The following is a 250,600-nucleotide window of genomic DNA, read 5'->3' as shown; positions in this document are numbered from 1 at the left end:
AGCCACCCCCAGTCACCAGTCTAGCTGCCGCATTCTGGATTAGTTGTAGTTTCCAGGTCACCTTCCAAGGTAGCCCCACGTAGAGTGCACTGTAGATCATTAGACCACTGCTGATACATTTGAGTGGTTTCATCTGGGAAATGTGAGTGCCAATCAAGCGGTGTTCTATTATGTTCTCTCTTTCAGGCATGTCCTGTAGCAGCTTATTCCTGGGCACCAGCCTGGCCTTGCCAAACTTTCTTTTCACTTGGGCAAGTATTGTAGCTTGAAGGCCGCCTGCTGTAAAAGCCCTGAGGTGTGAATCCTGTCCTAGGAATCTGAACAGCTACAGCTGTTTTGTAGATAGTGGAGGTTGTTCCATTTGGGCAAATGGTACATTGCCCCACTAACCTCACTCTGCCTCCAGCCAGCTGCCCTGTGCCTTGCCTTCCTTCTTTCTCACAACTAAGTCAATGGTTTTGGTCCTTTTGGCCTCCCTGCGATCTTAATGTGCATTAGAAGGCTGCCACTGACCATAGACAATGGATTTTGTGATGCTTCTGGGCGCAACCATGTAAGTATGCATCGTGCTCAATGGGTTTCCTATATAAATGTTTACACATACAAATTCTCACACGTACATTCCATATTTTATTTCTGTACATCTTGTTTGGGTATCCCTTGAATGCAATGCACTTTACAGATTCTGCAATGAAACAAATCGAGGGGTGCCAATATGCTCATTGTTTGCCCTCTCTCTTTGGCAGTCTTTAAGGAGCTGGCAAAACATTTGTCAAGCATATATGGTTGCGGCCGCCGAGACCATATAACACCAGGCTTGAAAGACCTACACTGGCTCCCAGTATGTTTCTGAGCACAGTTCAAAATGTTGGTGCTGACCTTTAAAGCCCTAAACGACCTCAGTCCAGTATACCTGAAGGAGTGTCTCCACCCCCATTGTTCAGCCCGGACACTGAGGTCCAGCTCCGAGGGCCTTCTGGCAGTTCCCTCACTGAGAGAAGCCAAGTTACAGGGAACCAGGCAGAGGGCCTTCTCGGTAGTGGTACCCGCCCTGTGGAACGCCCTCCCACCAGATGTCAAAGAGAAAAATAACTACCAAACTTTTAGAAGACATCTGAAGGCAGTCCTGTTTAGGGAAGCTTTTAATGTTTAATAGGTTATTGTATTTTAGTGTTTTGTTGGAATTCGCCCAGAGTGGCTGGGGAAACCCAGCCAGATGGGTGGGGTATAAATAATAAATAATTATTATATAAATTATTATGGAAGATGGGCACAATGGGAGGATGGCTGGGTAATATGCACGTTGCTTTTCACTGTCCAGGTTGCATCCAGATGGCAGCTTCTACCAGTGGCTGCAGCGACAAAGTCCGTGTCTTGCAAGGTTCCATATTACAATCGCCATTGTCAACTGCACCAGCCCTGACAACGCTACCAATTTGTTGGGCTGGCACAGCACGTGTGCCTTCGAAGGCACCAAATCCACGCACTCGAAATTTGTAGAAATCCTCTTCCTGGTTGTAGCTTTTTAAAAACAAGGTGCTCATTTGTTATGTACTGAGTTGAATAGGATCCAAACTGCAGCAGTCTGATTGGTCCTAGAACAATAGGATCCAAAACACAGCAGTCTGATTGGTCCTAGAACAATAGGATCCAAAACGCAGCAGTCCGATTGGTCCTAGAACAGTGCAGCAGTATGATTGGTTGGCAGGAACCACCCAATCATGCTCCAGATAGAAGCGAATCCACAACCTGATTGGCTTACAGTAGAATTCCTGAATTAGCCAATCATGTGCAGCCCATTGTGTAAATAATGTATATAAAGCAGATACTTTGAGGGGACTATTATTCATTCCTCCTCACCACTATGAGCTGAATAAAGAGAATGAAATCACTTTGCGACTCTGAGTATATTTCATCATTCAAAAATGGTTATTGCATGACATGATTCTTGCTTGCTTCAAGCGCACACAACCAATATGGAGGTAGAATCCATCTGAATTTGACCCCTCTCTCAAGTTGATGCCCGCACAGCTCCCGCTGCCTTAGAGACCAGGGCCCTCTTCCAGGTTTGAGAGGGTCAACCTTTGCTCGTTTGGCAGCAACACTTTTGTTTAATATTTGAATTGGAGGTGGGTAAAGCTGGGAATCAAGGCGAACCTGCATCATCAAGGAAGAGGCAAGACTTGGCAAGAATCGGGAAAGAGATGACAAAACCACCGATGTGAAACAAAGTGCGTTGTTTATTTAACAAAAGCAACTGGGCAAAAATGTGTTGTGAAACCCAGCGTCCGCTATTTAAACAGCGGCAATGTTTGCTGCCGGCACAACCCTACCAGTTTCCAATGAGAAAAAGAAGACACGTTGGCTGTAGAGATGTCCTGAGAGGTGGTTGTGGGGGCGACTGGGGAGGGATAGACCTCGTGCTTTTTGCATCGAAAAGGTCCCAGGTTCGATCCCTGGCAAATCCAGATTTAAAAAATAAAATAAGGCTCACATGGCAGGTGATGGAAGATCTGCTGTGATGAAAGATTAACAAGGGGTTAGATGTATGGAAGTGAGAGCTGGACCATAAATAAGGCTGATCACCAAAGAATTGATGCTTTTGAATTATGGTGCTGGAGGAGACTCCTGAGAGTCCCATGGACTGCAAGAAGATCAAACCTACCCATTCTGAAGGAAATCAGCCCTGAGTGCTCACTGGAAGGACAGATCCTGAAGCTGAAGCTCCAATACTTTGGCCACCTCATGAGAAGAGAAGACTCCCTGGAAAAGACCCTGATGTTGGGAAAGATGGAGGGCACAAGGAGAAGAGGACGGCAGTGGACGAGATGGTTGGATAGTGTTCTCGAAGCTACCAGCATGCGTTTGACCAAACTGCGGGAGGCAGTGGAAGACAGGAGTGCCTGGTGTGCTCTGGTCCATGGGGTCACGAAGTCGGACACGACTAAACGACTAAACAACAACAACAGATCGGTGTGGGGAAGCTTAAACCCAGGGGTCAGGTCTAGACAGGCCTCTTCATATAGCTCTTAGGAACACCCTGTCCCCAGACCACATAACTCACTGCCTCTCTACTGCACCCTTGTTGACTGGTTTTGCCTGATTAGAAGGTGCCCTTGAACTTTGTTAATGCTTTTTTGCTTGCCTGGACAGAGGAGTGTGTGTGTGTGTGTATAAAAGTGAATGTACAAAGGTAACCTTTACCCTTGTTGCTCCGCCCCCCACTCTTGCCTCTGCCCACCACAGGTTGCCCTGAAGGGAGTACTGCAAAAGGTTGCACGGCCAAGCAGTTCCACGTGGTGTGATGGAGCCTCCTGTGGAATCAAACCTTTAGCACAGGTGCAATGGCTTCTCTATTATATGAACCGCTTGAGAGGGCAAAGTATGCATAACAACCCTTCGAGCTTGGTGTTGGTTTTTGGTTGCAAAGCCAAGAACTGAATAATAAGTGAAACCTAAAGTATATTCAGCCACCAACAGGGTTTCTGATTCACTTCACTTAAATCAGAGGTCAAGTTCTAGGGCTCCTGTCTTTGAGATTACGGCACCTGCGGCTTTTTCTTCTTCTTACCCCTGTAACATTTGCTGGGGGGAAAAGAAAGACAGGCTTCTGTCAATGGGGTATAGCTTAAAATCATTATAATAGCATTATTTTCACCTAAAGGTGATTTTCATATTTATATTATTTTTAAAAATCAGAGTTAGCCACATGTCATTAACGTAACTGTCATGAACACCAAATAAGAGTGTTAACAATTCCACGTGGGTCATGCTGACTTTTTGATAATAAATATGAAAACAATCCTTATAAACTATGAAAGTTGTTCAGTTATAATGACTGTTTCCTCAAATCTACCATGGTTTAATACATTGGGATGTTTACTGGCTCTTCAGTTTAATTGGATTTGACAAGATTTGTGCCATGTTCTGCCTACAGTCTCAGCTTGGCAGGGCACACGTGCCGGCTTCTGTTGCACTTTGTCTGGAATTGTACAAATATCGTTATTTTTAAAACATTTTTTTCAACTATTCGTTGGGAAATCTTGATTTAAAAAATTAAAGTTCACAGCAAAGGGGCATTTGGAAACAAGGTGGTCATCAAATAATTCGAGCATTGCATAAAAAGCTTCCAGAAGCTATATATATCTGTATCTATACATATAATAACAGGTCAAAGCAGATTTGAGCAATTCAGAAGGCGTTTCCATCGCACAAATCCTCCTGTTTCAAATTGATCCTACATTTGTTTTCACATAAAGTATAATCTGCGACAAGCAGCTTTCGCAAGCAAAAGACGTGTCTGTGAGTCAAGCAGCAAAAAGTCTCACAACCATATTAAAGAAATAAATATACTTAGCATGAAATCATTTTACATGACACCACCTGACTAGCTGGAAATGCCCACTGAATGACACAGCTGCAAATCTGGCATCAAGAGATGTAGAATATTACGTAGCTCTTCTGGGAGTGTGTTGTTGTTTTTATTTAACTGAACAAAAAGACCAGGAAGAGAAACTACTGCAGGGAGAGCCAAACTAGATGACATTATGAGATTCCAAGCTACACATCTATGTGGATGTTAATCGTGAAGGCATAGGTTTCTGTTGCTGGGCACAGAATGTTTGTATTTTGCTTAACACGTCACACAAGTCTTGTCTTTTGGTGCACTGGGACAGCAGCCTGTTTCTTGCTCCACATTCCTGCCTCTCTGGTCAAGACTGCATCTGCTCTCGCTCTTCTCTATCTGGTTTTGTACCAACCCTCACTCACAGGCTAGTTGTCCATTGAACACAGGGATGGGGGAGTGTTTTCCAGCCCCAAAGCCCCATCGCCTTCTGGGCAAGCTTGGCCTGCTTGCTCCTGCAAGCAATCTCATTCAGGCACACAGGTGGTTACAGCAGCCCATTACTGTACAGAAATCTTTCGCTTGGTATGCGAGTGAGAAGCCATCAGCTGCTTTTTAAACTCAACCTCAAAAATGCTTCTTGCTTTTGTGGATACAGAGGAAAACCTTAGAATGACCCCAACAAAGAGCTCCTAAAACTGTGACAAGCCAAGATACGGGAATTTATATGAATGGAGACATTTGCCTTTCAGCAGTTGAACACCAGAAGACACATTTTTAAAGCTATGATTCCCCTGATTGATAAAATAGGGGGAGGGGGTTCAACCACCAAGAGACTCTGAACAGCCACCATATTCTTATACTAAGTTATACACACAGCATGATGTACTCCTAACATTGAGCGGGAGGGAAGAGTACTTTACCTTCCCCCCCAATGGTTTGAGAAAATGGTGCTTTAGTCATTCCCTTGTGTTTTCGTGTGTTTGAATGCCATATGTGGCTTACTAGCAGTATATGTGAGAATGATCCAGGGGTCTTGGTGGACTACAAGCTTAACATGAGTCAACAGTGTGACGCAGCAGCAAAAAAAGCTAATGCTATTCTAGGCTGCATCAACAGAAGTATAGTGTCCATGTCAACGGAAGTAAAAGGTAAAGGGACGCGGGTGGCGCTGTGGTCTAAGCCACTGAGCCTCTTGGGCTTGCCAACTGGAAGGTCGGCAGTTCGAATCCACTCGATGGTGGTGAGCTCCCGTTGCACTGTCCCAGCTTCTGCCAACCTAGCAGTTTGAAAGCACGCCAGTGCAAGTAGATAAGTAGGTACCATTGTGGTGGGAAGGTAAACAGCGTTTCTGTGTGCTCTGATTTCTGTCATTGTTCCGGTGCACCAAAAGCGGTTTAGTCATGCTGGCCACATGACCTGGAAAGCTGTCTGTGGACAAATGCCGGCTCCCTCGGCCTGAAAGTGAGATGAGTGCTGCACCCGTCGCCTTCGAGTGGATTTAACCATCCAGGGGTCCTTTACTTTTACATTTTTACCATGGATGCTTTAGCTGAGATCCCTGCATTGCAAGGGGTGGGACTAGATGACCCTTGGTCCCTTCCAAGTCTATGAATAAAGAGGTTGAAAATGACCCTAAGAACAGTCAGCTATATCTTGGCAATGGCTCATCTGATGATTTGTAACAGCGTCCTGTTCTCTGAGTCGCCAACCAAATGCCTGCAGAAAACCCACTAGGAGGACAAGAGCAAAAGAGCATTCTCCCCTCTATGGTTTCCACTAATCGGTATGATAATCCATCTGGTTATGATAAGCGCTGTTATTTAACCTTCAGAAGCTGTGCCCGAGTTTGCTTCTCTTCCCCCTCTTCCCTCCCCATCTCTTCTCCCTTACATGTCATGTCTTTTCAATTGTAAGCCTGCCGGCAGGGACTCTCTTCTCTTAAATGCATCTGCCACAGCTGCAACTAAACATGTCTCTCCTGTATTGGTCTTTACAGCCACGGAACTGTAACTCTCCAATGGCTTGGTTTTACCCCTGATGGCACACTCCTGCACTGTCTCTTGGAACGAGACAGATGCCAGCCGAAGTAAAATGCAGCAAACATTTCAAACACATTTGGTCGCCTGTATTGATCATCTGTTCGAGCTTCTCAAGAGGATAGTTTTAACATCTTGCCAAAAGAGAAAAGGAGGGCTAACTGGGCCTCCTTGGAGAAGATAATCTACAGCCTGGGAACCAAGGTCCTACCCTTAGCAACACCAAGGCTATAGTGTAGGGCTTGCATTTTCGATCTCACTAGCACCATCTGTTGCTTATTCCATAAATGGTTTTGCTTCCTTTCCCTCCACTTGCGCTGGCTGCCAGAATGCCAGGGACAGAGGCAGGTGCCACAACGGGCATACGCAGGTGCTGAACCTTGCATGCGCAGTCAGGCATCTCTTTGTGCAAGCACCACACCTGCAAGGAGTTTATCACAGGAAGATGTTCACCCCAAATATACACAACACACTCACTGGAAATAAAGAACACAGAATGAGTTTCTGCCTTGCGTGACAAAAGACTAATTACAGACAGATGAGATAATTCAGAGAGCAAAGCGTATATGGGGTTACCCTCTCTAGCTACCTTGGACTTGAAGAGATTGACTAATAATAATAATAATTTTATTTATACCTCGCCCTCCCTGGCCAGAGCTGGGCTCAGGGCGGCTAACACCAATAAAATTACAATAAAAATATAATGGGGGGGGGGGGGGGACACACAATTTAAAATACAGGCTAAAATGCAATTTAAAATGCAGCCGCATCTTAAAAGTAGCCCATGGATCAAAACTGTACGGGGAGGGAAAACATAAGGGTCAGACTGAGTCCAAACTAAACGCCAGGTGGAACAGCTATGTCTTGCAGGCCCTGCAGAAAGATGTCAAGTCCCGCAGGGCCCTAGTCTCTTGTGACAGAGCGTTCCACCAAGTCGGGGCGAGTACTGAAAAGGCCCTGGCCCTAGTTCAGAAAGTTGGCTGATTTTAACAACGAATTCCTGTATCCCTCCTTACGAAAGGGCACATGGATTTGTTTTACATTCATATGATTAGAGAGTTATTTGCTGGATTGCCGTGTTATGTTCTGAAGTGATTATTTGCCACCATAATGATGTGTTGGTTTCATTTTTTGTCGTTCTTTTTGTTGTCACTTAGGGCATTGCATATATCAAAAAGCAGCATACAAATCTAAATAAAGAAATAATAAACATTAGAGGACTTTAAAAAAAAAACCCAGACTGCTCCCTCCTGCCTCCGATCCATAGCTGGTAGGTGGCATGGGACTCACATTATGTCATAAATGTGACTGCAATTATAAAAACTTGCAGTTTCTAAAACATATAGGAAATAGATGAGAAAAAAGAATAAATAGTTAACTGGGATATGCAGGGAAAAAGAAAGAGAACAAATTTATGGAACCGCAGAAGGAGAGGGAGGGAAGTGGGAGATTTAAGATATAAGAATTCTTTTCTTTTGCTGAAATGTTTATTTGTTATAATTAAAAACCATGAATAGAACTTTAAAAAAGAACTGTGACTGCAAAATTCAGCACCTTGTATGTCCAAAAGCCGTAATCATACACTTCTGCAATAAAGGTAAAGGTAAAGGTACCCCTGACCATTAGGTCCAGTCGTGACCGACTCTGGGGTTGCGGCGCTCATCTCGCTTTACTGGCCGAGGGAGCCGGTGTACAGCTTCCGGGTTATGTGGCCAGCATGACTAAGCCGCTTCTGGCATGGAAACGCCGTTTAGCTTCCCGCCAGAGCGGTACCTATTTATCTACTTTAACTTTGACGTGCTTTCGAACTGCTAGGTTGGAAGGAGCAGGGACTGAGCAACGGGAGCTCACCCCGTCATGGGGATTTGAACCGCCGACCTTCTGATCAGCAAGCCCTAGGCTCTGTGGTTTAACACTCCAGGTATATGGACAAAAGACATATAGGACAGGAAAGGCTGTTTGCTTAAGTGTGATGAAAAGCACCAATAAGAGGAAGTGCAGAAGAGAAAGCAGGAAGCTCTCCTACTTAGGAAAGCTCTCCTAAGTGTTCAACACAGAAAATGACCTTTAATTGAACGTCCAACTTTTAGGACTGGCAGGTATTTGCTGGGGACAGTGCCTATCCCTTTAAAAAGCTCTGACAAAAATGAGAATGGACTGAGTTGCCCTTTAAAAAGCCCTGAGACTGCCAGCTGCTGGTCTACTTGCCCAGCCAAGGAATGTAAGAAACTGCTTTATATGGAGTCAGACCACTGGTCCCTCTCACAAAGTGGCCATCTACACCAGGGGAAGCCAACCTTTTAGGCTTGGGGGCACATTTGGATTTTTGAGCAAGCGCTGCAGACACACATGCGCCCGTCGGTTCCTTCTTCACTGGATCAGTCTGGCTCCCCAGAATAGATCACTTTCCCAGAACCTGGTTCCAGCAGAATTAACTTGAGCCTTGAAAAGATCTCAGCTGAAAAGGGAATAAAGCATCACTCTTCCCACTTCCTCCTTCTGCTCTATGTATTTTCCAAGGGAGAAACAGAGGTTATTATGACTGTACTGCAACCTTTTCCTCAAAAGATTCACAAAGGAAAATATTATTCATATAGCAGTGCGGGGAAAGAAAGCCAATGGAAGGGCCGGATGGAGCACAAATTACTCAAAAACTCTTTTATTTTCACTCTTTGCAGGACTTCAGGAAACAGGAAGAATGGTCATCGCAGCAACAGAAAGCACATGTTTCTAAGGGAGGGGAGGCAAGAGGAACACATCATCAACCTGCAAGTTCTCTCCTGAATGGAGCAACTGCAGGGAATGATCCATTAAGGTGAGGAGTAATTCAAAAACAAAACAAACCAACCAAAAGATATCGCAACAGAAGCACAGTGCCCTTACACGAATAGTACCTTCGCCCTTATTTCCCTCCAAGCAAACGCAGTGATCTGCATGATGAAAAGAAGGACCTTCCAAAATATCGACTTAGGGAATGTACCAAGTTGAGAGCCTGCTACGCTGGCTATAGAGAGGTTACCATGGCTTCAGTCAAATGGGCTGGAGAGGCGAGCTGCCTTGCAACCCAACCTGGATCTCTTACAACTTTCTCCTTACCTTCCACCTGCCCCCCCAGTTGCGTTTAGCGGATCAAAGCTCATGGAGGTGGTGGGGGGAAACAACTGATGAAAGCAGCGGGCTCAGTTTTTGAACACCAGCCACGCAGACTTAGGGAGCCAGCCCTTCAGGCCCTCCTTCGGCCTGGCTTGCTCCTCTAAGCAGGCAAGGGGCTAGCTGGGTTCGGCCCACCCTGCACCTGCGGTGAGACACCATAACACTGGGTGGCTAAAGTTCGAAAGGCCACGATCCTTGCCCGTCAGGAACAGCCTGGCATTTCCCCCTCGAGGAAGCTTGAGAAATCTCCATCTTGCAACTCGGGTGGGCGAAAGCAATTCTCAGTGGCCTGAATACAAGCTGACGAGTCCACGCGAGGAAAAGCATGGGTGGCTGGCACCTAGCCTACAGTTCGTCCGGCCTGTGTGAGAGCGGAGTCTCCTTCCCAGCATCCTTTGCTTCATCCTGCTCCTCTGATTGGCCAGGGACTTCTTGGACACTCGGTTTCTCACCCTCCCCTTCTTGCCCTGCTTTGTCCTTGCCGCTCTTTTTGCTTTTTGAAGCCTTCTTGCCTTTGCCCTCCTTCTTCTTAGACTTCTTCGGCCTTGAACTTGCCGCGTCCCCTTTCTTGCCAGCCCACTTCTCTGTCAGGCAGCCTGGAGAGAGGAGAGGGGTGGAAAAAGGAGACTATGGGATTTTGCAATGCCTCCACTCCTCCCTCTGCGCATAATTCCAGTCGCCATTCCCATGCTTCCACTTGCCACCTCATTTATTTAGATGAAGTTTCCATTCAGTTTAGGTTACTAGTGAGTACATCTGGTGGTATCATCCAGTTGTTTTTGTTGGACTCCGGGCCCCATCAGCCCCAGCCAGCATGGTGGTGGATGACGGGAATTGGAGTCCAACAGCATCTGGAGGCCAGCACATTGACTATGACTGGGTGAATAGAAAACCTGGGACGAAATCGTTGCTTTCAGTCACTCACCTCACAAGCTAGCCTTGGGTCAGTCACGACACCTCGGCTCTCAATGTGCTGTTATGAGGGTAGAAAAATACAAGGGAAGGAAAGCAACAAGTTGCTCCAAGCTCCGTGAACTACAGGCAAGTTAGAAATGTGGTAAATTAATGTGAGGACTACAATGCCCATCATTCCTGACTGCTGGCCATGATAGCTGGGCTTGATGGGAGTTGAAGTCCAACAACTCCTGGGACAGATATTCCCCATTCCTGACTGAAAACCATCTGGATGGTTCTGTGGTGGCGATTTTGCACAGGAGCTCCGTTCCTGGCCCCCATGCACAATGGCGGAGCAGATGTAAGCCCAGTCTGCCCAACCCCCGTTCCTCCCTCTTCCACATCCAAAAGGACCTGCACGGCGGCCACACGTTAATTGAACGCGCCTATAATGGCCGCCGCCCGTGCACATATCCCTGGGCCCCAATAACAGGGCCTGCCACTTCCCAGGAAACATAACTCACTGGTGTCTTTTCCTTTCAAGACGTGGTTTGCACAGAGAAACTGGGAAATGTCTTCTTCCTGGTGGTTCCGGTACCAGTCTTCGATCACATCTTCAAATTCCTCCACCATTACCTCACACTAACAGAGACAGAAAGAAAGATAGAAACCCTCCTTCAAACATTTACTTGTGGTGTTTTCAACCACACTGGTACGTCTGCACACATTGCCACAGCTTCATTGCCACTGCAAATGAACCCTAGCTTGGCTGTGACAAAGCCGCATTACATTTAGATCTCACCTGGCCTCCGAGTCCTGCAATGCAGGGGGATCGGACCGGGTGACCCTCCCTTCCAACTCTACAACTCTATAAATTCAAAGTGGCATGAAAAGGATCCCCCGGCAGTCTCTCATCTAACCATGGATCACCAGACCTGCCTTGCTTCAGCTAGGTCAGGCATCCCCCAACTTGGCCCTCCAGATGTTTTGGGACTACAGCTCCCATCATCCCTGACCACTGGTCCTGTTAGCTAGGGATGATGGGAGTTGTAGTCTCAAAACATCTGGAGGGCCGAGTTTGGGGGTGCCTGAGCTAGGTTATGCACTAGCTTTCCACCCCCACCAACCATGAAAATGGTTTTCCACCCCCACCAACCATGAAAATGTACCTTTGGAACACACCCTAGAAATGTGATTGACAGGCCAGTGGTTTCAGCATTAGATGCAGAATTCTCGCTTTCAGTTCTCCCCGTTCGAAAGGAGAATCCTCCAGGACAGCCTTCACCCATCTGGGGCTCCCCGGATGCCTTGGGCTGTTGGGAATTGTAGTCCAAAACATCCAGAGAGGCCCAGATTGGGTGAAGGTGCTCTAGGAGACCAACCATGAGCTCCAGTTACTTGGAACTGCTGTACCGCCATCAGTCATGTGGCCTTCACAAAGTGTGAAGCCAAGAGCTGTACCTGCTTCTTTAGATCGGCCACTTCCGCAGAGGTTTCATTCCACAGCTCATAAGGGATGTCCATCACCACCTTCACTCCTTTGTGTACCAAGTTATGGAGTGTTTCAAAGGTCTCAGACATACCCTAAAAGGAAGTGAGAGAATTCAGAGGTGTATCCTGGAAGAGCCAAGACAGGCAAAGAAAACGAAAAGCAGAAAAGCGGCTCTTAAAAAAAAAAAATCTGGAAGCAAGATGAAATCCCGAGATGTTGCAAACCTTTGCAAATCTGTTGCTTCCCGTTCTCTCTTTGTGCAGGTTGTATTCCAAAAGCCTCTTGCAGATGTTTTCTGTCACTTCAATAAGGCGAATGTCCCTGCAGGCAAAAAAAGTGTATTAGTGAGTGGCAAGATCTCTGTATGAGTGTCCAATGACACAAGTATAAAATAGCAGCTGGTAGAATGTACCTCAGCACTTTATCAACTCACTATTTACTGCTTGAGATCAATTTCCATGTGTTATGGGATTTGCTAGTAAGAGCTTATGAATCTGGAATGCAGCTTTCCAGCAAAACCATTAAAATGTCCCTTTCCACAGTCTCAGTCAACAGACAGTGTATACGCATACACCCCTGGGACTTCACCTCATGTAATCTGTGAGTTACCTGTCCTACCTTTTTCAAAACACAATATAACATTGAGGACTAGAACATAGCTGTCGACCTTCCCTTTTTTTAATGGCAAATTCCCTTATCCCAGCGCTGTTTCCCGCTGGTATCCCGGATTGTTAGATATCCCGTAGACTGTCCCTGGGACAGGTGAGGATGCTGATCCCTTAATTTGAGGCTGCTGATCCCTTATTTTCAAATCTGAAAGTTGACAGCTATGGACTAGAAACACAAAACACAATACGAACATATAAGAACAGGACCTAAAGCATCTAATTATGTATGTTAGTTCCACCAAATTTTGATGGTACTTAGGGTGTCCACTCTTTACTGAAAGGTCACGTTTTTTGCCTGCATGTTGGTGGAGTCCTATAAATTGCATATTGCACAACCAAAGAGCTCAATTAATCCTGCAGAAGGAATACGAAACCTTCCCTACCTTGCAGGAACGGATGGCAAGTGACTTATGGGTGTGACTTTTTTTGCATTTTATATCCTGGCAGACAAAAGTAAGATTCAGGAGAGTTAACACCCTGTCTGAATTACTTACTGACCAATATAATGCAATAATGTACAAGGTGGAGAACGGCTGCCTCCAAGGGTCCATCAAGAGCCTCATTCACTTACGATTTTGTGTACTTGATTTTGGATCCCTTGCCATCCAAAAAGCCGTACTTCGTGTCAATCACCTCCTTGGTCTTGCCAGTTTCATCGAAGGAGGATTTCAGTTCCAAAGCCACGTACTTGCACACTAAAGACAGAAAAGAACCAGTTAGTAACCACTCACATATTTTAATTGGTGATCAAAAGCTGGTAGGTAAGCAGATAACAGAGTTTACAGTGCAGGTCATATTGAAATAAAACAATGGTGTATATTTGCAGAGCAGGGACGCGGGTGGTGCTGTGGGTTAAACCACAAAGCCTAGGACTTGCCGATCAGAAGGTCAGTGGTTCAAATCCCCATGACGGGGTGAGCTCCTGTTGCTTGGTCCCAGCTCCTGCCAACCTAGCAGTTCGAAAGCACGTCAAAGTGCAAGTAGATAAATAGGTACAGCTCTGGCGGGAAGGTAAACAGTGTTTCCGTGCGCTGCTCTGGTTCGCCAGAAGCGGCTTAGTCGTGCTGGCCACATGATCTGGAAGCTGCACGCTGGCTCCGTCAGCCAATAAAGCGAGATGAGCGCTGCAACCCCAGAGTCGGCCACGACTGGACCTAATGGTCAGGGGTCCCTTTACCTTTATATTTGGAGAAAATAAAGCAGGGATAGGGAACCTGTTGGGATTATAAATCCCATCATTTTTGGCCACTGGCTGTGCTGGCTGGGGCTGAAAGCAGCCTTCCAGATGTTGTTGGATTCATCAGCCCCAGCCAGCCTAACCGTCAGGGATAATCCCCAATAACAGTGCGGCAGGTTGAGGGCAGCTCTAACCCTCTACCTAAATACCACTCCGGCTTTCACTTCAGTGAACCTCTTCTGCAACTTCCGGCTCATAGTTCTCTCTGTTCCTCTTTAACTTATTAAGTTCCATTTTTAGTGACAAGGCGCCTCTCAGATCCCCTTTTCACTCTTGACAGCCTTACCTTATATAAGTGCCCCTGCATAAGCTAGTCTACCTGTAAGCCTGTCACTGTTTCATGCTGGACGTCCTTTGCCAAGAGAGGGGAACCTGTGGCCCCCCAGAAGCCGTCAGACTCCAACTCCCAACAGCCACAGCCAGTATCAAGAAAGATCTGGGATGGTGGTAGTTGTCACCCAGTAAAATACTGAGTGTCGCCGATTCCCCATCATTTTACCTATAACCTTATATAGTGATATCTACCGCTGGGCAATATGTGGTTTTCAACATAGGAAGCTGCATTACTCCAAGTCAGACCACTGGTCCATCTTGCTCAGTACTGTCTACACTGACTAGCAGCACCACTCCAAGATTTCAGGCAGGGAGTCTCTCCCAGACCTACCTGGAGATGCCAACGGGGACTGAACAAACCTTGGAGCTTCTGCTTGCAAGGCAGATGCTCTGCCATTGAGCTACAGCCTTTCTCCATAGGAAGCTTCAGCCCCCTGTTTTTGACTACCCCTTTCCCTGTCCCTTTACAGTGGTACCTCGGGTTACATACGCTTCAGGTTACAAACCCCGCTAACCCTGAAATAGTACCTCGCGTTAAGAACTTTGCTTCAGGATGAGAACAGAAATCACACAATGGCAGCGCAGCAGCAGTGGGAGGCCCCATTAGCTAAAGTGGTGCTTCAGGTTAAGAACAGTTTCAGGTTAAGTATGGACCTCCGGAACAAATTAAGTACTTAACCCGAGGTACCACTGTATTTTATTTTGGGCATTTGTGGCCCCACCCTTCATCCAAAAAGGCTCCCAACTGCAGGCTTTCCATCATCATCATTCTATGTCTTTTTAAATGTGTTTGTGGGAGGGGTGGGAGTTATTGGTTTGTTTTGCTTCTGTTCTTGCTATTATGATGATGATGATGCTGTGAACCACCCTGAGCTCTCTGGATGAAGGGCGGTATAATAGTAATAACAACAACAACAACAATAATAATTTATTTATACCCTGCCCATCTGGCTGAGTCTCCCCAGCCATTCTGGGCGTCTCCCAATCAAATGTTAAAAACAGTACTGTACATGCAAAGGTAATAAATGAATAATAATAATAATAAATAATAATAATAATAATAATTCACACGACACGAAAGGAAAGAGGAGCAGGGAGGGATGAGGAAAATCAAAACTCAGGCGCCGATTTCTCCCTTCCCCCACAGCTCTGCAATAACGTTCTTTGGGGGGGGGGCTTCCCTTTCTCACCTTCGCATTTGCTGGGCAGCTTGACCCACTCGCTGTCCTCGGCAATGGCCCCGCCGCGCCCAGGAGCCGGGCCTACCAGCAGGGCGAGCCAGAGCGCGACGGCGGGACCCCAGGGAGCCATGGAGGGAGGAGGAGACCCCCGCGAGAGGCCGCCACGCCGCCACAGCCCTCCAGAGCGCGCACCGCGCTTCCGGGAACCTCCCCCCTTTCCCTTTCCCGCAGCGTAGCTATAACAACCGGAGCCCTTGGCCAATGGCGGCCGGGAACGTGTCACGCCGAGGCCAACGGGCCGGCGCGAGGCGCCCGGTCTTTTGAGATGTCAGCCAATCAGGAGCGGGGGTGGGTGGGGCGCTCTCTCGCTTCCCCAATGGAGCAACTTCGCTTTCCCCTCAGGTCAGCCAATGGGAGTGCCGCCAGCGCTGTCCTGTGATTGGTGCTCGCCTCCGTTCGTCTCAGCCCTGGAATGCTCACTCCATTCATTTTTGTAAAAAAGGCATTCACAAATATTTGGCGCAGGTAACACGCCAGGGGTGGGGAGTAGGAAGAATGCTCCTCCCATCCTTTCAGATTTTCCATTTATCCAGTTCCAGAGCGGCGGTTCTTTTACTTTGCGTTCTCAGGTTGCGATCCTGTGTAGTCATTTACATGGGGATAAGTTGGCTCCAACTCAGTGGGATAAGGTAAAAGGTAAAGGACCCCTGGACGGTTACGTCCAGTCAGAGGCGACTATAGGGTTGCGGTGCTCATCTCTGACTAAACCACTTCTGGCGTGACATATATAGGGTCTGTGCTGTTACTTTTTACTTGATGACATTCTATGCTGCCTATCAACTTAATATACGATCATCTTTATTGTCAGTGTGCCCCATACAGAACAACGAAATTGAAAAAAATCTACATCACACATTCAAAAACCAACAAGCCTGCTATCCCAGCTATCCCAGCCTGGTTAGCCCCCTAAAAACTCTGATACCCCATAATTAAATACAATATACTCCCATAGAGACTACTTTACACTGGTGTTTAAAACCAAAATCGCATTTGGATAGAAACTGTTTCTCAGGTGCTAGTCCTAGGCTTTATAACCCTGTACCTTCTTCCAGAAGGCAGAAGCTGAAAGAGATCATTTCCAGGGTGTGCACTATCCTGCGCTATCTCTGCAGCTTTCTTATGACACCTGGAAGCGTAGATTTGATCCAAGGTGGGAAGAGTGCACCCAATTATTCTCTCCGCAGTCTTTACAACCCTGGACAGCATTGTTGACCGTGCAGTGTTCTAGATGGTTTGCGAACGAATTAAAAACAATAACCCATACTTACTGAGATGGTTAGGATAGAGGCAGCTACTCGTTTTTTACTCTCTCCCATCCCAAAACCTGCAGCAGTTGCTTAAGAGGCAGGCTGCTAAGGGGCCTGGATTCAGTCAGTTCCCAGGTTTGGTTTTCATCTCAGTATTGTTATTCTCCATACTGCAGATGGGAGGACTGAGGTGGAGTGGGGCCTGCCTATGGCTACACAGCGAGTTTGTATTTTGGCAGCAAGTGTAATCGCCAATACTCCGCTGGCTGCTGCAGCTACCTACCTGCCCCATACATTATTGTTGTAAGCATCCAGGCAGAGGGCCTTCTCGGTAGTGGCACCCCGCTCTGTGGAACGCCCTCCCATCAGATGTCAAAGAGATAAACAACTACCAGACTTTTAGAAGACATCTGAAGGCAACCCTGTATGGGGAATTTTTTTTATGTCCAATGTTTTACAATTTGTTATGTGCTGTAAGCCACCCAGAGTGGCTGGGGAAACCCAGCCAGATGGGTGTGGTATAAATATTACAATTATTATTATTAAAAAAAATAAGTAATTTATTTTTGAAAAAAGATTCATAGCACCTGTAAAATACAAAAAGGAAGAGGGTTTTTGTGATTGTTGTTACAATCCACAATTGCTGCATAAATCCTCATAAAAATGCTAGACATGCTTTGGCTGTTATGTAAGCACACACAGAGTATTTAATCGTATTCATATGTCTGTTAAGTAACAATCCCAAGAATGTAGGGAAGAACCAACCCCTATACCATGCCTCCCTTGCATGCACCTTCCTCCTTGCACCTGCCAGGATTCAGAACTGGAGCCCTGTTTGCTTAAGATGATGTGATGTCTATCTGTGCCATTCATCCTGTGACAGCTGTTGTTTCACATAGGCAGGGTACCACTGTGACATGATGTTGCAGATGCTGAGCAGTGACAATGCACTTGTGATCCTGCACCTAATGACTTCTTATGCAATTAATATTTTGCTACTTTGGAAGGGCTGAAAACCCAGAACCTCACTCCCTACTGCAGTGAAAGGAGTGGAGAACCTCAAGCTCAGGGGGCTGAATATGGTTGCCCAACTCTCAGGCCCCCCAGGCCACACCCCTCACTGCCCCTGGAAAATGACCTTGAAACGTGATAAATACCTCTTTGCTTGTCTGGCTGGAAAGCAGCAAGTAACTGGCTGCACCCACCTTCACCACACACGAACTGTTATGCGGCGCCTGGAAGGAACATGGCCATCGGGCTGAAAAACACCATCCACTTCTTAAGTGAAGCCATGCCCCTCCAGATGTTATTAGACTCCAACTCCCATCAGCCCCAGGTCCCCCAGCCAGTGGTTGGGAATGATGGGAGTTATAGCCCAGCCACATCTGGAGGAGGACACAGGTTTCTGACCCCCTGCCTTAGGCATTCTCTCATATAGATGACAACAAGCTGTATATTTGAGGACAATGCAAGCAAGACTATATGTACAATTATGAACAAAGAAATATCACACGGCAATATTCAAGAGAGAAACATTCTTCTCAGGGCATCACATACTGCGCTTACAACACAAGAATATCGAAAGGGTGTCAAGCCTTGTTATTCATGTACTGCTACAGCCTGGGTGCCTGGCTTAGTTGTCCGATTAGTGTTCAGCACCAAAGAACCCAAATCGAAGGTCACAGCAGAGGCAGATGAAAGGAAGCCAAAAGCCTGTTTTTCAGCCTGTATTCAAACCAGGCTAGTCTCTCCCTCTTTTGTTCAAGTGAATGCTTCCATCTTCAGGACACATATTCTGCTTCCGTATGGAGTTCCTTCTTTTCAGCCAGATATGTGAAAGTTGCCTTTCCCCTTAGTCCATTGCTCTGTGCTTTTCATAGCAACAATTTCTGTGACGGAAGCAGTTCTGACTCTGTGTGGATGAACTGCAGAAAAGTTGGAAGGCTTCGGGTGCAACGGTATATCTTCCCTGAAAGGAGAGGGAAGATTACAGCAGGTTGGGAGCTGAACTTTACTATCACCATCATCTTAACACCATACCCCTCCTTCAAAGAGTTCAGTGGTGTTTCTGCTGCCACCGTGCTACCCATGGCTGAGCTATGGTTTGGCTTGGCATTACATCCAAACCTATGCTTGTGTTTCCCCCAGACAAACCATGAACAGTAAACCAAGAACAAACATTGTGGTTCGTCTGAAGTGAGGCAAACCATGAGCTTTGGATGAGATGCTAAACCAAACCATGGCATAGCTCTGGGTAGCGTGGCAGCAGCAGAATGAGAGAGGTACACTGCTACCACAATCCATGATCCAGGAAACTGCACATTTGCTTGCTCATTCGAGTCCATGGTTTGGCTTAGCTTTATATCTGGACTAGGTCTATGTGTTGGATGTTGTGGCCAGTATTACCTCTTGTAAACAATGCAGCAGGTCATCAACACGTCAAACAGGAGCAACTTGAACAGCAAAATTCTGATGGCCAGAAGAAGTAAGATCTGTGAGCGGCTATGTAGATCTTCAATGAACAATGACTCTTCTTGGGCTGCCACCACAAAAAGAAGAATAAGGCAGAGTAATATCCACAGAATAACTATATCACCATCCACTTATGTGCTCCCGCGATACTTTGGATACAGGCCTATGTTACCAATGTTATCTCTTAATTGCTGCCAAGCCCAGTGGGTGATCAAACTATCAGGAGAGACAGCAGTAATCTAATGGATAAGGTAGTTCCAGACAATTTAGAATTTATACTTTTCATTACTGTATTAACTCTTAACAAGAGGATAGCAGGTTTTGTATTTCCAATTCTCTTTTTCTTCCTACTTCTACAAGCACTCAAAGGATGACCAGCCCTTACATTAGTTCTGTCTTTGGTTTTGTTGTTCGTCTCTGAGCGCAAGGCCCTGCCAAGTCTTTTATCCTCAATTTCTCATTCAGTTAGCAAAAATGACTGCAGTACCTGGAGACACAGTCAGGTTGTGCGTCCATAGCAGTGACCAGAGAAGGAATGACCACTGGGAAGAGTGCACAGAGAACAACTGGATCTGCATCTGCACAACCGAGTGCCTTCATCTGCCCCAGCTGCAACAAAACATGTCTTTTCTGTGTCAATCTCTACAGCCACAGCAGGCGCTGTAACCTCCAACAGGCGCACTCTTCCATTGTCCCCCGAGACAGATGGATGCCAACCAATGTTTGGGGGATGGGGTGGAAGGCATGGGCAGCACTGTGCCAAAGACCCCCTGACCTCTGGCACCTACCCTGTAGGTATGGATAGAATTGCAGCTGTGGCCTTCCTCTCTAATCTGCTTCATTCACAATAGTTCAAATTGTGTTCCATAAGGATATATGAATCTGGAATTTAGTTGTTCGTCCTGGCACAAAGCTCCAAACACTAGCCTTGTATACTTACAACAGCTTTGTCTAAATTCCTGCCCCCAAAACACCAGGTTCGGAACTGAGCTCTTAGTATAACTGAGATTGGAAGGAGAATGTATTGTTGTTCTTACCTTCTTGCTTTTCGCTCAGGCAGAGATCTCCCATATTTTCTTCTGCAAGACAAAATTATGACTTAGAGAAGGCATTGCAAGCCTTGGTTGTGTTATATAAGTTTCTAGATTATTAATTTACTGATTTGAAGTGCCTGGAATTTGTGCACAAATGTCTATATTGATTGATTGATTGTATTAGGACACATCGGTTTGAAGGAGAGAGTTTGAAATATACTCAGAGTCACAAAGTGATTTCATGCTCGTTATTCAGCACATAGTGGTGAGGAGGAATGAAGGAAAGTCCCCTCAAAGTATCTGCTTTATATACATTATTTACACAATGGGCTGCACATGATTGGCTAATTCCGGAATTCTACTGTAAGCCAATCAGGTTGTGGATTCACTTTTATCTGGAGCATGATTGGGTGGTTCCTGCCAACCAATCATACTGCTGCATTGTTCTTGGACCAATCAGACTGCTGCATTCTGAATCCTATTGTTCTAGGACCAATCAGACTGCTGCCTTTTGGATCCTATTGTTCTAGGACCATTCAGACTGCTGCAGTTTGGATCCTATTCAACTCAGTACATAACAGAGTTCATTGGCAAAAAGGCAGGATTTAAGTGTAACAGGATAACAGCAATTTAGATACATGAGTTTGCGTTCCAACGCATGCTTACCTGGGAGTAAGTCTCATTGAACTCAATGGGACTTACTTCTAATTAGACATGCATAGGGTTGCACTGTTAATTTATGAGGTCCTAAAAGTACATCTACTGTCCATCCCCCCATTCATGAATACCTGAGAGTTGAAGGGAGGTGGTGTTCCATGTCTTTGAAGTTTCGTTTGGCGCGACGTAGCAAGCGACTGTACTCCATGATCCAAATTCTTTGGTGCTGATGGAGAGTTGAGAGATGCTGCTGAAAGTCCCATCGTCTTCCCTAGAAATCCCGTAGCTGAAAGACTCCAGCATGCTCCCATTTCCGTTGGAAAACCGAACTGCCCCCAATGCTTCCTCAGAGAGATCGTTCACCAGACAAATGACCAGGGTCTTCCTTTCGCCGTTTACTATCACATGGAGCGGTGGTGCCAGTGTTGCATTTAAGCTCCAAGATAAGCTACCTGCTGAGAGTTTATTATAAACGTAAGTGAAGGGGTTCTGGGAGACGATATATAATGAGTTAAAGAAGATGTTAAAAGAAGATGTTTTGTAAAAAAACCCAGAAATTTTCCTTCTAGGAATAACGAGAAATGAAATTAACAAAAAGGACTGTAAACTCTTTCAGTACACGATAACAGCAGCGAGAATATTAATAGCCCAAAAATGGAAGCAGGAAGAACTACCGACTCTGGAGGAATGGAGAATGAAGCTAACGGACTATGCAGAACTGGATAAGTTAACTGGGAAAATTAGATATCAACGAGATCACAAGTTCATTGAGGACTGGGAAAAATTTTCGGAGTATTTGAAGAGTGTATGTGATGAGCAAACAACGCTAGTGGGTTTTAAAGAAGCTTTGTGAAAAAATAAGGAATATCGCAAAAATGCAAATAAGACTATTAAGACATTTTTTTTCTTTTTTAAAAGGAAGAAAAAAGGAAGGGGGGGAAGGCGATACTAAATTTGAGGAATGCGTAGACAAAAATTTAAATATGGATGATTGTCAGAGAAGTTGAGGGAAGTCCTAAAACTGAAAATATGTTAATTGGGAATTTGTATGATTGGAGATATTTGTGTAAAACTTAATAAAAATTTATTTGAGCACGAGAGTTTATTATAAACGTCCATGAGCAAAACTACTTGATCGGAGAGCTATTGGTTTTCATGTACACAAATTATGCAGATAATGTTTTTTGGGGATCTTTCTTGGCGGAGCCTTGCTTGGTTTTTACTTCATTTGAGCTGTCTTCCATAAAAATGGAGATTCTTTCCACCCCATGGTTTCTGTCCAATTCAATGAATGATCAAGGGGTCAGAGCAACTCCCATAGGCAGAAAGGGTTGTCCCGGCAGGTGAACTTCTGGCAATGATTCCCCTGCACCCCACTCTGCAAAACTCTTGCTGCTCACTTGCCTAGCCCCAAAGGTTGTGTAAGACACTTCTGAAGAGTTTCCAAGCAAACAGCTCTGCCAGGCAGGTGGAGGAGCACCTCTGGTTTGCATGGTTACCTCTTTGCTTTTATAACATTCCCTCCTGCTGGGACAAACTGCTTCCTGCTCACCACCACCTCCACGTCTGGTTTTGCAGGCTAAAGGATGCAAAATTAAGGTACTACACATTCTATTGCAATAATTAGCATGGTGGTGCAGCAATAAAACTGCTACCGCATTTGCAAAGCTATGCAGGGTCCGGTATGGTTTCAAATTGGATGGGAGATGGTGTGCATTGCAATGAGTTAGACCAGGGGTCAGCAAACCTTTTCAGCAGGGGGCTGGTCGACTGACCCTCAGACCTTGTGGGAGGCCGGACTATATTTTGGAAAAAAGATATGAACGAATTCCTATGCCCCACAAATAACCCAGAGATGCATTTTAAATAAAAGGACATATTCTACTCATGTAAAAACACCAGGCAGGCCCCACAAATAACCCAGAGGTGCATTTTAAGTAAAAGGACACATTCTACTCATGTAAAAACACACTGATTCCCGGACGGTCCGCGGACCGGATTTAGAAGGCGATTGGGCCAGATCGAGCCCCCGGGCCTTAGTTTGCCTACCCATGAGTTAGACCCTTGGGATCACTTCCAACTTTGCAGTCCTATAATTTTGGTCTAATATATTTTGTTTTGTTTCTGTTTGGACTCTAAACTTTAGTGCAGACTTTAGGCCCCTGTGGGACAATTTTAAAATTCCAGATCCCAAGTTCTTTTATTTCATTCTGGTTTTTTAAAAACTCGAATAACATCGGGCAGATGGACTCCCCCTGCCTTCTGAATGATACTGTCACACTGACCCGCAACAAGCAAGCAAATAAGCTATGGTGTTTTACTCACAGGTCAGAAGTTGGAGTGCTGCGCTGGTCAGGAGCTGCTGGAACGTAAGGTGGAGAGCTGGAGACATCTTGTGAGAATGAGCAGCTGCACAAACAGAGAGTGCGCTAGACGAGCCGGCAATGTGCTCAACCCGTCTCTCTTCCTCTCAGACCTCAGTACTCCTTTCCCACAGCTAACGGTTGCACAGCTGCTCCCTAGTAAACAACAGAGGTGTTTTGGTGTGATTTTTAAAGCACACTTTTTGATTATTTTAGCTGTGTGCCTGGCTTATGTGAGTACCACCAGAACTTGACATAACAATTGCAGCGTCCTGTGGTACTCCGAAAGCTTGCACATTTATTTGAGAGACTTATCTCCTGCTAGAGAAAGCACTGAATAGGGCACCAGGGCCAGAACGCACCCAAAAATCTCACAGCCAAGGAAGGCACAAAATGGGAAGTCTCTAGCCAGGGTCTCTCAGATATTTTTATTATTATTTTTTTTAAAGTGTTAATGGGGTAGGGGACAGAGTTTGGATCAAGGCTGAGGGATGGTTTCAAATATATTTTACACCTGTTGTTTTCCTGATTCAATCATCCTACTATTTGCCTGCATTGCACATGATGCGTGTATCATATTGGCATCCCATAGAACAATCCATGATTATGTGAAATAGGGAGAAATTGAAAAAATAATTATGCAATAAGAGAATCTTATACATAGTAGTCCAGGTTACCCGAGTCATGCAAGCTGCAGAATTCAGCTTTTCGTGCTGCAGGATTTTAATATTTTTAGTATGCAGTACAGCCCAATCTGTACCCGCGGGGACGCGGGTGGCGCTGTGGGTAAAACCTCAGTGCCTAGGACTTGCCGATCGCGTGGTCGGCGGTTTGAATCCCCGCGATGGGGTGCGCTCCTGTTGCTCGGTCCCTGCTCCTGTCATCCTAGCAGTTCGAAAGCACCCCCGGGTGCAAGTAGATAAATAGGGACCGCTTACTAGCGGGAAGGTAAATGGCGCTTCCATGTGCGGCTCTGGCTTGCCAGAGCAGCTTCGTCACGCTGGCCACGTGACCCGGAAGTGTCTGCGGACAGCGCTGGCTCCCAGCCTCTAGAGTGAGATGAGCGCACAACCCTAGAGTCTGTCAAGACTGGCCCGTACGGGCAGGGGTACCTTTACCTTTACAGCCCAATCCTAACCATGTCTTTTCAGAAGTAGCCCCATTGCATGCAATAGGACTGTGCGGTGCAATGGTTGGAGTATCATACTGGGTACAAATCCCCACTGGGCCTTGAAGCTCACTGGGTGACCTTGGGCGAGACACTGTCTATCTCTGCCTAACCTATCACACGGGGTGGTTGTGGAGATTAAATGAGGCAGGAGAGAACCATGTATGCCACTTTGAGCTCCTTGGAGAAACAGGTGGGGGTATAAATGCAATAAATGAAATGAAATAAAGATGGTCCCCAGACCAGACTTTCTGGAGAGACTTTTCAGGGGAGGAGCTGTACACAGTGAGTTGCTCCAGCGACCAGAGGATGCAAAATTTATCGGTGGGAGCTGCTTTCCTTCCACACCATCCCCCTTTTGGGTCAACCCATTGGGTCATAGTACCCAGTGCTATCAGACAGTCCAAGTGTCCCTATTTTCCAGGGACAGCCCTGGATTTACAGAAGCCACTCCAGTTTCTGATTTTATACTGAAACTTTATAGGGGTCAGCAAACTTTTTCAGCAGGGGGCCGGTCTACTGTCCCTCAGACCTAGTGTGGGGCTGGACTATATATTTTTTTCTTGGGGGGGGGGAATGAATTCCTATGCCCCACAACCCAGAGATGCATTTTAAATAAAAGCACACATTCTACTCATGTAAAAATACGCTGATTCCCGGACCGTCCGTGGGTCGGATTTAGAAGGTGATTGGGCTGGATCTGCCCCCTGGGCCTTAGTTTGCCTACCCATTCATTAGGACATTCATCGTAGAAATGTGGGAGGGTATGGGGAGGGTAGTTGACCCCCAAGCCAAGGAGATAAGTGACTGTTCAACCTTTAGAAGACATCTGAAGGTATAAAGAATAAAACCATTATGATGATGGAATAGAACATCCCTATTTTCATCAGGAGGGACGCGGGTGGCGCTGTGGGTTAAACCACAGAGCCTAGGGCTTACCGATCAGAAGGTCGGGGGTTCGGATCCCTGCAACGGGGTGAGCTCCTGTTGCTCGGTCCCAGCTCCTGCCAACCTAGAAGTTCAAAAGCACGTCAAAGTGCAAGTGGATAAATAGGTGCTGCTCTGGCAGGAAGGTAAACGGCGTTTCCGTGTGCTGCTCTGGTTCGCCAGAAGCGGCTTAGTCATGCTGGCCACATGACCCGGAAGCTGTACACCGGCTCCCTCGGCCAGTAAAGCGAGATGAGCACCGCAACCCCAGTTGGCCACGACTGGACCTAATGGTCAGGCGTCCCTTTACCTTTTTATTTTCATCAGAGAAATGTTGGAAGGTATGGGGTTATGCGTACCCCAAGTAGACCCACTGAAATCAGCAGCCAGGTCTAAGTTGGGCACATTGATTTCAATGGGTCTCTGCACATGAAAAACAACTCTGCAATAAAAAAACAACCCTTTTTTACTTGTTTGTTTGTTTATCCAGTCTGCAGGTGCTGGATATGCAGATTCAACCCCTTCCCCGATTAAAATGCTGGGCTGGCCGACTTAAATTTCGCTTGTGCGGGACTGTTAACCGGGGAGGAAGAGAAGTGAGTTAGGCGCAGCAGCCCTGTTTTCCTCCTAGGCCTCCTCCCCCGGCGACAGATCGCTCTTGGTACGGCCCGGCCTCCCCCTCGCTGCCCTGGTGGTGCTTTCCATGACGTCCGCTCGGAGTGGAATAGCCCGGCTCCGGAGATTCGGCTTGCAAAGGGTAAGGGCGAGGGGGGCTCTTTGGGGGGGGTTCCGCTTCTCGGCAACCCTTGGCGATGGGGGGCGGGGGAGGCAGCGGGCCTGTGTAAGGGGCTGGCGCGTGGGCGCTGCCTCCCTGCAGAGTAGGCCGGTTGGGACCGGTGGGGCGCTTACCTCCGTGTAAACGGGGAGAGAGGGTCGGGGCTGAGCCCTGTATAAGCTCTGGGGGTTAACCCACCCACCCAAAAAAGAGAGACTGTAGTTTGTCAAGCCACATGGGAGCTGCTCTTTCCAAATAGAGATTTAGCAGGACTCGTGAAGGCGTTCATTTCCTCACCCAAATTTCACTACAGTATATCGCCGTGTAATTTATTAAATTTGTATCCCGCCCTCCACCCGAAGATCACAGGGCATTGCCACAACATAAAAGCACAATGCGCTTTTAGTTTATCCCCCCCCCAGATCCGCATGCCCAACTATTTGATACCCGAGCTTTTAAGTACGTGTAACTACTCCCACTTGCCCTCGCCTGTCCTTTCCTGCCCTTGTTCGGTCTCCGATGGTAAGCCCCCTTCCAGGTTTTCTGCAGCTGAGGGGAACAGAGGGGTTGAAAAGCCCTTTTTGGCTTTCGAGCTGTCTGCTGAAATGCATGAAAAAGGGGGATGCCACCCAGACTGGGGGCTGTGGCTGGAGGGTACAGGAAACCAGGTGCCTGTTCCTGGCAAAAACATAGAAAGAGCAATTAAAAACCAATTAAGCATAAATAGAATTAAAACTGTGTGTGTGTGCGCGCCCGTGTATGCGTGCATTAATAATATATATCAGCACATCACATCACCAGTACTTTAATTAAAAGCAGTCAGTTCCACCTACAGGTGGAAGGATAACAAGGAAGGAGCCAGTCTAGCTTCTCTAGGGAGGAGTTTCCAAAAACTCGGAGCAACTACCAAGAAGGCCCTTATTTATTTAAATAAGCAGATAAGAGTTTCCTTATTTATTTATAAAAGAAAATTCATATTTCATTTATAAAAGAAAATATAAATAAAATATTCCACACTTTTAACATCTATTTATGCAGCTCAGGCAGCTAACGAAGTGGTAGCAAGCAAACAAAAATGATGTTAATATTTTAAAATAAAATAAAGATTATGAATTGAGACAAGGTCCAGACGTTGTGGTCCAGACATTGTGGGCCACAGCTACTCACAGGGAAGCCTAATTTAGTCGCTTATAAGAATTGGAAAGGAACCTGACCTGGAGCTTGAATTGCCCTCTCTTTAATTTGGAAAATGTCTCTTTTCAGGTGTGCTTCCTTTTCTCTGATACCAAAGTGAACATTGAACATTAGACAGCTGGTTCTTGCAGCTGGACATCAGGTATCCACCCACCAAACCATGGAATCCACAGCAGCAGGGACAGCAAGCTCATTTCCCAATACTGTGGAGGATAGGAAGGAAGAACTTCAAGAGGGCCCAGCTGACCAGCCTCAGAGTCCAGATACTTCTGTGTCTTTCTCTGAGATCTTCCGCCTGGTCCAGGCTGGGCAAGACATTCCCGGGCTGCAGAAGCTAAATATTACCCCAACAAATGGGAGTCCTACACCATCTCAAATGGCCCGAAGACCCAAACCTTGGGAGAACAACGCATCATGACTAGAAAGCCCTATTGTCTTACTTCCACACCAGAAAGAAGCAATACTTACCAAGCCTGATGGATTTGCGGACTTAAAAGGGCTGTGTGTGTACACATTTTTTGGGTTTTAAACTTCATGGTCATAGATCTTGAGGACAAGAGGCTATTGCATTGAATCAGTTCTGCAACTTATAATTAAATGTGTCCTTTACTGAAGTGTGCTTTGAAGGCTGCCAGTCCTTTATTTAAAATCACAATAACGTGAAAGAACCCAAAAAATGCTTCTGCATGCAAGCAATCCAAAGATTGCTCCCAGAAATGTGGAATTCTGTAGTTTGCATAATTATGAAAACAAAGCAACTTTGCATATTATTTCGTATAATGCATTGTCCATTGTCTGGGAAGAGGCAAGGACCCTGAAATACCCACCCCACCTTTCTGACTTTTGAAGCTTCACCAATCACCCACCCATGCGTTTTCAAGAATACAATTGCAGTTGTGCAGTTCATATTATTTTAAATGAAAGCAATTTTCCTGTAGCCAGAAAAAGGAGAATCCAATTAATGATACCTACTTGGGGTCTCACTTGTTGGCATGCGCTATATATAAAAAACATCCTGTTTTTTAGAGAGGTCAGAAGCAGCTTAAACCCCAGATGGAAAGGGAGTGCAGAAAGATAAGAGCCCCTCAACTTTCTGCTCAAGGCAATCACTGGCTGACATATCTAAGCCACAAAGCTGGCCTCCAGCTGGCAGTCAGCTAAGCAAAGGATGCACCTGAGTAACGGACGCGCTGCAGTTTAACCAAGAGCACAAAAGGCAATTCATGGAAGCGCACCTGCGGCTGAGGCTGCGTTAGGAAATAGCTTCTTGTAAAATTCCCACCATTAGGATGGGTGCAAAGAGGCAGCGGTTTTGGGGTGTATACGAGACTCGGGTGTGGGTATGCAAGCAGAGCTGTGCATCTCTTTTGCAGGATCCTTGCCAGTATGGCTCCAGCCACCCAGTGCCATGGTTAGAGGGCAAATTTTGTCCTCGCTCTTAAAACACTCTTTCCCCGAAGTCTGGGACTTGACTTGTCTTTATGGGAAAAGTACGGTAACTACGTGTGGGAGGAAGGTATGGTATTTAGCTGAGGTTCCTGCATTGCAGGAGGTTGGACTGAATGACTTCCGGGGTACCTTAAAATCCTATCATTTGTATGCCCTTTTAACACCATCGTCTCCAAGTGGTGTGCAGTAGAGTTTAAAAGTTGCAATAAAATCAGTTAAAACTACTTTAATAAGAAAATAAACCCTAAAACTTAAAATGCTTGCTGCAATGAAAAAGGTCTTCACCGGATGCTGGAAATTCAATACAGCAGAATATCATCTGAAAGAGAGTTCCAGAGGATTGGGCCCACAATGCTCAACGTACAGCAGCTGGTGGATTTGAGCAATGAGGTGACTCTGCTGAAGACCTCGGTGATAGAGGTTGCGCCAAGATTCCTGTCTGTTCCTAGCTGCAAAGCACAATCCTGAGTTGTTTGTCTTGGCCATAACTGTGAAAGAATGCTGGGAACCCCCTTTTTTTTAAAAGTGCAGTTGAAACAATGAAGTTGTCAGTTCTTGCTGTTCCATTCCTTAAGAAAGCTTGAAAGATGTGCCCATATCATCATATTGAAGACAATAATGGCTGCATAGCTACTGATTGAATATTAGCAATTTAGAAGAAGGAAGCATGTATCTAGGGAAAATATGCAAAGGCTCAAACCCAGTGTGAGTCTCGATTGTGCTTATCCAGTCTACAAGACTGAAACAAGCAACTCTCCACCCTGATTTCCTATTAGGGAGAGACCTGCATCCATTTCAGTACAGTGGTACCCCACAAGACGAATGCCTCGGAAGACGAAAGAGTTTTTTGTTTTCTGAGGTGCTTTGCAAGACGGATTTCCCTATGGGCTTGCTTCGCAAGACGAAACGGCCCTGCCTCTCATGTCATGGCGACGCGCACTGCACGCACGCATGCTTCCCCGCTCCTCCGGCTCCCTCCCACCTTCCGGTTAGTGCCTCGCGCCCCTGCCCACCCCCCTCGCGCGCTCACCTCAGAGAGCCGTTGCCGCCAGCGCCTCTCTCTCCCTGGAGTCGCGCTCCTGAGCCCCGCCGCCCTCCAGCAGCCGCGTCCCACGGTGGCCACAAGGCGCGGGTGAGTCTGAGGTACCGGCTGCGGCAGCTGTCCTGCTTCTCCCCGCCGTTGTCAGTGTTTAAATGCAGTGGTGCTTCGCAAGACGAAAAAACTCATACAACGAAAAAACTCGTGGAACGAATTAATTTCGTCTTGCGAGGCACCACTCTATTTTACCAGGCAGTCATGGCTTGGTTTTCAGAGGCGAAAGGAACCTTGGGGCTCTCCTCTGTTGTTTGATGAGGAGTTAAGGGTGGTATCTGGCAGAAGAGGCATTTGCTTCTTCATGGGTGCAGAATAGTGTCTCTGCTTTATTTCAGAAATGAAAGTGAGATACACGGGGAGTAAAAGTTTTAAAGCCCTGAATTTGCAAGCTCTCATTTCAACCCAGGAACTTAGCCCCAGCCCCCAAATCTGCTTGCAAGGCTACCCCAATTTTAATTCTTCTCCAAATGCCCAAAGCAGATAGATAGATTTGGAGCGTTATCAAAAATTCAGATTGTTAAGGATTCTTCCATGTTTTGATCCCAGCCCCTGTGAACTGTCATATGTAATATAAATTGGCCATTATTAGCCTGCCAACAGAACATTTGAAACCCATCAATGGATTTCTGCTTTTTGCATCTAAATACAGTGTTCCTGAGCACTGTACTATGTGTGTGAAATATAATGAATATCCATAAAGACTGTAATAGTTTAGATTCAAGATCAGGTTTACTTTCCTATAAATCATAACAAAACTAAAACATCAACAGAGGGGGGAAATCAGGAGCAGTATTTGCATAAGATTCTTTTTTATTTTTAAAAAAGTATTTTTTTCTCAGAATGCAAACAATGGATCCATGGTCAAAACATGGCAACATTTCATAAACCATTTTTTTTAAAGCAGTAAGTAATATGAGTTGGATCCTATTAAACTGAAAAGGTCGTTTAAAAGACAAAAGCAATACCAATTGTAAAACATATTTTAATGGAAATGTTGTGAGCAACCTCGGGTGAAAATGGAACAGCAACAACAGCAAAGAGCAACATCCTTGAACCAATACCTACTTTGAGGAAATAAATAGTGTCATACCTTGGAAGTCGAATGGTATCTCTTCCGGAAGTCCGTTCGACTTCCAAAACGTTCGGAAACCAAAGTGCAGCTTCTGATTGGCTGCAGGAAGCTTTTGCAGCTAATCAGAAGTCGCGGAAGCCCCGTCGGACATTCGGGTTCCAAAAGAATGTTCGCAAACCGGAACAATCACCTCTAGGTTTGCAGCATTCAGGAGCCAAAACGTCGGAGTTCCAGAGCGTTTGGGATCTGAGAGGGTAGGGATGTGGATCTGTCCTTCTGGACACTAGTATGCAACTCAGAAATGGCATGGTGAGTGTAAAATAACAATGTCCACTATAAATTTCCTTCCTTTTCAAAACAAAGGCTACAATCTGCAACTTTTGCTTTTACGGCAATTTTAGTGGCCGCTTCAGGGCTGTCCGAGGACTTTTGCAGCCATTTTCCATTCAAGTAATGTAAGCAAGTTTCTAATATTGGGACAGTATATGGAGGTGTAAAGGCACATGTTTCTTTTTCTACTGCAACTATTTCTGGTTGTCTGGCCAGCTTTTAAAATTTCTAAGCCTCTTTGGTATCTCTGTTGTCAGCACTTGTCATCACAGCATGAAAAAATAAGTTATCTGGACCTCCTAGCTCTGGGAGGAAACTGGAAATGTGTTTCTCTCGTGGGACCTGCAGATGTGGTGAGCCTGTGGTCCTCCAGATGTTGTTGGGCTATCAAGTCTCATCGGTCTCAGCCAGCATGGCCAATGATCAGGGAATGATGGGAGTTGTAGTCCAGCAACGTGGAAGGGCCCATAGGTTCCTCACCTGTCCTAACTGCAGAGCACACGTCTTCTTAAAAAAGCCAGCTTTCAATAATTTACTGAAGGCCCCAATAATTATTCTAGTTTATTAATTATCTCGTTTGCCCTGGGAGTCCAATTTCTTTGTAAATAAGCATTAAGCAGAGTTCCACCTCACTTTTAAATATCTAGGAGACTAATCTGACAGCTTGTAATAACTTAGCAGCCCTTTTAAAGATGGTTCCACAGGAAAAACGTGCTTTCAATTCTCTCCCAGCGTTAAGGTCAGGACAGTTTGCACCACCCTAACTCACACTGAGTTTCACTTTTACATTAATGGAAGCCAATTCCGCTACGAAGACGCGGAAGACATACGGGACGGCAATCGTTTCAATGGTGTCGCTCCGGCCGCAGGTGGTGCAGACGTGTTGCCTGATGCGTGTGGTGGACCAGTCGGGCGGAGGCTTCAAGAGGGGAGACAGCAGGCTCCCACACTCGATGCACACGTGGGTCACCGAGCGATCGGAGCAGTGGAAAAGGCGGTCGTGCAGCAAGAAGGAGGCCCCGTGAGCCAGCAGAGCGTCCCGTTCCATCTCTCCAAAGCGGATGCCGCCCTGAACGTTCCGCCCTCCAATGGGCTGGTTGGTGACTTTATCTCTGGCCCCAGTAGTCCTCACCTGGAACTTGTCAGAGACCATGTGCCTGAGGCGCTGGTAGTATACCACGCCGATGAAGATGTCCGCTTCAAGCTCCACTCCCGAGACGCCGCTGTACATTCGCTCCGTCCCGTAGAAGTTGTAGCCGGCGGCTTTCAGCATCTTGCCAAAGTATTCCAGAGCAGAGTTCTCTTCGGAAAACGTGAAGGGCGTGGCGTTGTGACAAAGCCCGTGCAGAGCGGCGGATTTGCCCGCCATGCTCTCAATTAACATGCCAATGGTCATTCGGGACGGGAAGCCGTGAGGGTTGAAGAGGATATCCGGCACCATTCCACTTTCGGTGAAGGGCATGTCCTCAGCCGGCCACAGTCTGCTCAAGATGCCTTTCTGTCCGTGCCGGCTGGCAAATTTGTCCCCGATCGTTGGGTTCCGGGGGACCCTGAGGGTGATGCACACACACCTGAACTTCCCTGTCCCTGTGTCGTTGCTGCATACTTTGATGTTATCCACAATACAGATTTCCTTGTTCCTGGAGAAAAAGGAAAGAAAGGTTTGAATCGCCAACAGATTCTGCGGGAAAGCTGATTCCAATTTATTTGGTGGTGATGGGGGAAGGCAAGGTGTGAAGTATTCACCCAATACAAATACAGAATAAAATGAAGATGGAAACAAATGAAAGACCCTGCAAAGAAAGAAAGCAAGGAAGCAAATGCTCTCAACCCAAACCTTAACACCCAGAGCAAATAGTCCCAAGGATTGCTGCCTAACTGCAACCATTAATAACCATCATCGCAATCAGGAGAGGGGAAGGACAGGTGGAGAACCTTATCAGGACTTGTCTCATGGGCCAAATTTGGCAGGTAGGTGGCCCTTTTGCTGCAATCTTAAAAGGGAAGCCAGAGAAGGCTTGCAAAAGGCTTCACAATCTTGTAAAGAACATGACATTTTTTTCATCCATTAATTTCCACGAATGGGTTTGGCCAGGTTTTGTGGGTATGAGCGACCCTGTGACCCACCCAAGGCTATCCTGTGAGCATAGCTGCCCAAATGCACTGCAACAGAACCGCCCCCATCCAAAGCATTTTCCCGAGCAGTATTTCGGAGTCGGAAGGTTCCCAGGGAGTTCAACAGAGAACCTATAAAGCAGGGTGTGGAACCTATGGTCCTCTAGATGTTGCTTGGCTCCAACTTACATCAACCCCAGCCAGCCTAAGAATATAAAAAATAAAACCTCGCTGGATCAGGCCAATGGCCCATCTAGTACAGCAACCTGTTCTTACACTGGCCCACAAGATGCCCAGGGGAAGCCTGGAAGCAGGACTTGGGAACCCCAGGAACTGGTACTCAGAAGCACGCTGTCTCTGACAGTGAAAGGAAAACCTGGCCATTGTGGCTAGTAGCCTTATCCTCCATGAATTTGTCAGCAGGGCCAATGGGATGGGATTTGTAGACCAGCAACACCTAGTCACAGGTTCACTAGCGTTTCAATAGGCAGTTTACACACACACACACACACACACACACACACACACACAAAATCCACACCGTCTTGTTGAAAACTGTAGCTAAATAGCAGCATTTTGAACTTACTTGTGGTAGGTCACAAAGCTTTCCCCCGTGTTGAGATTCACGTAACTATAGAAAGGGTCCCCGTATTGAAGTCTGGCTCCGATGTGGGGCAAGCCGTCAGGGTCCAGATTCTGCAAAGTTGCCAGCTTATCCTGACCAATCCCAAATACCAGATTATCCTCTCCCTTCTTGACTTTTTCCACAAGGTCAATACGTTGCGTTTTGTAGATACTTCCATGTCCAAAGCCTCTCTCCCATGAAGCCTTGTTCAAGATCTAAAAATAACATGAGATAAAGCCCCCCCCACAAATCAATGTCAAACAAAAACCTGGCCTTTAAGGGAACTTGAAGATCCTTTTATCCCCAAATTCAGATGTTCTTAGCGATCTTATTTAGGAACTGTTTGATCTACTACTGCTATTTCAATGTCATTCTTTGTTTTTAACCGCCATTTTAATGTTTGAATTTTAACACCCTATTGGTTTGTAATTAGCTCGGGGGGGGGGGGTACACACTCTAAAAGGCAAACTAGAAATCAGTTCAAGCTAAGTAATAATAATGATGATGTTATGAGTTTGGGGTGGGAGATTAGGCTGCATATACCTGAGTCCCTTTCAATTCTAAGATCCAGCTAAGGTTAAAATCTAAAGGTGGATTCAAATTGTTAAAATAGCCAGAGAAGCTTCCCTCCAAATTATGGGTCAGGATGGGCCCCCCTCCCTCAACTCCTGGTACAGTGGTACCTCGGGTTACAGATGCTTCAGGTTACAGACTCCACATTTCCCTTCATTTTCACCCTAAGGTGACGGGATTAGGAAGGGAGAACAGCGTTAATTTGAACATAAATTTCCTTTCTGCTTTTTTAAAACCGAGGACTCACCATTGCATCTTCCATGTCGTAGCCGGTATAGGAGATCACGGCAACAACTGCATTTGTACCGACTGGGTAGGAGTCCATGTCGTAATGGTCATACATAGCCGGCCGCACCAGTGGGCTTTGAGGAGTCTGAAGTCGGTAGAGCTTATCGTCTGAGCGGTATGGAAAGGTGAGAAGCGGGAAACCCATCGTCTGCTTGCCTGGAAGGACAAAATACACAGACACAGCAGACATCAGATGAAATAAACTCAAAGTCTTTCATGTCTTCCATAGGGAAAGACCAGAGCTTAAAGGAAGAAGGCAGGTTTCGCATGCAGGTCACAGGCCGGTTCCCTGGCAGGAGATGGGAATTACTTGTGCCCGAGACCCCGGAGAGCCACTGCCAGTCAGAGCAGACAATACTGGGCTAGATGACGAACTAGCCTGACCTCCTGTAAGGCGTCTCCCTGTATTTCCTGAGTATAAAAATAATACAGCACTTAAGGCATTCACTTCCATTTGTTTCCCTTTCAACTCCTTATGAGAGGCTGCTCTATATGCAATCTAAAGTTTCCAGCATCCTCAAGTCTCCATCTTCTGTTCCACTTAAAAGTTTTTAGTTCTGAGAGCCCCCTCCCTTTTTCTGTTGTCTTTCAACAATTCCCATCAGCCCCAACATGCACAGCAAACCTGCCCCCCCCAGTATAATCTGTTTAATTCCCCCCACAACCTGGTTCTTTAGCTGCCCCTCATTAACTATCAGTGTTGTGTGCCCCATGACCACATTGTTCTCAATGCACTGTTTGGGTCTCCCCCCCGACTCTCCGCCCCCCCGAAAAAACTATGGTTTTTGGTTGTTGTTTTTTGCAAACTTTGGCATTCCCTCAACTGATAGTTTGATGTGTGGATGGGAGCCAATTGGAACATAAGAATCCATACTTGGAGAAGGAGTTTCCTATGAACGTTTTTGTTATTTTGTTTTATAGGAGTTATTATCTGCACTTCACCATAAAATATAATACAGTGGTACCTCGGTTTTTGAACGTAATCCGTTCCTGTAATGGTTCTAGGGGTTGCTCATGCGTAAGTTGCCACCACTCCTGGCTAGGTTACCTGGTTGAACCCTTTCTGTCTGGACAGCCTCAAGTTTCGTGGCTGCCTCAGTCGCTGGCAGAATCCATCAGTGGGCGTTTCTTGAACCTCTTCCAGCATAAAAGCTGTTTGACGCCCAGTCTCCTCCTACTCTCCCTGCGCGGAAGTCTTCTGCGCAGGGAGGATGTGGGCAGCGGAGTACCCGTGCTCTCTCCGCTGGTCTCCGGCGAGGAGTCCTGGAGCCACCTCTCCGATTCCCCCATCTGCCCCCCTTCTCCACTGGTGTTACGCTGATTTCCTTCCCCAGCGGATGGACTGCCTCTCTCCCTGCTGGGACCCTCTCCGGCATCCCTCTGGAGCCTTCTCTCCGCCTCCAGCTCCGATGGCAGTTCCCTGACAGTTCTGGAAGACCGTTCAACTTCCAAAACATCCGGAAAACCGAAGCATGCATTTCTGGAAGCATTCACGTCCGGAAAACTCAATATGGAAGCCGTGTGGCATATCCGGCTTCCGAAAACTGAAACGTTTGAAAACCAAGGCACCACTGTACACGATTAAAAAGCAGTTAACATGATTTACATCAGAAGAAAAGTGTGGGTCCGGAAAATGCATCTCGAGCTGTCCAAGACCAGGGTAAAAAAAACAACTAAGGATTACTTGCCCATCTGACACTGGTACATATTTCTTGGACTCTGGTTGTGATCCGAGAAGGGAATAAAACTTGCCACCACACTTAATATGCTATGGGGAAAGAGCTCCTGGTGTGTGGTCAGTCCCGGTTGAATTTCATCCTCAGACACAGCAATGTTCATGAAGACCTGGGGTAAGGAAAAGCCAGTTTAAACCCTTTGCAGAAGCTCTCTTTGGGAGAATAGAGCAAGCAAGCAAGCTGATCTATTTTCAACTTCTATGAGTGGTCACCAAGCACATTAAACAAAGCAAAGCTCTTGGAAAAGACTTCTACACCAACAGAAGCCACAATTCTTCAATGCCGTATTATTAAGTCAACACACACAAAATCAAAAGAGCGCCTTTTGGCACAATCTGCACCAGATTTTAACAGTTGTGGTAATGGTAGCTCATCTCCTTAAAACCTGTTCCTGCTGGAAAGAGCATTTCATGAGATAAGGTGACTTGTCACATACAATAGTGGCATTAAAACATGCTCAGCAAACACCAACGACGCTGACAATTGTGGTTGCAGAATTAGAAAGAGAAAGATGCACAGTAAATGGTCACAGATGACAGGCAATACCCATTGGACTAACTTGTTAGCAATGGCTCTTCGTATCGACGACTTGTTAATATTTTTAAGTAGCTGCACAATCCAAAATTGCACAGAAAAGTGCAAGACTATAGAAACATAGGAAGACGATTGAATCTGGGACCTTCTGCATGCAAAGGCCATGTTTACCTCTGAGCTACTGCCCTTCCCCGATATGAATCCAATGACCTCCCGTTTCCCTTCCAATTCTACTCACAGCAGCAGAAGGGATTCTACCACCCAGTTAGGATAAAAGTAAAGGGACCCCTGACCGTTAGGTCCAGTCATGACCGACTCTGGGGTTGCGACGCTCATCTCGCTTTACTGGCCGAGGGAGCCAGCGTACAGCTTCCGGGTCATGTGACCAGCATGACTAAGCCGCTTCTGGCAAAGCAGAGCAGCACACGGAAACACCGTTTACCTTCCCGCCGGAGCGGTACCTATTTATCTACTTGCACTTTGATGTGCTTTTGAACTGCTAGGTTGGCAGGAGCAGGGACCGAGCAACGGGAGCTCACCCCGTCGCGGGGATTCGAACCGCCGACCTTCTAATCGGCAAGCCCTAGGCTCTGTGGCTTAACCCACAGCGCCACCTGCATACTATTGTTCAAATACACTAAAAGGATTCCCAAGATCACTGCTGCATAATCAACATGTACCTGCTCCATTGTGCCAATTAACTCTTCTTTTCCCAGGGCCAAATTTTGCACGGGACGCATCATCCTGCAAGGGGTGGTGAAAATGAAGAGTCCTGGGTAAAGGCTGGGCTTTCCGGTCATTGGGATAAGGACCACCTCTGTCCAAACGGGAATCTTCTTTTCTTGCATTGCCTAGTGGCATAAATCAAAGAAGCATCCATTTTACATCCTTCAACTAAAGCAAGGGAGCGATGCAGAAACGTCTCTCCCGATCCACCGAGGCAAAGTGAAAAACAAAATATTCAAATGGAGCAACTCCTCCCACTGTCAGCAAGGGTGGGGCCAGGTATTTATACAATGATAATTCATCTTTATCTCTTCACCCTTTTAATTCTGTAGGATAAACATAGCTACAGGCAGCTGGATCATCAAAATGCTGCAAGATGTCCAAGTGCCTGCAGACTTTCAAATACAGTAGAGGTGTACATTGCAGCACTAACAAAACTAACCTTGAAGTGCCTGAGTGTCTCCACAAGACCAGGAGCCTGATCCTTCTCTATCCAGCCTACTGGGGAGCCGTCTAGTGAAACTGGGTAACATTCAGAGTAGGGCTGGCTTGGCACAGCATCAACTGGAGTGACACCTACAGAAAGTTGCACAGCAATATGTGATGCATCAACGCCACCGACTGCAAGCAGCCTTCAGGAGGTGAACAGGTGTAACATTTTACTAGCGGCTACAAAAAAATTGCAGCAAAGCTTCGTTGCAACTGACGAGCCTCTCTAGGTGGTTTGAAACGTACAAACCTGTAATTTCGCTAGGTTTTGTTTTGTTAACTGACATGCTAGGAAGGATTTGTGGCTCATTTTGAAAACAGGGAGGGGCATTGACTAAACAGTGTTTTATTTGAAGCAGGGAAGTGATGGCTTCAGGTCCCTGGTTCAGCCAAGAACCCAGGAAGCGAGACTGTCTTTATTTGCATTCTAAAACTATGCTGCAGAAATATATACCAGTAATGCAGCCCAAGAGCTTATTGTTGAAAATGACTAATCAGGTATAGTATTTCAAGGGGGGAAAGGCCAGGCCTGATCATACCCTGTGGCCAGCAAGAAGAAGAGTGTGGATCTGATATCCCGCTTTATCACTACCCGAAGGAGTCTCAAAGCGGCTAACATTCTCCTTTCCCTTCCTCCCCCACAACAAGCACTCTGTGAGGTGAGTGGGGCTGAGAGACTTCAGAGAAGTGTGACTAGCCCAAGGTCACCCAGCAGCTGCATGTGGAGGAGCAAAGACACGAACCCAGTTCACCAGATTACGAGTCCACCGCTCTTAACCACTACACCACACCACAGTGGTTCAAGTTATGATCTTGCCTTGTACTGACTCAGTCCACTGTGGTACATCTAGCTTAGTATGGTCTCCCTCGCAGCAGCTATTCAAGATCTGATGCAGAGGTCTTTCCAGCACCTGCAGTCTGATCCTCTTAACTGAAAATGCCTGGGATTGAGCACTGGGTCACCTGCTTGCTAAGCACGCAGCTTACCAATGAGCTGCAGCCCTCAGCTTCCATATCTTCACGTGTGCTTGTCTGCTAAGGGTCTTCTGCATTCTGCCAAAAAGACCTCCTATGCACTACAGAGGCTTCTGGGGCTGGCTCTGGGGCTACTGCACATGCTTAGTACTCAGTGGGCACTGGCTGGGCCTGTTGGGCCTCACCACTGCCCAGCACAACTTGAGGGTGTACTCCAGACACTCTTGTGGCTGCAGCCTGCAAGGGAAGTCTAGGAGTCTAGAAAAGCGCTGTTCAAGGAAGTGTGTGTGCCATATATGATCTTCTCACTGACAAACCCAGATATGTTTCCCAAGGAATCCCAGGATTCCCCAGAACCCAATTTGAAACCCACTACTTTGCAATCTTTTGAATTATGGGGCTGGAGGAGACTCTTGAGAGTCCCGTGGACTGTAAGAAGATCAAACCTATCCATTCTGAAGGAAATCAGCCCTGAGTGCTCACTTGAAGGACAGATCCTGAAGCTGAGGCTCCAATACTTTGGCCACCTCATGAGAAGAGAAGACTCCCTGGAAAAGACCCTGATGCTGGGAAAGATGGAGGGCACAAGGAGAAGGGGACGACAGAGGACGAGATGGTTGGACAGTGTTCTCGAAGATACCAGCATGAGTTTGACCAAACTGCGGGAGGCAGTGGAAGACAGGAGTGCCTGGCGTGCTCTGGTCCAGGGGGTCACTAAGAGTTGGACACAACTAAACAACAACTTTGCAATTATCTCTGTGGGCATATTAATTACAGCTCAGTGAACGGCCAACCCTACCGATCTGAGACTTGCTTTTCCCCTGAAAGCATTTCTTATAGATCAAATAGAGCCATTCTTACCCAAAGAGCAAAGCAAGGATGGCAGGGAGAATGTATACGATGGCTGTGTTACTATTTCACATGGAGCTGTCATGTGATTCATCAGACCACACGGTTCTCCATCGGGCGTGTGGACGGGACAAAGGAAACCCCAGGACTCCGGCAGCAGCTTGCGCACTGTGGTGGTTCTCATCTTGAGAAAATCAGCCCCTCTGTGCACACAGCGGAAATGGGAGAGGTAGCGGATGAAGTTCAGCTTGTCTGCTACCACACAGAGACCGGAGTTTTGCAGCATGCCCAGACCTTGTAGAGAGAGAGAGAGAAATGGGAAGCAGGGAAAATCAGCTTTGATCCAATAATTATTTTGCAAGAACAGTTGCTTGGTAGCAGTAGCAGTTTTAATACCACCACCACATGCACTGCGTTGTGTGGTGTACAATACATCAAATATTCAACTACATCAACATCTGAACATTGCAGAAAACAGAGTAAGCATCCATTAGGACTTCTGGTTTTTTTTAAATAGGGAAGGTAAAGAAAGAAGATTCCACCTAAACATTAGGAAGAACTTCCTGACAGTAAGAGCTGTTCGACAGTGGAATTTGCTGCCAAGGAGTGTGGTGGAGTCTCCTTCTTTGGAGGTCTTTAAGCAGAGGCTTGACAACCATATGTCAGGAGTGCTCTGATGGTGTTTCCTGCTTGGCAGGGGGTTGGACTCGATGGCCCTTGTGGTCTCTTCCAACTCTATGATTCTATTCTATGATTCTATGTAAACACAAGCAGTCAGGATTCAAGAGGGGTGACAGGAGCCAAGTAACAGCTCCTGTGCCTGCAGCAAGGAATCACTCTAGGAATGTAAGGCATAATGATTAGCAACAGACTGGCCAATCATCCTCAATATGTTCCCTTGTAATCTGCGCCTTCCTTTGCTTACTTATGCTGTGATCCCTGGAACGAGATGGTGTGCATCACCTTTCCTGATTTTTGGTTGCAGCATCCTACAGGCTGGATTGCAATCTAAAGGGGAGTTAATTGGTGGTGGGAATGTAGTTTGGGATGCAAATGATCCATCTTTAGAACGAGAGAGCATTCTAATCCTACAATTAGGATTTAGTGTGTACATGCTCTACTAAGTTAAAATTCTGCACCCAAATAATCCCAAGTTATGCGACGAGGAAGAAACAGTTTCCTGCCCTGTCTACATGACGTACGTTGATCAGCATTAATGACTCTTACTCTGTATAACCTATTCTGCCTTGGCTGCTAATGGGAGGGTGGATGGGAGAGCTATGGAAGTTGCACAACCCCAACCTCTGGACATGTGTTCCTTGGGTGCTGAGTTTTCAACATGCCTTGTAGCAGTTTTACAAACGTAAAGAAAAGAAAGTGTTGGGTTAAACCCCCACTCGAAAAGGCAAGGCTCCACGGAACCTGATCTCTGCATCCTAGAATCACTGCATCCACTTTGTTGTGCGTTTGCAAATTCTCACATGCAAACAAGCCCCTCGCTTGTGATATGCCCAAAATGTCTACAGCAGCCTTTCACAAGCTGGTGCCACCCACGTGCTTCAGACTACAGCTGCAAAATTGTGCTGCAGGTCTTCGACATTTTTACCTGTCTTAGAGCGCAGGTTGCCAGTAGCAAGGAGATACTCAAGCATCCTTGTAATATCTGTCCCCATGCCAAGAATCTTCATCATGTTTTCTGCATTAATTGTCATAGCTGACTTCTGAGCTTTCTTGTCCAAGGCTATTTTCACAGACTGCAACCAAGTTTCCATCTTCTCCTACGATATAGGATAAGAGGAACAAACAAGAAAAACTTCAAGAGCTAACACAATGCACTTCTATACAAACTGGCCACGTGACAAACTGGTATATGGGTGGCAAGGAACGTTCCTGTCCCAACACAGGAGCAGAGGGGAAAGTTGCCGTTGGAACTAGGCCTCTCTCAAATTGCCTCCCGATTCATCCCAACCTATTACATCACAACATAATACATCCTATTATGTACATCTGCTTTGGAACTTCAACATTGCAAAATGTGTCACACACAATCAACTACCAGTACAGATTTCAATGCTGTGGCCAAATATACAGCCACCAGAGGTGAGTAGAGATACCCAGCTTAATAAGCAGGGAAATCAATCAAAGCTGCAGCCGACAGCAATTTAGCCCCACTGACTAGGTTGAGAGGCAGTTATCAACCAAACCACAATCTGTTGCGACGTGAACATGCTTTCAAATGACCTTGTGTTCTGCAACCCCCTCCTTGGCTCACGGCAGAAGTTTGTCATTTTAACTGAAACTGCAAAGACGACTGGTCACTTGAAGTCCTTGCAATGGAGAACTGGGGGGTTCTCGGTTTGCAGGGCAAGAACAAGCCAGGGTTACAAAAATGGAAAACTATGGTTTAGCTGGAGTTGTATTGCACACAGGTTTGAGAGCCCTTAGAAAATTATTCATGTGGTGCCAAACCATAGCTCCATGTTACTGCTCAACCTCGCTCATTGGAATACTGCTGACATTTCCACTGAAGTGCTTTCAGCTATGCAATACGCATTCCTGCATCAGAGCTCAAATCTGACCTGTAAGAGGGATACTACATAGCTGTGAGAAATCAGTGAGAGACAGGGCAACTGGAGAATAATTTTCCTTCTCCAGCTTTGTCACAAAAAAACAGAACCTCTCCCACCAAACACAAAACTTCCTGGCACAAATAACTCCATATATAATAAGAACAGTTTTAACTTGGGATTATTTTATTCAGGGACAGCAATTTCCTATTCTACTATTTTCAGCAGTGGCTCCTTAGTATTAGAATGACCTCCCCAATGAAACCTGCTTGGCACTTACTTTAATCTCTTTCTGATGCCACGCAAAAACCTTTTAATTTTTCCCCAGGCCTTTGAAATTATGTGATGGGCTATACCAGGAGTTGACAACATGGCACCGTTCCGGTGTTGTGGACTACATCTTCCACCACCCCAGGCTACTGGCCAGGCTGGCTGGCGCTGATGCAAGTTGTAATCCACATAATCTTGAGGGCACCACATTGGCTTGTAATGTTGTTGGTTTAAACCCCGTAAGCTGCCCAGAGGACTTCAGTGATGGGACAGCCTATAAATGACATTGTTGTTGTTTAGGTGTGTCCGACTCTTCGTGACCCCATGGACCAGAGCACGCCAGGCACTCGTCTTCCACTGCCTCCCTCAGTTTGGTCAAAATAAATGACATAAAACACACACAAAATAAATGAAGTTTGTGGGAACCACAAGATAGAATCATAGAATAGAATCATAGAATCATAGAGTTGGAAGAGACCACAAGGGCCATCGAGTCCAACCCCCTGCCATCAGAGCACTCCTGACATATGGTTGTCAAGCCTCTGCTTAAAGACCTCCAAAGAAGGAGACTCCACCATACTCCTTGGTAGCAAATTCCACTGTTGAACAGCTCTTACTGTCAGGAAGTTCTTCCTAATGTTTAGGTGGAATCTTCTTTCTTGTAGTTTGGATCCATTGCTCCGTGTCTGCTTGTCTGGAGCAGCAGAAAACAACCTTTCTCCCTCCTCTAGGTGACATCCTTTTAAAATGCTTGATGTAATCTGGAAAGCTGTTGCTAAGATTTCCAAGATTTCTGGCAACTATTAAAGAGCATGTTTCTGGCTATCTGTAGGGGAATGGAGAATAACTCTCAGGTTAGTACCTTTAAAAACATGAGGTAAAGTTGTCCCGAGGTGAGCACCTCTTGATTCATTAAACTGTCAGGATTTTCCTCCATGCAGCCTTCCTTGGCTAAAGTAAACAGTTTTCGAGTCATGAAGCAAAGCAGGTAGAACTTCTCAGCTTTGTTATTCAGGTGTATGCAGATGCATTGGCTGTGGGAGCAACACAAAGTTTTGGGATAACCATTCCTTTTTTAGCTGAGCATCACTCCAAAACTTAAACATGGCAGTAATTTTAGCCCAATGCTATCTTTGCAACTTGCCTTTGGTACTTTCAACCATACAAATAAATAGCAGCCTAGGATTTCATGGTGGTGGTGACCTTCCCTCAGGTTTGGTAAAGGGCCCATTTCACTGGAAGAAAATTAGTCTTCCGTTGGGGTGGGAGAGAGATTAGCTTTTTTTTTTTGTAATTATTATTCATGCAATGAATTGTAACAAAAAATAAAATTTCACATTGGTTTTCTTTGTGAAACTAAGACTTCCAACCCCCCAGAAACATCCAAGGCTTGCTCGCACGTTACACTGAGTGCAGGTACAAGCTGCTTCTATACACATAGAAGTGTTTGTGTGAAAGAGTGTATGCTCTTTGGGGTTGTACAACTATTGTGTACGCAGACCGCACACCCACTGAATGTTAGATTCAAATAACTGCACAAGGCTGCATACTATTGCACAAGTGGAACAGAACTTCCCCTCCCTCTCATCTTACAAATTTGGGGCTTTTCCCAACCCTCAGGAACAGATCTGGAGGCAGGGCGGGGGCAGCAGGGGGGGGCAGTTCCACTACTCTTGCGGACGTCATTCCACTGACGCAGTGTCTTCTTAGATTCAACCTTTAATATTTCTGAACATGCCTCCAGGTTGGGGACCCCTGCACCAGGGTCTGGTTTGAAACCAGTCAAAGACTGGTTTTGTATTTCAAAAGGAAGATAAAACTTAAGTTAAAGGTAAAGGTACCCCTGACCGTTAGGTCCAGTCACGGGCGACTCTGGGGTTGCAGTGCTCATCTCGCTTTACTGGCCGAGGGAGCCGGCGTACAGCTTCCGGGTCATGTGGCCAGTATGACTAAGTCGCTTCTGGCGAACCAGAGCAGCACACAGAAACGCCATTTACCTTCCCGCCAGAACGGTACCTATTTATCTACTTGCACTTTGACGTGCTTTCGAACTGCTAAGTTGGCAGGAGCAGGGAGCTCACCCCTTTGCGGGGATTCGAACTGCCAACCTTCTGATCGGCATTCCTAGGCTCTGTGGTTTAGACCACAGCGCCACCCGTGTCTTAAGTTACGTCTGCCTAAAGACATACTTAAGAAGGAACTCTCCAACTTGTTCACTGCTGTGCCAGTCAGGAAGGCTGAATTTCACTCTGAAGCGCTGCCCCAGGAAGATGAGGACTTGTTTCTGCGTCATGCAGCCATCCTCTGCTACCAGCCGCAGCATCTGAGACATACAGTTCTTATAGAAAGTATCTTCTTCTTTTCCTTTAATCAACTCCTGGAAAATCTGGAAATCTGAGAAACTAACTAATGCCTGCAGCAGAGAAAGAAAAGGTTTGAAGAAATTAGTTTGGGAGGTGGGGGGGAGAACACACTACGCAGGTATCACTAAAAGCATCATGATTTTCAAAGCCTGCAATTCTGTATATTGCCTGCTACCATGTAGACTAGGAGCAGGCAGCCTTTTTCTTCTTATGTTTTCCCATTTTCCCAACATGTCCCTGGAATGTGGGTACAGAGAGGAATGAGGTGAACTATACTATATATATATCTATAGCTATATTCTCTAGTTGGTTTAAACAATCCATTGTTTTCCATGTTCATACAGGGCAAAAGGTTTGCCTCCAAGCCGGAATTGGAAGCTCAGATTTTGCTCAATTTGGACATCACAGCAAAATATTTAGGAAAGAAGGGAGGAGTTTTCAAGTTTAAAGCCCGTTCATGAAAATCATGGCTCGACTGTTACATTTAATCAAACTAGTGACAGGCTTGTAAATAGCCACTTGCCTGCCTCAACCTGCCTTGAGTAGAAATGGACTCTAGGCATCCAAGCACAGAAAGACTCTGTAAAACTGGAAGAGTGTCTTCACTCTCCTTTCAGGCTATTGACATACCACAAATGGCTTACACTGGTGTGTGAAAGCAGGTGGGCTATTAACTCTGAACGGCTTATTTGCAATTGTACATCTCACGGTTCTTGGGAAAGTAGTGTGTAAAATATAACAGGGATCCTACAGACAGAGCACAGGTACAGTACCTTCAGTACAAATCCGAGTGGAAGAAAGAACAGCTCTTTTTGATGAATGAAGTTCAGCATCACTGTGCCATTTTCAAGGTAGTGAAGGGTCATGTTAACTGCTGTGTGTTCATCTCTAACGCAGTGTATAGAGACACCTAGCAGGATCCAAAGGAAGCAAATCATAGCATCATTTACTTAAGAGTTATATACCAATTAATAAACAAATAAACCTCTAAGAGTTACTGTACCATTTTGTCATCTAAAAATACCAGCATGATTACTGTAATAAGCAAAAGAGGAAATAATGCAGTTTACCTAATATTCAACCCTAGCAATCACCAAAGACAAGACATTCATTTGCACCTCTGTACTAACGTTATACAGTCAAACTACTAATTCCATCAATCCTAGTAGAATTCAGCAGTGCTTAGTGCTTTTGGTGGTTAGCTTGTTAACGTTGTTAATACTGTTTTGTGGATTATGAGTGCTGTTAATGCTTTGTGGATTTTATAATACAATTTTTCTTGTGGTCGTGCTGTTTGGCCTATTTTTTAAAGTGGCTTTGTTAATAGTGCTTTATAGAAGGTGGAGGTTTTCCTGATGATTTGTAATTGTTTTACTGATGATTTGTTAATTATTTTATATGATTTATGTTGCAATTTATGTTATTATTTATTGTTACGTAAGCCGCTTTGTCACTCATGTTGAGTGAAAAGCAGCATAGAAATATAATAAATGAAAATGAAGTCTAGCATAGCTTATTTTGGTTGGAAGGCTAAGACAAGAGCAGGGAGTCTTATTTGGCCAGGAGACAGCAGCTGATTGATGGGACCTAGGAATCTGCGTTATACTGAAACAGACCATTGGTCCATCTGGCTCTGTATTGTCTGTGCTGACTGACAGTGGATCTCCAGGATTCAGACAGCAAGCCCTACCAGGAGATGCCAGAGACTGAATCTGGGACCTTATGCATGTGAAACAAGAGGCTCTACTATTCAGCTATGGTCCTTCAAGCTTTGAATTGCAGAGGGTTGGACTGGATGACCCTCAGGGTCCCTTCCAACTCTACAATTCTATGAAATGTCAAGGCACGGCTGCTTGAAGCGCACCCAACTCTTCCCTTACAGCTGTGGCTTCAATTCTTTTCTGACCTTTCTCGACCTGAACTTCCCTGTGCCTGGTGGCATATGGCGTCAGGTGCAGGAAAGGTGGCTGTGATCCACTCTAAACAGTATGGGGGACCCAGGTAAGGAGGGTTCAGACCATGCTCCAAGGTTGCAGGCAGACCTCTTTCCAGTCTGGCTGCCCAAGATGCTGGGTACTGGATTTGGGGCCCCCACTCTGCATTCAGAGCACATGCTCTGCCACTGTTCTCTGGCACTCCTTACATACTTTACTCCAGCATTTGTGGAAGTGGGCAGAGCAACTTAACAGCATCAGGGGAAGGAGAATCAAAGGTAGATGAATTGCTAAATCCAGAGAACAGCAAGAGCAACAGCACATGCTGTTCATCATGTGATTTAATATTTTTTTTTAAATGCAGGGTTATTTTAAAGTTATTTTACGAAGAACAACATTACCATATTGTGTGTAGCCTGGACCTCTGGATTTCCATTTTGGTTTAATCATTGCAAGGGGAAAGTTGCGCCTTGGCATAATCACCATTCTGATCACCTTTTCTATGCCGTTAACAATGAAATAGCCTCCCATTTCCTGCCAAAAGGTGAAAAAAGGCAATTAACAGAGCTGCAAGATTGACTTCGGTGCATTAAGACTTCAGTGCATTAATCAACAAAGGCAGATTTTATTAGGTCTGGAAGCAGAGGGCACTTACTCATTTTTTAATATCGTTTTCGTTGCAAAGAGCGATCAAAATTTTAGTAAGAGGAAATTTAATTTCAACATAATCTAGTTTATTTTCTTTATTCATCAAAGTACAGTGGAACCTCGGGTTGCGGACGTAATCCGTGACAGAAGTATGTCCACAATGTTCGCATCCTGAAGTGCCACGTCTGTGCCGGCGCATTTTGGCGCTTCTGCATATGCTGCAAAACCCAGAAGTAACCCGTTCTGGTACTTCCAGGTTTCCCGCAGTCCGCAACCTGAAAACACGTAACCTGAAGCATCCGTAACATAAGGCGTGACTGTATTTGTAGACTGCATTTTCCATTCCATTTAGGGAAGTTAGCAACTTTACCTTTAAAATGATTGCATTTTAAAAAGCAAACTACAACCACGTACAAAGCTTAATATTAATAATAGGAGTCCTAGGTCCTCGCAGAAGTCAGTGGATCCTTTTCTCCAGAGGGAGAGGAAACAACCTTGGTACAAATCACTTTTGAAATGGACGTGGTGAATCTCACTCCAAGCAATGCAACATTCATTTTCTTTCGCTTCATTTATAAAAGGAGGGGTTGTAGCTCAGTGGTTAAAGCATGTGATTTACATGCAGAAGGTCAATCCCTGGCATCTCCAGGTAGGTTTGGGAGAGACTCCCAATCTGAAACCCCATACAGCTGATGATAGTCAGGGTGGACAATAGGGAGCTGAGGATGAGGAGATTTCACCCCTCCCATATCCAAGAATCTCCTGAGGAGTCTGCTGATTCTGCAGAGAGGAGGAGGCGTGTTCTGCTCTCTACATATTCTGCTCCAGCACCACATCAATGAGTCGGTCAGTGAGTGAGTTGGTCAGTGTGTGAGTCAGTCAGTCAGTCAGGGAGAGAGAGACTGAGTGTTAGAGATTGTGTGTTTAGATAAGGTTGCTGCTAAGAGCAGCTGCAGGCACTCAGTGCGGTTCAGCATTCTTTATGCTTAGACCTATTTAGCTCTGTATATAGTTGTATAATAGTTGTAGTTATAGAATAAAGAGAATAGTCTACAGAGCTGCTCTCCGAGTTGTTTATATACTCTGCTAGACTCTGCTGTACGACGACTGTCTTGTTGGAGTGAATCTGGTGCTCACAACTCTAAGCTGTGAGTCCACAGCGCTTTGACCTGTTCCTGTGCAGAAGGTGGTCTCTGGAAGTGCTACCCAGCTCGCCTAGCCCAGTCGGGACTGAAGTGGATGAGTCCAGTTAGTGGCACTGGCTCAAGGGCGATGCTGACAGAGTGGACCAATGGTATGACTCGGTATAAGGCGGCTTCCTTCGCAGAAAAGCAAATCAAAAGCATCCAGCAATACCTCTTCCTCCTCGTGGTGCTTGATGAGCTCTTTGGGAGAGAGACCGTGGAGATTGCAAAGTTTGGACTTCACCATAATCGGAGCATTTCCGAGGGACTGTTTTATAATCCCTTTAGGGATGCCATTCACTGCCCAGCTGATATCAGCCTATATGGGAGGGGAAATAACGATTTGAGAAAAATAGATCTACGTTATCCAAATCACTGAAAATGTAGAAGGCTCTCCTCTCAAAGAAATAGCTACATTGCAAGTCTCTTACAAAGGCAACAAATGTGCCTAGAGAAAGACTGCCAGCAGTGTGTGCTTTACTTATTAGGTCAAATTTATAACATGTCCTTTCTCCCCAAAGGGAACCCAGGGCAGCTAGGAGCAATAAAACTCCTCTTCATGAAAGCAATTAGAACATCCACAGCAATTAGAGTATCCACAGTAGGAGACAAAAGTGTTCCTGAACTATGTTACAAAGGGCTGGGCAAAAGAAATTCTCAGCATCCCATCTGCATGACCCATTTTCCTTGGTGCAGGGCTGAGTTCCTTAACTGGGACACAACCACTGAGAATGCCCTTTCTTGGGCTCCCGTCCTCCTTACTGCTCCAACTGATGGGCAGGACCTCAAGCAGGGCCTCCCCCTCAGATTGCAAATTTCAGGCCGGAAGTTACTGGTAAAGACATTATTCCTTCAAGATATTGGGTCCCAAGTAACATAGGGCTTTATGCACTAGTAGAAACCCCTTGAAAAGGGTCTGGATGCTCACAGGCAGCCGATTTTCTTTCTGAAACCCTGGAGAGCAGCTGCCAGCTTGTGTAGACCAGCAGTAGCCAACATGGTCCCTTCCAGATGTTGTTGGACTACAATTCCCACTATCCTTGGCCAGCTGGGGCTGATGGAAACCGCAGTCCAACTGCATATGGAGGGCATCACATTGACTATCTCTGGTGTAAACAAGCTAGATGAATGAATAGCCTCCATAAGGCATCTCCCTACGATGTCTAGTTAGATTCCAAGTGTGAACTAATCAGATTTTCTGAAAGACCAGAGTGTGGTCCAGTACAAATGAAGCACTGCCTGTTTTTCTAATCAAATCAAACTATATTAATGCTTAACTTGTTAGCCTCGCATGCTCTCTTCCCATCTCTCTGCTTGAGACAAACCATGGGTTGGCTTACATGAGCAAACCCACCTATCACCATGCTTGCAAACTGTTCTTAATGGAAGAAAGTGGTAGCTGACAAATTATTAGGAGTTGTAACACCCACAGGCTGTCTTAACAGTTCACCTTATATGCCAGCTGGGAGTGTATAAATCTCCAAAATATTGTAGTGCCAGGTCTCTTTTAAATCCGGGATCATGGGTTCAAGTCCCACATGGGGCAAAAGATTCCCGAGTTGCAGGGGGTTGGACTAGATGACCCTTGTGGTCCCTTCCAACTCTACAATTCTATGATTTGATGGAGCAGGAACTCCATCAAAGACAACGAAACACTCTACACACCTTGGATTTCTAAAGTTCACATGATTCCGCTACACTCCTTTACACATCACTCCTTTACATTTGTTACTTACGGTTATTTTTCCGCGGTAGGTGCTTTTGCGCCCCCTGCATTCTGCTGGGTAAACTTTCAGCTCGTTACATATACTTCCTTTTGGTACCATAGGAGGGTTGATGGTGGCTCCCACAATGGCCAAAGTGATCCGATCATTCTTGAAAAGAAATTCCAAAGGTGGGATGGCCTTTAAAAAGCGAGAGAAAGAGAGAAAGAAAAGGAAAACCCACAGGTTATCACAGCTCACCACCAAATCTACTGCTGGTCATAATGACTGTTTACTATCTCTCCAGGTTCAGAGGCAGCCACCCTCTAAGAAATAGCTCTTTTCCTTACCTGCTCACTTCTTTGTGACTTTTTAGTTGGTCCCAATAAAGGCACTACATGTTTTTTTAAAAGCCACAAATCCCTCCTACCCTTAAAGTATTAATATTATTACTCACTTGGCTAATGCCAAACTGCAGCTCCCTGAAGACATCTTCACTGTATTTCCCCCCGTTTCTGCTGAAGGTATTCTTACTTAGACGTACCTTCTTAGACGCACCTTAGCCAGATGTCTAGAAAGCCTGAATGAGTTTTGATTTGCTTTAGTCTACACTATGCTGGTTTTAACCTTTTTGTATGTTTTAAAACACAGCCATACTTTTTTTAAAGCAATGGTTTTACCTTCTTTGCAAACTGCTATGAAGGTTCTTTCCCCTCTACAATCAGGCGGCACGGTACATAAAATCTCACGAAATAACCAATCAAATGCCAACTGCCAATTGCCACCTCCTTTCCCCAGTACCGTTTATTCTTTGTAAAATACATTTCGGAGGAAATTGCATTACAAATACTAACAGTACCCCATTAATAATAATAATTAAATATCAACTGACTTCCCTCACATCCCTTTTTCCTGTTCTAATAATAACAATAACAATAATAATAATGTTGTTTTGTTGTTGTTCTTATTAATTTCATTTCATTTCTGTACCGCTTTATATTTTTAATAAGATAAATCTAAGCTGTGTACAACCTACATTTAAAGCAATCAAATAAAACCATCCAGAATGAAACATCACTTAAGAAAGTCCAATAAAGCTTTATTGTTACAGTATTATTATTACAGTACTGTATTATTAAATATCAACTGACTTCCCTCGCATCCCCTGTTCTTATAATAATAATAATAATGTTGTTTTGTTGTTGTTATTATTAATTTCATTTCTGTGCTGCTTTATATTTTTAATAAAATAAATCTAAGCTGTGTGCAACCTACATTTAAAGCAATCAAATAAAACTATCCAGAATGAAAAATCACTTAAGAAAGTCCAATAAAGCTTTATTATTATTATTATTATTAAATATCAACTGACTTCCCTCGCATCCCTTTCCTGTAGTAGTAGTAGTAGTAGTAGTAGTAGTAATAGTAATAGTAATATTATACCCGCTTACTTTCCCTGACTCCCCCCCCCCCTCCTCTGGCCCCTTCGGCTCCACCTGCACGGCCCGCAGCAGCCCTTCTCCCACGGCGTAGTTGAAGGACTCGGTGTGCGCCCGCGCCACGTCCTGCAGGGCCGGCGTCTGGCGCTCCTTGGGCTGCCCGTAGCCCGGCGCCGTGAGGTTCCTGAGGCTGGGGTCGCTGGGCAAAGCCCGCCACTTGCACGCGCTGTCGCCCATGCTTCTCCCTGGGCAGCCGCAGGACACTGCCTCCGCCAGAAAGACACCTCGTGTTCCGTCATTTCCGTCCCGCTGCTCGCTGGGACTTGTAGTTCTTCCTCCTCCTCCTAGGCGTTCTAGGTAACGGCGGCACTGAAAGGGAAGGCATACAACTCCCAGACCGCATTGCGCCCACTTTTCCTCCGGGCAGTTTTTAATCCGCAGAGATAGAAATATTCTAGAGCTATACTACACCGCAAACCCTTTTCTGGCCAACGTGATCTGTTTTACTTCATGTTTTACACGCCTAGGGGTGTCTCAGTTGCCATAGCCAATTTCTAGAGAGGCTCCAGGGAGTAGCACGGCCCAGCGGCGGATTTAAATTGTCACCATAGATTCAACGCAGCGTGTCACCTCTGCAATTTTACTACTGCCGTATTCATTCCCAATCTCACCAACTGGCTCCCCCTCCTTCCATCTCTCTTTCTCCTGAGCGCCTGCGCACTTGTGCGTGCAGCTTGTGAGCGCCGCCTAAAGGTTGGGAGAGGGTAGCTCTTTGGAGTGGAGGTTTTGCTGTTCTGATGGCTCTCCTTTTCCATCCATGGGCGGGACATCCGGGCCGCCGCTAGCGTTAGCCAGGGCGAGGCAGCTGTTTTAAGGGTGCAGTGTCAGATTTGTCATTTATCTCGGCTGCAGTTTGTACTCCCAGCGAGAGATGGTGGTGGGATTTTCTGCCTTGGGTGCCAAAATAACCTGGCCCATTTTGGATAATCTGTGCGCCTTGATTTCCTGTTTTCGCATCAGGCAGCAGAAAACAACAACAACAACAACAACTATTATTATTATTATTATTAATAATAATTTGTACTCCGCCCATCTGGCTGGGGCTTCCCAGCCAACAAAGATTAAAAATACATTAAAATGTCACACATTAAAGAATGTTTTGCGTCAGTCCTGCATGTTGTCTTTACCTTTACCTTTTACTTCTGCTGCTGGAGGCAATCGATGGTATTCAACTAACTTTCACTCAGACCCATTGAAATGAATGAACCTAAGTTACGTCCATTGATTTCAGTGGGTCTGTCCTGGGTAAGTTGGAATGTCACCCATAATGCCTCTGAATGCCAGCTGCTGGGAATTCACGTGTGGACATCCTATAGGCATCTGGTTAGTGTTATTTGGAGGTTGCAATTTAATTACAGTTACCTTCTGGTAACTGCCAAGGTCTAGCAGTGGAGAGAGAGCAGGAGCAGTCTGCCTGCAGCTTGCCTCGCCAGAGTGGAGCATGCTCTATCTCCCGCTTAGACTACTGCAATGCACTCTACGTGGGGCTACCTTTGAAGGTGACCCGGAAACTACACCTAATCCAGAATGCGGCAGCTAGACGGGTGACTGGGAGCAGCCGCCGAGACCACATAACCCCGGTCTTGAAAGACCTACATTGGCTCCCAGTATGTTTCCGAGCACAATTCAAAGTGTTGGTGCTGACCTTTAAAGCCCTAAGCGGCCTCGGTCCAGTATACCTGAAGGAGCGTCTCCACCCCCATCGTTCTGCCCGGACACTGAGGTCCAGTGCCGAGGGCCTTCTGGCAGCTCCCTCACTGCGAGAGGCCAAGTTACAGGGAACCAGACACAGGGCCTTCTAGGTAGTGGGGCCCCACCTGTGGAACGCCCTCCCACCAGATGTCAAAGAGAACAACTACCAGACTTTTAGAAGACATCTGAAGGCAGCCCTGTTTAGGGAAGCTTTTAATGTTTGATGTATTACGGTATTTTAATATTTTGTTGGAAGCCGGCCAGAGTGGCTGGGGAAGCCCAGCCAGATGGGCGGGGTATAAATAATAAATTACTATTATTATTATTATTATTATTATTATTATTAGAGACAGGGCCGGCCCACCCATGAGGCCAGGTGAGACAGCTGCCTTAGGCGGCCGGAGCCACAAGGACAGCAGATCCAGCCTCCAAGGATTGCATCCCCTCTTGTGGTGGCAGCTGCCTCCTCTGCAGCCCCCTGCAGGTGTACCAGCCCTATGGTGGCTGGCCTGGAGTGTCACCAGTCTCAGAACACCTGTGCTCCAATACGATGGGTTATGGGGAGAGGTGGCAAGATGGGGAAATGCCATTGTCACCAAAAGGCAGCACTTTCCGTTTTGCCTCAGGCTGCCAAAACTCCTGGGCTGGCTTTCGAGGGAGTGTTTTAAGGGGATACCTATAAAAAAAATGTGAGAAGTTGCTGGACTACAACTCCCATCATCCCTGGCCATAGGCTATGTTGGCAGGGCTGATGGGAGTTGGAGTCCAGCAGCATTTTGAGGGCCACAGTAGTAGTAGTAGTAATTTATTTATACCCCACCCATCTGGCTGTGTTTCCCCAGGCACTCTGGGCGGCTTCCAACAAAATAGGTTCTTCATCCCTTTCCTAAATGTTCAGGGAAGTTTTTAATCTGTGATATTTTACTGTATTTTTTGTTTCTATGGAAGCCGCCCAGAGTGGCTGGGGAAACCCAGCCAGATGGGCAGGGTACAAATAATAAATTATTATTATTATATTATTATTACTGCAATTCCCTGCGGATGCATAATTCTCTCACGTTTTTAACCAGGGAAATGCTTCAAAGGAGATGCAGGTTTATGGCTAAAGACAGCAGAGGAGGGTAAGGATCCTGACTTAGCCTCTCTGTTACATTAAGAATATGCCCCTTGCTGACCGAGGGACTTCAAAAAATTCTTGAAACACAAGCTGTTTACCTTCTTGTTTGTATATCCCTGTGCTCCCACACATTTTAATCCTGCTTTTTCAAGAGAAAGAGACAAACGCACAAGTAAAATTAGGTTTTATATTTTTAATTCGCTTATATTTTTAATTTGCTCAGGAGAGGTTTGAATACGAATGTCAGCAAACCATGCACTGCTTACAGTCACATATTTCATCAGACACAAAGATCCACACGCTACAATATTTTGAAGATGGAAGATCCGTATGATGTAACTTCAGACACTGTGTATATGACATGGTTTCAGAATCTTTTTTTTATTTTTAAACAGACAATGCTCAGAGAATGAGACATGCATTGACCATTCATACACATTCAGCAGAGGACTCTCAAATACAGGGCAAAATGCAAGGCTCCCCACAGGAATGAAACTGGTTTTGGGGTCAGGAACACCATTCATGTGTTTGTAATAACTTGCATGCCAACCACCTAAATTGTAGTCGGAGCACATTTTAGAGTTTTTAGCACAGAAGGGGTAGTTTTATATAGGATATTTTTCCTATGAGCTAAAACACGAATCCACTTGGAAAATAAAATCCTGATGGGAAGAAGGGTGTGTGTGTCTCCTTTCCCTGTTTCTCATCAGATCCTGTATATAAAGGACTGCTGTTTGCTAAAAGGGTTGCCACCCATTTTGTAAAAGAGGCCCTGCCGTTCCTTCAACAGTTTCACAACAGGCAGAAATTCAATAGGAGCAGCCTAGAGTAGGGTGAAGCTACACCAGTTGAATTTCTGCTCAGCTACTGAAGGCACAGAGTCACTGTCAGGAGTGGAAGTGGACAAGCCACTGGTTAAAAAGCCGTCTTTCTCAGACAGCTTTTCCAGTTACCTGCTGCGGCCATTTTACTCCTTTTCCAAAAAGTGCTTTTGAGATTTAGCCAGAGCCTAAAATACCGTATTTTTCACCCCATAGGATGCACCGCCCGAGCTTCCCCCGACCCCAGCCCCCAGAACAGCCTGCTATCCGCAAGCCTAGGGAGCCGCGCCGGTCTCCCCGGACTTGTGGAGAGCTGCGCGAAGCCCGGGCGCACTCTTCAGCATGCACGAGGCTTCGGAATGCAGGCAGCTCTGCGCAACCTTTGGGAGCCCGGTGCGGCTTGGTGCCGGGCTCCGGAGGGTTGCGCAAAGCTTCCTGAAGCCTGTATTCGCCCCATAGGACACACACACATTTCCCCTTCATTTTTGGAGGGGGAAAAGTGCGTCCTATAGGGCGAAAAATACGGTACCTTGTAAGGAGAGTGATAGAGGGCAAATGTCAGTCACCAGTGGAAACCATCTGAGAAGGAAACCCCTGAGTAACAGTTCGATTCTATGCGTGTTTTATTTCAGTAGCAAGTCTCACTGTATTCAATGGGGCTTGCTCCCCAAGTAAACATGTTTAGGAGGATAGCCTAAATGTTTTTATTTTCTTACCTATTGTTTCTGGCAATTGTTTCTAAAAGTGCTTGCATTTAAAAAGAGCTTCTACTTCAACACCGCCATCTTATAAGTATTAAATTACTGTTTGCCACAGAAATTGAGTTTTCTAACTCCTCAACAGTAAATTACACATTCTGCGGGGGATGGACTACTTGAGCAAATCCTTTAAAAAACTCAACAGAGTAGGCCTCATCCAGAAATTAAAGCAAAAGAGGGCAATCCTATATGTGTCTACTCAGAAGTAAGTCCCACTGAGTTGAATAAGGCTTATCCCCTGGTAAGTGGATACAGGATTGCAGACTGAGCTGCAATCCTGTATCCAATGCAAAATTAAGACAAATCGCACCAGGATAAATTACACTAAATACTGTATTGAATTGACAGATTACGCCACTGACTACTTTAAAATGAAAAGATGCCAATCTATTCGCATTGGGTTTTTTCACGGAACAGTTGGGCTTTTTATTTATGTATTTAAAACTGGACAACATGTCTCTCTCAAAACAGGGCACAATGTACCCATTTTTCATTTTTGCGAAAGTGATGCTTCAGATCATTCGTCCATTCACTCAAGTCACAATCACGTCCTGTATTTAAGTCTGTCTTGTCGCTATCTACTGTACGTTTCAGTCATTTTATGGAACAAATGTACATGATATTTGCACTAAGAACGTGGGTATTTACACCTTAGTACTTGAATTTCCATTCTCTTATTGCTTCGAAGGTTTGGCTGAGCAGTAAAACCGTTTCCGAAATCCTACTGGAAAAAAGATCTGCAAGTCATTGGATTCTGACAACACAACAAGGTTTCTAGTATGCATGATTCCACCACAATACAAAGGACACACAAATCAGTTACAGCGTAGAAAAGATATCCCCGAATATCAAAAGAGGCCATACACATAATTGTCTTACATTGGAACACAGCCCTTTTTTTAAAGAGAGATCTTTTTTTAAGAAAAGCAAAAAAACTTATGTGCTATATTTGTGTTCCTAAACAAGGCTTTCCCACAGAACATTACAAAGCCCAAAAGGAATTTTCATAGCGATGGGCAGAAATTCTAAGTCCACAAGTAGACACTTTTAAGTGCTGTCCTGTTATTCTGCATTTGTTAACCACTCGTAAGAGTCATGCTGTGCATCACATTTTGTTTGCTGCGTTTTGTCATACAAAGTCTGCCTGCAAAGGTAGTTTCAGGAAACTCTCCAAAATCTGGTAAAGTGCCCACCATCCAAATCTCTTATCCAGTTTTTACTTTCTAAAATTAGAGAACTAGATCCCATGGTCATGTAAATGCATTTATAACTATAGGTCACCTACTCAAGTCATATCAGGAATGAATTATGAATGTACGGATGTTCAAAAATTGTTTAAATAACCGAATTTGCATTATACATTCTTCTACTTGCAAAAAAGGGATTCAATGCAAATAATCCAAGGAAATTTTAACTGTTCCATCAACAGTTCACATCTTTTCTCCTCAGCTATCAAATTACGTATCACAATGATTTTTTTACTGTGGGGGAGGATCCAGTTAGTTAATGGAACAACAAACGCAGTGTTAGCAATTAGATGGTGGGGACAAATGATGATGAATGGAGGAAAAATGCAAAAAGAATGTTTAAATGAAGACATCAACAACAAAGTCTCAATAGACAGAAAAATAAAGCAGAAGTCATGGGCTTAGAGCCTAAGATAAATTAAGGAAGACTGTGAAATGAAAGTTTCCTGTCTCCTCCCCCCTCTAGAACTATCTTGAAATGTTCAGGAGAATCTCTGAAACAACCTGGGCTCCTGGAGGAAAGGGAGAATTGTCTGAATTTGGGTCAACCCCAACCTAAGTTTGGGCAATTCCCTGTCCCCCCTCAGCCCCCTTTCCCAATTCCATGAGGCCTTTCAGAAGGCTGCAGGAGAGAGGAGACAACAATGTATACTTTCCTTCCATGTACTTCTTAGTTTATCATGCCATGATCCTAAAACCATTCAATATTTATGCACCCCTCACTATTAAAACCTGAGTGGCTGAATGTCTAATCTGAGATCTGAAAAATTCCCAGTGCCTTACAGCAGTAGTTCCTTGAGCAATGTTTTGGGCAATACTAGGTTTGTTGAGGTCCTCCTTCCTCCATGAGGTGATCAGTCATGGTGGACAAGCTTCTGCAAAAGGAAGTTTGCATGCCACTCTTCACTATACAAAGGAGAGCACTAGATGAGTGTCAAGGTGTGCTCTCTGCTCTTGCAGACTCAGAATGTGTGGGCCTAGCATCCTACATGAATTGACTCTGCAACCCAAAAGGAATCCTCTGAAGCAAACAGAGAGCCCATAGCAGCTTCTGTAAAGGAGAAGCTCCATAACTCAGTGCTAGAATACATGCCCGAGACTGTGGAAAGGCACTGTCAACCAGAATACACAATACCAGGTGAGACAAATGTTCTCAGGGCTCAGTCTGCCCTCAAGCTCAGAGGAAGACAAGGATGAAGAGGAAGCGCCTTTAGGGAACTTATCATCCCTCCACTTCCAGACCTTCTAGGCCAGAAGATGTTGCTTTGATAGACTAATCAGACTCTGAAGACACAACCCCACACAATTCTCAGTGCCCCACCCTTCCATAAACAAAATCAGAAAATAACCCTTCAAGTGGAGGCAATGTGCAGTCAATCGGAGGACCAGACCACCCAGGCTTTGTGAGGCCTTCACATCTTCTCCTCTAGCCAATACTTTCTGAAGTGGGTTATGGCATGTTCTGCCTTGGTGGATGTGAATCTGTTTTGACCCTGTTCTGCCAGTAAATGCCTCTTCCATATTTGGGAAGCAGAAGACACTTTCCACCATCTTTGCCTGGGGAGCCATTTTCTGTTCAGAGGTGGGGCCATATTACCATAGGAACAATGGCCTCACACTGATAGGGAGCAGTGGTCTAAAATGGCATGCAGTCCATTCCAAAATCCAGCAAGAGTTGCCAACCGAATAGCAGGCAGCGGGGGACTGTCTCGGTCTGGCCTCTTGTAGGAAGCTGATTTGCGAAGGCAGCATGTTTACAATGCAGCAGTAAGTGTCATCAAGATGCTGTTAAACCCCAAGAACAAGGGCTAGTTAAAAGTTGACCCCTCCTAAGCCAGAGCAATTGCATTTAGTTCCAAGGGGGATACACTACATTAAGTATGTCGGAAGCACCTTTTTTGCCACTGAAGAACTTACAAATTTGTCACCCGAACATTTGAATGACTTGCCAGGCAACTTAATCTGGTTTGATAAAATGTCGAAGGCATGCTTCTGTAGCCAAGTCTGCAAGGGCAACAAGAGTCATAGATGCAGAGCAGTTAATGTGTGCAATCACAGCCGAACCCCAAAACTGAGCAATCTCAAGCACAAGTCTGATCTGAGTACAAGACCTAATAGTTTATAGCTCACCACGCTTTGCTCAGACATTTTTGCAAAGCTTTCTTGAATATTGAAGCTGAAGCTTTGATCCTAAGCTCTCAAACGTGAAGCAAGTTCCATTGAAACTAGCAGAATTTATTTCTAAGTAAATATGTATAGGACCAGGTTGTATGTATTCAAGCAACATCTAATCTCATATTATGCATTCTGAGGATACCACAAGTGTAGCAATGATACACGAGATCTAATTTAGCCTATCTCTTGGGTTCCTAAAAGACCATAGCAAGTACCTTAAAAACAAAGTTCTAGCATCTTTTTTCCCTATTGCACTCAGCCTTATTTACATGTAAGTATTTTTATGGTTGAATCCAGAACTTCCAAATGCCAGCTTCTTTATATAATAAACTGAATCTTAAAATAATTCATTTTATGGGATGGTCTTGTGGATGCAATGCTGTTGCTAGTTCTAACTATACAGAACTGTTTCAGAGAAATAATGGCAGAGAGCAATTATTTCACGGCTGCGAACGGGCTTGCTCCCTCCATCCCACCTAGTTCACAGTAGCCTTAATTTGCCGTAAGGTCCAAATTGGGCAAAAACTGCTTTATCACAAACCATAGCATGCCTCCTAACCATGGTTTGTTTCAATACTGGTTGAGACTCAAACCAGTGGTTGTGGCGACCATAGTTTGCTCACTGGGCAATCATGGAGAATTATAGCTACTGCAAACCAAAAGGGTGGCATGGAATATGAGGGAAAAGAGGAAGCATAAGAACTTCCAAGTCGGTTCACAACCACCAAACCGTGGTTTGGCTGTGACGTCTGAACCAAGCCACAACATCTGTCAAAGAGGAGAGGGATCAGTGGCCTGTATTTTGGAACCTCCGAAGCCTTAGAATAAGATGAAGAGATATGCAAAAGGATGGGTTTTTTAATGCAACAAAAGAAGATGGCAATGTTCCCTTCCAGTGATCTCCCCTCGTTAAGAAATATGAATAAAACGAACCAAAACAGTAAAAATCAAAGGGGGAAAACAGTTAAAACACAAAAGGTGGTGAAAAGGGTTCTGCAGCCAATGACACACAGAGCTTTGGAATCTAAATGATGTGAACGTTTTTGGGGGGAAAGGTCCTAATGCTAGGACACACGTGCTATGGTTTCAGTGCCATTTTTTAAAAAAGCAATACCAGATCCTGAGGAATAACAGATGGAAGCTACATTAAGGATGGCCTACAAAACCTCTGGCCAACCAAGCTAAATGCTGCCCATTATCAACTATGCACGGCAACGTCTCGGAGGCATACAGCCCAACGCTTTGCATGTTCACACAGAAATCAGTCTCAATGAGCTTTACAGGTAAGTGAACATAAGACTGCAGTCTTAACAAACCTTTCATTTCAAAGCTGCCTGCCTGAGTCTGCAAACAGAGAGAGATTGTCAATGGTCTGCCAAGCCACAGGAACACGGCTGGTTGCCTTGACTTGTTTAGGTCACGAGTTGTGCCGGCCTGTATTAGAGCAGGGATGACGGAACCTTCAGGTGATGTTGGACTCCAACTCCCATCCGCACCAATCAGAATGGCCAACAGCTAAGGATGATGGGAATTGTAGTCCAGTGCCATCTGGACGGCCAAACAATGGCCACTCCTGCATTATTGGGGTGGGAGTCAAAAGGGAGATAGCAGTACTTCAGGTTAGTTTTCTGCACGTTGTAATGTTCAATAATAAAAAAACACCACAGGTTTTTTTAAAACTCAACACACACACACATATATATAACAGTTTTTAAAGGAACAGTTTATACCCCACAGCTTTAAAAAAAAAGAAAAGCTACAGAACAAAGTAAGAATAAAATAAGTTACTTATTGGGAACAAAGCTAAGGCACTAGAACTGCAGCAGCTGAAGGAAACAAAACGAAACAGACCAAAACAATACCCACAGAACAGTATGTCAAGTTGACAAAACCTCCAAGCCATGGAATCCCTGGAAGAATGCTTTGCTAAAATAATTTATTACATTGGAGGGGTGCGAAAAGCAAAACGTCCCTGTTTTTGCTCACGTTAAAGCTGAACTGTTGCGCTGTTCTCCTACAGAATTTCCTTCCATTGCAAGAATCCTTTCAAAAGCAAAGGTGTTCCAAAACACACACACAGCGTTGATGAGACAGCTTTGGTTCATTCTGGACTTTTCTTGGAAACTTGGCTTCCCTTCTAAATTTCCGAGACATCGCTCTGTATCCTTTCTGCCTGGTGAGCAAGTGAAATGATCGATCCAGGCTTCCTCCCCCCCCCCCCAAGATCCGTAGGCCGCAGTTCTCCCATGTGTTTTGGGTGGACGGTGTTTTTTTTAAAAAAATGTGATCATCACAACTTAATAAATATTGGTTCCTGGCTCTGCTTCTGTGGAGTGTCACTAAGAGGAAAGACACTAGAGATGGCTACATCCACTATACCTTGGCATAGCTCTGCGTAAAGTTTCCTAAAAAATAAAAAATGAGAAGAGACAAGTTTGAATTAGAAAAGTTGATTGAGCATTGTGTATGCACACATACCTAGGAGTACGCTCCCCTGAACAAAATGGGACATACTCCTGAGTTAGCATGCACAGAATAGCACCATAAAGCAGTGACATTCTTCAGAACATCTGATTTCGTATCATTTCCTCTCTCGGCAAAGGACTACTGAAGCCCCTTTTATCTAGACTGTCAGGGAACTGCCATCGGAGCAGGAGGAGGTGAGAGGGCTCTCGGACGATGGTGGAGAGGGTACCAGTAGGAGGAGGGATAGCCCATACGCTGGGGAAGGAAATCAGCGTAACACCAGTGGAGAAGGGGAGGAGATAGAGGAAGTGGAGAGTTGGCTCCAGGACTCTTCGCAGGAGACAAGCGGAGAGGGTACAAGTGCTCCGTTGCCCACACCCACAGCGCGCAAAAAGCTTTCGCGCAGGCAACGGGGGAGGAGACTGGGCGTCAAGCAGCTTTTATGTTGGAAGCGGTTTAAGAAACGCCCATTGACGGATTCTGCCAGCGACTGAGGCAGCCACGAGATAGAGGCTGCTCTGTCAGAAAGGGTTCAACCATGCAAGACAGCCACGAGTAAAGGCAATTTACGCACAAGCAATCCCTAGAACCACAACATAGACCCACCCCCTTTTAAAAAAAACACTCTAAAATTGAAATTTATTATAGTGCAATGTTCTGTCATCAGTGTGGCTAACAAAAGCAGACACGGGGGCCGGGGGATTAGAAAGAATACTGTGTAGAAGAATGGCAGGTGAAGATGATGGACTTTTTGGAGCTGGCCAACCTGACTGGAAGAATCCGCGACCAGAAAGAAGAGGAGACACAAGAGGACTGGAATAATTTTAAAGAATATTTGGCTGAATATTGTAACATAAGATAAAGAGAAATTTCTTGGAAGTAATAATTAGGCTTAGGGGTAGAATAAGAATATGTTGTTAATAAATATTAAGGATTAGAATATTAATAAAGCAGAAGAAGTTAGTAAATGAAAGAAGTTAATATTATTAGAAATATGAATTTGGAGAACTGCTAAACAGTGCACTGCTAAACAGAGAACTGCTAAACAGTAATGAAATTCAGTTAGAGGGGATGCGAGGAAGTCAGTTATCAATGTAATGAAATTAGGATTTGGAAGTAAAAATTCTTTTTTATGTGTTTTTCTTTGTTTTCGTGCTTTGTAATGTTTTTCTTGTTTCTTTTTTATGTCATAAATGTGAAAAACAATTATTATTATTTTTTAAAAAAGAAAGAATATTGTGGGTTTGAGGGGCCAGTTTGCATTGTATTGATGAAATGACTAATAATATTTATTTATAACTCGTCTCAACTTAAACCAAGGCTCAAAACAAATCCTCAGCATTACTGCCGGAAGACAAACAGTCTTTCTCCTTTGATATTATGGAGCTGGGAGAAACAGGAATCTGAATCCTAGCTAAGATCCCTCACGAATACAGGCTGCTGCTACCCTAATAAGGATATTAAACACACAGCTGGTCAAGGATCTAGGAATGCAGGAAGACACCTGTTTTTTTTAACCGCTAGCCCAGTCATTTGCACTAATAGTATCTGGCGTTGCTAGCAAAGAAACAGTACAAAGAAACAGCGGCATAAAACTTTCCATGCACCAGCTGATATCTTTGGCAATTTAATTTCCAAATATTAAGATTTAGGTCTGCTGGGGTTCATTGCCTCTTTGGCCTCCATCTTCCCTCCTCTATTATAGCAGAGCAGGACAGACATGAAGCACAGGCGGTTATGGTTCCTGGAATCCACACGTATATGTGGAGTGTGGATGGCACTGTTGAGAGAGGCTGGGAAGTGGCTCCCTCGGCAGATCCTGTCTACCTCACCTGCCTTCCCTGGGCAGCAATGCACCCTTGCGTATGTGTGCAAAATCTAACCAAGTTTCAATGTGCTTGGAGCGATCGCCATTGTGCTAACAACTCTGCCACAACTTGTAAGGTAATAAAAGCATTCTGGAAAATGATATATAATGAATTGAAAAAAATGTTTAAATTAACTTTTATTTAAAAAGAAACAAAAAAACCAGAGGGTTTTCTTTTTGGAATTGTAGGTTCCAAGGGAGCATAAAAGACTTTTTATGTATGCGATGACAGCAGTACGGATGCTACTAGCCCAGAGTTGGAAAGAAGAGAAGTCTCTACCAGAGAAGAATGGCAAATTAAACTGTTGGACTATGCCAAAACGGCAAAATTGACCGGAAAGCTCAGGAACCAAGACGACAAAAAACTTTAACAAAGAATGGGGGAAATTTATAATTTATCTTGGAGACCACTGTAAGCAGATGAAAACACTAGCAGGATTGCAATAACACTTGTAATGTAGCAAGTACTATGGAGATAATTGAGTTATATAAAAGATGGACTATTGAAAAAGATGCAGCAGGAAAGGTTTGATGATGATAATAATAATAATAATAATAATAATAATAATAATAATGTATTTGTACCCCGCCCATCTGGCTGGGCCTCCCCAGCCACTCTGGGCGGCTTCCAACAAAGATGAAATACACTAAAATGTCACATATTAAAAACTTCCCTAAACAGGGCTGCCTTCAGATGTCTTCTGAATGTCAGGTAGTTGTTTATCGCTTTGACACCTGATGGGAGGGCGTTCCACAGGGCGGGCGCCACTACCGAGAAGGCCCTCTGCCTGGTTCCCTGTAACTTGGCCTCTCGCAGTGAGGGAACCGCCAGAAGGCCCTCGGAGCTGGACCTCAATGTCTGGGCAGAACGATGGGGATGGAGACACTCCTTCAGATATACTGGACCGAGGCCGTTTAGGGCTTTAAAGGTCAAGACCAACACTTTGAATTGTGCTCGGAAACGTACTGGGAGCCAATGTAGGTGTTATATGGTCTCGGCGGCCGCTCCCAGTCACCAGTCTAGCTGCCGCATTCTGGATTAGACCCATGGAGGAGAAGGTGGGAAGTCCAGAGATTCGGAGGAATCTGTTGATGTGTGTGGTTGTACTGTTATAATTTTATATTTGTAAAACCAAATAAAAATTATTTAAAAAAAAAAACCACAACAACTCTGCCCCAAGAGTGTAAGATTCTCTCTTCCAAACCTCCAGCACCTACATCAGATTTACAGGGGGAGAGAGAAATGCTTGTGTGTCCACGATCGCCATCTCCCCACAAAAAAAGCAAAACAGCAAGTATCTGGAATTTACAGGGTACGTATTCTATACTGCAACACAGCTCACCCACATGCGGGAAAAGCATGCCAGCATGCAACAAGAACTTACTGGGCACACGCAGGGGCACCATTCACTTCGATCAGCCAGACCTTCAAGTCTTCATCCACCATGAAATCGAAGCCAAAGAGCTGGAAACTCTGGTAATGAAGGTGTTTGGTGCTGATAGCGGGTTCTATACACATAAGGCAGCTTCTGCGGGGGGGGGGGGAGAGGACAGAGCACGCCTGATATCAGCCTAAAGCATCATCATCATCATTATTATTAAAATTTATTTATTTGCTTTTTCAGATTAAAGTTTTACAGTCACATATCCAACATTCAAAGGGATGCGGGTGGCGCTGTGGGTTAAACCACAGAGCCTAGGACTTGCCGATCAGAAGGTCGGCGATTTGAATCCCCACGACGGAGTGAGCTCCCGTTGCTCGGTCCCTGCTCCTGCCAACCTAGCAGTTCGAAAGCACGTCAAAGTGCAAGTAGATAAATAGGTACCGCTCCGGCGGGAAGGTAAACAGCGTTTCCGTGCGCTGCTCTGGTTCGCCAGAAGCAGCTTAGTCATGCTGGCCACATGACCTGGAAGCTGTACGCCGCTTCCCTTGGCCAATAAAGGGAGATGAGCGCCGCAACCCCAGAGTCGGTCATGATTGGACCTAATGGCCAGGGGTCCCTTTACCTTTTTATCCAAATCTCCTGGACTTCCCTGCTCCCCTTTGTGAGTCCTATTGTTAATCATTTCCTCCTGCATCTTTTATATTAATCCAAATCTTTTACCTCTCCATTGTGTCCAAAATTCACCATTAAACGACAAGTGTTATTCCAATCCCACTAACAATTTTAACCGTTTACAATGGTTTTTAAGATAAATTATAAATTTTCCCCATTCCTTATTAAAAAATTTGGTCTTCCTGATTTCTGATTCTTCCGGTCATTTCAGCGTAATCCACCAACTTGATCTGCTATTCTTTTCTGGTAGGGACTTGATCTTCTTTCCATCTCTGGGCAAATAACATCTGCACAGCTGTGGTCACATACATAAATAGTATTTTCTGCTCCCCTGGAATTTCGGCACCCCTGCCCAAAGCATTATGTTAGGTTGTTATCCATGTACCATATTTTTCGCTCTATAAGACGCACCAGACCATAAGACGCACCTAGTTTTTGGAGTAGGAAAACAAGAAAAAATATATATTCTGAATCTCAAAAGCCAGAACAACAAGAGGGATCGTTGCGCAGTGAAAGCAGCGATCCCTCTGGCTGTTCTGGCTTCTGGGATAGCTGCGCAGCCTGCATTCGCTCCATAAGACGCACACACATTTCCCCTTACTTTTTAGGAGGGAAAAAGTGAGTCTTATAGAGCAAAAAATACGGTAATAGTTATGTTAAGCTGAGGCAGGAAGCAACTGCCTCTCTGACTGGGTGCCCGGAGGAAGTACTGTATTAAGGTGACACTCAGAATACATCTAAGTTAGTCATATCCATTCATTTCAAAGGGCTTATTCTGCCATTGGGTATTCATGACTAGGACAGCAAATAAAAGCATTGATTTCCTTTTATTCTGGCCTGGATGGCAGAATACACTCACTCTTCACAGTGGCCCATCATTAAAAGTTTAATTTGCTACACTAGGGTCAGGGAACTTACTATTATTATTATTATTATTATTATTATTATACATATCACACACACCAATTACAGAACAGCAAAACTGAAAATAAAACAACAGTCCGAACACACTGACAAATCTTTGTCAAACTGTACATGCTGAAACCATCCCAATTTTAACAAACACCAAATACAGTGGGACCTTGGGTTACATACACTTCAGGTTACATACGCTTCAGGTTACAAACTTCGCTAACCCAGAAACAGTACCCCGGGTTAAGAACTTTGCTTCAGGATGAGAACAGAAATTGTGCTCCGGCAGTGCGGCAGCAGCAGGAGGCCCCATTAGCTAATGTGGTGCTTCAGGTTAAGAACAGTTTCAGGTTAAGAACGCACCTCCGGAACAAATTAAGTACTTAACCCAAGGTACCACTGTAATGCATAGTAACATCCGCTGCTGGGACTGTCGACCATAAAGAAAGACATATATTGTACCGGCAGCAATTATGGTCTACAGGAGTTTTTATAAAAGGAGGGGGGAAGTAAAATTAATTAAAATATGTGCTTTATATGTGCTTTGTAAATGCCAAACTGTGCTGTAGACCATAGGTGCTTTTATTATTTCATTATTATTTATTAAATTTCTATACCGCCCTTCACCCAAGAACCGTTTTTGGGTAGATTCCTTTGCAGAATCAGCCTCATGGGCTGAGTTTGACTCAATCAGATGATCTCCTTGGGCCATCACAAAATTGGCAGGCAGGTTGTCCCATTGGTCTGATCTAGCACACCCTTCTTAAGTTCTTCTGTTCTTCTAGGGACTAACGGTGACATTAAAGTACAGTCGTACCTTGGAAGTTGAATGGAATCTGTTCCAGAAGTCCGTTCGACTTCCGGAATGTTCAAAAACAAATTGCTGCTTCTGATTGGCTGCAGCCTGCAGCCAATCAGAAGCCGCGTAAGCCCCGTCGGACGTTCAAGTTCCAAAAGAATGTTCACAAACCAGAACAATCACTTCCGGGTTTGTGGCATTCAGGAGCCAAAACGTCTGAGTTCCAGGGTGTTTGGGATCTAAGGTACGACTGTACAACAAATTAACACAATACCGTAATTCTAAAAGCATCCATGAAAAAAACCCCAATCAATCATAAATTGATTAATAATGGTAACCTTTGTCTTGGAAGAATCTTCAAGGAACAATTGTTAACAAATGTAAAACACATTACCTTATTATATTTTTGACTTGCAATAAGATTGTGTTTTCCAGAGTAATGTTCAAAGCGCTCATCAGATACTGATTAAACTCCTCAAAAAACATCTCATTCCCTTCTTCATATCTCCCATAGTTCTTTGAATATTCCTTCTGTATGCAGTGATTGGTCAAATGGCAGGTTTTGTCTAGGAAATTAGCACTATTGTAAGGTTCGGAAGAGGTCCGTAGAACGCCTTCTCTGTAGAGGTAGATATTATACTGGTGATCCACTAGCACCCAGCTTCTAGAAGTTGGAAAAAATACAGAGGCGGTGTTTTTAAAACCATTAAGAAAATTTTCAGTTCAGAAGAATCAGATTTAATGACCAGCCTTTCACACCAAACCTTCACTTCAGCGGGTTGTTGAGCTGAAATATCAATATGAAAAGAGCTTACCTAATATCAAATTTGCGATGACCTGGTTCTAAAAGCATAGGCTTCTCAAGGTATTTCTGAATCACATGCACTTGTCCTTGATTATCTATGAAGTCCAGAAGTTCCGTAGCCTCCGAAGAAATAAGAATTCCTTCACCTAACCAGGAGGAAAAGACAAAAGCGAAAAAGTTAGACAGCGAGTGCAAGCCTCCACCTCAACAAAGAAGTGATAAGATAAAAAGAACAATGACTTCTCCATCCCCTCCAACCCTTTTCCATTGTGTAAAGCCTGTGGGAAAGAGGAATATTACTGCTCATCTTTGCAAGCCGTTCTGGGAGCCATTTTGGCTAAAAAGCAGAGTAGAAACATACTTTTTAATACATCTTATACATGTATAAGACAGAATCAGATAAGTGTTGGAGGTGCAATGAGGTTGAGGGTATGTTCTTTCATATGTGGTAGACCTGTAAAAGGGTAAAAGAGTATTAGGAAATGATTTATAATGAATTGGGGGGGGGGATGTTTAAAAGTACTTTTTTAAAAAAACCAGTGTCCCTTTTGTTGGGGATAATTCTGATGGAAATTCCCAGGTGTCAAAAAAAGGCTATTTATGTATGCCACTACTGCGGCCCATGTTTCATTAGCGTCAAAATGGAAAAAGAGCGAGGTCCCAACCAAAGAAGAATAGCAACTTAAACTGGTGGAATATGCACAGCTTGCGGACCTAACATATAGAATAAGAGAACAAGAAGACTGGGAAATGTTTATTGAATATATGGGGGGGAGACTGTGTACACCTGAAAACATTGGCAGCATTAAGATAAATTCAACAGTGTAAAAAAGTTTTGATGGAATACTGAATGGTTTAGTTTATTTAAAATATGCAGGGATTTATGATATGCAAATTGAACCATGGAAAAGGGGACGTAAATGACATTTTAGGGTCAATTAATATTTTAAATTCTAAAATAGAAAACTTGATAAAAATTATACACACACACACAAAAGAGACATACTTTTTTTTAAAAAAAAGCACACAATATTATTACGTCTTTGCTGTAAGATACTGAGACCATGAGTGAGTCTGTGGCTCTTTTGATTTGCGGCTCAGCCTCTTAGCTGTCACACTGCTCTAGCATCTATTGGATAAATATCTCAGTAATTCGAGACTCTCTTTGCTCACCTTTGGCCCCCGCCGAAGATTTGGCTATCCACACACTTCCCTCCCCACTTTCTTTCCTCTTCTGATAGGAGGCCAGGAAAACTTCCCTTTCATCCGTTCTTGGGTTGTTTATCAAATGATGGGTCCCATTCTGCGCTGGAGCCACTGGAGTCTTGAGATTAGTTGGGTAAATCACATACGACTCCGGGAACCATGTGCAAGATTCTGCTAATTCAGGACTTGTCTTGATTAGTCTAAAGAAAGAGACGAGGATTTAATTTGAGTTGGGTTTCCCCCCTCCATAGGGCACGCTGCAGTTGAAAGACCTTTCAAATCATCATCACCACCACCACCATCATTTAGTTCCTTTGTGAACCCTTTCCTACGAACCAGCTCAAAACGATTTCACACTACAACTGCATATATAAAGACAATGAAAAAGCATGACATACAGTGGTGCCCCGCAAGACGAATGCCTCGCAAGACGGAAAACCCGCTAGACGAAAGGGTTTTCCGTTTTGGAGGTGCTTCGCAAAACGAATTTGCTATGGGCTTGCTTCGCAAGACGAAAATGTCTTGCGAGTTCCTGCGATTTTTTTTCGCTCCCCACCCCCTTTTTCTAAGGCACTAAGCTGCTAATAGCCTTTTAGCAGCTAATCCGCTAATCCCTTAAGCCTTTAATAGCCTCTAATAGCCGCTATAGCGCTAATCCGCTAATGGGCTTGCTTCGCAAGATGGAAAAAACCGCTAGACGAAGAGACTCGCGGAACGGATTCTTTTCGTCTTGCAAGGCACCACTGTATTTAAAAACTGTTTATATAGACACATGGCCACTGGTCCCATCACCTCCTGGCAAATAGAAGGGGAAGAAATGGAGGCAGTGAGAGATTTTACTTTCTGGGCTCCATGATCACTGTAGATGGTGACAGCAGTCACGAAATTAAAAGATGCCTGCTTCTTGGGAGAAAAGCAATGGCAAACCTAGACAGCATCTTAAAAAGCAGAGACATCACCTTGCCGACAAAAATCCAAATGGTTAAAGCTATGGTTTTCCCAGTAGTGATGTATGGAAGTGAGAGCTGGACCATAAAGAAGGCTGATCGCCGAAGAATTGATACTTTTGAATTATGGTGCTGGAGGAGACTCTTGAGAGTCCCATGGACTGCAAGAAGATCAAACCTCTCCATTCTTAAGGAAATCAGCCCTGAGTGCTCACTGGAAGAACAGATCATGAAGCTGAGGCTCCAATACTTTGGCCACCTCATGAGAAGAGAAGACTCCCTGGAAAAGACCCTGATGCTGGGAAAGATGGAGGGCACAAGGAGAAGGGGATGACAGAGGACGAGATGGTTGGACAGTGTTCTCGAAGCTACAAACATGAGTCTGACCAAACTGTGGGAGGCAGTGGAAGACAGGAGTGCCTGGCATGCTCTTGTCCATGGGGTCACGAAGAGTCGGACACAACTAAACAACAACAACAACAGATACTGAATGGGGGGGCGGGTCTCCACTTAGAAGGCTTCCTGAAAGGGGAAAGTCGTTTTCTTCAACATCTCTCTGCTGTAAAATTTGGAGGTACCCCTTAGCCTCTTCTTCTCCTAAAGATATCCCTATATGGTCTACCTTTCCAGGCTGAAGAGCCCCATGTGCCTTTCACATCCTTCTACAGCACGTGCAGAAACCGCCTTCTCGATCCTTGGACTCACTATTGGTCTCGTTTGCTCAATCCACCAGAGCCTGTCTTCGCATGCAGGGGAAGCCCCGAACTCACTGAGGGTTTGAGACCCATCGGCTCCCTCACTGGAGAGCTAGTGTGGTGTAGTGGTTGAGAGCGGTAGACTCGTAATCTGGTGAACCGGGTTCGATTCCCTGCTCCTCCACATGCAGCTGCTGAGTGACCTTGGGCCAGTCACACTTCCTTGAAGTCTCTCAGCCGCACTCACCTCACAGAGTGTTTGTTGTGGGGGAAGAAGGGAAAGGGGAATGTGAGCTGCTTTGAGACTCCTTAAAGGGAGTGAAAGGCGGGATATCAAATCCAAACTCTTCTTCTTCTTCTTCTTCTTCTTCTTCTTCTTCTTCTTCTTCTTCTTCTTCTTCCCCTCACCTGGTTTGGCTGGCCTGTTGAAGCCATTTCCCAGGATGTGGCCACTGTCATATGCTGACAGCTTCTGTTTTCATTTAATATTCTAATTTTCTGAGATTGTTAATTTGGAGTTTTCATCAGCTGTACGTCATAATCATCACAATTATAACAAATAAAGGCTTGATGTATCTCGCTTTGTATGTCATGAGTCGATCTCATATATTAGTTTCACCTTTTAAGTTGAATTACTGAAATAAATGAACTTTCCCACAATATTCTAATTTTCCGAGTTTCACCTGTAGGAGCCACAGGTGAGAACTGAGTGCAGGGTAATTTTCACGGTTTTCCGAACCCTGGAAGGGTAATTGGTGAAAATTTTTACTGAGGTGGTTTGGGTCGAAATCTAGGAGGATTAAGATCAGTTTTAGTCCTAGAGTTAAACTGAGATGCAGTTGTAGAAGAAGGCACTCTAGTTAATTCCAGCTTGATTTCTAGCACTAAAGGCCAAGTGGAATATAATTTTGCAAAAGGTCAATCAAGAGATGTATCTTGAAAAGGACACACAACTATGGCAGAATCGCCCAGTAATTTATTTCGCCTTCACAAGAAAAGGTCAGGGTTTTTAAGGAAGGCTCATTTGAAATTAACGAGTCACACAGCCTCAAGGCTTATCTCCACATGCAAATAAAGGCAGCATGAAAAGGCCTACATTATGCCACTATATAAAGGAAAAGGACCCTTGGGCGGTTAAGTCCAGTGAAAGGCGACTATGGGGTTGCAGCGCTCATCTCGCTTTTCAGGCCAAGGAAGCTGGCGTTTGTCCACAGACAGCTTTCTGGGTCATGTGGCCAGCAGGACTAAACTGCTTCTGGCACAACGGGACACCGTGACGGAAACCAGAGCGCATGGAAATGCCGTTCACCTTCCCACCACAGCGGTACTTATTTATCTACTTGCATTGGCGTGCTTTCGAGCTGCTAGGCTGGCAGGAGCTGGGACGGAGCAACGGGAGCTCACCCTGTTGCGCAGATTCGAACTGCCAGCCTTCCGATTGGCAAGCCCAAGAGGCTCAGTGGTTTGAACCACATCAAAACGAGCCCTCAAGCATCTTTCGCACAGAATCAGAGTGGCGTGTCAGGCGGCTTCAAGGAAATCATGCTAGGTCTGAAAGCAGATCGCCAAAGGAAGGTCTCCAGTCACAGTACCATTTATTATTTCAAAGAACGCTTTGTGTTTTATATTCTTACAAGTTGAAAGGAACAAATTGCAGGGTCTGCTGCCGGGGAAAAGGTGCGATTTGTTGCTATTAGGAGGAAACAGCAAAAAGGGAGAGGGGTGAGCTTGAGTTCACGGAGGCTTACGCGGTAATAAATTTGTTGAGGGCAGCTCTCATGTCCCATCAACACAAGGATTTGCTTGCACAAAGGGACTTTCCTCCCTTCCCCAAATCTGCTCCATGGGATTGGGGGGGAACGCAGAACAGAACATATTTAGGGGGTGCGTAGGTGGAGGAAGTCCCACTACACAAGAGAAAAGCCTTGCACTGACTGTACAATTACGGGGTGCAAGCCATAGTCTTTAAGGTGCTACAAATCTCTTTGTTGTTTATACTACATTTTGCATTTCTATCAAGAGATATATCTTGAAAAGGACATACAACTATGGCAGAATGGCCCAGTGCAGTGGTACCTCAGGTTACATACGCTTCAGGTTACATACGCTTCAGGTTACAGACTCCACTAACCCAGAAATATTACCTCGGGTTAAGAACTTTGCTTCAGGATGAAAACAAAAATCGTGCGCCAGGGGTGTGGCGGCAGCGGGAGGCCCCATTAGCTAAAGTGGTACCTCAGGTTAAGAACAGTTTCAGGTTAAGAACGGACTTCTGGAACGAATTAAGTTCTTAACCCGAGGTACCACTGTAATTTACTTCGCCTTCACAAGAAAAGGTCAGGGTTTTTAAGGAAGGCTCATAACATACAGTAAGGAACAATGATTATAAACATTGTTTTTTTAGAATACAAATGTCAATGGTGTAAATATCCTCGGGGCAAGATTCATGTCTGTAGCAGCCCTGTGCAAGGACTTCTGCTTGTATAATGGGAGTTTCTCCAGCCTCTCCTCCCCTCGCCCCCCAAGTATCCTGCATCTATCTGCCCCCTCCAATGTAGCATCAGAAAAAAATGACAAAAACGTGCTACACAGGATCCCTTATAACCCATAGTTACAAGAAATCAAATAAAGAGCCAAACCTACTTCACTAAAGAAGCTTTGCGGCAAAGCTTATCAGCTCCTCTATAATAGTTCACCAGCTGCACAAGTCCAGGTTCGTGACCTACAAAAGAGAAAGAGAGAGGTTTTTTTAGATCTTAACCTTTTCTTTTTGAATTCAGAAGTGTACATGTGTGCGCAAGAAAAAGTTTTTTTAAAAAATAGATCAACATTTATCCAGGCAAATGATCTCCAATTTTGTTTAGGCGGAAACACAGTTCGGTGGAATGCAAAAGTGAAATTTAAAATCCCAGCCATTTTGCTTGTGCCCAAGCCTCACGGAAATACAGTGGTACCTTGGTACTCGAATGGCTTGGCTCCCAAACAAATCGAATGCCGCAAACCCGGAAGTGAGTGTTCCGGTTTGAGAACGTTTTTCGGAAGCTGAACATCCGACGTGGCTTCCACTTGAGTGCAGGAAGCTTCTGCAGCCAATCGGAAGCCGCACCTTGGTTTTTGAAGGTTTCCGGGAGTCGAATGGACTCCTGGAACGGATTAAGTTTGATAACCAAGGTAGCACAGTAACATCTATTCTTTTGTACTTAACCACACATTGCTGAAAGGCAGGCTGATGACTCTTCCTGATTTCATTTGGGGCAGCGAACAGGATGTTTTGGACTTCAAATCCCTGACCACTGCTCATGCTGGCTGGGCCAGATGGGTGGTGTAGTCCAAGAGACATCTGGAAAGCAGGATTTTGGCTTTTCCTAGGCTAGAAAGTAGCATTCTAAACCCAGGCTGCATGACCATCCCTGAGTTAATAACCGCAGTTAGCACCAAATCAGAAGTGACACCTTACTGAAGAGGTATAAGCAGTCATTGTGGGAAGAACAGAAAACTCCCTCACTCCATCATCGTGCGGCTTAGAAGATAAGGTTCTTATCTCTTTACAAATCCACAAAGACTGAAGTCTCAGATACACATGCAGAAGGTGGGGGTGATTATATAACATTTCTAACTGCAAGTGGGTCTCAATAATACCTCAATATACCTGAAGGAGCGTCTCCACCCCCATCATTCTGCCCGGACGCTGAGGTCCAGCGCTGAGGGCCTTCTGGCGGTTCCCTCACAGCAAGAAGCAAAGCTACAGGGAACCAGGCAGAGGGCCTTCTCGGTAGTGGCGCCCACCCTGTGGAACGCCCTCCCATCAGATGTCAAAGAGATAAGCAACTACCTGACATTCAGAAGACATCTTAAGGCAGCCCTGTTCAGGGAAGTTTTTAATGTGTGACATATTAGCGTATTTTTGGTCTTTGTGGAAGCCGCCCAGAGTGGCTGGGGAAACCCAGCCAGATGGGCAGGGTACAAATAATAAATTATTATTATTATTATTATTATTATTATTATTATTACACTCCAGTTAAATTTTGAATGTTTCTCTATGTAAAAAAAAAACACAAACAAACCCACAAGCCACAAAATTCCTGCAAGTAGAAAAGTAGCTCAGAAGGGATCAGACTGGCCCAGAACCTCTCCCTGCAATGTGCTAGATTTATACTTGCAGGGAATATTTTACACAGGGAGCATTCACAAGAGTGATTCACCCCCCCCATCCCCATCCAGCTTTCAGCGTGAAGTAGTAGTTCAGAAGTGGGGAAACAAAATGGTCAAGGGGTTGGAAGAAAGGTTATGACATTTAGAGCTTTTTAGTTTTGAAAAAGGTGCAAGGGAGGGGATAGAGGTGTATACAATTTGGCATGGTGTAGATAAAGCGGACAGGGAGAACTTTTCTACCCAGTCATTGCTAGATCAGGAGGTAGGCAAATGATAAGTCAGGTGAGCAAGGCATAGGCAACTGCCCTAAGTTTAGGATAATATTGCCAGAGTGTATTGAAACAAGCCAGCTAGATAAACCAAGGTTTGAAGTTGCCTCATTCAAGTAAAGCTTCTGGGTTCAGACTTGATACTAAACTGTGGTTAATTAAAAACAGAGCTGGATGAGCGGACATTTAGTCTGTATTTCATCGGAGTGACAAGATGGCGTGTCTGCTCAAACGAATGCCCTGATTATTGGATTTCTGTGAGAGATTTACGAGAGAGCATTACAAAAGCCCACACAGAGATATAAACTGTTTCTTTCAACCCACTTGTGGAGAGAACTCGGAGGTGACAGAAAAGGAAAATGAGTAACGACAAAGAGTTGAGAAGATGGGACTGAAAACATCAGGAAAGCAGCAGAAATATAGATGAATGGACTCCGGCTGATCGAGAAGCATGGGTACCCCCCACAAAAATTTATAATCTGGAAAATATTTGGACTTTATGGTGTGTATTGATATAATTTGGACTAATTGGTATGATATGTGTAATTCGGTAATTCGGTAAATGGAAAATTAATAAAAAAAATTAAAAAAACAAAAACAAAAACCAGAGCTGGAGGAGGAAACGGGAAGCGTATGGGGGCAAAGCTTAACCCTGGCAAATTTGCATAACAATATAAGGTCAAAGTGCATCCAGTGTATGAGCTAGGAATAATGAAGGTCAATAGACAGATACGGACAGACAAGAAGAGATGCATTAATATGTGCAGTGCTCACGTTTACGAAGAAGCCAATTTGGGCATATGCAAGAAGAGATTTGGGTATCCTTATTTCTGATAATACAAAGGCTGCAATTTCCCAGACAGACTGCTTAAATCCCATTGCCTTCTGTGAGACGTAAGCAGCTTAAGTCGTTTCCAGACCTACACAGCAAGGGTCAGCTGACGTCAGGCTTACGGGATCTACTTTCTTTTATACTACAGCCCCAAGATTCGCCAAGCAGACCCTGGTGCAAAAGATATTCAGAATTAAAGAATTCAGAGCTCAGGAATCTGTCCTGAGTTTCAGAACTGAACGCAGGCCAGTCCTTTCACATAAAAATCCATTCCCATGGTTTCTTCTGTTCAGCAGTTCAACTGAGGGTAGCTGGGCAGTAATTTTTGTTTTGTTAAATATCTGGAAGGCAGGATTTCCCCGTCTACTACAAATCACCCAGCAATCTACCTTTTGCCTAGGGATGAAAGAGAACTTAGATTCAGTTCACACTGGAAGGCAAACCTACATAATTTGCACTTTCCAAAGCAATTCGGGAATTGAAATACAGCCAATCCTTGAAATTCACTCTTCAATGAATTTTGCAATGAAGTTCACCAGCTGAGCAATGCATGCAGAAACAAACACAAGTGCTCCAATTGGAGAACAGCCTTTACAGAAAGCATTATGAAGAAGCATGAACTCAGGGTGAAAGGGAGAAATGAGCTAAGAGGAAGGCATGTTTAGCAAATCCTCACCATGATAAACTCCCACCTAGAAACCTATGTCCCCACTGTGGATGTGTGGATTCAGAATTGGCCTCTACAGTCACTTACGGACTCACTGTTAAGACCACATTCATGGAAGACAATCTTACTCGGCTACGAGTGACCGCCGAAGAAGACGACAACAGAAACAAACATACTATGGGAAAGTGTGCATAATAATTCTTTCTCCATATATAATGCATTTTGTATGTTATTTCCACTAACATACAAAATGCATTCTGTTAGGTAAAACTGCTTTGTAGAAATGTCTATCTTGGGCATAACTGAATCATTAAATGTGTATATTAAGAGAAATTAGCAGATGATTAAAAAAAACACCACAAGCTGATGAATTTTTATGGGAACGTTAAACGAAGATCCACAGAGCGGTGTGGAAATGGAATAAGAATAGTTTAATAGTTTAAATAATTCTCTGTATGGTGTGTAGTGAGCAGACTTAGGTTACCGTGACTTAGGCTCCATCTGCACTAGACATTTAAAGCAGAACCATTCCACTTTAAAGAGTCATGTCTTCGCCCAAAGATTCCTGGGAGAGCTTACAGGTCGCCTCACAGAGCTACAATTCTCGGAATTCCCTGGGAAGGGGGAATGATTGTTAGACCACTCTGGAAATTGTAGCTCTTTGAGGAGAGTATGAGCCCCCCCCAACTCTCAGCACCCTTAGCAAACTACACTTCCCCAGGTTCTTTGCAGGACTTCATGCCTGCTTCAAGTAATAATAATAATAAATAATAATTTTTATTTATACCCCGCCCTCCCCAGCCAGAGCCGGGCTCAGGGTAGCTAACACCAAGAAAATCACAGTAAAAACATAATAGGGGGGAAAGAGAGGGGGAGGGAAACCCAATTTAAAATACAGGTTAAAATGCAATTTAAAATGCAGCCGCATTTTAAAGTAGCTGATAAATCAAGACCATAAGGGGAGGGAAACGTAAGGGTCAGACTGAGTCCAAACCAAAGCCCAGGTGGAATAGCTCTGTCTTGCAGGCCCTGTGGAAAGATGTTAAGTCCCACAGGGCCCTAGTCTCTTGTGACAGAGCGTTCCACCAAGTCGGGGCCAGTACAGTGGTACCTTGGGTTAAGTACTTAATTCGTTCCGGAGGTCCGTTCTTAACCTGAAACTGTTCTTAACCTGAAGCACCACTTTAGCTAATGGGGCCTCCTGCTGCCGCCGGAGCACAATTTCTGTTCTCATCCTAAAGCAAAGTTCTTAACCTGAGGTACTATTTCTGGGTTAGGGGAGTCTAACCTGAAGCGTCTGTAACCTGAAGCGTATGTAACCCGAGGTACCACAGTACTGAAAAGGCCCTGGCCCTAGCTGAGACCAATCTAACCACCATGCGACCTGGGACCTCCAAAATGTTGTCATTTGTGGACCTTAAGGTCCTCCGCGGGACATACCAGGAGAGGCGGTCCCGTAGGTACGAGGGTCCTAGACCGCATAGGGCTTTAAAGGTCAAAACCAGACCTTAAACCTGACCCTGTACTCCACTGGGAGCCAGTGCAGTTGGTAAAGCACTGGATGAATGTGATCCCGCGGCAAGGACCCCATAAGGAGCCTCGCCGCGGCATTCTGCACCCGCTGGAGTTTCTGGGTCAGTTTCTAGGGTAAGTAGTACAGTAGTGCTTTAAATGTACGGTGCAAATGGGGCCTTATAGGAGTAGTAAGAGTACATGCTCTGCATGCAGAAACAAGTCCCAAATTTAATCCCAGGCATCTCGAAACAAACAAAAGAAGAATCGGGTAGCAGGTGACATAGAAGACCTTTCTTCGCTCCAGCTCCCTGGAGAACTGTTGCTAGAATAACATTACCGAGCTAGACAGACAAATAGGCTGACTCTGTGTGCATACGTTATACAAATGCGCATTTGAAACATCTAGCAAGGCAACAGGATCACATTGGAGCATATTTAAAAAGAAAAAAGTGTTGGTTTTTTTTAAAGGTGGAGGAAACACAGAAAGTAGTGAGAGTTGGTGTGAACTGTCCCGAAGTGTAAAACTGCATGAATGTAGCTTTTCAACTGACCTCGGGCGAACTTTCACCGGGCTTCTCATGTATAATGCATGATGCTAGTATCATAATAGCTTCTCGATGAATTGGGCAAGGCTCTTGAGCGATATATTTGCAGGGCCCCACTGCACAGTACTGCCAACAAAGGTCTGTATAGTTAAAGCTATGGTTTTCCCAGTAGTGATGTATGGAAGTGAGAGCTGGACCATAAAGAAGGCTGGTCGCCGAAGAATTGATGCTTTTGAATTATGGTGCTGGAGGAGACTCTTGAGAGTCCCATGGACTGCAAGAAGATCAAACCTATCCATTCTGAAGGAATGAGTGCTCACTGGAAGGACAGATACTAAAGCTGAGACTCCAATACTTTGGCCACCTCATGAGAAGACTCCCTGGATGTTGGGAAAGATGGAGGGCACAAGGAGAAGGGGACGACAGAGGACGAGATGGTTGGATAGTGTTCTCGAAGCTACCAGCATGAGTTTGACCAAACTGCGGGAGGCAGTGGAAGACAGGAGTGCCTGGCGTGCTCTGGTCTATGCGGTCAGGAAGAGTTGGTCACGACTCAACGACTAAACAACAACACTGCACAGTACATTTGGCATTAGAACCAGGCTTAGCCACACCAAGGTTTGTTGAAAGATAAGAACCTATAAAAACAATTCCAAGTGGGGAATGCTTGCGAAAGTGGGGCAGGCCTAGGAAAATATTCTGAAAACGCTAGCCTCCCTCATCAAACATATTCACGTTGAGAATTGTATCAAAGACCATTGACAAAGGATATTCAACAGAGCTCTTGGCTTTCCTCCCCACAGATGGTGGTGGAGGGCGATCAGAAAGCTCTTTTTTATGGCAACAATGGGGGCATTGACAGAGCTGAAGTACTGGTGCTTAAAACAAGGAACAAAATAAAAAATACGCCACTGAGCCCACACAGTAGTTATCCAAGTGTTTTTAATTGCCGAAGAAGAGGGGGATCTTAACAAGGGTTTCTGTGAAATCTGCCTTTGGGTTTAGCTCTGCACGAGGCCGGATGTCAAGAAGGGTTATTAAACTGTTAGGGTAGAACTAAACTGATGAGAGTAACGAAATCCGGAGGCAAATCTACAGAACTGCAAGGGAATCATTTCAGGCTAGATAAGAAGGAGAATCTTGGATCTCTAAAGGGACACAAAGTTCAATTTAAGATGCTGTTTAACATCTACATGAAAACTGTTGGCCCAGAAATGGAAGCAAGAAAAAATACCGACGAAAGAAGAATGGCAGACAAAATTAATGGACTACGCAGAAGTGGATAAAATGATAGGAAGGATTCGAAACCTGCGGGACCAGCGATTTACAGAAGATTGGAAGAAATATACAAACTATTTGAAGAGCATCTGTAATCAACAAATTACGCTAGTAGGACTACAAGACGTTTTGTAAGGAGAAATATTGCAAAGAAGAGAAAGAAGAGAGACATTAGTTATAATATTTAAATGTAATAGTGAAAGTAAGAAATGTAAATTAAGTGGTAAGATTGGAAAAATTTCAGATGTGATGGATGGAAGTCAAAAAAAGTGTACAAGATATAAAAGTACGTTTAATAATTGTTGAAAATGTTATGTTAAAAAACTAATATATACAGCGGTGCCCCGCAAGACGAATGCCTCGCAAGACGGAAAACCCGCTAGACGAAAGGGTTTTCCGTTTTTCAATGCGCTTCGCAGGACGAATTTCTCTATGGGCTTGCTTCGCAAGACGAAAATGTCTTGCGATTCTTGCGATTTTTATTCGCTCCCAACCCCCTTTTTCTAAGTCGCTAAACCGCTAATAGCCTTTTAGCAGCTAATCCGCTAATCCCTTAAGCTTTTAATAGCCGCTAAACCGCTAATAGCGCTAATCCGCTAATCGGGTTGCTTCGCAAGACGAAAAAACCGCTAGACGAAGAGACTCAAGGAACGGATTCTTTTCGTCTTGCGAGGCACCACTGTATATATAAATAACATCTACAAGAAACCGCTAAGTGAGGTCATCTGGAGTTTTGGAGTACGTTGCCAGCAATAGGCTGATGACACATAGCTCTATTTCTCCTTTATATCTGCAGGTGAGGCAGTGGAAGTGCTGGACCAGTGTCTTGCCTCGGTTAAGGGACTGGATGAGAGAGATGGGTAGCTCAGTTGGGTAGAACATGGTGCTGGTAACGCCAAGGTCACAGATTCGGTAGCTGCATGTTCCTGCATTGTAGGGGATTGGATGAGATGATCCACAGCAGGAGTAGGCAACCTAAGGCCCGGGGGCCGGATATGGCCCAATCGCCTTCTCAAGGTGTCCCATGGACGGTCCGGGAACCAGCGTGTTTTTACATGAGTAGAATGTGTCCTTTTATTTAAAATGCATCTCTGGGTTATTTGTGGGGCCTGCCCCCCACAAGGTCTGAGGGACAGTGGACCGGCCCATGGCTGAAAAAGGTTGCTGGCCCCTGGTCCACAGGTTCCCTTGCAACTCTACAATCTATGATTCTATGATTTAACAAACTGAAGCTCCATCCAGATAAGATTGAGGCACTGCTAGTGGAAAGTAGTTACTGCTAGTGGGGATACTTATTGTAAATTGCCCTGTGATCTTCGGATAAAGAGCAGGAAAGAAAGAAGGAAGGAAGGAAGGAAGGAAGGAAGGAAGGAAGGAAGGATCATAGAGTTGGAAGAGACCACAAGGGCCATCGAGTCCAACCCCCTGCCAAGCAGGATCCATTACCATCACTTGCGCTCAAGTGGCCTCAGTGACACAGACTGCCTTCCATCAGCTTTGGCTGGTGGCTAAGCTGTGCCCATATCTGGACAGGGATAGCCTCACTTCGGTTACCTATGCTCTGCTAACCTCTAGGTTAAGATTACTGCAATCCATTCTTCGCGGGGCTGCCCCTGAAGACGGCTTGGGAATTTCAGCTGGTGCAGAATTCAGCAGCCAAGTTACTCACCAGGACAAGATGGTTTGAGCATATTAGACCAATTCTGGTCCAATTGCACTGACTGCCGATTAGTTTCCGGGCCCAATTCAAAGTTCTGTTTTTAACCTATAAAGCCTTAAGTGGCTCAGGACCCCAATGCCTCAAGGACCACCTCACCCCATAGGAATTGACCCAGACCCTGAGATCATCCTTTGAGGCTCCTAGGTGACAACACAAGAACAGGACTCTCCTACAGTGGCTCCCTGTTTGTGAAATCCTCTCCCCAGGGAGATTAATCCGGCGCCTCCGCTATATATCTTTAGGTGCCAGGCAACAACATTCATCGTCTCCCAAGCGCTTTGGCTAATTAAACAATCGATGGCTTTTTAAACTGTGTGCAGGGGTTATTGTTTTTGTTTATTACTATGTTTTTGTGTTTTTATTTTGCAAACCACCCTGTGATCCTTGGATGAAAGGCGGTATAGAAATTTAAAGGTAAAGGTAAAGGTACCCCTGCCCGTACGGGCCAGTCTTGACAGACTCTAGGGTTGTGCGCCCATCTCACTCAAAGAGGCCGGGGGCCAGCGCTGTCCAAAGACACTTCCGGGTCACGTGGCCAGCGTGACATCGCTGCTCTGGTAAGCCAGAGCCGCACACGGAAACGCCGTTTACCTTCCCGCTAGTAAGCGGTCCCTATTTATCTACTTGCACCCAGGGGTGCTTTCGAACTGCTAGGTTGGCAGGCGCTGGGACCGAACAGCGGGAGCGCACCCCGCCGCGGGGATTCAAACCGCCGACCTTTCGATCGGCAAGCCCTAGGCACTGAGGCTTTAACCCACAGCGCCACCCGCGTCCCAAAGAAAAATAGAAATTTAATAATAGCATAATAAGAATACTACATCTGTCCACATCTGTTGGAGAAGCATATGGGTACTCTATTTTTCTGACTGCCCGGATACCTCAGGTTGCTTCCCTATCCCAGGATAGCATGTTGTGTTTCAGCCTCTGATATCGGGTAAAGCAGTCCTAAGTGGGGATGGATATCCCTTAACCATATTAATAATTCATTCTCTCTCTCTAATTACATCCAAGTTGAACTTCGTGTTCCATAGAGATTTATAGATTCCGCTCCTCATCTAAGCCCAAGATTCCCTTGAAATTATGCGGAACTTCCATCCGGATTTGATTACTCTTTCTTCACTTGGTGTGTCACCTGCTGTTCTTGCTCCTTCACGATTTGTCGAAGATTAGTTTCATTCGTACGGCTTAATCACGCATCCTGACATCTGGCCTTGCACAGAGCTGAATTTGAAGACAGATTTTTCAAGGCAACCCTTGTTATAATCTGGGGCTGATGGGAATTGGAGTCTGACAACATCTGTGAGGCGGTGCAGTCTATACCCTCAGGCTCAAGAAATGAATCTGAGCATGGCTAAAAACAAAAACAACCACTCTGATACATGCAGCTAAGATCAAAATATAAAGTGGGGGGGAAGGGGTGGATAGCAATTTTAATATTGTTATGCCAATCAATCATACATCCCTGTTGGAGATGCTTTATAGACCATACTGGTGCAAATTCCAAACAGAAGGGGTTCAGCAAAGGAAAGGAAAGTGATTAAACCATTTTTTAAAAAAATAGTACAGTGGTACCTCGGGTTACATACACTTCAGGTTACAGACTCAGCTAACCCAGAAATAGTACCTCGGGTTAAGAACTTTGCTTCAGGATGAGAACAGAAATCGTGCTCCAGCGGCGCGGTGGCGGCGGGAGGCCCCATTAGCTAAAGTGGTGCTTCAGGTTAAGAACAGTTTCAGGTTAAGAGTGGAGCTCCAGAACGAATTAAGTTCTTAACCCGAGGTACCATTGTATTGTTTACTGCTGAAAATATGAGTAAAAGGAATGTACTAACATATGAAATGAAGACCCTTGATCATCTTGCTTGACCTCCTCTGCACACACTCCAGCTTGTCAATATCCTTCTTAAATTGTGGCATATTCATGCAATCACTTAATGCATTGTTTAAATATAAAGGTAACAAGGTAAAGGACTCCTATGGGATGCGGGTGGCGCTGTGGGTTAAACCACAGAGCTTAGGGCTTGCCGATCAGAAGGTCGGCGGTTTGAATCCTCGCGACGGGGTGAGCTCCCGTTGCTCTGTCCCTGCTCCTGCCAACCTAGCAGTTCAAAAGCACATCAAAGTACAAGTAGATAAATAGGTACTGCTCCGGCGGGAAGGTAAACGGCGTTTCCATGCGCTGCTCTGGTTCGCCAGAAGCGGCTTAGTCATGCTGGCCACATGACCCGGAAGCTGTACACCGGCTCCCTTGGCCAATAAAGCGGGATGAGCGCCGCAACCCCAGAGTTGGCCACGACTGGACCTAATGGTCAGGGGTCCCTTTACCGTTACCTTTTAAAGTACTCCTGGATGGTTAAGTCGAGTCAAAGGTGACTATGGGGTTGCGGCGCTCATCTCGCTTTCAGGCCAAGGGAGCCGGCGTTTGTCCACAGACAGATTTTTGGGTCATGTGGCCAGCAGGACTAAACCGCTTCTGGTGCACTGAGGACCGTGGCAAGTGCCAGAGCGCATGGAAATGCCGTGTACCTTTCCGCCGGTGCGGTACCTATTTATCTACTTGCACTTTGATGTGCTTTCGAACTGCTAGGAGCTGGGACAGAGCAACAGGAGCTCACTCCGTCGTGGGGATTCAAATCGCCGACCTTCTACTTGGCGAGCACAAGAGGCGCAGTGGTTTAGACCACAGTGCCACCCCTTAAATATAAAAAGTTCATAGGTCGCTTTCTGCCATATGGCCTTCAGAGTACTGAGAATCGTAACAACCTGAATTGCATGTACTGTTAGCACACTTTTAACGCTGCAGTGGCAAAGGCACATACGCAGGGACACCTACAACTCATTAAGATAAATCCAACGAAAACACCCAGAGCATTTTGGGAAAGCGCACTCCACTAATGTGGCCTGGAGACAAACTAATAACGATGAGGTTGGCACAAGGCTTTTGTTAAGCAATCCCTGTAGTTTCCGCTAGTCAAAAGCTATGCTACCACATTCTGTTCTAGCAGAAGCTTCCAAGCTGTCTTCAAGAGCAGCTCCATGTTAAGTGCCTTCCAGGAGTCAGGTTTATTGCTTTGCCTGCAAACTCCCACTTGAAAATATAGCTATACTGTACTTCCTTCATTTTTTTAACCCAGTCTTCCCTTCTATACTGCTGAAGCACACAACCTGCTTCTTTTAAAAACACAGCTAGCAAGAATAGCCTGACTATGCTTCACCCTTTATTTACACAAAGGCACAATGTGGCCCCTGTTGGAACAGGATTTGGGCTGGGAACAGTCCCAAGGCTACAAGGCGGATCTTTCATTTGTTTATAATTGTGGTATCTAGAACTTTACAGAGTGCATCAGCTGAGAACCCATCAGAGCCAAGAAAATCAGCATTGGTTCCTGAAATCTGGACATGAAGCTTTCTGCTAATGCAGTCCATTAGCATTTTATGCAACCATCCTTAATTGCTGACTCATGTTCCATTATCAATCAGTCCTAACTTCCTTTGTCTGAATTGTTGCTCACCAGTCCTGCTGCCTGGCCAGCTATTCTGACTTTGCATTTTGTTTGCAATCATTCCATCAGTAACACTAGCACAAAAGCAGTTGTAGTTTTGCAGAGGCATCCAATGCGCAAACAGTATAAGACACACTGCTTTGCTTCCAGTTAGAAGGCCACACGAGATGAGTTATGAGAATATCCTCCGTTAGCTATCCCGAGCTCTGAAACTGTCCTTAATGCAGACCAAGACGGAGGTACCATATCTGTGTCAATCTAGATGGATGGATCAATCTAGATGGAGAGATACAACCTATCTTGGATGGGGAGCTCCTTGAGTTGGTCCTAGTTTGTGGGTTCTCCTCGAGTTGGTAGAGCTGCTGGTATGTCCCCTATCTAGAGCAGCTGAACCCGGCTATTCTTACTCATGCATCAGTTAAAACAATTACTAAGATTCATGATCCACACAGGAGATGAAATGGCAAAGCAGGGAACTCATAACCTTGGAGAAGGACTTCTGTATGTTGGGGGCAGAGCAACTGCAGAGCCTATCCTACTGTCACACTCCCCTCAAGGCTAGTTTCCATGACGTTTACATTTCCGTAGGATTAGTCTACAGATGGAACATATGGATTTGTTTGGTTTGCTTAAATAACGATCCTGTTCATGTACCCATGAATGTACCCAATCCTATATGCACTTACTTGGGAATAATCCCATTGGCTATACATGCATAGGCCTGTTTATTATTATGATTGCCCATTTATCTCAGAAAGAAGCCCACGGCTCTGTGTGTGACCCTTGTAGGGTGGCAGAAGTCTGGGACTCTTCTTTCCTAGTTGGATTTTCTGGGAAACTTGAGATTAACAGAATCGTAAGAGTCGAAAGAATCCACCAAGTTCACCAATCCAACCATCTAGTGCTAGCACCCGAAGATCCCTAAAGGGGAACCATCCAGCCTCTGCTTAAAACCTTCTGATGAGAGCAAAGTCATCCACCTTGTTCCATTATCAAACAGTATGAGCATCAAGAGGTTCTTCCTAATCCTTAGCTGAAATCCCCTTTCTTGCAGAGTTGGGAAAGGTTCAGGAAAGGGTCGCCAAAATGATCAAGGGGATGGAGAGACTCCTCCGTTCGGGAAGAAGAAGAAGAAGAAGAGTTTGGATTTGATATCCCGCCTTTCACTCCCTTTAAGGAGTCTCAATGCGGCTCACATTCTCCTTTCCCTTCCTCCCCCACAACAAACACTCTGTGAGGTGAGTGCAGCTGAGAGACTTCAGAGAAGTGTGACTGGCCCAAGGTCACCCGGCAGCTGCATGTGGAGGAGCGGAGACGCGAACCTGGTTCCCCAGATTACGTGACTACCGCTCTTAACCACTACACCACACTGGCTCTCACTTCCTCTCAAGGGAAGATTGCAGCATTTGGGACTTTTTAGTTTGGAGAAAAGAAAGAGGTGATACGACAGAAGTTTATAAAATTCTGCATGGCATGGAGAAAGTGGACAGAGATTTTTTTTTCTCCCTCTCTTGTAACACTAGGACTTTGTGGGCATCCAAGGAGGCTGAATGAATGTTGGAAGATTTAGGAAAGTACCTCTTTGTGAAGCGAATAGTCAAACTATGGAACTTCCTCCTGACTCAGCCTTTTTAGCTACTGACTCATGCTTAGCTTCAGGCCTACTAGAATCCTTGATGCACTTTCCAGGGCTGTTATGAGCAAGCCATTTCTGCAATTCTTCCCAAGTACAAAGAACTCTATGCTTTAAAAAATAATAATCCAGGACTTATTCCATCCTCCCAAAGCTCATCCTGCCCCAAAGTCAACCAATGAAGCTCGTCCTTCGCCATGTGCCTTCCAGGTATTTTGGACTCTCTGGGGTTGTCTCCACTATTCCTACATCCCCCTAATGCTCTCTCTCCTCCCAGGAATCCATCTCTCGAAGAAGCCACCTGTTCCAAAAGCACATTATTCTCTCTTGGCTGAAGAGGCTCAAATGTCTTGTCAGCCTGACTCACAAGAGTCCGCAAATGGCATTTTAAAAATAACCCCACTGAAGAAAATAAAGACTATTACACAAAATTAAGAGGCAGCACAGAAATTTGCAGTGTCATTCGTTTTTGATCATATAAATAAATAAATAAATAATAATAATAATAATAATAATAATAATTTATATACCACCCTATACCCAGAGGTCTGTGGATCAGCTTTCAGTGTGGATCAGCTTTAAAGTTAGTCAACCAGTAACCACGAACAACTCAAATAGAGGAGATTAGTGAGCTAAACTCTTTTTGCCAAGTGTTTGGGTCTTTGTATTAAAGATACAACAACTGTTTAAGATTCATCCGTCTTTTGCACACAGCTTAATTACTATTTCCCAAAGACTATTCCCAACTTAGGAAAAGTCCTTCCCATGTCACTTCAATAAAAGGCACTATTGTTACTTTTATCATCAACAATGACACACACACACCAACACTTTTGCTGAACACTTGGAGGTCCAGCAGTCTTTTTTAAAAAATGGTCAAGGTACGACAGAGCCTGCCAAAGGGCAGTTTGCTGGTGATCTGTGGTTGCTTCTAACCACAGTCTAATATGAAATGGCAAAAATTACATTTCAGTACCTAATAAGGGACTGGCGGACTGGCTGCCATATAAGTTTGCTCTCCAGTGGTTCCTTTGGGAGTGGGGCGGAAATCTAAGTATTCCCATAGAAATGTGATTCTCAGCATTATGTTGTGATTGAGACCCAACCATATACATCATTATCCTTACCAAGAGGAACACCCCAGTCCAAATTAGTTTCACAATTGCCGCAATCCTTTGGTTCTTTAAAAAACACTAATAACAAATATATCAGGAGGTGAAGGTACAAGGGATGCCAATTTTATGACGCTGTGCTAGTACAGTATATCATTTACTTTAGCTACTTTCTGTCCTCCAACCCCTCCACGAAAAAGCAAATCCCCAAGCGGACTTGCCAAACAGTCAAGTCACTCCCTGGTTGCAGTAGCCAACACCCAACTCTAGTTATATGCGCCACGAGCCAGACAGACCCTCTCTCTCACGCCCCTCCCCTTGGGCACCCAAACTTAAGCAGTTGCATACATAAGAAGCGGGTCTAGGGGGAGGAAACCCGGCGCCGTATCGCTTCGAACGCAGCCGGCTGCCTCCCCCGCGCGCCCATTCATACAACCAAGCGCAGCGTTAGGAGTGTTGCGCGGAAACCTGATGCTCGAGAGCGCAAAAAACCCCAGCTCGTTTGCCCGGATAACTGTCGGCCCCATCGCTCGCTTACCCAGTCTCCCAAACGGCAGCCTGTTCCTCTCCCCCAGCATGAGGTTAAACCTGGGGTTGTCCCTTTTCAGCCTCTTCCATTGTCCGGTGGAAAGCAGGATTTTGGAGACTTCCGCGTAGACGCTGCTGTTCTCATCCCGTGCCACAAACGTGTACATCTTTATATATGTATACGTGTGTATATTTAAAAATGAACCATAAATAAATAAATAGAGGCGCAAAACGCGCCGCCACTCCCCCGCCCCACCTGGCCCGATCAAAGCGCAAGCCTTGGACCCATGGATTAAAAAGGCGTGGGGGCCCCGCCGTCTCTTAGCCCCCCCAAAATAAAAACCATCCCAACCGGCATTGCAAGAGACGTATCCACCCTGCCAGGCTCAAAAACGAGTTAGGGGCGGCGGCGGTGGGGGTGAAACCGAGAGGACGCAGCGAAGGAGGCTTGCCGCCGGGTCTGACTCCGGTTCCGCGGCACCGGGGAGGGTGGCCGGGGGTGGGATCCGGGCGCGCGCCTTCCTTGGATCAGAGCCCGGGCACCTTCCCTTCGAGCGCTGGACTCCCGAGCATTTCCTGGCACCCCTTCCTACATGCTCGCGAGGAAGGCGCCGAAGGCAGCAGCAGGAGCCGGATCAAAAAGCGGCGGCCGAGCGGCCCCCGGGTCCCTCCAGCGACCCCCGGAGGGCCATGGTCACCCCTGCGGAGGAGGTGCTCTCACAAGCCCGAACTTTCACTGCCGCTGCCCCTTGCAGAGAGGCGCACGCCTATCTCTGGAGGAGGAGGAAACGCCTTCTGGGAAGACCGAGGCAGCCTCTCCCCCTCCGGCAGCGGCTCCTCTTCCATCTTGGCTCCACCCCGCCGTGATCCGGGGCCGCGGAGCGCAGGGGTCAGGGAGCAAAAGGGGGCCGGGCTCCGGAAAAAAACGCCTCGCCGCGTCTGCCTGCCTGTCTTTTCTGTTCCCAAACTCTTTGGGTGCGATTGATTCGGAGCTGATTCGGTGTGCGAGTGCGCGATCGTGTGTTTTCGCTCCGGATCAGAAGTGCAAAGGGGGCCGATTCTCTGCGCCGGTTCGAGAGGAGCTGTAGCAGAGGCGCGCAGCATCTCCAAATATGTGCCCTGCGGCAAGCTGGGTGCAGACAATGGGGTTTGGGGCCCTCCTTGCTACACACGCACCCTCTCTCTTTCTCACACGCACGCCCAAAAACGAGCAAACCCATCATCGTGCTGCTACCACCAGTGGCCGGCTGGATAATCTCATCCAACTCCCACAAAATGTTATGGTTATTGTTAAATTTGCATATTAAAGATCTCGGGGCGGTTCACAACAGGGCTGGGATAGTGGCCTGGGAAACCTCCGTCGGTACAGTACGAGACTCAATCTTAGGGCTGTGGTTCGAGCCCCACATTGGGCAAAAGACTCCTGCGTTATGAGGGTTGGACCAGATGATCCTTGGGACCCCTTGCAACACTGCAGTTATAAGATACAGTATAAGAAAAATAGAAAATGAAAATACAGAATGCATAACAAAAATAAACCCACAAACATTTTAAAAAAGCAATAGAATCAGCCAGATTCCTGGCTCAAGAGACACGTTTCTGCCTGAAGATATGTAATGAAGATGCCAGGCAAACCTTTCTGGGGAGAGCATTCCACAAATGGAGCCATCGCAGAAAAGGCCTGTTCTCATATTGCCATCCTCTAATGTAGCGATAAGGGACGCGGGTGGCGCTGTGGGTTAAGCCACAGAACCTAGGACTTGCCGATCAGAAGGTTGGCAGTTCGAATCCCTGCGACAGGGTGAGTTCCTGTTGTTCGGTCCCTGCTCCTGCCAACCTAGCAGTTCGAAAGCACAAAAGTGCAAGTAGATAAATAGGTACCGCTCCAGCGGGAAAGTAAACAATGTTTCCATGCGCTTCTCTGGTTCACCAGAAGGTTCTGCTGGCCACATGACCCGGAAGTTGTATGCCAGCTCCCTCAGCCAATAAAGCGAGATGAGCGCCACAACCCCAGAGTCAGCCATGACTGGACCTAATGGTCAGGGGTCCCTTTACCTTTAATGTACCGACGGGCACCGGTTTGGATGGCTCTGAAAGAAGATTAGACGAATTTGTGGAGCATAAGGCTGACAATGGCCACTTGCCATTGTGATTGTGCTGTAGTTACGGTGTCGGAGGCATGGAAGGGAAGGGAAGAAGCGGAGTAGAAGCGGGGAGAATCTTTTTTGCACTGGGAATAAAGTCCGCGTTGAGGGGTGTTCAGCACCCACCAATAGGATCTACATACAGGCCATAGGGTTTTAAGAAGTGGCTTTACACTGAGTCAGACTATTGATCTATCTAGCTCAATGCTGTCTACACTGACTGGCAGTAGCTCTTTTGAGTTTCCCTGCAGGTGCCCAAGTGCTGTCTAGTATAAGCAGCATGTCTGAAGGCACAGAGAGTTGTTGGGTCCACTAGGCAGTGGAAAGTGGCGCTGTCTCCGAGGCTGAAGCTTCAGAATTTTCACCATAAGGCCTTGCCATGTTCAACGACGCCGTCCCATCAGTCAGACTCCACAATACACGCATGCACTCTATGAGCAGCTTAACGCCAACAGATTTCATACCTTCCTACAAGAACACACTTCTTCCGATGGATGGGGCAATTCCTTTGCCATGACCATAGCATGGGGCTCAACGAGGCATATTCTGTGTGGCAGCGCCAACGTTAATCAGACCGCTCATGAAATGGCCTCAGAGATGTCTTGCTTGTACAGTGGTACCTCTGGTTAAGAACCTAATTCGTTCTGGAGGTCCGTTCTTAACCTGAAACTGTTCTTAACCTGAAGCACCACTTTAGCCAATGGGGCCTCGTGCCACCACCGCACAATTTCTGTTCTTATCCTGAAGCAAAGTTCTTAACCCGAGGTACTATTTCTGGGTTAGCGGAGTCTGTAACCTGAAGCGTTTGTAACCTGGAGCGTCTGTAACCCAAGGTACCACTGTACAAAATAGTAATGATAGCTGCATCAGCTTGAACTTCAGGTACAGTGAAATTTGATGGACCTGTTCCCTATTGGAGGGGATGGACAAGTCTGACAATTTCAGTTTCTCTGTTTCTCATTTCTCCAGCTAAAATTGGGTTCAACGCATTTCCACATCAGTTTGCAATTTTCGGGGGAAGAAAAAAGAAAAGCCCCAATGAAAACTAGCCAGCATTTCAGTGAGAATTTATCCTAATAGAAACATTATTGCATGCAATTTTATGGCGTAAACACATTTTTGCAAATCATTTTCGTTTGCAGTTTTCAGCAACATGCCTTTTCCTGAAACACCCTAGCATTTGAATTTTTGTGCACATTCCTTGGCTGCAGAACTGCAGTGAATTTTTTGTAGAAGTGCAAATTTTGAAAGCTGTCTGCGTTTCAATTTGTGCAATGCTTCGGGTAAAGTGAGAATTAAGTAGGTTTGCCTTTAAGTGTGAACCAAATTAAAATTCTCCCTCACCTCTATACATCCGTGGAGACATGCTCCACCTCTCTGTGTCATTCCACCATTGTCATATAAGAATTCAAATTTTTCCTGTCCCTCAACTCCTTATGGGTCAGATCTCCTAAGACTTCAGGTGTGAGGTCTGGTAGCTGTGGGAGGTTTGCCCTGTTTTAGTTCTTAACAGGTTCACCATGATTTGCCAGCCAGACCCATTGACAGTGATGTCCCTGATCAGCTGACTGCCTGTTGCCATGACAGGCATCACATCTGCCGATGGCTCCGATTACTTGTAAACAAGCCAAGATAAATTATTTATGAAAGCTGCCATTTCTAGTCCATTAATGAGAAGTGTGCATTTGGAAACCAATAGAAGCCCCCTTTGCAGCAACATACGTAAGTTATCACTCTTCCTTCATGTATGGGTGTCCGCTCTACCGGTGTGTGGGGGGGTGTTTGAATTATTCTCATAAAAAAGAGGGATTGCACATGTTTTATTTTTATTTCGATTTAAAACATGCATATGGCAGATTAACGACTTCTGGCTGGATAGCTCTGTTAGTACGTCTCAGCAAAAATTCCCAGATAGTATTGTGGCATTTTAAAGACTAACAAATTTATTGTGGCGTTTGTGTGAACCACGGCACTTCTCTTCAGATCTATGTCACCCTGAGGGGGGTGTGTGTGGGTATCACAAATCACATACACAGCCAGACACACATAGTTAGGGATGGGTAGGAAATGTAAACAGCCACGTAAGGAGGAAATGAAATGTAGAAAAGCACAGCTGGCGATTGTTAAGTTATTAACAGTCACCATTCACAAAAAGAGATGTCTACAACACAGATATCATGCATTCGTAAGCCAATTAACACATGCAGTTAACAAGTCAGAATTGCTGATTCACTCTAAATCTGTTAATATTCTAATGTGTTGATTGGCACAAATTAATAGAAGAAGAAGAGTTTGGATTTGATATCCCGCTTTATCACTACCCGAAGGAGTCTCAAGGCGGCTAACAATCTCCTTTCCCTTCCTCCCCCACAACAAACACTCTGTGAGGTGAGTGGGGCTGAGAGACTTCAGAGAAGTGTGACTGGCCCAAGGTCACCCAGCAGCTGTATGTGGAGGAGCACGGAAGCGAACCCAGTTCACCAGATTACGAGTCTACCACTACACCACACTGGAAAATATCTCTACAATTATATTTTTTAAATTCATGAATCCTCACTAAATATGGCAGTTAGTTATTGTTAGGTACTGCTAAAAGGTAATGTTGATATGGTAAGTTTATTAAAACAGGAGTAACATCAGCATTGTGTTACCCATCAGAGTCTGGCAGAAATATGCATAGCGTCAGAACAGAGAGTTGGGAGTGTTTTCAGCTGAGTGTTTCAGCTACAGTTGAGATATTCCTGCAATGCAGTTGGTCCTTGGGGATCTGAAGCAGAATTCGTAGTTCTTCTGCCTGCTAACTAATGTGATCTGTTTCTATATTGGTAAATAATCTGTGGTTACAAAGATGTAGTAAGTCCTCAGTGCTCTTTCATGACACGGAAACAGGAAGTACAAATGCCCACCTCTGGAATTTCAGATTTACAGTGGTACCTCGGGTTAAGTACTTAATTCGTTCCGGAGGTCCTTTCTTAACCTGAAATTTTTCTTAACCTGAAGCACCACTTTAGCTAATGGAGCCTCCTGCTGCTGCCGTGCCGCCGGAGCACGATTTCTGTTCTCATCCTGAAGCAAAGTTCTTAACCTGAAGCACTATTTCTGGGTTAGCGGAGCCTGCAACCTGAAGCGTATGTAACCTGAAGCGTATGTAACCTGAGGTGCCACTGTATTTGGGGAATGGGGCGAGCACTTTAGTAACTATACAGTGGTACCTCGGGTTACAGACGCTTCAGGTTACAGACGCTTCAGGTTACAGACGCTTCATGATCCAGATGCTTCAGGTTACAGATGCTTCAGGTTACAGACTCCGCTAACCCAGAAATATTACCTTGGGTTAAGAATTTTGCTTCAGGATGAGAACAGAAATCGTGCGGTGGCAGCACAGCGGCAGCAGGAGGCCCCATTACCTAAAGTGGTACCTCAGGTTAAGAACAGTTTCAGGTTAAGAACGGACCTCCAGAAGCAATTAAGTTCTTAACCCGAGGTACCACTGTATTAACACCCCTTTGTTTACATTGTAGAACTGACTTAGGTAACAGTGGTTTTCCTATTTTCAGAGCCGAAGCAATGGAACCTTTTTCTCTGTATGACATCACTGCTGTTGTTTACACCAAATCCACCGAGAGAATAATTTCACCCATGGTTGCTGAACTTTACCACTTAATTATAGCAGTACAATGGGGAGAAGTGAATCGTGAAGGTTTGGCTGGTTTACAGGAGGCAGCGGAAGAATTAGCCAAAGCTACTGGACAGCTTTCCTCTACTGCAAGGAGGTAATATTTATTTTTTTAAAGTAAAATAGTTCAATTTGAAATTTGGGCTCAAACCAGCCAACTAGCCAGCCAAATTCCCCCATATATTAAGTCAGGGACTGGGCTTGCCAAGTTGTCCTGCAGGGCCATCGACAGATGGGTAGAAAGAATAGGATTTTGAGAGGCTCCAGTCTCTTAACGTTCATTAAAAACAAAAACAAAAAAAAGTCAATTGGCCATTTCTGAAGAAAGTTAGCATGCAAATTGTGGAGGTAGCTCTCATGATTCAGCACTCATCAGGCATTGCTAAGGACACCTAATCCATCACTGTTTCTAAGCCATCAGAGGAAGCAATGCTGGCTCAAGAGGGGGCCCTCCAGTGCTATTTTTCTAGAAAAAGAGTTATTGAGCTGAGTCCAATACGGCCTAGGACCCTCGTACCTATGGGACTGCCTCTCCCGGTATGCCCCATGGAGGACCTTACAGTCCGCAAATAATAATGTTAACTTGTGGGTGAACATATCAGATGACACAGCGATTCTTCAAACAGCTCGTTAATTCACAGGCCAGAACTGAACTGAAGGGTTCAGCCAGCCTGCTTATATAGAGCTCCAGTACAACGCAACTGTAACAACTTTCTGTAACTATCCAATCACTGAACGTCACTTTCAATCCCATATTTGCATATGTGGACCTGAGTGAAAACTATCTACAGTATCCCCCTGCTGGCCCATGGTGAGAACTTCAGTACATAACAGATAACATCTTGGAGGCCTCAAGGAGGTTAGACTGGCCTCCACCAGACCCAAGGCCTTTTCGGCTGTGGCCCCGACCTGGTGGAATGCTCTGCCACAAGAGACCAGGACCCTGTGAGATCTGATATCTTTCCGCAGGGCCTGCAAGATGGAGCTGTTCCGCCAGGCCTTTGGTCAGGGTCCAGTCTGACTCCCCCTCTCTCCTTATAAGAACTTGAATGAAAGTGCCCCCCCCCCACGTTTCTCACAGGCTCATATAAGATCAGTAAAAACAGTTAGGCTGGTGAGCATTTAAGGTTCCCAGCCGTAATCTGCAGGTTGCCATCTGATTGGATTTCACTTTGATTCTGATTTGATTTTAGGATGTATTTTAATTGATTGCCTGATTTTATGTATTTGATGTTAGCCGCTCTGAGCCCGGTTTTGGCTGGGGAGGGCAGGGTAATAATAATAATAACAATAACAACAACGACAACAATGATAATAATAGTAACAACAGTGATAATAATGATGATAATAATAATAATAATAATAAGAAGAAGAATATTTGTTGTTGTTGTTGTTACTATTACAGTGGTGCCTCGCAAGACGAAAATAATCCGTTCCGTGAGTCTCTTCGTCTTGCGGTTTTTTTCGTCTTGCGAAGCAAGCCCATTAGCGGATTAGCGCGATTAGCGCTATTAGCGGTTTAGCGGCTATTAGCGGCTATTAAAGGCTTAAGAGATTAGCGGATTAGCTGCTAAAAGGCTATTAGCAGCTATTAAAGGCTTAAGGGATTAGCGGATTAGCTGCTAAAAGGCTATTAGCGGCTTAGATCAGCTGATAAGCGGCTTAGATCAGCTGTTAAGCGGCTTAGCGATCAGCTGTTAAGCGGCTTAGCAATCAGCTGTTAAGCGGCTTAGGGGCTTGGGGAAAAGGGGGGGAGGGGGGGAAAAACCAGGAATCGCAAGACATTTTCGTCTTGTGAAGCAAGCCCATAGCAAATTCGTTTTGCGAAGCACCTCCAAAACGGAAAACCCTTTCATCTAGCGGGTTTTCCGTCTTGCGAGGCATTCGTCTTGCGGGGCACCACTGTATAATCTTTTGCCTGATTCTAGGCTGGCTGAAGAATCTGATGATGAGGTGCTAAAGCGGGAAATGGCACCCGCAGCTGAATCTCTCCTGATCTCTGGAGAAAACATCCTCTTGGTTTCTCAGAAGCTTCTCATTCAACCTGATGCCAAGAACTGCCTGGAGGAACTGGCTGCATCTGCAAAAAGGATCCTCGTGGAAACCATAAAAGTACGACAAACGTATTTCCAGTGTGTTTAAACACAAACAGGCTCACTCACCAGTGTTTCAGTGATGTTTCATTCGCCAGTTAATTGCTACAAACTGCTGGATGGAACCTCAGGCTTCTTCTATATGGCATTATATGCCTCCCTAGGCCTTCTTCCTGAGCCAGTGGGGAGTTGGGGGCAGGCCTTGCAGTATCGCAAGAGAGGCTGGTCCCTGCTGGGCGCAGGGCACCGTAACTGGTGGACCATGCTGCTCATCATGAGGAACAAAGCTTGTAGCATTTACATACATGCCCAGACTTCATCACACTGTGAATTTGTATTCTATATTACTACAGACTGCAGCAGACCCTCCAAGTGTCCCTGTTTTCCAGGGACAGTCCCTGTTTCCCAGAATCTGATTTGATCCCAGGATGTCTCACTTTTCCTTAGGACGTCCCTATTTTCATCAGAGAAATGTTGGAGGGTATGGAGTTATCTGACCCCCCGAGCCAAGGAGATCAGTAACTATACAACCTTTAGAAGACATCTGAAGGCAGCTCTGTAAAGTGGTACCTCGGGTTACAGACGCTTCAGGTTACAGACGCTTCAGGTTGCAGACTCCGCTAACCCAGAAATAGTACCTCGGGTTAAGAACTTTGCTTCAGGATGAGAACAGAAATCACATGACGGCGGCGCATCAGCAGCAGCAGGAGGCCCCATTAGCTAAAGTGGTGCTTCAGGTTAAGAACAGTTTCAGGTTAAGAACGGACCTCTGGAACGAATTAAGTACTTAACCCGAGGTACCACTGTATAGGGAATCTTTTAAATGTTTGATTATGTTTTTATATATGTTGGAAACTGCCTAGAGCAGCTGGGGCAACCCCATCAGATCAGCAGGATATATATAAAATAAAATTATTGTTATTATTTTTATGGAGTAGACGTCCCTGTTTTCATTGGAGAAATGTTGGAGGGTATGCTACAGTCATCATTCATGTTGCTCATGATGGGCAGGCGAGTGGTGGCGGCAGCAACATGACAGGGGGAGCATGGCAAGGCCTGCCTACCTGCTTGCTCACTTCACTTGTTGTCACACTGAGGTTCACCTGGCCACCTAGTGGTGGCCATGCAAACTACAGCATGATGACTTTTTTCTTGCAATAATATTATATAGGTAATATATGAAAATGAAATCCCATCTTTGGAACGTTAGGAGAGCGTAGGGGAATCTTTTTCTTTTTTTATAATATTTTTTATTAGGGTTTTTACATAAAAAGAAAAACAAAAGAAAAATACAAAAAGACAAAAAGACAAAAACAACTACACAGAAAAAACAAATAAAAACAATTTCATTTTCATAATATTCCTTGCGTTTACTTATTTCCCAGACTTCCCCACACCTCCCCTCACTGTATTCCAGTTCAAATATTTAATCAGCAAATCCCTTCCCTCTATCTTAACTTAATCTTTATCTTAATATCTTAATGTGTCCTAATCTTTTCTTAATATCTTAATATGTTAAACCTTTTAATTTTACACCTTTTAACCTTCGGATTTTCCATACTCCTTCACCACTTTGTTACTAATAACCTTTTAACCTCAATCCGATGTCATTCTAACAGGGGAATCTTTTTCAACCCAGGGGGCCTCATTCCCTTCTGAGCAACCTTCTGGGCACCACCACATGCTGGTGGTGGGCAAGGCCAGGTGCAAAAGTGGGTGGAGCAACGGATGTAATTTTTCCCTCTGTACAGCAGCTAGTTTCTGCCCCCACTCGCACACCCCTCTCTTTTCTTTATCCAGGCAAGCAAGAGGCATTGTCTGAGTTTAAGGACACATTCTAGCTGGGCCAAAGCACTCAAGGTACTAAGCAGTACCTTGAGGCATGTGGTCTGGGTAGAAAGAGGAGCTTGGAAGGTTGCATTCAGCTTCTAGGCTTTCGGTTCCCCATCCCTGCATTTAGGATAATGACAGTATTGTTGTTGTTTAGTTGTTTAGTCGTGTCCGACTCTTCGTGAGCCCATGGACCAGAGCACGCCAGGCACACCTGTCTTCCACTGCCTCCTGCAGTTTGGTCAAACTCATGCTGGTAGCTTCGAGAACACTGTCCAACCATCTCGTCCTCTGTCATCCCCTTCTCCTCGTGCCCTCCATCTTTCCCAACATCAGGGTCTTTTCCAGGGAGTCTTCTCTTCTCATGAGGTGGCCAAAGTACTGGAGCCTCAGCTTCAGGATCTGTCCTTCCAGTGAGCACTCAGGGCTGATTTCCTTAAGAATGGAGAGGTTTGATCTTCTTGCAGTCCATGGGACTCTCAAGAGTCTCCTCCAGCACCATAATTCAAAAGCATGACACTATAAGAGTTGCCAAATAGATTATTGCAACTATGCTGACCTTTTAAAATTTATTTTTATTTTAATCCTGACCTTCATAAAATGAGATGACAGCGCAGGAGAGCTGCTAATATACCTGTGCTTTTAACATTATAACTAGTATTTACACATCAACATTCTCAAAATGCAGGTGGTGTTTAATTTCCCTCACCCAAAATGATTGTTCCAATGCAATTAAAAAATAATAATACATATGTTCTTAATTAATTTACTAGGTCCTCCAAGCAGAAGATGATGCCCTGGTTAGGAAGATAATTCAAGCTGCCCACTGGCTTTTCAACTGCCTCCTTGTACTGGAACCTGCTGAAGACGTATCCGCAATGCTGGTCACTTTCCGCAGCTTTTCGGAGGCTTTGTTGCTGCTGACCAAATTGACAGAAAGACTTCTTTGGGATCTGAAAGAATCTTGTCGGAAGCACTTGGCTCAAACCCTGCTGCTCCTTAAAAACTGCATTCCGATGCTGTACACAGCAAAACTCAGCAGCTTAAAGCATCCTGGTGATGAGCAAGTGGAAGTCTCGAAAAGCTATATTTTTGGCTTGGCAAGAAGCACGGTTAAGGAATTGATCTCCCAGCTGAGGAACAAGGTGGGAACAAAGAAACTACATGAAAGAACCGGGCTCTTTCCTCACCACTTGCACAATGTTTTGAGCCTATTGTCCAGACCTCAGTCTAACGAGGCTGAGATAAGCTTCATTGTAGAATCATTAGTATTCTACTGCATGCTGTTAGCTGACTCGTCAAGAGGACCTGTGAAGCTCAATCTGGTCCAGCACTGCCATCGCCTCCTGAAGTTCAGAAAGATGATTGCCACAAATGAGGGCACATTGGAGGGTTTCCTAGTGGAAAACCAGAGAGGGGGTAGTATAGAAGAGAAATGTTCTGCCATGAGAGCAGAGATGGAAAATCTTGATCAAGCAGTACGTACTGCTGTTCTCTATCAGGTTCTGGACAATTTCGTGGAGACCAAAGGACCCATGAAGAGGTTGGTGGAAGCTGCCATGCAACCATGTTCTCCTGCTGAAAATGGAGGATTCCTAAGAAAACTGAAGCCTCTCACTACTGAATTCTTCAACCATTCCAACCAGATGCTCAAAGCGACAAATTTTGTCCTAGTCACCTGCACCGAAAGGAAAACCATTCAAAGCATCGAAGGCTGTGTAGACCATCTGAGTAGACTTCTTGCCACCGTGCCTGCCCTCCTCAGTGAAATGAGCCACCCTCCAGGTCGTAAGGGTGCACCCGAAAAATTACACTTCCTGTGTCAGACGTGGTTGAGCACAACCGAAAGCCTGCTGATGTGTTTGGACAAAGTAATTGATCTGCGTGAATTCCTCAAATTATGTCTTCAGGACATGGTGGAGCACAAAGCAAGGAGTGAAAAGGCCTTAGAGGAGCAGCAGTCTGGAGAGTTTTCTCAGCACGCATCCAGTCTTTCCAAAAGAGCTGTGCAAGTTGTTGAGTTTATTAGCAGACATCTGGACAGAGCCAGAGATCCCATTTTCCGGAATGGACTGCTGGTTCTAATTAAGCAACTGGAAAATGCCATACCGCAGGTGAAAGGTGCTGCAGATCAGTGTCTGGCAAGAATGGCTAGTCTGCAAGCCAAAGATGAATATTCAAAGAGGGCAAAAGATTTGATGGAGGCGGCTCGTAATGTCAGACTGGGGCTGGATGAATGCAATCAGCCGGATATTCTCAGCCCACTTCGAGTGGGTGTTCGAAGCGGCATTATTTTCAAAGATGTTCCAGATTGTTTCACTCCCCAGGACCTTATAGAGCTTGATACACAAAGCACCACAAAGCAAAGTAGTTCAAACAATTCAGAATTACTGGAAGAGCTCTCAGGCAGGTCTATCCCTGTCTACAGTTCTTCCTCCCCAAATCCTAGTGGCAGTGATTTATTTTCTGAAGGTGCAAGTGGAAAGATCGATATGCACACTCTGATCAGTGAGATCCTAGCAGCTACAAAGAATCACAATGTCACAAGTCTAAACAGTGCTTGCTCTGACTTATTGGAGCTTTCCAGTTGTTGGGTGGATGCTGCTAAAGAGGCCTTGCAGGTTTCTAAGCTGCCTGTGTCAGAGGAACTGTTGCACTACAGAGAAATAGTGACATTAATCCCTTGTCTTATTAGCTCAGCCAGAGAGGTAGACTCAAACTCTGTTCCTTGCACAGAGACACTTCAGCAAACAGCAGTTTTGCTCTCGGAGAGAATCGATGCAGTTAAGCAAGGTCTGACCGTTGTTGCAAATTCTTGGTACAGCCTGGCTAGGCAGTTAATTTGTGTTCGATCCTCTCCCGAATTTTCTGACAATGCTAAAGTGTTAGGCGAGATCATGGAGATTTTACAGGCTGTTGTTCAGCTGGCTGGCAAAGCCACTCGTATAGAACACGACGAGGGGCTCCCTGAGCTTCCCGGACTTCACGAAACTTTTCTGCGAGTTCAAGCTAAATTAATTTGTGTGCAAGCCAGGACAAAACTCTTGCTTGAAAAGGCGCTGGCTGTTAATCAGCCCCGCTCCAGCAACAAAGCTGAGCCGGAGACAATGGATGCCCATTGCCTCTTATGGTCTGTCACCATGCAAGCATTCCTAAACTCTGTAGACCAGTTTATAGGAAGAGACGTATTGTCCTTAACCGAGTTGCGAGCCAAAACAAAGCACCTGCCCTGCTTGCAGAGCAGCCTGGCAGCAGTATCAGAAAGTTCCCTTCGGATACAGGAAGCAAGCAGGCTGTCGCTTCTGTCGTGTCCTGAACACAGCGCTAAGCACGAGGTTACAGCACTAAAGGAGCAGATGAAAATACTGACATACTCCCTGCTTGGAGTTGCCGATGTTCTGACCGCCTCCCCGCTGCCTGCCCCCAATTTGTCGGTACGTTTTGAGCTTCTGCAAAGGGAACTTGCCATAACAGCCAAAGTCCTTCTGCTTCAGATGAGTGCGATCAATGGAGAATACTTGAGTTGCATCCGAAACATCATCAGCCGAACCCTGCCTCTGCCACGTGGCAGTGAAGGCGACAGGGTCGAAATAGACAAGGAGGCCTTTGAGAACAATGCGGATGAGCTCCGGGCAAATATCCAGATGGTCAAAAAGACCGTCGGTGATGCTCTGGAGAGCCTTTCTTCTGAGGAACTGAGAGGGAACTTGCTCTCCACGGCAGACCACCTTCTGCTCCTCACCGATGAAGTGATCAGGAGAGCTGGGGAACTCCAAAGCCAGCTAGACAAGGAGCATCTTCTCGGAGACAGTGTTTTATACGAGTGGTCTGCTACAGCGGCTTATCTTGTGAAACAGCTTCAGTCCGCAAAGGGCGCAAGTGAAGCAGCTGTGGAGCACGTGAGGAGGTGCTTGCAAAACAAGGAGGGGCACATGCCTTCCAGCCAATCTGTCTGTCAGCTGCAACCCCCCTTACAGAAAGAACTGGGTAGTGCAAAGGACCAGAGTCCTGTGACACCAAAGCACAAAGCCACTAAGACTGGGCAAGGCCTGTTGCTTGCTAGGGACGTTACCAAAACGGTAAGGTGGTTCATATCTCCGATAGCTCTTTAGCAGTTATTGAGGATGTGCTTTGCCAGCGATACCACTGTTTTCTCACCAGTTACATCAGGATACGGTGAGAGGAGTAGAGCTGCTCCAACTTATTGCAAGATCTTTTCTGAAAAATCCATTCTTTTAGCCTCACCAGTTTCCCTTATGGGAAGTGGGTTTTGGAGCAAACAAATATGGGTTTTGCGTTTGGGGGCTCAGAAGCCATCTCCACCTTTCCCTCAGCAATTTACTAGCCTTTCAGCCTATCGTGCTTCTCTTCTGTGACGTGTGTTTTGTGAATCCAACTACATCCTCAGGGCCACATGTTCCCCCCCTTGGGATAATGTACCCTTCCCCAACTCCAGATTGCTGCCTGGATGGCCATGCTGGCTGAGGCTGATGGATTAACATGCAAAACATCTGGAGGCACCAGGTTGGGAGGGGGCTGGCTTAGGGAGATAAACATGCAGAACTGGCCAAGCTTTTGCTTGGTAAAAAATACCCCCGCACCACTACTTCTCCCAATAGCAGAAGAATAAACTTGCTGCTGGGGTCTGAAGAACAACAGGTAATTTTTTTTTCAACCCACAAAAGAACCTTGTTGCAGCAAATCACAAATATGACTATGCCTTCTGGGCCCATGTCCAAGCAGAGGCCACTGAAGAAGACTTTAAAAGTTGAAACACAGAATCGTTACCCTCAGAATACAGTTGTTTTGTGCAGTGAATTATATTCATACCTTCTTATCTCATTGACGTGTGGCTACATACTCTTGTGTGTTAATACCTGTGTTTATATATGCTTGGGTATCTGACTATAAGATTGTCCTATATATGATATAGAAATGTATTTAATTTATTGAGTACCTGGATTTTGTTCTTTGCATTTTATCAAGAGGACACGCCGTATATTCTCTAGGCTGGAATTTCCTCTTTTGCTTTTTCCATCAGCCCCGGGAAGATCCGCAAAGTGGTTTCGAGCCCAGTCACTCTGAATGCAACTTGAGAGCCAGCCCTGCTACCTCGCCCGGAGACTCTGAGAAGTCGGGGCACGACGGCTGTCCAATTGCACAAGTCAGCCAGCAGATGACAACTCAGATGTCCTATATGACCAAGTTTCTAAAAAGGAAGGGGCCAATCGCGGTACTTCCTCATTAATGTTTTTTCTTTTGGAAAAGAAGACCAGGGCAAAAGCTCAGAAGGCCACCATATTGTTCCTTGTCAACAGACTCTGCCCTTTCTCATTTCTCTACAGTGCTGACTTTGTCATTCTGCTGTGCAAACTCCTGGAGAAACTTCACCTATTCAATAAATATGCCAAGCTGGCTTTCAGGGTGCTCATCTGTGCCTTTTGTTTTGCTTTCCTTTGCTGTCTTCTGGCTGGTTATGCCTTTCAGATGCCTGTACCTGGTCACTCTGCCTTGTCTCTCGGGACAACACTGTCCTTAACCTCAGCTGAAATGTTTAAATAGTCCACATTCCCCTCCACATAGAAAACTATTCTATCAGGAACAATGCTCCAACCTAGCCTTTCTCCTTAACTGCTGCCTTTCTATATGTGGTGTGCGGAGGTTTGGGGCATCCAGATGTTGTTGAACTACAACTCCCACCAGCCCTAGACATTGACCATGCTTGCTAGAGCCAATGGGAGTTGTAGTTCAGCAACATCCAGAGGACCAAGGGTTCCTTGCTCCTGTTTCCAGATGCAGGGAGCTTTTAAAAATGACATTATTCCTCAAACTGCAGGTTATAGACACTGACTCTTAAGGCCTGTTCTGAGTTATTTGGATAAAGAGTAGAGTGTGAATGTATTAGTGGGTACCTGAACTGATTTTGTATTGTGGGGTTTTCTTTTGGAACTGCTTCCCATTTAGACCAAGGAACAACTCATTTCGTGCGCCGCACAGATCATTTCTGGAGGGGAAGCCCTGATAAAGTTTGCAGGCATCATTGCAAAGAACTGCCTAGATGAAAGATGTGCGACCGAACTGCTGTATGCCATGGAGCAAACCAAGACCATTAGCTACCAGCTTAGCATCGTTTCCAGGTAACTGGCTCTTTCAAATATGGTCTCCAATTCTTTCCATAGGATAACATGCTTTGCATTCTATCCTTGGCACAATTTATTGCTAGGGGAGAGATTTATTGCGTATCTCTGTGTAGGGCTGAGGAACCTGTGGCCCTCCAGATGTTCATAGCCTCCAGATCTCCTTAGTTGCCTGCCCCCCGGGGAGCTGGGATGATGAAGATCTGGACTGGAGGGCAAAAGGTTCCAAGCCCCATTCTAGTGGATGAGGGAGTGAGTTGCAGCAGTGAACATACTTACTGCGAATTTGTTCTTGTAAACTGGATTGGTTGAGCACTTCAGTGCTGGCTTTTCAGCACTGGTACCCAGGAAAGGTGAATCAACTTTCTTTAGTCGATTTAAAAGTTTGGTTTTTTTATCACCCTTGATCCTTATGTTTACTGGGATGGTTGGCAATGGATGATATGAACTAGCCTTATCAGGGTAGAATTACAACAATACAGTATTACATAAATAAAAGAGTAATCATAGATCACCCCAAAAACATCCCTAGAGGGTTTAGATCAGGAAAACAATGCATGAGTAGGGCTCAACACCTCTTCCTCCCGCCATAGAAGCCCCATGTCACACCTTAGGTGCACTGCATAATGCTTACTCTCTGTACTTCCAAGGGTAAACGCATCAACAGGTAAAAGCAGGTCATCTGCTGAGCACCTTGTGAGAAATGCACAGAACCTAATCCAGGTGGCTCTTCAGATGTTAAAGGCTGCAGAAGTGGCTTGCGTCAAAGTAAGTAACCTTTTATTTACATACAAAGCAGGGGTTTGGGGGTCCTTACATTAAAAAGACTATGTGGGAGAGGGGAGTGAAACTCTTCCCTCATTTTACCACACTGCACTTTGTTGCGTCAAGGCAGGAGTGGCTAGAGTCTAGAGCTTTTTGGTTCACAGGGACTACATTCTACCCGTGGGCCAGTCATTTTAAACTGGCTTATATGAACCCATGATTTCAAGTTGGCTTTAGCCACCAATTCAAATTAACCACATTTTGTCAGTTGTGGCAATGCAACAGGCTTGTGGTTAAGCAAAAGTGGAAGCTTCTGGACCCCTCACAGCTGTGCCAGATGAGAGAGGAGTGAAGAGTGTGTGAACTCAAGGTTTGCTTTGGCTTTTCACATCACACTGAACTAAGTGTTTTGATCTTGGGATTTGACATACTCAGGAAAGGGAGCATTTTCTCACTCATCTCTTTTGTCACCCACCCTGAGATTGTGAATTGTTTTGCCTGCATCTGCTTAGCATAATTCTAAAGCCCCCGTTTCCTGAATGTATTAGTTTCACTTTCAAACAGCATTACTCTTTCCTTGCTTTGCTTTTCTGCAGGGTTTGCGTCAACCGGCCCCTAATTCAGAAGAAGTCAATGTAGCTGCATTTTGCAGCAGGTGGAGGAAAAGTCTGTGGTGGCACAGGGTCAAGGAAGCTTTAAATTCAGACAGAGATGAACTGGGACTTCGCAAAAAGGGATCGTGGACCGAACCCACATTCACATCCATGACCCAAGAACTATCAGCTCCTTAGTCAGAACTGCTCTAAATCTAAATGCTTTGCTGTTTCTGGCCAGAAGCAGGTTACTGACATTGGTTATGCTCCAACTTGTGGAAAGAGACATCACACTCAGAATAATTTAGTCTGCCCATTATAGTTGCTGTGGACATAGTGCCCAAGTTCAATGCACAAATTATTCACATGCTTAGCTGTTGCCTTTCCTCAAAGTTGCAACTCTGCCCTTGTCTTTCAATATGCCTATCTTGTTTGTTTCAGATGGCTTCAACTTCACTACCATTCACCCCCCGCCCCCCATGTCAGGTAGTAGAAAGAATACCAAAGTTGGGAGACATGGGTTCAAACCCCTGCTTGGCCATGACTCTCACTATATCTCAGGCTAACGTACCACACAGGGTTATTGTGGGTAGGAGGAAATGACCAGGCAGGCCAACAAGTATATACACCTTAGGAGGGAAGGGAGAGAAAGTAGATAAAAATCTACAATGCAGATTTCCCGGTTTTTTAGCAGTCCATGAAAAGTCAAGAGATTTTCACTCTTTTTTAATTTGTTAAAAATGTCAGACACATGAGTATATGTTACTGTCATTACATATCAATACAAAAAAGCAATACAAATTAAGCAGTTGAATACAAAAATACATTGAATACATGAACACCACAATGTGCCAGCACTAAATGAGAATAATGTATACATGAAAAAAGTAAATACATTTTTTACACATACAACTTATGAATTCTCTACTTAGAAATGCTTTAGCTGTGTCCTTTGCAATTTCTTCTATATACAGCATAGAATAAAATACTTTAAAAATGCTTCAGTTCCTCAATATGTAATACAGTATCTTTTAGGCTATGAGTATCAATTCATGAATAAAAAATGATGCTGTGTCAACGCTCAGAAAACATCAATTCTTTTTGAATTTTACTTAGCAAGTTGGACTTGATAGATCAGATAATTGTCATTTTAAATAGTGTCTCTCACAGTAATGTACATTATATTGCTTGAACCTATACAATCTTACAAAAGTGGCAAACATTCTCTAAATGTTGATTTTGAAAAGACACATTACACATATACAAGTCTTCAAATTGAATCCTTAATGATTATTTACAATGAAAGTGCTTATTTCAGATCTAACATGATATACCTATTTTTATTTTTAAAAAACAGATCAATGATTAGTCTCCCTGAAATGTGAAAATTATATAGAAAATACCAACTTGGCAAACACTATAGCATACTGTGTTACGGCATGTGGTTCTGAAAATAGCAGCCCAAATGTGTTTCTGGTTATAATTTAAAAATAAATAAAGCATAGAGGTAAATCAGTTACAAAACCGCAGAAACCTGCATTATTCACAATGGTAAAAAGTCTTCATAAACACACAGCTAACAAAAAGGTGAAGCCGTTGGGTCAAAAGTCTTGAAAACATCTTTCAGTGATTTGTCATCAGATTCCCCATTTGGATCACTCTCTGACGTTTGACTGATTTGCCCAGGCTGCCTTACAGGCCTCTGATCACTGTACTGTGGTCTGATTAACCCTGACAAAGCCTGGATCGGAAGGTTGTGTACTGCTGGAGCAGCACTGGAGTGTTTAGCCTGAGATTTACTGCCCACTTTATCTGGAATGGCTTCTCCAGCTGTTTCCAGGCATTTTTCTATGTGCAGGGATGTTTTTTGAGGCAACTGTTCTTCTGAGAGCGTCGCTTCATTTTGGCCAGCATTTTTCAAAATACCCTTTTTCAGGTTCTCTCCATTCTCCCCTGAATTAACTGGAGAGGGGTCTGATGGAGTGTGATTTCTTGGATCATACAAGCTAATGCCACTTAATAACGAGCTAGGGGTGCCCAGTTTAGCAGTGGCAGATGATAGCTTAGGGGCATATGGGGGTAACGCATCCGAATCAGAATGAAAGGCTGCAGCTTCTGAGGACTGTGATGTACCAGTGCTGGATTTGGCTAACCTGGGGTCAGTCTTTGGAGGCAAAAAGTCCTTCACTACTGCATGGTGAGAGTCTGTACTGGATGGTCTGTGGAGCCTGGGATCAATTGTTTTCTGCAAGCGAGGGTCTCCCAATTTGCTTGTGCTACCAGGATGAGAATCTGTAGAGTGGTCCAAAGAGACACTTCTGCTTGCTAAATGTGTACAATTTTTTGCTTTTGCTGCTAATCTCGGGTCAGATGGTATTGTACTTGGGATGGGATCACTTTTGATATTCCGTAATTGATTAAATCGTTGGTCAGCTATAAGTGGAGGAAGGGGTAAGTTGATTGAAGATACTGGGTCTGGTTTCGGCAAAGGTACTGGGAGTAAGTCTTCAGGAGCCCATACAATATGCTTAGCAAAGTTGGGTTTGCTCAGAACAATGTCCATTTTAATATGGCTGAACTGCCTAAGCTGAGATCTTGGATCCCGTAGTGTTACTCCAGGCAGAGGTTCCAATGGTATTAAGAAAGCTCTCTCTCTCAGCTCCCGTTCTCCATCCTCTTCTTCCTCCTCTAATCCTTTTTGCATAGTCTTGACACCAGGGTTTGCTCCACTAGCAGATGAACTAGCGTGACTGCTTTCGCTGCTCTTTAAAATTCTAGGATCTCGTGCAAGTCTTGGGTCCAAGGTTCCTGACTCTGATGGTTTTCTAGCATTTGATCTTGAAGCTGATCTTAGCCTGGGATCAACAGCTTGGCTTCCTTGACCTCGCTCTTTAGCAAGTCTTGGGTCAGTAGGCATAACACGAAGCTGTTGGTCTGCTGCCTGCTGCTGCTGTTTCCTTAATGTCTCACTTTGTTTCTTTAAGGTCTTTAATATTGATTTAACACTGCTTCCTTCTTCCTCTTCACTGCTGGAGTACCAGTTTACATTATCATCTAGAAAAAGACAAGACACCATACAAATTTCAGTAGCCATAGTATATATTTTCTATCCTAAGGTAAACAAAACAGAATTTCCCAAATAGTGTTGGGAATTCTTTTTAATAAAACCAGATTGTGTAAAAGAAAGGAATTCCAATTTCCTATTAGGATGACAAATATGGTAGTAAGTGAGTGGGGGAAATTATTTAACCGTAGTCTGTTGCCGTCTCTTCGCTTATGTCAGCGATATTTATTTTATTAAATATGTATATTGCCCTTCATCTGAAGATCATAGGTTCACAACATAAAAATGCAAAATGAGAACACAAAATACATAATAAAAACAAGAACAAAAACAAAGCAATAACCTTCCTCCCACAAACACCTTTAAAGGGATATAGAATGTTAATTAGCCAAAACCCTGTTTAAAGAGAAACATTTTTGCCTGGTACCTAAAGATATGCAATGAAGGCACCAGGCAAGCCTCTCTGGGGAAAGCATTCCATAAACTGCAGAAAAGCCAATGCAGAAAAGGCCCATTCTCATGTTGCCACCCTCTGGACCTCTCATGGAGGAGGCACACAAAGAAGGACCTCAGATGATGATTGAAGGGTCTGGTTCGGTTCATAGAGGGAGAGGCTGTCCTTGAGGTATTGTGGTCCTGAGCCAGTCCATAGAATCATAGAATTATGAGGTTGGAAAGTAGCATGAGGGCCAACCAACCCCTGCAATGCAGGAATCTTTTGACCAACATGAGGCTTGAACCTGAGATTAACAGTCTCATGATCCACTGATTTGAGCTATGCTTCTCATTTAATGCTTTATCAAAGCCAGCACTTTGAATATGCTCAAACCCTCTTGCCCCAGTGAGGAATCTGGCCACCAAATTCTGCACTAGCTGAAGTTTCTGAATCATCTTCAGAGGCAACCCTACATATAACACATTGCAGTAATCTAACTCTGGTCACTCACCTTTCAGATCTAAGTTTAGCTCAGTGCTACACTGCTTGGATGAGAATAAAGTCTGGATACTGGGATAGAATAATCTAGTTCAGACATGTTACTGGGAAAGGGAAACCACTGCCTCCTTCTCTAGCAGCTTTAAGAAGAAATGTCTGTACGACTGAACTTATAATTCACCTCTCCATATCACTCTCAGTTCCATTTTACAGAGCAAAACACTAGCTCTGCTAAGGATTGAATGCACCTTCATTTCTTTGTTCTCATGAACTTCTGCCATTTCTGTCAATATGTACCTTTTCCTTTTATACCAACTATTTACATAATCAATTTTCTTCTTGGCTGCTGAAACTGGAACAAGAATTTCATTTAGCAGTTATAGGTTTTGCAGAATACAGGCACCTCCTTCTGAAGAGGGCCTACAATATGTTGTAAGCAGCCCAGAGTGGCTGGGGAAAGGCAGCCAGATGGGTAGGGTATAAATAATAAAATGATAATGATGATGATGATGATGATGAAGCAACTCTGTTACTGTGAGTTTTGCAGGCGGGTGGATAAACTGACTCATCTCTATAATGGAATCAGCCCCAGTACCCCTTCCTTCGATCAAACTGGATTCTTCAATGTGTGAAAGTAACTTTAGTAAAAGTTGCAAGGAAAATAAACACCAGTAGGAAGTAAACTAAACTCTTCACTAACATTTGGAAACAGCAAATGCACACAACTATGTTACATGTTATTTTAAAAGTGCAGAATGTGACAATACCTTCTTCTCTACTCAGTGATCTCTGACACTGATTGCTCATTTGCTCTCCATCGTCTTGTTGTTTTTGACTAAGCCTTACAAAAAGGGCTTTCTGCATTGCAGGAAGAAAATCTGGTACATTAATAGCTGAACTGTGGCCTGCTGCTGTAGCACAGTCTGACTCGTACTCATTGCCACTGTTATGTGAATCTGAAGACATGTGGTGAGGCGGTTGATCTGCAAATTCTCCTTGCCACGCACCATCTACATTGACAGTATTACAAACAATTAGTATTTATCCTCAACATATGTTAAACAGAAATTACAAAGAAATGTTAAGTACTATTTGATGAGATCTCTATAAAAGCCATCAAGGTGGCACATGAAGGGGTGGGGCTGTACATATAAGAGGCTTAATTCTAGGGGGCAGTGGATAGGTTTACTTTCTCACATGCAAACGGGCTTCATCAGTTCCTCTCACCATCCTCAACGCAGCTGAGTGTGCAAATGCCCTCCAGCAAGCATGGAGTTACCAAGCCTTCCTTCCAATGCTTAAGCTGCAAGGTGAGCAGGGACTGCTAGCTGTGTGGTGTTCTTGCCACCTCCCTAGTTCCAAAGCTGGGAGGAAGTCAGGGGCAGGGGTGTCCCTTGGGAGCTGTGTGGCCACATCATCAACCTCTATCCCAAACTGCTCTTATCTGCTCTAGAGCAGGAAAGCCCAGAGCGGGAGGAAGAAGAGGGTTGGTCAGTGGTGCTCAGCATGTCTTCAAGTAGCAGCACCATTCCACTGGCCTTTCCCTATGAAGTAGCATCCAAGCCACCACATGTCCCTCTAGGTATGGCCAGAATGCTTACTTGTTTTAGATGCTGCTGCTAGAAGGCACCTCAAGCACTTAGGAAAGGCCAGGGGGAAGATTGTCAGGTGAAGAGATGGAGACTACTGGAGACTTGTGCACTGAGTAGTTGCTTATGGGGAAAAGTTAGAAGCATCCTGGAGGGTGGGAAGGCATAATTTATCTTTCACATCTGATCTAGGGTGTCCCGAGTCCCCCATACAAGAATTCAAAAAGAGGGTGTATACAGAAGCATACCGCACTTTCAAAAGTCTGTGTTCTCCCCTCCTACACACACATGACCCCCCATAATGAGTATTTTGGGAATACTTTTATAAATCTTGAATGAGAAGGGCCCAAGACTAGGTGATTTTGAGTTATAATACAGCTCCCATTCTCATGAGACACAATTCTTTAGTTCTAACTAAGGACATAAGATTTATACATTAAAACTTACCACCAGTGTTATTGGTTGTCTGAAAGTTATGTACAGCCTGATGTGAATAGTAATTATCATAGAAATTGGCTGGATTCTGAAGGGACTCGTAACAAGTATTTGGCAGCCGTTCACCGGGGATTTGCTGATATGGTGGACCAGGTAGGCAATGATTGTCTCTGGGCATGTTTGCCATATGTTCTTGAGCAACTGCACAGCCATATGATGAACCAGGTGGCGTCAAAGGTGGCCCACCCTGCTGTCCATGCATTGGTCCACCAGCTTGACCCTGTGGTCCTAGGTAACCCGGAGGAACTGGCTGCAAAGGCGGACTCTGCGGCCCTCCTAGACCTATGCAAGGATGCCCAGGAGAACCTGGGAGCCCTGCTGGTCCATTATGTCCTGGGCTCGATTCTGTATTATACATATGTGGATCATTTCCTTCAAACTCTGGTCCTGGCGGTGATGTGCTGTTATAGAATGCTGGTGGACTGCAAGACAGAAAGTTAGGTCAATACCACTTTTATATAGGCATAAACTATAAGCAAGTTATGAGGAACATAGTGGTCAAGAGTCTGAAAATGGCTACATGCTCTATTTTGTCAAAATTAGTTTGCTTTCTCTTAGAAGGGAACACTATCATTCTGTTTGGTTTTTTCACCAGACCATAAACAGGTGAACTTTGGATTATTACAAGGAGCATGACCGAAGTCTTCAAATACTTGAGTGCCTAATAAAAAGATGAAAAGCAACTGTTCTCCTTATAAGGAGCTCTTCTTATAAAAGGTAAACATATGAAATACAAACATGCGAGATTTGAGACATTCCTTAATACATATATTTTAAATGAGATTGACTGGACAAGCAGTAGTTTTCATTTTTCTGAAAAGGATGTCAACAATATGCAATTAGTTTTTAAATATAGGCCAAATTTTAGATCAAAATAGGTAGGCAACAATTACACGAATTTTTCACTGAGGTGTTATTTCAATCAGACATACTAGATCTAAGCAAGGTTATAAATACAGTTTTAGCTCCTTTCTCCTAAAAAATTTAATGCAGCCTTCTACCGGTATGTGTGAAACTACTTGCCACCAGCTGAGAGAGGCAAATTATGCCTGCCACCACTGTTATATTCTAGGGTCATTGTGCTTGTAACTCTCTCTCTTTTTAACCAGTCCTGTTACTATAGATTACTATAATGCCATCATTTTCCTGAACTTCCTTATTGCCTCATTAAAACCATGCACAACTTTTATACTTCTAATACCTACGTTTTCCCAATCTTGTGGGCTAAATCCACAGTAGGCTTCACAACTATCTCAAAGAGAGATGGGATTTTCTTGAATTCACCAGAGGGATCCTGAAAGTTTTCTGCATCTTCCTCACTAAATGAATACGGCTCTGGTGGGGTTGGCAAAAGCCCAACTCCTGGAGGAGGCTTAGGAAGAGGAACTATGCCTCGTTTCCGAAGTTCCTCCACTTCTTTTTCATCATCATTTTGTGGCTCCTCTTCAGTATTCAGTACCTGAAACACACACAAATTACACCCGGAGTTATAAAAGTTTCTGTTGCATAATATTCTGGATGCTGCTATACAATCGCCTAACTGGGATTCTATCTGATCTGATCCTGAAGGATCAGGGTAGGTTACAAATCTTTGAAATAGAAAAGTCAAAGCATCCATGGAATTCAAACAAGATTAAAATAACTCACATACTATACCCCAATTAATCTCAAACACCATTTTGAAGTGCAGCTCCTAAAAACAGCCACCTATAAAGACCTAATCACGTTTTCAGAACATTATGTTCTAATATTTAGATCAATCAGAGCACAGACCACCATCCAAACTTTTGGCTTCACGTCTGCTCACTGCTATGAATGTTCAACTCTTTGGTACACTGAACTGAACTGAACTGGATGGTGGTTTCTCCCTCAATAGCAACAACTATTTCAGCTAGTTTCAACTACACCATGACTAAGAAATTAAATGTTGACTTTGGGGAGAATCTTTTCTAACACTGTTAATAGACAACAAGCCCATCCCAGAACCCTTGGATCCTATGATTTCATGGATAGTGTGCAGTGATGTGCACCTTCCAATTTCTGTAAGACTACACTACACCAGTATGAGCAGTTAGGAGATTCAAAGAATAATACCAAGAGGAAAACTAAAGGGAAAAGGTGATAATGGGTTAAACGAAAGCAGAAAGTTTGAATCAGAAAGTTTAAAACATTTTTACTTCAGTGGGGCTAACATAAAAATGCTCCGATCAAACATGCTTTTCCTCTTTGGGGTTCTATCACTAAGGGGGGGGAAATCCAGTCCTGCCAGAAACTGACTGTCCACTTTGCTAACTAGCTGCTACCCATGAAGTCAACAAGAAACCTCTCCCAAAATTTCTGGAGCTTTGCCATTTATCCCCTCCCTCCCCATTTTAAGCGGAGGGTGAAAACAAATGGGTAACGCATAAATGCGTAAGCAGTGCTATAAAAAATAAACTGATGGTGAAACAAAGGAGCGGCAAGATCGAATGCTAAGATGGCATTTAATGGCATGCACATTTGTGATGTGCAAGCCTTGCAAAGCTGAGGAGCGCCAGGTTCACTCTTCAGCTAAGGATCCTGCTGTAAGCTCCCTTTTTATATGTTTGTCTTCATCATGAGATGCTGGTAAAATCTATGAAGCCTAGAATAGCTTTTTCTACATGAAAATATACATTGACAGATGACACTGTACATCATGTGCAACTGAAATATCGATAAACGTGACTGGACTCCTTGGAAAATCAATTTGAAACTGGGTCACCACAGACTTTTCTTAGTTTTGAAAAACAGCTTTTTTGAAATATCAGTTTCATATTAAAGTATGATGTGGGGTATTCTGTTGATACAAAGGAGCATTACTCACCTTATCGAGGAGTTCTTTCGACTCTTTAGTTAGTGGATCGTGAGAAAACTTGCACTTGTCACCGTGATAGCACTTAGCTCCTGTATGATAGAACTTGCAAGGGAACTCATGTGAGCCTGTATTAAGGATTCTAACAAGTATAACACTTTGAGAGTGGGCTTACTGGGCTCCCTAAAGGGAACTCCTCATGACTGTTAATGGAACAGGATGGATCATGCTCAGCTAACGTTTTGGATTCAGATTTTCTGCCTTCTATAAATTTACTCACCTGCTTACCAGCAGAAAACACCTCTTTCCCATTTGGCAAAATTGCTGCTTGTGGAAGCCTTTTCTCTCCTGTCCTCCATGGAGGTAAAGAGATGTAGCTTCTCTCATGAAGTTAGGCTTTTGCAAACAGCTCTGGCAGTACCTCATTGCTGCTTCCAGCAAAAACCCAACAGGAAGAGAGAATTAACCCTCTTCTTTCTTGCCCATTTTGTTGAGGAAAAATGGAGTAGCCTCTTTCCCTTTCTATTAGGCTTTTGTAGGAGGTGGTGGAAGTGGCAGCAGGTTGCTGCTGAAGCTTTCTGCAAAAGTCCAATTTGTAGAAGACAAATCACCTCTCCTTTCTCCCTAGATCCTCCACCCTTTCCAGAGAGGAAAGGAGGAATAGTTTCTCTCCCATCCTGTGTGGCTTTTGAACATAGCACAGGAATAGGGAAAGGGAAAAATTAGTGGGCATCACAAATAAGAGGCATGACTTGTAAGCAGAGTCAAAATTTTGGACTCCTGCTCTTTAATTGTAAGCACTGCATTTTTGATGTTTTAACAACAAAGTATAAACAATATATTAAGTATAACGCTTATTGTGACATATCAAAGACTATGAACTCCCATCTATCACTTTGAAAATATAATTTACATTATATATTTGAGGTCATATTCATATATATATGTAGACACACACACACACACACACACACACACAATTAAAATATCTTTAGGATATTATTTGTAAAAGGATATTATGCATGTAAATGCAGTTCTCTCCTTTGGAACAATAACCCTGTATATAAAACTTGCAGATTTCCTTTTTCTTCTCTATTTCGGCATCATGATCAAATTTACACTGGTCTCCCTGTGTACATAAAAGAGGTTATTAGCTCCAAATGTGGAATTATTGTATTTCAAGTTGAATTTTCAATGATAGTATGAGAAAGTTTGATCAAACATAGTTCGCTGCTTTTCCTCCCCCCCCCCCACCAGTGGTGTTGGAGGAAGTTGTTTATAAGGCAAACCAATCATTAAAAAAGCAGAACATGAAACTATACCTGCACTGACATTAAACAGATGGCAGTTGTTCAGAATTATATTTATTTCAGTCATTTATATAATACTTTTCAGGACCATAGCCCTTTCCCAAAGTGGCTTACAGTAGAAAACCAAAGCAAAATAATAAAACAACACAGCTACCTAAACAATTAAGATCAATACAATATTGATCTTAAATTAAAAAACAAACAAAAACAAGCAGCAGATGAAAATAGCACGGCTAGACCTCTCACTCCCACTACAGCATGCTAGCCACCCACAATAACCAAAAGCTGATTGAAAAAGAAAAATATTTAGGGCTTCTTTGAAAGAAATCAAGGAGGGAGCCGAATGCAGTTCTTGGGGAGGTCATTTCTAAAAACAAGTGACACCACTGGAAAAGCCCTATCACACTCGCCTGCCAGAATGTATTGAGAGTTTTTGAATTTTCTCATACAACTGACTGTTTAAGCTGCTCTGTTCACAGTGATGCAACTCTGTGCAATAATTTACATAGCTCACTAGAAGATATACTATATACTGTACAATCAAGCTTTTCTATTTCAATAAAAGGAGATCATTGCTGCCATTTAAATATTACACACTTTCAACATTAAATATAAAAGCCTGCACAAGAAATAAAATGACTGAACAAAATACACCCATATTTTAAATTTAAATATATTTTTAGTACTTTAAAAATACTTAACAGTTGGGGTGGGGGCTGATAAATGTGTTGAGCAAACTGGAATAAAACCCACACATTCCCCCTACCCTTTCTAGAAAGAGTACAATTGTATATTCACCTTAATGCATCGTGCCTCTAGGAAATATTTACAGATTTGTTTTCCTTTGTGTTCCACAGTATGCTGATTTATGAATGCCTGACTCATAGTTGGCCATTTCTTAACAGGCTTTATTTCCTGTAAAAACAAGCATCCTGTTTTAATGCATCGTTACCTAAAGTGTCACTGAAGATCCAACGTTACAGTACTCAAAATGATAAACTAAAATGATTTAGTCAAGCTTCTCAAAAAACATAGGGCCAAACAAACAGGTATGGTCACTGACATTCTAGTTATGGTAAATGCTAGGCATAGTGTTGGGCATAGACGTTTTGCTTATGAGGAAACAAAGCTATGAAGAACATGTCATTCTTTGTCTTTAGTGGTGGTGATGGAAGGTGATGGGACTGACAATTCATTCACTGTTTCCCCAAGCTGTACACATTTTACTATTACTGACTTCACTAGCCCTAGTTCTATGTATCATTTTAAATTTGCCAATGTTGCTACCTGCCAACTACTAATATTTATCTTAGTCACATTATTTTTCCAAACTGCAAAATTGTTACTATGCCTTCCTCCAGCTTAGCATTACCAGAAGTTCATTTCATAGTGCATGTGTCCTTAGGCTGCAATACTGAAGCTACATGATGCAGAGCATAGCTGTCAATGTTTCCCTTTTTAAAGGGAAATTCCCTTATTCCGAATAGGATTCCTCGCAAGAAAAGGGAAAAGTTGACAGCTATGACGCAGAGTAATAACTGAAGGGCTGCTTATTCTAAATGAAATACTGTATTTATTTGAGTCTAATGCACCATCAAATCTAATGTGCACCTCAGTTTTCAAAACCTTGAAACCAAAAAAAGTATTTGCTGACGAATTTAAGTGTTCCATTGAATCTAATGCGCACCTTAATTTTTGCAACGTAATTTCAGCCAAAAAAGGAGAGAATTAGATTCAAGTAAATACGGTATTCTGAATTATCCACAGCAAACTAAACAGAAATCCCAAGTTTCAACGTAACTTAACCCACTTCCATTCCACTTACCTCTTCAGGACCTTTATTTATTCCTCTTCCCCTTCCACGGTCTTTGCGTTTCATTTTCTTCTGCATGCCACGCCCTCGGCCAATACCGTAACTATTGCTTGTCTGTGTAGCACCTAAAAACAAAAACATCCAACACATTTCAGCATAAAGATTCTGACCTGAAAGAAGAATGTACATACATACCACCTGTACTTTTCTGCAGAGTGAAGAGGTCACCTAAGGAATACATGCCAGGTCAGAACTATCGTGTTTTTAAAGGTCATTTCTAAAATTATAAAATAGCATTTTAACACTAGCTTCCAAAACAGTGAACTTGGCCCCAAAAAGTTTCATTCCAGGCCATTCAATGGAAAATGCTTGTTCTGAACACAATTTCACTGTAAATGCTGTAATTATGCATAGGTGGGTTTCTAACACAAACTAAGCTAGCATTAGACCAATCCCTTACCTTTCTGAATCCCTTTCATTCCTTGCTTTTTCATAGATTCTTTTGAAATTGGAGCATCTAAATCAGCATTTGAAGTTTCTTTAGCTTGTCTATACTGTTTTAATTGGTCAGCAAAATCCTCTTTTTCATCCTCATTGTAGACAAAATCATCACTGTAATTATCATAATCTTTGTTTTTTGATTTTTTAGTATGTTGTGACTTCTGTGAAGGGGGGTATTTTCCTGAAATATGCCCATGCTGGACAAAAGAGAATGATAATTAGAAAACCATTAGGATATGACCTCTCACTATTTTCTCTACAAAGAAAACATAACATTTTATTGGTGTTCATGTGTTGTACTTTTCTATCCTGAATTAGGGTTGTTATTTGCAAGTCATTAAATGTGTAGTGCAGTTGCAAATTGAAAACATGCAAAGATGCCTATAGTGCTTGATTATCCATAGATAGATGGAGAGTTGATGGGATGAACACAGATCTGTTCACTTGGCTACGGGTGCTGTGTCTCCAAACTGTAGTAGAGCTTTCTGTCCCCTCAAACCATTGTTCCAGGGAAAGCAACAAATAGTGATCCTGAAAGACTCCCTGGTGAAGTGGGTGGATAATATAAATGGTTCACTAAGTTTCTATTTCTTCCAAATCTGTCTGTATTTCACACAAGAGTGGCCAAAGTAGAAATAACTGTTTTTAGCAGAAACTTTGGCACTACCAATTTGCTAAGCCAAGTGTGTATATGCAAATACTGGAGATGGATGAAAGGAGAAGCAGAATTAACAGCTTCTCCTCCCCCGCAACAGCTCACACACTCTTTTTACAGGTGTTATTCTATAAATAGTTCATTTTGTGGCAAAAGACACATGACTTTATTGAACAAGTTATTTGTATCATTCTGTTGCAATGAGCAATAATAAATAAATAAATAAATAAATAAATAAATAAATAAATAAATAAATAACCATTCTAAGGACATCATTTTCTCATGCTTTAGAGTTCAAGTTGTAACAAACACCACAGATACATGGGCAGAATCAAGACTACCCTGCCAAAAAAGGATACACACAATTAAGTGTGTGCCAAGTCAACACAAATTCAGCTCCCCGCAAAAGTGAAATTCTGCAATAAGTCAAAATTATGCAAATTAACATTTTCAGTATTCAATTTTAGTAGAGTAATTGGAGCACAAAGGAATGGTTTTTTGCAAGATCAACTGTCTTCATTGCTTGCAGAGAAATTTATGAAAACATGCTGAAACATAAGCATATCATACAGTAAGCATTAATTATTTCTCCAATGAGAACTACTAGATTCAAGTGAAAAATTTCTTACTTATTTTCTGTAGCATGAAGATATTGCAACCATTTTCTGGCAGTAAGAGTGAAGCAATTCTTATGCCAGTTCCACCCCTTTTCTAGATGTAGAACATCCAATCTGATGACTTCCAGCATTGTGAATAAATTTATGATTAGTAACACTATGCTAGTAGCAAATTTTGCAGGGTTGAGGAACCTGTGGCCCTACAGATATGGTAAACTAAAACCCTACCATCTTTGATCACCACTCCCCAGGCTGGCTGGGACTGATACAGTCATACCTCGGGTTGCGAACGTGATCCGTGCAGGAGGCATGATTGCAAGCCGCAGCGTTTGCAACCCGCAGTGCTGTGTCTGCGCACGCATGTGACGCGATTCAGCGCTTCTGCGCATGACGTCATTTTGAGCTTCTGTGCATGCGCCAAAACCCGGAAGTAACCCGCTCCGGTACTTCCGGGTTCGGTGCGGTACACAACCCAGAAACGGACAACCCGCAGCGTTCGCAACCCGAGGTATGACTGTAATGGAAGGAGGTTTTGGACAGAGAGCAAGAGCCCTCATAGGGCGAGATCATTTTTACTTCTGGGAGAGATTTACTTCAACAGAGTCACTCCTATGTCCTCTTTCCATATGAATCTAGAGGAAGCTTTTGTAACAGAGAACAGAGTAATACTACTCCCCTGTAAGGAATGCCCATTACTGATCCTTTGAAGAATACTGAAACACTGCACAAAACTCCTACAATGAAAATCTCAATGGCAGTCAAGGCAAAGACACATGCTACTTTAATAATCTCTGGTTCCATTTCTTTGAATAAATATGGCAGAGGCAAAAAAGAAACCCATGGCCCCAGTAAAACTCAAAGTAACACAAATTACTTTTGAAGCTATTGAGAAGGCTTTCATACTCCACCAGAAAAGAGGGAGGATAAAAATTGCTTCATTCTGACTGGAAACTTTACTAACAAGTAACTAGGGAAACTGTTGCCCTCTGTTGCCCCCATATCACCAAAAAATGGTAACAAGCCAGGAAATCAGCATGATATATAACTTTGGATGGAATGAACATTTTGAAAGCTGTACCTGAATGAATGAAGACTCATAATCTCTGTAGAAACCAGATCCTTTCTTATGGGATCTTTCTGTTCGTTCGGCATCAGAATCAATGCTATAGTCAGAACTGTCATTGCTTGAGGGGGAATTATGCTGAAAAACAAGAATGATTTCATTTGTATAATGCAGGCATATGAACTATATATATTGTATTTAAAATGCTACAGTAAAGTCAACTGGAAGAGAAGCAGATTGTGGGGAAGTGGCATACAATTCAAATCCCCACGAGGGCTAATTTATTACCAATAATAATTAAGGTAGCTTGTACTTTAGATGTATGCACTAGAGCAGCTCATGAACCTCAAGCACAGGCAAACATTGCAATGCATTATTTGGCACACTTCTCAAGTCACATGTGGTGTGAGGAATGTTGAACACAGCAAATAATGATTTAGTAGGCCAGTACTCTTGGGCACATTATAATCTGTACATAACCAGTTGGTGCTCACTTGTTACAGGGCCTTACTGGTGGTGGTTCCCATTTGCAGAGTGCCCTCCCTGGTGAGGTGTGCCTTGCTCTCTCATTATTGACTTTCAGGAGAAACTTTAAAATATTTTTGATTACCCAGGCATTTGATGACTGTAGATAATGGTCATGGCAACTGTAAAATTAAAAACTGTGACACTATGTGATTGTTTTAAAATTTTCTTAAATTGTTTTAGTGTTTTAAATGTTTTTATTCTATTTAAATTGTACTGTTTAAATATTTTCGATGTTTGCTACTCTAGACATGGCAAACAGAATACAAATTTAATAAATAAACAATATTTCTTAACTTATTTTAACACTACTTTGAGTAAAGGAAAAATAATTACTAGAGTTGCAAAGAATATTGACTAATAATTCTAACCTTGTGTTTATCTCGTCTTCTCCTTTTTGATTTTTTCTTATCTTTTTCTTTTTTGCGTTTCTTGCGGGATTTTCTGTGGGTTTTTTCATTTTTCTGTTTATCTTCAACCTTTGCATCTTGCTCTTCCTTATCCTCTTCAAATCCAGCATCATCTATTTCACCATCTTCGAGTTCACCATCCTCTCTGTTTTATAAAGTCACAATAGTTTAGATTCAATATGAATTAGATTTTTTTTTATAAGGGGTTTTAGTTGACAATAATAGTACAATCATCTCCCATGCTTATTTGTCCAACAACCACAACAATTACATAACATTTACACACGCTCACCCTATAGTAGTATCTAATATTGTTTGCATTTTAAGAAACAGTGGCATGCAAGGATTACATAGCTTCAGTTTCCTACCTTAAAATTATAGGCAGTTTAATGAATACTAAAATCACTTTTGATTTTGAAGTTCCCAAAGCTTACCACTATGAAATGCATAAAAACATAAACCTAAAAACTATTAATACACTAATAAATAAACCAAGACATGAAAAGATGACAAAACCAATAAAGCAGCTAAATCTATTACAAAGCAATTAAAAAACATTAATTAATTGCCCAGGTGAATATAGTAGTTCTGAACTAAATGATGCTAGTGTAGATGCCTCCTTCACTTGCTTAGTGAAGTGAGGCCTCATCCTGACTCACTTATGAAGGGCCCCTGGAAAAGAGGGTTCTATTGCATATCTTAACTATCAGGCAGGTTCATATGGGAACACTGTTTGGTATTGATTTACTACGATAACACTGATCACATGTGACAGCAATGTTATTTAGTTTGGTTGTGAAAGTATATGATATACAATTTAAAATAATAACATATACAATTTGTTAGGAAGAATAATATTAACTGCACTTAATACAGAGCATGGAAATCTATTTTCTAAGTCCTGTTCTTCTAGCCTTGCACAAATAATTATTTTCTGGTTAATTTACTTTACAGGGTTATTGCAAGTGTAAATGAATTTCATAATTGAAATGCACTTTGTACTATAGAAATAATGAACTATGCAAGAACAGTGGTGTTATGTTAAGTGGTGTAGGGCATCAGTTAAAAAGGAAGGCTCTCTTAATAAAGTACTGAAGTTAAACTCTTCTCAAAATAGGTTCAGGCTACTTGTGTTTGAAGGAAAACTAAAACAAAACACATCTCACAAATTTAGTATGATCTCTTATTTAATTTTTTTAAATGTCTACCTTAAGGTTAACAGTTGCTGATCAGTGAGGTGTAGGAGGGATGGATTTAACCCTGGATTAAGGTGTATGTGACTTTGCTTAATATTACAGTGGTACCTCGGAAGATGAATGCCTCGCAAGACGAAAAACTCGCAAGACGAAAGAGTTTTTCGTTTTCTGAGTTGCTTTGCAAGACGGATTTCCCTATGGGCTTGCTTTGCAAGACGAAAACGTCTTGCGCCTTTTTTTAAAAACCGCCAATGCATTCCTATGGGAAACCGTCAATACACAGTGGTGTTTCGCAAGACGAAAAAATTCACAAGACGAAAAAACTCGCAGAACGAATTGATTTTGTCTTGCAAGGCACCACTGTATTATTAACTGAATTTATATACCGCCCTATGCCCGGAGGTCTCAGGGCGCTTTACAGAACAAAATCAGAATATAAAACCACTACAGTATATAATCAAAATAAAAACAACAGCCCAATAACACCACCAACCCCATTTTAAAAGGGCATAGGATGAATCCCAGTTGCTGGAAGCCACAGGAAGGGAGAAAGTACCCTTGTGCACGGATCCTGCTTTTAGGGTCTCCCATGGGGACATCTGGCCGGACACTGTGAAAGCTAAGGAGGCTGGGTGGGGTGGGCTACTGGCCTGGCCCTGCAGGAGGCTCTTCTTATGTACCAGAATGCCTCATAGCATGCACAGGGTGAGATTCCTCTGCCATAGTGAATAACAGCATGATTGCAATTTGCCTCTGGGTAGACTTGTCAATGATTGATAAAAGAAGTAAAAGCATTTATTTCAGGCTCTGGTAAAATCTACAAAGACCAACTACATATATGCCCAGAAAAAATAATGAACATAGAAATCAGTACATCGGTTGGGGTAGAGAGAACTAAATTATCACTGTATCAAAGGCCTCTGATCAAGTTTATTCAAACAGCAGATGAAGTGGCTAATTTGTTTCTGGACAGTATCACCTCAAGCTGCTATTGTTCAGCTTTCTCATGAAATGTTACTTGAAAAAACTTTGTCTACATTTCAACAATTGGGAAATGCTGACTAGGTATTCTGCAAAAGCCAACTACAACTCTTGGGGATACAATTCTTTTGGGCATCTTGTACTGCCACAGCTTGCCATGGCAAATATTTAAAAAGTACTTGAGAGATCTAGGGATGCGGGTGGCGCTGTGGGTTAAACCACAAAGCCTAGGACTTGCTGATCAGAAGGTTGGCGGTTCGAATCCTCGTGATGGGGTGAGCTCCCAGTGCTGTCCCAGCTCCTGCCAACCTAGCAGTTTGAAAGCACGTCAAAGTGCAAGTAGATAAATAGGTACCGCTCCAGTGGGAAGGTAAACGGCGTTTCCGTGTGCTGCTCTGGTTCGCCAGAAGCGGCTAAGTCATGCTGGCCACACGACCTGAAAGCTATACGCCCGCTCCCTCGGCCAATAAAGCGAGATGAGCGCCGCAACCCCAGAGTCGGCCATGACTGGACCTAATGGTCAGGGGTCCCTTTACCTTTTACTTGAGAGATGTACCGTAGTTGCTCAACAGTGCATGTCTTAACACTGATACCCCCCCCCCCAAATCATCTAAGTACACACACACAACTTGATAATCTAGAGCTCAGTGAAAAACACAAAATTAAATTCAACAAAGGCAGTGTATTGTATTAGACATAAACAAAGACTATACACACAAGGATAACTAGCTAAGGAACTGCTTAGAAAACAGAAAGTCTCCTCCTTTGGAGGGTTTCAGCATTTGGATACCAGGGGTGGTCTCAATGCTGAAGGTTTAAATTAGATGATTTGTGTGGCATCTACTTATATATGCAATGTGCCATAATCATATCTTTAGTTTAATACAGTGGTACCTCTGGTTATGTACTTAATTTGTTCCGGAGGTCCGTTCTTAACCTGAAACTGTTCTTAACCTAAAGCACCACTTTAGCTAATGGGGCCTCCCGCTGCTGCCACGCCGCCGCCGCGCGATTTCTGTTCTCATCCTGAAGCAAAGTTCTTAACCCGAGGTACTATTTCTGGGTTAGTTTGTAACTATTAACATTCCACCATCTTAGTTATGCAGAAACTGCATTTGAAATATGCACTTTTGGCATATACAGTGGTAGCTTGGTTTAAGGACAGCTTAATTTATGACCAACTTGGATTAAGAATGCTGCAAGCCTGGAAGTAGGTGTTTTGGTTTGTGAACTTTGCCTTGGAAGCAGAACATGTTTCGCTTCCTGTTGAGTGTGTTCCATTTGTAAATTGAGTCCCCTGCTGCTATGGGAAAGCACGCCTTGGTTTAAGAACGCTTTGGTTTAAGAACGGACTTTCAGAACGGATTAAGTTCGTAAACCAAGGTACCACTGTACATGCCTTTAGTTTTAAAACATATCTGAAGGGCCAAACTAGTTTAGCATGAACGGCATCATGATACATTTTGATCCTCCAGTAACAATAAACCTTAAACTCTTATTCTGAGAAAAAGGATTCGATTTTTTAAAAACCTCTCCAAAATTAATCTAATTGTTCTTTTTCTAAACTGACCTATTTAGAAGTGGGAGCTTTTAATATGGTTTTCATTCTTGCAACTGAGATGCAAGAATTTACTTGCTTCCCTGTTAACTAAACTCCACAGATCTACAAATCTAGTATATTCAAGTTAAAATTTAATGTGAGATGAAAAAGATAAGCCTTTAAATATGCAGTTAAAATGTGTTCATTAATGCAAGGGGGGGGGGAAATCTAAGAGCACAAAATGAGAAAACAGCTCTATTAGTATTTTCTTAATATGAAGCAAGGGTATTCATCATGGTGCTCTCTATATGTTTGGACAACAACTATCTCCAGCCAGCATGGTCAATGATCAGGGATTATGGCAGTTGTATTCCAAAGCATTCAGAAGACACCATGTTGGCTACCACTGATGTGATCAATGCTTATAAATTAGATTAATCTAGCTATAAACAGAAAGAAATCTGGCTCCTGTATACAGTAGAATCTAATTCTGTCCAACAGTGCTGTGGTAAGTTATAGTGAAAAGAGAAAACTATAAGGTTTAACTCTTATATAGATTAAGAATAGTACTACTGGTGTACAATAACAAGTTCATAGGCACCAAGTGTTCCCATTTAACTATATTATTTATTCTAGCAAATTCTAAGGCTCCAACACTCAACATTTCAAACACCCTCCTTTTCTGTCTGCTGCACAGTCAGTTACACTCAGCACAATAAGTGGGGCAGTAAAATGGGCAGTTGGGCCTCCAAGGACTAGGATGGAAACATCTGCTAAACATTTGCAGAGTTCCTTGCCCCAGATGTCTTATGTCAAAACAAAACAAAATATATCTTCAATTCAAAAGTAGCAGCCCTATCTCTATTTGCTTTAAAGTATGGCACGAAAGAACTAAGGAAAATGAATTCCCATTGTATTTTAAATTTCTCCATGTAGACTTTCCCTCGTTTTGCAACTTAACTGTTTCTGAGATTCTGAAGAAAGAGTATCTGCTACTGCTGCAAAACAAGGAATCACAACTCCTGTGTTTCTTGTTTTTCCAATAACAATTCAGGGAATCCCAATATTAAAGTTATCTACCTATAAAAAGGTCTAATTTATTATTGGGAGTTAGAAACATAAAAAACATTCAGAGATTTGATAGGCTAGCAGGGGAATTAGCTCATTAGGAGCTGCAATTTCTGCAAAGCTATACAAGTTTACAGGCTTTGGCTGTGCTTAAACTACTTAGTACAATTCCAATGTATCTCAGAAGATTTGCTAGTCAATAGATTTGAGGGTCACCTGCTTTTCTGACATACTTTTTGTTTTTAAATGTCTACGAGAACACATTGCATTATGTAGTAATCTTTGATTTTCCCTTATTAGTTCCCCTTTCAAAAGAGTAGTATCTCTTAAGAACTCCTAGGATGATTAGCTCCAGGTCTATTAATAATTCAGTAATGTGCAAGCATTTCCTTTAACTAATATTTGCTGGACAACTCATGCTGCATTTATGACCATGTTAAAAGTAACAATACTGCACCAGGTAGTATCCTTTGCAGTACAAACTGTTTCATGAACATTTTAAACTGCTACAGCTATGAAGGACTGCTGATATGTAGATCTGAGATACAAGGCCCAGTCCGATTCACTGTAGCTCTGTCCAAGTCATTTTAATTGCCATTTGTCTCTGTATCCTGGCTTATAAAAGATGAAAGCCGTATACAACCTACAATGCTACTACATGAATTAGGGGTTATGTTATGTTTTTTTTTACCACTTTGATAAACCAGTATTGTACATGGTTGTTGGGGAATGTGGACCATGGGTAGGCTTGCTGTTATGGGGAATACAATTACAAACCGTGTTCTAAGGAACAAGATTTGAATACATGTTGGTGAATGACAGATCAATAATTTCAGAGAGGTTCCCCCTTTTTTTAACCAACTGAGAAGAGCCAGATCTTATGAAAACAAGAGGCTGGAGAAAACAGAGCAAGGCACAAGACCTCAACCAGGGGGGAAAAAACCCTCTGGTGTCTTGGCTCAAAGGGATTGAAAGGAGGAAAAGATAAAATCCAACAGAACTTCACCTGCACAAAAAGAGATCCAGTTAAATGTGTAAGGTGTAAACACTTACATGTAGCTCCATGTATAAAGGGGGGAGGGGAGAGAAACACACTCTTTGATTTCAAATGGCAGTAAGGGATATACGGGAGGATAAGAACAACAGTGACATTATACAGACACCCAATGTAAAGTGCATTTTATGAAAAGATGGGATTTTTAAAAAAGATAATGAAATGTGAGGGGGGGGGAATGCATGCAAAATGCACCTTGAAGAGACAAAAAAAAAAAAACCCTCCTCAAAAGACATCCTTGTTCCTGTATTAAGAACACCCCCCTCCTCCCTCAGGCTGAAGGTGACTCCCCTCCCCAGTACGTTACATACATTTTAAATTTTAAAAAAAACCCACCTAGGTACATTTAAGACAATATCATTATCATTATCATCATCATTATTACCACGACCATCATCTCACATTCTTAGTTATTATCACCATTGAGAAGCGGAGAGAAAGAAAAAAGAAAGAGAGAGAGAGAGAGAAGAACGTTACTCGACCTTTCGTCCCCTGCATGTTGCCTGTCAGAGTCGGGCATGTTTTGGTCAAGAACTGGGTTTGGGGGCTTGGAGAACAGGCTTTCAAAGGCCATTGTGCTGGCTCTGGCTGTGTGTGCAGGGAGGAGGAGGAGGAAGGAGGAGGAGGAGGAGGAAGGCAGGACACTGCTGCCCGTGGTGGGGCGTTGGGAGAGGAAAGAGGAGGGAGGAGGAGACACTAGGCTCACGCACACACAACACACACACACAAATATACGCAGAAGCGGCGGCCGGAGGAGGACCGCGTGGGGGTCCCCCTACCACCTCAGCAAGAAGCAGCGAAGATTTCCACTCACGGTTTTTTACTGAGTGACGGGAAGGGTGGGCACGGGGACACACGCAAACACACACGCGCGCGCGCGGCCCCCAGAAAAGGGCGCTTTTAACGGTCGCTCTGGGCCGGGCGAGGCTGGTCACAAATTTCAAAAAATAAAATTAAAATAAAGGGGGGTTTTTAACAACAGGCAACACACACGCACCACAGGAAGAGGAGGGAGTGGTGGGTCGGTCGGTGAGGGCGGAGGGGACGGGGAAGAGGTGCCGTTGGCCGCAAAGGAGAAGGAGGAGGCTGGTCTGGTTATGTCTTCCTTACAAACATGGCGCCCGGTCGCTTTGCCACAGAGAAAAGAGCGAGACGGGGAAGAGAGCGCGTGGGAAGAGAAATGGCGCGCGGCGGAACGGGGTGGTGGGGAGGGGAGCGGGTGGGGGAGGAGGTGGGACGCGCTCACAAAATGGCGCCGAGCAGAGGAGGAGCAGGAGGTAGCGGCGGGAAAGGGGAGGGGAGGGGGGAAGGGCCAGCGGAGCTTCTCTGTTTGGCGCCTCACGGGTCGCCTGCGATCGAGGCGAGGGCTTGGCCGCGCGCTCTGCTGCGCCCCGCCGCTGTCGTCATCGCCCAGCTTTAGGGGGGAGCTTCCCTTCTCAGCATTGGCCCGCGAGGGTAGACGGGGAGGCGTCCATTGGGCAGGCTTGCTGCCTATCCGGGGCGCGTTCGAAATGCAAAAGAGCGGAAAGGCCCCGTCTTTCGCGCGGGCGCGCGTAGCGCAACCGCGTCTGTTATTTATAAAACGGGCGCGCGTCCGGCTTCTCTCGCCGTCTCCTGCTTTCCTAAGCGCAGAGATAGCAGCGGGGTGTGTGTGTGTGTGTGTGTGTGTTTGTACACACACATACATTCACTATCCTATACGTGTGTATTATGTGTACCGCTTGATTGAGCGGCTGATAAATCGCCTCATTTATTTCACTGGGATGGAGGGTGGCATCCAGCCAAGTTTTACTCAAGAGTACGCCCATTGAAATTAACGAGCATGACTCAGGTTCATTAATTTCAATACGTCTGAGTAAAACTTTCGGCTGCCAACCTTGCTCCCCTAAAAATCTCTAAATATTGGCTCGTTATCAACCTTTTAAAAATTATTTTAGAAATGGCCAAATAGCTCCTTAGATGTGCTTTAAATGGATGGCATGGATCTTTCCAGTGTCTTATATGCAGGCTCCGGCTGAATTCAGAGACATTCGCTTTCCAGATCCCAGTTGGGAATGGCTGATAAGGGAAAGGACCTGCAGAAAACTTTAGAATATTACTTCCTCAAGACTTTTGAAGCAAAGGTTGTGAGCCGGAAACTCAGCAGAAAGCCACTTGAAGGATTGTGCACGAATATTATGCAAATATATGCAGCACCGAGGAGGTTCTGCATCTACAAGTTTTAAAATGTTTGCAATACATTTATTTTCAATTTTTTCTTAGTCACAAATATATTCTTTCTTTGGCGATCACTCGTAAGATTGTCTTCCATGAATATGGTCTTAACAGCGTGTCTGTAGTCACAAATATATTACCATATAGTCACAACTGGCCCGTACGGGCAGGGGTACCTTAACCTTTTTATAGTCACAATATGCCTAGCAGACTTGCCTTCTCATGTACCACCTGCCAGGCACGACCAGTTACATTGCCCTTTTGACTATCTGAATTCCTAACAGAAAAGTTGAACCTGAACCTTTTTAAACAGCACAAGCCTAGTCTGTGTGAATTAACTTTAATAAAACATCCTGTTATACGGTTGCTATTTTGCTTGTAAATACATGTCAGTTTCTGGTATTTACTAATAAAGTGAAGAAAACAATAAAACCAAGGAACATAAAATCAAATGTATGTCTTTTGCTGTCTTTTAAGCTGTTGTCACCCACAAGGGGTCCTTGAGAGGAGAAAGGGTTGAAATAACTTTTATATTTTATGTTGCCCTAAATACACTGTAGCCTTTAACACACACACACACACACACACACACACACACACACACACACACACCAGCAAACCTTTTCTAAGAGTTCTTTCAGACAGGTATTTCTTGTAGTTTTGATTTTCTTCATGCTTTTTTTTTTGCAACGTTCAGAAAACATCATTAGCATCAAAATGGCAGCCCATATCCCTTCCCCTTTTAAATCTGAATTTACCTATTCCATTTAAAAGTCGATGTTAAAAAAACACACCTGCTGCCAACTGTTCTTTTGTGATATTATTTTAGTAATAATACATTCCTGTCTGGAGTAAGCATCTTAACTCTTCAAACATAGGACATAACCTTTCCCTCACCCCCCACTCTTTCCATACCCAGAAAGAAGGTGGGACGCCATCTTATAATTTTAGGCACCAAGAGCTCTTGAGTTGGCCTTGAGCGAGAGACACAAGACACAACAATCCTAGATAAGTTTATCTGAAGGCAAGGCAGCTATCTCTCCTTTCCCTTACTTGTTCTCAATAGACCCGCCTGTTCTTCCATGCCATCTCTTATGCCTGGAATTTTTATGAGCGTACTTGGGATAATGCCACTCTGCTCCTTTCTTTTTCTCTCCTTCCCTCCTTTCAAACCTTACTTTTTCGGTGATTCCTTCACCCTCACTGTTAGGTGATTGAAACAAAAATTCCTTGCAGTAGCACCTTAGAGACCAGCTAAGTTAGTTATTGGTATGAGCATATCCAAGGGTGGAATTCAAGTACAAGCTGGTAAATTAAAGCTGACTTGGAGTAGTTTTACAACTACAGTGGTACCTCAGGTTAAGTACTTAATTCGTTCTGGAGGTCTGTTCTTAACCTGAAACTGTTCTCAACCTGAAGTACCACTTTAGCTAATGGGGCCTCCTGCTGCCACTGCGCTGCCAGAGCATGATTTCTGTTCTCATCCTGAAGCAAAGTTCTTAACCTGAAGCACTATTTCTGGGTTAGCGGAGTCTGTAATCTGAAGTGTATGTAACCTGAAGCGTAACCCGAGGTACCACTGTAACCGACTTTCCCCAAAGATCAGACTTTTTGCAATCAGAAAAGTAACTGGAAAATGCACTCGAAAGCATGGAATAACTTGCTTTGGCCCAAAGTGGTCTAACCTCCCCACAAACAAATTAGAGGCAATTCTCATGAAGTAGCCAGTGTTGTTTAATGCTCCTACAAGAAAAACAGGATGGATGCTCAAATAAACACACCACCTGGAAGCATCCTATGTGACATTTTGTGGCAGGTTCTGCTAATTGCTATGAACTATCATAATCGGAGGGACGCAGGTGGCGCTGTGGTCTAAACCACTGAGCCTCTTGGGCTTGCCGATCAGAAGGTCGGCGGTTTGAATCCCTGTAATGGGGTGAGCTCCCGTTGCTTGGTCCCAGCTCCTGCCAACCTAGCACGCCAAAAAGTGCAAGTAGATTAATAGGTATCACTCTGGCAGGAAGGTAAACAGCGTTTCCGTGCGCTGCTCTGGTTTGGTGTTCCGTTGCACCAGAAGCGGATTAGTCATGCTGGCCACATGACCTGGAAAAACTGCGGACAAACATCGGCTCCCTTGGCCAGTAAAGCGAGATGAGCGCCGCAACCCCAGAGTCGTCTGCAACTGGACTTAACTGTCAGGGGTCCTTTACCTTTATCATAATTGGAGTTTGTTATTTTCTCCTTATCCACCAGGTGGCGTATAGGAGCTATATATTACCTATCTTTTCTTTTCTTTTTTGTTTTGTTGGTGACTAGGAATGGGTGAATGTCAACTTTGGTTTCTCTCAGTTTCTCATTTTTCCAGCCTTAAATTCAGCCCTTCACATTTCTACATTCGTTTGTGATTTTTGTTTTAAGCCCTTATGAAAATTCTACTGAGACGTTCTCCTAATATACATACCGTATTTTTCGCCCTATAGGACGCATCGGCCCATAGGACGCACCTAGATTTGGGGGGGGGGGAATAAACGAAAAAAAATTTCCCCCCCCCAGGCGCGGGGCTGGGGCGGGGGAAGCCCGAGCTTCCCCCTCCCCCAGCCCCCAGAACGGGACCCAGAGCGATGCCGAAGCTGCGTGCAGCTTTGGCCTCGCTCTGGGAGCTTGCGGGGCTGGAGGAGGGGGAAGCCCTCCGCCAGCCTTCTAACCAAGTCGGGGGACAGCGGGAAAGGCGCGCCGCGCCTCTCCCGCTGTCCCCCGAGTTTGCGGGGCTGGTGACGGGGAGGAGCAGGCTTCCCCCCCGCCAGCCTTCTAACCAATTCGGAGGACAGCGGGAAAGGCGCGCCGCGCCTCTCCCGCTGTCCCCCGAGTTTGTGGGGCTGGCGACGGGGAGGAGCAGGCTTCTCCCCCCGCCAGCCTTCTAACCAAGTCGGGGGACAGTGGGAAAGGCGCGCCGCGCCTCTCCCGCTGTCCCCAGAGTTTGCGGGGCTGGCGACGGGGAGGAGCAGGCTTCTCCCCCCGCCAGCCTTCTAACCAATTCGGAGGACAGCGGGAAAGGCGCGCCGCGCCTCTCCCGCTGTCCCCCGAGTTTGTGGGGCTGGCGACGGGGAGGAGCAGGCTTCTCCCCCTGCCAGCCTTCTAACCAAGTCGGGGGACAGTGGGAAAGGCGCGCCGTGCCTCTCCCGCTGTCCCCCGAGTTTGCGGGGCTGGCGACGGGGAGGAGCAGGCTTCTCCCCCTGCCAGCCTTCTAACCAAGTCGGGGGACAGTGGGAAAGGCGCGCCGCGCCTCTCCCGCTGTCCCCCGAGTTTGCGGGGATGGCGACGGGGAGGAGCAGGCTTCCCCCCCCGCCAGCCTTCTAACCAATTCGGAGGACAGCGGGAAAGGTGCGCCGCGCCTCTCCCGCTGTCCCCCGAGTTTGCGGGGCTGGCGACGGGGAGGAGCAGGCTTCTCCCCCCGCCGGCCTTCTAACCAAGTCGGGGGACAGCGGGAAAGGCGCGCTGCGCCTCTCCCGCTGTCCCCCGAGTTTGCGGGGCTGGCAACGGGGAGGAGCAGGCTTCTCCCCCCCCGCCAGCCTTCTAACCAAGTCAGGCTTCTCCCCCCCAGTTTGTGGGGCTGGCGGTGGGGATCTCCTGAAGCCTGGAGAGCGAGAGGGGTTGGTGCGCACCGACTCCTCTCGCTCTCCAGGCTTCTGCGAAAGCCTGCATTCGCCCCATAGGACGCACACACATTTCCCCTTCATTTTTGGAGGTGAAAAAGTGCGTCCTATAGGGCGAAAAATACGGTACTTTTTTTTGGCCAGCAATCTTGCCTCATATGCACATATTTGCAAAACAGTTTCCCCTAGTACAATGCGTTTTTAAATTTTAGTTTCACTACCATACGTTACTTTAATGCACACTTTACCATAATATATGCATATTTCTGCACATTACTTGGTTGTAGAAGTGCACTGCAAAATTTGCACAAGTGCACATTTTGAAGGGTGTCTCTATATCAGGAATAAAAAAATGTAGGTAAGTTAACTTTTAAGCATGAACTGAACTGAATTTTCCCCATGTCCCTTGTTGTGGCAGCCTTTTGAATGTGAGCAATCCAACCTATACAGACACAGAAACACACAGAGGGAGAGTTGTGGTTCTTTTTCTTTTAATCAAATGAAGGGCAACAGAGAGATTCAATGAATAAATTTGTAGCATAAGTATGACAAGTGTGATAGGAATTTTATGGTCTTAGATATATGGTAATGTTCATAACCGCACGTACATAGATCACCACAGGAAGGCCAACCTGGAACCATTTTGATTCCTAAACTGAGCAAATGTTTTCTCTGCAAGGTCAAAATGGAAAAGCCTCCCCATTGTCTTTTCCTTCACAATTAAGGGTATGTCTGCGTTTGAACAGGGTGTGACCTGGTCCAGGAACTAAGTATTTATCACTACAAAAGACTGGCCAGGCTCCTCAGGCAATCCAATCAAGTAACCTGCCAGACAGGAAATAAACAAGGACAGGAGAAAAACAATATTGAAATTTCTGTTTTAAGACCACCTTTTCTGTGATGTATCTGAGGGGTGGTCTTAGGTTACACCCCTTCTGTGATGTATGTATGATGTTTCTGGGGGGTGGTCTTGATCTACAGGATGGGAATTTCAAAAGTCTTTATAAGCCCTTGCACACCATTTTTCTGGGTCCTCCTCCTTTTCTGCGTGTGAGGGGAGCACCCTGTTCCAACAGATCAATAAAGATCAAGCTTACTAGCTGCTTTGCTTCTCAATATTCTCTGGTTGGCCTCTGTTATTTTCTCCTACCAATAGGGAACCTATGTAAGGACTCTATATGGGCTCTTGGATACCCCATAAGGGAAAAGGGCAATTTTTTGTTTACAACAAAGTGTAGTGGTCACCTTTGTGCCAGGAATGTATTTTATTTTCTAACAGCAAAGGCACACACAGAGAGAAAGAATAGCAGGGCTGGAGGTAGAGATGAACGGATCTGTCAATTTCATTCTCTCTCACTTTCTTAATTTTTTAACCTTGTCTTCAGTTCTCCACATTTCTATATCAGTTTGAAATTTTTAAAAACAAAAGTCATTCTGAAAATTCACCAGCATTTAAACACACATTTATCCTGATATATATGTTAATGTATGCATTTTTTATCTTACATGCATACTTTTGCAAAATTGTCTCCCCTAGAATTATGCATTTTTGTATGCTCTTTTCACCAATATATTTCTTTAGACCAGCATACCTAAATATTTTGGTACACATTAGTTGGCTGGAGAACTGCTTTGTAAAATGCAGAGAAGTGTGAATTTCACAGGATAGCTGTGTTTCGGTCCCCATATAGTTTAAGAAAGTCAAAATTATGTGGGCTCACTTTTAAATGGGAACTGAATTGAAATTCACCCCCATCCTAGTTGGAGAAGACCTTGTAGGCCATTGAGCACGGTCTCTTACTCAAAGCAGGAAGCTGATGGTCACATGATGAGGAAAGAAAGCTTTCATTGGAACCTTCCACTGCATCTGAAGTGCTGAATTGTTTCTACAGTTAAGGTCTTTGGTTAATATGATGTTTGCACTGATAAGCATTGTAAACTCCTCTGGTTCAGGAGGAGACACTGCTGGGCCACTTTGCATTTGGCCTCTTTGACCGATTGGCAGCAAACACTTTTAAAACACATGCAAAATGTTTTCTAAAAGTTCAGTCCTTTTGGACCAACATTCTGGCTGGGGTGCTAAGTGGACTTGGACCTGTGACAGAACGCTAAGTCATTTCATCATGAAATGACTCATTCCATGTTTTTTGTTCACAGGCAACAGCTGATCTGACCTCGCAGCAGCAGTGTAGCTTGGCAGCCCTACCATTCTGGGCCAGGGCAACTCCCAACACCGGTAGAAGGGAATAAAAAGGTTGTTTGTGTCCATGTTGGGAAATTCATATTGGTTCTGCAGTTTTGCTGCAGTGCAATGGAGCATAAGACCCCTAGGCTGCATTTCACAGCTTATTTACTCCAAAGAAGTCCTATTAAAATGAAGCTGTGGGGAAGGGGGGAACTTCAGTCACTGCAACTGCGGAAGCATTGTTGTGCTCATTTGACCTGACACTCCTGTGCAGATCCTGTTTTCTCAACTAAAGGCTTAACTCCACTTGTTGTTATTGTTGTTTAGTCGTTTAGTTGTGTCTTCCACTGCCTCCCGCAGTTTAGTCAAACTCATGCTGGTAGCTTCGAGAACACTGTCCAACCATCTCATCCTCTGTCGTCCCTCTGTCGTCCCCTTCTCCTTGTGCCCCCCATCTTTCTCAACATCAGGGTCTTTTCCAGGGAGTTTTCTCTTCTCATGAGGTGGCCAAAGTATTGGAGTCTCAGCTTCAGGAACATGTTCAGAGGAGGGCAACCAAAATGGTCAAAGGCCTGGAAACGATTCCTTATGAGGAACGGCTAAGGGAGCTGGGCATGTTTAGCCTGGAGAAGAGGAGGTTAAGGGGTGATATGATAGCCATGTTCAAATATATAAAAGGATGTCACATAGAGGAGGGAGAAAGGTTGTTTTCTGCTGCTCCAGAGAAGCGGACATGGAGTAATGGATCCAAACTACAAGAAAGAAGATTCCACCTAAACATTAGGAAGAACTTCCTGACAATAAGAGCTGTTCGACAGTGGAATTTGCTGCCAAGGAATGTGGTGGAGTCTCCTTCTTTGGAGGTCTTTAAGCAGAGGCTTGACAACCATATGTCAGGAGTGCTCTGATGGTGTTTCCTGCTTGGCAGGGGGTTGGACTCGATGGCCCTTGTGGTCTCTTCCAATTCTATGATTCTATGATTCTATGATTCATCCTTCCAGTGAGCACTCAGGGCTGATTTCCTTAAGAATGGATAGGTTTGATCTTCTTGCAGTCCATGGGACTCTCAAGAGTCTCCTCCAGCACCGTAATTCAAAAGCATCAATTCTTCAGAGATCAGCCTTCTTTATGGTCCAGCTCTCACTTCCATACATCGCTACTGGGAAAACCAGAGCTTTAACTCCACTTACTTTGTGTGATTTACTGCTGGCTTGCTCACTCCTGACACCTATGTGTGTGTTTATAGAAACAGTGTGCAGTTCAGAGATATCTCTGAAAGCCTGAACTTTTTGCCGTAAGGAAAGTGTCGGGAAAACACACTGAAAAGTGTGGGGTAACATTTGCTTTGACACGCCATCTAACCTCCCTGTGAACAAATTAGGATGCATGCTCACTAAATAGTCGGACTCATCTAATATCTCTGCAAACAGGGTGTAATTTTTTTAAAAAAAGGTAAAGGACCCCTGGATGGTTAAGTCCAGTCAAAGGCGACTATGGAGTTGTGGTGCTCATCTTGCTTCAGGCCGAGGGAGTCAGTGTTTGTCCATAGACAGCTTTCTGGGTCATGTGGCCAGCATGACTAAACCGCTTCTGGCGCAACGGAACACTGTGACGGAAACCAGAGCACATAGAAATGCCGTTTACCTTCCCGCCGCCGTGGTACCTATTTATCTACTTGCAGTGGCATGCTTTGAAACTGCTAGGTTGGCAAGAGCTGGGATAGAGCAACAGGAGCTCACCCGTCGCAGGGATTTGAACCACTGACCTTCTGATCAGCAAGCTCAGTGGTTTAGACCACAGTGAGAGGAAAGGCCCACTGGAGTCAATGGAGATTACTTCTCAGTAGATATATGTATGCAATTGCATTGTAAATCACCTTGGTCCAAATCCATTGCTGTAATCACTAAACTGACTCTGGACCTTATATTTTGATGTATCTTGAAAGAAGATGTGTGCACCTGTGTTTTTTTTTGAAATGTAAACTTTTCTGAGCAGGAACAACTTTGCTCATGTGGATGATGTTCTATACATCCCAAAAATACTCTACAGGAATGTATTCTGCATGTCTGTCCTCCGTTTTTTCATGGCATTCGTAATTTGAACCGAGGTTTAGTTTATGTAATAATCTAAACCTTGGTTCAAATGACGAGGGCAATGGAAAAACTGAAGGGAAGCATGCAAACTACATCTTTCCATTAAAACAGTGCATTTTGTCTGTCTAATCTGTCTAGCTACCTAAACAACATCTGTATTTGTAGCGGGGGTAATTGCGGACTATTGCTAATGTTACGGCTAAACAGTTGCTTCTCAGTAAGAATCAAGTTGTAGGCAAATTAATTTCAGGGACGGAAACTGTAGATGCCTTGCCACTTTGAAGGGCTTACATTTAAACACTTTCCCTAAATCCAAGAAGCAAGAACACATTCCAAAACACTTATTAATCCCACTGCTGACTTTAATGAAACTTTGAAGCATAATATTTTTATTTGTTATGGTTGCTAAGTATGTTGCTAAGTTATACACTCAGAAGCCTGGCTCCTGTGATGTTTGTGTAATCTGACCATGTATACTGTACTGAGGGATTTCTTTAGTCGAACGGGCCAAATTTAGTTGTACTTCGAAGCTACAAAAAAGTGCCATTTATTCGCCTCCCATGTGCTATTTTTTCCTTGACAACACAAATACATGTAATTATAGGTAAACAAATGTTTGTTGGAGGGACTTGGTCTTTACATCATCTTCTGTTAATTTTGTACATTACAGTATTTATTTTGCACCTGTAAGAGGAAAAAGTTTGACTGTAGAATATACTGTTAGAGATTTATTCAATAAACTAACAAAATTTTGTTGTTGTTGTTTAGTTGTTTAGTCGTTTAGTCGTGTCCGACTCTTCGTGACCCCCTGGACCAGAGCACGCCAAGCACTCCTGTCTTCCACTGCCTCCCACAGTTTGGCCAAACTCATGCTGGTAGCTTTGAGAACACTATCCAACCATCTTGTCCTCTGTTGTCCCCTTCTCCTTGTGCCCTCCATCTTTCCCAACATCAGGGTCTTTTCCAAGGAGTCTTCTCTTTTCATGAGGTGGCCAAAGTATTGGAGCCTCAGCTTCAGGATCTGACCTTCCAGTGAGCACTCAGGGCTGATTTCCTTAAGAATGGAGAGGTTTGATCTTCTTGCAGTCCATGGGACTCTTAAGAGTCTCCTCCAGCACCATAATTCAAAAGCATCAATTCTTTGGCGATCAGCCTTCTTTATGGTCCAGCTCTCACTTCTATACATCACTATTGGGAAAACCATAGCTTTAACTATATGGACCTTTGTTGGCAAGGTGGTATCTCTGCTTTTTAAGATGCTGTCTAGGTTTGTCATTGCTTTTCTCCCAAGAAGCAGGCATCTTTTAATTTCGTGATACAAATGAAATATTTATTGGGTAACACAGTGCATGGAGGTTTCCTCTCTTGACTTTCTTAAATGATAGTCACTTTAAGATGATTCTTTTCTGTATAAATAACACCAAGGTTGCAGGTTCAATCCCTGTATAAGACATTGCATTGTAGAGATTATCCTCAGGATCCCTCCCAACACTACAATTCTATGATTCTCTAAAGCAGCTATTTTTCCATCTATAAGATGCCCCCATGTATAAGACACCCCCCTATTTTTAGGGACTCCAATTTAAGAAAATAGGGGGAGATACTACTATCCGTGTATAAGATGAGCCCAGATCTTGAACATTATTTTAGAGTAAAAAACCATAGTCTTATACATGGAAAAGTACAGTAATTAATAAAAACACCATTCTTCCTTTTTATGTGCATGAGAAGACTAAAAATACACTGGAATTTACATGCCCCAAACAATGACTTGAGTTGAATAGGAATGACAGTATGGTAAATTCAGAGTAGCCTTCCTTCTCCAGATTTTGTTGGACTCTACCTCCAGTAAGTCTCAGGCAGCACAGTACTATGCAGGACCAAGAATAAATGATTTTAAAACCTTTTAATTAATTAATGGCTCAGTTTTCCATGGTCAGTGTATGTCTTGTTATCATAAACTTTCCTTAAATAATGTAACTGCTATTTAAACAAGCCATGCTCAGCCAATCCCAAGTTTCCCTGACTTTATTTCCTACATGAGTAGAGTGATGTTAACAGATTTGATCCAGCCGTAGTTCAGTAATTTTTAAACACCATTGATTTCAGTGGGGGACAGTTAGTCTGCAATCCTATACCCATGTGCCTGGGAGCAAGACTCATTGAACTGAGGCTTAATTCTAAAAATGCATGTATGGACATGAATATGTGCATTGCCTCAAAGCAGTTTCCTGCAAAACAACATCTAATATAGCACATTTTTGCATGTTATTTTTTGCTAGTATATGCATTTTTAGGCACACTTTGTCCCAGTTTATGCATTTCTGTACATTTTACTTGGCTAGAGAACCACACTGCAAATATGGAGGCGTGTGAGTTTCAAAGAATAGAAGTTTCGGTTCACATATTGTTTTGCAAAGTGAGAATTGGGTAGCTTCACCTTTTTAAAAAAAGATGCACCTCTTTACTCTGGCTTTTGGTGCTTGAGATCCAGCTTAATTATGTGATTATAAATTGTTTTAAGCTGGTTTTAATTGCTGCAATGCACTCTGGGACCTTAGGGCAAAGGGCAGGTAATAAATTGAAATTAATAATAACCATACTAACGAATGCAAGCTGAATCTATTTTCTCCCTGATTCTACTGGTAGCTCTCCTAGCAATTTGCAATAGATTGGCAAGGGCTTATGACTTCCAGTTGTCTAACAATGGCCCTGTTCCTGCCTATAAACGTTGGTCTACAGAGCTTGGACTGTTAGAAGTGTCGTTTAATGTTCGTTCCACATCTGTTAGGAATCCTGCTTTACATGTGGCAGTGTTGCAGGAACCCCCCCCAATCATTCAGTTTGTACAAACATGACACACACACACACGACATACGCGATGTTTCTGTTATAAATTCATAGTAAATCAACCATACATCGGATTTACACCGGTCCACTTTTATTTTAAATGGACCCAGGTGGCGCTGTGGGTAAAAGCCTCAGCGCCTAGGACTTGCCGATCGAAAGGTCGGCGGTTCGAATCCCCATGGCGGGGTGCGCTCCTGTCGCTCGGTCCCAGCGCCTGCCAACCTAGCAGTTCGAAAGCACCGCCGGGTGCAAGTAGATAAATAGGGACTGCTTACCAGTGGGAAGGTAAACGGCATTCCGTGTGCTGCGCTGGCTCGCCAGATGCAGCTTGTCACGCTGGTCACGTGACCCGGAAGTGTCTGCGGACAGCGCTGGCTCCCGGCCTCTAGAGTGAGATGAGCGCACAACCCTAGAGTCTGTCAAGACTGGCCCGTACGGGCAGGGGTACCTTTACCTTTACCTTTTACTTTTATTTTACTCCATGAGGGAAGGACTATCAAAGGGGGATGGTTTGATATAGGATGGCCATAATCCCTTAACTGTACCAGCACATACACAGGAGCCCTACCCAGTTGGCATGACAACCTTGATGGTCCCAGACAGAAGACCATCAAGGTCACAAAGGACTTGCATATGGGAGTGGATTTAACATGGACTGGAACAAAGGATAATGATCAGATCTTCCCTCTGGGGGCAGGAAACTGCCAGCTCCCCTTTGTCCTCTGGAAATGACTCATGGGGAGGGGGAAAGGAGGAACCAGCCAGGTGACATGATACTGAGGTTACCTCCACAACTCCTCCCTCAACCCCTCCTTTTTGTGATGTGTCAATGATGTAGTCATGATGTAGTTGTGATGTAGTTCTAGGGGTGTAGTTTGGGGGATTAGTAACTAATAAAAGTTGGGGTCTTCTTTTGTTCTGGGCTTCCATTTTGTTTCACCTGGTGGCAGGTGGGAGTCCTATCGTGGCAGTCTTCAATAAAGACCAAGCCTACTGGCTGCTGTTTTGCTCTGTTATTCCTGGCTGGTGTCCTTGTTTTTTTGTCGGATTTCTCCGTTAACAGCAGCATCTATGTTTTGGAAGTCCCCGCCTAGTAACATGAGACAGGCATGCTCTTTATACTATTTTAGACTCATTTTTAATTTTTAAAAAATAGATATATAATTTAGTATTTGCTTTAAAATGTTGCTTATTTTCTCTGTGTATTATTTCCCCTCTCTGTATATTATTGATCATTATTTTATATTGTGTTACATATACCACACAGAGTTCTTTTTAAAAGTGTTGAGTGTATAGGTAAAGGTAAAGGGACCCCTGACCATTAGGTCCAGTTGTGGCCGACTCTGGGGTTGCAGCGCTCATCTCGCTTTACTGGCTGAGGGAGCCGGTGTACAGCTTCTGGGTCAAGTGGCCACCATGACTATGCCGCTTCTGGCGAACCGGAGCAGCACACAGAAACACCATTTACCTTCCCGCTGGAGCGGTATCTATTTACCTATAATTATAGGTAAAGGTAAAGGGACCCCTGACCATTAGGTTTAGTCGTGACTGACTCTAGGGTTGCGGCGCTCATCTCATTTTATTGGCCGAGGGAGCCGGCGTACAGCTTCCGGGTCATGTGGCCAGCATGACTAAGCCGCTTCTGGCGAACCAGAGCAGCGCATGGAAACGCCGTTTACCTTCCCGCCGGAGCGGTACCTATTTATCTACTTGCACTTTGATGTGCTTTCGAACTGCTAGGTTGGCAGGGACTGAGCAATGGGAGCTCACCCCATCGTGGGGATTCAAACTGCTGACCTTCTGATCGGCAAGCACTAGGCTCTGTAGGGCCACCCGCGTCCCTGTGTATATACATACATACATACATACATACATAATAAAGTATATTTATGTGTGTGTGTGTATATACATAATAAAGTAAACAACTTTTATTAGGCCAATGGAGTGAAGAAAGCTAAGCAGGAATGCAACATACATAGGGCCATATGCTGCCTTATACTGAGTCAGATCATTGGTCCATCTAGCACTGTACAGTATTGTCGACATAGCATTTGCAGCCCTACCTGGAGATGCTGGGTATTGAATCCAATACATCCTGCCTGCAAAGAAGATGCTTTGTCACTGAGATACAGCCCTTGCCTATAGCAAAGGTGCGTGGGAAGCTGCCTTGTACAGAATCAGGGCATTGGACCATCTACAGTAGCTTTGGATTGTTTATGTCGCTGGCAGTGGCTCTCCAGGGTTATGGAAGTCAATGGAAAGAAGGGGAACATGTATTCAGATTAACTGGAACAGTTGGATGGGAATCATCTAGTGGGCTTTTCAAACAACCTAGGGGATCATCCAAGTCTTGCTGATGCAAGTCTTTGTAGTACCTGAGGAAGGCAGGGAGGCAACCTGCACCAGAACTGGAGACAGTATTCCTGGTGTGGTCTGACCAAGGCAGAATAGAGTGAAACTATTACAGTACTTCCCTTGATCTGGACGCTATGCTTCTGTTGCTGCAGCCCAGATTAGCTAGACTCAGCTTGGCTCATGATAGGGCCGGCCCGACATCTGAACAATTCTTGAAATTACAGTGGTACCTCTGGTTAAGAACTTAATTTGTTCCGGAGATCCATTCTTAACCTGAAACTGTTCTTAACCTGAGGTACCACTTCAGGTAATGGGGCCTCCCGCTGCCGGAGCACGATTTCTGTTCTCATCCTGAAGCAAAGTTCTTAACCTGAGGTACTATTTCTGGGTTAGCGGAGTCTGTAACCTGAAGCGTCTGTAACCTGAAGTGTCTGTAACCTGAAGCGTCTGCAACCCGAGGTACCACTGTACCTTTTTGGGGACCAATATACTAAAAACTGATATAGAAAAAATAGGGGTGCTTGGCTTTTTCTGCCCAACTCCCCAAGGGACTGGGCCCCCTAAGTCCATGATCGGTCAGAAATGAATGGATGGAGGCAGGATGCAGTGAAAGCAAGGCAGATCTTTATTTTTCTGTTGCATCTGAGTTCCCACCCCTCCTTGCAAGGAGGCAAGAGCAGTGGCGTCGCAAGGGGTGGGGGTGGGTTGCCCCGGGTGCCATGTCTGGAGGGATGACAAGAAGGCACCCCGCGGGGTGCTCACCCCGCCACCCCTGAGCGCGGCAGCGCGAGCAGCTATCGCACTGCCGTAGCCACATGTGAAGGATCCCTCCGCCGGCACCGCTGGGAGCAGAGGATCCTGCCACTGTCTGTACGGTGCTCGGGCAGCTATGTACAACACATGCGCAGTGTCACATGCATGTGCTGTACGTAGCGATGCCACACATGCGTTGTACGTAGCGATGCTATGCATGCGCTGTACGTAGCAAAGCTGCACATGCGTCATATGTAGCGACACCACACATGTGCTGTATGTAGCAATGCCGCACATGTGTCGTACGTAGCGATGCCACGCATGCATCATACGTAGCAGGGCAACGCATGCGCAGCCAGCGGTTTGCCCCGCCCCTTAACCTTTGTTTGCCCCTAGGTAAGAGAGAGACAGAAAAAAGAAGAAACATCTTTTTTAAGGGTTTGCATTTTGGCGTGGAGAAGAAGCACATCTCCTCTACAAACAGAAATTATATCACACAAAAGGTGGGGTTATCATAACAAACACACGTGCAGAATCCCAGCTCTTGACACTGCTGTTATTTCATCAACAATCTCTGTAGCCTTCGGCAGCAACATAGATTTGTTTTGTTTTTTAAAAATATTTTATTAAGGATTTTCTTGTTTTACAGAAGTAAGTGTAATGCCTCGTATTTTTTCCCCATGTAACATTTTTACAAATCCATTTCATTTGTTGAGGCATTAGGGGGAGAAGGGAAAAAAAAGAAAGGAAGGAAAAAGAAAGGGGGGTGGGGGGAGGGAAGATGGATGGGGGTGGGGTCGGGTGGCGATGTTTCTATTATGCTTAATGTATGTAGAGTTTGGTGTCAGCGTTACTTGTGTTCCTTTGGTGGTGAGAGAGGTTGGGGTTGGCCTAGGGTGTGATTGGCTGTGGTGATCTTTGTTTTCGTGTGTGAGTGAGGTGGGTGGGTGTTTTGGATCAGGTTAGCCATATTGATTTGTATGCTGTTGGTGGATTATTGTCATTGCCTTGTTGGGCTGTGTATGTGATAAAGGGGAGCCATACCGGGGTGAAGGCGTCTTCTTCTGTTTGTCCCCGTGTCAGTTTCAGTTTATTAGTTAATTTTTCTAGTAGGGCTGTTTCCCATACTATTTGGTACCATTGGTCCATGCTTACTCCTGACAGGTCTCTCCAGTGTCTGGTTATGGTGTTTCTGGCTGCTGAAAGTAGGTGGGTTATGAGTTCTTTGTGGTGTAAATGGGCATTGTTGTCTTGGCAGCAACATAGATGATCACGGGATTATTAGGTAACAATAGGGCACTGACAGGCCTTAAACCAAAGGTGATCTTGCAGACTTGAGAAAAAAACCACAAGTATTTCCTACGAAGAAAGAAATCCTTCCAGGAAACAACATTGTCCGACAATGGATTCCATATGTATAAATAAAAACCTGAAGGTTAGCATGGGACTGTGCAGGATCCAAAACCGTTCTCAGCTGCCACAGGAGCATATTCTCTGCGGTCAGCCGTGTGACTTCAACGAGCTTGACACTAATGACTTTTCAGTGTTTTTTGGAGATCACCCACACTTGAGGGCTTAAGGACTGTTCCGAAGCCAGCTGAACTCCAGGCAACATTTCCATCTAATGGTAGATCGTGTCCTAGTAGTGTAAGCTTTATTAAGGCACTGGGATCAGATTATCAGAATATCCAGGGACTCGCAGTCACCACTCGCTAGCGAATGAGCCTCTCTGCTTGCCGTTATGTAATGCTGTGTGCGTTTCACTTTGGCTGGTAAGCTCCGTTTTTATGTAACTCATCCCAGATCAGCTGATTTCCTTCAGAGTCTTAGAGCTGATTTTCCACCAGTATAAGTGGATAGAAGAACTTGTTTGAAATTAACCTTACCATGCAAGGTTTTTGTTCTTGTTTAGTCATTTCGTCGTGTCCGACTCTTCGTGACCCCATGGACCAGAGCACGCCAGGCCCTCCTGTCTTCCACTGCCTCCCCCAATTTGATCAAACTCATGCTGGTAGCTTCGAGAACACTGTCCAACCATCTCGTCCTCTGTCATCCCCTTCTCCTTGTGCCCTCCATCTTTCCCAACATCAGGGTCTTTTCCAGGGAGTCTTCTCTTCTCATGAGGTGGCCAAAGTATTGGAGCCTCAGCTTCAGGATCTGTCCTTCCAGTGAGCGCTCACTGTGTGCAATTAGTACAGGCAATTCCCCAGTTACATGCTGGAATGTAACCTATGGTACAAAGGTAAGTGTCAGATCCATTGTCCCAGCCATGTTTGCCTCTGGCCTCACTCACCAGTAGCATGGAGACCCCAGACTGAAAAAGGTCCCCCCCCTCTGATTTATTTCATCCAGTTCAGTAGTAGTAGTAGTAGTAATAATAATAATAATAATAATAATAATTTATTATTTGCACCCCACCCATCTGGCTGGGTTTCCCCAGCCACTCTGAGCGGCTTCCACAAAGACCAAAAATACACTAATATGTCATACATTAAAATCTTCCCTGAACAGGGCTGCCTTAAGATGTCTTCTGAATGTTAGGAAGTTGTTTTTCTCTTGGACATCTGGTGGGAGGGCGTTCCACAGGGCAGGCGCCACTACCAAGAAGGCCCTCTGCCTGGTTCCCTGTAGCTTTGCTTCTCGCAATGAGGGAACCACCAGAAGGCCCTCGGCGCTGGACCTCAGTGTCTGGGCAGAACGATGGGGGTGGAGACGCTCCTTCAGGTATACAGGGCCGAGGCCGTTTAGGGCTTTAAAGGTCAACACCAATACTTTGAATTGTGCTCGGAAATGTAGTATTCTACAGTGCCAATTATTTTATATAAGCTCAAGTTTATCAGATCTCCCATCACCTGAAAACTGTATATGCCATGCTATTTGGCTTAGATTGACCAAAGATTGATTGGGGAGGAGACGAAGCCCAGTTTCCAGCTGCTTGCTAGCACACATATGGAAGTCATTCCGACCAAAGCCTCATCTTTGGAAGACACAGATGAGCCCCTGCTAAAACTGAGTGCTAGAGGAATTATATAATGGATCCATCACCAAGCAGACCATCTCAGGGTATGATTTATGCCTTTGCATTCTTCCAGGAGTTATTTTTGTTTTCATTTTCTAAACGCTCGCACAAGTAGTCTTTCCTCTCTAAGGGCTATAGCTTTATTTGCGACTGCCTTTCTTACACACAGATGGAACGATGCATTAGGGTTTTGCTTTTCAATAAAAAGAGATTGGACAACATGCAGAGCTGAGTAGACCACTGGTCTCCAAAGTGCTTTGCTGGCATCAATTTCTGGTAGTGCTTTAAAGTATTAATTAGGGTGGGTTTTTTCCTAGCTGAGGGTCATCACTAATTCCTTGCAGGCAATTTGTTCCCCCTATGGATTGTGCTTCAGCTGTAGGGAGGCAGCATTTCATCAGCATTTTCGATAATATTTTGAAAAATATGGTGTGTAGGTTTCCCCCCTGTCAGCTACCTCACCCTGACAAATTCATGGAGAATAAGGCTCCCAATGGCTACTAGCCGTGATGGCTATGCTCTGCCTACATGGTCAGAGACAGTCTTGCTTTCGAATACCAGTTGCCTGAAACCACGGGAAGAGAGCATGCTCTTGAGCGTGAATCCCGTTTGCGGGTTTCCTCCAGGCATCTGGGTGGCCACAGTGAGAACAGAACGCTGGACTGGGTGGGCTACTGGCCTCACCCAGCAGGCTGTTCTCATGTCATTATTGTTGTTGTGATTACAGTCATACCTCATGTTACGTTTGCTTCATGTTACGTTCTTTCAGGTTACGTCGTGCGGCGACCCAGAAGTACCGGAAAGGGTTACTTCCGGCTTTTGCCGCTTGCGCATATGCAGAAGCACTAAATCGCACTTCGCGCATGCACAGAAGACCAAATCCCACTGCATACCTGTGCAGATACAGCGCTTCAGGTTGTGCTCTTTTCATGTTGCGAATGGGCTTCCGGAATGGATCCCGTTCGCAACCCGAGGTACTGCATGCTCCAAGTATTCTTGGCAGCTAGCGGATAGTGTCGGTGCTGAACTACTAAGCATATTTTCCATTGCACCTGAATATTTTTTTCCTACGTTTGTTCTACATCACAGGCTCTTTTACCCATCAAACCATGACTGTTTATCATAATGTGTTCAATGTGTGGTGTGAATGTGGCTCCAGTTGTAGCAGAAGGCCTCTGAAAGGTTAAGTCACTACTTTTATAGCTTCCTTGCTTCCTTAGGAGCCACCTCCCAGGGGCCGAGGTCTCTTTGCCCCCCACTCAATAAAATATTTGAGAGGGCTGCTCCCCCAATATTTTATTCAAGATGGAACCCTTCCTTCCTTCCTTCCTTCCTTCCTTCCTTCCTTCCTTCCTTCCTTCCTTCCTTGTAATCAACACTAGCAAAGAATATAATCTATTATTGCCCACACCAAGTTATCCACTTTACCATTCCTGGAATCTGGCAATCCTGGGCTACTGTGCTTGCATACTTTTAGAGATTTATTTTTTTTAAAAAAAGAAACTAAAACAAACAACCTCGAAGGATTTGGACTGAAACCAAGCTGATGTTGCTCTTCTGCGATTTCTTTTCCCTCCCTTTGCCTGCGTAGTGTTTTTACTGGATCGGTAGATGAGCCCACAACGGAAATCCTCGGAGGGGAACAAGACAGTTTCACAGCTCACTTTGCAGAAGCCAGCTATGTGTCCCAGCATGATTGGGTGTTTGGTTTTCTTTAACCCAATTTCCCGGTGCAGGTTTTACAAGAGATCTTAGGCTGTAATCCTATATACCAGGAGCAGGGAGCTTTTTTCGACCCGAGGGCCACATTCAATTCTGGAATGGGCTCCCTCAGGGTGGTTAGGGGCTCTCCTTCCTTGGAGGTTTATAAGCAGAGGTTGGATGGACACCTGTCATGGATGCTTTAGCTGAGATTCCTGCATTGCAGGGGGTTGGACTAGATGACCCTCGGGGTCCCTTCCTATTCTACAGTTCTATGATTCTACGATTCTATTTCCACAACTGCTTTCAGGGGATGCCCATAGGAAGAAGAAGAAGAAGAGTTTGGATTTGATATCCCGCTTTATCACTACCCGAAGGAGTCTCAAAGCGGCTAACAATCTCCTTTCCCTTCCTCCCCCACAACAAACACTCTGTGAGGTGAGTGGGGCTGAGAGACTTCAGAGGAGTGTGACTGGCCCAAGGTCACCCAGCAGCAGCATGTGGAGGAGCGGGGAATCGAACCCGGTTCCCCAGATTGCGAGTCTATCGCTCTTACCCACTACACCACACTGGCTCTGCTTGCACACACACTCACTGCTTGCACAAAAAGCTTGATTCTGCAGAACTGCCTGGAGCCACGTCAAAGATGATAGAAATCAACTGCCTCGCAGTTATTGAAACAATCAACCTCTGCCAGTTCTTGCTGTTATTCAAATGTCTGCATTTAGGAAGTACAGCGATAAAGATTTCTCTATTTATTTATTTGTTTTGCTTCAGGCAAACATGTTCCCCGCTCTTTCTTGGAATAATTACTCCGCGGAGTACATCAATAAAAGGAAAAGCAGGTTCAAGCAGCAGTGGGTGATTGATGGGCCAAGGCCACAGGGCCTGGCGAAAGGTTCAGCTGTGCCTCGTTTGTTGCTCTCGGATGTTCAAGCCAAAAAGGGTGTGTGTGTGGCTTTCATGCATGCATGCAAGGCAGCCTGTAATATCAACATCTGATGAAGGGATGTGATCTCAAATGCCACAAACCAAATTGCAGTGTCAAAGAAGAGGCAATATTCAAGCTTTCATACGGATAATGGAAGCTGTCTTTTACCTGTTTCACCTGCTTGCTCAAACATCCCCAGTACAAAGGTCTTGCACAGCTACAGGTGAGAGAGAAATGTGGTTCAGGTTGCATCTATTGTTGTTAGTCGTTTAGTCGTGTCCGACTCTTCGTGACCGCATGGACCAGAGCACGCCAGGCCCTCCTGTCTTCCACTGCCTCCCGCAGTTTGGTCAAACTCATGCTGGTAGCTTCAAGAACACTGTCCAACCATCTCGTCCTCTGTCATCCCCTTCTCCTTGTGCCCTCCATCTTTCCCAACATCAGGGTCTTTTCCAGGGAGTCTTCTCTTCTCATGAGGTGGCCAAAGTCTTGGAGCGTCAGCTTCAGGATCTGTCCTTCCAGTGAGCACTCAGGGCTGATTTCCTTCAGAATGGTTTGACCTTCTTGCAGTCCATGGGACTCTCAAGAGTCTCCTCCAGCACCATAATTCAAAAACATCAATTCTTTGGCGATCAGCCTTCTTTATGGTCCAGCTCTCACTTCCATACATCACTAGTGGGAAAACCATGGCTTTAACTATACACACCTTTGTTGGCAAGGTGATGTCTTTGCTTGCATCTATAGGCTGCATCTATAGGTAAGCTAACCTAATTTCTCCTTTCCAAAACAGGGCAAGAACTGAAGCCCAGCCCAGCATCCTGTTCTCACAGTGGCCAACAAGATGGCAAAGATGACCCAAGAACAAGGGCACTCTCTTCCCATCTGGAGAACTTCTCTGAATTTTGTAATGCAGCTCTCCAGCCAAGGCACATGCACAAAAATTCAAGCATTAGAGTGAAGTGTGCATAAATATTCATATATTAAAGAAAAGCACATACAAAAATGCATTTTATTTGGCACTGCTATTTTTCTAGAAAAAGAGTTCACTATAAACGCATCCCTTGTTCTTTTATAACGGCAATGGCCGCCTACCTGAGAGGTGTCAGAACTAAGTTCTGGTGAGTTCTGGCTGAAAAAAGCCCTGATATACTTGCATACACAAAGGTATATGTTACCAAAAAAATTCTCACTAAAATGCTGGCATTTTTTAAAAAATCGCAAACTGATGTGGAAATATGGAGAATTGAATTTAGGATTGGGAAAAATGAGAAAGCGAGAGAACTCAAATTTGACAGATTAACCCATCCCTCCTGGCAGCGTCTGTCTTTGTGGTCTTATATGAACCTCTTTCACATCACCTGCTGCCTGACCCTTTTTCATCTGGAGATGTCAGGGATAGAAGCCGCTGCTATTGTTGGACAATTGGGAGTCTGAAATCCTCATTGATTCAGTTCAAATCACTAGGTCAGGCATGTCCAAAGTCCTTTTGAAATATACTCGGAGTCGAGAGTGGATTTCATGCTCTTTATTCAGCTCATAGTGGAGAGGAGGAATGGCTAGTTCCCCCAAAGTATCTGCTTTATATACATTATTTACACAATGGGCTGCACGTGATTGGCTAATTCCGGGATTCTCCTATAGGCCAATCAGGTTGTGGATTCACTTCCGCCTGGAGCTGGATTGGGTGGCTCCTGCAGACCAATCAGACTGCTGCATTCTGAATCCTATTCTAGGACCAATCAGACTGCTGCATTCTGAATCCTATTGTTCTAGGACCAATCAGACTGCTGCATTTTGGATCCTATTCAACTCAGTACATAACACCTTTTCAGGGCTTAATCCAGCCCGCTGGTCAATTTAATCCAGCCCTCGTGGCAGTGTATGTCCTTGAGTTAAATCGTAAAAAAAGCTCAACAACTTCGGCCCTCACGCATGTTCACTTCACCAAACTGGCCCTCTTTGAAAAAAGTTTGGGCACCCCTGCACTAGGTGATCTGCCTTTTGATTACCCTTGCAATGTCCTGTACCAAACACAGACACTGCATGCGAGTGGGCATTCCATGCATGAAGGATATTAAAGACTACCAAGACAAGGGAAAACCAGTCTTAAAGGTTCTGTAAATTCCACCAGGTGAAAAAAATGCATTAGATTAACACTTTGCCCTGTGTTTTGCTTTCCTATGCATACTCTTGGACCCAACAGCTCGGGTGTTAAGTCTGTCTTGTCAAAGGTAGAGGCTATTTTTATGACACTGGGACATAAATGGAACTTTCAGCCGTGCATGAACACACTTGCGATTCCATCGCTACCCCTGCATCAACAACTTTCAACCTCAAATATATCGCCTGGGGAATTCTAGCTAATGTAAACTTCCTTATGCAACCGAAGTCAGGTAAGAGCGACTGAATAAACACAAGTCTGCCTTTTTAAAGCCAAATGCATATAAAACAGCCTTTGCAGTGTATTAAGGGGGGGGGGGGGAGCGCAGGGCATGTAAACTCTCTATTGTCCTGGAGACTGAATGTCTACCCTTGTACTGCAATAAAGGTGAAGGTAAAGGACCCCTGACAGTTAAGTCCAGTCACAGATGACTCTGGGGTTGTGGGGCTCATCTCGCTGTACAGGCCGAGAGAGCCGGCGTTTGTCCACAGACAGTTTTCCTGGGTCATGTGGCCAGCATGACTAAGCCACTTCTGGCGTATTGGAACACCGAAACCAGAGCAATGCATGGAAACACCATTTACCTTCCTGCCGGAGCGGTACCTATTTATCTACTTGCACTTTTTTGGCGTGCTTTCGAACTGCTGTTGTACAGCAATAGGCAGCTCCATTCTTCATTTCAGGTGAAAGTAGATGTGATGTCACTAAAAGATGCAAAGGTACAGACACCCTGCAACGCTGGAGCAAATTGTCTTCTGCAAGGAACTGGTACCCGACGATGGAGCTTCTCGCTTGCAAAGTGAGCCAGAAAGCAGTGTGGGTGGTATATCTGGACTTGTGTTTGTTTGTTTGTTAATAATGTAAGATTCACTTTATACCAACACACATAAGATATAAACACAAACAAGAGCAAATGTAAGAATACAGGAAAAATCAGAAATAACAAAGGGGTCCACGTATCCACTCTCTTGATTTGTCAGCAAAATTGGAAGATGTGAGGAGATGCCTTTTAGTAGAAACATCAAGAAGTCCATTATTTCCCACACTGGCAATTCCAAAGAGTCCCCAAGGTCTGGTATAAAAGACAAAATCTGACCACACAGCATGAAAATGTTCTAGATTTAAGCCTTTGGAAACATATATATTGAGTTATCTTTCCTGCAATCACCAAGCTCCACACATTTTTATATACAGAGGTATTTGCAGACGCTGCAAAATCTTCCATTTTTTGTGTGCTGTGAATATTCTAGCTGCTGCCAACAGCCATATTACCAATTCTTTAGATTGCAGTCTTTGAGTGTGACCATCCCATATATTTAGAAGCGAACAATGTTGGGTCATTTGTAACATAGCATATAAGGTAGTGAATACCTTACATAAGACCAGATATTTGTGGGGGGTGGGGGCAGGGACATTGACAATCTTTGGCTAGTTCCTTGGCAAAATATCTGCACTTTGTGTTCATATCCTGAGTACTGGCCAGGATCAGGAATCCCTTGGTCTGTGTGCTGGAACACCAAATAGTGAGGCATTTGGAATTGTACTGTAGAAGAAGAAGTGAGGTTGATGCTCTTCCAAATGCCAGCATACCGCTACTCCTCAAGAATCCCATTATTTCCTCCTGTCTTGGGCTGGCTAAAAATGATGTCCAGGCTTGAATTTCGGGCTGAGCAACACTCCACCTACTATTGAGCTCAAGCAATGACTTTTTGCTCTTCAACCCTAGACTACAGCCATCATGACGGAAGGCAAGAGTGGGGAACCCTTTTCAGCCTAAGGGTCACCTGAATCCCTTAACCAAAAGAATGCCCAGGGTCAGAGCCCACTCAAAGTGCCAATAAATAGGACCAGCACCACATTCAGCACCAAGGAGAGCAACAGGTAACTACAGATGTTGCTACAAAGCCCAATGACAACTGTAGTGATTCTAATTCTCCCTCCTGTCAGCTGGAATGATCTTGCAGGGGCAGTGCCCTGATTTCTAGCGTCACATGCTAGTGGCACTTCATAGGTGATGTGCCTGGTGCTGCCAGATCAAGCAGAGGTTCCTTGAAATGTGAGGGACCTTGAGTGTTGGTAGATTCCTAGGGAATAGAACTGAAGCTCCATGGACAGATCTCATTGGTCATGGGTAAAGGATCATGTCTCCTCTTGAGGGGAAAGTGGTTAAGTTCTGAAACACTTCTACCGCAAATGGAACCAAAGGAGGCATTGTTTTCATTCCTTCTGCATTTATGTTCTGATATATACCATATTTTTTTGTCTATAAGACGCCCCCATGTATGAGACGCCCCCTATTTGGGGGGACTCAGATTTAAGAGGGATGTGGGTGGCGCTGTGGGTTAAACCACAGAGCCTAGGACTTGCCAATCAGAAGGTTTGCGGTTCGAATCCCTGCGATAGGGTGAGCTCCTATTGCTTGGTCCCAGCTCCTGCCAACCTAGCAGTTTGAAAACACGTCAAAGTGCAAGTAGATAAATAGGTACCACTCCGGCGGGAAGGTAAACGGCGTTTCATGTGCTGCTCTGGTTCGCCAGAAGCGGCGTAGTCATGCTGGCCGCATGACCCGGAAGCTGTACGCCGGCTCCCTCGGCCAGTAAAGCGAGATGAGCGCCGCAACCCGAGTCGGTCACAACTGGACCTAATGATCAGGGGTCCCTTTACCTTTACCAGATTTAAGAAAATAGGGGAAGATGGCCCAGTGTATAAGACGCCTCCTAATTTTTGACATTATTTTTTAGGGAAAAAACCTAGTCTTATACACGGAAAAATACGGTCGTTCTTTCATAAATGGGCTCCAAGAAGCAGCTTGTGAACATGGTCTTCTCCTTGTCGTTCTCCTTCCGAATACATGATCAGTGCTAATCACCAGAAAGCAGAGGAGAGAAGGAAAAGGGAGTGTCTGGATTCAGCCTCTTTGTTAGGGGATCATTTGTTAGCAGAGAATGCACTGCTGATTGTTCAGGGATGCATGTGCATTGCAGAACCCTCACGATGTGCCCACAGGTTCTTAACGGACCTCCCTTCTCCATCCCACACTAGCATACTTACCTACCTCACCCTTTGGCATAAACATAACTCAGAACCATAAGTGTAATCTCGCGCCAAAGATTGTGGGTGCCCACAACGAAGGGCTTCAACTTTGCCCATTGATTTTGTGGGGGACCAGCCCCACAAATATATTATTGTGAGTGCTGAAGCACACATGGCCCCCTGGGTGTGGAAGATTGCTTTTCTCCATAGCTTGCCCTTTCTGGGTCAAGACACATGCATCTTTCTGGTGGCCTTCTGATGTGATGTTGGTGAGTTTTCCACTCACAAGTTCAATTTTAGACAAAGGAATGTCAGTGGAAGGAGGATTTGTTGCCCAGTTAAACTTTGTGAAGACCTAAAACCGGATGAATTCTGTAAGCCCCCCCCCCCCCCTCTTCTCAAAGGCAGAGTAATAAATTTATTTAACAGAGACTAAATGCTGGTGAGAAAGCAATGGGCAGATCTTGGTACACAGCGTTTCCAACTGGAAATGAACTCTGCATGACAGCTTTATTTTATTTTCCTGGGAATTTAAGGCCCCTGATCTCCTGGATAATAAAATTCCTAATATTCTGAGTTTAATTGCAGATAAATCACAAGCCTTGCTCTTTTTTTGAAACAGACAAATCTCTCTCTTTTTTTTTAAGCTATCCCTTCCAAGCGTTTCCACTCAATCCGCTGCACTCATTTTCCTCCGTTGGAGGACAGAACTATGTTTGTCACATGACCTGTCCTATGTAGGGAAAGAGAGAAATCTAGTTCAGTTCACATTTAAAGGGGCACTGCCCAAAACAATATGAGAACTGAAACACAGTCATTCTTCTGCCTTTGCACTTGTACACATTTTACAATGTTCTCCTACCACTTTACAAAAATGCATATAATAGGGGGAAGGGTACGCAAAAATGAATATATTAGTGACATAACATAGAAATATAAATTGTATTCAGGTAATTTGCTTGCAAAAAATGTGCAGGTGACTCAAAACTGCTTACAAAAATGTGTTTATAGTAAGAGAAATTCACACTAAGCTGCTGATGAATTTCATGAGATTTTTGATTTTTTTAAATTGCAAATTGCCAAAATGCGGGGAACTGAATTTAAGATGGGAAAAATAAGAAATTGAGAAAACGGAAATGGACAGATCCTCCCTTCCCTCGTCTTCAGCCCCCTAAATTATCCAGCTGCATCAAGCGCAATGAAGGACACTACCCTGTTGCCATTAAAATGCAGCTGCCAATCTAGTCATCTTCTGTTTGAGTGAGTACCATAGGCGTCACCTTTGCGGGACACTTTTCTCTGCCGGATGAGCATTGGAGAAACCATGCACACACTTAAATGTCACTTATCCAAGAGACTGCGCTAAAAGCTGGATCTGGTAGGATTAATCTGAGCACATAGAGCTGAAAGAGGAAGTGGGAAAGAGTGTCTCTTGTTATGTACTGAAGTTCTCACGCTGGGCCAGCAGGGGGATACTGTAGATAGTTCAGGTCAACATATGCAAATAAGGGATCGAAAGTGACGTTCAGTGATTGGATAGTTACAGAAAATGGTTACTGTCGCGTTCTAGTGGAGCTCTATATAAACAGGCTGGCTGAACCCTTCAGTTCAGTTCTGTTCTGGCCTGTGAATAAACAAGAGCTGTTTGAAGAATTGCTGTGTCGTCTGATATGTTCACCCACAACTTAACATCTCTCCTCCAACTTCCTTCTTCAGCTCTATGTGTTTTCCCTTCAGCTTTATGCATTTTTTGAAGAAGGAAAAAGGCAACCACCCTCACCAGCTGATGGTCAAGGGGGCAGTGGGGGGGGGGAAATGGCAAAGACCCTTCATAGGTACCAGGGAAATATCTCAAGGGTGCCATCATGTCCATTTGCCCCATACTGGCAACTCCTGGATTATGTGTTTAAATGCTGGAGGTACAAATGCACAGGACTTGTGAGAAACTGGCTGTACATATGAAGCCCCATTTAAAAGAAGAGGGAATCTCAAGGAGAGAGTTGTTGGCTTATGCTTCCAAAAAAAAGGGAGCACAGCTCCAGGTTTGCCTCCACATTTGTTGCATTCCATTCTAACACGATTGCACATGTTCATAGGCAAAAGATACGAGCTGATAAATATGTTATTTGACCTACATATTTGAGTACATAGGTACAATGATTTTATTTTTTTATTTTAAAAAACCCCTCAGTTTGCATGTTCACTTCCAAGGTACAAATTGGCAAGGGTTCAGCGATTTAAAGAAACCGAAACTCCCAGGACACGCTGTTCTCTGATCATGATTTCAAGGGATGGATTTACATGTACAGCCGTTGTGTTTCTCTGAGTGGGGAGCCGTGTACATTGTTCACGATAGCACAGAACTTGTCAGGGGGAGAAAATGACATGATTTTGGGGGGGATGTTTGGGGCAATTCACAGGACTAAAATGCATGGTAATACACAAGGACAGAAGCGAGTTTGAGAGACAGTCATGTGACTACTGTTTTCAGTGTCGTTTCACCGTCAACTCTACCCAAGACATTTTGCCTCCTGAGGTGAAGGATAAAGATGGCACCTCTCCCAGTCTGTGTATAAAAACTGACGAGTGAGCCAAATCTTTTTGTTGAGACAGCACCTTCCACTGCACTTGATGGCAGCAAGCTAGCTGAGGGAGTGTAGCGTAGGAAGCAAGGAGTTTCAGTGTGCTAGTTTGCCGTGTTCATAAGAAAATGGTAGCTAGTCGCCATTTATAGCCGTCTCCTCCATGAATTTGTTTAATCCTCTTTAAAAGCCTTCGAAGGCTGAAGATTGTGTTGTGCCGTTCCATTTCTGCCCTCAGCAATTGTTACAGAAAGCATGAATAGGTGGATAAAAGTAAGTACAGTGGTACCTTGAGGTACAGACGCTTCAGGTTACAGACACTTGAGGTTACTAACTCCGCTAACCCAGAAATAGTACCTCAGGTTAAGAACTTTACCTCAGGATGAGAACAGAAATCGTACTCCGGCGGTGCAGCGGCAGCAGGAGGCCCCATTAGCTAAAGTAGTACCTCAGGTTAAGAACAGTTTCAGGTTAAGAACGGACCTCCAGAACGAATTAAGTTCTTAACCCGAGGTACCACTGTAAATATATTCACGGAGGGGCATAGTGCTGATTTGATACTCTTGGTTGAAAAAAAAAAAGAATGCCAAGTTTCATTTGGTTAATTGACACGGCTTAGTTAGATCAATTCCCTCTAAATGCACAAGCTAGTTAGCAAAGCACTCAGATGTCCCATAGCCTAAGCTGATCCCTTCCAAATAAACGGAAGCCCTCACACGAGATTTTGGATAGATGCTGATGGGAACCACTGCTGCGTGGGAAACTTGAACACCCAGGCCCATGCGCCAGAGGGAACATCCAGTTTTGTTTGCTCCTGTGTGCAGATGACTTCAAATTAGTCCAAGCTTCTTAGCCAATAGCTTAGTCACATCATTGACCCAAATGTTTTGAGATTGCTGGATGTAAAAGGGATTGGATGGAGATAAAAGAGGCATAATCAGCATCTATTTATTCAAAGATTTCCCACTGGTATTGTTAACCTAAATTTTCCTTTTCTCTCCTCGCTCTCCCCGGCAACTCTGTTTTGGGTGGTTTCTCGGAAACCTGTTGCATCAGCTGTCGCTTGAAACCAAATAACATGTTCACATGGCAGGTAAGCAAGAAAAATCACCTCGTCTCTAGCCTTTTGTATAGCTTATAGCTAGGGGTGCGTGAATATGACAATTTTTGTCTGTCGATTTCTTATTTTTCCAGTCTTAAATTCACAAATGTCCTAATAAAAAACCACCAGCATTTTAGTGCTCATTTCTCCTCATATATGCAACTTAGTTTGCAAATTTGCTCAGTGCACATCTTTCTGCATAGCTGGTTTCCCCAGTATAATGTCTTTTTTGGGAGTTGTATTCATAATATGGGCACTTATAGCATAGCATAGCACAGAATCATAGCACTGTAGAGTTGGAAGGGACCCTGAGGATCATCTAGTCCAACCCCCTGCAATGCAGGAATATACAGGGATCGAACCTGCAATGTGCATTTATCTACACATTGATTCGCTGGAGAATGGCATTGCAAAATTCAGAGAAGTGTGAACATCGAAGGACAGCTTGTGTTTCAGCTCTCATACCATTTCAGAAAAGGTGGCTGCAGTAAATTCATTTTTAGATGCAAACTGAATCATTTTTTCCCCCATCCCTATTTATAGCAGGGGTGAACCACAAGCTGTTACGGGGCTGCGTGTGGTCCTTGGCCTAATTTCACGTGGGTGAGGGAGCTTGGAGGAAGAGAAGTGGGGGAATGCAAGGATGGGGAGGAACCCAAAATGGATGGGGCTTGGGGCAAAGGAGCAGGGAAGTCATCTGCAAGTGCCCAGTTAAGACCTCTAAGAAGAGCAACGAGTCTGTATCTCAGCTAGACAGGGAGAGAGAAAGGAGAGGAGAGGATGTCAGAAAGAAAAACAAAAGGGATGGTCTGTTCTGCTCCACCTTTCCTCTTCTTGTTGTTAGAATTCCTGCTCCATGATTGCAGTCATGTGATTGTTGTCTATCACATGACGGTGCATGTTTTGACTCCACAGAGTGGGAAGTGACGGAGACAGGATGTTTGTGTTACTGTGTTCCGTGAAGTGGGACTATTGTCCTTTGTTTCTTTTCTCTTTGCTTCTGATGCTAGTGAGAGAGGGAGCCATGTTGCAGTGCTCCGTGTGTGTTTATATGTAAATAAAGTAGATTAGCCAAAATGCTGAGTTGCTGAGGTCTGTTATGCAAGCTGTGCAAACTCTGCGGATCCCTAAGTGTGCCAGTGTCTGTTGGCATCAGCCACTGTGATGTTTGGGCTGAAGAAAGCTTTTGAAGCTCCCGAACGATCGACCAGGAGGGAGAGAACATGCCAGTTGGGCATGTGTCTCTGCCAGGGTCCTACTCGAGTGTAGGACGAGCTCCTGACAGTTGTCACCGCTGGTATGTAGCTCGCAACAGATTATCTCCTGAGGGAATGTGGCCTCCTACTGCTGATTTATAGTGAAAGATGCAACTTCAACACAAGGTGGGGTAACCTCAGGTCTAGGGGCTGAATGTGGCCCTCCAAACCTCTCTGTCAGGCCCTTGGAGCTTTCTCCAGGCCACAGACTCTGCTCTACACCCTCTTTGAGTGCCTTTGCCCAGTTGGAAATGGTCCTCAAACTTCAGTAATGACTCTGTTAGACAGAGAGACGTGTGTGAATGTGGCTAGAAACTAGCCTATTATACAAGACAAAATTTGCAGTTGTTGCTCCGCCCACATTTCCCTCTGGCCCTGCCCACCACTGATATGTGGCCCTCTGGAGGTTCTCCAGAAAGGAATGCGGCGCCCTGGCTAGAAAAAACACACATTCCCTAATCCTGCTTTAGTGGGAAGTTGTTCCCGGAGGTGGTTTATCTATCAATCCTTCTTCACAGGCACCTCAGAGAATTGCAGCTCTGGGATGGGAATAGGGGTCTCCTCATAACTCTCTTAACAAACTGCAACTCCTACGATTCTTTGGGGGAAGCCATGACTGCATAAAGTGGTGCCGTAGTGCTTTAAGTGTATGCTGTGAATTTGGCGTCCATGATATGCTCCTTGCAGGAACTGCTCCGAGAACGTCTAGCCTGACTTGCCAGGAAATTTACATAGATGCTCCCCTTCCAATAAGAGACTTTAAAAAAACCCCGAGGGAACAGCAGTCGATGTACCCTTTTCCCAGGTTTCCTATTCTGGCAGAAGCAGAACCTAGTATGCCCCTGGGCGCTGATACCAATTGAGAGCCAGATTTTTGTGCCACTGTTGTGCCTGTTTCTACCACTAATGCAGACCCCCCCCCCTCTCTCTATATAGGTATACATATGCAGGTATTAAAGCAACCCAGATTTTCAATAAACAAGGCAGATCTGGATGAACTGATGCCTGCCATTGTTCATGTTATGTCATAATCCAGATTTCTGCCATGTCAGTTTCGGTGAAACTACATCTGGGTTTTGACGATCCATGATCCCAGGGGCATACATAACTGCAGAAGAAGATAAAATCCAAAACACTCAATGAAAAACACACACGAAATACAAACAAGGACATGTTTAATGGAATTGTGTTCCCCACATCCCTTTGACTAAAGATATCAGAGTTGGAACAAAATTATTATTACTTTGGAGCTAGGGGGTGGACACAGAGCAGAGAGAGTGTAAACAGATCCTTATAAGAGCGATTTGCATTATATATATATATATATGAAAGCATATATATATATATATATATCCCACTAAACATAATAGGCTTCTAGAAGTAGGAATACCTCAAGGAACCATAATGGGGAAATACATTCATATGTATGTCGGTTCTTTGGGGTATTCCCAGTTATAAATACTGTTAAATTTAGTGGGATTATGAAGCGGGAGAAGCAAGGTGCAAATCCGGCAATTTACTATTTCGCGTAATAGTGTTACATGCCACCCCAGTCTCTGAGTGGTGAAAGGCTCTTTTTTGGGGTTCAGTTTCCTTGGAATGAAGGCCATAGGAGACTGTGATGCCTCTTGGATAAATCGTTTTATTTACACATATATACAACCTGAGCATAAGATGGAGGGACTCGCAGCACCCCAATCTTGCTTCTCTGTTAGTTATAGCTTTAGATCCAGCACAGAGCAAACATGTCTCTGCGCCTACAGTGCCCAGCCTGATTCTCCCTCTTTAAGACATGCTCTTTAAGACATGCTATTCTCCTTCCTAGCAGCTGGGGGCAGGGAGGCCCACCCACCTGTGCTATGGCACAGAGCAACCTCTTTGGTTATGCTAATCGTGGTGCTTAACTAGTCAGCCAAAACCTTTACCTAGAAAAAATGACTTGTTTGGTAAGTTTGCTCCCCTACGGTTTACCCCCACAGATACAGGATCCCGATAATTGGAAGGGACTCAGGGCTCCATCCAAACTCATAATACAGTGGTGCCCCGCAAGACGAATGCCTCGCAAGGCGGAAAACCCGCTAGACAAAAGGGTTTTCCGTTTTGGAGGTGCTTCGCAGGACGAATTTGCTATGGGCTTGCTTCGCAAGACGAAAATGTCTTGCGATTCCTGGGGGTTTTTTTCCGTTCCCCACCCCCTTTTTCTAAGGCACTAAGCTGCTAATAGCCTTTTGGCAGCTAATCCGCTAATCCCTTAAGCCTTTAATAGCCGCTAAACCGCTAATAGCGCTAATCCGCTAAGCCGCTAATAGGGTTGCTTCGCAAGACGAAAAAACCACTAGACGAAGAGACTCACGGAACGGATTCTTTTTGTCTTGCGAGGCACCACTGTAATGGCTTCTACCATTCATCATCAAGGCTTAAGATTCAGTTTCCTCAAAAGTGTCCCTCGAAGCTATTATTTCACAGGCAAACTATGGAAAAAATATATTCAAAATTTAGTTCTGAAGTATGGCTGGAATGGTGAGTTTGTTGCAACGTAATTTAGAACTGACCCAGCTCAGTATTTTAGGGAGCGATCCTAGAAGACCCACTTACCTTGCAGTAAACCCCATTGAACTCAGCGAGAGTTACTTGGTCTGAGAGTAGATGTGCATAAGATTGTCCTGTTATGGTTCCACTGATATCAAAAGGAGGTATGTGCAGTGTAACTCTGTGTACATTGACTAGAGAGTTAGGCTGCAAACCGAACCCCATTCTCAGATATTCTGCCAGAATTCAGTAGGACTGGCTTCTGAGTAGACATGGCTAGGGCTGTACGTACGAAATCAGTGGTGCTCACTACCAGGCAAACATGCATAGGTTTGCACTGTTAAGAATACCATTTCTTGTCCTTCCCATTGAAATAAACAGGAATTAAAAAGTGTTTCCATGGCTGCTGAATCACGCTCATGGTTTGCGACATCAGATCAGCATTGGACTCTACAAACAACAGAATGTAGAATCAGATACCTTGCAACAGAGATATGGTGTTTTTGCTCTTATACAGTATCAGAGAGAGGGATGGGGAGAAAAAGAGAGATGACCTGTACTGTACTCTTCCTTAGTTGAACTTCTGCTTGGGATGAGGGCAAAGTGCATGCATTAAGGACAGGTTGTCTGTATACAGTATGTGGCATGCTGGATTGGCTAACAAAGGGCAGTTTAGACTGCAGCGGTTCTCAACCTGTGGGTCCCCAGATGTTGTTGGACTACAACTCCCATCATCCCTGAGCTCTGGCCTCACTAGCTAGGGGTGATGGGAGTTGTAGTTCAACAACATCTGGGGACCCACAGGTTGAGAAAGGCTGGGTTAGAGTAAGGGGGGTGTTGGTTAAGTTGGGACACCAACCATAGTTGGCAGTCAATCATATTATTATCCCTCCAAGGCACTCAGTACATCGAGTGTTTAAAGTCAAACAGGGGTAGCCAATGTGGCACCCTCAAAATGATGCTGAACTCGAATTCCCATCAACAGCCCGCAAGACTGATGGAAGCTGTAGTCTAACAGCATCAGGAGAGAGCCATGCTAGCTACCCCCGGGGGAGAAGCAGAAAGGCGATAGTCGTTATATCTGAGGCTGGCAAGTACCCAGACAGCAATGCCTGATGTCTGTTCGGGCTTTTGTAGTACAGCTGGTGGTTAGAACCAAAAGTTCTGGGTGAATAAGAGCAGGCCGCAAGCTGCTTCTTTTCCTCCCCTGTGCAAACGGCTTCCGTTAAAACTCGTAAGCCGACACGAAGACGGTAATCTTTGAGACGTGCTTCGCTTGGAAGGTGCGGTCCAGGTACTCGGTCATGTCGACTTCCACTTCTGTGGTCTGAGGGCCTTGCAGGCTCTGGACGAGGATGAGCTCGCCGGTCTGCCTGTCCGAGCGCTGCATGACAAAATGGCCCCGGCCGTTGCCTGCTGCGATCCCAAAGCGCAGGCCGTCAGGGCCAGGCCGCCCAGGAGCCGACGCGGTCGCCATGCGGAAGAGGGCGGTGGGAGTGACGAGGTTGGATGGCAGAGGGAGGTAATGGAAGGAGATGGTTTTCGGGGCATGGTGGCAGGATCTGCTGTCCATTGGGCATGGGTTCCGTTCGCATTGGCTAGGAAGGAAAGTGAGGGGTGGGGGTACAAAGGAGATGCGTTTATTTCTTCGTCGTATGGAATATCTTTACATCCTGCCCTCCCTCCAGTCTGGAGCACAGGGCTGCAAACAGTGATGACAATACAGTGGTACCTCGGGTTACAGACGCTTCAGGTTACAGACTCCGCTAACCCAGAAATAGTACCTCGGGTTAAGAACTTGGCTTCAGGATGAGAACAGAAATCGTGCAGCAGCAGGAGGCCCCATTAGCCTGAGCTACCTAAGAACAGTTTCAGGTAAATAATAATAATAATTTATTATTTATACCCCGCCCATCTGGCTGAGTTTCCCCAGCCACTCTGGGCGGCTCCCAATCGAGTGTTAAAAACAGTACAGCATTAAATATTAAAAACTTCCTTAAACAGGGCTGCCTTCAGATGTCTTTTAAAGATAGGATAGCTGCTTATTTCCTTCACTTCTGAAGGGAGGGTGTTCCACAGGGTGGGCGCCACTACCGAGAAGGCCCTCTGCCTGGTTCCCTGTAACCTGGCTTCTCGCAGTGAGCGAATCGCCAGAAGGCCCTCGGCACTGGACCTCAGCGTCCGGGTTGAACGATGGGGGTGGAGACGCTCCTTCAGGTATACTGGGCCGAGGCCGTTTAGGGCTTTAAAGGTCAGCACCAACACTTTGAATTGTGCTCGGAAACGTACTGGGAGCCAATTAATTAATGAATTAAGTTCTTAACCTGAGGTACTACTGTAAAGCAGCAGTATAAGTGAATCCGGAGGCTCCAAGTTGCCTCCAAAATTGAGGGTACCCAGTGCTCAATGCATTTGCATGGTGTCACACACATTGCATGTTGGGCATTGTGCGTGTGTGATGATGCATGTGCAATGCAGGAAGCCATACACTCTGAAGGAGCCAGCGCTGGACCTGTGCTGTGCATGTGATGTCATACCCATGCACCACATGCAGGGCGCTATGAAGATGAGGAGGGTCCGCTCCCCTTAAAACAAATATCGAGGGGGCCAAGGCGCCTTCAACCCCACAGAGTTGGCGCACCTGAGCGAATCAAAAACCAGAGAGTTGGATAAAACACAGTTAGTGCCAGTGAGAATATATGTTGGGTCGGCATACCCCGAACATAATGGTCCAAACACTTGGACAAATATCTAAACAACATATTAAATCTTTTTTTTTTTTTTTTAATACTGCTAAGATTTAGACCCCAGGTGGTCTTTGCAGAATCTTTAACAATGGCTTTTCTTCTTCCCAGCAAGGCTCTGAGATGTTGTTGGATTCCATACAGGTCACCCACCTTTGTTTTAGAGTCTGAAGGTAAAATCCAGATGACCTTAGGCACTTTTCATTTCCATTTATTTTGAAGGGTAAAAATTTGGCATATTGGTTCGGAATTCAATGTCACGCTTTGATGAACTGAGCGTTCCATCTGCACAAGGGTTTCTGCTTGCCAGCTGGAACAACTCCGCCCACTTCCACCACCCCCATGCTGTTCTGGGGGTTCTCCCAACCACCTCTCAAGCCAATTTCAGGGGGGGGGGGCATACAGCAGGAGAAGAGGCAGGGGAAAGCTCAGGGTGCAAGGAGAAGTCCTTGTGTACGGTTTCTGCTGAAGGGGCTCATGAGGTGAATCCTGCCCGTTACAGTGAACAGCACTAACCTAACCACATCTACTCAGAAATAAGTCCCATCGAATTCAATGGGCTTAAAGGTAAAGGGACCCCTGACCATTAGGTCCAGTCGTGGCCAACTCTGGGGTTGCGGCGCTCATCTCGCTTTACTGGCCAAGGGAGCCGACTTTGTCCGCAGTTTTTCCGGGTCATGTGGCCAGCATGACTAAGCCGCTTCTGGCGAACCAGAGCAGAGCACGGAAACGCCATTTACCTTCCCGCCGGAGTGGTACCTATTTATCTACTTGCACTTTGACGTGCTTTTGAACTGCTAGGTCGGCAGGAGCAGGGGACGAGCAACGGGAGCTCACCCCGTCATGGGGATTCGAACCATTGACCTTCTGATCGGCAAGCCCTAGGCTCTGTGGTTTAACTCACAGTGTTACCTGCGTCCCTAGTCAATGGGCTTACTCCCAGGTAAATGGGATTAGGACTGCAGCCTAAGGCTGAAGACACACTGTACATTTAAAGCACATTTTTCATTTGTAAATAATCCTGTGAACTGTAGTTCACCACTCACAGAGCTACAGTCCATCGCACCCTTTAAAAAACCACAGTTCCCAGGGTTCCTTTTGGCGACGAGGAAACGCACTATAAGGATATGGTGCCTCTGCAGAATAAACCTCTCATGGAAATCAGTTGGATTTAAAGGTCTTTAACTTCGTCTGGATTGTGCCCAAAAAGTTGTCTAAACTCAAACAAAGCTCCATTTGCAACACACAGCGATGGTGCATAATCAAGGCACAGAACATTGGCCCTGTATCAAAGAAAATATAACAAGTAATCTTACTGGCTGGAGGGGAAATATTCATAAGGTTGTCGTAATGTTTGATCACAGACCAGAAAACAATATGCCAACAGCCTGGATCATCAAGATCTTTGGGTTCTTAGTTTTAAAAGAAAGGAACTGGAACTGCACAGTGGGTTTCCTGGGCAGTCATAATTTCTTTCCTTATGCCCAGAACCAGGGCCGGCTCTGTCATTAGGCAGAGTGAGGCAAGGGAGCAGGGCAGGGAGTATGATGAGGTGTTGGAATACAGAGCTCACTCTGTGCCATGCGTGACCTGCCCCGAGTGCCTTAAGCTTGTTGAATGGTCTCTTTAAATTTGAAGGTTCATTATTGTTCCACAAGATGTGTATGTCTTTAAGGGCCAGAGCAAATAACGAGACCCAGTTTTACATATGTGAAACAGTATAGCAGGTGCTGCTAAGTTGTGTTAATTAAGCTGTGTCAGCAATTGGGTATAGTATATAAAGAGCAGCACCTAGCTCTCTCAGCACCCTGGTGGATGGGTCATGCTTATTGATATATTATAATTAATGTAAAAGGAGTTTTTGTTTTTGTTATTAAAACCTAGCTAAAGTTATTTTGCGTTCCTTATAATGTGTGGTCTCCCCAGCAAGCTCTCTGCTGCGCAACTAAGCTGCAAATAGCCAACAAAGCTAGCCTACTGCCATCAAAGGTGGCAAATGACAGATTCCTGTTATACTTACAACGGCGATGTTTTCACATAGCTGATGTTTCCACTGGGCTTGGGGCACTCTGGATTAACACACTGAAAGCTTCCTCCTGTATTAATGCACGTCGTTCCCCTGGTACAGTTGTGCAATGAGAGAGCACACTCGTCGATGTCTGTAAAACAAATGGAAACATGAAAAGCAAAGGACCAGAGCCGATGGTTTAGGTGACGTGCTTAACACAGAAAGGGGAAGGTATTATCTTCTCCAACCTTTGGCTCTCAAGGCCAGTGACAATTTGCACATTCTAACTGTTGCACAGAAGTTCCACCTAAATCCTTTCTATGTACATGAGAGGTATCTGGAGCTGAGCTCTGCCAAGGAAGTTTTCTGCAAATTGGTACCCTCTGACCTCTTCTTTTGGTGGTGAATTTCCTGTTTCCAGATGATGGCCTAAGTGGTTACTCCATAGATATGAGAAGACCCAAGCCTAACTCTACCTCATAGTGTTGTAGCAAGGATAAAATGCATGGATACCTTAGTCAGTAGAGCATGAGACTCTTAATCTCAGGGTTGGGGGTTCAAGCCCCACGTTGGGCAAAAGATTCCTTACATTTAAAGTACCCCCCTGCAAGAATCCTGGAAACTGTAGTTTACCCAGAGCTATAGCATCCCTAACAAACTACTGTTCCCAGGATTCTTTTTTGGGGGAGGGGTATGTGTGCGTCAGATGTTCTTCAATTGTATGGTGTGCATGTAGCCAAAGTAAATATTGAGGGGAAATATTACAGGTTAATTGGCTTGTGGAGTGGACAGAAAATATTTTAAGCCGTGCAATGTCAGTCTGCTTCCCTTACACAAGATGCTTTAATTTTAGAAACAACAACAAAAAAGCCAACCAAATCCCAGCGATTAGCTCTGTTTTGTCATAATCTGAAGGTATTTTCTGTAGCCAGCGAGAGCACAGAGTGCATGCTTCATGCATACAATATCGCTATTCAATTCCTTTTGGCGCTTGACCGCCATACCTCCCGACATATCTAAATGGTATTACAATGTCTACCTTGTTTCAGCGGGTCTCACTCCCTTGGCATTAACAGCCAGAATTTTAAGTAGCCGTGCATTACAAACCGTTACAAAAATCTGGCTTCTTGCACGGTGTTTGGGAAGTCCAGCTTCTATTCTGTTAGCATTTCCTTGTATTTATAGTCATAAAATGTACGTGCGCCTAACCAAGTCCCTGCTGCTAGGAGAGAATGTGCAGGATTGCAGCTTAAACCCTGGTTGCAGAGAAACAGACTGCACACAATCTAAGCAGTTTTCCGGGACCAAAAAGTCTGACTGAAGCCTGCACATTTTGTCATTCAGCGTCTGTGAAATGCCATCTGCCTCATGCCAAAGTCACCTTCACAGCTTTTCCCGTCGCTGAAGATCTGGTATCCTCTGGGGCAGGAACAGCGGTACGAGCCAGGAATGTTTATGCAGGTGTGCATACAGAGACGAGGGGCTCCCTCCAGCTTGTAAACTTCGCATTCATTCACATCTGCAAGGGGAAAGAAAAGCAACGTTATTTCTGCTTGGACAAATTTCATGACAGGCTGCGCAAGAGGAGTGTGTGCGGAGCTCTGAGATATGCTACTGGTGTTATATATATTAGCAGCATACATTTTGCCCTTCCAGATCTATGAACTGTGTGGGTTTATTCAAAAGCACAGCCCTTGGTGCTTCTTGCTGGATAACAACGTAAGGAGAGCCTTGCTGTACAGATCTGATTCTTAAGTTGCTGGCCCGTCCTGAAATTGCCTGCCGCTGGAAAACTCTGGAGGTCCTTTTTGTTAAAGCCTGGGATGCTCAGCTCTGAATGATAAATTGGCTCAGGAATGCAGGCCATTGTGCAGATAACAGCAAGCTTGTTCCCGCCAGTAGTTGCCTAAGACACAGTGACCTGGGAGTGACCCAAGGCAGTCCGCAAGGTGGTGTTGAAACCCTTTGGAATTCCTTATATGTGTGGCAGAGTTTGCCGCCTTCAGACATTTTATTGCCAAGATGGTGCCTTCAGCCCATTCTGGCTGGACTAGCTGTTGAATCTTACTTCTAAACACCCTCTACCACACCTGAGGAGCAAGGCTAGTTCAGAGGGCCAGGGATATGTTGCGTAGGATGTTCCCCAGGGGGAACAGGAGCTTAGGAAGAATAGCTCTGGTGGTGCCCAGTCTTGCCTGTCAGCACTTGCCATTTGAGGTGGTGCTAAACCACAGAGCCTAGGACTAGCTGATCAGAAGGTCGGCGGTTCGAATCCCCACGATGGGGTGAGCTCCCGTTGCTCGGTCCCTGCTCCTGCCAACCTAGCAGTTCCAAAGCACGTCAAAGTGCAAGTAGATAAATAGGTACTGCTCCGGCGGGAAGGTAAACAGCATTTCCATGCGCTGCTCCGGTTCGCCAGAAGCGGCTTAGTCATGCTGGCCACATGACCTGGAAGCTGTACGCCGGCTCCCTCGGCCAATAAAGTGAGATGAGCGCCGCAACCCCAGAGTCAGCCACGACTGGACCTAATGGTCAGGGGTCCCTTTACCTTTTGTCTAACAATAGGGCCGGCTCGCCTTTTGCCTTCCATGGTTCTTACCCCCTTATCTTATTACCTTCTGGTTCTTATCCCCAACTGAAGCTAAGGTTGGACTTCTATGTTCACTTGATTTTGGAGTAATCCTCTGTGGTACTTTCTTCCAAGTAAAGGTTCTCATGGCTTCACCATGAGCTCAAGTGTGTGTGCTGCAACTGCGTTTAATTTATTGATTTAAAAATTGTATAAATCCGCTTTGCTTTTCTAAATCAATTCAAATGGGTTTGCATTGTACACATCAATATTGATTTCAAGTCTTCAGTCAATTGGGTTTACACTGGCAAATCTGCGCCACTCACGCTCAAGAAATGGAGCTAGAAGCTTATAGAAAAGTGGTAGAGAGAACCATCTCATTGTCAGGATAGGTTGTTTACTGGTTCACACTGAGAAGCTCTTTTTAAATATGCCAGGGCACGATTCGACCTGTCCCCAGTAATCAGTGGAGAATGCCAATGTTTTAATGTCTTCCACCCCACCAAAAAATAAACATGCAAAAGCAAAACTAAACTAAAAAGCCCAACGAGGACTGAGGATACTTTGGAGATACAGAATTGTGGTTGATTGTTTGGGAAGAGTTGGGGGAGAACCGGAAAACTTTAAGAGAGAGAAGGAAAAGAATGGAGTGCTGGAACCCTTAACAGAAGCACTCCATGCTGCAATAAGTTGTTGCAGTTCCTACTGTTGTCAACTTTATTACTGTTGGAATTTACTGTATTAAGCTCCTTGGACCAGGGATTCATCTTTTTTTTAAAAAAAAACTTATGTTATTCTATAACACTGCCCCCCCCCCCCATACAGCACTGAAAGCCTATAAATGAAAGGCCACACTACCATATTCTTCAGTTTAGACATGGCTTTAACTTCGACAGGAAGCCGAAGCAGCTTGTAGCAGCAGACTCCTCAGAGATCTCTTGCAATTGCACTCTTACCCTGGCAGATGCTGTTTTCTGCTGTGCCGCTCATATGGAAGCCTGCTTCACAGCTGCACTGCTGCATCCGGTCAAATTTGGCGCAGCGAGGTTTACGGCTGAACGCCGGATCATCTGTTACGCTCCATTCTGGTGGTACTAAAGGACAAGTGGGGGAGGGAAGAATCCGCCTCCAGGACAGTGTAAAATCCCAAACCACAAATGAGAAGACATCCTTACTTTTAATTTTATTTTTACGCAGCTAATAAAATGGAGTGGTGGGTTTGTTCTACATCTACGACAAGGAGGGGAAAACTACACATTACACACAAAGTGTGGGGACGGAGATGGGCAAAACCAGCATTCCCATGACAAGTCCTCTGCCTCTTTCTGTGTAAGCTTTTTGATCACTTCCCCCACATGGAGGGAAAGGATATCAGTGGAAACCAGCGACTATGGCTATATGGTCAGTGTAGCTATTATTGAGCTAAATGAGCAAATGGTCTGACTCACTATAATGTCCTCTGTTTCTAGGGCTTGCCCTCCCCTCTCTCACACATCAAGGTTTAAATATTCCTCTTTCCCACCCTCCTTAACGCCTTACCACAATACATACCCGTCTGTGTTTGATATTGGCAGTTGGGGCCTGTCCACTCCTGGGGACAAAAGCATTTGTACTGTTCACCTCGGTCAACACATGTTCCTCCATTCTGGCACAGGTGACTGGTGCAAACCCCAATATCTAAGAAAAGGCCAATAAAATAAGGAGGTTTCAGAGCTTCAAATTATTTCCGCAACCCTTTTGAAGTTCTTCAGTGAAAGCTTACAACATTTTAGTACAAATTTCTCCTCATAATTTTCTTTTCGGTATGAAATTTGGATTTTTCTCAAGCATTTCCCTCTAATTTCTCTCCCCCCCCCCAATTACTGGTTGGGATTGTGGATTACTGGTTGTAATCCACAAGATCCAGACGGCAGCTCATTGGCTACTCCTGCCCAAGGGCAACCTGTGGTGAACACAACCGACAGCAATTTGCGACAAGGTTAGGCAGCTTCCCCCTGGTTTTGCAAATGCGCATATCCTCCCCAAGGTAAAATACACTTCAATGGAAGAAGCAAAATCTTGTATTTGCAAGAGCTGGCCAGATTCTCCCCTGCCCCCCCCCCCCAAATCTCTATTCACCTGAGGCACCCTTTCACCTCCCCCTGGCTTATTATGTGTTGAAATAATTAGCGCAGTGGAATTCCTTGAAGAAACAGACTGTGTGAGTGAATGCCTCATGGATTGCCACTGCTTCCCATCTGCCAAAAAGCCAAGCTCCCCTGATCATCAATAGAATACTCTAAATAATCAGGGGTCGCCAGACCATGAATTTATTGAACAAGCAGCCAAGGAGTTGTAGCCGAATTTTTCCACCCGCTCCTGCTTCCTTGAACTTTCTACAAAGGCGAGATCCTCATCTGGCTTTCCGTGCTGAGTGTGTGCACTAGGCCTCATCGACACCTGGGCTAGGCAACGTTAAGAGGACTAGACACTGCCCAGATGTCCTAAAGAGAACAAATGGTGGTTTTTCACCTGCATAGATGCCAGCTACCTAACCATTTTTATTTTTGGTCAAGGAAGACACTGGCCATACTCAAGCCATATACGCAAAAACACTATGATACCACTTTAAACAGCCATAGATCCATAGACTTGGAAGGGACCCTGAGCATCATCTAGTCCAACCCCCTGCAATGCCAGAAGAAGCATACGGGAATCGAACCTGTGATCATGCCATTATCAGCGCCATGCTCTAACCAACTGACCTCTCTACTACTGACAACCCCCAAAGGGTTATGGGAAATGTAGTTTCCTTAAGAGTGCTGAGAGTTGCTAGGAGAACCCCCTACTCCCCTCCCAGAGCTGCAATTCACAGAGTTCCCTGTGAAGAGGAATCAATAATATTAATAATAATTGAAATTGAATTGAAATTGAAATTCTTTATTGTCACTTGTACAACTTGTATACAGTGAGATTACATGAGCACCCCCACTCAGCTCTCTTAGTCTTAATTCCCCTTGTTTACTGAAGCACACCCACCAAACCCGAAAGTCAGTTGCCCTGTTGTTATCTTTTCATTCAGCAGCCTAACAGCCCACGGATAGAAGCTGTTCTTTACCCTGTTGGTGTGACTAATAATGCTTCTTTATCTTTTGCCTGAGGGCAGGAGATCAAGAAAGTGCCGGCCAGGGTGTGAATCATCCCTGAGAATTTTCCTCACTCTCCTGAGGTAACGTTCTTCCGCCATTTCATCCGGCGGATTCACAGGACAGCCCATAATATCTTGTGCTGTATTCACCACCCTCTGTAGGCACTTCCTATCAGTTGATGTCAAACCAGCGTACCACACCGTGATGCAGTATGAAAGGACACTTTCTACTGTAGACCGGTAGAAGGAGATCATCAGATGTTGATTGACATTGTTCTTCCGCAAGACTCTGAGGAGATGGAGTCTCTGTTGGGCTTTCTTAACCACCTGGGTTATATTTATTTTCCAAGTAAGGTCTCCACTGAGATAAACTCCTAGGAATTTAAAGGAAGAGACTCTCTCCACACACCCCTTCCCGATGTACCCCACCCATCTGACTAAGTTTCCCCAGCTACTCTATAAAACATAATAAAACATATAAAAACATAATGAAACATCAAACCTTTAAAAATTCCCGATACAGGGATGCCTTCAGATGCCTTCTAAAAGTGGTGTAGTTCTTTATCCCCTTGACATCTGATGGGAGGGCATTCCACAGGGTGGGTGCCACTGCCGAGAAGGCCCTCTGCCTGGTTCCCTGTGACTTCACTTCTCACAGTGAAGGAACAGCCAGAAGACCCTTGGAGCAGTGGCGAAGCTGCATGCTCCGCTACTGGGGGCGGAGAGCAGGTGGGGGTGTGGAGTGCCGCCTGTGGGGACATGCCCGGCGCATGGGGGAGCGTGTCGCGTGTCGGGGGGGGGCTGCAATGGCACCCTACCAGAATAGTGGTGCCGGGGGCAGTCTGCTCCCTCCGCACTCCCGTTCCTCCGCCAGTGCCTTGGAGGTGGACCTCAGTGTCCAGCTGAATGGTTTGACCACTCTGAGAATTGTAATTCTGTGAGGGTGAAATATACTTGGAGTTGAGAGTGGATTTCATGCTCCTTATTCAGCTCATAGTGGTGAGGAGGAATGGAAGTTCCCTCAGAATACATTATTTACACAATGGGCCCCACATGATTGGCTAATTCCAGGATTCTCCTGTAGGCCAATCAGGTTGCGGATTCACTTCCACCTGGTGCTGGATTGGGTGGCTCCTGTGGACCAATCAGACTGCTGCATTTTGGATCCTATTCAACTCAGTACATAACAGAGGACAAAAGGGTCTCAGCACTCTTAAGAATTACAGGTCCCAGAATCCTTTTGGAGGAGCACAATTACTGTTTACAGTGGCATCATGGTGATCTAAATGGATGTTGTGAATGGGACCGCTGCGGACAATGGCAACTGGCATTCTCCTAATTCCCACTGCTCACTTGATTCTTGGCCAAAGGTTGCAAACCTTGGGCTAGAGGCCAACGCATCCCCATCAGACCTCTCTATCCAGCCCTCCTGCCTCTTCACAGGCGACACCCCCTTTTAACCCCATCCACTTTTCCTGTGCTTTTGCCCTGCTAGGATGTCTCCTTGAACTCTGGTCATGCCTCTTGGTTGCATGGAAGAGTTTGGATTTGATATCCCACTTTATCACTACCTGAAGGAGTCTCAAAGCAGCTAACATTCTCCTTTCCCTTCCTCCCTCACAACAAACACTCTGTGAGGTGAGTGGGGCTGAGAGACTTCAAAGAAGTGTAACTGGACCAAGGTCACCCAGCAGCTGCATGTGGAGGAGCGGAGACGCGAACCCGGTTCACCAGATTACGAGTCTACCGCTCTTAACCACTACACCACACTGGCTCCCATGGATGGAATTGTGCACAGAAACCAACTTACTGTACAGAAGTAGATTTCATTGCTTTGCACCTATTGGCTCTGCCCCCCACCACTGCCATGTGGCCTCTACAACATTGCCCAGATAGGGAATACGGCCCTTGGTTTGAAAAGCAGCTCCCCACCCTGTTCTAGAGTCACATCTGGCTGGCTGTCTAGCGCACTGTGCCATAATCTCTTTAGAAATGTCTGTCTTCTTGAACACAATGGAGAGTGGCAGGTCTCTGGCCTTCGCAGCCGCTTGGTAGGCCAGCGGCTCAATGGCTCATTAGCATTTTGCACAATGAGGTAGGAATTCACTTAAACAAACAGCGCTGTCAATGCACAGGGGCCTAAGCACCCTATGGAGGAGCGTGTGAAAATGTAAACCACACAGACCAGGGCCAAGAATTTTTGCATCGAGTTAACTGAGAGAGACAAAGTCAGGAAAATGGATGCAAATCTCCCACATTATGATACACACTAATTTAATCCAATGTTTGAGATGGCAATCTCTCCATTAAATGACAGTGTGTGGTGAAGAACCAACGTTAACAGGAAATAAAAATTAGCTAGCCATAACAATCCATTTATTTGCTGTTATTTACCTGACCCTTGGATTTCCTCATATAGTTTAAGGTGGCTTACAAATATAGTAAGACATAGCGCAGTAAAAACCAGCAACATCTCTAAAAAGGAGCAATAAAAGGCAGCTCCCATGATCAGGGCGTGGCTCATGGGAATTGTAGTCCAAAAGGATCTTGAGGAGCACCAGTTTGGGGAAGGCTGAAGGAGAAGAATTCCATGTGCTACAAAAATATTCTAAAATGCTAAACAGGGGTTCTAAGGCAGTATTCCGCAACCTTGGATTGCCAGCTGTTTTCAGACTACAATTCCCATCATCCATGACCACTGGTCTTGCTAGCTAGGGCTGATGGGAGTTGTAGTAATAAAAACCAGCTGGAGATCCAAGGTTGTGAAACACTGTAAGGGACAGAAACCAAGCAAGGTTCTCCCAATCTTCATTTAATTCCCACCAAAACTATATGAAGTAGGTTAAACAGAGAGGCAGTGCCTAGCCCAAGGTCACCCAGAGAGGTTTGTGACCAAGTGGGGATTTGAACCCTGTTCTCCCAGGTCCTAGTCTGACACTCTAACCACTGGACCATGTTGGCTTTTGATAGGAAGGATCCTCGTTCTATCTAAGATGCACAATGCTTAGTCTTCCATCTCAGTGGAAAAGAGCTTCAAGTATGTCTGCTGTCATGGCATGGGTAGGGTTGCCATATGTCAGCTTTGGGCGGGGGGGGGGAACTGAACAACCTTTCTGTCCGGATTTGAAATATGGCATGGGGGAGAAGGAGAAGGGAGTGCCGTCAGGTCGGCAGCCCAAAGAGAATTAATACAGTGGTACCTCGGGTTAAGAACTTAATTCGTTCTGGAGGTCCGTTCTTAACCTGAAACTGTTCTTAACCTGAGGTACCACTTTAGCTAATGGGGCCTCCCGCTGCTGCCACACCACTGCTGCACGATTTCTGTTCTCATCCTGAAGCAAAGTTCTTAACCCAAGGTACTATTTCTGGGTTAGCGGAGTCTGTAACCTGAAGCGTCTGTAACCCGAGGTACCACTGTACTGAAGGAAGAGCAAAAGGTGAGCATAAATAAGCTCGGAGAGTCGTCTCTATGCTTCTCATGCAGGTACACCAGCCTACAGTGCAAGCAGAGTTGCACCCTGAGGCTTCCAACCACGTCTTCCCTCCATGGTTTGACATTTCTACCACACTTCTCTTGCCTTCTTACAGCTACAGGCAAGCACAGTAACAATGGCTGTTCAGAAATACAAAATGCGTGTGTTATGCCAAATGCCTGCTCATCATCAACAGAACCGACTTTTACCCAGTAAACAATTTTTTTTTAATAGGGGTAATTATGTATGAGTTTCTCGTTTGCCAATCTGGATAAACCTCACGTTGGTCCCCCCCCCCAAAAGCACATAAGATTAATTACTGTGTTTGTGCCAGTCGATTTCTCAGATGTTGTCATCTGTTTCCTAGTAATAAATTGCCTATTAAAAGATTTGACATATGCTTGGATCTGAAGCCTCATACACAATGAACAACAGTCGCGTGGATTTAGAGCAATCGGCAGTAATTTGGGCACAACAAATCCATTCTGTGAAACAGCTTTTCTCTTTTTGCATTGCAAAGAAAGCCTCCATTGGCATCAATGGTAGTTTACCCTGAAATGCAAATATCAGTTTGGGAAAGCATTCAACTCTCACACACCCCTTCACCCCCATCCCTGCAAGTAGTCCTAAGGCTGATCAGCTTCCTGGTGGATTCTATTTCCATTCTACAAAAATATGCATGTTCAGTGCATTCAAATTCACTCCTAGTTTGGCCCTAACCCTGCACATCAATGATGAGTAACACCTGAGGATAAATGCTAAAGTGATAGTCTTCTAATCATATGTGGCGTTTGCACGTTCGTTTAGAGCCTATCTGTACAGGGGGGAAGAAAGGGTTAAAAAGGTAGACCAATAGGAAAGCTGGAGGCAGAGCCTACATGTGTATAAAAGGGCTTAGCCCGATGTTTGTTGGGAGTTGTTGGTGGGTTTTAGTGGGTTGGCTGGTTGGGAAAGGCAGTTGGAAAAGCAGTTGGCAGGTACCTGGAAATGGAGAGACTGTTAGGGCAGTGGGTTCTTGAGCGTGAGGGGAGGTAGAAGAGATAGAGAGAGTAAAATAAGACTAAGAAAGCAAAGAGTAACAATGTTTGGAATGCTGTAAAAGTTTGTTTGTTTCTGAAATAAAACACACTCCTCTTTATTAACTTGAGAACCAGACTGAGACTGAAGTGATTTTACCGGGGAGGACCTGGTTGGTGGCAGTGGATTAGTGGTGTACAGGTTAATAGTCGGTGAGACGACCGGGGGCTCTGTACAAACACCACACCATATAATGTGCAAGAAGGATTAGGATCCTGTGACTCTCCAGGTGTAATTATACCCAAGCTCCCATCAGCCTCAACCTGCATAGCCAATGATAAGGGATTATGGAAGCCATAGTCCACAAGAGCCAGCACCATGGTGTAGTGGTTAGAGTATTGGACTAGGACCCAGGAGACCAAGGTCCAATTCAGTCATGTAGCTCACTCGATAACCCTGGGCCAGGCACTTCCTCTGAGCCTAACCTACCTCAGGGTTGTTTGAAGATAAAATTGGGAACGGGGAGAACCATGTATGCCACTTTGAGTTTCTCCGAGGGAAGGTGGGATACAAATTCAACCATCTTCAGCATCTGTGGCTACTCTTGAAACAGCTGTGTTTGATAATCTGAAGGTGAGTGTTTATGCCCGAGCCAAGGGAATAAAAAAGTGAATTACCTGTGCACTCAGGAACATCTCCTGTCCAGCTGCCGTTTGGCTGACACACTCGAGAACTGGAGCCGACGAGTCGGAATCCAGGATCGCAGGTGAAATGAACTTCATGGTCCACCATGTTCTTGGTGCCAAATCTTTTGCCATTCAGTGGGGCATCCAGGGCAGGGCAGAACACTGTTAATTGGGTACACAAAAATAATAAAAGACGTGGTTAGCAGTGGGCTCGTAATCTGGTGAACCGGGTTCGCTTCCCCGCTCCTCTACATGCAGCTGCTGGGTGACCTAGGGCCAGTCACACTTCTCTGAAATCTCTCAGCCCCACTCACTTCACAGAATGTTTGTTGTGGGGGAGGAAGGGAAAGGAGAATGTTAGCCGCTTTGAGACTCCTTCAGGTAGTGATAAAGCGGGATATCAAATCCAAACTCTTCTTCTTCTTAGAGGAAAGAGGGCAAAAGCATCACCATCACAGAATCATGCTGGGATGCAGGGGTGTGGTTAGGGGGTGACTCAGGGGGCCAAGACCCATGTCTTTTACAATGGGCCCTGGATCTTGCACCGTCCCAGCATTTTACACCCATAAGGTAAAAGGTAAAGGGATCCCTGACCGTTAGGTCCAGTCATGACCGACTCTGGGGTTGCGTTCTCATCTCGCTCTATAAGCCGAGGGAGCCGGCGTTTGTCCGCAGACAGCTTCCAGGTCATGTGGCCAGCTTGACTAAGCCACTTCTGGTGAACCAGAGCAGCACACGGAAACGCCGTTTACCTTCCCGCTAGAGCGGTACCTATTTATCTACTTGCACTTTGAGGTGCTTTCAAACTGCTAGGTTGGCAGCAGCAGGGACCGAGCAATGGGAGCTCACCCCATCGCGGAGATTCAAACCGCCGACCTTCTGATTGGCAAGTCCTAGGCTCTGTGGTTTAACCCACAGTGCCACCCGCGTCCCTTTTACACCCATAGTTGTTTTTTTTTAATGTTACTTGTGTTCGAAGACTTTCCTACCTCTATATCCAAGAGAGACTAACAAATCTCATTTAATAATGGATGAGCAGTATATAGGGGTCATATGACACAAGGAGCCAATCGGGGTCTATCTGGTCCTATAACGCTGCTGGCTATGCCCTGGGTTCTCCGTCTGAGCAATGTTGCTCCTGCTCTTGCACTGCCATCACTTTAGGCTTGTTGTTTTAATTACCAGCTGGTGGGTCAGGGGTGGTTTTCATGACTGTGTTTTGCAGAGTCGTCAGCCGGTGTTTCATGACACGGAGCCCCTCGGCAAATCTCGTTTCCTGTCCCTTTAGAAATTGCTGCATTTGGCGGATGGCAGTCAGAAGCTGCTGCTTGTTCATGCAGTTCTGTGGGAAACACAAAGACTTTAAACAGCTGGATCAGGCCTTTAAATGTGCCTTTATATGTACGGCGTTAAACACGATGGTTGAATACAATTAGAAAGCCACTTCCCCCAATGTCTTTGTCAGGAGTGCGTGCAGGAGCCGGGCCCTGTGACCAGTAGGGCTTCGCAGGACTGGGACCTTCCTAAGTTTGTTCTGGAGAGGCAAGGCACGGTGGCACAGGTGAGGCCGCTTGGTAACTCACTGCACCTGGTGGCAAGAGCCGGGAAAGGATATAAGGTCAGCATTTCCCTTCGGCTCTTTGCCACAGCAACACATTTCCTGCCTTGCTGTGTTTGGCTCCTTGCTTCCTGATCCTCGGACCCTTGACTTCGTGACTCCCTGCTTCCTGACCCTCAGACCCCTGGCTTCTAGATCCTCGGACTCCTTGGCTCCTTGCTTCTCGACCCTCAGACCCTTGACTTTGTGACTCCCTGCTTCCTGACCCTCAGACCCCTGGCTTCTAGACTCTCATTCCTGTTCCCACCCCACCATCTTGCCCCCGGTCCCAACCTCCTCAGCCGGGACTTCGATCACCCGTTGGCTGGACCGTGACAGTCTTCCCCACTTGATTTGTATCATAGAATCGTAAAATTGTAGAGTTGGAAGGGACCTTGAGGTCTCCCATATGGGAATCGAACCTGCAACCTTGGCATTATCAGCACTACACTCTAAGCAACTGAGCTATCCTGACCTTCCTGCACCTCCTTCAGGGAATCCACAGTACCAGCCTTGTAAGGCAGAATTAACTGAGTCATTGCAACCTGCCCATGCCACCCACCAAGATCTGTAGCTCAGTGGAGCACAGACTTGAGCTCAGTGGTCATTTCACACATTATATTTTCTATAGCTGGAACCTGAAACAATTTGTGTACTCACAACATTGTAAGACATGTGTCAAGGACTGGCTGGACAAAGAGGAGTGGTGGGAGGCACCAGCAGGGGAACCCCCAAGGGAAACCTCAGAGGAGGAAGGCTGAGAGCCAAGGGTTTGGTGGTGGGACACCAAGGAGAGGTCAGAGGGAAAGGACTGGGAGGCAGGGCTGGATGCTGAAGGGGCAACAGGATTTAGTGAGCAGGAGGAACCTGTGACAGGGAGCAGTTCAGACACCGAGGCTGAAGCAGAGGGGGACTGAGAGGCTACTGAAGAATCCAGGGAGTCTCCCTCTCCTGCTACAACAAGCTCCCCTCCCTGCTGGTCTCCAAGAATGTGCAGGATAATAAGGATAAGGGAGGAGGGCAGAGCAGAGGCCGGAGGTGGGCAGATGCAGTTTGAGACTGCTTAGGAAACATCCGAGAGAGGGGAGCCTTAGAAAGGGTTGAAGGCGGGGACCTTCAGTCCTGGCAACTGCTTCATAGAGGTAAGATCTGCTTGGAAGTGTTGCTGAGTTGTATGCCATGCCCCTGAATAAAGAGTTAACTTCACTGACAACCAAGCCCTGCGTCTTTCGTGCTGACCTGTGTCTCATGCATGTGACAAATGTGTTTGAAAGCAGTTCTGACGTGAGCAATGGTTCTAGCAATTGCCTGGGAACTCTGGACAGCTCCGTTCAGTGCTCAGGTTGAATGCTGTAGGACAGTAGAACTTAGATGTTGTTTCAGCAACAGCAGTTCTTAGGCTGAGCCTTATGGAGGAGTCAGCTCCATCATCAGTGAAAGGTCACTTTTCATTTAAAGGGCCCTCGTCTTCTCTAACATTTGTCAACTCTGACAGAGCAGGTTGGCTGAGGCTGATGACAGTTGTAGTCCAAAATATTTGGAGGGTTCCAAGCTGGCAGAGGCTGACCTGGTTCAACATTCAAGCCAGGTGACTGTTGTTTGGTTGCCCTGAGACGTTATGCTTTTGAATAGGTTATAGTTTTCTTCTACTACTGATTTTGTACGGTAATTCAGTAGTATTTATCTATTATAAGTGTGCATTTCCTATTGATGGAAGCAGGAGTTGGCGATCTGTTTTCTGCTGATGGCTGCATTCTTTGGGGGCCACATGCAAGGGGTGGGCAGGGCCAGGGACAAAAATGGGTGGAGCCACTGCTCCCCCCCCAACACCCTTCTCTTTCTCTCTCTCTCTTGCCCCTCCCCACCTCCATTTCTTTCTTTCTGCCACCCTTGTTCCCTACCAAATTGGGTTGGGGGTGTTTGAGTGTTTTGTTGGGCGAGGTTGCTGCTGCTGTATTTTGTATATTTTAGATCTGGCTGTCATTTATGTGGAAACTGTTCAATTTGGTCATGCATTTTTTAATATTTTGTTTATTGTTTATGACTACGCTTGTTGTGTTGTAGTTATGTATTTTTTCCATGTTGTAAGTCACCTATGAGTGTGGTTTGAACTGTGGAAAGGTGGCATAAAAATAAAGTTATGTATGCACCAGAAGAGGACCAGATTGCTCTTGCCAGGGGTATGAATTGTACAGGGATTTTTAATCAGGCTAAGAGCCATACAAGGCTCTAGGACTGAACGTTGCCCAGCCCTGGTCTATGGCTACTTACAAATTAAATGTATTAGTGTAACAAATAAATCTGTTGTTGTTGCTATTAAGATAGCGTGAACTTTTCCTTGGTCCAGCAAATGTCAGAATACAAGGCCTTGACAGGGGCCAAGAGTCATAGCTGTCAACTTTTCCCTTTTCTTGTGAGGAATCCTATTCGGAATAAGAGAATTTCCCTTTAAAAAAGGGAAACGTTGGCAGCTATGACAAGAGTGGCTAGCAAAGCCGTGAGCTGATGAGATCATTGGCATACGACTGTCATTGTCACCATGCTAGCATGCATGGCCTGACCCCTTCCCTGATTCTCCTCCACTGTGCTAATCAATATACAAAACTGGTACTGGCCTTTCCAGCTGGGCCAATGTCCTGGCAGCCAACTTTGGAAGTCAATAATATTGGTCTTCTTGGCAGGGTGTTGTACTTGACGGTGCAAGGGTGGAGCCGGGATGAAATCTGGTGAGTGGTGTGTGGACCATCAGGTGATATGGCTGGTCACACATGTTTTGTTTTGTTTACTGGGTATTTGGCTGCCCATGACACTTGATCTCCTTTCTTCCATGGCGACAGGCTTGGTGCAAAGTTGGTGGGTCTCTTGTGCTAGGCAGCTCCTTAACTGGTCCAGGCCCCCCAAAAGCACCCAAATTTTCCAACTGCTAGCGCTGACTTTGTCATGCTGACCTAAGCAAAACTGTGAGTGTCTGATTAAAACAACAACAATAGTTATTTTCTGCTCTGTATCCCACAACATGCTGGAAGAGCCCCCAGAATCACTTTTAGTGTCACGTGAGAAATACTTTCATGTAAATGACTGCCAAGAGAGCAAATGGAATGCAAGGAACTCATTCAACAGCTGCTGCCCCCTGCCTTTCCTTTATGCCCTGAGAGTGCCAAGTTGTTCAGTCCTGTTTGCCTCATGCAAGAAAGGAATGTTACCTATTGCACAAGGGATTAATTCATCTGTTACCATACATGCATATCTATTGGTCTGTCTGTGCAAGTGCTATGTATTGAGTTGAATAGGATCCAGAATGCAACAGTCTGATTGGTCCGCAGGAGCCACCCAATCCAACTCCAGGTGGAAGTGAATCCGCAACCTGATTGGCCTACAGGAGAATCCTAGAATTAGCCAATCCCATTGTGTAAATAATGTATATAAAGCAGACATTCTGGGGGAACTTCCATTCCTCCTCACTACTATGAGCTGAATAAAGAGCATGAAATCCACTCTCGACTCCGAGTATATTTCAGCAAGCTTATCACCATCTGTCCATCTATCGCAAATAGGGATGCACAAACCTGTCATTTTCAGTTTCTTTCAATTTCCCATTTTCCCAGCCTTAAGTTCAGTTTGCCTATTTCTGCATTACTTTGAATAAAAAAGTCAACACGAAAATCAGCATGCATTTCCATGCAGGTTAAGCCTAATATATGCATCTCTTTTTCTTTTCTTTTGCAATTTTGCCTATTATACATATGTTTGCAAGCGAATCCATAGGTTAATATAGTCCCCCCCCCCCCCGTGCACTCTTCTTGGTTTGAAAACTGCATCGTGAAATCCAGAGAAGTGCAAGTTTTGAAATATAGCTGGGTTTGCAGGGCGGCTTGCACTAAAATCAGGCAAGGTCAAAGTAAAATGCGAACTGAACAAAATTCTTCTTATTGCTGATTGCACATCTACAGACACACCCACACAAATGCTGCTTTTGCTATGAAATTGACTTTCTCTATCCGTTGCACAACATCTTCACCAGGATCAAAAGTCAGCACTAAGTACTGGGACAGGAGCCAGTCAAAAAGGAATGACTGCAGACACAACAAACCTGACATTTCCTTACAATTTGAATGAACAAGAATTTAATTGCCATGTTTTATATGAAGCATGTTCTCGGGGTTTGGGGAGTGAACAAGTTTTCTCTTGCCGAAGACTCTTATCATATGTAGCATGCAGCAGGCATTTTTTTAAAAAGTCGTACTGGATACCTTTATAATAAGCTCTTTGTTAAAGAGTTATTTTTAACCTGAGCTACAGTTAAGCATAATAAACTTCATCACTGTGCAGCTCGCTCGGCCCATGTTGATATTCCTGCAAAGTGACTTGAACTCACAAGCTCTGCAATCACTTGACTGCGCTGGTTTATTCAGGCATTAACGGAGGAACAGGTTGAGTTTCCTAACCCAGCAAGAGGGTTGCAGTTGCATTATTGGCAGGGATACAGGGCAAGAAATGTAAGAATTTTCAGAGGCAGATAATTTGCAAAAGTAATTACATGTCCTACACTTCTGGAGCTGCATTCTTCACCTCAAACAGTGTCGAGGAATTTGAGAATTAAGTGATGGGAAGGCTATCTTTTTAGTCTTCAAATGAAGACTAAATGATGAAGATTTGCATTTTAGTCTGGACTGAGGGTGCTTATTTGGCCTTGGACTGGCCTTGTTTCCTGCGTGTCTTTTCTGATTTACACAAAATATTAACCACACCTCTTGTCGTTGGTGTGAAGTTGAAAATTAGAGGATGTGTATCAAAGGGCATTAGCAACCATCATTTTACTTACCTGTTGTTTTTGCAGAAAGAGACACATGAGGCCGGGGAGGGGGAGCTAAAATAAAGTCCAGCCTTTTAAGCAAAAGTTAGCAATAATAATAATAATAATAACCCACCATTTGTTTTACTGTCAAGGGAAACGTGTCCTTTCTTTCATGCATTGCATTTATAACCCCTCCAAGATTTTATAGATGTTAAAGATAGATAGATAGATGATAGATATAGATAGATAGATGATAGGTAGGTAGGTAGATTGGTAGATAGATAGATAGAAAGATAGGTAGGGAGACAGGTAGATAGATGATAGATAGATAGATAGATAGATAGATAGATAGATGATAGATAGGTAGGTAGGTAGATAGATAGATGATAGATAGATGATAGATAAATAGGTAGGTAGGTAGGTAGGTAGGTAGGTAGGTAGATATAGATGATGATAGATAGATGAATGATGATAGATAGATGATGATAGATAGATGATAGATAGAGATAGATAGATAGATAGATAGATGATAGATAGATAGATAGATAGATAGATAGATGATAGATAGATAGACAGACAGATAGATAGATAGATAGATAGATAGATAGATAGATAGATGAAATGTTATCCAGACCTAACCAGTTGTTGATTGGGAGAATGGGGCTTACCTGGGATGCTCGAGATTCCTGACATGATGTTAGGCACAAGAAGAGAAAGAGGCTGTATTGCAATCCAGAAGGCATGGCACTATTATTCCAAGATAGGTAGAGAGATAGAAAGAAAAAACTCTTCTCAGATTGCACGGGAACACCTGGCAAAACACTTTCCTCGACAGCCAAGTTGCCCTGACTGTAGATCAGGAGGGATAGAGAGCACTCCTGTGCTCAGATCAGAAATGACTGCAACATCACACAGCAGGTTTTCCAAAGATCCAAGGAGTAAAAAAAAAAGAGAGAGAGAGAGCTCAGTTTCCACCTCTCATTGGTAGGCTGCCTTCGCTGCCAGTGTGCTGCCTCCTAGGAGCTGTCCTCCACAGAAACACACCAGAGAGAGAGAGAGAGAGAGAGAGAGAATGAGAGAGATCTTGCAAAATTGCATCTCAGACTGATGCCTCTAACGTGGAAGTTTAGCTTGCTTTATTTCTGCTACTCAAAGACGATGAGTCGCCTCTTCCCCACCACAGTCAAAAACTTCTGTGTGAGAGAGAAATAGGATGACTTAAAAATAAATAAATCAAAGTGGCCCATAATTTAGGATATTATTTAGATATATAACCTGCCCTCCCAAGCCAAGAGCTCACACTAAACATTAGCATTTAAGTAGTCAGGATCAGTTGTTGCCACTCACGTTTTCTTTAATAGGTTGGAGATTCCTGTTTGTTTTGGCTCGCAAGGATTATTATTATTTTGCATTCATCTGGCATTTGACAAAATTAGCTCAGCAATCCTTACGGCAACCTTGTAAGGTAGGCCAGGAACATTCTCTCTGCAGTATTAATCATCTGTTGCAGGGAAGTAGCTAAGGGCCAAAGTACACATTACATTATTCATAATGGGTTGTTTTGTTTTGTTTAAGTGAGCTCAAGCTTTTTATTTTGGAAGGAAAGCAGCCTTGGAGCGCCCCAGTCAGGATCATACCACAGCATCCGTTTCCCCACCTCACCTTCCGATTTGATATTTGTCCCTGAAGTGGGTGTCAAACTGACACTTGTTCAGACATTCGCTTATTCTCGCCAACAATATCTCTGGCATTGGGGGGAAAGGAGCCTCTTCCCCCACAGACCTCACTGGATGGTCATAGTACAATGGACGCTTGGGATGAGAACGTGATCCGTGCGGGAGGCACGTTCGCAACCCACAGCATTCGCAACCTGCAGCGCCGCATCTGCACGCATGCGGGTCGCGATTCGGCACTTCTGCTCATGCACAGAGCACAATTTAGTGCTTCTGCACATGCGCTGAAACCCAGAAGTAACCTGTTCCGGTACTTCCAGGTTCGGCACGGTGCGCAACCCGAAAACGCGCAACCTGAAGCGTCTGTAACCTGAGGTATGACTGTAATGGGCAGGCTAGATACAGAAGTGCTTGGAGCAATAGATTCACATTTGTATACTAAGCTATGTTCCAGCCATGCAAAAAGAATTCAGAGGTTTTTGCACATAAAAGGTAAAGGTAAAGGACCCCTGGACAGTTAAGTCCAGTCAAAGGCGACTATGGGGTTGCAGCGCTCATCTCGCTTTTCAGGCCAAGGGAGCCGGCGTTTGTCCACAGACAGCTTTCTGGGTCATGTGGCCAGCAGGATTAAACCGCTTCTGGGGCAACTGGACACCGTGACAGAAACCAGAGTGCATGGAAACACTGTTTACCTTCCCTCCGCAGCAGTACCTAGTTATCCACTTGCACTGGTGCTTTCAAACTGCTAGGTTGGCAGGAGCTGAGACAGAGCAACGGGAGCTCACCCCATTGAGGGGATTCAAACTGCCAACCTTCCAATCAGCAAGCCCAAGAGGCACAGTGGTTTAGACCACACACACACACACACACACACACACCTCTCAAGGACACATTCCAGGCGAAAGCACTCAAGAAGTGTGTGGCTTCTGGGACGCTGTGTGGATCCCCTTTGGCCCATAGGTCTAAGGTTCCGCACCCCTGACCTAGTGTGTCCTCAGGGTGAGCATGGTGGGCAGGGAAGTTGGCTGGAGTCCAGGACATGCTGTGTCACCACTCTCTGTGGATACGCTGCAACATTTTGTTGTCGTCATCCCCCAACCTTCTTGCACAAAACAAAATCCCGATAATTTGCATGGGCAAAATTGTCGAGGATTCCCAAAGCACAAGACCCCACTATCAAGATTTTAACAAGCTAGACGCATCTGATTGCAACGATTAAGAAAAGTATTCATTTATCCTGACCTCTAGCACCATCTGCTGTAGAAACAGTTAAAAGCGCCGCCAGTGCGAAAGCAAAAGCCATAGGTTCAGTAAAGAAAAGGAGGTGGGGGCGGGAAGCCCTAGGACGAAAGAGAAATACATTTACCTTTTTTTTACCTTTACGTCTCCAGTGAAGAGGTATTACCTTTGGCAAGGAAACGTAAGTACTTTGGAACATAGGTTTCTTTCGAATCCTGGTTCACACCATTGGTCCATATAGTTTAGTATTGTCTGCACATACTGGCAGCAGCTCTCCGGGGTTTGGGGTAAGGCCCTCTTCCTGTCCTCCCAGGAGATGCTGGGGATTGAACTCACAACCTTCTGCTTGCAAAGCGGATGCTTTGCCATTCACCTGAGACCCCTTCAGAGCAAGCCAAGCTGCATTATGTCAGGGTAGCTTGACGTCTGGTGCCACTCTTATCAGGATAAATTAGTGGACGTAGGAAAAAATCGCCCTCCTCACTAGCTTTCAAGTGTGAACTGCAAAGATGCAGTTTGGAGAATGGCTGCTTTAAACATAGTATTAGAAAGATTCTATTGTTTCTATCTGCCATCGCTAAGGAAAGAAAACAGCATGTGACTTATACTTGTAAAAAAAGCAGAAGCATTTTTGTTAGGGATTGTAGGACAAGACCTGCCAAGAAAAACAAAGAACTTACTTATGTACGCTACAAAAGCGGCAAGAGTCTTGATAGCACAAGGATGGAAGAATGAGGAAATCCCAACGAAAGAACAGTGGCAAGAAAAATTGATGAGCTACGCAGTTGGCTAAATTGACATACAAATTGCGGGACAAGGGCAACTGTGACTTTAAGGAAGAATGGGAGCTTTTTACAACTTATCTAAAAAGACAACAAAATGATTTGGACTCCTTGGCAGGTTTTGAATAAACATACACAAATTTATTAGTTGATAATGTAAGGACATGTATAATTTTATAACATGCAGAGAGTAATATGTGCTGAGAAATCAGAGAGAGGAGCTCAGGGAAGTCTGGGGGGGGGGGGTTTGAAGGGGGGAGGGGGAAAATAATGAATATGATTTGACAATTTGTTATGTGCAATTTGTTAATAAATACATTTAAAAAAGGGGGGGGGGGGGACAACAGTATGTGATTTATATTAAGATCTTAAGGTATGGTATCCTCCAGGAAGGAAGATAAAAAGGTGGCAACTCATGCAATATTGCCTTATCCTTGCCTTGCCTCTATGTCAGGGGACGTACAGCCTGCCAGAGTTCCCAAAATCTGCCATTTTGCTGAAGAGCACAAGTGCTCCAACAGTAGGGAAGTGAAACTGCAAGTAACATAGGGTGCCAGGGCCTGCCTAGCAAAAGATGGTTGGGATCCACGGACCTCTGGGTTCTGAATTTAGCCTCTCCCTGTGCACCTCTCTGGTTCTGTCCTGGGTGCCTCCGAGCACGTTCCCAGACTAGGAATTTGTTTCAGGCCTGCAGGGATTTTGCAGAAGAACCCAAAGCTTTCAATCGATTGGCATGTTTTCTTCAATGGAAATTGCTGCTATAGTACCATTTAAAGGAGCAGTGGCCTTTTCGGGGACCGATGTCACACATGGGTGGCGCTGTGGTCTAAACCACAGAGCCTCTTGGGCTTGCCGATCGGAAGGTCGGCAGTTCGAATCCCTGTGACGGGGTGAGCTCCTGTTGCTCGGTCCCTGCTCCTGCCCACCTAGCAGTTCAAAAGCACGTCAAGTGCAAGTAGATAAATAGGTACCGCTCTGGCGGGAAGGTAAACAGCGTTTCCGTGCGCTGCTCTGGTTCGCCAGAAGCGGCTTAGTCATGCTGGCCACATGACCCGGAAGCTGTGTGCAGACAAACATCGGCTCCCTCAGCCTATAGAGCGAGATTAGCGTGCAACCCCAGAGTCGTCCGCGACTGGACTTAACGGTCAGGGGTACCTTTACCTTTTTAGTATTTAAAGCAACAGTGGCCTTTTCAGGGACTGATGTCAGAGATTTCCTCATGTGATTTATCCTAGGAAATGAGGATGATTGTGCCACTCACCAGCTTTGCACATCCTTTTTTTTAATCATCTTTTGTTCCCCAGGCTCTTTCTACGAGTATATTATGAACATTGTGGTAGTTCCTGTTGTCCTGCAGCTTTACTTTTCACAGCCATTTCCCTCTGCTATGGTGGTTTTGCTTGCCTATGCTTACCTCTAAATCATTTTCTAGTTCAGGGATGGAGAACCTGTGTCCCTCCTGATGTTGTTAAGAGCCCCCCCCCCATCAGCTCCAGCCCGCAGGACCGATGGTCAGGGATGAGCAGAGTTGAGGTCCTACAATACAGTGGTACCTCGGGTTAAGAACTTAATTTGTTCTGGAGGTCCGTTTGTAACCTAAAACTGTTCTTAACCTGAGGTACCACTTTAGCTAATGGGGCCTCCCACTGTCGCCGTGCCGCCGGAGCACGATTTCTGTTCTCATCCTGAAGCAAAGTTCTTAACCCGAGGTACTATTTCTGGGTTAGCAGAGTCTGTAACCTGAAGCGTCTGTAACCTGAAGTGTATGTAACCTTGAAGCGTCTGTAACCCAAGGTACCACTGTATAGTGGTGCCTCGCAAGACGAAATTAATTCTTCCGCGAGTCTCTTCGTCTAGCGGTTTTTTCGTCTTGCGAAGCAACCCTATTAGCGGATTAGCGGATTAGCGCTATTAGCGGTTTAGCGGCTATTAGTGACTATTAAAGGCTAAAAGGATTAGCGGATTAGCTGCTAAAAGGCTATTAGCGGTTTAGCGGCTTAGAAAAAGGGGGTGGGGAGCGAAAAAAAATGCAAGACATTTTCGTCTTGCGAAGCAAGCCCATAGGGAAATTCGTCCTGCGAAGCGCATTGAAAAACGGAAAACCCTTTCGTCTAGCGGGTTTTCCGTCTTGCGAGGCATTCGTCTTGCGGGGCACCACTGTATCTGGAATTCCACAGGCTCCCAATTCCTATTCTAGCTGAAACAACTTACCGAAAAATGAGATTCCAGCTAACATCAGGAGGAACTTTATGACGGCAAGAGCTGTTCAACCATGGAACGGTCTCCCTCAGGTGGTGATGGGCTTGCCTTCCTTGGAGGTCTATAAGCAGGGGTTAGATGGCCATCTGTCTTGGATGCTTTGGTTGAGATTCCTGCATTGCGGGGGGGGGGGTTGGCCAAGGTGCCCCCCGGAGTTCCTTCCAACTCTACCATTCTATGAATTCCTCTCCCATTCCACTGTGTGCTATAGGAAATACAAACCTTGCTAGCATTTCAGATCCTCGCACCTTGCCCCATGCTGGGAGATTCTGGTACATGCTCCCAACTTGTAGAGCACTGATCTACGTCCCTAGAGCAGGGTGCTATTGGGCTACAGTTCCCCTACCCATGCCAGCATCGCCAATGGTGGAGTATGATGGAAGTTGTAGTTGTAGATAAAGGACCCCTGGATGGTTAAGTCCAGTCAAAGTTGACTATGGGGTTGCGCCACTCATCTCGCTTTCAAGCCGAGGGAGCCAGCGTTTGTCCACAGACAGCTTTCCGGGTCATGTGGCCGGCATGACTAAGCTACTTCTGGCACAATGGGACACTGTGGCAGAAGCCAGAGTGCATGGAAACACCATTTACCTTCCCGCCACAGCGGTACCTATTTATCTACTTGCACCGGCATGCTTTTAAACTGCTAGGTTGGCAGGAGCAGGGACAGAGCAATGAGAACTCACCTGACCTTCTGATCAGCAAGCCCAAAAGGCTCAGTGCTTTAGACCACAGCGCCACCCGCTGTCCAGTCTAGATGTCCAGTAATATCTAGAAAGCACCGCCACGTTCACCATCCCTGCTCTAGAGAGATAAACCGTCTTCTTAACTACAAGGTGCAACCGTGCTTCCTAATGTTCAAAGCACTTTGTATCTTATTTCAGTAAAACTTACAACCACCCTGTGAGACAGACCACTGTTATCATCTCCATGCTTTAGATGGGACAGTTCTTCTAGTGAGATTGTGACGGAGGCAAGCTTTGAATGAGGGATATTCTAGCTCACAGTTGTAGTCACTGTGCTGTCTTCCTTTGCAGAAGCAAGCCCAACCCTTGCTAGAGGCAGGAAGTGCCTTATACTGTCTAGCTCCCACTGACTGGGAAAGAATCCCCAGGGTTTTGGTTAAAGGATATTCCCAGCCCCACCTGCAAATGCTGGTGATTGAAGCTGGGGAACTTCTGCATTCAATACAAACCCTCTACCCTTGAACTAGTATGGTACCTAGGTTCTCAAATGCCTTGGTACTCAAACGCCTTGGTTCCCAAATGCCGAAAAACCGGAAGTCAGTGTACCAGTTTTCAAACGTTTTTCGGAAGCCGAACGCCCGGTGTGGCTGTCGGCTATTGTTTCCGAGGCGCCTGCACCAATCAGAAGCCATGCCTTGGCTTTCGAACATTTCAGAAGTCAAACGGACTTCCGGAACGGATTACGTTTGAGAACCAAGTTACCACTGTGCAGCCCTTTCCTTGCTATTTAAAAAGAAAACAGGATTTCCATATATCCTCTTTTTCATTTTCATGGGTAGAGTCATCATAGCGATCCCTTGTTAAAAGCAGACGTCGGCAAATGCATCCTCTTTTTTGCTCTTCAAAATACGGCAACCCTAATATGTTAACACCATGTTTGGTGAGGATAATACAGAAGTTGTGGAAGGAGCCAGAAGACGTTTCCGAGCACAATTCAAAGTGTTGGTTCTGACCTTTAAAGCCCTAAACGGCCTCGGTCCAGTATATCTGGAGGAGCGTCTCCACCCCCATCGTTCTGCCCGGACACTGAGGTCCAGCTCCGAGGGCCTTCTGGCAGTTCCCTCACTGCGAGAGGCCAAGTTACAGGGAACCAGGCAGAGGGCCTTCTCAGTAGTGGCGCCCGCCCTGTGGAACGCCCTCCCATCAGATGTCAAAGCGATAAACAACTACCTGACATTCAGAAGACATCTGAAGGCAGCCCTGTTCAGGGAAGTTTTTAATATGTGACATTTTAGTGTATTTTTCATCTTTGTTGGAAGCCGCCCAGAGTGGCTGGGGAAACCCAGCCAGATGGGTGGGGTACAAATAATAAATTATTATCATTATTATTATCATTATTATTATTATAATCTGTAGGCAAAACCATATCATAGTGAACGGGGGGGGGGGGGGGAGAGAGAGAGAGAGAGAGAGAGAGAGAGAGAGAGAGAGAGAGAGACCAAAACCCCGTGAAAAGAGCAAATGAAAGAGACCGTCCTAATGGGGGTGTTGTTTATTAAAATATAATCTCTATAAAGATACCATATTATACAAAACAGAGATAGAACATTCTATTAATCACATGCTGTACACAAGGCTTGGAGAGGTTGCTACACAGGGCTGGCTTTGCACGGCAAGGGCAAGACAAGTCCATTCAGAACATTTCTGGCCGAAGAGCCCGGAAAGTCCTGCTCCTTCTTTCACAGCAGAATCTCAGAGTCCTCCAAAGAGTCGTCCGCGTACAGTAGTTCACCGGCTAACGTGCTGCCGACAGGAAGGGTGCTGGCCTGAGACCACAGCAGTCCGTTCTGTGAGGGTGTGTGCTGCAGCAAAGGGGTATCTTCGTCTTCTGATCTCCTCATGCTGCTGAGGTGATCTTCGTTAGCCCCACTCAAAATGTATCTGTCCCCCATCCCATTGCTGTCATGGACGTCCACGGTGACCACAGTGGTCTCTGGTTTTTGGGAACAGGACTCTATGATGTGGTTAGGGTCAAGGTCCGTGTCTATCCGGGGAAACTCAGAGTCTTCTGTCAGCTCTTCCACACTGTCCTCCATCAGGCTGGTGTTAATATAAATTACGTCCTCGGGTTCGCTGAGGGCGGGCAAACTTTCCGACAGCTTCTCCAGGTGAAGCTTGAGTTCGGAGAAGACGGGCCGCTCCGCGGGATCTGCCCTCCAACAAGAGTACATTATTTCGTACCTGAGGTAGAAAGGAACAGGGTGGAGTGAAGCACATTCTGTTTGCTTTAGAGATTTATTGGCCAAAATTCTTCCTGCCGGGGCTTACAACTTTTACAGTGGTGCCCCGTAAGACGAATGCCTCGCAAGACGGAAAACCCGCAAGACGAAAGGGTTTTCCGTTTGCAGAGGCGCTTCGCAAGACGAATTTCCCTATGGGCTTGCTTTGCAAGACGAAAAATGACGAAAAAAATTGAGGGTTTTTTTCGCTCCAAAACCCCTTTTCCTGAAGCGCTAAGCTGCTAAAAGCATTTTAGCAGCAAAACCGCTAATCCCTTAAGCCTAAAAAAAGCCGTTTTTAGCCCTTAAAGTAGCGCTAATAGTGCTAATCCGCCAATGGGCTTGCTTCGCAAGACGAAAAAACCGCAAGACGAAAAGACTCGCGGAACGGATTCTTTTCGTCTTGCGAGGCACCACTGTAAAGCAATTAAAAAATACAATAGAGTCTCACCAGAACAGCAGCAGTAAAAGCAAATACACCTGTGCCTTGGGAACAATGCTTTGGAGTAGAGAGAACAATGGAGGCTCTCTCTCTAATCCGGAGTTTCCCAAACTTGGGTCTCCAGCTGTTTTTGGACTACAGTTCCCATCATCCCTGACCACTGGTCCTGCTAGCTTAAGGATGATGGGAATCGTAGTCCAACTGGAGACCCACGTTTGGGAAACTCTGCTCTAATCAGTAATAAATTATGGTTGCTGATGTTGACATGAGTCTGAGCTGAGGTGGTGCAGCCACCTGCTGAGGCTAAGGTGTTTTGGCCTGGCCAGTGCTTGATTGGGAGTCCTAGGTGCGCTGCCTTTGAGTTCCATGAAAGAAGGAAGGTGGAAGACAAATAAAATAGCTCTGAGAGTGGTTTTTAATTTTACTTGGGTGGATACTGGAGAGGAATTATCTTTATTATTTATTAGACTCCTTATCTTTCCCTTCACCATGAGGATCCTCCAACATAGTGGAGAAGATGTTATAAGGAGGAGGAGCTATAGCAGAACGATGCCCCAATGTTGCATTTTGAGGACCAAGTAGTCAAAAAAGGGATATGATACCATGTATATGTAGGGACGCGGGTGGCGCTGTGGGTTAAACCACAGAACCTGGGACTTGCCAATCAAAAGGTCGGCGGTTCGAATCCCCGCAACGGGGTGAGCTCCCATTGCTCGGTCCTTGCTCCTGCCAACCTAGCAGTTCAAAAGCATGTCAAAGTGCAAGTAGATAAATAGGTACCGCTCTGGCGGGAAGGTAAACGGCATTTCCGTACACTGCTCTGGTTCGCCAGAAGCAGTTTAGTCATGTACGCTGTACGCAGGCTCCCTCAGCCAAAAAACTGAGATGAGCGCCACAACCCCAGAGTCGGTCACGATTGGACCTAGTGGTCAGGGGTCCCTTTACCTTTACATGTATGGAGCATAATACTCAGAAACATACAGGAGACAAAGCATTCACAAATGCTGGGAATCAGGAGTGGTGGGGAAGGTCAAGCGAAGAAACAGACAGACCTCAGAGCTTCCAGCTTCCCAAGCTGGCAGACTTCAGCAGTGACAATTGTCTTGAGCAAACCATTGTGTTTTGCATTACTGCAGAATCTCAGCCAAATTACAGGGGAGGGCTGTATGTAGCTCAGTGGTGGAGCATCTGCTTTGAATACAGAAGGTCCCAGGTTCAATTCCCCAGGAAGGGGTGGTTTAGACCCCTGTCTATAACCCTGGAGAGCCACTGCGAGTGAGTGCAAACAATACTATGCTGGACCAATGCTGGACTCAAGTATAAGCCTATGTTTTCAGGACATTTTTTATGCTGAAAAAGCCCCCCTTGGCTTATACTCGAGAGCCAGTGTGGTGTAGTGGTTAAGAGCAGTAGACTCGTAATCTGGGGAACCGGGTTTGCGTCTCTGCTCCTCCACATGCAGCTGCTGGGTGACCTTGGGCCAGTCACGCTTCTCTGAAGTCTCTCAGCCCCACTCCCCTCACAGAGTGTTTGTTGTGGGGGAGGAAGGGAAAGGAGAATGTTAGCCGCTTTCAGACTCCTTCGGGTAGTGATAAAGCAGGATATCAAATCCAAACTCCTCTTCTTCTTCGGGCTGCTCCTTCCTCCTCCTCCACCTTTGCCGCTGTCGGCAGTGGAGGACGAGCAGCCTGAAAGCAGACCTTTGGGGCTGCTTGTTCTTCCTCTGCCACTGCCGCCACCAGCCTCTGCCCCTTCGCACCACCCTAGGTAGGCAGGGGGACGGGAGGGGCTGGGGGGGAGAGAGAAGCCCCCTCTGCCGTGTGCGCACGCACACACACACACTCCGGCCCACCAGGAGGTTTGTGGTGTGGTGAACTGGCTTATACTCGAGTCAATAAGTTTTCCCAGTTTTTTGTGGTAAAATTAGGTGCCTCGGCTTATATTCAGGTCGGCTTATACTTGAGTATATACAGTGCTTCCTATGCGTTATTACTGCAGTGAGATAAAATACTTACAACTCATCTAAGCAGCCTTCTGGCTGCTTCAGCCTGTGCCCATGAAGGAGGTAGTCGTAAATTTCATGGTTCTGCACTCCTGGGTACGGAGTCATCCCTCGGGTCGCTATCTCCCACATTGTAACACCGAAAGCCCACTGCAGGGAACACAGAGATAAACATACATTTAGATAGGCGTTACAGAATACCTTGGGAAAGATAATCTCCTAAAGTGCAACCCTAAACATACTGTAAAGGTAAAGGTAAAGGGACCCCTGACCGTTAGGTCCAGTCGTGACCAACTCTGGGGTTGCGGTGCTCATCTCTCTTTATTGGCCGAGGGAGCCGGCGTACAGCTTCCGGGTCATGTGGCTAGCATGACAAAGCTGCTTCTGGCAAACCAGAGCAGCACACGGAGACACCGTTTACCGTCCCACCGGAGCGGTACCTATTTATCTACTTGCACTTTGACGTGCTTTCAAACTGCTAGGTTGGCAGGAGCAGGGACCGAGCAATGGGAGCTCACCCCGTCGTGGGGATTCGAACCGCCAACCTTCTGATCGGCAAGTCCTAGGCTCTGTGGTTTAACACACAGCGCCACCCGTGTCCCTTAAACACACTGATCTGGGAATAAATCTCACTGAACTCAGTGAGACTGATGCCCAAGGAAGCTAGGATTGGGCTCTGTTCCCTCACACATTGTTTGAAAATTCTATTTGTGATATCCTCCAAAGTATTTGGTACAATGTAGTGAAGCTCACATTGGGGGGGGGGCGGGTTGTAGGTGTTGCCAACTTCATCAGATGCAGTTCTTCTGCATCAGAACTAGCTGCACAGTCAAGTGTCGAAACTGACATGAGTATGTAAGGGCTACTTTTTCAGTTCAAATGAATGGATAGATGTTGCATAAATTTCCCGTTTTCCCCAATCTCATACAGTATTCAGTTTGCTGTACTTTCTACACCAATTTTCTAATTTCAGGGTGCATTTATCCTATCACAGTCATACCTCGGGTTACAGACACTTCAGGTTGTGTGTTTTCGGGTTGCGCACCGCGCCGAAACCCAGAAGTACCAGAACGGGTTACTTCCGGGTTTCGGTGCTCACGCATGTGCAGAAGTGCTAAATTGTGCTTTGCGCATGTGCAGAAGCACCGAATCGCAACCCATGTGTGCGCAGAAGTGGCGCTGCGGGTTGCGAATGTGCCTCCCACACGGATCACGTTTACAACCCGAGTTTCCACTGTATACACTTTTGGGGACTAATTGCTCCAAATACAACACATTTGTGTATATTATTTCCACCAATATATTCATTTTTATGCATACATTCCCCTGATATATACTTTCCTTGGGTGACAGGAGTGGAGATGTGCATTGCAAAATTCGGACAAGGGCAACTTTCAAAGAACTGATGTTCCATTTCGCATGATGTTTCAGGAAGCCTGAATTACATCAGTGTGCATTAAAATGCAAACCAAACTGAATGTCCCTCCCATTACGTACCACGTCGCTTTTTGTCGTGTAGACTCGGTCGGCAAGACTTTCTATTGCAATCCACTTCACGGGCATCTTTGCGATGCGCCCCTGCCGGTAATAATCGCCGCTGTAAATCTTCTTGGATAAACCAAAGTCTGCCACACACACGGTCATGTCGTCCCGTAACCTGCCCATCGATTAATACGAAGCAGCATTAATACAGATTCATGTGAAAAGGACAAAGGCAACTGAAATATATAATATTATGTGCAGGCTTCAGGAAAAGGCAAAAGGCATGGCGATGGTGAAGCTTTGAAACCCATGTGGCCCTTCCCACACAGAACCCCTGGGAAAATGAAGACCTATTAAGGGATTAGGGATTTCTAATAAGACAGTTCACAGCCTTCTCACAAAACCACAACCCCTGGGACAGCCCTTGAGGGTTAAATTAGGCCTTTAATTTTATAGCTTGGATGCACCTTTTAAGTGACTCACGAACACTTCCAAAATAATAATTTGCACTGATGGGAGGTCTCCTGACACGATTCCCATCAATCTACCCATTTATTATTCTCATGCTGTTGCTCCATTGTTTGCCTTTTTTAATTGGTATGTTCTTAATTTATATTTTATGTACGATTGCATTTTGTGCATCGACGAAAACCACCCTGAGATCACATTTACACAGTCAAAGGCTATCTAGAAATTGGAGAAAACAAAATAAAATAAATTGCACAGGTCCACAGATAAAGATGTTCTGGATTAGGCACAGGCAAACTCCGTCCTCCAGCTGTTTTGGGACTACAACTCCCATGATCCCTAGCTAACAGGACCAGTGTTCAGGGATGATGGGAGTTGTAGTCCCAAAACATCTGGAGGGCCGAGTTTGCCTATGCCTGTTCTGGATCCAGGTAGCTGAAGAAAATAAAAGTTTTTCCCCCCTTTAAGCCCCAAACAAGCTGCAATTGTTGGGTGAAGCCTGCTAGGATCTTTTATTGCTGCCTCAACAAATTGCTAGACAGCAGTCTGAAAAGTCAGGAAAACCTGGCCTAGACCTGACCCAGATTCTGGCACATTTTGGGCATATCCTTTTATTTGAAGCATTTCTTCCTTGCAGTTCAGCCAAAAAGGCTCTGAGAGAGGCTTGCATAAGATCAGAGACAGTCCATGCCTGCAGGCTTACAGTCTAAAATAAATTACACCGAAGCAAACAGGGATACAGAAAGGAGAGGAAAACAAACAAACTCTGACACCAATTCTTAAAGTCACATGACCAGTGTGATAGGAATTTTGAGGTCTTAGATATATGGTAATGTTCATAAGTGTACCAACCAAGCACATACATAGATCAGCACAGGAAGACCGAACTGGAACCATTTTGATTCCTAAACTGACCAAATGTTTTCCCTGCAAGGGGGGGGGGGGTCAGGGAGCCTTCTCAGGAACTGAGTAATCAGCATTTTAATGGGTGACAGACTATCAGGAAAGGCAAGCAGATAACCTGGCAAACCGGAAAAACAACATTCAAAGTTCTGTTTTAGATTGCCTTTTTTGTGATGTAGGTGTGATGTATCTGAGGGGTGGTCTTAGGTGACACCCCTTCTGTGATGTATGTATGATGTTTCTGGGGGTGGTCTTGATCTACAGGGTGGCAATTTCAAAAGTCTTTATAAGGCCTTGCGCACCATTTTTCTGGGTTCCTCCTCCTCTCCTGAGTGTGAGGGGAGCACCCTGTTGCAACAGATCAATAAAGATCAGGCTTACTAGCTGCTTTGCTTTTCAATATTCTCTGGTTGGCCTCTGTTATCTTCTCCTACCAATAGGGAACCTATGTAAGGACTCTATATGGGCTCTTGGATACCCCATAAGGGAAAAGGGCAATTTTTGTTTACAACACCAGCTTGAATGGAAATAGTTTAAGAAGTGGGGGCCACTTCTCACCATGTCTTTCCTCTGCTCCCTTTTCCCCAGCTACTGCCCCCAAGGTCTGCAGTGGTTTGGAGAAAAGAGGTCAGGGAAGTGGAAATCACTCTTTTATACCTCTAAGCCCTTCACGGCCTAGGACCCTCGTACCTACGGGACCACCTCTCCTGGTATGCCCCACGGAGAGCCTCAAGGTCCATAAATAGCAACACCCTAGTGGTCCAGGGCCCTAAGGAAGTTAGATTGGCTTCAACCAGAGCCAGGGCCTTTTCAACACTGGCTCCGGCCTGGTGGAACGCTCTGCCTCATGAGACCAGGGCCCTGCAGGATCTGATTTCTTTCCGCAGGGCCTGTAAGACAGAGTTGTTCCGCCTGGCCTTTGGCTTGGAGCCAATTTGATTCCCTCCCTCCCTCTCTTTCTTTTTTCTTTTCCTTCTCCTCCTGCGATGAGGCTACATTTTAATATTTTAATGTTCCATTATTTTAATGTTGTATTTTACTTTTGTTTTTAAGTTGTAATCATTCATCTTGTTTTTATTATTGCTTGTAAGCCGCTCTGAGCCCGGCCTTGGCTGGGGAGGGCGGGGTATAAATAAAAAATTATTATTATTCTTATTATTATTATTAAATCACTTCCCACCATCACTTTTCACCAGTTCGGTGTCAACCCAGATTCTCAGGTCTGGGCTCTGCAACTGGTTCATCTAGGCCAGGCCACAGAAAATTTGCAAACTTGAGAGAAGGATTTCTCTTTAATGTGCAAGTTTTCTAAGTGCCATGAGCCTTTTTGCCTCCGATAGAACATTCAAATCTGAATGCTCCCCGCAACTGCAGACTGAACTTCCAGCATGATTATTCTGAATCTGCTCCTAAAAAAGATGTTCCAAAATTCAGAAATACAGTAGTTTCTGCTCGACTTTTGCTCAAAGCTGTAGATTCAGAGCAAGATTAACATGCGCTTTTCATTCCTCTTTCTGTAGCGGCAAAACCCAAAAAGAAGACTGAAGCTGGACTGTTTTATTAAGAGCTGAAGGAAAGAACGTAGAAACTCACATGCAGTTTCGAGCAGCCAGGTCTCTGTGGAGGAAATGCCTGTTGCTGAGGTATTCCATTCCCAGAGCAATATGGATCATAAACTTCAACAAAGTCTGCAGTGGTACATACTGGGAAAGAGGAGGAGAGAAGAAAAATCGTCATGAATTCAGCGTATTGTTAACAAGCAGCAGCAACAACAATACAGTCATACTTCGGGTTGAAGTAGCTTCAGGTTAAGCATTTTCGGGCTGTGCTCAGCAGCGACCCAGAAGTAATGGAGCGCGTTACTTCTGGATATCTCTGCTCGCGCATGCGCAGACGCTCAAAATGACGTCATGCGCATGCGCGGAAACAGTAAATCGCGACCCGCGCACTCGCAGACGCGGGTTGCGTTCGCTTCAGGATGCGAACGGGGCTCCGGAACGGATCCTGTTCACATCCAGAGGTACCACTGTAATGAAAATTAACAAACCTCCATTTTTAATCAGAGATTTAAGGCTGTTTACAAGGATAAAAGAAAACCCATTCAAGAGCAACCAAAACACATTTCCCAAAGCATTTCCCAAAGCAAGGGTGTCCCTCCAAACATTCCTGGATTACAATTTGGCCCTGGCCAGAATTAATTTTCTTAATTCCTTACCTATCAATCTATCAGGTACTTATCTATATATTCCATTTATATTCCACCTTTTCTCCAAGGTGCTCAAGGTGGCGTACATGGTTCTTAGTCTCCCCTTTTTATTTTCACAACAACCCTGTGAGGTTAAGCTGAGGAACAGTGACCAGCCAAGGTCAGCTGGTGAGCTTTGAGGCTGAGCAGGGACTAGAACCCTCCTCTCCCAGGTCCGATGCTCTAACCGCTACACCACACTGTATCTCAGCGAACTGACGACAAAATATATCTCAGGATTCCTTGCACAACAGAAAACCTCTTCCCCAGCCACCTCCTCACTGAGCCTGTATCGAACATACGTGCTCCTTCAGAGCTGGGCTCTAGTAAATGATAAAATGAAATGCATCCTGCTCCTTTTAGAAGAGGGAGAAATGTGGCCCCCATTTTCCATTCCAGCACAACGGCAGGCAGGATAAAGCTCTCTTTGACTATTCCCAATTACATGCAAAGACATCATTTAATTTTCCACTTGTCTGCAGCTCACGCAGATTCATACGCTTAAGTTATGAACAACTCCTTTGTTTACAGCCGTTGGACAGAATCATCATTTGTTTATAGCAGGGTTCATTTCCCCTCCATATTTTCTTTAGTGAAATAAATGCGAGAAATCAAATTAAGCCAGTCGTTTATCACCAAAAAGAGCACCGTCAGCTATTGTGACGATTTGCTTTCCACTGAAAGGCCCTTCAGTGGGTTGTCCTGTTTCAATAGGACTCCTTTGTGAAAACAACGGAACTGCTTTCGCCACAAAACGTAGGGCAGCCATCTCTTCCAGAGACCTTGTCTCCAGAACAATTAAAGCCTTTCTCTGCTGTTCCAGTACAAGGATAAGAGTCCATCCATTTTTGACACTAACAAGGAGGACCACAGCCTGGTCACTTACAGGAACAATCCTCCAGAAAGCTGTCATATTTCTTGCAACTGGACTTTAGCATCAGTGGGGTTTTGAACAGAAATCAGATTTCTTTCTGTCTGGCAAGATTGTGGCCTTTATATCTCGCCAAGTGCGGCATAAGTAGGCAACACTCAAAGGTCAGGAATCAGTAGCTCAGCAGATGCACACAACAAGAATGAAGTCCCAGCCCGTTCCAAACCAAGGGACAAAGCAAACTGATCCGAATACTCATTCTGCCTCGCAAAAGTACTTGTTCACTTAAAGTTCCAGAGTGTAACATCCCTTTATCCATCCAAGGCAATTGTGAGAGGTGAGAAGAGGTTCATGGGCCAGTCTACCTTTATCCTCCACTGCCCCCCACACTGATGCCTCCATGAACCTCTCTTGCCAAACGGTATCCCTCCAGTTATTGAATTTGGCCGCTGAACCTTTGATGGAGCCCTTGTGTCTTTATACAGCCTTCTCCACCCTTAGGGCCCCAGATATTGTTGGACTACAACAGCCATCGTCCTTAAGTCAGCATGGCTAATGGTCAGGGATGATGGGAGTTGTAGTCCAACAACATCTGGGGACCCAAGGATGGTGAAGATTGCTTTATAGGAGATGTTATTCTCATGTGGCTGTGGCTTAAGCTCCTGTGCTGGTGCAGTCATGTGACTACGGGCAGGTGACTAATGGGATTCAGAATAGCAGCCTGCGGAAACTTTCCTGGAAATAAGCTGCACTGAACACAGTGGAACTTTAAGGTGCTGGTTTTGACCTTTAAAGCCCTTCACGGCCTAGGATCCTCGTACCTACGGGACCGCCTCTCCCGGTATGCCTCAAGGTCCATAAATGGCAACACTCTAGAGGTCCAGGGCCCTAAGGAAGTTAGATTAGCTTCAACCAGAGCCAGGGCCTTTTCAACACTGGCTCCGGCTCGGTGGAACTCTCTGTCTCATGAGACCAGGGCCCTGCAGGATCTGATTTCTTTCCGCAGAGCCTGTAAGACAGAGTTGTTCTGCCTGGCCTTTGGCTTGGAGCCAGTTTGATTCTCTCATCCTTTCTTTTTTCTTTCTCCTCCTGTGATAAGGCTGCATTTTAATATTTTAATGTTTTAATATTTTAATTGTTGTATTTTAATCTTGCTTTTAAGTTGTATTCATTCAACTTGTTTTTATTTTTGCTTGTTAGCTGCCCTGAGCCCGGCCTTGGCTGGAGAGGGCGGGGTATAAATAAAAATTATTATTATTATTATTACATAGGTTTGCACTGCATATCTCTTAAAGATCTTCATTTGCTCACCCCCCCTTTTTTTACATGGAACCACAGACAACTTGTATTTTTTCCCCTCCTTAAAACAGTTTTGCTTTCTGCGTGGCACAGCATGCCTTTTGTTTTGTTTTCTCAGCTGCAGAAAAGCAATGCTAAAAATACACTGAAATGGCATAGCAGGATTCAGATCAAGCCTCTAAATGTTTTCCTGCACTGGGCAGTGTTGCCGGATGAGGACCTCCTCATTTCTTAGGAGGAGGAAGCAGGGGTTTTGTTCTCTCTCGTAATACAAGGAGTGCAACCTTTCCTCGGGAGGTGGCTGGACTCTCCTTCCTCGGAGGTTTTTAAGCAGAGGCTGGATGACTATCTGTCTTGGATGCCTTAGTTGAGATTCCTGAATTGCAGGGGGTTAAACTAGATGACCTTTGGAGTTCCTACACTGGCTCCCAGTACGTTTCCGAGCACAATTCAAAGTCTTGGTGCTGACCTTTAAAGCCCTAAGCAGCCTCGGTCCAGTATACCCGAAGGAGCGTCTCCACCCCCATCGTTCTGCCCGGACACTGAGGTCCAGCTCCGAGGGCCTTCTGGCAGTTCCCTCGCTGCGAGAAGCCAAGTTACAGGGAACCAGGCAGAGGGCCTTCTCGGTAGTGGCACCGACCCTGTGGAACGCCCTCCCACCAGATGTCAAAGAGACAAACAACTACCAGACTTTTAGAAGACATCTGAAGGCAGCCCTGTTTAGGGAAGCTTTTAATGTTTAATAGATTGTTGTATTTTAATATTCTGTTGAAAGCCGCCCAGAGTGGCTGGAGAAACCCAGCCAGATGGGCGGGGTATGTATGTATGTATGTATGTATGTATAAATAAATAAATAAATTATTATTATTATTATTATTATTATTATTATTATTATTATTATTTATTTTCCTTCCAACTCCATGGTTCTATGATTCTATGAGCAATACAAGCTGTTATCACATTTCTAGACAGACTCCCAGTCTTCTGTTCTACCAACAAGGCAATTCTCTCCCAAATAATTGATTACCTGTGGGCCCATTCCAAGCCTTGAGCGAAGGAGGAAGCTATGCAGATCTCCATATTTCATGAACGGGAGAATCACCATGGGTTTGGGGACGTGCTGAGAACTTGGTTCTATACACACACCTAGAAGGGATGGAAATAAAATCAGCCCAGCGCTTTCATTCAACAAATGTCTGCTGGGAAACTTGAATGGGGGATTGGTCCAGCAGAATTTCATCCCAGGGATCCCAAGGCATCTATCTCGTGAAAATGGGGAGTGGGGGGGGGCTCCGCTTCAAATCTCCTGGTCTCCACCTGCTTAAGGGAGAAGGCAAGGGGCTTTAATCTCTGCTCATCAGATTATGAGCGGAGATTAAATCCTGAGCATGGTTCAGGGAAAACGGCCCGGTGGATGAAACTGAGCATCCCTCCTAAACCCAGACAGATTGGTTTGCAGGCTAGATGTTCCCCAACCCTGATTTATCAGACAAAATAGCCACTACTTAGGCCTCCGCAGAGATAGTGACACCCACCCACACCTTGGCCTTATGCTACGAATAAAATATTGTCCCTGACAACTGCCACTTGTTGGTTGACCCACCCAGAAGTTTGATGACATTTGGATGATCGAAGTCTTTCATGCAAGCTGCTTCTCTGAGGAACTCTTCGATTTCTCGCTGGGAAAAACTGTCCACTGAAAAATTGCAAGAAAAGGGGGGAAATGCTTATTACAAAGGGTAATACCCCCTTCCCCATTTTTTTTTAAATGTAAATATTCCTTGGCCTGTGGCAATTAGTCCATTAAATTTATTTTATATGGCCAAAGGATTTCACAGTGAACAACAGAGGGCAAAAACAAGGCATTGCCCTAATATATACATTTTTTCCAGCATTTGCCAGTTTAACTATGAAAGGAAGAGGCTGCCTGGCTGGAAATTACAAAACAGACTCCCCCCCCTCACACACACTTTGAGTTTATTGAAAGGTCACCATATATCCAGACCAGAGTTGTTACCTAAGCAACATTTTTTTTGGCACAACTAGATAGTTTGGCTGAATATTTCAATAAAGATTTTCTGTGTTCAGAAAGCAACCCTTTCACTCTGTGGCTAAATAGGGATCCAGATCTCCCAAGCATCAAAACTCTAACTTTGATCCTTACAGGATTATATATATTTTTAAGATAACACCAATATAATCAGATTCTGTTGCAAATTTATTCTATGATTTTGGATTCCCAAAACCAGAAATGTGTGACTGCCTCAGCTTCCAACTCTCCTTCTTTTGGGGGAATGAGGACAATTGATTCGGAGGAAGTATCAGAATGGAAGAGAGATTTGCCCTCAGAACTGGCCCTAGCCATCCCCATTGTTCCAAAAACTCTAGGGCAGGAAAAGCCCAGTTTTCTAGTAACTCTCTGGGCTCCCATTCTCAAAGCAGAGCTCATTTTTGAGGGCATGTATGTGTATTTGATGGAGGCAATCACACCAGGAATTGTGGGGTTGGGAGGGAAGCAAACTTTTGTCAAGAGAACTCTGGTTCACGGTTTAAGCAGATCCAAAGGCCTGTCCTAAAGGCAGAAATGTTTTTGTCTGCCTGTATCCCATGCTGGAACATGGGAACAGAAGGCTTGGCAAGGCTTTAGTCAAGCTGAAACCATGTACCAGGGTGGAAAAGATACACAATTTGTTCGCAGCTGTGAGTGACCTTCACAAGACTCCCTAAGAACAATGGAAAACTGTTTCTGCCAAGTGTTCATCTCATCACCTTCTGTGTACCAATACAGTTTAGTTGTGAGCAAGGGGGAGGTTTAAAAGGAACCAATCCGTGTGTGCAGGAAAAGGTTTCTGGGATGTTGGGGAACAAAGACAATGTCCTTTGTGCTCTGGCCTCCATTTCAGCTTCATCTCTTTTCTATCCAAACAGCTTTTCCTAACGCATTTTCTGCGCTGTAACTTTACACGTCTTGGGAACACGCACACAGAGAAGAAAACTTTGCTTATAGATTACTGCTTGTAATAATTTTACCCAGTGTTATGTCTTCTGTGCTGAGATATGTAGGCCAAGAGATACTTCCTGGACTTCTAAATCTAGAAGGATTTTCTATCATTTTCTCTTGTAGAGGAGCTCCACAGTACTGTCAAAACTCCCTCGCAACCGTTGCCGGATTTATGTATAAGCTAAACAAGCTATAGCTTAGGGCTCCACTCTCTTAGGGCCCCCCAAAAAATTTAAAGGAAAAAAACCTGGATGTACATTCCCAAAATATAAGATAAAAAACAAATAAAATAAAACCTACATACAGCAACAGTGTTTTGTGTTGTGTAGGCTCCTGTGATGTAAGTAATAGGCCCTGCCTGTATTTCACTATTAATATACTTCTTCTTAATTGTATTTCAGTTCAACAATTACTTTGATAAAATACATATTTTGTTATGTGCAAATGGCTTTAGATACCTATTAGGCCCATAAATTTGATCGCCGAAGAATTTATGCTTTTGAATTATGGTGCTGGAGAGACTCTTGAGAGTCCCATGGACTGCAAGAAGATCAAACCTATCCATTCTGAAGGAAATCAGCCCTGAGTGCTCACTGGAAGGACAGATCGTGAAGCTGAGGCTCCAGTACTTTGGCCACCTCATGAGAAGAGAAGACTCCCTGGAAAAGACCCTGATGTTGGGAAAGATTGAGGGCACAAGGAGAAGGGGATGACAGAGGACGAGATGGTTGGACAGTGTTGTCGAAGCTACCAGCATGAGTTTGACCAAGCTGCGGGAGGCAGTGGAAGACAGGAATGCCTGGTGTGCTCTGGTCCATGGGGTCAATAAGAGTCGGACACGACTAAACAACTAAAACAACAGGCCCATAAATTACCATATAGCATATATTCAACACAAAAAACAGTGACAATTTGTTGTTGAGAAAGGACAGGTGGACATATAAAGGGCCCCATTACCTTCAGTAGCTTAGGGCCTCATCAATCCTAAATCCGGCCCTGCTGGCAACACACCTAGGGGCATCTGAATGTTTCTTATAAAAAAACCAAAACATCTCTAGGCCTACCAGATCTGCTGGTACTTACACTTCATAGTTTTCACAGCTACTTTCTGGGTAGTTCCATCAGGATTGCTGAGATTCCCTTCCATGACTGATCCAAACTCCCCTAAATGAAGAAGGGGAAAAAACACCTTGCATTTATATCTGTCCAGCACTTAGAAATCAGTCATTAGCTTTATTGGGCTTTCTTAAGGAATGTTTCATTCTGGATGGTTTCATTTGATGTTTTAAATATATGTTGCACACCGCTTTGAGATTTTAAAATTAAAAATATGAAGCAATACAGAAATGAAAAGAAATGAAAAAAGTGGAAAGAAGTAGAAGTCTCAGCAAAGGAAGAATGGATACAAAAACATGGAATATGCAGAAACGGCAGAAATATGCAGAAACTTACTGGAAGAATAAGAAATCAAGATAACAAACTTTTTAATGAAAGAATGGAAATGGTTTATTGAATATTTACAGATAAATTGCAAACAGATAAAAAACATTGGCAGGATTATTGTAATAACCTGCAGTTTCACAAGAGTATATATTTAAAGTAGATAATTAAATGAGGAGATTAAATGAATTTGGATATACGGAAGATATTAAAAAATAAATTTAAGGAACCGCAGAAAGAGGGGGAAGGAAGGATGTCAAACTTTGAAATATTAAATTGATTGTAAAACTATTGAAATGTATAAACTTGAAAAGTAGAAATAAAAACTTTTTTAAAATAATGAAATGAAATGAAGTAATGAAATGTAATGAAATGTAATGAAATGTAATGAAATGATGATAATGAATTTAATAATAATGATGATGATGATGACGATGTAGCCTTTCCTGTGAGTTAAGTGTGCTTCAACCCTTTGATGTTTTCCCAGGGAGCAAGTCTGGTCTTGTAGATGTTAAGGGAGCTAGATTTCACCTTGCCCAGCAGAGGGCAAGCAGGAGCTTTCTCCTGCCAGTCTGGGGAGCAGAAGGACTCACTTAGGGTTTGCCATTCTTACCTTCTCCCAAGATCTTCCCCAGAGCCAGGTTGGTCCTAACAATCACAACATCCTGGAGTTTCTCCTGTAGCTCTTCACTCACACCAAGGCTGCCCACTGCAAGAGAGGCCTTCTGATGAGTTGGGGGAAAGGAGATGGCATGCAATTTTATTCAAAAGCCTAAGACAACCAGAGGACACCTGCTGGCACCCAAGGAAGCGAGTGGCCTCTTTTATGCTTTAACTCATGGGTAGGCAAACTAAGGCCCGGCGGCCGGATCCGGCCCAATCACCTCCTAAATCCGGCCACCGGACGGTCAGGGAAGCAGCGTGTTTTTACATGAGTAGAATGTGTCTTTTTATTTAAAATGCATCTCTGGGCTATTTGTGGGGCATAGGAATTCGTTCACCCCCCCAAAAAAAAATATAGTCCGGCCCCCCACAAAGTCTGAGGGACAGTGGACTGGCCCCCCGCTGAAAAAGTTTGCTGACCCCTGCTTTAACTTTAGCTTGGTCATCACTAAGCTGCAAAGTTACGTAGAACAGCTTTTCCTTGACTATTCTACTTCAGAGCAGGGGTAAATAATCTAGTGACTTACTGACCCTTGAGAGGGGGATTTTCTCTTCCTTACCAAAAAAGAAAAGTAGAGTATCAGCAAGTGACTTACAAAACTTTAAGAGCATCTAGCATAACGTAGATAAAATCCATACAAAAAATCCATAAGGCAGACAGCAGCAATGTATATATATATCTCTCCATCAATAAGCACCATCAACCGCCAAACGCCTGGGAGAAGGCATACGTTTTACTTGACAACAAAAGGATACTAATGATGGTGCTGGGGAGATCTCTCTAGGGGTCCTTCACAAGTGAGGAGCCACCACTGGAAAGGCCCTGTCATTGCCACCCTCTGTGCCTCCACCTCAGATAAATCATTTTGATCCACCAAATGCATTACAGTGGTACCTCGGGTTAAGTACTTAATGCATTCCGGAGGTCCGTTCTTAAGCTGAAACTGTTCTTAACCTGAAGCACCACTTTAGCTAATGGGACCTCCTGCTGCCACCGCACCGCCAGAGCACGATTTCTGTTCTCCTCCTGAAGCAAAGTTCTTAACCCAAGGTACTATTTCTGGGTTAGCGGAGTCTGTAACCTGAAGCGTATGTAACTTGAAGCGTATGTAACCCGAGGTACCACTGTACTGCTTTTTTTAAAAAATAAAGAAACAAAACATTAAGCAGCTGTAGTGACACATCTAAAACTTACGTGTCAATTCAACAGCTCTGCGGCCGTAGGACTTCTTTGCTCTGTAATTTACAGCCAGTTCTGACTCATCACTGCTGAAGGCGTACCTAAGAGCGGGTGGGTGGACAGAAAGCATAACATTGTCACGGCGCCGTAACAGTATTCCCCTCAGCCTGAATTCTCTGGAAAGCATGGGATTCACAGCTGCAGAACGAGGCCTGGGGGTTGTCACAGACAGGTGTTGGGCTCACAATGAAGTAAAAACAATAAGAAACATCACTATTCTCATGTTTTTCCTTTGAATGGCTTGACCGATACACTCGGTTCCATTACTTTATCTCGAATAAACTCCTGAATTAAACTTGACTATGAAAGAATGCTGAGTCACTCAGCTATTTTGGGGCAGGGGGGGAAAGCTATGTGGATTATTCATTTCCTATTCCTATAACCACGCTCTTATGAATAACAATGTAAAACCCTATAAACTTTCACTTCCGTACACTGTTGTGTTTTCCCTTCCTGGCTCGCAGTTCCAAGTTTCTCAAAGAGAAACCAAGACCTTCTGAGCTGGGAAGGCCAAAGCGATTAACCTGAAAGCAATTAACATGCATAGAAAAAGAAAGAAAGAAAGAAAGAAAAGGAGTAAGAATCATAGAAGAGGGACAAAGCACACAATAAAAGGTTTACCTTTTTCTGAAATCATGCCCCTCCCCCCCCCAAGTGGCTATTCTTATTGTTTTTAAATGTTCAGAGCTTTTAGTCTTTGAAATATGTTTATATTTTATTTCAAATTATATTGTTTTACTGCTTTGCTGTTTGTTACTCTGTGCACCTTTGGGAGGAAGGCTGCAAGAGACATTTACAACAACAACAACAACAACAACAACAATATTCATCCCAAGAGGGAAGTTCCATCTAAACAAAACTAAGATAGTCATCTGTGCCATCCATGTACCCAGCCAATGCAAAATTTCAGTTTCCTTACTTCCTCTAATACCCCAGATCAGCACAACAGAACACAAAAGACCAACATTTCACAATATCCAAGCTCAAATCACCCATAGTGCCCTCCAAAAAGCTGTGGTTTTGGTGATGTGATGGAGCTTGGGAACTGAGCAACTTGGAACAGCATCACTCAAATGTACTAAGCTATTGGGAGTTTTGCAAAGAATGCAATAAGTTTACTTTAAAGCTAAACTCAACAAGTGTCTTTACTGAAAGCTGGTGTAGCTCAGAGGCGTCTGAGGAATTGAAGCCCTGTTAACATTTCTGCAGCGGGGTCACAGCAACCTCCCTGTCTCCAGCAACTTAGAGCCACCCAATCAGCAGGGAAAGGGAGACTTTTTACCCACTGCTAAGAAGTCTTCTCACTTAGAGTGAAAGGAGGAAAGTAAAAGGAGGGGAGTCAGCTATTGAGGAGTGGCTCTTAGGGTCATTCTGGAGAAGGGAGAACACCAAGGAAGAGTTATTCTGTATGCTCCAAAGCGAAGCATTTAGGGACACCGAAAACATAAGGTGCTCCAGTTTCTACAGAATGATGTGCACGTTCCGTTGTGTGCAGTCAAACCTCAAGCAAAACACAACTTGCATTATGCCAAAAGAAGACATTGGAGCGCCAAATTGTCCGCGTGAAGGGCAGTGTGTAGAGATCTGCGCTGATAGCTGCAATGCATCTCTAAATGCATAATTGCAGGATTATACTGTTGTCTTATGGGACGCGGATGGCGCTGTGGGTTAAACCACTGTGCCGCTTGGGCTTGCCGATCGAAAGGTTGGTGGTTCAAATCCCCGTGACAGATGAGCTCCCGTTGCTCTGTCCCAGCTCCTGCCAACCTAGCAGTTCGAAAGCACGCAGTGCAAGTAGATAAATAGGTACCACTCCAGCAGGAAGGTAAACAGTGTTTCCGTGCACTGCTCTGGTTTCACCAGAAGCAGCTTAGTCATGCTGGCCACATGACCAGGAAAAACTGTCTGTGGACAAACATCAGCTCCCTCGGCCCATAGAGCGAGATGAGCGCCGCAACCCCGGAGTCGTTCACAACTGGACTTTACCTTTACCTTTACTCTTGACTTGAAGGGTCTGTGTCATGAAGCGACACTGCACTTCTGAATTTGCCACTGCACTACAAGTATAACTTGCTAAAGGGCAGACCAGATGTGTATCTGTTTCTTAAATATATGGATAGGAAGAGGTGGTGGGAGGGTAGCTTTCTACACTAAAGGAGTGCATGGGGAAGGGAGTGACCTGACCTCCCTACACTCTGCTGTCTAAAGACATTTTTGCCAGAGAGCTGGCAAGGAGGAAATGCCTTAAAGCCTTGGAAAGCAGAGGGAGGTGGCGGCAGCTGTCACACTGCTCCTGTAAGAAGTTCGCCTCTCCATCTCTTTTAATAGCCATACACCCCTCACCAGCCCTGCTTCATATACTTCTGGAACGGGTCCTAAACACTGGCAATGCCTAGAGAGGACAGAGTGTGCATGTTGCCCAGATAAGAATGAAAAACCATTTTTTTCTGCCTGAAAAAAGTTCCACACCCCTTTAAACAAATGTCACAGCGACTTGTTCGCTGTGATTCTCCAGGGTTCAATCTTTTAAAAGTTAGATCTGTGTAGGTTTGTGGGGGTGGGAAGCACACCTTGTCCTTCTTGAACAGATGTGCAGAAACATGTACACAATCACCAATTAGGGCATTATTATTCTGCATCAAGGCTTCGCCACAGCCCGGTTTTCAGAGGCACATTAGGAATACACTTCTCTCTCTCTCTGGCCCACTCAGAACAGCTGCTCATTTCAAAAGGTCTTACGAGAAAAGGCCAAGAGCTGATCTGTTTGGAACTTCGTCGTATAAGGTCACAAGGGAAGGAGTTTTGTGAGCTAGGATTACAATGGGCCTTTGTTGATGCAAGAAAACAATCCTTGGATAAAACAACAGCCTCCCATGTTAAAAGTGACTAAGGATCAGAAGAGGTGTGTGTTGTAAACAGGATTCACAGTTGCAAAGCACAACCTGCTCTATTTCTAGAGGGCTGCCCCCCTAAAATAAATCTGATTCCTGTGATTCCTCCCAATTCCTCTGATTCCTGATTCCTCCCAATTTTAGAATGACCAAAAGGGGACCTAAGGCACAGGGTGCAGATTAGAGTGGCCTTAAGTTCAGAGAAACTTGACTGTGTGTTATTGTTGTTTTTTGTAAAAATATCCAAGACAATTAAAACCTTTAGCAGTCAGAAAACTGTTCACAATCACATGCTCAACTGAATCATGCTTCACAAAAAGGTTACAGAGCCTCTATTATCCAAATCTGCTCATTACATGAATTTGGGCTCTGTGTCCTTTCTTACTGCTCACTGGGGCATCATGGAGCTAAAATCCAGTTTATTTAAATCCAATTTTGTTTCAGCAGGAGGAAATTAAACGGATGGTTAAGGCTGCCATCCTGTGCATTCTTGCTGGGGAGTCAGTCCTACAAACCTCTGTAGTTTTACTCAGAAGTAAGCCCCACTGTGCTCAATGGCTCTTACTGACATGCAAACATGCATACCATTTCAGCCTAACATACTTAAGTCTTGGGCTGAGCCTGGGAGTTCAGCACTTAACTAGCCAACCACACTGACTTCTATTCAATTATCCTGCTTAATATAGACTTTAGAAGGTAGCTTTCATCACAGGGGATTGTGACTATCCTAGATGCATGGAGGTTTTTGTGGCTCAAAGGTGGACGTTAATGCCAGCTTTATGGAAGATTGCTCCTGAAACCTAGTGAATTTTTGCATCGCCCAATCAATGAATTTCGGCTAAAGGGGTGAATGGGCCCCTAGAAACCAGCTCCCAAGCTTAAAATGATTATAATTTTGTCTTTTTGTGTGTGTACTTACCCAAACTTGGTCTCTTCTGTGAACTTTTTCCTGATGATCACAGACGCATACAGGATTAACCCGACGACGACAACTCCACATATAAACCCGAGGACTATCGTCAGTGAATGTGTGCTTTTTGATGCTGGAGTTGAAGAAGAGGCAGTAGATACGAAACCTAAGACAATAAGACGCGTTACAGAGAAAAGGGAGTGGAGATCTTCATACAGTTTGGGGACCTGGGGAGTGTTACAGCGATGATTCTTCAACATCAACTTTGATGGACTGGTCATGTTGTGCGGATGCCTGATGATCGTCTTCCAAAGGAACTACTCTATTCCCAACTTAAAAATGGAAAGTGTAATGCCAGTGGTAAACAAAAGAGGTTCAAAGACTCAAGGCAAATCTTTAAAAAGATAGTATAAACACCGACAACTGGGAAACACTGGCCTGCGAGCGCTCCAGTTGGAGAACAGCCTTTACCAAAGGTGTCATGGGCTTTGAAGACACTCGAACTCAGGACGCAAGGGAGAAACAAGCTAAGAGGAAGGCACGCTTGGCAAACCCTCACCATGATCAACTGCCATCTGGAAACCTATGTCCCCACTGTGGAAGGACGTGTGGATCCAGAATTGGCCTCCACAGTCAGTTACAGACTCACTGTTAAGACCGTGTTTATGGAAGACAACCTTACTCGGCTATGAGTGATCACCAAAGAAGAAGAAAAATACAGTTTGGGGACCTGGGGAGTTGCTTATGAGGGAGAGTCACAAGAAGATTTCAAATATGTTCAGAGTAGGTGCAGGTGGATGGCTTCACTAGATTTGCCTGTTCCAAACTGGCCCCTACTGAAGGTTCAAGATGCAACTATATTGCAATACAGGGACGCGGGTGGCGCTGTGGGTTAAACCACAGAGCCTAGGACTTGCTGATCAGAAGGTCAGTGGTTCGAATCCCCGCGACGGGGTGAGCTCCCGTTGCTCGGTCCCTGCTCCTGCCAACCTAGCAGTTCAAAAGAACATCAAAGTGCAAGTAGATAAATAGGTACCACTCCGGCGGGAAGGTAAATGGCGTTTCCGTGCGCTGCTCTGGTTCGCCAGAAGTGGCTTAGTCATGCTGGCCACATGACCCGGAAGCTGTACGCCGGCTCCCTCAGCCAGTAAAGCGAGATGAGCGCCGCAACCCCAGAGTCGGCCACGACTGGACCTAATGGTCAGGGGTCCCTTTACCTTTACTTATATTGCAATATCCATCTCTCAGTTCAATCACAAAATCATAGTAGAGTATTTACACGGCATGCGCCCTGATTTGTTTGCAAGGATGCAGAGGAACATTATGTCATTCAAAAGCTATCTCACGCCACAGTGGCAAGAATGTTAATTGCCCCAAAAAGGAAAGAAGCAGAAGTCCCAGCAAAGGAAGAATGGATACAAAAACTTATGGAATATGCAGAAACGGCGAAACTTACCAGAAGAATAAGAAATCAAGATAACAAACTTTTCATAAAAGAATGGAAATGGTTTATTGAATGTTTACAGGTAAACTGTAACCTGATAAAAACATTGGCAGGATTATTGTGATAACCTGCAGTTTTATAAGAGTATATATTTAAAGAAGATGGATAAATGAGCTAATTAGGTTAATTTGGATATGCAGAAGATATAAAAAATAAATTTAAGGAGCTGCAGAAACAGGGGGAAGGAAGTCAAGTTTTGAAATGTCAAAATGATTGGAAAATTAAGGAAATGTATAAAATTAGTGAAATGTATAAACTTGAAAACTGTATTTTTTTTTAACAACAACAAACAAAGTTGTCTCCCGCCTTGAATTTGCCAGATTATGATAAGAACATAAAGATGAGCTTGCTGGATCAGACCAATGGCCCGTCTAGGCCAGCATCCTGGTCTCACAGTGGCCAACCTGTGAGAAACCCTCAAGCAGGGCCCAAGCACAAGAAAACTCTCCCCACCTGTGGTACCCAGCAACGGACATTCAGAAGCATCACTGCCTCTGACTGTGGAGGCAGAGAACAGCTATTGTGGCTAATAGCCTTATGCTTTGTCCATTCGCCCAATCCTCTTTTTAAAGCCATCTAGGTTGGCCACTGAATTCCACCTGAAGAAACAGCCAGGCTGCAAGTGTCCCTTAGCTCATTATCGCGCTACATTAGTCCAACTTACCATTTCCTGGAATAAAAACTGCCACTGGATCACTGAATGGCCCCACTCCGCCATTTGTAATGGCAGCGACTCGCACCATGCAGGTTGCATTGATGGCCACGATTGGAATGTGAACGGCACTGGAATCTTTACCGGTACGCAAAGAGAGATTCTGCTGCAAAGGGGGGAGAGGTTCTTTAAAACGCAGAGGAATTAATGGGGAAAGACTTTCCCCTTCGTAGACCCATTTCCTCCCATTAGACTAGATAATTAGCTGAAAAGCCAACATTTATCCCCATCCAACAGATTTCCAGATCAGATTTCATGCTTGTTTGCTGAACGTAAACAGGCAGCGCTCATGTCAAGAGAACAGCTATTGATTCATGGAGAGCCACAGTTTCCGTGAAGATAGCACTCCAAGTACTGGATGGTAGCTCTGGCCAGCATTTCTTTGTAAACGCTCTTACTGCCAGAGTCAAAATTCAACATAAATTTTACCTAGTTCTACAAGCTTCCAGCTGTGGACCCTCAAGCCCCGTCATTGCAAACCTGTCCTCCTTACAGGCAGAGCCAAATAATCAAGAGGGGGGTACAGACGAACAAAAAACTCCCCAAACTGGAGTGCTATCAGAAAGCCGAGGATGGGAACGGTTTGTAAAATTCATTGCTTTCTCTCTGTGCTCAGCCTTTTCCCACTCCTTTCTCAATTTGCAAAGCCACAGGAATGTTCCCAGCAAGAAGTACCACTTAAACCACCAAGTTAATGTGTTTAATTAGAGAAAAACCATTACTGACATTGATTAAGGATTGTAAACCTTTTATGGATTTTTTGTGTGAACGAGACAATGAACTTGGAATATCTGGATTTGAAGACTGAAAAAATATTGGTTTACGGAAGATAGAGTGGTTGGAAGTTAATGAGTGAATATGATATTTAGCTGCAGGACAAAGAACCGGGAGTCTTTTTATCTTTCTTTATTCTTTTTTCCATCTCTCTCTCCTTTCGCTCTTCCTTCCTCCTTTCCCCCCCTTTTTTCTCTTTTCTTCTTCTTTCCACCTCCGTTCCTTTTAAGATGAAACATCTCTTTTATTTCAGTGTATTATGAAAGGATACTTTGTATTGGATATGAACTTTTGTATATCTTTGGACAAGGATCAATAAATATAATTAAACACATAAAAAGTGCCACTTTGAAGATAAACAAATGGGGCAAAACCAGTTGCTATACAAGGAACAGAGAACAGGCAAAATAACTGGGCTTCAGGTATCTTGGGAACCCAAAGCCAACCTCATCTCACATGTTTGCCCATGAATATTTGACACAGAGCATCAGAGTGCAATCTTATGTCCACTTGCTTGAGAATAAGCCCAATTAACAAAAATGAGACTTATTTCTAAGTAAACAAGCACAGGACTGCAACCTGAAGATATTCTTGAACGCTTACTAATGGCCTGGAAATTACCTGTGTTTAAAGCAGCACTGCCTTTAAGGAAAATATTAATTCTGACAACTAGGCATTCTCTTAACACTTGTGATATTTGTTTGTGTACATGGGAATTCAGCAGACAGGCAAGGCGCCGTTTTGATCTTAGATGCCACGCTTGTAGCTAGAATTCCTCCAGAGACGAAATGGGCATTTGGGCACTTACAGCTAAAGCACCTTTACGCAGGAGCAAAGCAAATTGTTTTAATAAGCTTAAGTGACGCAGCGGCATCCCAGCCAGATATCCCTCCAAGAATGCTAGCATATCTGATTTGACACAAGAGATTCCCTTTCCCGTCAATTCCCTGTTATTTCCTGGACATCTAGTGAGTCAGCTGAACAGCTGAAAGAACGGCAGGTCCTGCTTCCTGCTGAACCGATACTGAAAACCAAAACACACACAAAATAACTTCTTCTGTGACTCACAGTCCAGCTGGCAGGCTGGCATGTAATGCTCAGTGTCTTTGTAGGGCAATGTGTTACGGTAGTACAGCTTCAACTGAATAAGGCTGTATCAAAGGTCTGCGTAAACAGGAACTAGGCAAAATTATGAAACGATTAAGGCTCTCAGCTGATCGTTAATAGACCGACTGGCACACACACCACCCCAAAATTGGGAAGCTTTAACAAAGGAGGGATTGGATACTGGTTAACATGGAGCAAAGGGTGGTGATGAAGGGTCACAAGTCAAATCTGTTTATGTACCCCTTTATATAGCCAAGGTTTGTTCTTGGTTTACAGCTCGTGGTTTATCTGGAGCAGGGCCAGATTTAGGTTTGATGAGGCCCTAAGCTACTGGTGCTGTGGGTTAAACCACAGAGCCTAGGACTTGCCAATCAGAAGGTAGGTGGTTCGAATCCCCGCGATGGTGTGAGCTCCCGTTGCTCGGTCCCTGCTCCTGCCAACCTAGCAGTTCGAAAGCACGTCAAAGTGCAAGTAGATAAATAGGTACCGCTCCAGCAGGAAGGTAAATGGCGTTTCCGTGCGCTGCTCTGGTTTGCCAGAAGCGGCTTAGTCATGCTGGCCACATGACCCGGAAGCTGTACGCCGGCTCCCTCAGCCAGTAAAGCAAGATGAGCGCCACAACCCCAGAGCTTCCTTGCACTTTATCTACTTGCACTTTGACGTGCTTTCGAACTGCTAGGTGGGCAGGAGCAGGGACTGAGCAACCCATTGCAGGGATTCGAACCGCCGACCTTCTGATCGGCAAGCCGACCTTCGAACTGCCGACCTTCTGATTCGAACCGCCGACCTTCTGATCGGCAAGCCCTAGGCTCTGTGGTTTAACCCACAGTGCCACCCGCGTCCCTTGCACCATCTTACAAGCGTATTAAACTCTTGCCTAAGCAACTTCTGCTGCATAATAAATCCGTCCTGTTCCTAGAAGCCACTTGTCTTTTGAAAGGGCTTCATTAAGAACTTACAGCCTAACAAATGATTTTCTGTCGTACTCAGGAATGTTCAAGAGCAAACAATGGAGTGTGTTTTATTACATCTCAGAAGCTGCAGGCACATGCAGAATGTGAACTGCCTAGATATTAAAAGTTTTGGCATCCCGCGTTTTTCTAGGGAGGGAAGATGCTTAGATTTATGCCTTCCTTCTCTGAGGATGAAGTAAGTGACCTTTAGTTAAGACAAGTTGATGAGTTTGCGTCTCCACCCTAGACTAGTCACAAGACCATATTATCACTTTGCTGATTTCAGTGGGTTTGAGCCCTCTGATTTCCAGATCCCAAAAACATTAAAAAGGGAACAGAAAACTCAAGTCGTACAGAAAACAAGCATGAATCACATTCCCCCCTTCCATGAGAGATTTGAAAACAACGAAAACATTTGCACACTGACATGAGCACAAGCCCCAATGAATACAACAGTGCTTACTTCAGCGTGAGCATGCATAGGATTTTGGTGAGCCGTGGTGCAGTTTCTTTTCAATACCTCAAACTTTGGACTCAAAAAGCCAATCTAATATAAATAAAATCAACTCAGTGGAAACCTAAACTAGGAATCAGGATCTGTTTTGGATCATGCTTCTATCACAAGTATAAACTTCTTGTTTTCTTTTTTCCTTTCTCATGGGACTTGTAGCTATGTGGTGCCACAATTTTTCTGATGTAGGCCGACACATTTCAGATAAAAGTGGGGACTTCACTGCCGTTCTCTACCTGCTCAGAGGCTGGGAGGGATGAGTGAGGCTTGCTGTGAGTAAGACTCCCCACTCGACAAGGTCTCGAAGTTCAACAGGCTTTTTGCAATGCTCTCATAAGCAAACACAAAAGGCTTCAAAGTACAGTGGTGCCCCACAAGACGAATGCCTCGCAAGACGGAAAACCCGCAAGACGAAAGGGTTTTCCGTTTTCAGAGGTGCTTCGCAGGACGAATTTCTCTATGCGCTTGCTTCGCAAGACGAAAATGTCTTGCGATTCTTGAGGTTTTTTTCCGCTCCCCAACCCCTTTTTCTAAAGCGCTAAGCTGCTAATAGCCTTTTAGCAGCTAATCCGCTAATCCCTTAAGCCTTTAATAGCCGTTAATAGCCCTTAAACTGCTAATTGCGCTACTAGCGCTAATCCGCTAATGGGCTTGCTTCGCAAGACGAAAAAACCGCAAAACGAAGAGACTCGCGGAATGGATTATTTTTGTCTTGCGAGGCACCACTGTATTAGACCGCAGGGTCTTCCCAAACATCCTTTTAAGCTACAAGCAGCTGAAGATTTTAGGGCCAACTCTTCTTCACTCATTCATAAAGCCAGGGATATAGGATGAATGCCAAGTCTGGAGCAGTGCAGACTTAAGAGCCTCACGGTGCAATCCTGTGCATGTCTACTTAGAAATACATTCTTACTGAGTTCAGCAGGACTAACCATGAGATAAGTGGGTGTAGGACTGCCACCTCAATCTCTTAACTGCTGCTAAATATCTGGGGCCATTTGCAGAGGGAACATCCCTTTCCCTGAGCAAATTCACCCACTCTGCCTTAGTTGCATTTGTGCGATACATCAGTACCTGCATTTCCCTTAATTAGTGTTCAAAATAACTCTAAAAGCTCTGGTCAAGAGGAACCTGGGTTGTTCACTGGCCTGGTTTGCATGTAACACTAACCCATAGTTTATAAACCATAGTTTAGCAAACCATAGTTGATCATTGGGCCCAGCCTTACTGCTTCTCTATGGTTTATAAAATACAACTCAAATATGCTTGGCAAACCAAGGTTTCCTGTTGGTCTAAAAACCTTGGCTATCATTAACCATTGTTTAGGGTGACATGTGAATGAAGGCATTGTTTCAATACTTACAAACACCTCTGAATTCTGCCACACATGAGAGATGCTGTAGCCTTGAAGTTCACCGTTCATCTGTGCAGAGGGAGGCTTTATCCACGTGACGATCACAGAAGAGCTGGACTCATTGACGGAGAGCGTGACATTCCCAGGCGGAGCAGAGGGAGCTGAAAAACACACAGTGGAAAAACAGAAGGCTGGTCATTTCCCCATTTTGTTGACTTTGGGAAGATGCAAGCTGCAGAATTGTTGGGGTGGGAGCATACAGCATTCAAAGAACAAGACAAAAACAAATGTATGTAGATCACAAGATAGGCACAGGGTATGTAGGGCTTGCTAGTGTCTTCCACTCTTAATTATTTTTTTTAAGGGCTACATGCACTGCTTGAGTGGCACAGAAAGTGAATACCCATCTGCTTGGAAAATGGCACAGATACGAGAGCAGGGTAGGTGGGTGCGTTGCTCATCATCAGTGATGTCACTGGCGCTGTCCAATAGGCGCCCACAACATTCACACAACTACATTCCCATGCAGCAGCCGCTATCCTAATTGACAGTACAGTGGTAATAATAATAATAATAATAATAATAATAATAATAATAATAATAATAATATAATAATAATAATAATAATAATAATAATAATAATAATTTGTTATTTATACCCCACCCATTTGGCTGGGTTTCCCCAGCCACTCTGGGCGGCTTCCAACTGAATATTAAAAACAGTACAGCATCAGACATTAAAAACTTCCCTAAAGAGGGCTGCCTTCAGTTGTCTTTTAAAAGTAAAATAGTTGTTTATTGCTTTGACATCTGCTGGGAGGGCGTTCCACAGGGCAGGCACCACTACCGAGAAGGCCCTCTGTCTGGCTCCCTGTAACCTTACTTCTCGCAATGAGGGAACCGCCAGAAGGCCCTCGGTGCTGGATCTCAGTGTCCTGGTACCTCGGGTTACAGACGCTTCAGGTTACAGACTTTGCTAACCCTCAAATAGTTTGTTTTACTTACCTCCTTCTGTTGTATTGGCAGTTATCCACGGGCTGAAGGCAGACCAGCCTACTTCGTTCATACAAGAAACACGGATGTTATAATCCTTCCTGGCCCCCAGATTCTGAATACGGTACAGATGAGGGGGCACAGAAGTGTTGAAAACCAACACAGAGGCATTGCTTGGTGCAAAAGCATCCGTCACCTGAAATGAAGAACAAAAATGGTTAAGGCAAAGATGATTCAGCAAGGAGTTCCATAGCTACAGGCACAATTATCTGCCAGCAGCCCTGTGTAATTTGCAAGAAGAGAAGTGGCAAGCCCGGCCTCTCGCCACAGAAAATAAGCATGTTGAACGGCAAGGAATGGCTCTGGGCTGAGCACATGGGGAAACTTTCCTTTCCACAGAGTTACAGGAAGTGCCCAAGGCGAGAGGAAGAGAGGTTCCAAGGCCCAACACAAGCTTCAGAAACACATTTGGGGTCAAACCAAATTTTCTCCATGCGTTACTCACGTGAAGAGGGGAAAGCAACTAGAAATTCCTGAATCTGCCTAGGCCTAGCTCTCACCTGAGTCATAAAATGAGCTGCAAATCTTCATAGTGAGGGCTTACGTGACTAGATGTGTCCAGAGAGAAAGCAAACATACAAATCCCTGTAGCTAGAAAATAAGAATGGCAGGGAGAAACTAGAACCCTCATCCCTGAACTGCTATCTTTCTGTGTGCAGGGTGTCTGCTTGTTTGTTTTCGCAAAGACATTTAGTCTTTGTATTTAGCCACGCGATTTCCCACCTGCAGCCAAATAAAAGTCAAGGCAATGATTCTTACCGTCACCCTCAGTGGAAAACCATTTTTCTCTGTTTTGTTGCCCCTCTCAAATTATCATTAAAACAAGCCAGGTATGTTGTACAAGGGACGTGGGTGGCGCTGTGGGTTAAACCACAGAGCCTAGGACTTGCTGATCAGAACGTCGGCGGTTCGAATCCCCGCGACGGGGTGAGCTCCCGTTGCTCAGTCCCTGCTCCTGCCAACCTAGCAGTTCAAAAGCACGTCAAAGTGCAAGTAGATAAATAGGTACCGCTCCAGCGGGAAGGTAAACGGCGTTTCCGTGTGCTGCTCTGGTTCACCAGAAGCGGCTTAGTCATGCTGGCCACATGACCCGGAAGCTGTACGCCGGCTCCCTCGGCCAGTAAAGCGAGATGAGCGCCGCAACCCCAGAGTTGGTCACGACTGGACCTAATGGTCAGGGGTCCCTTTACCTTTACATTGTACATGGCACATTTATCTTTATTTTTAAATTTTTTCTTTTTGCAGAACCCAGTCTCATTCTCCCTGCCTGTATTGCTCAAACCTAGTCTCATCTCTGGCAGCATTCACTTCAGTGCTACACACCACCAGACAGAAAACGAAAATTAAGCAGCCCTTGATGCTACCAGATGCCCTGGCAGGCAAATACACAAGTGTAATCAAAACCAGCTGTTCCTGTTTTTGGTGTATTTCATTTGCCACCACCTTACTGGCTCTTGTGTTCCCAAAGGTGTCTGAGGCCATTTGGTCCAGGGAAAGGAACCAAACCAAATCACACACCACACACCGCCTTTTAAAAACATCAACACCATAGTAATTCTGGCCTGGTTTTGTGAGTATCAAATGCTAAGAGCTCTAAAAGCGGTCTTGCCTTGGGGATTTTGAATGCTCTCGAATTCAGAAATCCTGTTCCTTTATTACAGTATCTGTAAAGTGGCCAGTTACAGAATATTAAGTCATAGGGTTTCTTTAAAAATATTATTATTTTCCGACCTATTTCCGGAGTTTCAGCAGGAATGCAGCATCAAATACCATTGACATGACAACATCGAGAAAGGAAAGGCATCACCCTGTTCCTGATCCACCCACCGCAACTCACAAAAGCAGCTTATTAGAGTTTCCAGAAGGCAACTGGTGCTGCTTAAGCTGATACTGTGGAAATATCACGTAGGAAACGCAATAACCAGGCTCACAGATGCTTTTATGTTTCGGCACTAGAAGGAATACATCTGTGCAAAGTGAGATATGGGGGGGGGGGGGGGAATGCCCTGACCTTTCTTAGGAACAAGACCCAGCTAGAGGAAATCCTGATGCTGCCCAGTTATCTGCATGTAAGGGCACTTCCTCAGCTGAATGAAACAATTATTTAAAAGCGGAGCATGATCACAAAGGGCGGCCTGCTGTGCGGATGTGACTCTGCACCCCTGCATTGCCCCGGACATTGGGTTTCTGCCTGCATCCTGGGGCTTTCCACTGGTCTACAACCAGCCATGGAAAGAACAGGGAGCAATGGGCTTGTGGCTTCCAGCCAAGAGTCCTTGTGACCTGTTTTAGCCAATCGTGGCAGTTTCAGAAGGTGTTGCTCGGTCACTAATCCATGAGATCTTGTGGCTCTGCAACGGATCTCTGCCTGGGATTTTTCTCTGTTCTGCACAGAACCTAGGGATGCTGGCAGATTCTGACGGAAACGAGAGCAGAAATCACTTATTCATCCAATGTCCAGAATGGAAATCAACCCAGCGAATATTTACTCTTGCTGTTGCTTTTGGTCTGCAAACAATACACCATTGAATTTTAGCCCCCTGCCATTTGCATCGAGTTTTTTTTGCATTTAAATGAATGGAGTGGAACAACGAAATTAAGTGGGTTGCATCATTTCACCAACATCGGGCAGCAAGATGAACAGCATAGTTTGTGGCAGAAGGCGGACTGCAGCAGAATGGAAGCGGCGGTGCATGTGACAAATACAGGGAAGAATGGAAGATGATGCTTTCTCCATCCCTTTACATAGGGATCTACTTGATCCATTGAGCTAATATTGTCAACATTGACTGGCAGCAGCTCTCCAGGGTCTCGGCCACAGTCCCTTCCCAGTCCTGCCAGGAGATGCCAGAAACTGAAGCAGGAACTGCCTGCTTGCAAAGCACAGGTGGTATTCAACTAAGTTGTACGCAGAGTAGACCCATTGAAATTAATAAACACGAGTCTATTAGGTCCACTAATTTCAATGGGACTACTCAAGAGTAAAACTGAGCTGAATACCATCCCACGTGCCCTTCTCTTGAGTTACAGCCTTGCCCCATTTTTCTGTTTTCCAAAAATGTTTTCTGCCAGAAACAATAGTGGTGAGGAAAGACTCAAGGGAACAGGTACCTGCCACCTTGCTGCTGTTCTCCTAGTCAAATAGCACCTTAGAGACCAACTAGGTTTGTTCTTGGTATATGCTTTCGTGTGCATGCACACTTCTTCAGATCCTAACAGATACTGTTAGGACTCAGTTACTTGAGTTTGTGTATAAATGTGCAGCTGGACACTAATGAAGTTGTGGCTCTGTAGCTTATTGCCTCCAACCGGAGAATCCTGTTGCTTTTCTGGCAATCGCTAGCATGCTTTCGAAACACCCTTTTCCCCATCTCCAGCAGCAAATCAGTCTGACCACTCCTGATCAGTCCGATCAGTCCTCCCGACCACTCAGAACATGCATAGGTGTTTTGTTGCCTGAACTAGCAGCTTCCATGGGATGTGGATTGCCACCAGCAGCATAATGTAAAGAGCAGAATGTTAAACGGAGCAGGGAGACTTAGTTCACAATCCCTGTCCAGCTGCAAAGTTGGCCGGTTATCTGCTCTCAGCCTAACCTACTTTGCAGGATCATTGTGAGGATATGGGGAAAACCTTCTGCACTGCTCTGTGCTCTTTTATTGGGGGAAGCATGGGTTGAAATGGCAGCAACAAAATAACTGAAGCATCCTTGTGTTTTCGAGGTCATAAAGGCTGGATGGCAAGAGTGTTGTTCCTTGTATCCCATTTCTCCAGGCAAAATAAACAAGCAAACGCCCCCTGCTTCAGCATTCAACAGCTACATTAGGGGCTGCAGCCCTAATATACAGGCTGCCTCCACCCCCCAGAAATCAACGGGATGCAAGTTGTTGAACCATGTGGAGGATGGCAGCCCACAAATACCCTCCCCCCAGGAATTTAGGGTGCACAAACTGTTATTGTGAAGCCGGTGGCTTCTGAGAAACCCCAAACGCCAACCGCTTAGATACCAAAACTATTTGGCTGCGCTCCAACATCCACACAGTTCTGTTCATTTGACACGGCGTGACCGAAGGGAAGCGAGATAAATTGCATTCAGAGTTACTGTGAAATGTGTCAAATGCTTAAGCAGACAGTGCCTCGCTTGATAACTTCTGGCCATTTTCAAACTGCAGAGCGTTTTGCCGGTACAACAAGATCTTTGAAAGTTGAAATAGTTAAGGCAGAATTCACAGGAGGGGCAGGATCCAACCTTGTTGTTTTTTTCTCCAGCCACCATCCCAGCCAGAGGGCACTCAAGGCGACATGCAATAAAACCTAAACTCATCGCCATAAAACCCAGAGTTAAACATTTAAGAACAGCAACAGGAAAACACACAGACACCCTGCACACATTTTTGGCAAACAAAAAGGTTTCTGCTTCCAGGAAAAGCATTAAAAAGAAGGGACCTCATCTGATCTCCTGGGGAAAGGAGATCCAAAGTGTTTTCTGTACAGTATCATAAAAGAATAGGCAGCTGTCTGACACCAGGTCAGACAATTTAGCTCAGTACTGCCTACACAGACTGGCAGCAGCTCTCCAGAGTGTTAGACAGGTTTCTCTCCCAGGGATGCAACTGAACCTGGGTTCTTCCGCTTGCAAACTACCATCATCTTATAGCTGTGCCTGCTTGGAGATGGGGGGGGGGGCCTCAGTGAGAGCCTCTTGCTCAAGGCCTCCCAAAATCTGGCACCAGTAACTATACAATCCCGACCCATACTGTTGACCAGGGCAGTTTGTGCATAGGCAGCCTTTGGGTGTATGCACATAGACTTTGGCACAAAGGATGCCTAGAGCATGTGGAGTCTGAAAGCCAAGCTAGCAAGTGCCACCTTGTTTCTTTCCACTGTGCAGTCAGTTACACCTGGAATGGATGTTTGCAAAAAGCTTACGTATCAGCTCCTGAGAGCAAGGGCAAGAGAGAGGCCTGTCCCAGATATAGAACCCCTTTGCACCTGAAACTCGCCCCTCTGAGCACATTTCAGGAGTATTTTGAGGTCTACCTGTTTGGTCTGGCCCTCAATGCTTTGGGTTAGGTCTGCAAAGGACTTGTGAGACAGCAAGGTTTCATTCTGTTGCGCTGGGATCTTCTGCTCTTGTTCTCCCCCTCAAGCCTGATGGAAAGGGCTGACTACGAATGTAAGTACAGTGGTGCCCCGCAAGACGAATGCCTTGCAAGATGGAAAACCCGCTAGACGAAAGGGTTTTCCGTTTTGGAGGTGCTTCGCAAAACGAATTTGCTATGGGCTTGCTTCGCAAGACAAAAATGTCTTGCGATTCCTGGTTCCCCCCCTCCCCCCTTTTTCCCAAGCCCCTAAGCCGCTTAAAAGCTGTTCGCTAAGCCGCTTAACAGCTAAGCCTCTTATCAGCTGATCTAAGCCGCTAATAGCCTTTTAGCAGCTAATCCGCTAATCCCTTAAGCCTTTAATAGCCGCTAATAGCCTTTTAGCAGCTAATCCGCTAATCCCTTAAGCCTTTAATAGCCGCTAATAGCCGCTAAACCACTAATAGCCGCTAAACCGCTAATAGCGCTAATAGCGCTAATCCGCTTGCTTCGCAAGACGAAAAAAACCGCAAGACGAAGAGACTCGCGGAACGGATTCTTTTCGTCTTGCGAGGCACCACTGTAAATCAATGAACTCAAAGGGAGCTGTGTTGCCGTTTCACCTGCATGACTGAGCCAGCCATCACCAGACGCTTGCTGTTTAATTTCTTGCAGGCAGACACTGAAGGAGTTGACGCCAGGCTTTTGTACCCTGAACTCATAAAATTGACAACAGCCACTTGGACCTCGGTAGCTCAGATGACTCACTTATGAACTCTGATCGGAGTTCCTCCTACATGTGCCACCCAGAATTCTCTTTAAGAAGAACTGAAAATGCCAGTTGCGCATATTACTCTGAGCAATGAGGAAGGTGACTCTCTCTTTTTCTTTCCATCCACCCTTTGCTTTCTCTTCCTTTAGCCAAGCCTGGCTTTCAGGAACCCAGGTTAACAGAGGAGAAGCAGCTTATTCTTTATTTTCAGTTTTATTCACTGCTTTAAAAAGAGCCTCAAAGCGACTTGCAAAAAAAAAAACAAAAAACAATAAAATAAAATAACCCAAACAGTAAAAATCGTACTTAATGCTAAAAAATGCAAAGTGTCGTTTCCTGTCCAGCCAAAAGATGAACACGAAGAACAGGCCGAAAGAACAAACCACATCACCAGGGGTCTGCAACCCGCGGCTCCGGAGCCGCATGTGGCTCTTTTACACCTTTGCCGTGGCTCCGGGGTGGATACTAGCGAGGGGAGGAGGCGCATTGTGCGCCCCGACACTCTCCACTGTGGCGGGCGCTGTACTGGCGGTGATGTCGCATGGGGGCGGTGTGTGCGTTAGTCACGCACCGTCCAGACGTCACCTTCCTGCCCGCTGTCAGATCGGAGGGCAGCGGCGCACATGCTTTAGATGTCGCAATGGTTTTGCGGCTCCCAGGTTTTTTTCCTTCAGAAACGGGTCCAAGTGGCTCTTTTTGTCTTAAAGGTTGCAGACCCCTGCACATCACGGTCCAAATGGTTGGTGACCATCGCCAGTGGCGTAGCGTGGGGGGTGCAGGGGGTTGGCCGCACCGGCCGCAACATCTGGGGGGGCGCGCTCGCACTCGCAGCTCTGTGCCCCTACCTGGCTCACTCACTCTCTCTCACTGCTATGCTGGCTGTGCGAATCCGATCCGAGCCGCCGGGTCGCCGCCCACTGTGGAGGGGAGGGTGCCAGGCGTGCGGTGCGGTGCGGAGAGAGAGCGAGGGACTATCTGGGGGAGGGACAGTGCACCGGGGGGGGGAGGCGCAAATTACTTCCCTTGCCCCGGGTTAGGGGGCGCAAATTACTTGCCTTGCCCTGGGTGCTGACAACCCACGCTACGCCACTGACCATCGCAGGGTCTAGATATATTTCCCTTCTGCATAACACTAGTTCTGTTTTCAAGCTTCCCTTTGCAGGAAGGCAAACTAAGACACGCAGGGAAATCCTGATTTGCAGCAGTGCACCCAGAAGAATTGCCACATCCCCCCATATTCTGCAGCCTTGCAACAGAGGGCAGGGAAGTACCAATGACTGCAACCTTATGCTCACTTGCTTGGGAGAAAGCCTCAACAGGACTTACTTCTGAGGAGATTTGTATATATGACGGCACTGGAAGTACCATAGGAAACATCAGGCAAAAGCAACCACACAAATGCTGAACAACGCATAAAGGCATACCTGAACTTTGCAGCGGCTCAAAGGCGAATAGCCATCAAAGCCTGGGATCCAGGACACTGCTATCGTGTGAGCTGTTCTGCTCCTCACTTGCACCTCAAGAGGAGGGGAAGGGATTCCTGCATTAGAAAGAGCAAGATCTTCAGCAATAGTGCTTGAATATGGCAGCCAGCACAACACACACACACACCACTGCCAGGCCTTCTGGACTGTTGGGTTGAAATAAACGACAGACGAGTGACAAGTGTCATATGGGAGGCATCTCTTGAGCATGTCTCAGAGAGTCCCTTTTATTGAATATTACAGCATTGCCACATATGTGCTTGTTGCTGATTGGTTAACACAAATCATATGCAAGGGTAGCATATAGGCATTAATCACCAATAGATTAAAGGTTGGGAAAGGGAACACAGAATTGGACAGGTATGAAAACCTCCTTGTTAAACTATTACTAATGATTGATATAGGGAACACAGAATTGGACAGGTATGAAAACCTCCTTATTCAACTATTACTAGTGATTGATATAGCAAAACTTAAAAGGGCATAACCATCACATTCATAGATGTGGTCAACCATGCATTAAGAACAGGTCAGGGTACGATGTTTCATGAACTCAATGTGAACTGAACATTCTAGGATGGGTGAGGACGGAATGCTTCAGCTCAGAGCGGTTTGCCAAACTCATGTGCAGAAGCAAAACCTCCCATCACTGGACACCATGCAAAACCATCAGAATTGCTCCATTTTAAGCTTTGGGGAGGGGGCAGAAATAAAAACGGCCAAGCCATCCGCTTGTCAAATTATGACCAGACAGTGCCCGCTATCCTATATGCCGGTTTACTCAAAATCAAGTTCCACTGTATTCCGTGGGGTTTAAGAGTCTGGGAGTGTGCTTAGGATGGCAGCCAAAAAAGACATTTAGTAATAATAATAAAATAATAATAATTTATTATTTATACCCCGCCCATCTGGCTGGGTTTCCCCTGCCACTCTGGATGGCTTCCAACAAAGTATTAAAATACAGTGGTCTGTTAAACATTAAAAGATTCCCTGAACAGGGCTGCCTTCAGATGTCTTCTAAAAGTCTGGTAGTTGTTTTTCTCTTTGACATCTGGTGGGAGGGCGTTCCACAGGGCGGGTGCCACTACTGAGAAGGCCCTCTGTCTGCTTCCCTGTAACTTGGCTTCTCGCAGTGAGGGAACCACCAGAAGGCCCTCTGCGCTGGACCTCAGTGTCCGGGCAGAACGATGGGGATGGAGACGTTTCTTCAGGTATAATATGATGTTGTGTTTGTATATGTTCCTCTCCCTTCTTCCAAGATGCTCAGGGTACGTTTACGTGATCCGCCCCCCCCCCCATCCCGGCCTGCCAAGCACACCCCACCCCCCACTTTTTTTACTCACAACCGTTGCAGAAAGGAGAGTGCTATTGCATTCAGGTCACTGTGAGAACAAGATGCTGGACTAGATAGGTCAGTGGCCTAATCCTGCAGGGATCTTCTTCAGTGCTTATGCCTGCAGGGATTTGAACCCAGGTCTCCTGAGTCTAAGCGCAACACTCTAGCTCAGGTATGAGAAAGCTGTGGGTGGACTTCAGTGCCCACCCGTGTCAGCCAGCATGGCTAAAGATCAGGGATAATGAGAGTTTTAGTCCAGCCACAACTGGTTCCCCATGTCTGATTTTGCAGCTTCAAAGCACCGTTAAGAAAAATGGGTGAAGATGACACTACAGTCACAGGGTTAAGTCTGAGCTCTGCAGCATCCTGACCACTACCTGGGACTCTGGTTTTCACCTTAAGTGTTGCTCTTCTGCTACAGAGGGGAAAGATCCCATAAAGGACTTTAAATAAGTGTCAGTCTCTTCTGTATGAGTGTTCCAGACAAGGCACTGAAGGCACAGTGCAGGAACATCTGCTCCCACAAACACACATTTCTCCCTACTATACATCTACACATCGTCACAGTCTGGTTTTAATGAATTTTGAGTTATACAGTTTTATTTTTAAGTTGCTGTTAGCTCCCAGAGCAAGCTAGAAACACAAGTAATTTTAGAAAAATAATAGAAACAGCGTTACCCAAGCCAAAAGCCAATCCGTCTTGAGCAAACAAGAGTGTTGTTGGTTTTTTAAAAAAGGCTTGGCAACCAGTTTATTCAACGATCACCAACCTTGAACACATTTGGAGTCTTTTGGGAGTGTTTTGGGCAACAACCCCCCACCCCAATCGCTTCTCTCCCCCTTCCCCTGAGTCACCACTACTCTGACAGGGAGAAAAGAGAGTCCGAGAGAAAGAAAGAAAGAGAGAAAAATATTGTGTGCATACACAGACCTATTGCTTGCTTTTTGCTGTTAAATCTGGGTAATAGTCAGATCTATTAGGATAAATACAGATTTGTGTGGTTCTTCTCAAGGTTCCCCACCCCAAAAAAGCCAGCATCAAATTAAAGTTTACATGCAGTAAAAAATCAAAGATCTGGTGCTTGACAGTACCACAAAACCACTGATCCAATTTACAGATATTTACGGTTTTAAATACGATGACAACAAAAACAACCAATCACAAAACAATCAACCTATAAATGTGGGTTTGAGAGAATCCCTTGTAAAAATGATGAGAATCCAAAAGGATCTGTGCCTTTGGTTCCATGGGGGAAAAAATCACGCAATTTCAAAATCTGTTTTATGGCGCGTGGAACTGGTTGGAAAGAAATAATGGAATAACTATTAGTTGACCATTTGAGGAAATACAGAATTATGAACTATTTTTGGAACACATTGCAAGAGACATAGCAAAGCAGAGCTAAGTATGATCTCTGTTCAGGACCCAAAATAATAATTTGCCTTATTTAGAAGTAAACTGTGTTCTTTCTGAGTCCTAAATCTAGGAAGATCCCTGGAGAGCAAACAAAGGAAAGGAAAGGAAAGGAAAGGGGATTTTTATTTTTACATTAGGCTGCTGCTGAATGGAATACCTTAACAAACTTGAGCATCTATCCCAGGATCTTTAAAAAAAATTCTCTCCCACTACATAAAGTCCCCTACACTGTGTGTCAATCAGGGACAAGAGGATTCACTTCTGCCCAAAGTAAATTGGGGCCAATCATAACAGATAAAACATATGAATTTAAATCAATCTATTTGATATCCAGGCCCATCCCATATCAACAGACCCCCATCATGCTTCCAATGAAATCGATGAGAGCCAAATAGGACCTAGAGCAGATCTTTCCAAACTGTGTGTTGTGACACATTAGTGTGTCGGCTGCAGTGTGTAGGTGTGTTGTGCAAACGCTCCCTGTGCTCCTCCCGGGGCTGGAAAGGGGTTAGTTTAACCTCTGGTTTGCTAGCAAAGCTGAATTACTGTGTCGTGAGATGATGCATGTCTAAAAAATGTGTCACCAACATGAAAGGTTTGGAAAGCTCTGACCTAGAGCTTTTCTCCAAACATTGCAAGGCCAGAGGCAGCGAGAACCATTGCCTTGACATGGCTGTAAGCACATGCAGGGTCAGGGACGAGGATTCCTCTTCGTTGGGTGATGGAGGTGAGGAAAGGCATGCAGGACTAGCCCCCAGACTCCTGCTACCAGTCGAACCTTCAGGACTGATGCTTCCTTGGCCTGAGGATGTAGCACTGGTACCCTTAGAAGACTCCACTGGTAGAAGACTCAAAAGGACATGAGACTCCATTGCTCCATCACTGCTAGGAGATTCCTGGAGCCTTCATCACTGCAGGACACCACCCTTGGGGCAAACCTGTTTGCCTTTTAACCCAAAATTCCCTAAATTGCTCTTCCCAAAACAGTGCACAAACTGAAACACAGCTATTCTAAATGGTCACGCTTCCAAATTTTGTGGTGGCAGTTCCCCAAGCAAATGCAGCGTACAAATATGTCTCTATTAGCATGCTAATAATAATAATAATAATAATAATAATAATAATAATAATAATTTGCTATTTGTACCCCACCCCCATCTGGCTGGGTTTCCCCAGCCACTCTGGGTGGCTTCCAACAAAGATTTAAAAAAGGATGTGTCTTAGGGAAGTTAGCATGAAAATGCTGTTCAATAATAAAAAATCACTTATTCCAGCAGGCATTTTAAGGTAGTGTTTGGGCCTCCTACAAAAGGTGAAAGAACCTCATCCTATTTTCCACCTGAATGTTGGGGGTCATCTGCAAATTTCAGTCTAAATCATCTTTCAGGCTCCACCTCATCGCTAGCGACAATTGTTGAGAAATCACGCAGAACAAATGCTGTCCAGAAATTGGCTGCGCAGCTTCCCACTGATATACAGGCAGGTTCTCAACACTCCCCTTGTGCTCATCGCAGAATATCTGAACCTGAGCACGTTGGAAGCAGTCAAGAATTGCAGGCGTGTACCAGCAAGGCTTTAGCGGGAACAATCAAGCTCATGTCATACTTATGGCTGACCTTTTATATTGATTCGGGCTTCCGTCGATGTAGCCACACCCTTCACGTTATGAGCTTCGCAGTGGAAAACGGCTGTTTCGTTAAGACCTGCAACCCAATTAAAACAAGGCTATAAATCATAAAATCAAAGTAAGGCGGAACAAAACGAGAATCTCAGCAAGGTGGCCAACGGGAATGTGACAGAGGAAGAAAGAAAAAGATATTGAAACCATTTCTCCTCCAACTCGGCTTCCTTCTTGAACACAAGACCACAGAAAGAAACCAGACTCCCAGGTGCTGTTTGTGACGATATGGATAAACATCTCGAGTGTGGCACTTTGCTAACCGCAAGGGAGATTCTCTGTGGGAAAGACTGGCTCATTTTCTTTTCTTTTCGTAAAATTATTTCCCTTGGCCAAAGAAGTGATTGAACACTTTGACAGAGCCATTTAAAAACCTGCCCGTGCCGTCTGCTGTAGATATGGCCAAGCGGAGAACAAAGTCATGAAATGGAGAATGTCTGACAAACCGTCAGTGAATAAGAGAGGAAGAAGAAGAGTTTGGATTTGATATCCCGCTTTATCACTACCCGAAGGAGTCTCAAAGCAGCTAACATTCTCCTTCCCCTTCCTCCCCCACAACAAACACTCTGTGAGGTGAGTGGGGCTGAGAGACTTCAAGGAAGTGTGACTGGCCCAAGGTCACCCAGCAGCTGCATGTGGAGGAGCGGAGACGCAAACCCGGTTCCCCAGATTACGAATCTACCGCTCTTAACCACTGCACCACACTGCCAGCTCAGTTGCTTTTACAGCAGCAGCCTTCCCCAGCTTCGTAGCCTCCAGATGTTATAGACCAGGGGTCAGCAAACTTTTTCAGCAGGGGGCCGGTCCACTGTCCCTCAGACCTTGTGGGGGGCTGGACTATATTTTTTGGGGGGGGGAAATGAATGAATTCCTATGCCCTACAAATAGCCCAGAGATGCATTTTAAATAAAAGCACACAGTCTACTCATGTAAAAACACGCTGATTCATGGACCGACTGTGGGCCGGATTTAGAAGGTAATTGGGCCAGATCTGGCCCCCGGGCCTTAGTTTGCCTACCCATGTTATAGACTAGATGGCAGGAGTCCAAAACATCAGGAGAGGACAAAGGCAGAGGTTACACCAGGCAGGGGAGGGGCTGTGGGTTACCATATCTTATTGGGACCATGACTGCCATCTTCCTTGTCAATTGGCCATGCTGGCTAAGTCTGAAGAGAGCTGGAGTCCAATAACATCTGGAGGGCCACTGGTTTCGCATTTCAGGATTGCACCCCTAAACCCAGGCTTGCTGACTGGGTTTTCTGAAGGCAGAAGGAAAGAGGTTTCCCCTCTGCCCAAGTGAGATGCCTGTAATGCAATGGAACTTACTTATGAGTAGACTTGCATAGGATTGTATTGTAAGGCTATCCTACACACACTTACTCAGGACATTCTTCCAATCGGCACTCGAATATGTGTTTTTTAGACACTTAGGCTTGTAGAAAGGGCAATACAAGTTTTTTGTTACTACAGTGATAAAAGGTAAAGGTAAAGGGACCCCTGACCATTAGGTCCAGTTGTGACCAACTCTGGGGTTGCGGCGCTCATCTCACTTTACTGGCTGGGGGAGCCGGCGTACAGCTTCCGGGTCATGTGGCCAGCATGACTAAGCCGCTTCTGGCGAACCAGAGCAGCACACGGAAATGCAATTTACCTTCCCGCTGGAGCGGTACCTATTTATCTACTTGCACTTTGAGGTGCTTTCGAACTGCTAGGTTGGCAGGAGCAGGGACCAAACAACAGGAGCTCACCCCATCGCAGGGATTTGAACCGCCGACCTTCTGATCGGCAAGTCCTAGGCTCTGTGGTTTAACCCACAGTGCCACCCACGTCCCTACTACAGTGGTACCTTGGGTTAAGTACTTAATTCGTTTGGGAGGTCCGTTCTTAACCTGAAGCACCACTTTAGCTAATGGGGCCTCCTGCTCCCACCGCGCCGCCAGAGCACGATTTCTGTTCTCCTCCTGAAGCACAGTTCTTAACCTGAGGTACTATTTCTGGGTTAGCAGAGTCTGTAACCTGAAGCGTATGTAACCTGAGGTACCACTGTATAACCACTGCTTTTCCATTCATTCATTCATTCTACTTAAAACTCTACCTAGGGTGGCCAGATGGAAAAGAGAACAGGGCTCTTATACCTTTAATAGTTGTGTGCAGAAGATGGATGTTCACCAGGTAGCCAGCTATTAAAGGTACAGAAGCCTTGTCTTTTCCCCCATCTGGCCAGCCTAGTTCCACCTAAGACGGAAGGCTCTGGCTTTAAGCAGAGGTAAGATTCACTTCTTGAGAAGCAACAAAGCCAAAAGCAGAAGAGACAACTGAGGATTCCCCCCCCCCTTTTATGTTGCTTGGGTGTAAAAAGAACAGCTTGTCCTTTGCAGAAACAATGTGATCCACCCAGCCCTGTTGTTGCCCTCCCTTTTAGTGGGGCATTATTCCATCCAAGCCCTTGCTGAAACTGATGTGAGCTGAACAAGTAGCAAGACTTGGCAGAATTCGCCTTGTGGCTTCTCCTCCTGTGGGAAGTGCTGTGCAGTCTGGCTGGTGGGTGGACAGAGTTATTTGTAGATGGCTGGGATGACCTGATTTTTAAAAAGACAACTTCCTTCTTTTACTTATTTTTTAAAAAAATAAAACCAAGGAAGAAAAACTTTGCAGAGTTTAAACAGCAGGAGTTTTCCTGATGTTTTAAGGTCTGCAACTTTTTCCCCCTGCCAAAAATCTGTATCTCTCCAGGGATAACTCAGCGGAACGTTCTCCTCATTCCAGCTGAATCATGGGAAGATTAAAATACCACACTTGGAATCATGTACCCAAAGTTAGATAATTTAACGTTGCCTTAAATTCTGATTGATTTCATTTCTTAATCCACCCATCCCTCCTCCACCTTGGAAGAAGGCAATTTTTAAATTATCCTGCTAAGAGGCTAGCAGCTTGCACTTACATGTTGGATAAAGTTCTCCTTAATGACCAGCATGGAAACACAGACTAGTCTCTTGGCAGGCTAGTAACTTTGGTAAGTCTAATGTACAAGACTGACAGAAGCACAGGAAGCTAGACTTGGGTTCCTTGCTGTCATCTAGTCCATCCTCCAGGTCAATGGAGGAATCGTGCAGCTACAACACCCCTGAAATATGACTGCCCAACCCCGCTTAATACCTCCAGTATGGAGAGTCCTCACCATTGTGCCAAGGCAGTTTCTTCGACTGCCAAACAGCTGTTACTGATGTGAGGTTTCCAGCCTTCTTCCTGCAACTCCGAATAAATTTCTGAAGAACCTCAGATTTCCCAAGCATGCAGTTTGCAAGGCCTTTGGCTGAAAGCCAAGCAAGATAAGCAGCAGCTCGCTTCAGAAAACAAGACGTGCGGCCATGGAACGAGGCGAGATTTCATTCAGGTCAGCAGAAAGTAAAGCTCAAAAGAAACACTGCAATCTAAGGCAATCCCTGGTTAACTGGAGTTCGTCTTCTTTCTCTCTTCGAGTTCTCAAACCTTGAAAGTGACTTCACTGAGAAAATTGGCCAAGCTATTTAAAAATGGTTTAAAAAAAGGAAATGCCTACTACATTCTGCAATACTGAAACGATTTTCTCAAAGGCTTCGGTAAGAACCAGATAAGCCACTTGAAAGGACCACACCCATTATAACAATCCCCTAAACCAAGGAAATTGTGTGGCCAGTGGCGTAGTGTGGGGGGGGGTGCAGGGGGGGCTGGTCGCACCGGGCGCAACATCTGGGGGTTAGGGTTAGGGGGCGCAAATCCACGGGTTAGGGGGCGCAAATCCACGGGTTAGGGGGCGCAAATTACTTGCCTTGCCCCGGGTGCTGACAACCCACGCTACGCCACTGTGTGTGGCTATCTCAAGGGGGAAAAATGCCACAAGGGGCCCTCCTTTTCCCCCAGCAATAGCTCTCTAGAACAGCCTTCCCCAGCCTTCAGTTCCCAGAAGCCCAGACAAAATGGTCCACAGTCAGAGATGCTGGATGCTGTGGTCCAATGTATTTGGATGGCATCCGGTTACAGAAGCTCCTGCATCTTTAATGCACAGCAAGCAACACCTGACGAAATTCCTTCTTCAACATACCAACTAAAGGCACAAGAGCCCATCAAACGGACTTGTCTCAAAAACTATTCGGCTCACCTGGCACGGCCAAGACAGACGGAGAAATGTCAGCTTTCTTGGTAATTTGGCTGCTGTTCCAATGCCAGTGAATCGCAATGGGCTCAGGGGGCCCCACAGCATGGCAGGTGAGATTGAAGGGCGTGTTCCGGGTCACGTTCAGCCCCTGGGGCTGCTTAATGAAATACGGCAGTCCTGCCACGCAACAGGAGAAAGGATGGTTAGGCAGACTTAAGCGACCAAGTGCAAACTCCAAAGAGCAAACTGTAACGACACAGATCAATAGGGATGATCCCGTCATGGCAAACTTCAAATCTGGAACCTGGGTGTTTGTGTGTGTATCCTGGGGGTTTTTTTTCAGAGCAAGAGCAATTACCGTATTTTTCGCTCCATACGGCGCACTGGACCATAGGGCGCACCTAGTTTTTAGGGGCGGAAATAAAGGGGGGGAATTCTTCTCCCCCCCCCCAATCCAGGAGCGGTGGCAAGATTGCGCGCAACCTCGCCGCCGCTCCCAGAGCTTGCAGGGCTAGGGACAGGGGAAGCCCAAGCTTCCCCCGACCCCAGCCCCCAGAACAGGCAGCTATCCGCAAGCCTTCGGAGCGCAGCGGGAACTCCCATCGCACTCAGAAGGCTTGCAGATGGCTTGCAGATGGCTGCCTGAAGCCCAGCGAGCGCAGCGCCAACTCCCGCACTCCGAAGGCTTGTGGATAGCTGCCTGAAGCCTGAAGAGTGAGAGGGGTCGGTGCGCACCGACCCCTCTCACTCTCCAGGCTTCAGCAAAAGCTTGCATTCGCTCCATAGGACGCACACACATTTCCTCTTCATTTTTGGAGGGGAAAAGGTGCTTCCTATAGAGCGAAAAATACGGTATGTCATCTGCCGGAGAGCCACTTGCTTCTCTGGCAAGTGAACCGAGGTGATAATGAGGCTTTAGCATAAAAGAAGGGCGAGAAAGAGACAAATAAGTACAAGGTGGACACTTCTTTCCTTTTCTTTGATGGGCTTCCCCCTGCCCCCTACCATTTTAAATGGTAACACTTCTTTTGCAAGAAAGCTTTTAATTAGAAACGCGAACTGATGACGTATCTTTTGCTAAAGCGTTTGACAAGTCGACCCCGTGGAATCAGAAATAAGCACCACTGAGATCAATGGAGCATCCTGAATTTGTGGCTTGGAGTGGCCACTGTGATTTGCTCCCAGCACTTCAAAAGTGACCACTGCATGGAACGAGTCCCAGATTCCTTATTCCTGGTCTAAAGAGAGGGTTTCCTTGAGGAAGCCCCACTACAGTTCACAAGCACGGGTGAACTGTCCAAAAAACACGATTCTGCCTCTGACGGCACAACTCTGTGCACTTCTACTCAAGATGGAAGTTACACTCCCAGGTATGGATTGCAGCATGATCCTGACTACCTGGGCATAGGGAAAGTGAGAAGCCAGGAGGCAATACTGACCAGGCTATCCTGCAGTTCAAACAAGGATGCCTGCCCTCCGTTCTGGAAGCAGATGGATAAAATACTGTATATGCATTTGCCTTTTTGAACGTAACATGGGTTGCAAACGGAAGACCGTTCACACAAGGGGTCTTTTCTCTCCCCTTCTCCCTCTTGCAGATCCCTTTACTCCTCAAAAAGCTTCTCCACAGGATCAGGGCGATCTACTGACCTTTGTAGGCTACGCCATGTGGATTTGCCGGAAGATAATGGGGAGAAATTGCCTGAAAATGGCATCTTCCTCCAGGTTTGTCTGCCATTTCCCAAACTGGTTCTGCATTTAGTTCATTTCCCCCCCCCCCTTCCAGTTCTCTCAGAATAGTCACTCTCATATTTGTTATACAAAATCTCCCAAGCTAGCTATTCATCCACCGTTTTACATTATCAAGTGCTTTCTTTCAAATCTAAGCATACCTTCCAACAAAACCAAAATAGGATCTGACACGATTTCTTCGCTGTTGACTTTCAGTTTGCAGGTGTAGGACCCATTATCAGAGCGTAGGACGTTGGGTATACTGCATGGGAGAAGTGGAGAAAAGACTTAAAATTTGGGTTTTTTATTATGAAAAAAATTCTATTCCACCTTTCATACATGGTAAGAAGACAGTGTATCCCCCCCCCAAAAAAAAAGAACAATAAAATTGCAATTCAAAATAGAATGGCCAGTAAGTTACGGGTAATAAGAAACCAACGGATGGTAGTATTATTATTCAATACTACCGAGTGCCAAGAAGACATAAAAGTTAATTGCACACGATTGTTAAATTATGGGATAATTAAAATATACTATAATTAAAATACACAATAAAATGATTCAATTGAAACATTAAAATATAACTGCCCATGATTAAAATGTGCAATAAAATAGCACAGCAATAAAAACAGCAGGCTCTTGGCTGTGAGTCCTGGAAGACCTGCTCCCTTCCTTTGCAAGCCTTTCCCCACCTGGCCTGGAAGGGCAAGGCCCGGACTGACTCCAGCTACAAAATATGAGGCTGCTGAACAGAATCTTGGACGGGGCTGTTGTTTAGGAAGTTTTGTTGGGGGCGGGTTGTCTCTGCGAAATTTTTGTACCTGCTATTTTGTACCTGCTGATTTATGTGGAAATTGTTCGATTTGGTTGGTTTGGTTCAATTTGATATTTTGTTTATTCTTCAAGACTACTATTGTTATGTTTGCAGTTTTGTAATTTTTTTATATGCTATAAACTGCCTTGAACACAGTTTTAACTTTGGAAAGGTGGTATATGAATAAAATGATTGATTGGTGGTAAAGACATCAGCGTAAACAAGTGCATCTTCGGAGGCCAGTGGAATGCCAATTAAGATGCAGTATCCCATGGAATGCAGTCCCTGCTTAAATACAATACTGGTGAAAAAGTGTGCCTTTGCATCAAAACAAACTAATTGGCCATGTTAAGGTTACGTGGGTTCAATCTGTTGGTTTCAGTGTCCTTACTGGGCCATGGAGTAGCCAGTAAAGGCGCAAGAAAAAAGGAGTTTTCAGCAAGTGCCAAAATTGTATCAATGCAGGCATTTGTTACAATTCAGGTAGACAAGGGGTCAGCAAACTTTTTCGGCAGGGGGCTGGTCCACTGTCCCTCAGACCTTGTGGGGGGCCAGACTATACTTTGGGGGGGGGGGGAATGAACGAATTCCTATGCCCCAGAAATAATCCAGAGATGCATTTTAAATAAAAGCACACATTCTACTCATGTCCTAAGTCTCCTGAGGATTTATGATTCTAACTCGTGCTTTTCCATAAAGGTAAAGCGACCCCTGACCATTAGGTCCAGTCATGACCGACTCTGGGGTTGTGCGCTCATCTCGCTCTATAGGCCGAGGGAGCCGGCATTTGTCTGCAGACAGCTTCCGGGTCATGTGGCCAGCATGACTAAGCCACTTCTGGTGAACCACAGCAGCGCACGGAAACACCGTTTACCTTCCTGACGGAGCAGTACCTATTTATCTACTTGCACTTTGACGTGCTTTCGAACTGCTAGGTTGACAGGAGCAGGGACTGAGCAACAGGAGCTCACCCTGTCACGGGGTTTCGAACCCCTGACCTTCTGATCGGCAAGTTCTAGGCTCTGTGGTTTAACCCACTGTGCCACTGGTGTCCCTTTTGTGCTTTTCCATACTTTCAAGATACTAAGCAGCTGCTGACCGGACTTTTGAACTGCACAGAGGTTACTTACTGGAAAGTAGATATCATGGTGGTCACTTCGTTGTCATCCAACTGAAAATACTGGCTGGCTATCCTATCGGCGCCAACGAGCTCCTTCCCATTCTTCGACAAGGAAATGAGCACCGAGTCGTGGTTGATTAGCCATTTAGGAACACTGATAGAGCAATTAAACTTTATGTCCATGTGCTCAGCAACCACGATACGTCCTACTGTAGGGTTGAATTTAAACGACCCAAGAGGGTGAGCAGTGTTGCCTTCTGTAGACGTGAGCTTATTCGTTTTCACAGTATTGGAGTCTACGGGACGTGTCGGTGCATAGATTGTGGGAGTGCTATTTATGCTGACCTCCAAGGAGCGGGGAAATCGGTGTGCGCCATTTGAGTCCTTTAAAGGTGAATGTGGTTTTATGGGTGCTGACGAGTTGAATCCCTTTGCTTCTTGTTTCGCTTCAACAGGATCTGCAAATTAAGACACACGGTTTTGTCAAGTTTTGTGTTCCAACATTCTCAACAAGACTACACACTTTTTAAATCTCCCCTTACCTGCAGCATCTTGCCTTTGTCTACACTGCACGATGGAATACAGATTTTCAGATGGTTTGAGGGTGTTGGCAGGGGAGGCAACTTTGCAAAGAATCACAGACTTGGAAGGGACCTCAGTGAAGGCTGGGCCATTGGGGCAAATGGGCACTACCCTCTCTCAAACACAGCCTGCCTCCATATATCCCACTCAAATAATAAGTTATACATTTTAGATAATATTTTGACCCTGGATCCTAATAGCGCCTTTTCAACCTGCAAATTCTTTTCCGCAAATCCATATTTTTTAATAAAGTTTAAATATTGCACTCAACTGTTGATAACATAACCAATCTGTCACATGATCTTTTATCTCTCCACACTCTTTCAATTTGTAATCCTCCCCAGTGACAATTAGCAGGTCTCTATATGTACTCCATGGACGCGGGTGGCACTATGGGTTAAACCACAGAGCCTAGGACTTGCCGATCAGAAAGTCACGGTTTGAATCCCTGTGATGGGGTGAGCTCCCTTTGCTCGGTCCCAGCTCCTGCCAACCTAGCAGTTTGAAAGCACGCCAACGTGCAAGTAGATAAATAGGGAAGGTAAATTGAGTTTCCGTGCACTGCTCTGGTTCGCCAGAAGCGGCTTAGTCATGCTGGGCACATGACCTGGAAGCTGGACGCCGGCTCCCTCGGCCACTAAAGCGAGATGAGCGCCGCAACCCCAGAGTCAGCCACGACTGGACCTAACGGTCAGGGGTCCCTTTACCTTTACCTTTATATGTACTCCAGTCTGTCTGTATGTTATTTTTTTCCCCTTACCAGGGCTTCTTCTTGCCAGGCACATCAGTGTTTTCCTTTCTAATAGGTTTTTATATTTCCCCCATACCCTAAAGAGATTTTTCCTGATTACGTGGTTTGAAAAGCTCTTATATATCCTAGACTTCCTGTACCACAGGCACACATGCCATCCAAATTTTAGATCATGCCCTTCCAGGTTTAACTGGTGGCTGTTCTTTAGTAAGATCCATTCTTTCAACCAGCATGAACATGATGCGTCAAAGTATCACTGTACGTCAGGGAGGGCAAAACCACCTCTCTCTTTGGTGTCAATTATAATTTTTTGTTTTATCCTGGGTTTTCTTCCCTGCCAAATAAACTTAAGATATATCTTTCTGCCATTTCTTAAAATTTTGAATATCGTCAACTATAGGTATGGTCTGAAATAGGAATTTGGGAGTCTATTCATTTTTATTGGGCGTTCTGTTTTGGTGACAGTAGCCCTGGTTTAAGGAGCCATTTGGTGCTGGAGTTTCAAACGCTGAGTTCAACCAAAATATATCATCCTGTCACTGAAGTCCATTCTGTCCCTCTGGGGGAGAGGAGTACCAGCCGTTGCCCTCTTTTATGTGGCAGCCCTCCGGGGATTTGGAGAGTGCTGCTATCATTCTCCTTCTCAGCTGTCCTAATTCTCTGGGTTACACAGATCCATCAACATCAACTTTTCCTCATAAGATTTCACTCCACCAACCCAGAGGGCTAGCTGTGCTAGGCCCATCTGCCCTGTACATTTTAAACAGTATCATACCAACAGCCATGGCTTCCCCCCAAAATCATGGGAACTATAGTTTGTTAAAGGTGCCAAGAGGGTGCAGGTATCCTCACAGAGCTACAGTTTGTAGAGTTCCCTCAGAAGAGGGATTGATAGTTAAAACTATTCTCCAATTTGTAGCTCTGGGAATTGTGGCCATCCATTCTACAGAAAGAAAACAGGAGGGATTTGCGCTGTGTGCCTGAGCAGCAAATGAGTAAGTGCTGTTCAGCAAAAACTGAAATGCAGCACGCCTGAATATGCTTAATAATTAACTAAACTTTTTGCTTGAACTTTGCCTGTGAAGAATTGTGAACATTCGTCCGAATTGCTCATGGCTACTCAAGGATTTGCAGCCCCCACTGTTAAAGGGCAAAAGAGACCCACAGTGCCATAATGTGTGAACCATGTTTCTGTGAAAAAAAAACAAAAACCAGTCAAGCACAAGTACAAGCCAAGCGAGTCTCTTTCCCCACCTGCACTATGCCTTTAAAGCAGTATCGTACCACTTTAAACCGTCGTGGCTTCCCCCAAAGAATCCTGGGAGCTGTAGTTTGCCAAGGGTTTCTGAGAGGACCCTATTCTCTCCATGGAACGACAATTCTCAGAGTGGTTTAGAAACCAATCCCTTTTCACTTGTGAAAATTACACCTATAAAACCAGTAAAACTTTAAAAAATGAATACAGTCATACCTCATGTTGCGTTTGCTTCAGGTTGCGCGATTTCAGGTTGCATCCCGCAATGACCCGGAAGCACCAGAAAGGGTTACTTCCGGGTTTCGCCGCTCGCGCATGCACAGACGCGCAAAATGATGTCATGCGCATGCGCAGACGTGGCACACACGCAGGTTTGCATTCTGCTCATGTTGCGAACGGGACTCCAGAACGGATCCCGTTCACAACCAGAGGTGCCACTGTATAGGTAATGGAAAGATATGTGCTGGTAGGTTTTTCAGGCAGCTTTCAAAACAATGTAGTGTTGACTTCTGCCTAATGCCAAAAGGCAGGGAGTTCCATAGTTTAAGCTCTGCCCACTAAAGGACTGATTCCAATGCGGAACAAACATTAAGGGGCACTTGTAAAAATCCAAGTTTTACTTCCGTTTCACTTCTGTTATAGGCGAGATTGTGTCTATGCCATGCCTCAGGGGTGTAGCGTGGGGAGAGCCAGGGACTGGAGCCCCAAGAACATGATTTTGAGAGGGCACGAACCAGGCACCCCCATGCAAGGATCTCTAACCTGCCTGCTGGTGGGGGTCTCTGGGCCCCGGAGCCTGGCCTGGCCTTCCCGCCACAGCCCGAGCCCCCTTGGTGAATGACTGCCCAGCAAGTGCTGGGGCGATGCGCCCACAAAGGGCTATGTCAACTGGTCTGGTTTTCCCCTGCATGGGCAGGCAGGCAGCGCAGCCCTGTGAACCCTCTTTGCCCCAAACCTGCCCGGCGGGGGTAAGGGTTGGGCTGGGCGTATTGGGTTTTGTTTACCCTCCATGCCCAGCCCCTGGTCCCACCTAGTACAGTGGTAACTCGAGTTAAGAACTTAATTCGTTCTGGAGGTCCGTTCTTAACCGAAACTGTTCTTAAGCTGAGGTACCACTTTAGCTAATGGGGCCTCCCACTGCCGGCGTGCGATTTCTGTTCTCATCCTGAGGTAATGTTCTTAACCCGAAGTACTATTTCTGGGTTAGCAGAGTCTGTAACCTGAAGCGTCTGTAACCCGAGGTACCACTGTACATGTGTGCACACATGTGCAAGCCAGGTGCCAGGAAAGGACACAATGCTGGTGCTATGACTTCACCAGAGTAAGGGAAAAAACCACACTGAATGTTATGTTAGGAGTCGAATACAGTTTCCCTGGACAAAGAATACTGGGAACTCCTCACAGTGATACACTTCCTAGACTTCCTAGCACCCTTAGCAGTTCCAGGGATACTTTGGGAGAGGTCATGGGCACTGAATGTGCTTTAATATACGGTGTGGATTTGCTCTATGTGGCATGCATTTCCTATCATATGCAGACGTGCCGTGGAGCACTATATACGGTACATAATTTCAGTTCTTTGCATGTGCAACTTGTAATATACAGTACATGCCTTGTTAAGGTATGAGTTTATTTGGTGCACACATCCTGCTGCAGTGTGTATGTGTTACTTCATGTGCCCTGTCTAAGGCCTCCAAGGAACTCAGATGGGAATCTTTTTTTTAAACAAAGCTCACAAAAATCTTGTGAGGGTAGGTGAAGGTGAGAGGCAGACCACCCAACGAGTTTCACAGCTGAGCTATACTGTAACCACTGACCGTATCACTTGATTAGGAGCACATTGTGCAATGCAGCCCTTTAAGGCAGGTTGAAAAGGCATGCATGCAATCCACTTGCAAGAATAGTAATCTACGGCTATTTCTGTCCACAGCAACTCCTTGGTTTTGCGACAATTTTGTTTTGTTTTATTGTCTCATTTTCTGTGGATTGTTCATGAGTACGCCGCTTAGAAACGTAAACAATTAAGCAGGAACATAAATGACTGAAATGAAAAAATAAATAAAAGTAAGTTCCCCTCTGCCTGCTTGGCTCCACCCTTCCTGCGAAGGCTGCCAGGGGGGAGAAGATGTGATCCATGGCTGGAGCAAACATCAGGAGGGGATTCCGGGCAAAGTCAATTGGATGGAACAGAAGTGCCAGGCAGGAAGAGAGATGTCCATCAGCTTTCTTCATCCCACTGTGCTCCCAAAAGCAGCCACACACCCCCACCGGGTCAGTTATCTATAGCAGCTACACACTGTGTTTATCTCTGTATACATTTGCACACTAAATTTAGGAATTCATTGTATTCCTAATGACTGTTCAAAAGGAACCAATGGCCATGCACTGCTCCCACATATGCAATGGAAACTGTGGCCAGAGCAAGGAGAGAGAGAGTGTTTTGTGGGCTTAATTTATGGAAAGTTGGGGTTGGTACTCAGACCTACCAAAAGGAATGGACCTGCCTTAATCGGGTTTGTTCATTCCAAGCTTCGCTGAATACCACCCTTTTTAAAACCTTGCCTGGAAGTTAAGGTCTCTCTACTCGAGAAAACACTATTCCAAGGGATGTATAAGAAGAGATGGAGGCAACCAATCTCTGATCCCCCTCAGAGATCGCTCCGTTTCTTTCTTTCTTTCTTTCTTTCTTTCTTTCTTTCTTTCTCTCTCTCTCTCTCTCTCTCTCTCTCTCTCTCTCTCTCTCCCTCTTCATTCACAGGCAGGTGCCAAGCCCGAGCTGTGCTCGGATTAAAAGCGAGGACAAAAGTAATCCTCTCTCCCCCCCAACCCACTTTTGCAAACTCCCTTTTCGCGCAAAGCGCAGGAGGGTGGAGGGATGACGTTCCCCCCACCCCGAGTCCCAGCGCCTTTCTGGAGCCTACCAAATGCGAGGGAATGAGACACCCCCAAAACGAAGAGTTGGAAGACGGGGTAACCCTGCCGGGGCCCCCCAACAACACCTTTCCGACATCCAACTAACTCCTGTTCCAGCACTTCGGACGCGTAACCAAACGCGGGAGGGGAAAGAGGCGCCTTACCTTTTGCGCAAAAGGCTGACGCCACCAGCAGCAGCCCCCAAAAGCCTCCCATGGCGACTTGGAAGCGGGCTTGGCAAGCGTCCGATCTGGGCACCGCCGGGTCCCCCGCTGGCCCCGCTCCAGCCCCACCAGGTCACCTCCAAAGCCGGGTCTCCCTCCGGAGCTGCCGGGCGAAGAGTCCCCGGGGCGCACAGAAGACGCCGCCGCAGAAAATCGCTCTCTCCGAGCCGGAGATCGCTGACCCAAAACAAAAGTTCTGGGCGAAACTTGAGCGGAGGCGGGGACGGAGAGAGGTCCCTCCTCCTCCTCCGACTCCGGGGCGGGCGCGGGGAGGCGGATTTCGGGGGTCTGGGAGGGTTGGCCTCCTTCTGGTCGGGCAAGAGAAGGGGCTCCGATTCCCGCCAGGGGGCGAATAGTACTTGGATGGAGAAACGCAGCAGGTCGTACAGGAATCTTGAAGCGCCTTAGAGGCTCCCCGCGGAAGATTGCATGCTTGTGGCAGGAACTTTTACGCGCTCTCTCTCACACACACACTTGTACGTAGAGAGGATGGCATTGTAAAACAGCCCTCGCCATGTTTTGGACGAAAACTCCCCATCGGATGGAAGTTGTCCAAAAACATCTGGAGGGCGCCATGTTGGCAAAGGCGGCATCTAAACAGTAAACCCTGCAATGCAAAGCTGTGACGCGACTGTGCAAAGCTGAAATGTATACAAGATGTGAATCGCGGGAGCAAAGCTGTCAACGTTTCCCTTTTTTTATGGGAAATTCCCTTATTCCGAATAGGATTCCTCGCAAGAAAAGGGAAAAGTTGACAGCTATGCGTGGGCGTAGCCGAGATTTTTGGGGGGAGGGGAGCAGAACCGAGTTATCTGCAATGCGATGGGTCAGTTAGTTAAGTATTTATTATTTTTTTGCTTAATTTAGGGGGGCAGCTGCCCTCCTGCACTCCCCTGACTATGCCCATGATGTGAATGGTCAACTTTTAACTTGTTTCCATTTGAGCTTGGCACTGTGAAACTTTATCTCTTTTACGTGACTTTTTGACCCCACTGTTTACGTTTCCCCCTGTCCGGATCCCTTTGTCTGTGTGCGGATCTGCCCGGTTAGAATCCGCTTTGGCATCTGAGGAAAGCTTATACTCAAACATCCTGCTAGTTTCTAAGGTGCCAGAAGACTCCCTTTTATCCTGAAAAGGGAGATAGCAGGATCTCACCTGGCTGCTCAAATTATTGGGGTGGAGTGATGCTAACCTTAGTTAGTTTTAAGCCAACTACAGTGGTACCTCAGGTTACAGACGCTTCAGGTTACAGACGCTTCAGGTTACAGACTCCGCTAACCCAGAAATAGTACCTTAGGTACTTTGCTTCAGGATGAGAACAGAAATCGTGCTCTGGCGGCACGGTGGCAGCAGGAGGACCCATTAGCTAAAGTGGTACCTCAGATTAAGTAAGAACAGTGTCAGGTTAAGAACGGACCTCCAGAACGAATTAAGTTCTTAACCCGAGGTACCGCTGTATGTGGCATAAGATTTTGATAAAATTGTGGTGAGTCAGGGCTAGGGCTAGTTTAGCCTTCATTAAGGGCACCTTTACCCCATTTTGAGCACAGATCTCAATTTACAAGCCAATGATAACATTTTAAAATTATTATTTAAAGGGCTTCCCTTTATCTCGAATGTTCTAAACTTCGGGGCAGATCCGCATCATGTATTTAAAGCACATTTAAATCTGTGTCAAATGTGCTTTAATTGGTGTGGATCTGTCCAAAAGGTATACTTCTTATTGCCCATCTTTGTAAAATGTTCTCTTTTGATTATTGATAATACAGTACTGCATTTCAAACTTTCTTTTCAGGCAATTGTTGTATCTCAAAGTGGCTCACATAAACTAAAAAGCAGGCCCTGTCGTCAGGCTTACAAGCTAAAAGGACCAGAGCCCCAAGGAAAGGGGGGGGGGTTTAAATGTGTACTTCAAGGCTAGAAAAAAGTGGCAAGCTGAAAGCATTTATGGTCATATTCTCATATCATATGTTTAAAGCCGTGTAATAACACTTTAAGCAGTCATGGCTTCCCCCCCAAAGAACTCTGGGAGCTGTAGTTTGCTAAGGGTCCTGAGAGTTGTTAGGAGACCCCTAGTCCGCTCAGAGAGTTACAATTCCCAGAATTCCCTGTGAAGACGGATTGTTAAACCACACCTGGGACTAAGTTTATAAATGCACTGGAAGCTGATATCATCCGTAAAAGGCTTTTCTGGCGGGGGAGAGGAAGAAAAGGTTTTCTACACTTTTAAGAGTTTCACAATCACATTATAAAACTAGACAGTTTTGTTTTTTTAAATGGCTCCCAGATATATAGATATAAGCAGTCTGTATATAGTCATGTCTATAGTGTGTCCCAGATATAAAGTACCTTTCAAAATTAAATAAATAATGGTGAGGCCAGGCGGGAGGACAAGCAAATTGTTCCCAGATGCCTTTTAACGTCTGGGGGGAAAAATAGAAAATGCTTATTCAGTATACAGTCCAAGCTGCACTACTGACAGATATTGAATTTCTGCTTCTCTCTCTTTTTAGCCCTTAAAACGTCTTGACATCTTGAAGCAATCAGCGGCTACGAAAAGGCACGTGCCTCCGGCAGCCAAGGGACAAGCAAGACGTGATAGCAGCAGCAGTCTCGAGTGCCAGGCCTGGATCGCTTCCATTTTCCTACGCAGCAAACTGTGTCTCTGTGTGAATTTAAAGCACAGAATGGGCAGCAGGGTGGTGTTTACATGTGCCAAATCTTTTCCCTGGCCAGGCCTCTTCCCTCTAACGTTGCTTCTGCCTGATTTTCTCTCTGCGGGGCTAACTCCCACTATGGGCCGCTTTCGACATCCCCTTTTATTATGGCACATTCAAAATCTTTTGTGTTCAAGAGGGTATCAAGCCAGTTATGCCAGTGGTATACGATGAATTTTTTTTGTAGGGCTGTACAGTGGTACCTTGGGTTAAGAACTTAATTCGTTCTGGAGGTCCGTTCTTAACCTGGAACTGTTCTTAACCTGAAGTACCACTTTAGCTAATGGGGCCTCCCGCTACCGCTGTGCCGCTGGCGCACAATTTCTGTTCTCATCCTGAGGTAAAGTTTTTAACCTGAGGTACTATTTCTGGGTTAGCGGAGTCTGTAACCTGAAGCGTCTGTAACCTGAGGTACCACTGTATGTAGATTTGGTGACTCCATAGTTGAACCACCTGCAAGGCAGGAATCTCCATTCAAGCATCCCTGGCAGAGGCCTAAAAACCTTCAATGAAGGAGCGTTCACACCCTCCCAAGGAAGCCCATTCCCCAGCCGGTCAATTTGCCAATTCCTAGCAGCTTGCAAAAAGAAGAAGAAAAGTTTGGCTTGGCTTTGTTTTTTGAAGACGACAAGCCCAGAGGTGGAAGGGTGGGTTCCTCCTCCCAATTAAAAAGCTATTTTTACAGCCCTTTCTTTCTTCATCATCTCCCTTACTATGAACCTTCAGGTTCTGGCAGATTGGGTCTGGCGGTTTATTATAACACCATGCTTTCAAACACACACACACAGAGAGAGAGAGAGAGAGAGAGAGAGAGAGAGAGAGAGGCTGAAGGAGAGGAGGAAGGGAGATTATTAAGGTTGCAGGGGTCTTGTATTCCACCAACTGCTATTCCTTAAAAAATGAAGGAGAAGGGGCTGCAGTTCTGCCTGAAGCAGTTGCTTCCTGCT

The 250,600-nt window shown here is 45.0% G+C and overlaps 8 protein-coding genes and 2 long non-coding RNA genes across 16 annotated transcripts; 3 read left to right on the top strand and 7 right to left on the bottom strand.

Moving 5' to 3' along the window:
- Positions 1-9,027: 9,027 nt before the first annotated feature.
- On the bottom strand, positions 9,028-15,566 carry CNPY3 (canopy FGF signaling regulator 3). The gene is made up of 6 exons (XM_083433245.1): positions 15,352-15,566; positions 13,163-13,286; positions 12,148-12,244; positions 11,893-12,015; positions 10,956-11,073; positions 9,028-10,133 (listed from the first exon to the last, which is right to left on the bottom strand). Exons 1-6 carry the CDS (start codon positions 15,470-15,472, stop codon positions 9,883-9,885), a joined length of 834 nt encoding a protein of 277 aa, XP_083289371.1. The 5' UTR covers positions 15,473-15,566; the 3' UTR covers positions 9,028-9,882.
- Positions 15,567-16,023: 457 nt separating this feature from the next.
- LOC310674216 lies at positions 16,024-27,856 on the top strand. Its single transcript, XR_014509434.1, has 4 exons — positions 16,024-16,038; positions 23,140-23,236; positions 25,902-26,027; positions 27,309-27,856. It is a non-coding gene; the product is annotated as an uncharacterized lncRNA (long non-coding RNA).
- PTCRA (pre T cell antigen receptor alpha) lies at positions 17,195-23,263 on the bottom strand (the record flags this gene model as incomplete). 3 transcript variants are annotated; one of them, XM_083433182.1, is made up of 5 exons in its annotated part: positions 17,195-18,618; positions 19,056-19,188; positions 20,159-20,200; positions 20,944-21,267; positions 23,138-23,263. In XM_083433182.1, the coding sequence occupies 5 exons, from the start codon at positions 23,202-23,204 to the stop codon at positions 18,471-18,473; spliced, it is 714 nt and encodes a 237-aa protein (XP_083289308.1). In that variant the 3' UTR covers positions 17,195-18,470. The 3 variants fall into 3 exon arrangements, with proteins under 3 accessions (XP_083289308.1, XP_083289309.1, XP_083289310.1); XM_083433183.1 differs by having other exon boundaries at positions 20,944-21,264; positions 23,138-23,252; XM_083433184.1 differs by having other exon boundaries at positions 20,944-21,260; positions 23,134-23,204.
- A 2,720-nt stretch (positions 27,857-30,576) lies between the features above and the next one.
- On the bottom strand, positions 30,577-52,502 carry POLR1B (RNA polymerase I subunit B). The gene is made up of 15 exons (XM_083432964.1): positions 52,262-52,502; positions 50,799-50,966; positions 49,235-49,381; positions 47,632-47,764; positions 46,070-46,206; positions 45,123-45,346; positions 43,796-43,967; positions 41,703-41,874; positions 40,109-40,390; positions 38,226-38,359; positions 37,738-37,908; positions 36,476-36,632; positions 34,747-34,943; positions 33,888-34,141; positions 30,577-32,826 (listed from the first exon to the last, which is right to left on the bottom strand). Exons 1-15 carry the CDS (start codon positions 52,439-52,441, stop codon positions 31,947-31,949), a joined length of 3,408 nt encoding a protein of 1,135 aa, XP_083289090.1. The 5' UTR covers positions 52,442-52,502; the 3' UTR covers positions 30,577-31,946.
- Positions 52,503-55,251: 2,749 nt separating this feature from the next.
- On the bottom strand, positions 55,252-90,458 carry TTL (tubulin tyrosine ligase). The gene is made up of 8 exons (XM_083433133.1): positions 89,593-90,458; positions 74,472-74,550; positions 70,154-70,386; positions 68,991-69,126; positions 68,570-68,839; positions 65,793-65,936; positions 56,424-62,479; positions 55,252-56,336 (listed from the first exon to the last, which is right to left on the bottom strand). Exons 1-7 carry the CDS (start codon positions 89,747-89,749, stop codon positions 62,365-62,367), a joined length of 1,134 nt encoding a protein of 377 aa, XP_083289259.1. The 5' UTR covers positions 89,750-90,458; the 3' UTR covers positions 55,252-56,336; positions 56,424-62,364.
- Positions 90,459-93,134: 2,676 nt separating this feature from the next.
- On the top strand, positions 93,135-107,909 carry LOC310674103 (uncharacterized protein). 2 transcript variants are annotated; one of them, XM_083432938.1, is made up of 8 exons: positions 93,135-93,448; positions 95,284-95,499; positions 97,331-97,514; positions 100,099-103,404; positions 104,367-104,558; positions 105,290-105,462; positions 106,113-106,230; positions 106,824-107,909. In XM_083432938.1, the coding sequence occupies exons 2-8, from the start codon at positions 95,294-95,296 to the stop codon at positions 107,016-107,018; spliced, it is 4,374 nt and encodes a 1,457-aa protein (XP_083289064.1). In that variant the 5' UTR covers positions 93,135-93,448; positions 95,284-95,293; the 3' UTR covers positions 107,019-107,909. The 2 variants fall into 2 exon arrangements, with proteins under 2 accessions (XP_083289064.1, XP_083289065.1); XM_083432939.1 differs by lacking the exon at positions 93,135-93,448 and having other exon boundaries at positions 95,161-95,499; positions 105,323-105,462.
- ZC3H6 (zinc finger CCCH-type containing 6) lies at positions 107,531-130,026 on the bottom strand. Its single transcript, XM_083432963.1, has 12 exons — positions 128,951-130,026; positions 122,591-122,774; positions 121,710-121,832; positions 119,319-119,556; positions 118,871-118,983; positions 117,844-117,960; positions 116,753-116,864; positions 115,748-115,857; positions 114,108-114,361; positions 112,855-113,324; positions 111,586-111,828; positions 107,531-109,874 (listed from the first exon to the last, which is right to left on the bottom strand). The coding sequence occupies exons 1-12, from the start codon at positions 129,040-129,042 to the stop codon at positions 108,397-108,399; spliced, it is 3,534 nt and encodes a 1,177-aa protein (XP_083289089.1). The 5' UTR covers positions 129,043-130,026; the 3' UTR covers positions 107,531-108,396.
- Positions 130,027-162,750: 32,724 nt separating this feature from the next.
- FBLN7 (fibulin 7) lies at positions 162,751-185,940 on the bottom strand. The gene is made up of 8 exons (XM_083433121.1): positions 185,570-185,940; positions 179,692-179,851; positions 178,501-178,671; positions 171,758-171,883; positions 171,163-171,300; positions 169,019-169,156; positions 167,650-167,788; positions 162,751-164,483 (listed from the first exon to the last, which is right to left on the bottom strand). The coding sequence occupies exons 1-8, from the start codon at positions 185,642-185,644 to the stop codon at positions 164,111-164,113; spliced, it is 1,320 nt and encodes a 439-aa protein (XP_083289247.1). The 5' UTR covers positions 185,645-185,940; the 3' UTR covers positions 162,751-164,110.
- Positions 185,941-193,074: 7,134 nt separating this feature from the next.
- MERTK (MER proto-oncogene, tyrosine kinase) lies at positions 193,075-247,248 on the bottom strand. 4 transcript variants are annotated; one of them, XM_083432994.1, is made up of 19 exons: positions 246,876-247,248; positions 241,221-241,668; positions 239,438-239,538; positions 237,549-237,722; positions 233,348-233,434; positions 228,919-229,034; positions 221,594-221,777; positions 220,598-220,749; positions 215,842-215,992; positions 213,683-213,839; positions 209,828-209,913; positions 208,583-208,678; positions 207,613-207,693; positions 205,132-205,224; positions 204,556-204,674; positions 200,707-200,816; positions 197,758-197,917; positions 196,274-196,410; positions 193,075-193,778 (listed from the first exon to the last, which is right to left on the bottom strand). In XM_083432994.1, the coding sequence occupies exons 1-19, from the start codon at positions 246,925-246,927 to the stop codon at positions 193,277-193,279; spliced, it is 3,006 nt and encodes a 1,001-aa protein (XP_083289120.1). In that variant the 5' UTR covers positions 246,928-247,248; the 3' UTR covers positions 193,075-193,276. The 4 variants fall into 4 exon arrangements, with proteins under 4 accessions (XP_083289120.1, XP_083289119.1, XP_083289121.1 ...); XM_083432993.1 differs by having other exon boundaries at positions 215,842-215,995; positions 246,876-247,155; XM_083432995.1 differs by having other exon boundaries at positions 213,683-213,806; positions 215,842-215,995; positions 246,876-247,139.
- A 150-nt stretch (positions 247,249-247,398) lies between these two features.
- Positions 247,399-250,337, top strand: LOC310674262. Its single transcript, XR_014509491.1, has 2 exons — positions 247,399-247,511; positions 249,450-250,337. It is a non-coding gene; the product is annotated as an uncharacterized lncRNA (long non-coding RNA).
- The last annotated feature ends 263 nt before the right edge of the window (positions 250,338-250,600 follow it).

This window comes from Podarcis tiliguerta, assembly GCF_965153285.1.
Source record: "Podarcis tiliguerta genome assembly, chromosome: 3".
Taxonomy (NCBI): domain Eukaryota; kingdom Metazoa; phylum Chordata; class Lepidosauria; order Squamata; family Lacertidae; genus Podarcis; species Podarcis tiliguerta.
The sequence above is the reverse complement of the archived record's forward strand: the minus strand, read 5'-3'. Positions and strand labels throughout refer to the sequence as shown.

What these genes read in the sequence shown, in the direction of transcription:
- TTL (XM_083433133.1), bottom strand. Translation starts at nt 89,749, where the DNA reads ATGTACACGTTTGTGGCACGGGATGAGAACAGCAGCGTCTACGCGGAA. An exon ending in CGCAAAGCTTCTTTAGTGAA is followed by an intron (nt 70,387 to 74,471) that starts GTAGGTTTGGCT and finishes CTCTTTCTTTAG; the next exon opens with ACTAATCAAGACAAGTCCTG. An exon ending in CATCGCAAATTTGATATTAG is followed by an intron (nt 68,840 to 68,990) that starts GTAAGCTCTTTT and finishes TCCAACTTCTAG; the next exon opens with AAGCTGGGTGCTAGTGGATC.
- POLR1B (XM_083432964.1), bottom strand. Translation starts at nt 52,441, where the DNA reads ATGGGCGACAGCGCGTGCAAGTGGCGGGCTTTGCCCAGCGACCCCAGC. An exon ending in CAACCTGCGCTCTAAGACAG is followed by an intron (nt 40,391 to 41,702) that starts GTAAAAATGTCG and finishes TCTCTCTACAAG; the next exon opens with GTCTGGGCATGCTGCAAAAC. An exon ending in ATCCTTGCTTTGCTCTTTGG is followed by an intron (nt 38,360 to 40,108) that starts GTAAGAATGGCT and finishes AACTTTCTGTAG; the next exon opens with GTGTCACTCCAGTTGATGCT.
- ZC3H6 (XM_083432963.1), bottom strand. Translation starts at nt 129,042, where the DNA reads ATGGCCTTTGAAAGCCTGTTCTCCAAGCCCCCAAACCCAGTTCTTGAC. An exon ending in GAAGACGAGATAAACACAAG is followed by an intron (nt 121,833 to 122,590) that starts GTTAGAATTATT and finishes CTTGTTTTTCAG; the next exon opens with CATAATTCCCCCTCAAGCAA. An exon ending in TAAATAAAGGTCCTGAAGAG is followed by an intron (nt 117,961 to 118,870) that starts GTAAGTGGAATG and finishes TTGTTTTTACAG; the next exon opens with GAAATAAAGCCTGTTAAGAA.
- LOC310674103 (XM_083432938.1), top strand. Translation starts at nt 95,294, where the DNA reads ATGGAACCTTTTTCTCTGTATGACATCACTGCTGTTGTTTACACCAAA. An exon ending in AAAGGAAGGGGCCAATCGCG is followed by an intron (nt 104,559 to 105,289) that starts GTACTTCCTCAT and finishes CTTCCCATTTAG; the next exon opens with ACCAAGGAACAACTCATTTC. An exon ending in CAGAAGTGGCTTGCGTCAAA is followed by an intron (nt 106,231 to 106,823) that starts GTAAGTAACCTT and finishes GCTTTTCTGCAG; the next exon opens with GGTTTGCGTCAACCGGCCCC.
- MERTK (XM_083432993.1), bottom strand. Translation starts at nt 246,927, where the DNA reads ATGGGAGGCTTTTGGGGGCTGCTGCTGGTGGCGTCAGCCTTTTGCGCA. An exon ending in TGAGCCGCTGCAAAGTTCAG is followed by an intron (nt 221,778 to 228,918) that starts GTATGCCTTTAT and finishes TCTTCATTTCAG; the next exon opens with GTGACGGATGCTTTTGCACC. An exon ending in GGGGAAGATCTTGGGAGAAG is followed by an intron (nt 207,694 to 208,582) that starts GTAAGAATGGCA and finishes TTCTTCATTTAG; the next exon opens with GGGAGTTTGGATCAGTCATG.
- FBLN7 (XM_083433121.1), bottom strand. Translation starts at nt 185,644, where the DNA reads ATGCCTTCTGGATTGCAATACAGCCTCTTTCTCTTCTTGTGCCTAACA. An exon ending in AGATGTTCCTGAGTGCACAG is followed by an intron (nt 171,884 to 178,500) that starts GTAATTCACTTT and finishes GCCTTTTCTTAG; the next exon opens with ATATTGGGGTTTGCACCAGT. An exon ending in CCAATATCAAACACAGACGG is followed by an intron (nt 171,301 to 171,757) that starts GTATGTATTGTG and finishes CTTGTCCTTTAG; the next exon opens with TACCACCAGAATGGAGCGTA.
- CNPY3 (XM_083433245.1), bottom strand. Translation starts at nt 15,472, where the DNA reads ATGGCTCCCTGGGGTCCCGCCGTCGCGCTCTGGCTCGCCCTGCTGGTA. An exon ending in AAAATCAAGTACACAAAATC is followed by an intron (nt 12,245 to 13,162) that starts GTAAGTGAATGA and finishes TTTTGCCTGCAG; the next exon opens with GGACATTCGCCTTATTGAAG. An exon ending in GAAGCAACAGATTTGCAAAG is followed by an intron (nt 12,016 to 12,147) that starts GTTTGCAACATC and finishes ACTTCCTTTTAG; the next exon opens with GGTATGTCTGAGACCTTTGA.